The sequence below is a fragment of the Emys orbicularis genome, chromosome 11 (genome assembly GCF_028017835.1).
Source record: "Emys orbicularis isolate rEmyOrb1 chromosome 11, rEmyOrb1.hap1, whole genome shotgun sequence".
NCBI lineage: Eukaryota > Metazoa > Chordata > Testudines > Emydidae > Emys > Emys orbicularis.
The window spans coordinates 78,931,805-79,220,162 of record NC_088693.1 but is presented as its reverse complement, the minus strand read 5'-3'; the positions used below and the strand labels follow the sequence as shown (position 1 = coordinate 79,220,162).

Genomic DNA, 288,358 nt, shown 5'->3' with positions numbered 1-288,358 from the left:
CCTCTGTGGCAAGATAGAGCAATTTTTCTCCATCTTTTTTATGGCAGCCTTTCAAGTATTTGAAGACCATGATCATGTCCCCCCTTAATCTCCTTTTTTCCAAACTAAACATACCCAGTTCCTTCAGCCTTTGCCCAGATGGCTTGCATTTCATACCTTTGATCATCTTTGTCACTCACCTCTGAATTCTTTCCACTTTCTCTACATCCTTACTATATAACCGTGACCAAAATTGGACATACAACTCCAGCTGAGGTCTAACCAGCACCAAGTAGAGTAGTACTATCACCTCCCGTGACTTGCATACTACGCTTCTGTTAATGCAACCTAAAATTGCATTTGCTTTTTTTGTAGCAGCATCCCACTGCTGGCTCATGTGGAGGTTGTGATCCACCACCACTCCCAGATCCTTCTCAGCTGTGCTGCTGCCAAGCCAGTTGTCCCCCATTCTGTATTGGTGCATTTGTTTTTTTCTTTAAACGTAGCACCTTGTCAGTAATAAGCGTCAAGCTTGCCTGTGCAGGAAAGAGAACTTTCTCAGGGGCTGGTCCCACCAAATGGTGAAATGAACTGCCCGCAGGAACCAAGGACCATCACAAAGCTCCCCACCTTCCTCTCCAAGGGCCAGGCAGATTTCCTAGACTTTGCCTTCTCTAACATAAACATAAAGCAACATGTTACAAGATACTCCACTGCACACACTCTTCCCCGATGAGAGAACAAACACGGGACAGATATTATTCACATCATGCTCTGCTGGAAGGTGTTCCAATATTACAGTGATGGTCACAGTGGAAGAACCGATGTAGAACAGAATAGACCAGTATGAACACCAAGAAGCCACCCTCTTTCTCAAATCCCAATTCCAGATTAATAGGTCTCTCTTGCAGGCACTGATCAATTCTCCTAGGTACTTCATTTATAACGGTGCTCAGGGTATATATATACTGTATTGTACTACATTTTATATTACACTTGTATCCACTAGGCCACACAGCAGCATACCAGCAGGCATTGCATTCTCAAAATAATCAGCCATGCTGCAAAACCTCTTTAAGACTCAGAGGTTCTGACTATGAGCAGATAACTTCCCCTTTCCACTCAAGGGCACAAAAAAACAATTCTTGTTAATTTCAAGAGGCAACAGCTAATTGATTTTTGATTTTGCCAGGATGGTGGCTTTATATCTGATTCAAGCTAAATTATATGCTCCACACCATGGCTTTATACAACACAGAAATGACATCGTGCTTAGAAGGACTGCCAGTTTAGATTCAAACAGCTGGTATTTGAACTCTAAATTTTAGCTGCAGTTAAACATCATCTCCATGCCTATTCCCATGCTCTGTGACAGAGGCAGTTCCATGCCCCTAGATAACCAGAAGTGATGGGAAACCTTCCAACAAGTCAGCTAAACATCTGAGAGTTGGCAAATTTACCCAAGCCCTCGGACATGGAAGTACTGCGAGATCTGATTTTCTCAAAGGACTGGAACACTGTGCTGCACATCAGTGGAAAGCCTGGGAGTGCGGGTGTCTGCCACTGGGCTCACCCATGAGTAGGTGCATCTGTGATGGGAAAATTTCAAGAGTTTGGTTCAATCCCAGTAAAAACCCAAACTTCTTATGCTTACCCAAACCTCTTCGGTCACAGGCCCACTGCCTGGCACCTTGTGCAGTCTTCAGTGCATAGTATCAAGTCAGAATAATAGCATCCACTTTGCACTCCTGTAGCACAGGTGTGAATGACTGCACAAGTTGCAGGGCTGCGGAGGAACCCCTTGCACCTACAAAACAGAGCTGGAAATCTCCCAAGAATGGCTGTCTTGTGAGCTTTCTGGCACCTTCATGACCTTCTCCTCGTTGCCTTACATAACCTTTGACTCCTGTGCAAGAGGGGTGTAAAATGCAGCCCCTCTGACTGGGAGGCAGGGGAGAATCGGGCTCTTCCCGACTGGGCTGCAAATGATTGCTCGGCAACCATCACATTCTATCTACAGCTTCAAGAGAGCACAATGTCTTACAATGCAGCCGTGTCCTACTGAAAGCTCTGCAGGGGTTGTGTTCTATTTAGGTGCTCCAAGCTGTCCCTCTCAGCTTTCTGGAGACCACAGCATCCTTAATTGGACACGTCAGCCTCTAATCGGATATTTTGACTTTCCTTTACCTGTCAAGAGCTGACTCCACGTTTGGGGCAAGGATACAATGATCTGTTACCAAATCAAAACCAGGAGAAAAGCTCCAGATGCCCCCATACACAGAGGGCTCTTTCCTTGGGCTCTTCCTCCGTTTTTAAAAACCCATCTTCCTATTCATGTTGACAAGGTCAGGGCAGTGAACCGAGACTCCTGTCATCCAGATTGCTGTCAGCACATCAGACATCTCTTCCAATTACATCCAGGTCAGCATGAAGGAGAAGCGGGGAGATGTGCCTAGCGCTGCTCTGCAGAATGTGCTGTACAAAAGCATTCGTTTCAACTCAGTCAAACATGTGATAGCTTTTGCCACCCGATAACACACAGGACCTGGGGTGAGAGACAGGAATTGGCTGCTGCACTTGAACCAGAGATGGCTCACTAGGCCGTGAGGATCTTCCACTTCTCGGGGCCTGGCTCTCATTCGAGTCTGGGTGTGAACAGAGCCACATGCTGGACAAAGAGTGGGCCTCTTTCGTATGGACTCCCAATGGCACTGAGCTAGGACCACTGCACCAAGAAGACAATAATCTTCCTCCATTTCAGGAGGGGAGGGAAAGAGGAGCTAGTAACAGGGACGTTGAAAGATTTTTCTTTTCCTTTTTTTTTTCATTGGTGTTAAACTCTTACTGGCTCTGGTTAAGCTTTTCAAAAGTGACTGGTGATTGTGGGGCCTTGGTTTTGGGGTTCCCTGCTTGAGACTCCTCAAGGGGGGCTGATTTTCAAAACGTTTTGAGCACCCACCTTCTGAATATCCGGTACCTTTGGTGATTTTGGGTGCCTAACTGCAGAAATCTTAGTCATATTTTAAACTCTTGGCTCTAAACCACAACAGTGACCAGAGTCTCAATGTGAGTTATAGATTCCGACATGTTATGGCCAGAAGGGAACACTATAATCATAGACTGTGTAAGGCCAGAAGGGACCATCATGATCATCTAGTCCTGCTCCTGCACCTTGCAGGCCACAGAACCTCACCCATCCACTCCTGTAATAGACCCTTAACCTCTGGCTGAGTTACTGAAGTCCTCACATCATGGTTTAAAGACTTCAAGTAACAGAGAATCCACCACTTACACTAGTTTAAACCTCCAACTATGGCCATCAGTTAGACCCTGAGCATGTGGGCAAGACCCAGCAGCCAGACACTGGAGAAAGAATTCTCTGTAGTAATTCTCTTGGGGGAGGGATAGCTCAGTGGTTTGAGAATTGGCCTGCTAAACCCAGGGTTATGAGTTCAATCTTTGAGGGGGCTACTTAGGAATTAGGGGCAAAAATCAGTACTTGGTCCTGCTAGTGAAGGCAGGGGGCTGGACTCAATGACCTTTCAAGGTCCCTTCCAGTTCTAGGAGATAGAATATCTCCATAAATTTAACTCAGAGCCCTCCCCATCTAGTGTTTCATCTCTGCCTCTAACAGTCGCTGATGGGCCACATGCCATTGGAGGCCATCTCATCATACCTTCCCCTCCACAAACTTAGACTTGAAGCCAGTTAGTTTTTTAAACCCCAATGCTTTCCTTGGAAGATTTTTCCAGAACTTCACTGTTGTGATTGGTTAGAAACCATCATCTAATTTCAAGGATAATGTTGCTGATGGCCAGTTTATATCCATTTGTTCTTGTGTCCACATTTACACTTAACTTAATTCCTCTCCCGCCCTGGTGTTTATCCCTCTGATGTATTTAAAGAGAGCCAGTCATATCTCCCCTCAGCCCAAGCTAAACAAGCCAAGCTCTTTGAGTCTCCTCTCATAAATTAGTCTCTCCATTCCTCTGATCATCCTAGTAGCCCTTCTCTGCACCTGTTCCAGTTTGAATTCATCGTTCTTAAACATGGGAGACTAGGATTGCACTCGGTATTTAAAATGAGGTCTCACCAGTGCCTTGTATAATGGTAGTAACACTTCTGTCTCTACTGGAAATACCTCGCCTGCTGCATCCTAGGATTGCATTAGCCTTTTTCACAGCCGCATCACATTGTCAGCTCATAGTCATCCTGTGATCAGCCAATACACCCAAGTGTTTCTCCTCCTCTGTCGCTTCCAATTCACATGTCCCCAGCTTCCAGCAAAAATTCTTTCCATTTCCATTTCTTTCCATTTCTATTACTCCAGTTTTCAAGGCCATCCAAATCTTCTTGTATAATATTCTGGTCCTCCTTGGTATTGACAATACCTGCCAAATGTGTCATCTGCAAATTTTATTCCCACACTCCCACTTTTTGTGCCAAGGTCATGAATGAAAATCTTAAATAAGATTGGTCCCAAGATTGATCCCTGAGGAACTCCACTAGTAACCTTAACAGTTGACTTTTCAGTATGACCCGTTGTAGTCTCCCCTTTAACCAATCCCATATCTGCCTTTCAAGTCTCATATTAATCTCCATCTTCTCCAATTTAACTAATAATTTCCCCCGTGGAACTGTATCAAATGTCTTACTGAAATCCAGGTAGATTAGCTCTATTGCATTTCCTTTGTGTAAAAAAATCAGCTATCTTCTCAAAGAAAGAGATCAAGTTGGTCTGGCACAATCTACCTTTTCTAAAACCATGTTATATTTTATCCCAATTGCTGTTTTTCTCTGTCTTTAACTATGTTCTTTCAAAATTTGTTCCAGGACCTTGCATACAGTTGAAGTCAAACTAACGGGCCCTGTAGTTTCCTGGGTCACTTTTTTCCCTTTCTTAAAAATAGCTACTTGTTATGCTGTTTGGAGTGGCTCACAATTGTGAGTTACCTACCTCATGGCAGACTGTCAAAAACAGGGCAGACACCCCAAATGGATGGTATGTTCTATAATTTAATTTCACCAAGCCAGTAACAAATGGGAACTCCCGTTATCACTGTACCAGTCTTACCATGGAACCACACACAGTCCCCTCAGACTCTCCAGTCTATCTTGCCACTCAGGCAAACTGGACTTAGTGATAAATGGTCACTTACACCAAAAATCAAACCATATTCTAGTTGCTTCCAGTCCCAAGAAACCAGTAACTTACCCAGAATCAATTGGTACACTAGATCTTACACCAAAGACAACGGCTGTAGCCAATCCTGTAATAAACTATTTAAAGGTTTATTAACTAGGAAAAAGAAATGAGAGTTATTTACAGGACAAAGCAAGCAAACATATACACACACAAATGAGTTACCATCTAAATCCTAAGAGTGACAAAGTTGTAGAGATCTGTCAATTCAGAGTGTCTTTCAGGGAGAACACAAGAGATAACTCCTGGGGATGTCTGCCTTCAGTCTGGTTTCTCTGGCCCCATGACAGTTCAAACACAAAGAGATGACAAATCTTCATGTCAACTATTTTTATTTCCCTCTTCCAGCATTCAAAGCAATGGGGGGAGGGATAGCTCAGTGGTTTGAGCATTGGCCTGCTAAACCTGGAGTTGTGAGTTCAATCCTGGAGGGGGCCACTTGGGGATCTGGGGCAAAATCAGTACTTGGTCCTGCTAGTGAAGGCAGGGGGCTGGACTTGATGACCTTTCAAGGTCCCTTCCAGTTCTAGGAGATGGGATATCTCCATCAATAATTATTATTATTATTATAATTGCCCACTTAAATTTTGATAGACCTCCTGGGCGGGTGGGTCAAGTTCAGCACAAACATTTTTAAAGTTATAAAGCAAAACGTACGTATTTTCGTATAGCCTGGAATACAGACAATGCACGCAGCCACTTACAAGCATTTCATAGTCTAAACACTAATACATTCCTATAAGACTAATAGTTTTGCTCAGAATAGCTAACATACAGGTGAAGTAGTTTGGTGTCTAGCTATGAGTCTGTCAGTTCTTAGCTAATGCCTGCAGCCTTGGCAAGAGCTGGCACCTGGTCTGCCAGCGTCACAGAACGATATTAGCAACTCTCCAGTCAGCGGGTATGACCTCCGAGTTTACAGATTCATTAAGAATCCTTGCTCTTGGGCTTGCAGTTTCATGTTCCAGTTCCTTTAATATTCTTGGAGGGAGATTATCCGGGGGGCCCTGATTTGGTCCCATGAAGACGCTTGAGTTTGACTTCCACCTCGGGTGTGGTAATTTCTGCTTCCACATCCTCATTTCCAATAGCCACCCTGTCACTGCCCCTAAGCTCCTCATTACCCTTACTAAAAAATGAGGCAAAGTATTCGTTTTGGTGTTGGGCCATGCCTAGTTTGTCTTTAATCTCCACCCCATGCTCAGTGCTTAGGGGTCCCACTTCTTCTATTCTTATTTTCCTTTATTTACTTTTACTATTGGTTTTAATCACCTTTGCAAAGTCCAACTCTGCTTGGTTTTTGGCAGTTCTCACTTTCCCCCTACACTTTCTGACCGCCAAGAGGTAGTTTTCCTCGCTGATCCTTCCCATCTTCCTTCCCTTGTAGGTTTTCTGCTTTCTCTTAATCACCTGTTTTGAGATGCTTGCTCACCAGTTTGGTCTGCAACCCTTCCCTTGCTTGGGATGCAGGCTTCAGATAGCTTCTGCAACTTCGACTTACAGTAATTCCAAGCCTCCTCACCATTCAGATCCTTGTTCTTCGGTCCACTTCCCTGGCGCCTTAAATGTGTTAACGTTTGCCCTTTTGAAATCAGGAATCCTAGTTGCAGACCTATTTTTCTTTCTCCTTCCATTCAATTTAATCGGAATTAGCTCATGATCACTTGAACCAAGGTTGTCCTCTGCAACCAGTTCTTCTATGATGCCCCCCCTGCTTACCAATACTAAATATAAAATGGCATCACCTCTTGTTGGTTTGGTGACTGTTTGCTGAAGAAATCTGTCAGCTAACACATCCAGGGGAATATCTGTGCCCTGCCAGTAATAGTAACACTTGTTCTCCAGTCTATATCTGGGAAATTCAGGTCTCCCAGAATCACACGATTCCCAGTAGCTTTTTATTTAATTAAAAATATTAAAGAGGTCTCTATCCATATCCAAGTCAGATCCTGTAGTAGACTCTAAGCACTATCCCAGTGTGTGATGGGGTGTACTCCACACACTGGCCCTGAGAGAGCTGAATTAGGCCAGGCAGGCCCAATAAGTCCATTAAGAGGCAAACAGGGGAGAAATTTAGGCTACAAGGAGGCTGCTAATTGGAAGCAGGCTCCCCTGTGAGGGAACAGGCGGGGCTTACATAAAGCCAAGAGACTGGCAAGAGAGATTAAGGGCTGCAGGGTGAAGAGTAGCAGTCACTCACTGAGGGAAGGGGGAGAGAAGGAGGGATAGGAGTCCCTGAGACCTAGTAGACCCTAGGGGAGAGGGATCTGACTAGAGGGAGTGGAAGCAGGGTAGGAAGTAGTCCAAGGGTGGAGAGCAGTAAGGTCAGGGAACTGGAAGCTGCAGACCATGACTGCTTGGTAAAGGGACCCAGAGTAGAGGGTGGGCCTGGGTCCCCCTGCCAACCACAGCTGAGTGGTGCTGCTCGGGGCAGTGAACTAGAGGACTGCCTGGGTCACTGCAGGGGTGACAGGGTCAGGGTGGAGGGCATGGGGCCTGCCTGATTTTGCTTGGGCAGAAAGACTTTGAAGGCATGAGATGGGGAGCCTGGGCACCTCCCCTGCGGAGGGGGCTTGCACCGGGTGCAGGACACTGCGGGGTCAGGACTGCACTGCTCAGAGCTAGGCAAGCACAGAAATAATCTGTGCCCGCCCTTTTCCGTAGTGCTGGTCAGTGCTTTGCGAGGCAGAAGGGGAGTCAAGACTCTGCTCACTCCCTGCCCACCTGCATGGGCTGGGGGCTGTGTCCCAGGGACTGCTTGCTACTTGCCCTGCAGTGCAAGTGACAAGTGCAGGGGAGTATGGAGTTGCCTTGCACCCCTGTACTCCCTGTGCAGGTGTCTCAGAGCAACAGGATCCATGCTGCCCCCCCAGACTTCAAACAGTCTCTTGGAGGATCCCTTCAGTGTGCCAGACCCCCCCCCCCCCAGGGCTCCCACTTCTCCTTAAAGGTAGGCCACACAGCTCAGCACCTCTGAACTGAGCCTCAGGGTGCCAGCCCTCCTGCTTCACACCGCGAGCTCTGCCCAGCTGAGACAGATGCCTGGGCTGAGACTTTTACACTCAGCAGGGACCTAGGCACCTCAGCAAGGATTTGCAGTGACCCCCAGCAGCCCTTTCAAAACAGAGCAGGGTTTAGAGTCCCCTGGAGCGCAGCATCGGGAAGTCCTTGGGCTAGCCCAGAAACGCAAAGGTCTGTACTGGCTAAAGCCAGCGCTCCCTTGAGCCATGCTGCTCTAGGAACCATCTTGGTTTCTTCCACTCTCTCTCTCTTTGCCTGTCAGTCCCAGGGGAGCCCTGTGAGCTCAGCTCTTAACCCAGCCACCCCATAGGCGCCAACTCCATGGGTGCTCCAGGGCTGGAGCACCCACAGGAAAAAAACAGTGGGTGCTTGTTGTAGGAGCAGCCGTGATCTGTGTGCTCTCTATAACCTGTAGGTTCAAAAGGTCTGTTACACCTTCCCCCACCCTTTTTGGCTCCTCTCCCTCCTTGAATACCGGTGAAGTGGCTTTCCCCCTCCCTCTCCCTCCTAGAATGCTTGTGGGATAAACAGGCTGCTTGAGCAGCTGGAAGATCAGAAGAGCTCCCAGGTAGACAAGGTGTCTGGCATGCTGATTAGGCAGCGATCACATGCCCAATGCATGGACACTGCCCGAGGTGGAGTGTGACCAACCAGACATGGCCAAGTCATCTCTAGTCGCAGGCCATGAGGAGCAGGTCCTTAAAAGGGGAAGGGGCCATGTGCTCAGGAGTGCACTCACAAGCTTGTACCTCCCGTGAAGGCCCTTCGCCCGGACCGCCTGGCCAGTGTTCGCCGCGTTGCATTCCATCGTGCCTCGGGAAGACTTACCTTCATCGCACCCTCCATCGCTGCGCTGTGGGACACTTACCTTGAAGGATCCTGACATCTCCAGTGCCGTGCCTGGCCTGGGAGCGTGAGTATGCGAGTGTGAGTGTGACACCCTCCCCCCCTTCTTTTGAGCTTAGCTATCAGTATAATAAATGTGTTGCTTTCTGCCAAACTCTGGTGGGTCATTAGTCCTCCCTAAGCTTACTAGCTGGCCCAATTTTGGGTAACAGTGCTCAGCACCCACCAGCAGCCCCGCGGATCAGCACCTCCCCTTCCCCTCCAGGGCCTCCCACCTGCTGGTGATCAGCTGTTCAGCGGTGTGCAGGAGGCACTGGGGGGAGGGGGCAGAGTGGGGGTGGGAAGTGGTGGGGTGGGGGGCAGTGCAGGATGGGAAGAGGCTGGGTGGGATTGGAGCCTTGGGGGAAGGGCTGGAGTGTGGGCAGGGCCTGGGGCAGAGCGGGGATTGAGCACCCCCTGGAAACTGAGGAAGTCGGTACCTCTGCACCTGACACCTTTTTCCATTGTTCTCTGGCTTGGGGCCTTGCTCTGCTTCCCTGGAGAGAGGTGTGTGTGGGGGGGGGGGAATCTCCTTCCTCTTGCCTCTCAGGCGCTAGATATGAATGTCCCGGCCATGTGGGTTTCCATTGTCCATTCCTGATCCTCCATTCACAAGGGAGACTTGATTCAGTTTGCTAATGGCTCTGGTCTCCAGCCAGACTTGCTACGTGAATCCAACACCTCATCCTTTCCCTTTTCACTTCGTGCACAGCGATGAAAAGCGCAGAGGGAAACAGAGGGTGCATAGGAATCATAAAAGTGTTCCCACATTTATCAGAGCCGGCATGAAGCCAGGGTGACAAGATGGCCCCTTGTGTGGCTAGCAAATACTTGTTTGAATGGTAAAGCTCAGCGCCACTGAGTCTGAATACTGAAATGAATAAGAAGTAACCTCTACCCTAGAGTCTGAATACTGAAATGAATAAGAAGTAACCCTTTGCTATGGAAAAACCATTGCCGTTTTTTTGTAACCAGGTTCTGGGCTTAGTCCCTCTCCAAGCAGCCCTACAGCCAGGTGTAGAAGAGAGTCGAAGGCACAGAGCACTTCAGGGTCCTTCAGGAGAAAAGAACTCTGATTTTGAAAAATGTGCCATTAGGCAGCTAACTTGTGTGTGCAATTAATGACATTGTGCAAAGCACCATTTCAATGAATGGCTGCCCATGTATTGGTAAAAAGCAACAGAGAGTCCTGTGGCACCTTTAAGACTAACAGATGTATTGGAGCATAAGCTTCCGTGGGTGAATGCCCACTTCGTCGGATGCATCCGACGAAGTGAGCATTCACCCACGAAAGCTTATGCTTCAATACATCTGTTAGTCTTAAAGGTGCCACAGGACTCTCTGTTGCTTTTTACAGATCCAGACTAACATGGTTACCCCTCTGATACATGTATTGGTAGGCATTAATACACACTTGGCAGGTGGAATTGGCAAGATTATGTATATAAACGAATTTGTGCCTAGAGTTTTGAAAACATTTTTCAGAATAAGCCCTTAGAAATGTACGCTGGTGGTTATTGTAATTGGAGGACAGAAAAACTGGAGGAGAGACAAAGGGTGACAAGAGAGTGTAGGAAAAATCCTGATTGCAGCCAGCTCGGCCAGTGGCGAGTTTGGCCTCGTGTATGACGGTGAAGGAGGACAGGGAGAGAACAAGAAGGAGGATCCTGGAACCAGACAGAGAGAGGAGAAAGTGTGGCATTCTCCCCTCACTTCTCTTCCCTGTGCTCAGGGATTCAAACAGTCAGTACATTCCCATCTTTCTGATTCGTGCTCTCCTTTGGTGGGTACCTGAGCATTTTGACAGGGAAGGTGGGAAAGCAGGACACTCCCAAAGTAATCCCTAGGTCAGCATCCGTATCTGGATTGCTCCACTGCTACCCGCAGAAAGAGCGTGTGTTGTGCTAATAGGCATGTGTTCAGTTGAGGGTCGCTGTTTGTTTTCATTTAAAGAAAAATTTTCCTGTAGAGTTCTGGGGAAGAACCAAACCAAGAGGAGGGCTCTGAACTGGAGCTACAAACATAGGGATGGGAATGGGGTGGATTAAGCAGCTGCAAGCTGCAGCTAGGGTGACCAGATGTCCCGATTTTAGAGGGACAGTCCCGATTTTGGGGTCTTTTTCTTATATAGGCTCCTATTACCCCCCCCCATCCCCGTCCTGATTTTTCACACTTGCTGTCTGGTCACCCTAAGCACTGACATGCCCATAAATAATACTCATTAGCTCCCATGTGGCCACGGTGACCCTGGGAAAGGTCACATTTCCCTGCGTGCCTTACAGACTAGACTGCCAAGGGAGGTAGAAGAGTCTTGCAGATGCATATGTCCAAAGCTGTAAGAACTTCTGTCGAATTCTTAGGCTGTCTGACAACTCTGTCATCTCTGATCTTGCAAGTTAGCAGCGAAGGCTGATTCATGAGTCTGGCTCAGTGATTGTCTCTTTCTAGTTTTGTTCCTCTGGGGTTTTGTTTACTCTGCGCACTTTGTGAATATTTTTTAAGCAATTGCTAAGAAAATAGTACGGTAACCTAGCAATGATGCTGTTGCATTAATCAGAATCGCAGCTTATTTTGCAGTCATCTCTTTGCGGGGTTAGTCTCTGCCATCCAGGCAATCAAAGGCTTTTAAAATATATTTGTTAATCTGACCTTGCAAGGCGCATGGGTTGGGAGCTGGAGCTGGATAGTTGGAGTGCATCCATCAAATATCTTGGGTAATCCATGTTTTTGCCTAAGCCGGTAATAGCTAACGGATTCCTGTTCACTTCAAAGGAAGTCGGATAGGGCCCAGTCTCTGTCCAGTCTCACCATCCTTACAACCTGACTTATTTTCCAGGCCTCTCCCTCTCCTTTTTAGAAGATCCTCTGGTTGTTCTCACCTCCACTGCAACTTCACTTTCTTTCTGTGTAATATCTCCACAGTGTGTCCCTTCCTCTTTTCCATGCCATCCTGATTCTGGCATAGGGTCTGTTCCCACCTCAACTACCTACCTTCCTCCTCTATGGCCTCACCAATACAGATGGTCACAAATTTTCTGTTTAAACTGTTTTTTGACAAAAAAAACAACAACCCTGGGTTTTGGTTAAACACCATTTTTTGTGATGTGTCTGCTTGCTGTGGAAAACTTTGAAATCAAAAACCGAATACCTGAAAACCAAAAACCTTTTAGTTTGCAACTGAAACCCCCAAAATATTGTTCAACACCCCCCAAATTCCATTCAGAAATGCCCCATGGGAGTTGTAGTTTCCCCCATTCTCCTCTATGGGCTGGGTTCCCAAGCAGGACTACATCTCTCATGCGGAATGTGGCCAGAGTCTCCCATGATGCACCACGGAGGCTGAGCAAAGCATCACGAGCATCAGCGTCTCACCCATAGAGGAGAATGGGGACAAGAAACACCGGAGCTATAGCTCCCAGGAGGTGCTGCAGCAGCATCTCTAGATAGAAATATGTTGTCTTCAGAGGAAAGTTTTCAACTTTTGGCCAATTTTTGTCTGCTTTTTTTTTTATTATTTTTCATTGAAAATTCATAAATTGTGGTGAAAATGTCAACAAAGGCAAAAAAATTTAAAATTTTCATTGAAATGTTCTGCACTCCCCAGTCCTCCGCCTGTTAACCCTATCATCTCTCTTATTCCTCTAGCCCGTCTAGGACCATCTTCCCTTCTCAGGGCTCTTACAATGCTGTTCCACTGCCAAAAAACTACAAACCCTCCCCTGCTTATGTCTTTAATGTCTGTAATGATTCTGCCTCCTTTCTGTCTTCTCTATACAGGTCACTGCTTACAAGTGGATTTGTTTCTCACATTTTTTTAATGTTAGGCCAATTTTTCAAGACATTGAAAGTCAGAATCAGACTGGTCTTTACATAAGAAACATCCCACTGTGAAGAATCCTGTTCCTCTCCCACGCAGGCCTTTGAACATCACAGCACTGCCTGGAAATCTGTCTGAAAGCTTGATCTACCAGCTAAAAAGTAGACATGAATATTTTAACGTTGGCACATGTAAGAGCTGCTGCTTGTAATTCACACTCCAGGGATTGGATGGATTTTTACTCCTGGTGGATGTTGTGTTATCTGCCTGGTAGCTACTCTCCTGCTGCTGTTCTGTATGTTTTTGAATTTATAATTTAGTTTGGAACTCTTAATATTATTCAAGAAAAGCCTGTACAAGTTCTGTTGTAAAACCTCTTTAAGACAGAGGAAGTTATGTTAAAAAGGAAAAGGGAAGGGTTAACGCTATTTTTGAAGAAATCACAGGTAATAATCAGCGATCAGAAGGGCATTTTACAGCAGTTTGTGCTAACACTGCTGCCTTTCTGCAGAAGTGATGCCAAAACAAGGATCCCTTGGAAATCCTGTGAGGTAGCTCTACAAATGTAGTTACCTGAGAAACAGCTTGAGAGAATCTGCACTAATAAGAGGGGCACCTGTCCCCCAGAAGAAAACAAAACCATAAATGGTGTGGACATAATTACTCAAACACATGCCTTTGCTTATAAAAATGCTATGGATATGGCAACAATGATCTCTGGAAAATGGCATTAGTAAGAGAAGACAAGCATGAAAACACACGACAAGATGTGGGCCATGTGACTGACTGTAGATATGGTAAAGACAGACTGCTGGTGAGATCTCAGCTGTGATCATGTGCATGTCTGAAATGTGAAGGAGAATGCCAGGCCAGCTCACCTTCTGTAATATGTTTCTTTTTCCTTGACGGGCCTGGGGAAAGTTGCTGATGGTACCGGCTGTGAGGGCTTGGAAGCCTCTCTCTGATTTTGCCTGAAGGACAGAGATTATCCACTTTCTCCCATGTTGCTGCCTGGCACAGACCTGTGGGTCCAGGAACATTACAGCCATGGGTCCCTCCATGTTGGATTGGACATGGGAGACCAACCAGTTCATGGCAGTGGGGTCACAAGTTCCATGGCTGCCTGCTGCCCGAAGCTGAGGGGTCTCCTGGGCTGAATCGCCAGTGTGACTCCCGGTCCAAGGAGGCCAGTACAGCTGCACGTTGGTGTTGATAGTTATTGAGAATGAGGTAAGTGAACAAGATGCTGTAGTGATTCACTATCCCCTGCCTCCCTGCTAGCCCGGTACTTCACCATGGGTGTCACAGGAGCAATAGGCCTTAAGAAAGGGTGTTGGGGCAATGGGTAGGCTGGTGTGCCGACACCCCAGTACCAGACCCTGGATCCCAGCTCAGTAATAGGTTTAGGGGCCAGGCGGTGGGACCTACAGATCCTACTCAGCACACTGTGTAAATGAGTCTATTATGCTTGGAATGTCACTCAGAGAACCACCTAACTAACCTTCTGTTTGCAGTGGTGTGAACATGGAGGCCAGGACCTGGTTACAGGTGTAGAGGGATAAGTGAAAAGGCTTTGCTGACCCAGAAATGCGCCAGCCAGTTCTGGGCACACATGGTGGCTGTGTTTTCGGAGTGCTTATCAAAATACTGTAGCGTTAAGCTGTGTCTTTCCCCAAGACTTGTCCCACTGCTTTCAGGGAGGAGAGCACTCATGCTACCGATCATGAGTCCTAATGCCATGAGGCACACCGTGACCGCCCCCACCGAGTGGAAATAATTGCATTTTCAGTCGGTCTTTCTACTCCAGAAAATCCAAATCTTCATCAAACTCCCTAGCAGATCAAATACGCGCAAAGGGCCTGCAATTCAAACGTAAGGGACTCTCCAGTGAATTACTCCTAAAGGTCTGTTTATCTGGTTGAACTAGCATTGCGCTTGTCTAAAATGCCTGCAGTGTCAAAGGACCCAGTGCATGGACTCTTCCGTGCACATTCACATTATCCACATCTTTATTTTCATTTTTTTTATTCTGTCTATGTGGTCTTCAAACATCACCTTGTTTTACAAAGTAACAATAAATAACTCAATAAACAGCTGCCCTACATTAAAAATCTATTACAAAACTGTGGGAGGATTCAGTGACTTTTCTGAGGTTACGTCTTCACTACCCGCCGTATCGGCGGGTATCAATCGATTTATCCGGGATCGATATATCGCGTCTCGTTAAGACGCGATATATCGATCCCCGAACGCGCTCACCGTCAACTCCGGAACTCCACCAGAGCGAGCGGCGGTAGCGCAGTCGACAGGGAAGCCGCGGCCATCAATCCCGTGCCGTCTGGACCCCAGGTAATTCGATCCAAGATACTTCGACTTCAGCTACGCTATTCGCGTAGCTGAAGTTGCGTATCTTGGATCGATTTCCCCCCCCCCCCCCTCCAGTGTAGACCAGCCCAGAGTTAGGATTTAAAAAGGCCTAGGGGAGCAGAAGTATAAGTCTCCTAGATCGTATGACCCTTTAACAGTGCACTGATGTGGCTTTCTGCATGCGATTTTTATATACACCAGGTTCCGCTAAGAGAGTTAAGGACAGTTCAGTCCTTAGACTCTTGTAATTTTAATGCCGTAAAAATCTGGATGAATCAAGCTATTAGTGACTCTCCTTCCCTTTTGTGGCCATTTATTATTATTATTATTTTATAAAATAATATAAATATAAAAAAATAATAAAAATTAGTGCTGATTGGTTGATTCTCAGAACAAAAAGGCACCAATCCAAAGGGCTGGGCATTACTTAAATAGCGCCTACAGTATCATGCCCTGTCAGTCTCACCCTCCTCAACAATATCCAATAATCAAGTCCTAACCCAAACGCCCCAGTGCTCTGGACTGAATGCATAGCCTTGCTATTTGATAGACCCCTGTTGTGTGGTGGAGCATGTGAATGAGGCAGTGTTGGTGTGATGAGAGAGTACCTACATTAGTGTCATTTCAGGGTATTGCCTTTGTTTTATTTTTCATGAAAGTTCACAGACTTCATTGCATATTAAATATGTTTCCATGCCTGGAAACAAAGATCCAGCCAATGTGTCTATTTAATGGTTGTAGATAAGAGAAGCGGATGACAAATGTTCCCAGTGCACAGACAGTCCATTGGCACAGCCTCAGAAGATTAAAACATGAGTAGCTTTTGGAGGACACCTGCTAAACTGCTCCGCCACGCTCAGAAGGGAGTGCATTAGGAATGTCAACACTCTTCACAGCTTCGCTTACTCCAGCTCCCTTCTGCCACGTTCTCATCAGCGTGTGCTTTCAATGATGATAATTTGATTCCCTTATTGATGGACAGATCCCCCTCCTCCGAAATCAGGCGGCACTCCATACAAACCACTATGTTACTGATGCTAACCGAATACCGTATAGGAGAAACCCGGAAAGCAAAGACGCCTCTAGACTGGGCTTTAAAAGGGCTCTGTTGACTAAACAGTTCAGTTCTTAGCCCACACATGTTAATTGTTCTGCAAGACATCATTCCACCTGTAGCATCTGTCAAGGTTCCTTTCCCACTCTGAACTTTAGAGTACAGATATGGGGACCTGCATGTGAACCCCTAAACTGAATTACCAGCTTGGATCTGGTTCTGCTGCCACCACTCCCAAGTACTAACTCCCTTCCCTGGGTAGCCTTGAGAGACTTCTCCACCAATTTCCTGGTGAACACCGATCCAAACCCTTGGATCTTAAAACAAGGAGAAATTAACCATTCCCCCCCCCTTTTCCCCCCACCAATTCCTGGTGAGTCCAGATCCAACCCCCTTGGATCTTAAAACAAGGAAAAATCAATCAGGTTCTTAAAAAGAAGGCTTTTAATTAAAGAAAGAAAGGTAAAAATCATCTCTGTAAAATCAGGATAGAAAATAACTTTACAGGGTAATCCGATTCAAAGAGCCCAGAGGAACCCCCCAGCCTTAAGTTCAAAGTTACAGCAAACAGAGGTAAACCCTCTAGCAAAAGGAACATTTACAAGTTGAGAAAACAAAGATAAACTAACACGCCTTGCCTGGCTGTACTTACAAGTTTGAAATATGAGAGACTTGTTCAGAAGATTTGGAGAGCCTGGATTGATGTCTGGTCCCTCTTAGTCCCAAGAGTGAACAACCCCCAAAACAAAGAGCACAAACAAAAGCCTTCCCCCCACCAAGATTTGAAAGTATCTTGTCCCCTTATTGGTCCTTTGGGTCAGGTGTCAGCCAGGTTACCCGAGCTTCTTAACCCTTTACAGGTAAAAGGATTTTGGAGTCTCTGGCCAGGAGGGATTTTATAGTATTGTACACAGGAGGGCTGTTACCCTTCCCTTTATAGTTATGACCGCATCAGAGAAGTCTAAAGGTGCTGATACAAATGTTTGGTGTTTCATTCTTTCAGTCCCCTGACTGACTTTGTCCCTTCCTCCTGTGCTAGCACCCAAGTGTCTTCAAACAGTTGGCATTTTTGATGAGAGTTTATTGCAGGGTGGCTGTGAGGCTGGGGAAAGGATGACACTTCCCCTCAAAGGCAGCTGAGAAGGGGGAAGAGCAGATTTCCTTTGGCTGTAGACACACTTCCCCTGGTGCTCCTGCTCCTGGAGTTCCTTGGTTTGAACAGCTGATGAATCTGCTCAGTCAGCGCTCCAGAGCCAGCTCTAGAAGTGAGACAAAGGAACCACTTCTTCAGCTGCTGAACATTGGCTTCAGTGGAACTCCAGTGATTTAAGAATGTAAGAACAGCCAGACCGGGTCAGACCTATGGTCCAATTAGCCCAAGATCCTCTCTTCCGACAATGGCCAGTGCGAGAAGCTTCAGAGGAAACGCAAAGAACAGGGCAATTATCCAGTGAGCCATTCCCTGTGGTCCAGCCCCAGCTTCTGGCTATCAGAAGTTTAGGGAAACCCAGAGCATGGGGTTGCATCCCTGCCCATCTTGTCTAATACCCATTGACAGACCTATCCTCCATCAACTTATCTAGTTCTTTTTTTTAACCCGGTTATACTTCTGGCATTTACAACATCCACTGGCAACAAGTGCCACAGATTGACTGGGCATAGTGTGAAGAAATACTTCCTTAGTTTGCTTTAAACCTTACCTATTAATTTCATTGGTTGATCCCTGGTTTTTGTGTTATGTGAAAGGGTGAATCACATTTCCTTATTCACTGTCTCAACACCATTCATGATTTTTGAGACCTCCATCATAGCCCCCCTTAGTCGTCTCTTTTCTAAACTGAACAGTCCCAATCTTTTTAATCTCTCCCCATATGGAACCTGTGCTATACCCATAATTATTTTTGTTGTTGTCCTCTGTAATTTTTCCAATTTTAATATAGCTTTTTTGAGATGGGGCAACCAGAATTGAATGCAGTATTCAAGGTGTGGGCAGACTATGGATTTAGATAGTAGCACTATGATATTTTCTATCTTATTATTTATCCCTCTCTGAATGGTTCCTACCATTCTGTTCGCATTTTTGACTGCTGCTGCACATTGAGCGGCTGTTATCACAGAACTGTCCACAATGACTCCAAGATCTTTTTTGAGTGGTAACAGCTAATTTAGACCCCATCATTTTATATGTACAGTTGGGATTACGTTTTCCAATGTGCCTTACTTTGCATTTATCAACATTGAATTTCATTGGCCATTTTGTTGCCCAATCATTCAGTTTTGGGAGATCCCTTTGTAACTTTTTGCAGTCAGCTTTGGACTTAACTATCTTGAGCAATTTTCTATCATCTGCAAACTTTGCCACCTCACTGTTTACCCCTTTTTCCAGATCATTTATGGATATGTCGAACAGCACTGGTCCCAGTACAGACCCCTGGGGGGATCGAGCTATTTACCTCTCTCCACTGATAAAACTGATTATTTATTCCTAACTTATGTTTCCTATCTTTTAACCAGTTACTGATCCATGAGAGGACCCTCCCTCTTATCCCATGACAGCTTACTTTGCTAAAGAGCCTTTAGTGATATGTGTCTGATAATTTTGTTCTTTACTATAGCTTCAATCAGTTTGCCTGATAAAGAAGTCAGGCTTACTGGCCTGTATTTGCCAGGATCACCTCTGGAGCCTTTTTAAAAAATCGATAGTACATTTGCTTTCCTCCAGTCATCTTGTATAGAGACTGATTTAAGAGCTAGGTTATGTACCACAGTTATTTCACATTTGGGGACAATTTATACCTTCAAGTCAGCAGCACTGCTATGGGTACCCGCATGGCCCCACAATATGCCAACATTTTTATGGCTGACTTAGAACAACGCTTCCTCAGCTCTCGTCCCCTAACGCCCCTACTCTACTTGCGCTACATTGATGACATCTTCATCATCAGGACCCATGGAAAAGAAGCCCTTGAGGAATTCCACCAGGATTTCAACCATTTCCATCCCACCATCAACCTCAGCCTAGACCAATCCACACAAGAGATCCACAGTGCTAATAAGCGATAGTCACATAAACACCACCCTTTACTGGAAACCTACTGACCGCTATACTTACCTACATGCCTCCAGCTTTCATCCAGACCATATCACACAATCCATTGTCTACAGCCAAGCTCTAAGATACAACCGCATTTGCTCCAATCCCTCAGACAGAGACAAACACCTACAAGATCTCTATCAAGCGTTCTTAAAACTACAATACCCACCTGCTGAAGTGAAGAAACAGATTGACAGAGCCAGAAGAGTACCCAGAAGTCACCTCCTACAAGACAGGCCCAACAAAGAAAGTAACAGAACACCACTAGCTGTCACCTTCAGCTCCCAACTAAAACCTCTCCACCACATCATCAAAGATCTACAACCTATCCTGAAGGACGACCCCTCACTCTCACAGACCTTGGGAGACAGACCAGTCCTCGCTTGCAGACAGCCCACCAACCTGAAGCAAATACTCACCAGCAATCACATACCACACAACAAAAACACTAACCCAGAACCTATCCTTGCAACAAAGCCCATTGCCAACTCTGTCCACGTATCTATTCAAGTGACACCATCATAGGACCTAATCACATCAGCCACACCATCAGGGGCTCGTTCACCTGCACATCTACCAATGTGATATATGCCATCATGTGCCAGCAATGCCCCTCTGCCATGTACATTGGCCAAACCGGACAGTCTCTACGCAAAATAATAAATGGACACAAATCAGACGTCAAGAATTATAACATTCAAAAACCAGTCGGAGAACACTTCAACCTCCCTGGACACTCGATTACAGACCTAAAAGTCACAATTCTTCAACAAAAAAACTTCAAAAACAGACTCCAACGAGAAACTGCAGAACTGGAATTAATTTGCAAACTGGACACCATTAAATTAGGCTTGAATAAAGACTGGGAGTGGATGGGTCATTACACAAACTAAAAACTATTTCCCCATGCTAATTTCTTCCCCCTACTGTTACTCACACCTTCTTGTCAACTGTTTGAAATGGGCCATCCTGATTATCACCACGAAAGTTTTTTTTCTCCTGCTGATAATATCCCACCTTAATTGATTTGTCTCGTTAGAGTTGGTATGGCAACCCCCATCTTTTCATATTTTGTGTGTGTGTGTGTGTGTGTGTGTGTGTGTGTGTGTGTGTGTGTATATATATAATCTCTTCCTACTGTATTTTCCACTCCATGCATCTGATGAAGTGGGTTCTAGCCCACAAAAGCTTATGCCCAAATAAATTTGTTAATCTCTAAGGTACCACAAGTACTCCTTGTTCTTTTTGCTGATACAGACTAACACGGTCACCACTCTGAAACCTGTACCACAGTAAGTAGTTCTGCAATTTCATATTTGAGTTCCTCCAGAGCCCTTGGGTGAATACCATCTGGTCCTAGTGACTTATTGCTGTTTGATTTATCTCTTTGTTCCAAAACCTTCTCTATTAAAACCTCAGTCTGGGACTGGTCCTCAGATTTGTCACCTAAAAACATTGGCTCAGGTGTGGGAATCTCCTTCACATCTCTTCTGTGAAGTCTGATGCAAAGAATTCATTTAACTCTCCACAATGGCCTTGTCTTCCTTGAATGCTCATTTAGCACCTCAGTCATCCAGTGGCCCCACTTATTTCTTTGGCAGGTTTCCTGCTTCTAATGTACTTAACTTTTTTTGCTGTTAGTTTTTGTGTCTTTTGTTAGTTGCTCTTCAAATTCTTTTTTCGCCTGGCTAATTCTACATTTACATTTGGCTTTCCAGAGTTTATGCTTTTTCTACTTTCCTCAATAGGATTTGACTTCCAGTCTTTGAAAGATGTCTCTTTGTTTCAAACTGCTCTGTCTCTGTTTAGTGATGGCGGCATTTTTATTTATTTATTTATTTATTTATTTTGTCCTCTCGCTATTGGTTTTGGTTGGTTGGTTTTTTTGGAGTATACTTTTAGTTTGTGCCTTTATTATGGTATTTTTTTAAAAGTTTCCATGCAGCTTGCAGCCGTTTCTCATTTGTGACTGTTCCTTTTAACGTCCATTTAACGAGCTTCCTCATTTTTGTGAAGTTCCCTTTTCTGAAGTTAAATGTTACTGTGATGGGATTCTTTTGTATTTCCCCTCAACAAGAATGTTAAATTGAAATGTGGTTGCTATTACCAAGTGGTTCAGCTATATTCACCTCTTGGACCAGATCCTGTGCTCCACTTAGGACTAAATCAAGAATTGCCTCTCCCCTTCTGGGTTCCAGGACTAGCAGCTCCAAGAAGCAGTCATTAATGATGTCTAGAAATTTAATCTCTGCTTCCCGTCCTGAGGTGACATGTACCCAGTCAATATGGAGATAGTTGAAATCCCCCATTATTACATAAGAACAGCCATACTGGGTAAGACCAACGGTCCATCTTGCCCAGTATCCTGTCTTCCAACAGTGGCCAATGCCAGGTGCCCCTGAGGGAATGAACAGGGAATCATTAAGTGATCCATTCCCTGTCACTCATTCCCAGCTTCTGGCAAACAGAGGCTAGGGACACCATCCCTGCCCATCCTGGCTAATAGCCATTGATGGACCTGTTCTCCATGGAACCTATCCATGGACCTATCCTCCATTACTGGGTTTTTCTGTTTTTGAAGCCTCTCTAAACTCCTGGAGCATTTCACAATCACCATCCTGGTCAGTGGTCACTAGTATATTCCTGTGGCTATACTCAAGCATGGATTTTTTCCCCGTAGAGATTCTATGGTACAGTTTGGTTCATTTAAGATTGTTATTATATTTGACTATATGCTTTTTCACATACAGTGCCACCCCCACCTGCCTGACCTACTTGGTCATTCCTGTATATTTTGTACCCTCATATTACCATGTCCCATTGATTATCATAGTTCCACCAAGTCTCTGTGATGCCCGTTATATCAATATCTGCATTTATCCGATTTCACCAGGTGGGAATGTGGCCAAGGTGTCCATTTAAAAAGAAATGTTCCCTGTGAGAGAGATGTGAAAAACACAGCTGCGTGATACCAAAATCCACTTGCTTTGCCCACCAAATGTCTGCATGTTTCACCTTTCTCCATATTTCCATTAGAATCAAACCCTTCCCCCTCCCCCAAGGCTCACTGCTCCTCCCACCGTTGTGCAGTGCGCTGCATTAAGTTGAGGTCTCTTGTACTCATCTCTAGGAAGTGAAACAATGACACACACGCCTTGTACCGTGGATTCCACAGTGGCGCCATTCATCTCCTCCCATCTCTGCCTCTTCCCCTGCTGCCTCCTATGCTTGGAGCTCCCTTGCCAATCCCCCACCTTCTCCTTACTCAGTCACTTTTGCCACAGTGAGTGCAAGAAGTCAATGGAAGAAAAGAAAAGTTTAATGTACCCGCCAAACTGCTACCTCCTCTAGGATACCTCCAGTGCAGCCTGTCTTCTTTATCTGTCTTCTGGACTGGGATCATATTGAGCAAGGCCTCTCCACTCTGAGCATACTGCAACACCTGACAATTAATACAAATGAATATCATGTTTGATTAAAACCAGTTAGGGGGGAATGACCTTGGATGCTGAAAATTCAGCTGAGGAAGTGACCACATGGTCAAGCACATGAAGAAAAGGGCTGAAGCGAGTGGGGTGGGGGCAGAGCTCCAGTTTAACAAAAATATCTTTAATCATTGTTGCATCCAAGACTGTAAAAAGAGCTGGATGAAAAACTCACTGGCCCATCAATGTTGATTTTCTATAACTCAGGGACGCACGGGAAGTTCCAGAGGACTGGAAGAAAGCAGCTGATGTGTCAATATTTTGGATATTAATAAAATGGGAAGACCCGGGTAATTATATGCCTGACAGCGTGACATCAGTTCTGCGCAAAACAATGGAGTGACCGATATGGGACTCAGTAAAGAATTACAAGAGAGTAATATAATTAAGGCCAATCAATATGGGTGTATGGAAATTATATCCAAACTAACTTGATATGATTTTTTAAAATTAGATGACAAGTTTGACAAGGGTAACAGTGTTGATGTAATATACTTAGACTCCTGTAAGTGGTTGACTTGACACTAGGTCTGCCTTTACCCTAGTGCGCAGTCCCAGTACAACGAATGCACTGTCATGCCCTTCGTAATAACCTGCCTGTAGCTGGCCATCGGCTTTTCAGTAAGACGGTCTGAGCGGCCATGTTAATAGAGAACGTTACGTCACCTGTGATGCTCTGAATGAGCTGTGGGCGACTCCGTCCAGCTTTTCTGGGAGCTGGGTCACTTCAGGCAGCTAAAGGGGATCTGCCTGGACTGGTCAAAGCAGCAAAACACAGGACACCTTGCTAAATATTTTCATTGCTACAGGTAATGGAGCTGGCCAAGCGTTCACTCAGTTAACAGAATGCTACAGTTTGATGCCTGTTATGTTACATTAGGAACAGTGAGTTTTGGAGAACTGCTGACCCCAGGCATCACAATAATGAGATTTACTTAAAATTCATGAGATTTTAAAAGCTACGTTGTGGATGCTGTTTCTTTGCCTTCTGGTTTGTGAGCCTTGGGGGGTGACATTGTCCAGCTTTGATCCACTTGATCAGAGCTGGACAATGTCACCACCCTTTCAAACACAAAGGCTAGAAACTTTTTTTAAATAAATGAACATTGCAATTCTCACCTAATCACAGGCCTCCAGGAGCTGGGGCTTTAAGTAAAACACCTGCTACTGAGCTTAAACATAGGAAGGAGAAGGAGGGAAGGTATTGCTGGGGGATGAGGGAGGAGAGATTGTGTGTGGCCAGGAGCAGTGTGCTGGTCCCAGTATGGTGTTCGCCACAGCATGTGGTAAGAGGGATAGTCCGACACAGCCATCACCAAAGAATCAGAGCAAGCAGCGGGGCTGCCTTTGGTGGGCTTCTAGCTGCTCTGCTGGAGCGGAACAGGGCATTAGGGAATTCGTCTCTGTTTCACAGCAAAGACCAAGCATGGCCTTCTCCCCACTAATAAGCCTTAGCCAGGGCCTGGAGCAACCACCCTCTAGAGGTGAAAATGTGTAGCCGAATATTGGCCTCTGTGTGCTGAGAGCCAGTCAGGCCCTGCACACCAGGGATGCCTCTGTGATAGGTCTCAAGGAAGCACCAGTGGGAACCACTTGTAGCCATTGCCTAGCCGGATGGGATTTGAACGAGTGACTGGCACTGAACCAGGCTGCTGGGAGGATGGAATTTACATAATGAAGACAGAAAACAAAGCCACTGATAAGGGCTGCCTGCGGCTGAATCTGCTTATTCTGGGCCGACTTCTTTATAAGAAACCAGCTAATCTCTCCTTGTTCATTTCCCATTGTCTCTGCCTGTGCTGGCACATTTAAGCTTCTCCCCCAGCCCTGGCTCAGTGGGAAAGGGCAGCTGCACCAGAGCGGCCAGAGGGTCATGATGCAAATTGGGCCTGTTTCATTTTTTGCCTCATGAATAGAGACAGCAGTTTGATGTTCTAATTCGTCTGTCAACTTCAAAGGCCATTGGCAGGCTTCAGCGGCGGGAACGGCGGCCTGACCTCCAAGATAAAGGTTTCCATTTTTCTACAGCTCCTGCAGAGAAATGTTTTCCTTCCAGCGTGACAGCAATCTAGATAATTAAACTGGGCCATTTGTTCAGGGATAGAACGACACAACCAATTCACTTACAATACACCAGCTTTAAGGGCAATCGTATGAGAATAATGTAGTAGCAGGTGCTTTTTTTTTTTGCAAATGACCAGCAAAGGCGAAGAATTTCATTTTGTGCAACGGAATGTCATGGAGTCTCTCGCACCCCACCCGCCCCGTAACTCTTTTCCATGCCTTCGGGTGCTGAGCAGGAGATTCCTTCCCCCACCAAAGGTATTCTGGGCTCAGTTTGTTTTTAATCTCCTTCCTCTGCAGGGGCCGGGATGGCCACGGATGAAGATGGGACACTGGATGGGGAGGGCCAGGGCTCTGAGGCGGCCCCAAGCTTGCTCTGTCCCAGGTGCTTGGCTGGCTGGTTCTTGCTCCCATGCTCACGGTCTAAGGGATCCCATAAGTGGTGCTGGGAAGGCATTTCCCCCAAACTCAGATTGGCAGGGACCGTGGGGGGGAGGTGCCTTCCTCTGCAGCATGTGGGCACTAGTCACTTACCAGGATGAAGTGGGTGTATCTCAGCTAATCATTTCCCTGCCGTGGCAGGGGCCTCGGGCACTGGTGCAGCTCGGCCTGCGGCTCAGCACAGGCTCGTCACCTGTAATTGACGTCTATTCGAGTTCTTTGAGGGGGTCAATACACATGTGGCCAAGGGGGATCCTGTGGACATCGTGTACTTAGATTTCCAGAAAGCCTTTGACAAGGTCCCTCACCAAAGGCTCTTACGTAAATTAACAGGAGTACTTGTGGCACCTTAGAGACTAACAAATTTATTAGAGCATAAGCTTTCGTGGGCTACAGCCCACTTTGCGGATACAGACTAACACGGCTGCTACTCTGAAACCTTACGTAAATTAAGTTCTCAAGGGATAAAAGGGAAGGTCCTGTCATGGATTGAGAACTGGTTAAAAGACAGGGAACAAAGGGTAGGAATTAATGGTAAATTCTCAGAATGGAGAGGGGTAACTAGTGGTGTTCCCCAAGGGTCAGTCCTCAGACCAATCCTATCCAACTTATTTATAAATGATCTGGAGAAAGGGGTAAACAGTGAGGTGGCAAAGTTTGCAGATGATACTAAACTGCTCAAGGTAGTTAAGACCAAAGCAGACTGTGACGAACTTCAGAAAGATCTCACAAAACTAAGTGATTGGGCAACAAAATGACAAATGAAATTTAATGTGGATAAATGTAAAGTAATGCATATTGGAAAAAATAACCCCAACTATACAAACAATATGATGGGGGCTAATTTAGCTACAACTAATCAGGAAAGAGATCTTGGAGTCATCGTGGATAGTTCTCTGAAGAAAAAAGCAAAAAAAACAAACAGGATGTTAGGAATCATTCAAAAAGGGATAGAGAATAAGATGGAGAATATCTTATTGCCCTTATATAAATCCATGGTACGCCCACATCTTGAATACTGCGTACAGATGTGGTCTCCTCATCTCAAAAAAGATATACTGGCATTAGAAAAGGTTCAGAGAAGGGTGACTAAAATGATTAGAGGTTTGGAACGGGTCCCATATGAGGAGAGATTAAAGAGGCTAAGACTTTTCAGCTTGGAAAAGAGGAGACTAAGGGGGGATATGATAGAGGTCTATAAAATCATGAGTGATGTGGAGAAAGTGAATAAGGAAAAGTTATTTACTTGTTCCCATAATATAAGAACTAGGGGCCACCAAATGAAATTAATGGGCAGCAGGTTTAAAACAAATAAAAGGAAGTTCTTCTTCACACAGCGCACAGTCAACCTGTGGAACTCCTTGCCTGAGGAGGTTGTGAAGGCTAGGACTATAACAGCATTTAAAAGAGAACTGGATAAATTCATGGAGGTTAAGTCTATTAATGGCTATTAGCCAGGATGGGTAAGGAATGGTGTCTCTAACCTCTGTTTGTCAGAGGGTGGAGATGGATGGCAGGAGAGAGATCACTTGATCATTACCTGTTAGGTTCACTCCCTCTGGGGCACCTGGCATTGGCCACTGTCGGCAGACAGGCTACTGGGCTGGCTGGAGCTTTGGTCTGAGCCAGTGTGGCCGTTCTTATGTTGGTGTAGTGTGCAGTGGTGTTGGTGGCCTGTGATATTGTGACGGGGTTCCCAGGGTGCAACCCGGACTGTGGGACCACTGAGCCCTCCAAACCCACTGGGCTGGGTTGTCCCTGTGATGCTCATGTGAAGCTACAAAGCTCTGGCAGGCCCTGCGCTCACACAGCCATCCAGAGGCAGGGACACACCCAGCTGAGTTACAGGAATGATCTCCCAGCCGCTCAGGAACCAACAATAGAGGCTCCAACCAGTTCTCCCCAGCTCCCCAGCCTTGCACCCAGGCATGGCAGAAGCCTGGCCAGTGTAAAGTCATTAGTTTGCCAGAGGAAAGTGGTCAGGCACCTGCCTTTGTAACTTGAGCTGAGCTATCCCAAGCACTTCCACCGAAACACACTGGTGTAGGTAAAATATAAAACAAATGTATTAACTATGGAAATATTGATTGTAAGTGTTTATATGTAGCAGACACAGAGATCAGAGTTGGTTACTTAAGAAATAAAAATCAATTCACAGTCTAAAGTCTACAAACTAAGCAGGAATTGACTCAAGCAGTGTCTCACTGACAGATGGTACACGCAGATTACAATTCCTCAATACACAGACTTGGCCCCCTTCCAGCCTGGGACCACCCTTCCCCAGTTCAGTCTTTTACTTCCAGATGTGCTTCCAGCTGTGGAGATGGGGGTGGCAGGGAGGAGAGAGGCCAATGATGATGTCACGGTCTCTCTTTTTATACCTTCTTTCAGCTGCTAGAAAGCTCCATGCTGTGACATGGGGGAGGGGGGAGTCAGTCCCCATTGGTCAAGCAGTCTCCATTGTGTATGTACCGTCTCTAAGGCGCCTCTGGAGTAGTGGATTGTTTTCTTGATGGGCCATTAATGCTGTCTGGGCTCTCCTTTGTTGCAACTTAAAGGCTGCCTGTGGGCGTTCCCAACCTCACAACATATTTCAGTAACATACACATACATAGGCGCCAACGTCCTTGCTTTCCCCTGGGTGCTCAACGCCCCCCCCACCCCTTCCATGCGGCCCCCCCCACCTCACCCCCCCCATTCCAATCCCTTCCCCAAATCCCTGCCCCAGCCCTGCCTCCTCCCCTGAGCGCGCCATGTTCCCGCTCCCCGCCCCCCCAGCATGCCGCCAAACAGCTGTTTGGTGGCAGCCGGGGGGAAGCGCTGGGAGATAGGTGGAGGAGCGGGGATGCGGTGGAGGTGGGGCAGTGGGGGTGAGGGGAGCTTAGCTGCCAGTGGGTGCAGAGCACCTACTAATTTTTCCCCGTGGGTGCTCCAGCCCCAGAGCACCCACAGAGTCGGCGCCTATGCACACATAGCAAAGCTTTCTAACTCCACCTTCAATGACAGCACATACAATCCAACAGGATATTAATGGTCAACAGATCAAGACTTTTAAAATGATACCTCACAAGATAAAGAACATAGAATGATATCACAGTGGTGAATATAGGGGTTCCAGGCTGCTGGTTTGAGGCAGTGGTTCTCAGCCAGGGAGACGCGTACCCCCAGGGTATACTCAGAGGTCTCGCAGGGGGTACATCAATTCATCGAGATATTTGCCTAGTTTTACAACAAGCTACATAAAAAGCACTAGTGAAGTCAGTGCAAACACAAATTTCATATAATGACTTGTTTATACCGCGCTATATACTATACGCTGAAATGTAAGTACAATATTTATATTCCAAGCCATTTACTCTATACTGATATGGTAACCATGAGCAAGTCAGCCATGTTTCAGTAAGTGTGGCTGTGACAGTTTTATGGTTGATTTTTAAGCAAACAGATTTTAAGTGAGGTGTAACTTGGGGGTACGCAAGACAAATCAGACACCTGAAAGGGGGCCAGGCGTCTGGAAAGGTTGAGAGCCGCTGCTCTGAGGTACAGGGTGTCACAGATATACAGCTGGTCAGACTGGATGACCTGGTGGCGCCTTCTGGCCCTACACTCTCTGATTCTAGAGCACCCCCTGGGGCTGCCCTAATGCATACCGGCCGCAGAGCTGGCCACCCAGTCATCCCACACCTGAGCGGCGAGGAAGCCACCTAGCCCCCCTGTCCAGCTATGCAGTGCTGGCAGACCTGCGGGTCGGGCCCATAGTGTCTCACCCTCGTGCTGCCCTTTGCCATGGTGCAGGGTGGTGGAACGTGCCCCTGAGGGTGTGGCTGGGGAATTCGGATTCATGCTTTATTCTGAACGTGCCCAACTCTGAAGAGCTCACAGGGCAGTGGAAACTCGGGTTCGTGCAGCTCTTTCAGGCAGTGTTGGTTAGCGAGAAAGCTGCTGGTGAGTGTCTCTCCCCCCCAATCGCCCCTAAAGTCAGAGCCTGATCTGATGCAGCCAGCGCGCCGACGCTGCAAAGGGACCTGCACATGCACTCAGCCAGTTCCGTGCCCGGCCCTGCTAGCTGGAGTCTGCCTGCCCAGAGGCAAGTGAGTTCTGCACGGCCCCGCTGGGCACTCCCGCTGCCATATTTCACCCTGCAATGGCTGAGAGATTCGCCTCTTTGCCGTTTTGTGCATGGGAGAGTGGCACTGCGCCAAGCCAAGCAGAGACACCCGTGGCTCCAGAAATGTCCAGATGGGGCTACTTTCAGAAGCTATTATTTTTAAACTATCGTCCTCCCACCCACCCTGAGGCGCCTGTCACCCCCGGTGTCAACATCCCATCTGCTGCCTGTTGGTCTAAAGCTGCCAGGAAGTGACACTGCCTCCATGGCAAAAGCGAATGGGTGAATCCCATCCCCACCGGCAAGACTTCCAGTGATGGCATTAGGGCCAGGATGTCACCCACTACTGCTCAGTCCAATGGGATGTTAAGGCTCAGGGGCAAGCTGGGGAGGGGCTTTGCCTTTGCACCTTTCTCAGGAGACGCTGCCGTACGAGGTCAGCGTTGCCCCTGGATTACCAGCACCCCCTCAGGCTTGTGACCCGATAGTTTATTGCACCCCGATGTTCCCGAAAGCACATTGGCCGGTGTACCTGCAAAGGGCACTGGGCAGACAGCCCCAGCCCCAGGTGCCAATGCTGGTGTCCCTGCCTCTGGATGGCTGTGTAAGTGCAGGGCCTGCCAGAGGTCTGTAGCTTGACACGGCATCACGGTGTGAGGGACAACCCAGGCTGGTGGGTTTGGAGGGCTCAGGTTGCACCCCGGGGACCCCGTCACTGTGCGTGTGCATAATGGGAGCTTCCCCTCTGAGAACAGCTGTTGGCAATTCTCTGAGCCCCTCCTGCGTCCGCCTGGCTGGCTTGGATCAAATTCCCCTCCCTGAGTGACAGCCAGCCAGCCTCTGCTCTCCCCTGCCCCTACCCCACTTTACATCAGGCCCAGAGCAGCAACAGCCTCAGCTCTGCCACAGAACTGTTTGCTGGGGGAGTGCCCATTGGCCCAGCGAGCTTCCCCATGAGTGCTGCAGGGTCCTCCTCCGTCATCCAGCTCTTCACTGGGTATGTCTGTGGGCTTGGGGGTCTGTCCGGGTCTCCACCAGCAGGCTCCACAGCTCGAGTTCATTCCCCAGCCGCAGTGAGGGGTTGGCTAAGAGTGAACTGGCTGAGGCTCAGTGCAGCTAAGATAGAGGCCATGCTGGGGAAAAAGGCCAGTCCACTGGCGAGGGACCCTCGGGATGTATGTAATCCACTGGGGAGGGTGTGCTACAGGGCCCCCTTTGTGCTGAGCCACAAAGAATACGAGTTGCTACTGCCCCCAGTATCACTTCTTAATGCAAGCTCTAGCCGCTCATGCTTTTAGCTGTGGCCATCCCTGGGTCAGCTAAGATGGTGCCCATCACATCTGCATCCCTTTCAGTACGAAGTTTTGCCAGGTAGCACTGCAGTCCTACAGGCACTTCACCTGCGTCTAGAGTTACAGGTCGGAGCAGTAGCCAAGAACGTTGCTTTCACCATCTGCTCTTGACAAGATGTTTGACGTGTCCCTTCCCTAGTGCTGTAGGCATGCGAGGGGGTCTACTCTCCAGAGCCACTGCAAAATCTCAGGCAGTGCAGAATGGAGCTTCTCCTAGGGCGCACATCACACGGGTACCCGAGTAGCACTGGGGCTTGGGTCCTCGAGATCTGAGACCCTGCCCCTCTAAAGTGGAGATCTACTAGGCCTCTCCGACATCCCCTCTGTTTACATACAAGTGGTCTGGTGCGAGGGCATTTTCTGCAGCCCATTCCTCCTTGGCCCAACCCAGCGGGGGGGGGGGGGGGGGGTGTCGCCAATCAGGGCTTTCTGCAAGGTTCTCCTGGTTCCCAGCACCCCTGGGGAGGAGGTGGTTCGCTGCACTGTCTGCTATGGGACTGACTGTCAAAGCTGCATGTGCAACGATGCACGTATGTGTGAACACCCCCCTCCCGCACTTAAACATATGCGCACCCGGATGTATTGCAGCCTGGGTGTGTGTGCACACAGAGGCACGTGTGTGGGCAAGCCCCAGTTACACACGTGGCTTCTGTCAGTCAGGCATGGTCGCACTTGTGAAAATTTGGCACGTTTTAGACCAAGATTTTCAACTCTGGAGCCTGACGCTGAACTCCTAAATCCATATTTAAGCACCCAACTCAGAGGCCTGGTTTTCAGAGGTGGGGAGCACCCACAACTCCCACGCCTCAGGGAGCACCTCACGGGGCAGGAGCTCCCCTGACCACCTGCTGGACCTGGCATCTGGACCCAGCTACCCACCAGCCTTCACCTGCTACTAGCTGCCAGCATCAGTCCTGTAGCTCAAGTGGTAGCATTGTGTACTGCAGTGAAAGCTCAGGGTTCAAACCCAACTGGTAGATGGATGATAATAGAACTTTAGTTTAATTTTTACATATTTCTTTAAAAAAAAATTACACGCACGTTTAAAATGCCGTATGGAGTGGAAATCCATCAACCTCATCAAAAAACTCACACAGATACAGACAGACATCATCTTCCTCTCCAAGTGCAAACAGATGGACATCATACCAAATGGACTGAAGGTAACAAGTCCCTTGCAATCGACATACTACGCTGACTATGGTGAGAGACTGTGCCACACACTCTCAACGAAACTGAGGAACCACCTGATCAGCATCCTGTACAGCAGACAGGAGAAGATCAAGACTGCGCTCTCAAAACTGGAGACTCTCATACAAAACCAACCTTCCTCACAAACTTCCACATGGCTGGACTTTACAAAAATGAGACAAGCCATTTACAATGCACACAAACGTTGAGTCATTGACTATTTCCTGGGGAACTTGCTGGGCGTCTCATGGCCTTAGGTACAGCCAAGGGCCACCTGCTCCTTAGCTGAAGCTGAAGTGCCCTGGGCTGTGGTTGTCACAGCTACATATTCTCCAGGCTTGTAACTCCCGGTGTAGCATTTCTCCATTTTCTTCAGCCCTCTGTGCCAGGCGTTTTTATAGCTGCAGCACCTGGTCCATCAGCCACCACTCAGGGTTTGCTGGTCCTTCCAGAGTATGGCAGGTAGTTGGGCATTAGCTGTAGTCGTAACTTTGGCAAACTTCTGCCTGGAAAGGTGTCAGCTGTTCAGAAAAGCATGAAGTCGGGCCTGGCTGGTCCTGCTGCAGGCAGTTGTGCTGAGCCCGGATTTTAAAAGGGTCCCTGCGGTGCTTTACTCCTTCCTAAGCCTCTTGCTGATTTAGGGGGGCCAGGCAGTGACACAACCCCCAGGCCGAGGCAGCTGAGGATTAACATCAAATCCAGCGTTTTCTGCGAGACAGAACGTAAGTGGTGGGACTGAGTGGACGTATTTGAACGAGAGACGTAGTCCCCCAGCCATGCAGGCTCCCTGTCCTGCCCCCATCCTGTGCACAAACATCCACCTCTTCTCTCCCTGAGTCGAAGGACAAGGACTCCTCATGTCAAAAGTTTGTCATGGGATTTCCCTTCCCTTCTACGTTCTCCCCTTTCCCTCCCCAACCCCCACATGCCTCAGATCAGTTTCTCCTCTGAGCCTGGCTGCTATGTTCTCCACACACAAACCGATCCTCTTGGCCAGTGATTTATTCTAAATTAAGAAAGCAAGAAAGAACAAAAATAATGCCTGCATTAGAAAGCTAATAGTGCATGCATCTCCTCTGCTGCACTGAACTGAATGCAAAATAGCTGCCTGTCTGTGCAACCAGCAGACTCCTAGATCTTTAGAGGTGTGCTGTGTAGAAGATTAACGCCATTACAGTTACATAGCTACATATATTACATGGCTGACCTTGGGGACCATTATTTCTAGCAGCTGGCCTGCACCACGAGATGTGAGTTATCCAACCTAAGGCCCAGTAGCTTCAGTTAGCTGAGCTGTCTGTGGTTAATGTAGCAGACACCTTGTCATGTGTTACAGCATCACCTGTGTACAATAGTTGTGGTTACGGTTTTTGGTAACAGCTGGGTAACAAGTCCTGACAGAGGCTGGTGTGCTGTCAGCTTGCACCGCGAGAGCGCTCCTCAGCCATTGACATTTCTCCTGTCAGAACGTCTGGTCAAATCACAAGGGCATCGATCAGCTGAGCAAGTCCAGCTCCCTGCCGCTTACCATGGTGGTGAACTACGCCACGGACTGTTCTCGCTCAATGGGTTTGGAATCCAATGGAAGTTGTGCCCGTTAAGCCAATGATTTGCCCTGACATAGACATGATCTGTGAGTCTAATGTGTCATTCATAAGCAGTGTGCGACGTAGAGCTGGTCACATGACTTAGGCAAAGATTTTTGGCTCTAGATATGTTTTTTGTAGGTTTGTTCATAATACTTAATTTTTCAGACTAACTGCAGCCTCTGGGTGGTTTAGGGACTGTCACCCCCCGCAGCTCCTGCCCGGCTCGAGGCTGCCCACCCCCGAGCTCCGGGGTCTACTCCCCCCTCTCCCATGGCTCCAACCAGAGCTCGGGGTGCCTGGGCTCAGGGCTGCTGTTCCCGATGGCTCCTGCCTAGGCTCTGGCTTGGGGCATCCCCCACCCCATCCCACAGCTCCTGCCGGGGATTGGAGCATCCATTTTTCAAACTGTCTGGGGCCCTTGGGCACAGGCCCTATGGGCCAACGCATTAATCCACCACTGGCCCTGACTAGCAGCTAGGAGCCCCCAGCTGTGTCGCTCCCAGCAGCGCTGGGGATATCAGACCTATCTTCACCTCTGGGAGTCTCCTCCAGCTGCAGGAAACTCCGCAACTGCTTCCTGGCATGGAGCAGATGCGGTTCTACCTCAGTGCTTGGCTGTAGACGATGGATCGTGTGGTGTGTCCGGGGTGGAAGCTGGAGGCATGAAGGTAGGCATAGCGGTCGGTGGGTTTTCGGTATAGGGTGGTGTTAATGTGGCCATCGCTTATTTGTACGGTGGTGTCTAGGAAGTGGACCTCCCGTGTAGATTGGTCCAGGCTGAGGTTGATGGTGGGGTGGAAGCTGTTGAAATCATGGTGGAATTCTTCCAGGGTCTCCTTCCCATGGGTCCAGATGATGAAGATGTCATCAATGTAGCGTAGGTAGAGAAGGGGCGTGAGTGGACGAGAGCTGAGGAAGCGTTGTTCCAGGTCAGCCATAAAGATGTTGGCATATTGTGGGGCCATGCGGGTGCCCATAGCGGTGCCACTGGTCTGGAGGTATATATTGTCACCAAATTTGAAATAATTGTGCGTGAGGATAAAGTCACAGAGCTCAGCAATAAGTTGTGCTGTGTCATCATCAGGGATACTGTTCCTGACAGCTTGTATTCCATCTGTGTGTGGGATGTTTGTGTAGAGAGCCTCTACATCCATGGTGGCTAGGATGGTGTTTTCTGGGAGGTCACCAATGCATTGTAGTTTTCTCAGGAAATCTGTGGTGTCACGGAGATAGCTGGGAGTGCTGGTGGCGTAGGGTCTGAGTAGGGAGTCCACATATCCAGACAGTCCTTCAGTGAGAGTGCCAATGCCTGAGATGATGGGGCGTCCAGGATTTCCAGGTTTGTGGATCTTGGGTAGTAGATAGAATAACCCCGGTCGGGGCTCTAAGGGTATGTTGATTTGTTCCTCTGTTAGTGTAGGGAGTGTCCTGAGTAGATGGTGCAGTTTCTTAGTGTATTCCTCAGTGGGATCTGAGGAAAGTGGCCTGTAGAATTTGGTATTGGTAACCTTAAGCATATTCTCACCAGCAACCACGCACCGCACCATAACAACTCTAACTCAGGAACCAACCCATGCAACAAACCTCGATGCCAACTCTGCCCACATATCTACACCAGCAACACCATCACAGGACCGAACCAGATCAGCTACAACATCACCGGCTCATTCACCTGCACGTCCACCAATGTTATATATGCTATCATGTGCCAGCAATGCCCCTCTGCTATGTACATTGGCCAAACTGGACAGTCACTACGCAAGAGGATAAATGGACACAAGTCAGATATCAGGAATGGCAATATACAAAAACCTGTAGGAGAACACTTCAACCTCCCTGGACACACAATAGCAGATGTAAAGGTAGCCATCTTACAGCAAAAAAACTTCAGGACCAGACTCCAAAGAGAAACTGCTGAGCTCCAGTTCATTTGCAAATTTGACACCATCAGATCAGGATTAAACAAAGACTGTGAATGGCTATCCAACTACAGGAGCAGTTTCTCCTCCCTTGGTGTTCACACCTCAATTGCTAGCAGAGCACCTCACCCTCCCTGACTGAACTAACCTCGTTATCTCCATACTGATTTATACCTGCCTCTGGAGATTTCCATTACTTGCATCTGAAGAAGTGAGGTTCTGACCCACGAAAGCTTATGCTCCCAATACTTCTGTTAGTCTTAAAGGTGCCACAGGACCCTCTGTTGCTTTTTACAGATTCAGACTAACACGGCTACCCCTCTGATACTTAACACAATAAGGTCTTCCAAGTCTCCCTCTCGGTCACACTGAGCAACAGCTGCCACGGCTGATGGTGCCTGCAGGGCACTGTGGGCTCTAGCCCCTAACTCAGGGTGAATGTGGAGTGAAAGCCACAGGTGGGGTTTCAAAGGGAAAATAGCGCCTAGACTCCCTCGTCTGCAGAGCAGTAAAGTGACTTTCCTAGAAGAGTCTTGAAGAAAAGCTGCTGCTTCTGCACCAGGCCCGATTTCAGCACAGGCTATTTTAGTGCACCCAGTCTAGTAACCGACAAGCTGGCGGGGAACAGAAAACCCGGATTTGAATGGGCTGTATTAATGGGAGACAAGAGAAGAGCAGGAGTGCTGTGTCTGCCCTGTAATTCTACCCCAGGCTATCCTGCTCTGGGGCTCAGGCGCTGCATATTCAGCTAAAACGCAAAGGCTTCTTTCTGCCGCCTCCTGGACGAGAACTGTGCAGTCAGCATGTTTATCGACACAGGACAGACATTAAGACTACAACTCCCACCAAGCGCTGACATTACCACTAGCTTTGGCCAATCTCCCGGCCAAGGTTGGAGTCTGTGGTGGATGGGCTCTGATTTGCTCACTGCTCTTCACAGGAGCCTTGGACAGTCAATACCAACCAACGTCTCCGGGAGAAGTTAGAGACACGGCATTTCGCTATGTTTTGCATCCGATTTGTGCGAACCATTAAGCAGAGGAGCACGAAGGCCGGGAAAAGCAGGGGAAGAGAGCAGAGGGCCCTTATCACAAATAACCTTTTCAATCAAAAAGAACCCAGGAGTAAAAATGCCATTATACATTTTAATTATTGCTGCTGCCCAAACAGAATTGGTAAGGCTCAAAATCCACAGGGGGTGAGAGCCGCAGGAAACTTGCCATTTAACCCATTATCCCTGCAAAGCCACTGCAGGGAGTGGCAGAGAATTACACCCCAGAGCCCACCTCCTGTTGTACTTGTGCTGAGATCGGACTGGAGAGAGACGAGCTGGCTAGTTGCAGGCTGAGTCTAGCACTGCAGAAAGGAATAAAGGAATCGCACCCCCAGGGATGGGTGGGTTGGTCACCTCTGACCTACAGGGCAGGAGATCTTGGATCCTTTCTCACACCCAATACAGTGCAGTGTGAAGGAAGAGCTACCCCCGGGAGAGGGTCACCTGAGTTCCCTGCACCTGTCTCCTGATGACACATACAAGGCCCCACCGCACGTCTTTGAAAATCACCGGGCTCAAACCTATCCAGGCTCCATTCTCTCTTTCCAGGGGACCAGCGTGGCGCTCCTTTAGCCAGCAGAGACACTGGGCTGCCCAGGCTATCCAGAGCAAGCCCCTCCATTGCCGTAGTGTAACTGGGATCCGAATTTGGTTGCCAGTGTTTAAGCTGTGTGGCCTTGCACCAGCTTTATGCTCCTCAGTTTGTCTCCCCCAGCATAAATTAGAGCAGCCTCGGAGCTGCTCTGACTTGCACAGGCTTGTAACAGACGCCTAGAGGTTAACGCCCAGCTCCTACCTCCCACTGAAGTCAGTCACTCACCATTTCCTGTGGGAACGTAACTGAAACTTGGACTCCGATCACTTTCACACGTGCAGCTGAGCAACAGAACTGAGTCTGCCTAAAATAACCCCCCTCCCGCCCACCCCCCCACACGCCCCATTCCCCAGGTACTGTGCCACGGGAGCATGGGAAAGGCCAGAGAGCAGAAAGGAAACACTGAAAACGGTCAGGCTGCAATTGCTAAACCAGTGAAATGAACAAGCTGTGCCCTCTGGCACAGGGCTGCAGCAGCCATTAACGAGGGTCCTACAGAATTTGCACCCAGCCCTAGAGCTGCTGGGAATTCTTGCCCTAATGGCATTGCTGCGTAGTGCCCATTGCAGGCTTCGTAATGCTGATCTTGACCTGGCACTTTGAAGCCTGCCTGGCCACCACAGGTCTTTAGACACTTCCCTTATTGTACCCAGGAGTGAAGGGAAAGGTTTTCAAATGCTGCCCGAGGTAGCATGAAATCAATTTACCTCAGAGGCATTAGATGACAAAACCAGGGCTTTGTATTTGATCCGCTACCATTATTGTAATAAAGCCATTGATCGGAGGCCAGGGCTGAGTGGGAAATTACAAAAGAAGATGCAGTAGGAACAAAACCTCCTTCCTGTGTTCAATATATGGAACAGACGAACAATGAAAGCTTCTCGCTACCACCATCATCATCATTTCAGTTCTCCACAGAGAGGTGAGGAAATGGGCTAATTGATTTGTAAATTCTCTGTGATCTGCATTCTCTACAAGAGCCTGGACGCAACCCCTCTTCAGCCAGCTTTCCCAGAGCCGCACGTAAGCAGCACAAGCGCCCCTATGGACCCACGTAGCCCATCCTGGCGGAGGAAGGTAGATCAGAGCGGCACAAAGCACACGAAGAAGAGATTCCTCTGGTTTTGGACACAGATTCCACTGTTTTGAAAGAGAAGCATGATTGGCTCAGAACCCCACCGGAGCAGGGCTCAGCTCCTCCTTTGGGATGGCGTTCCCGGAGCTGGCAGCTCCCAGTGACCCCGTGGCCAGTTTCCAAGGCCATTCAGCACCCTGCGTGCCCCAGCATGCTGAACAATTCTGGGCTTGAATGTGGGTGCCGAGCCTTGGAAAATCAGGGGCTTAGCAGACAATCAGCCTGACAAAAACCATCCAAGTCACACAAAATGGACCAGCCTAGAGCAAGGGCCCTCTCGTTACACTGGCACCTGTGATGGATCATGCCCGGGGCTTCACATCAATGCATGTGTTTGCTCGTTTAGGTTTGCACACCGCACCTGCCAAAGCCGAGGCCATAGGCCTGCAGTGAATCCAGCAGCACTACCAGCGGCCAGTGATTTCACAATGGCAACAGCTAGGGCTACAGGGCAGGTTCTGACAATGCCACCTCTTGTCTTCAAGTACGTTGCTGGAATATCCATCATGCCAGCCTTGGCCTGTTTGTTCATAGGCACCGAAGCACTCCACATCACATGCCCTTAGCTCTGTCCAACTTCACGTACCAGCCCAGGAGCACCAGCCAGCCAGCTGCACGTTAGCATGATGGCTGTGGAGCCCGAGGGCTTAGCACGCAGCAAGCTGGGGTGTAAATCTACAGCGCACCAGCCTGCCGTGCACTAACTGGCCATGCAGACCCTGCTCCCATGCATTCAACATCCCTAGCATGTTCGACATACCCCGCTTCAAACAGCAGCTCCTCAAGGCACACTGGGAACTTCTAGGCACGAGCACAGCATCCTAACGCACGGTAGAGTCACACCCCAGCTTGGCACGCACTCAGGCACGACAGAGACAAGCCTTTAGAAAACCAAGGCTACCTTAGGCCATGGCTACACTAGTGAACTTACAGCGGCACAGCTGTACTGGTGCAGCCGTGCGAGCGCTGGTGTAGCCGTGTTATGCCGACGGCAAGAGCTCTCCCACGGACATCATAAAACCACCTCAACGAGCGGTGGTAGCTGTGTTGGCAGGACAGCGTGTGTGTTGTACACACGAGGCTTACACTGGCGAAACGTATGTCGCTCAGGGGTGTATTTTCACACTCCTGAGTGATGCAAGTTCTGCTGACATATGTGAGAGTGTAGACACATGGCCATACTTAGCCACCAAAGCCATTGCTCACCTCCACCAGAGAGGCAAGGATGAGTGTGCTAAGATAATCAGGGCCAGTCACTCCCCACCAGAGGGCTCATCCGACAGGGCAAGCATTGCCAGTTACCCCTTGGCAGCTGGTTCTAGTCACGCTGCCTAGAGGGCTTCATGACGGTGAGTGCCAGCCTCAGGGCAGACTGTCAGAAAGCAGGGCAGAGCCCCCACACTAGCGGTGTGGTCTGTAATTACATTTCACCAACTCAGTAACAACTGCAAACTCCCGAAGCACTTCAACAGTTTTACCATGGAGTCACAGACAGTCCCCTTGGGCACTCCAGTCTGTCTTGACTTATTCGGGTTGCTTCCCGTCCCAAGAGACCAGTCATAGAATCATAGAAGATCAGGGTTGGAAGAGAACTTAGGAGGTCATCTAGTCCAACCCCCTGCTCAAAGCAGGACCAACCCCAACTAAATCATCCCAGCCAGGGCTTTGTCAAGCCAGACCTTAAAAACCTCCAAGGAAGGAGATTCCACCACCTCCCTAGGTAACCCATTCTAGTGCTTCACCACCCTCCTAGTGAAATAGTGTTTCCTAATATCCAACCTAGACCTCCCCCACTGCAACTTGAGACCATTGCTCCTTGTTCTGTCCTCTGCCACCACTGAGAACAGCCGAGCTCCATCCTCTTTGGAACCCCCTTTCAGGTAGTTGAAGGCTGCTATCAAATCCCCCCACCCCCCATTCTTCTCTTCTGCAGACTAAATAAGCCCAGTTCCCTCAGCCTCTCCTCGTAAGTCATGTGTAGCCCCTTCACAGTGTGCTGGCTAGCCTGGAAGTAAACTAACTTGTGGAGTTACCCAGGAGAAAGCACATTTGAAATACAGATGCAAAGTCAATATTCATAACTCCAGATACAACAATGATACATGCACACAAACAGGATAATCATATTCAGCAAACCACCACTATTCCATTGCCACCGTACATGCCCTGTTTTGTACCAGATGCATCATAAGCACATCATAGTCACAGCCCTGTGGGGACATGGGATGCAGTGTCATGGTAGGGCACGTGCAGTGTCAGGAGCAAGGCTGTAGTGTGTACACTGGCATAGATCCACCTAACCTGCCTTATGTCTATTTAATTGTGTAGTGTAGACCCAGGCTAGAAGCGCCACTGCAGTGCATCTGGTGGGGAGCTCTGTGCTGACAGGAGAGAGCTCCCATCAGCATAATAACTCCCGCTCCGCGAGTGGCTGCAGCCCCGTTGGCAGGAGCAGCTCTCCTGTGGACATGGCACTGCTCACACCGGCGCAACGTACATGGCTGGGGCGTGACTTATTCACACCCGAGGGACATACATTAAACCGACCTCAGTGGCAGTGAAGGCCTGGCCCCAGTTAGCCAGTCAGTTAACTAATGAGCCAACCACTCAGTGAAGCGTGTCGATTAAAAAACCAGTTACAAGAAAATACAAAACGGAGGCCAGCAAACTATAACTGACTCTTTCCCCATTCTCACATTGAAGAAAAGTCGGTGAATCGCACTGGTTGAGACAATTTAACTAAACCACGTTGGTTAAAATCAAACAGCATTCCGAGTATACAATAAATAAAAGAAATTCGTTTTCCCTCCCAATTTCCCCTTTCTATAATGAACACTGCCAGGGCTTCCCTGTTGGAGGGTTATAACAGTGTCACTAACCTGCTGCAAAATGCTTCGGAGTCAGGGAAAACCACCTGCTCTCTGCTCCTGGGCTCAGCTTCTCCCAGCTCACACAACAGGGCACTTGGCTTTACAAAGCATCTGCCCTGACTCCGTGTGCGCCCCAGCAACAGGGAACAGATTGGAGCAGACCCAAAACTACCACACCCAATTCCAGAAGCTTCTGGATGTGGAGAGCTAATTGGCCATCTGCCTAGCAATAAGGACCCAGACACAACTCACTCCTATCTGCCCCCCCCCAATAAATCTCTTAACGAACTCTCTCCCTATTAGGCGCGTGGATTACACTGGCCCCTGGTCTACCAGTGCCACAGGCGAGACACCGTGTAAACACAAAAATCCTATTATCACATCACTGCTGTCTCTGTAAAGACTTTGGAAAATTCTGTCGCCTGTGCTCATCTGCTCCTCAAGCCATGAAGATTACACAGATACAGCTGTTTGCCCATGTGGTTCTCGTCTGTGTTTCACGTCAGTCTGTTTTAAAATTACTAGCCACAAGTTTCAAAAATAGTCACTGAAAGATAAGGCCCTAAATCCTAAAGTGGCCTGGCCTCCCAGAGCACCAAGCACTCAGCGGCTCCCATCGCCTTTCCCCCCGTCCCACGGGCTTACGCTGTGTGTGGAAGAGGAGTCAAAAGGGGGATGGGGGCGGAGTAGAGAGCAGGGAGCCCCAGGGTTACAGATATCAGGTGATCTACTGACTCAGGCATGTCACCTGCCTGCCTGCCTGACGTGATGGCTCCCACCAGACATTGCTTTTCAGACACTTGAGCGAAATTACCAAAAGCGTTCCCATGTGACACACCTAATAAATATATGGAGATATACCTATCTCCTAGAACTGGAAGGGACCCTGAAAGGTCATAGAGTCTAGTCCAGCCCCCTGCCTCCACTAGCAGTACCAAGTACTAGATTTTGCCCCAGATCCCTAAGTGGCCCCCCTCAAGGATTGAACTCACAACTCTGGGTTTAGCAGGCCAATGCTCAAACCACTGAGCTATCCCTCCACACCACACAGGGTCAGATGTAAACAAGCCTGTGGGCAGAACTGTAAATCACTTGGCCGAGATTCTCAAGCCAATCTAGGGGATTTGGATACAATCACCGTTAATATTAATAGCGAGGGTGGGACTGCACCTTGCTTCCTTCCCAGCTTGTTAACACTTCCACTTGGGAGGCGCAGTCTGAACTAGCCCTGCAAACATCCCCGGAGCTTTGCACCGGCCAGTCAAAGCAAGACCATCAGATACATCACACATTCCAGACACTAATTGAGCTCCATGTAATTATATTCAAGTCGATACACCTGAGTGTCAGTTTTGTGTCTTTGTTCCCTAGAAAGGAGCCTCAGCAGGTGGTTGTGGTGCTGCCAGACTTTCCTGGAAGTGAGCTGTAGTGAAGGGAAACTGGAGCGGGTGACTGTTCCTCACTGCTGCATGTGGCAGGCATAGCCCTGTAACCATGAAGGGACCACAGGCCACTGGGCAGGGGCAGTCAAATTCCTGGAACTGAATCTATCATGGGACTGGACTGGACTGTGCAAAGCTCAGTGGATGTTTGCAGGGCTCGTGCAAACCGTGCTCCCCAAAGGACATGCGGTAAAAGGACAGAGGCTACGTCTACACTTGGAGCGAGGGTGACTTCTCGTGTAGATTTCCTGGGGCTCGCTCTCACTGAGCTAGCAGCTCAAACCAGTAGCGCGGGCAGCAGCGAGCAATGTTACAGGCCAGCCAATTCGAGCGCAGCCCGTCCAGATCCCGCGGGATGGGCAGCCCATGCTGCGGAAGCGACACTAGTTTTAGCTCGTTCTCATTGAGCTCATGTGCAAGAGCCTGTCTGCCCAAGCCGGGAGCCCCAGCCCCAGCTCCAAGTGTGGACGCAGCGTGAGCTGCACCCCTCCCCCCCCTTCAGCACTGGGACCAGGGGCCTGGCACCCGATTAACCCTCTACTAGACAAGACTCTGATCAGCTCCTTGGTGTAATGCTCTGTGTTCGCTCAGCCGAGTCTCTCTGGGATTAGAACATCCCCACTGTTCCCAGTGTGCCTTGCCTCGGGCTCAGAGGGGGCCCCCGTAGGAGCGAGAGGATAATTCATGCTCCACACTCAGTCCTTGTCCTCCCTCTTTGGGCAGCCAAGAGGTGTCAGATTAGTGAGGGGCTGTGTCCTCTGGGAACTGGCTGAGAGCCCCTGGCCAGTCATTTCCCAGGGTCTGAACCTGACGGTGTCTTTTGCTCTGTATCCGACGCTGTCACGTGGCCATTAGTGAGCTAATCCTCCTTCAGGGATTGCTGGTTTCCCCATCCCTTTCCTAAGGCGACCCACCATTACCTATGCACACCCTCCACCCTAGCAACCCAGCCCTGCTCCCGGCCCGGTGCAGAGGGGAGGTGGGTAGGGAGCAAGCTGCCCCACACTCACCCTACAGCAGCAGCTCCCGGGCTGGAGCCAGCTTCCCCCTCCGGAGGTTGCGGCACCACTCACGTTTAGTCCTGAGTGGCACTGCACCCCGGGCACCGGGCACAACACCACTCACTCAGACGTGGCCCAGCTGCCCCTCAGCCAGAGCAGAGAGAGCTGGGAACCAGGCACAGGGGTTCACCGCCCCCAGAGCAGGGAGTGAGGCCCAGGCCCAGGGGACAGGAGCTGCTGCTGTGGGATGCATGCAGGGTGGGCTTGCTCTCCGATGCCTCCCACCCCCCTGGGCTGCCCCTCCACACTGGGCTGGGAGAAGGGTAGGCTTGGCTAGAGCCCTCTGAGGGATTAACCCAGCCCTGGACATGGTGCCCCATCTAGACCCTTCCTGCAACCACCCTTTGGGAAATACCGTCTTAAAGTATGGCGCTCTTTAAATCCACTACAGGCCAAGGGACGTTGCCAGTTCCAGTCCTTGCGGCCAGGCTGAGGTTATCAGCACAAGCCAGGGTGTCTGGAAGACCTTGCACTGCAACGTGAAGAGTCTCTCCGATACTCGGAGGCTTTCTATAATCCTTGCTTAGCTGGAGCACTGCTGTGCGGAGGTATGCGCTGACGCCAGGCACAGAATTTCAGAACCTCGTTAGCGAGGGATTTACTAGAGGGTATTGAGCAGCAGCTCAGCCTTTGTATGCCTCTGTGGAGCCCATTCCCCTCCATCCGCCCAGCTAGAAAGAATTGGCACAATCCATGAGACACCAAGTATACGTGGTTGTTCATCCCGGCCTTTTCATGGTCTGGCTTTGTGCAGCCTCCATCAACAGCAGAGTGATATTGCACAGGAGACAATGCCAGCGCCAGGGCCCTCTCTCATCACCGCTCTCTCTGCATACACATTGAGTGGACAAAACCAACCCGTCTGGGGGGAGAAGAGGAAACAACAAACTTCCATAAGCAAATGCAGGGCAAAGCCTGGTGGGTGGGGCTCTGGGAGGGGAAAGGCCCAACTAGAGCACTACTTCAGAGATGTTCAGGCCAGAAGGGACCATTATGGTCACCTCCTCTAACCTCCTGTGTACTACAGAGCAGAGAGTGGCATCTGGTAATTCTTACAGCAAGCCCCTATCTTGTGGGTGAGCTAGAGAGTATCTTTTTGAAAGGGACACCAATCTTGATTTAAGGACTCCAAGTGCTGGATAACCCATCACAGCTCTAGCTAAATTCTTGCAGTGTTTGATCCCCCAGACCATTAACAATTTTGCCTGGATCTGCATTAGTTCCTGGTAGCCTGGCCCCTGGCAGCTCAAATGCAAGAGATGCCTTCTTTTAAAGACGACGACAAGTACCAAGAACATTAAATGCGTATGGACCCACGCTGTCGGGCTAATGGTGTAAGTCAGCACAGCTGCACCAGGCTGGAGAGGCCAGAGCTTCCCGGGCAGCTCCCTAGCGGTGCTGGTCAAACCAGGAGGCGGCAGCCACAGAGAGAATCCAAAGGGGATACAAGCCAGGCCAGGCCCACCCCTCGTTTATACTTCACGTTCAACCAAAGCAGGATCATTCACTAGAGTCGAGACTCACCACAGGGACAAACTCCAACATTTCCCTCCATGCTGGAGTTCCCCAGGGAGCCGTTATGCAAATGAAGCTATGATGTGAACAAGAAAAGAAGCAAACGAATCTAAGAAAACCGATGCAATTAGAACATGCTGTTCAAACGGGGCCGATCGCAGAGCATGATGGGGATGTGCATGAAAAGTGGGACATCCTGTATGTTCCTAGGAATACACTGACGGACTTCACTGCCTTCTGGATACTGCTCTGAATTGTGCTGCTGAATTACCTAAGAATATGCCTAAAAGAGGGACGTGATCTGAGTGAGTAGCTTGATGGAAGCCTGAGTTTAACACTCTAAAGATCTCTCAACCGGGACATTTCAGCTCTTTCTCCTTTTCCTTCTGCTTCCAGCCCCACCTCTGAGTCAAAACAAGTCATTGCAGTCCCAGGTTCTCCCTCTTGGAATGGGACCCTCCAGGGCACAGCCTGGTCCTCAGGCAAACTTCCATTGACTCCATGTGGGAATAAGTCTACGCTGCAGGATCTCATTGCAAGGCTGGGGTCTTGGAATAGTGCCCTGGTCTCAGTGTTTGTTTTCTCACCATATTGTGCTTGTTAGGGCCTGATCCTAGCCCCCTTACGCACACTGATAGCCTCTGATTACACAAATAGCGCCATTGAAAGGCCACCTCCAGTTCACCCAACTGCAAAATGGGCATCAGATCCATCAGGTTAGGCTGGTCAAAGATGGTTAAATGTGATGCTGACCACATCGCTTCCTTGCGTACCATTGGCTATGACACTGACACGCCTCAGCCACGTCAGCCCAATGAGCCATTGGCTTGGGGACGAGATTGACTTGACATCCATATAGAATCAGGCCAAGTATTATTGAAGTACCAAACATGCAATGAGAGTTTTCAGTTCTCTTTCTAAAGTTCTACAACATTGCACGAGGACTGGCCCTAGCTGAAGATAGCATTAAAAAAGATAAAGATATCATCTCACTCTTTCGTAAACAGCACTGTTAGTGCTAAAAAGCCAAAACCTTGGATATTCAGACATTTGTTGTAGCTTAAGTTAGAGATCCAAAAAGAAAAGTGAAGAGGGTGGCCACGACCAAGGCACACTTTTGTCCAGGCTTTAGTTAAATTCCACACACACACACCCCTCCACCACTGGAAGCAGGAGTGGGGTTTGCTGGTTGCGGTGTAACTCTGGATAGAGCAATAGAGAGGTTTAAAAAACAAACTCCAAAATACAAGTGTTGGAAGGGATATACATCCACATGCTTCAGGGCATAAACCAGCCTCTGATGGGGTCAGGAAGCAACGTCCTCTGTAGGCAGGTTCTCCCATACCCACCTATGAAGCTTCCATGGAAGCACCTGGTATTGGCCACTGTCCGAATTAGGATAATGGACTAGACAGGCTTGGGGCTGACCCCACATGGCCAATCCTATGTTCCTCTCTAGGACTTGTATGGCTACTACCACTACAGTCTCTGACCACCTCATGCACAACTCTGAATTGATCCATGCAGCTGCCACCTCCCCCCAGATTGTGTCTGTGATTCCAGACTCTTCTTCCCCTCCCCCCGACTCACCCCCATGGCTTCAGATGCAAAGATACAAAACACTGTCTTAGAATGTACATGCTCTGGTCTCACATGGCACCTGGAAGAAATCACCTTTCCCTGGCCTCCACAGCCCTCTCTTTCTCCAGCCAGTGTCCCAGGGCTGCCCCTCTTTGAGGTTTCTACTGCCTCCACTTGCCCACCCACCCTGCCCTTCCATGTGCCATCCACTGTGGTGCCCGGGGCTGTGGTCAGTGTTGAGGCCTGCCTTCCCTCTCCCCCGCAAAATGCAGGGAGGAGGTTGAGAGGTCCCTGCTACCCTGATGGAAAAGAGGCTGATACCTGCAATGAGCTTTGCGTCAGCAAATGGGCGAGTGACCCAGTCGCCAAGGTTGTGTGTTGCTGCACGGCTTGCTTGGCAGGGAACGCTTGCCTGGTTGCTAGCAGACGTGATCATCTTCACCAGGCGATGAGGTGGTTTGAGGCCACCCGCTATTACTGGCAATGTCTCCAAGAACCCACGGAGCTGACAGTGTCACACACAGAGTACGGGCAGCTCCTCAGTGCTCCAGAATATCATCACATTTAGGCTTGCAACATTTCCTGTTCAGCCCAAGCCAGACGCCCGTGTTGTGTGCTACTGAGCAGGACTGTCATGAGACCTTCCCCCTGCCAAAAGCCGGCATTCGGAAATGGCCAATGCCCAGGCTGTGCCTTATGCCCATTGCACGCTGAGCTGTGCAGACAATCAGCTCACCCCGTTTCCGGCGTGCTGGGCTCAACACTAAGATGCTCCAGGCGAGGGGTCTGTGCTGTCTGCTGGGGTGTGGTGAAATCGAACTCGCCCCTCAGCTCTGATGAGTGTCAGCTGCGCCGGGACTCCCGGCTGGGTGTAGTGGCACAAACTGCAACTGGCACATTTTCCCACCAGTTTGTGCCACTACACCGGCCGTCCAGACACATCCCCCGGCCCCGGCTGCCCGGCACAGCTGCAGAGATCCAGCCAAGGCCCTGCCAGGCGGCTGGTTCTGGCCTGGTGAGAGCAGGCTCCAGCCACGGGGACAGCCTCTCTCACACCCATTGTGCAGCGAGGGTGAAGTTAGGAAGGGACACAAGGGGACAAGTAGGTTAACCACAATGCTGTGCCTTTCAACGCCAGCCTGGCAAGCGGCCATCCCTTACCCATGCCATTCAGTAGCCATTTCCCCCAACTGCATGGGCTAAGGGCTGTCGTGCCGCCCAGTCCAGCACATCCCCTGGCTGGGGCATGAGCCAAGGCCCCCCCACCGCCTGCATTCCTGCTTCCTGAGTCACACTCCTGCGCCATCAGCAGAACCCGTCTCGCAGCTGGGCTCTGCGCCCCTGCCCCATCTTGGAATCTGGCCCCGTGGACATCCCAGGCCTGCGGTCCTTAGAGGAGGCGGCCGAGGGGAGATCAGCCAGGAGGCTGTGCTTGGGCACCGTCTCTCAGCCCCATTCCAGTTCCGGTGCTCAGGGCATCAGAACAGAGCCCCCCTCCCACCTTTGCCCCGACCCGCCTGCAGGAGACTGTTGGAGACACAGAGGGACACACGACGGAGCCACGCCGGGGGCTCACTCCAAGGAGCCGCGGGGGAGCACAGGCTGGGGAATAGCCAACACCCCCCCCCCCCACACTGCCTGCCTGCCTCACCCACTCCCAAGCATTTCCCAGCCAGTCTTGCTTGTCATCCTGCCCTTATGGTTCCTTATCACTGAGCCTAGTTGTCCTGGGCTGTGTGGGGAGCGCGGCCGAGCACGCTGCATCCAGTTCCCTGTCCCCGAGACGGCCGCGTGGAGCTGCTCGGTAACAGGACGCAGGGGGCCCATGGACCGAGTGGTGCCATGCGTGGCTGGCTTGACTCAGAACCCACCCAGATTCCTGGGCAGCCTGGGACTGGGGATGTTGTTCAGGAATCATAAATACCCGTCAGCCCATTAGGTTTGATTGCTGCCCGTAGGCGAGTTTTAGAGGCCCTGTAACCCTGGTGAACGTGGCAGACTCAGCGCTTTCCTGCCAGATCCCCCAGGGTGTCACACTTACTCCATTTGCTGATGGCTCATTTTTCTCACGTCTCAAGTTGATGGGATTTTTTAGAATGAAGACGACCCTGACTAAAGCAATCTTCTTCCAGCCAAGCCCCGCTGCTCCGGTAACAGCTTCTGACGGCCACCACACCACGCAGCATCAGCGCCTGGCTGCAGGCAACGGCACACACGCGAGCTGCCAAGGGCCAGGGCAGTCCCTGTGCATTTCCGCAGGCTCACAGGAAAGGGTGATCGCATGGGGGCTTGGCCACAGCTCCCGTCCCAGTCTGGGGGCTGGGGGTCTCCTGGGAACGTCGATACAGCGATGGCTCTCACAGACTCCCGAGAGACGCGCTACCGACGTACCCCCCCGCATAGACAGCACGAGGCTGAGAGAAGATTCTCCCATTGCCCTAGCTACCGCCACTCGGGGAGGTGGAGCACCTCCGCCAACGGGAGACGCCTCCTGGTGGCACAGGCAGCGCCTGCACTGAAGTGCGACAGCAGAGCAATGTCGTGGTTTAAATGTAGACACACCCTCAGTCCTACATGTTTAGTGCATTGGCCTTGCCCAGGCCAACATCTCTAGCCTAGTTTTGTGTGTGTGGGTGCAGGTGCGGGCATGTGTGCACGTGCACGGCTTTGAGTTGTCTCAACAACAGAAGAGTTAATTGCTTTAGACTTCCTGGTTCAGCTCCTGCCTCCTCTACGCCATTCTCGGCTCTCCCTGTCGCCAGGCCAGTCCCTATTATCTAACCCAGCACCAGACTCCCACACCAGGGACCAGGCCCACGTAGGAACTGGGCATCGGGATCCTTTCCACTCATTTCCCCCTCCTGCATGAGACCCGCAGCCTCCAGCTCCTGGAACTTGCCCCTCATCTCTTTGCCCGTCCTCCCTCGGCCGTTCCATTTGCGAGAGAAATTACATTTTAATCCTTCCTGACAGCCTGACTGGCAGCTGTCTAGAGCCACTTGTTCCAGAAACGCGCCTGAAATCAGAGAGACACCGAATGAAAATCTTTAGTTATTTGGCCCTGTCCAAAGCCTGAGGAGAAGGTTAACACAGCGACAACGTAGGGACAAACGCCACACACTGGTGTTACTGAGAGCGGTGCCTGGCCCCGTCCAAAGGGGAAACCGAAACCAGGAAACAGCTGGAGTGAATTATCTTGTGTTTATCAACAGCAGGGAATCCCTGTGATTGGGTCATAAAGTAGAAAACAGCTGGCAAGTGGACATGGGCGACGTAGGCAGCCGACGAGGCCTGAGCTCTCATTGAGTGTGCCCTGACGATCGGTGGCGGGGGAACCTTTGCCAGGTCATAGCACGGGCGTATGCACGAGGTGATCCAGTGGGAAAGGCGCTGGTGAAGATTGGTTTCCCCCTCATACGCTCGGCCGATGCAACGAACAGTTGCGAGGATTTCCGGAACGGCTTGGTCCGGTCGAGGTAGAAGGCCAGCGCTCTATGCACGTGTGCAGGCGACGTTCCTCGTTGGAGGAATGGGGCTTAGGGCAGAGCACCTGGGGGAAAATGTCCTGTTCCATATGGAAGGCGGCAACCACCTTCGGAAGGAATGTGGGGTGTGGATGGAGCTGGACCTTATCCTTGTGGAAGACGGTGTATGGGGGTTCTGAGGTCAAGGCCCTGAGCTCCGAGACGCATCGGGCCGATGTGATAGCTACAAGGAATGCTATCTTCCATGACAGGTGAGACCAGGAACACGTGGCCAAGGGTTCAAAAGGAGGTCCCGTGAGACGGGATAACACTAGGTTTAGGTCCGATTGCGGAACGGGGGACCTAGCGTATGGGAATGAGCCATCCAGGCTTCTCAGAAAGCGGGAGGTCATAGTATGAGAAAAAAACGATTGACCTTGCACCGGCGGGTGGAAGAGCTGGTGGGTGACCTCCGAGTGGAGCGACCGACCACTCGTACTGGTGAGAGAAAACCCTGCTGAGGCGATCGGCTCGCACATTGCGGATGCCGAGTAGGTGGAAGGCTCGCAGGGAGATATCGTGGGCTATACAGAACTCCCATAGGCTCAGGGCTTCCAGGCATAGGGCTGAGGAGCAAGTCCCGCCTTGCCTGTTGATGTAGTACATCGCAGCGGTGTTGTCCATGTAACCCTTCTGCCCGTCAGAGTTGGCAGCAACAAGGGCCGGGTTCTGTATCTAGGGGTTCCATTTCAATAACGCAATGCAAAACCGGCTCAAGCCCCCACTCAGTGACCTGGGACAATTACATACCACCCCCCTTGGCGCCTCTAAGAGGCAATACTTCCCCTCTCGCAAGCACGGAGTCTGAGTGTAGCAAAAAATGTTTAATAACATGAGGTAAACGACATCAGCATTAAATTGGAAAAAACACCACAAACAGGATTCATAACACAAACCATGAGTAAAAGACCCACCCCAGCAAATTGGGCTGTGTCCTTTCCCTTTGGTTCTTGAATCCAGCAACCCAAAAATCACCCAGAATCCCCAAAGTCCAACACCCCCAAAGTCTCTTGGGTCCAGCAACCACCCAAAGTCCCAGAAGTCCAACAACCCCCAAAGTCTCTGTCCCTGGTCAGTGCAGCCCCAGAGTAAAAGGGGGGCACGCAGGGTGTTAATGGGCACCTTACGTGATCCAAGGCCGGCCGGCCGTCTGTTTCTCCGTGGGGGTTCCGCCGCAGCCTTCACCACGAGCCAGTCCACTTCCTGCCGTCCCACGAACTGCTCCGCTCTATGAGCTGCTCCGCTCACCGACCTGTGAGCCGCTCCAGCCGTCCCCGCAAACAGCTCCGCTTGCCATTCCTTGGGCCGCTCCAACCATCCCCGCAAGGCTCTGCGCCGCTCCTCCAGCCGTCCCCGCAAACTGCTCCACCAGCCGCTTAGCAATATAGCTTCAGGCTCCCCCACTAGTTAACGCAGCACTCAGTGATCTCAGCTCTTAGTAACTTTAGCTCTTTTGTGATTTCAGCTCGTAGTGGGGGAGCCCCAGTGCTGGTGGACCATGGGCCCAAAGTGAATTCAGCTCAGCAGCCTGTAACTAGACTCCTAATGGAATCAAAGTTAGCTCTGACATTCAACAGTGAAGAGAGGAGATGGTGCAATTGGTGTTTCAGACCCTCAAAAGGCACCCATACCATCAAGTACAAATACCTATCCCCATCCTCTCTCTCAATTCACTGGGTTGTGGAACCCATGTCCCTTGTCTAGCGAGTGCTACTTAGGTGATGGTGAGATCCTCTGTCATAAAACAGTTTCATTGTCCTTGATTCACATAATCAGGGTAACAACACTTTATTCCTCCTGCCCCAATAACAGAGAAACTGGGGATCCCACCCCATCCAAAGTAACCACTATCAGTTGCTGTTGTCTCATGCCAGGCGAGTGGGTGTGCCTATGCAAACAAGATCAGCCCCTGGAGTTCTTTTCCACACTCGCCATAATTCACCACCAGATGTCAGGGTAGAGCTCATCTTGACTCTGCTTACATCCGTAAGGATTCTGACCACCTTCCCCTGAAGGTGCGTGCTGAAGGCTATGCATGCCAACCGTATCACCCTGAGCTCTCTGACATTTATGTGGAGGAACAAGTCCGAGGCCGACCAGCTCCCTTGGGTTTGGACATTCCTATATGAGCTCCCCATCCCAGATCCGAGGCATCTGACACCAGGTCTAATGACGGGGAAGGTTCCCGGAAGGGGACCCCTTGCAGCATGTTGCTTGGGAGGGACCACCATTGTAGGGAGGCAACCACCTGGGGCGGTACCGTGACAACCATGTCCAGCCCGTCTCGTGCCTGGAAGTACTGAGAGGCCAGCCAGAGCTGGAGGGGCCTCATTCTGAGCCTGGCATGGTGGACCATATACGTACATGCCACCATGTGCCCGAGTATCTGAAGGCACGCCCTTGCCGTTGTCACGGGGAAGGCTGTGACCGAGGCGATGAGGTCCTTGAGGGTCTCGAACCTGCCCAGAGGAAGAGAGGCTGTGGCCCTTAAAGAGTCCAGCATTGCCCCTATGAATTCTATGCGCTGAACTGGGACTAACGTAGATTTGTTCTCGTTCACTACTAGGCCAAGATTCATGCATGTGGACAGGAGCAGCTCCACATGGGCCTGCATCTGGGACTGAGAGCTGCCCTTGAGAAGCCAATCGTCCAGGTATGGGAAGAGCTGCACCCCTTTCTGCTGGAGGTAGGCCGCTACCACAGCCATGCACTTGGTGAAAACCCTGGGTGCCATGGATAGACCAAAGGGGAGGACCGTGAACTGGTAGTGATCCCGCCCCACCAGGAACCGGAGGAAGCGCCTGTGCCCTTCGAATATATGGATATGGAAATACGCGTCCTGAAGGTCCAGGGCCTCGTACCAATCTCCCAGGTCCAGGGAGGGAATAATAGAGGTCAGGGACACCATGCAGAATTTGGAGCGGACCATAAACCGGTTGAGATCCCGTAGGTCCAGGATGGGTCTAAGCCCCCCTTTTGCCTTTGGGATCAGGAAGTACCGGGAGTAGAAGCCTCTGCCCTGGAAGTTTACTGGTACTCTTTCCACCGCCCCCAGGTGTCGCAGATGCACCACCTCCTGCTCTAGGAGGCGAGCATGCTCTGGGTCCCCGGGGCAGGTCAGGGACGGGGGGTGGCAAGGTGGGGGTGAGGTGAACTGCAACATGTAGCCCTTGGAAATGGTGTTGAGGACCCATTGGTCCGACGTTATACGGGACCACTCCACTCGGAAGGCAGACAATCGGTTGCAGAACACAAACTTTATTAATCGGGGGGTCTTCTTGGCAACGGGCCTGTGCCCCCCTGCAAATAGTCAAAACCACCTTTTCCCTTGCCTCTTGCCCTTAGAGGGCCCGGGCTGCGGGGCAGAGCGGGACTGGCGTTGGGACCGACGTCTCTGGTCTCTTGGCCTCTTGGGCGGGGGCTCGTATCTGCTCCGTGCCGGTGGAGCCGAAGTTTGTGGCCTGGGCTTGTCCTTAGGCAGCAGGAAGTAGAGGCCCAAGGTTTGCAGGGTGGTGCGGGAATCCTTCATCCCGTGTAGGCGGACATCAGTTTGGTCTGCAAACAGCACTTTCCCATCATAGGGCAGGTCCTGCATGAGGGACTGGGCCTCCGCTGACAGCCCGGATAGGATGAGCCACGAAGCCCTACGCATGGAAATGGTGGAAGCCATCGAGCGGGCTGCCATGTCGGCCGCGTCCGACGCCGCCTGGAGGGTTGCTTTTGCTGCCATCATCCCTTCCTTTACCAGGGCCTTGAAGTCCTTTCTGTCTCGCTCCGGGAGGAGAGGTTCAAACTTAGGTAGGGACCCCCATAGGTTAAAGTCATACCGGCTCAGTAGAGCCTGATGGTTGGCCACCCTGAGCTGGAAGCTTGCTGAAGAATAAACTTTCCTGCCAAAGGTATCCAGTCTCCTGGCATCTTTATCTTTGGGGGTCGGTACGGGCTGGCCGTGTCACTCTCGGTGGTTTACTGATTCCACCACCAGAGAGTTGGGTGCTGGGTGGGAATAAAGGTATTCATGGTCCTTAGCTGGCAGTGCCCGGCACGAAGTACTTCCTCTCCGCCTTCTTGGAAATGGGGGCCAAGGAAGCAGGGGTTTGCCACAAGGTAGTGTAGATGTTGGCTACTCCCTGGTGGACGGGCAGGGCCACACGGCCCGGTGCCGAGGACGACAGTACATTAAAAAGGGGGTCCGATGGGCCCTCCATCTCCTCTGCCTGGAGCTGGAGGCTGGATGCTACCCTCTTAAGGAGGTCCTGGTGTGCCCTGAAGTCCTCCTCTGCTGTAATGGCATCATCCGGTGCCAGAGAGGGGACCGGCGCGGAGCCGAGAATCTCGGGCGGTACCGGGGGGTCAGTTCCCAGGTCGGAGTCCGGGCGTGGGGCCACTGACTCGGGACCTGTTGACTTGTCCCTTTGTCTGGGAGGGGAGGCCAAAGGGGCCTGGGATGCTCCGGCAATCGAGCGGGTTTCCTCCTGAGGGGGCATCTGCGGTGCCCATTGACACCACTGTCCCGGCCATGGTGCCCCTTGCCAGTGACCAATCTGGGGGCCCTGTGGCGCCATCTGCTCCGGCTGGGCCGCACGACTTGGCGATGGGTGGCTAGGTGCCAATGCTGAGGTAACGGTTGAGAGCACGGTCTCATAAGAGCGGCGTGAACGACGGTGCCTACGACGGTGCCTTCCGCGGGACCGGGACCTCGACACCGAGGACTGGTACCCATCCGAAGTGCTGCTCCTGTACTCGCCCCGGGGCCAAGAGCTGCGATGCTCTGTTGCCGGTGAGTTGCGAGAGGAGTCCCGAGTGCGATGCCTGGCAGAGCGGGAACTCGAGCGGGAGCATCGACGACGACCGCGTCGGGACCAGCTTTGGTAGCTGCGATGTGAGGAAGAGCGTCTGCGGCGCCTCTCAGAGTGCCTGTGCCCCTCGCTGTGTGGCGTGGAGGGGCCTGGAGATTCCCGTTTGGGCGGTGAGCCGGTCAACCTGACTGGTGTAGAGGGCTGGTGTGAGCCACGAGAAGACTGTGGCGAACAAGGTAAGGAGCGGTTTTCAGAGTGGGGGCTGCGCCGTGCTGGGGAGGTCTGGTGAGCGCCCAGCGGCGGCTTACGTGCAGCCTCCGGCGTCGACGGCATCCTCACCGTAGGGGAGGCACGCACAGACTGAACCGGGCTGCTCCGCTCAACGTGAGTCGGAGGCCTGGGGCCCAGGGGGGGTCGGGGGCTGCCCGACACAGGACCAGCCTCACCCCTCTCCTTCTCTCGGTGCCGCTGTGCAGAAGTCTTCCCTTGTTTCTTGGAAGGGGAGCGGTGCCGACTGGGGGAGGAGGGGGCTTCGCTACGCACCGAAGACGGGGTAGGGGCCAGCGCCGATTCCATTACGAGAGCGCGAAGCCTGATGTCCTTCTCCTTCTTGGTCCGTGGCTTGAAAGACCTGCAGAACTTGCAGCGGTCACTCACGTGAGTTTTGCCCAAGCAGTGGGGACACTCAGCGTGTGGATCACTTCTGGGCATAGAATGGTGACAGGAGTCGCACGACTTGAAGCCTGGGGTACGGGGCACGCATGCCACCGCTCGGGCACGACCGTTTATTATTCTATTGGCTGGCAGGGGCAGGTAGCTAGTCCGAAGGCCTGGGAAATCCTGTAGCAGGTTCTAATTCTGGTGTTTCCAAACAACAGACCCATGTGTAGCTCTTTGATATTGTAAAATGCTCTTTGAGGCAGACTTTTTGCTGTTTGTCCAGTACCGACCTCAATGAGGTCCTGGTTCCTGACCGGGGCTCCTAGTTCTTTTAGCATTATAATAATATGATTAGAACTATAAATCTAATGGGACACCTCCTCCTCTATTAATGATGATGAGAATGATGGTGCTAGTTTGGACCATCTTTGCACTGGAGTAAACACTGCACAAGGGCAGGACAAGGCTGAACTGGGAACAAAAACATTGGCACAAAAGGTGTCTAAACTTGTTTTTCTCTCTCCTTTTCCCTCTGTCTAACAAGAGTCTGGCTGTGCCAGCCAAGATGCTCCCCCCTCTTCACCCCGCTGTGTTTCACACTGCATAAGCCTGTGACCAGAAAGACAGCTAAAAGCAACGCCCAATGCTGGAAAAAGTACGACCCTGGGCTGGGTCTGTGTTTCCCAGCAGCTAAACTACCATTTCAAATCGACACAGAAAGATGCTGCATTCTTGATCGTTGTTACCCTTTTTCTAACCCTTTGTGTGCGTTTTCTCACAACAGAAATGGGACTGAACTTCACCAGCAGCTCCAGCCCACCTAAAGTCATCTCTTTCCCCGACTACAAGCTCCCCAAAGAGTTTGCAATCTGATCTGAGAACACAAGCAGGGCAGTGCGGGTGGGGGAAGGCGAAGAGAACCAAAGATGTGATCCCATGGTCACATGGTCTGGCCATTGTGCAGCTAGGCATGTACTGATGGTTTCAGAGCCCTAAGTACCGCGAGGGAGCCTGGCCTCACCACTCACTCCCAGCTGGCACTGGCTGGGCAGGTGGCGAGTTGGGACTTTTCTGTTAAACTCTGTTTTGTTGTTACACAGCCTCCAATGCCCCCTACCCTCCATTGGGCTCTTACATCCGCCTGTTGCAACCCGTCTGACATGCAATATTTGAGCTCTCTGGGGCAGGGACTGTCCGTTTTTTGTCTGCACAGCTCCTAGCCCAATGGGTCACTGACTCTTGACTGGGGCTCCACGGTGCTACTGCAATAAAACTAACACCTAATAATAATGGTCCCAGGCCAAAGTAAACCACCTCCCAAAACATCCCAATCCCTCTGAGAAACCCAACCCGAAATGCCCTGTTACAGTGAGTCGTCCTCTCGGGTTGACAGGAGCTGTCACAAGGGAGTGGAAGGAAAATCTGAACAGCCTTTTGCTTTTTCCTTCTGGTTGAAGATTGCTCAGCACTGCACACAGCAGTCCTGCCTTCTCTAGCAGCCTTGCTCCTACCCACTCCTGTAGGTCAAAACAATGTCGTCACTTTTGTCCTTAATCTGCAAAACTATTTCCAGTCTGGATGAAATATAAATAAACTGTCAGTTTAAATGAATTCCAGCAGCAGAGGGGCTTAGTTAAATGATGTGTCTCAGTGAATCCACTTTGCTACACTCCCTGCACAATTCCTGTGACCAATTTCAGGATGTTTGAGTTTTTTGAAGGGGAGGGAAAAGGGAACAGACAGTACAAATATGGAGAAGAAAACTGAGACAAAAAAGAATGTTCTTAATGGGTTTCTTCTCCATAGACTCGTCTACTCACTATTAATCAGCACTATCTTAAATTACCTTCTTTGTCACCAGGAACAAGCGTTTATTCATGACATTTTTTGCTAGTTTCCAGTATACATACAGACAGGTAATCCTGGAGAGATTACTTTCTGTCTCATTTATGTAACACAGGTGCTGGGTGCTGATATGACACAGAATCGTATCCCCCAATTTGCCAAGTGTTGATCGCCATGTGGATGGAGCAGATAAGAATTATTAAGGTGTTGGGGAGCATAATACTTGGCAGGTGACACTATCCAACTTCTAATCAACAGTTCTCCTCAGAAATATTCCAAATACTATAATTTTGATGGTGTTTGCTTTTGCATGGTTTGAAACCTGGCACGTGCCTGGCCTTTGATTTCCCTGTATGAACGCTGGCTGTTTGTGAAGAAGGCTCAGAGTGACAGATAAGTGCCTCTTACAAAAAGCCTATTTCTAAAGGTGCTTTACCAATACAGAGATCTCCTATCTTTCTCCTTCACCCAACCAGGAGCTAAGCTGATTAGCTTCTAGGCAAGAGGAAAAACAAATTGTGGATTGAAGGTCATCCTTCTCCGGCTTTGGTTAAACATGCCTGTCAACTCTCGAAATGCAAGCGTCTCCTTCTGCTTTGAGCTATTCTTCACCTCTCTTATCATCATAATAAAAATATACGGGAGTCTATCAACTTCAGTTAAAATCCTGACCCTTTATGGAACGTGCCCCATTCAGGAGGGTGAAATGCATCTCTGAATTCCTAAAAACCAGCCATGGCAACAGAGCGCACCCTTTTATAGCAAATCTTCTTCACTGAGAAGTACTTCTGCAGACCCTGGCTCTTAGCACTGTGCACCTCAGCCCAGAGAGGCTCAGACCCAGGTAGAAAGCGTGAGCCTCAGGCTGCAGGCACATCCTTTGGTGAAAGTGAACAGCTGGGGCAAGGTGGCATAAAAAAACATAGTAAGAGAACCAAAAAAGTGCCACCATGGCTAAACAACAAAGTAAAAGAAGCAGTGAGAGGCAAAAAGGCATCCTTTAAAAAGAATTTGAAGAACAACTAGCCAAAGACTCAAAAAGTAATAGCAAAAATTTTGTTTAAAGTACATCAGAAGCAGGAAGCCTGCTAAACAACCAGTGGGGCCACTGGATGATGGAGATGCTAAAGGAGCACTCAAGGAAGATAAGGCCATTGCGCAGAAACTAAATGAATTCTTTGCATCGGTCTTCACAGTTGAGGATGTGAGGGAGATTCCCAAACCTGAGCCATTCTTTTTAGGTGACAAATCTGAGGAACTGTCCCAGATTGAGGTGTCATTAGAATAGGTTTTGGAACAAATTGATAAACTAAACAGTAATAAGCCACCAGGACCAGATGGTATTCACCCAAGAGTTCCGAAGGAACTCAAATGTGAAATTGCAGAACTACTAACTGTAGTCTGTAACCTATCATTTAAATCAGCTTCTGTACCAAATGACTGGAGGATAGCTAATGTGATGCAAATTTTTAAAAAGGGCTTCAGAGGTGATCCTGGCAATTACAGGCCGGTAAACCTGACTTCAGTACTGGGCAAAGTGGTTGAAACGATAGTTAAGAACAAAATTGTAAGACACATGGATGAACATAATTTGTTGGGGAACAGTCAACATGTTTTTTATAAAGGGAAATCATGCCTCACCAATCTACTGGAATTCTGTGAGGGGGTCAACAAGCATGTGGACAAGGGGGATCCAGTGGATATAGTGTATTTAGATTTTCAGAAAGCCTTCGACAAGGTCCCTCACAAAAGGCTATTAAGCAAAGTAAGCAGTCATGAGATAAGAGGGAAGGTTCTCTCATGGATTGGTAACTGGTTAAAAGATAGGAAACAAAGGGTAGGAATAAATGATCCGTTTGCATAATGGAGAGAAGTAAATAGTGGTTCCCCCAGAGGTCTGTACTGGGCCCAGTCCTGTTCAACATATGATCTGGATTAAATGAGGATATTGATATAATAGGCATTATCTGGAAAAAGGGGTAAACAATGAGGTGGCAAAATTTCCAGATGATACAAAACTACTCAAGCTAGTTAAGTCCCAGGCAGACTGCGAAGAGCTACAAAAGGATCTCTCAAAACTGGGTGGCTGGCACAGTTGCCAACTTTCACATGGTAAATAAGCACCCCCACCTTCACAATAAACCAAAAATCAAGCCAATCCCATTTCAAAACAAGCCAATCCCTAAGAACTGCAACACTCTATGTGACTAGATCCCCCCGGCGTGCAGCCTGGGACTGTGATGGGTCCACTGTGCACCCCTGACTCACTCCCCCCCCCTTGCCGCTGACCCCTGCTAGTCCCCCCTTGCCGGGAGCCAATCAAAAAAAAAAAAAAAAGAAGAAGAAGCAACAAGCTACAACAAGCTACAAGCCAAACAAGCCACAAGCCAAAAACTAGATCAACAAGCAACTCACAAGCCAATTAAGCCAAAACCAAGCCCAATTTCTGCATTTTTTTCACGGGTTTGGCATGTCTGGTGACTGGGCAACAAAATGGCAGATGAAATTCAATGTTGATAAATGCAAAGTAATGCACACTGGAAAACATAATCCCAACTGTACATATAAAATGATGGGGTCTAAATTTGCTGTTACCACTCAAGAAAGAGATCTTGGAGTCATTGTGGATAGTTCTCTGAAAACATCCACTCAATGTGCAGCGGCAGTCATAAAAGCTAACTGCATGCAGATGTGGTCGCCCCATCTCAAAAAAGATATATTGGAATTGAAAAAGGTTCAGAAAAGGGCAACAAAATTAGGGGTATGGAGCGTCTGCTAGATGAGGAGAGATTAATAAGACTGGGACAATTCAGCTTGGAAAAAAGATGACTAAGGGGGGATATGATAGAAGTCTATAAAATCATGACTGGTGTGGAGAAAGTAAATAAGGAAGTGTTATTTACTCCTTCTCATAACACAAGAACTAGGGGTCACCAAATGAAATTAATAGGCAGCAGGCTTAAAACAAACAGAAGGAAGTATTTTTTCACACAATGCATAGTCAACCTGTGGAACTCCTTGCCAGAGGGTGTTGTGAAGGCCAAGACTATAACAGGGTTCAAAAAAGAACTAGTTAAGTTCCTGGAGGATAGGCCCATCAATGGCTATTAGCCAGGATGGGCAGGAATGGTGTCCCTGGCCTCTGTTTGCCAGAAGCTGGGAATGAGCGACAGGGGATGGATCACTTGATGATTCCCTGTTCTGTTCATTCCCTCTGGGGCACCTGGCACTGGCCACTGTCGGAAGACAGGATACTGGGGTAGATGGACCTTTGGTCTGACCCAGTAGGGCCGTTCTTATGTTCAGTTAAAATAATATAAGCCAACACCTCCAAGATGTGGCTGAGGGAGAGAGTGCAGGAGCCCCAGATGTTTTACACGCCGCTTCATGAAGAGCTGCTCCCGCTATTCTGGGGTGGGAGGGTTCACTGCTAAGGTCTAGGAGGAAGGCAAGTCTAGAGCACTTAAGAGAAAAACTGGAAAGCCTGATAGGGATTGGTCAGTAGCAATGCTATGCCATGCTGTGTGAAGACTTGGCTTCCCACCTCTCCCTCCGCGGGCTGTCAGTGGGGCAGAAGCTGTGAATCCAGCTTCCGGGGGGATGACGGGGTAAACGCCAGGACCGATCCCAAACAGGACTCAAGGGCTGTAAACCCAGCCTTGCCCAGTGCTGAGAAAAGAAAGCCCATTGGGCCCCTCGCAGGGATGTGAAGGCAGGGGCAGAGCGGGGCCTAAGCAAAGCAAGCACATCTCGTACAACCGACAAAATCTGGCTTTTGCTTACAGCATAATGGGAAGAAAATGGAGTTATAAGAGCAATAGCCTGTCTGCTCATGTTTGGGTTTTAAGAATCATAGGAGAAAGCAGACTCCGCTCTAGGCATCTGGTTCAGACACTATCCCGCTCCAAGAGCAAAACAGCAGAGAGGTGGGGCCGTGCGGGGTCTAGGGCTGGGCCAAAGGCGAGGCAGTGAGAGCAGAAAACCCAGGAAATCCCACACTCAAAGGGCAATGCCACAATTGCGTGTTATTTACACCTTGCTTTAAACCCGTCGTGCAGCTCTGAGCAGGGCTCTCGCACAGCTCCAGCAGGACGCCAGTGTGACAGGGAAAGCTCACACGGGCCCTGTGGAGACATAGAAGGCGAGTCGGCACAGGCCGACTAGTGCTGCAGTAGCTGTACCTGCTGGCCAACTGACAAAGCCATAGTCCAAAAGAAGGAAGAAAAACAAGCAGAGAGAAGCCGCTCCCTATAAAAACGACGGTGGGGCTCATGCCCCTGCAGGACCAAGCCCCTGCATGGGGATCGGTTCAATTCTGGTCTCTTGGAGGGTGGCTCTAGTCTGAAATATTCCTGTCATTTATTATTTGCATTGCAGCAGTGCCCCAGCCAGGCACCAGGGCTCCCTGGAGCCAGGTATGGTCCAGTCAAAGCGCAAGGAGGCGGTCACAGCCCTGACTCCCCTTACTATACAAGGAGAGAGAACAGACACGGGGCGCACACAGCTGTCTTATCAGGACTACATGAGGTGTTTGCGCCGGAAGCTGCAGGGCTGTGGATCAGAGCAGTGCGCAGATTAACTATTTAAAATTGATAATAGTGTCTGCTCTGAGATCTACCCATGGTTCCCAGCACTCAGGTCCCTGTACATGCCTCTCTGCTCGGCTTATCCCTGTGGAAACAGCAGGAAGATGGGGGATGGCTTGACAGTGTAGGTGAGGGCTGCAGTGTATATTTTAATAGTCAGTGGTGATGAAGCTTTTCTCTTGGACGAGGGGGTGGCTCTCAGGGCCCTGAGGGCTGGGAGTGGCTGTTTCTGGAGCACCATTGTTCAGGGTGACCCCTAGTCAGACTCCCCGAGACTCACAGTAATGGCTAATATTGTCTGCCCCATCCAGGAAAGAGTAAAGCTGCTCTGGTGCTAGGGGCTGGCCAAGCTCCCTGCCAGCCAGGCTCACTGGTGTGCTTGAAAGACAAAGGAAATTGTGCACAGATGGAATTGAGTTCACTGTTGCTGCACACCAGGGCCTTGTGTTCCCTGTGCACCTCTGGAACACCGGAGCAGCAGGGGTCCTGTGGGTGGGAGCAGCCGCTTGAACTCTGCCCCCTGAACCCTATTCCTGGTGGTGCCAACCTCAACTCCCCATGTAAGTTGACAAAGTAACCGGCAATAAGTCCCCAGGACCAGATGGTATCACCCAAGAGTTCTGGAGGGACTCAAATATGGAATTGTAGAACTTCTGACTTGGTCTGTAATCTATGGCTGAAATCAGCCTCTGGACCAGATGACTGGCAGATAGGTAATAAGACAGTAAATATCATAATGCCATGATACAAATCCATGGTACACCCACAGCATGCAGTTCTGGTGGGGCCATCTCAAAAAAACTGTATTCAAATTGGAAAAATTACAGAGAAGGGCAAGAAAAATGATTAAGGGGATGGAACAGCTTCCATATGAGGCGAGATTAAAAAGACTGGGACTGTTCATTTTAGAAAAGAAACGACTAAGTGGGGACATGATAGAGGTCTCTAAAATCATGACTGGTGTGGAGAAAGTGAATAAGGAAGTGTTATTTACTCCTTCTCATAACACAAGAACCAGGAGTCACCCAATGAGATTAACAGGCAGCAGGTTTAAAACAATCAAAAGGGACTATTTCTTCACACGACGCATAGTCAACCTGTGGAACTTGTTGCCAGAGGATGTTGTGAAGGCCAAAGGTATAACTGGGTTTAAAAAAGAATGAGATAAGTTCATGGAGAATAGGTCCATCAATAGCTCTTATTTAAGATGGTCAGGGATGTGTCTCCATACTCTAGATGTCCCTAAGTCTCTGACTGCCAGATGCTGGGACTGGATGACAGAGGATGGATCACTTGATTATTGCTTTGTTCTGTTCATTCCCTCTGCATCCTCTGGCACTGGCCACTTGTCGGAAGACAGGATACTGGGCTAGATGTGCAGATCTGTGTGTGAGTTTCTCCCCTCCCTTTCTCAGTAATCCTGATACTGAAATTATTGTAATTAGGCATTTGTGTCAGCATGCCATAGGGGCACAGGGGCACTTCTTACAGCTATTGTTTTAGGTTCTCTACAGATTACGGCTGTACACATCAAGGATATTGGTGTGTACTTGGTTCACATTTTCTGGTTTTCCTTGCAATCAGGGTAAGAGACCTAGGGTTTTGTCTACATCTGGAAATTAACCGCAATAGCCCTGTGTGGACACACTTAGGGTATGTCTACACTACGAGAGTAGTTCGATTTTACTTAAATCGAATATGTGGAATCGATATTACAAAGTCGAACATGTGTGTCCACACTAAGGACAGTAATTCGACTTTGTGAGTCCACACTAACGGGGAAAGCGTCGACATTTGAAGCGGTGCACTGTGGGCAGCTATCCCACAGTTCCCGCAGTCCCCGCTGCCCATTGGAATTCTGGGTCGAGCCGCCAATGCCTTCTGGGTAAAAAAATGTGTCGAGGGTGCTTTTGGGTAACTGTCGTCCTCCGACCATCACTCCTGCCCTCCCTCCCAGAAAGCGCTGGCGGGAAATCAGTTCACGCACTTTTCTGGTCAGTGACAGCGCGGACGCCACAGCACTGTGAGCATGGAGCCCGCTGCGACCATCGCTGCAGTTATGGCCGTTGTCAACACCTCGCAGCTTATCATCCACCTTTCCCAGAGGCAGATGCTGAGAAATTGGGCGAGGAGGCTACGGCAGCGCGGTGAAGACCTGAAGTCTGAGAGTGGCACAGACCTGTCACAAAGCACAGGACCCCGCGCCGAGGACATCATGGTGGCAATGGGTCATGTTGATGTTGTGGAACGGCGATTCTGGGCCCGGGAAACAAGCACGGACTGGTGGAACCGCATAGTGCTGCAGGTCTGGGATGAATCACAGTGGCTGCGAAACTTTCGCATGCGGAAGGGGACTTTCCTTGAACTTTGTGAGTTCCTGTCCCCTGCCCTGAAGTGCAAGGACACCCGGATGCGAGCAGCCCTGACTGTCCAGAAGCGAGTAGCCATAGCCCTCTGGAAGCTTGCCAGACAGCTACCGGTCAGTCGCGAACCACTTTGGCGTGGGCAAATCTACCGTGGGGGTTGTTGTCATGCAAGTAGCCAATGCAATCGTTGAGGTACTGCTCTCAAAGTTAGTGACCCTGGGAAATGCGCAGGTCATCATAGATGGCTTCGCCGCGATGGGATTCCCAAACTGCGGTGGGGCTATAGATGGAACTCACATCCCTATCCTGGGACCGGACCACCAGGCCAGCCAGTACATCAACCGAAAGGGCTACTTTTCAATGGTGCTGCAAGCACTGGTGGACCATAGGGGACGTTTTACAAACATCAACATTGGATGGCCGGGCAAGGTTCATGACGCTCGTGTTTTCAGGAACTCAGGTCTGTTTAGACGGCTGCAGGAAGGTATTTACTTCCCGGACCACAAAATAACTCTTGGGGATGTGGAGATGCCTATCGTCATCCTCGGGGACCCAGCCTACCTGCTAATGCCCTGGCTCATGAAGCCCTATACTGGCGCCCTGGACACTGAAAAAGAACTCTTCAACTACCGGCTGAGCAAGTGCAGAATGGTGGTGGAGTGTGCTTTTGGCCGTCTCAAGGGGAGATGGAGAAGCTTACTGACTCGCTGTGATCTCAGCGAAACCAATATCCCCATTGTTATTGCAGCTTGCTGTGTGCTCCACAATCTCTGTGAGAGCAAGGGGGAGACCTTTATGGCGGGGTGGGAGGTTGAGGCAAATAGCCTGGCTGCTGATTACACCCAGCCAGACAGCCGGGCGATTAGAAGAGCCCAGCGGGACGCGCTGTGCATCCGGGAGGCTTTGAAAGCTAGGTTCCAGAATGAGCAGGGTAACCAGTGACTTTTAAGTTTGTTTACAGAGAAGCTGAACCTGCCCCCGTTTCTTTACCCAGTAAATGTTCACTATCCTCTCCAGTTACATACCCTGTTCCCCCCCTTCCAACACACGTTTAAAAATAAAATCACTTGAATTTTGTTAATGAACACCGTTTTCTTTATTACTGTTTTCGCGGGAAAATGTTGAACCTGGGACGCAGACTGTGTTGGGGAGCGGGTGTAGTGTAGTGATGCAAAGGACGCTTCTAAACTCCAGGAATGACAGGCTCCGCAGTGGTGGACTGGTGGTTTCAACGGACCCTGCCCCCCTTCAGACAGACTCTCCTCTAAAAGAACATGATGGAAACAGTAATTAACAGAAACGTATTTTTTATTAGCAACTACACATGAAACTGGGGGGTGAAACTTGGACGGGGGCTTGGGTGAGGCGGGAAGGAAAGGACATCAAATTTTGGGGAATGAGAGCCTTCTGGTACTTGAGCAGTCTGCAGGGGTGGAGTGAGAGTTTTCACGGACTCTGCCGCCCCTCCTTCTTTGGACTTTGGGTGAGGGGGGTATGGGACTTGGTGGCGGGGGAGGGCGGCTACAGATAGACTGCAGCGGGGCTCTGTCCTCCTGCCTCCGGTCCTGCAGAACATCCACAAGGCGCCGGAGCGTGTCCGTTTGCTCCCTCATTAGTCCAAGCAGCGTTTGAGTCGCCTGCTGGTCTTCCTGCCGCCACCTCTCCTCCCGTTCCATGTGTGATCGGTGCATTTGGGACAAGTTCTCCCTCCACTGGGTCTGCTGGGCTGCCTGGGCTCGGGAGCAGCCCATAAGTTCCAAGAACATGTCCTCCCGTGTCCTCTTCTTCCTACGCCTAATCTGCGCTAGCCTCTGGGAGTGTGATGCCAGGCTAGGTCGGGAGACAGTCGCAGCTGTGGGAATGGGAAAAAGGGAGTGAATTCCTCAGAAAGATAAATTTAGTTGTGAACAAAGAACATAGTCTTTCTCTGTGAACAAGACCATGCACAGCACCTATCACATGCGCACTCAGGACAAGGTCAAATTTTCGGCCTTTGCATTCAGTGCCTGGGGTCTTGCAGTGCAGATCAGAGAAGCGGGGCAGGACACCGGAATTTGTGTAGCAGGCCGACATGGTAAGCCGTAGACTTGTGGCTGCTTAAAACTTTAATAATAGCACTGGCCTCCGTTCACGTTGAAAGCAATGCCAGTCCCTGCTGCCAGCAATCCGGCAAGCATGAACTCTGCCCCTCTCCCGCCTCCACCGCGTGGCTGTAAACCGCCGGTTACAGTTCTGTAAAGGAACAGGCAAGCAGTCCCAATACTAACATTCCCCTACCTAATTCAAAGCAGGTCACCATGAGCGACATCACTCTGATGAGGATTTCAGAGACGGAGAAAGAAAGGATGCTTCGGGAAAGCCTGCGAAGACCAGGGCCGTATGCCGCCATGCTCTGCAGGGCAATGATCCCGGAGTACTTGCTTGTCTCCTGGCGTGGAAACGTTTCCTACTACGGAGGACCCAATAAGGCCGCTCTCCCCAGGAACCTGATGCAAAGGCTTTCCAATTACATCCAGGAGAGCTTCGTGGAGATGTCCCTGGAGGATTTCAGCTCTATCCCCGGACATATAGACCGGATTTTACTGTAGCTGCACTGGCAGGGACTAAACGGTAGAGCGGCTTGGGCAGAACAATCATGCTAAACCGGACATTGTTAGATTTTTTTCAGTAGTTGCACTGCCAGGGACTGAAACGTTAAGCGCCTAGGGCAAAGTAATCATGCAAAACCCATTGTTAATATTGTTAATATTCCTGTTCTGTTAAAAATAAATGTTTAGATGTTTAAAACACTTACTGACTGATCCTTCCCCTGATTCTGTGTCCGGGTTAACGCCTGGGGACGGTTGGTAGGGGATCTCTGTAAGGGTGATGAAGAGATCCTGGCTGTTGGGGAAATCAGCGTTGTAAGCGCTGTCGACTGCCTCGTCCTCCTCATCTTCCCCGTCCGCTAACATGTCCGAGGAAGCGGCCGTCGACAATATCCCATCCTCAGAGTCCACGGTCAGTGGTGGGGTAGTGGTGGCGGCCGCACCTAGGATGGAATGCAGTGCCTCGTAGAAACGGGATGTCTGGGGCTGGGATCCGGAGCGTCCGTTTGCCTCTTTGGTCTTCTGGTAGCCTTGTCTCAGCTCCTTGATTTTCACGCAGCACTGCGTTGCATCCTGGCTGTATCCTCTCTCTGCCATGGCTTTAGAGATCTTCTCGTAGATCTTTGCATTCCGTCTTTTCGATCGCAGCTCGGAAAGCACGGACTCATCGCCTCACACAGCGATCAGATCCAAGACTTCCCGATCAGTCCATGCTGGGGCCCTCTTTCTATTGTGAGATTGCATGGCCATCTCTGCTGGAGAGCTCTGCATCGTTGCCAGTGCTGCTGAGCTCGCCACGATGTCCAAACAGGAAATGAGATTCAAACTGCCCAGACAGGAAAAGGAATTCAAATTTTCCCGGGGCTTTTCCTGTGTGGCTGGTCAGAGCATCCGAGCTCGGACTGCTGTCCAGAGCGTCAACAGAGTGGTGCACTGTGGGATAGCTCCCGGAGCTATTACCGTCGATTTCCATCCACACCTAGCCTAATTCGACATGGCCATGTCGAATTTAGCGCTACTCCCCTCTTTGGGGAGGAGTACAGAAGTCGAATTTAAGAGACCTCTATGTCGAACTAAATAGCTTCGTGGTGTGGACGGGTGCAGAGTTAATTCGATGTAACGGCGCTAAATTCGACATAAACTCCTAGTGTAGACCAGGCCTTATTTTGGACTAAGAGTGCTCATTTCTGATGTAGTTTGATCCACTTCCATAGTGGATTTGGATGTGGATTAAGCTAAATCAGAAAAAGGCACTCTTATTCCGGAATCGCGGGGCGCTGCTCTGGTATAGATATTTTTGTAAATTTCCAACTGTAAATAAGCCATTACTATTTGTTTTGAGTTTTTGTTTTAAATGAAAGCTGAGATTACAGAGAACAAGATGGTAGCCTCAAAAAATGTACTGAGACCCAACCCAATTCGCACCCTGAAATTGTTATGGAGTATTCTTCATGATGTAACTAACATGATAACTAGGTGTTGGAAGGACCTACACAATGTTTTGTGCTGGGTGTGTTGTATCTACAGCTTCTGATAAGTGACACAGCTCCATGATCTGGGTACATTTTTCTGACACTGACAATACTGATGTACAAATAATAATTCTTAGTATTTATATAACTATGTATTTTCAAATCACTGTACAAGTATTAATGAATTAAACGAAGCAAGGTAGTATGCAAAGCAGAGTAATTAGTTAGGATAATCAGTGGTGTGTGCTTCAGTAGCAGTACAGGGTGGAGTGGGGAGTGTTTGTGCCCCAAGGAAAATAACATTTCTAGAGACACTGCTAAGGTGAATATTCTAAGGAGGGATTAGGAAGGATGGAGAGGACAACCAAAAATAAACATTGTCATGAAAGTATTTGACAGTGCTCTTTTAATATCCCTTTATCAGTTAGTAAAGGCAGGTGTGTTGTCTTCACCACATCACAAAGTCAGAAATAGGGCAAGAGTAACTTCTTCATGCGAATAATGTAGAGCAGTTTATTTACATTGTATTTTAATCTTCTAACCATGTATCTGCTGACTGCAGCTACACTGGTCTGTGCCTGAGAATATTGAAAACAGTTTAAAAAGCAACGTGATGACATTTTGGGCTTCCTAGACTACAGGCTCTGTCACTCAAAGATAAAAATTCTTTAAAATGTCACAACTGCTGTCTCCAAATGGATTAGATTATTATGTACATAAATTACATCTCTTATATCTGTTTTATAGTTTCACTAAAGAAAACAAAAACAAAGCATGACCCCTCACAAAGGCCTTCTGCTATACTGTTGGCATGATTAGCAGCAAGAGTACAAAATTGTCAGTACAGGGATTTCAAAATCCGTGTTACTTTTGATATTTATTTAAATGATTTTGTTTTGCTTCATTATTAAAGTCAACAATATTTAAATGTATAGGATGAAATCCTGGACTCACTGAACTCAGTGGGAATCCCATGCACTGCTACAGGCTGGGGACCGACTGGCTAAGCGGCAGTTCTGCAGAAAAGGACCTGGGGATTACAGTGGACGGGAAGCTGGATATGAGTCAGCAGTGTGCCCTCGTTGCCAAGAAGGCTAACGGCATATTGGGCTGCATTAGTGTGTGTGTATATATATATATATATAGTTGCCAGCAGATGGAGGGAAGTGATTAATCCCCTCTATTAGGCACTGGTGAGGAGTATTGCGTCCAGTTTCGGGCCCCCCACTACAGAAAGGATGTGGACAAACTGGAGAGAGTCCAGCAGAGGCCAACAAAAATGATTAGGTGGCTGGAGCACATGAGTTATGAGGAGAGGCTGAGGGAACTGGGATTGTTTAGTCTGCAGAAGAGAAGAGTGAGGGGGGATTTGATAGCAGCCTTCAACTACCTGAAGGGGGGTTCCAAAGAAGAGGGAGCTAGGCTGTTCTCAGTGGTGGCAGATGACAGAACAAGGAGCAATGGTCTCAAGATGCAGTGGGGGAGGTCTAGGTTGGATATTAGGAAAAACTATTTCAGTAGGAGGGTGGTGAAGCACTGGAATGGGTTACCTCCATCCTTAGAGGTTTTTAAGGCACGTCTTGACAAAGCCCTGGCTGGGATGATTTAGTTGGGGTTGGTCCTGCTTTAAGCAGGGGGTTGGACTAGATGACCTCCTGAGGTCTCTTCCAATCCTAATCTTCTATGATTCTATGATATTCTTAATATGCATATAAATAAATAAATAAAAACCATACCACACTCTTATGCAGCAGTTTTCATCATGTCCAGTCTATATCTGATTGGGACTGTACCCAAGTATTACCGTAAATTGCACCAAAAAACTTTCAGTTCAGCTGATATGTTATTTTATAAGGCTGCCTGTCTTTAAAAAACCAAAACCAAAAACCACACAGCAATTCGGAGACAGGATAATATATTTTATACATTTTGTATACATTTTATTTCTGTGGGCTCACTTTTATGTTTTAAATAACTTTAAACATTTTGTTTCCCATCACATATCTGAATCACAGCTCACCTTCCCATTCAAAAAACTTCAGGATGATTTTCATAACAGACACTCTATTATGATAAAAATGCAAAGACTTGAAATTGTCCCCTCGGAGTGAAAAAGCTTGCTTTGGCAAAAGGCAAAAAGATAATTTTCAATGTATGGAGAACCTTTAGCGTGTTATTTAAAAGAAAGAAAGTTCCACTTCAGTTATGTGGCAACCTCAACTCAAAATGTCCCAAGACTCAAGTCTTTCTCCCTGTGAAAAATAATTTGTCTTTGGGAGAGATGGGAAAGAAAACAGTTTTCATGATGTCACCTTGACTCTTTCATTACAGACATGCAAATTGAGTGCACAACACTGTGTTAGCTGGGATCAGCAGCCTACAACTAATAATTTTACCCCCTCACCAGCAGAAAGTATTATAATTTGTACATACAAGGTATCCAGTTGAAAGATTGTTTTTATTTTTAGGTGGATGAAATATTTAAAATCAGAGATGCATACTGGTAAAACAAAACACCAGTGATGCAGCTCTGAGGTGCCTGAAATTTCAGTCGTGAGTTGTTTTAGGTTTTAATGATGGCACCATACAAAGATCTGCTGCTACTCTGAGGGTTCCCCCCCATTAATTAGTTTCTACCCTATAATAGTGTGTTTGTACTATCTAGAATGAGGAAGATACTAAAACTGTCACCTGTGCAGGGAGCCCATTGTTGTACATGTCTAAGTTGCACACTATTTAACTATTATAATTTTTATCACTAACTACACTAAAGGGTTGGGAGCTTTGTGGGGGGATGGGAAAGAGCTAGCATATTAATGTGAAGACAGTTTTTAACTTAAAGAACTCTGTATAGTATGATTCATCATCAGCAAGTGACAGGAAATGTTCTATGGGTATTAAATCCTGAGCACGGACATAACCAAATGCTTCAAGTTTCACCTCCAGGTCCAAGTTCCTTTCCACACCCCTACAGAATATATTTTTTTTAAAAATCCCTACATTTACAGTGTTCTATGTTACTAACCTATTATCTTTTACTGTAGCTAGAATGTAATTTGGAAAAACATCTTAAATTATATTTCTTCAAGTATTTATTAACTTTAAAGTTGTTACTCATTTAAATTTTGTGACGAACCTGAGATATACACTTATATCAACTTAAAAAACCCCAAGAATTCCCAGGATAGCATAACAAATCCTTGCTAAGATTAGCCACCACCACCATTACATATTAAATCGCACAATGAAGCTATTCAAAAAGACCATCCAACCTCTCAAAATAAATGCCAAGCTAAATGCTTGATAGAGAAAGGTCAACCCCAAATTTCAACAGCTGTTGGCAGCCATGTTGCCTTTATCCTCTGCAATCATTTAAAATGAAATGCGTAAAAAGCCATCCATGCTTGATGATGGTGATCTGTAAAGAATATAGGAGTATTACAAAGAATACAAAGGCTAAGAATACAAAGGGGCACAGAATGACAAAAAAGGGACATGGCAGAATTTAGCTGAATATAACAATCTCAAATAAATCTTTTACAGGAACACTTTTTTTCCCTACAACTTCTGATTTTCACATATTACTGAACAAAAATGAATAAGCAGGTGTGCGGAAAGCCATTGGCTCCCCGATGACTGATATGGGTTGCACATGATCCTGGAAAACATTTTTGAAAACCCTAGAACTATAATGAATGAGATCTCATCCCTCATATCAATCAAATGCTGCTCTTTTATCAAAAAGAATTCTGCCTGGAACTCTCACTTATAGTTTCCATATATTCATAGTAAATTTGAATGTCTTAAAATTTATGCCTACAATAATACTTAAATATATTACTCACATTCAGGACTTCATCTATAAAAAAATAATCTCATCTAATAACTGCCTGAACTTCAAAATAAAATCTGAAGAGAGCTCAACTTCTGAATGAGAAATTTAAAAAGATTGGTAAAAATAGATTAAGATGGCAAAGTGAAATCATCAGTAGACAGAGTCCCTTAAAAACAGAGATTTCATTTAATAGTAAGACGAATTCCAAGAAAATCCACATGGTGAGACCAGCTAGAAAATTCACAAATTGCTCTAATTTACAGTTCTCCACATTTTGGCTTCAATCCTGCAAATTTATGCACATGTTTAATTTTGAGCACATGAGCAGTTCCGTGGGTCTACTTGTGCTTAACTTTTAGCAATTGCAAAAGTGTTTGCAGGTTGAGGGCCAAAGACATTTGCAAAGACAGATACAATGTAAATCTTGTATTTTGAAAGAGCATGTACATTACTTGCCTTCACACATTCTGAATGTTTTTCCCCTACCAGAGTTTATTTTACACATTCATGTATTGCTACTCAGACTCTAATTAGGAGGTTTAGTACAATATTCAGGCAACTTTTAGTCTTGATAATTTTTTTCACTTTGATTCATAATTGAGCAATAATGATTGCAGGACAGGGCATTTCCAGCGTATTGATTACTGGATGGAAAGAGTTTTTGCATCACTTTCCACAACATCCATGGAGCCACTACTCTCCAGGAAATGCCCGGTGCTGAGGTAGTTACTGCTATTATAAATTAATTTTTTTTAAAAATAGGACTTAAAAATACTTTGAGGTGTTTTTCAGAATTTGTACACGCAATATATTTGATACACACAGGTCACATCATGTACTTAGACATATTGGCTGGAACTAGAGAATTATACCTGCTATGCTGAGAAAAAGTGGATTTCTCCAATCCATCGTCAGACTTTCATTTCGCTTACAAATTGTTCTAAACGTGCTGTCTATGCACCCATTGACTTAACAGACCTGGCAGTATTTTCCCTGCTATTTTTCATTTTTACATCTAGCATATGTGAAAATTTTAACGTAAAAGAGCTTTTATAAATAAAATACCATTCTAAATATATACTAGAGCAAACAAAACTTAGAACTAAGACTTTTATAGATCATCATGTATGTGAAGCTACCGGCAATACAATCTTCAGGGGACACAACAGTCCAGTTGTTAAGTCTTTGAAGACCACAAAAAAGAAGTTTAACAATTCTTTCATCCTTAGTAGGCTTCTCATTTCTTTGAGAAAAACTGTAATTAATATTCTATGAATGGGTATTTTTGGCAAATCAGAATTATTTCCCCAAAATGAACTGTTTTTTTGAAGTTGCCACATTACTGTTAATGTTATGGTGGTGTTTGCATGAGTTCCTGGGATATACAAATTGCCTACTTCTAAACAGGTTTTGTACACTATAGACTAAATTTCTTAACTTACAAATACTTATTTTTTGTTTCCAGTTTCCAGTGGTAAAAAATGATGACTTTACAATGCATGTAAATGGGAGGTAAAGGTATTTTAAAAAACAGAATAAAAAGCTGTATGTTAAAAACCAGGTCACAGGCTAATAAATACGTACATCAAAGACATGAAGTTTTCAGCAGCTGGTTTTAAAGAGCAAGGAAGAAGGGAAAAGCTAGCTGTCCAAAATCCATTCTGGCTTTGTCACCTATATGCTCTGCAATTAAACCTCTGCAATTAAAAAAAACAACAAAAAACACGCTAACAGAAGAGCAGAAATTAACTTTGTAGCTTTTTTTGATTAAATTAAGCTACAGGCTAAAAAAATGCAGTGTAAAACCTAATGCAATCTACATGTTTTCATGCACTTGCTTATATTGCATTAAAAAAGGGAATTATTTCTAACCCAGAAAAATATGAGTCATCTGGTACTGTTAAAGACAGCCTTACTGAATTTTTTTCTACAGTAAAAGGATTTTCTAGAGAAGTAAACCAAAATTATTTTTATAACAAAATATAGAATTATTGTAGCAACTTATCATTGACTTCCAATATTTGAGCAAAACATAACATCGATTTGCTAGTTAGTTTCAAAGTGTCAAAAAGATGCTTTGACAGCTGATGCCAGAAAATGATGCCGGACGCCAGGATTTCCAGAATTGTTCCAAAGTGATGTGCAGTCCATGGATTAGACAGTGAGAGAAAACTGATCCTGCTCGATTGGTTTCTCCACCCAGGCTCCAAGCCCTGCCTTCAGGAACGCTTTCAACAAACACTCTTTGGCAGTTTGATACTTAGTGGCCACCTGCTTAGTGTCATGGTACAGGTTCGGTTTGAGGATCTTTGAGCGCAGGCTAGAGGAAAGCTGCACAAATAGAAAAAGAAAGAAAACAAACTATCACACAAAGCCGTTCCAGGAACCAGAATCAAGGAAAACGAGAGAATGAGTGCAGCAATTTGAAAGAACGACAAACACTGTATTCTACCCTTTTTGGATAGAACATTACTGTTGATTTGTATCCAACTACATATCACTTCACAGCTCATAGCAAAACTATTGGTCCAGTGGGAACCCTGAGGATCTACTCATTTCCATAAGCACCTTGAAGGTCAAATTGAAACCATCATCATATTGCTTGATAGCAACTGGCTGGAATTCTCTTTGAAACTCACCCTTCTACTCTTCATGAGACAGTTCCCACTCACCTTTGTGGTTGCAAAGGCTCCCCTGACAGCAGGGCTGGCGGAGGGAAGCAGGATTCCAGGGAGATACACACCCCCAGTGCCGCATGGGTGGAAGGCCTATGTGTAACCTCCTGTCACCCTCCCTGCCCCATGAAAGGGGGGTGCATTACAGCAGGACCAGCTGAAGTGGCTCTGCAGCTTAACAGGATAGATTAATAAGCGAAATACTGAACAGAAGCTCCCCAAAGCCCGTGGTTCTGCTCCTGCAGAATGTAGAAACTCTGCAGGAGCGGAATTTCCGTTAGCGTCATCTCAGGGAATTTCACCGGTTTTTGGTGAACCTAGATTATTGGTCAACTGTTGCTCAGAAAAATCAAGGCTGTAATAATAACGTTTAGAGTTTTAGGTCAGAAGGGACCATCAGATCATCTAGATCTTACTAATCTGCCAAGCCTGTCTGAAACCTGTCAATTCCCCTTGTACTCTCTGTAGCTCTTTACTGTGTAAAATACACGCTGGCCTTTGACAAAGGCACTTCCTGTGCTCAGTTCAAGCTTTAACCTAGCTGGACACAAATGCAGACTTCCTGAGAATCCGCTCCTGGGGATGCTGGGGCACCAATCCTCCGCCTTCAGACAGATAACTATAAGGCTGATGATGGTTACAGGAGAATTTTCCCTTCCATCCCCCTCTTTGGATTGTTCAAGTCTACTTCTTACTCAAAGAGGTGCAAATGGTGCTTTGAAAACTCGTGCGTCAGATATTGGGGATAACTGGACCCCAGAAAGTCTCTCATCTTTTTCATTTTATTTTTGTTCTGTGAGGCAATGGCAACTCTTTTCTGCGCTACAGGATGATATCTTCAGCAATTTGGACACATCATTCTGCATTTTTCCCTAGATGTAGAATCAATACCATTAAGCATGGATAGGAAAGCATTTTCTCCTGAACTGATGCTTGAAGCTATCAGTTTGTTTCTCATGTTCAGCCAACTATCCCATCTTTCATTAAAGTCAATGTAATTCTTTTTGTTTTCCCTTTAATTTTTCCTGTGTTTTCACTTGCAGCATGCAGAAGTGGATCTGTCTGGAAGAGAACATCCAGGGTGAAGTGCTTTAACCGTTTCTTAAATTGTTCATTTTCTGTTACACTGAAGGTGAAGTTGTTAGCATAAAAGAAGGTTGCAACTTTCTTATAAAGTCCAAATCTGCATTTTTTTTCAGTTGCTGTATAGCATAATCACTGACTGGTCTACTTTGGGATGTCAAAGAAGGACAGAGATTACTGTTGAACAAGGCTTATGTTAAAAAGCTGCTGGAAAGACTGGAACGTAGATTTAAATTATCACTGAGAATATGTTTAGATGGTGATGATAGCATCAAATTTCTCACTTGCACAATCAGTAAACTCATCAATGTTTTGCTTTTCTATTTCAACATAGTTTCCTTCAATGGCACATTTAATCTTGAAGAATCCAGAGAAAAATATTTTTTGCATTCTTTGAGATAAGCACAAATCCTTTCTATCTTGCTATTTTACACATTCGGCAATGGTTACCTTTCACTTTGGAAGAATTATCTGTTTTCGTTACTTTAGTTTATTCAATTGCTTGTTTCCTACCACTTCCCTCAGCATCAGCCAGTTAAATTAATGTACTTATGTCTGCTAATCTCTAAAGACTAATCAGCCCTTTGCAGTATTGACATTTAGAGCTTTCACATTTACTACAGTAGGACTGAGAAACAGCCACCTAGCTAATTCAGCCCCATAAAGACTAACAACTAAGATGAGCTGGCCCAATGCATGTTATTAGGGACGCTGCCTACTCTCCAGAAGTTTCTAGATTCTACTGAACTAGTACCTCATAATGTTTCACAACTCCTCCCAATCCTCTCTCACCAACACCAAGTCATAATGGATTCCACCCACTAGGCAGCACCACTTTGTCAAGCCATCACTTGTGACCCCACCCATTCATATCTGTTCATGAAAATATTTCAGAGTGACACGTTAACAAAGTTGGGGAGGGGAGGAAGAAAAACATTTAAACCTAAGGGGTTATTATTTTTCTGAATAAGGCTTGTTTTTCCCCCACAATCCTGCCTGCTCTACTGCCCTTAAAAAGACAGAAACGTCTTCCTTCCACATATTCTTGTGAGAAGGATCTCTGAACAGTGACAAAGGACTAAGAAAATGGCATGGGGTGAAAGTGAATGACAAGCTTATGCTACAATCTCAGCACCCAGCTGTCTATATTGCAGTATTTCAGTGCCTTGCCACACTACAATAAGAAATGATAGACTCCAAAGGACTGTTGTAGGAATACTGATTCTGCTGAAAAGACTGGCTCAAGGTGCTATTTGCTTCTATCAATACAGATGCTTTGAAGAGAGGACTGGGAGAACCCTAAGGATCATGGTCTACTGCTTGTACCTTTCCATTTTTATAAAGTATCAACTATCATGAGGAAAAGAAATCCAAACTTTCAAAAAGCAATTCTTTGACCTTTACCTGCACCTCCTGGGGAAGACCAGGGGAAAAAAACCTGGCCCCCTTAAGCCACTACCTTTGACTTCAATGGGGCTAGGCTTTTACCCACATGTTCTCAAACAGGAACCTTAGTATTCTGTGTGCTGGGCTCCAGAAGAGCTACTGAAAGAGTCTATCTTGTCCAGTACATTAAAATTATAAGCAAAGCTCGAAGGAGTCAACATTTTTACTTTACTTGTTCTAGAGGCAGGTAATTAGATCTTCACATACATTTACACTAGAAATGATCATAGTAAAGAAAATGTGGAACAAAGACATCTCTCTTCCCCATTTTTACCCAATTACTAACCAGCACATCACAAGCTTTTATTAGAAAGGTGGTTATGAGATTGCGCAAAATTGAAACCCAACAGTAAAAAAATACTCCAATCTTTGGACATATACCTTTGCATGAATACGCATCCAGCGACTGTACAAAGCGTGCTTACAAAGACGAGATGCACGACCCATCTCATCCTTGCCAGTTGTGGCATTAATAACTTCAAGACCAGTGTCTCCTACTGTCCAGTTTACACTGAAATTAGGTGCTTTTCCTGGTTGGCGGGCTTCTGCGTTGCTAATACCTGAAAGGGAAGAGGGACACAATAATGAAAATGTGAAAATTCCTGCTCAGTTGTTTATAGATGAAGGAGTGATTGGATAGTGCTATACAAATCATATTGTTAGGCATTCTTACAGCTGTGGTTCTAAAATACCTCCATGATTTTCAACAGCTACTTCAGGATTTAGCCACGCCCATTCCATTACTATTTATGGGGAATGTGCAGCTAAAATGTCATCTCCTGCTATCACGCTCAGTTGTGCATGTCTGCTTTATCAGAAATCTGAAAATCCATGCATGCTTGTATTGGTGATGGTAGGGAAGGTAAAGAGATTACAGAAAGATCTGTAACAAGATCACATCAAACAGTAATACTGGAGCATCACAGTATGCAATACACCTTGGGTTGATCTTAGTTTAGCTCATAAACTAAGCAGATTTGGGCCTATTCAGTAGCTGAATAGAGGAATGCCCAGGTTCCACAGAGTCTCACTAGTAACCCTGTACTGTACGTGTCTGAATATTATTAAGTAGAATTAATGTCCTTAATCAATTCCCACTCCTGGTGCTAGCAATACAGTGCTGTTGCAGCTATCAGAGATTCATAGATTCCAAGGCCAGAGGAGACCACTATGATCATCTAGTCTGACCTGCTGTATAGCACAGGCCAGATAACTTCCTCACAGTAATTCCTAGAGCAGAGCTCATAATAAAACATCCCGTCTTGATTTAAATATTGTCAGTGATGGAGAATCCACCACAACCCTTGGGAAATTGTTCCAATGGTTAAGTACTCTGTTTAAAATGTACGCCTTATTTCCAGTTTGAATTTGTCTAGCTTTAACTTCCAGCCATTGTATCATGTTAGACCTTTCTCTGCTAGGCCGAAGAGCCCATTATTAAATATTTGTTCCCAATGTAGGTATTTATAGACTGTAATCAAATCACCCCTTAACCTTATCTTTGTTGAGCTAAATACCTTGAGTTCTTTGAGTCTATAAAGAGAGGTTACTCACCTTGTGCAGTAACTGGAGTTATTCAAGATTTGTGTCCCTGTGAGTGCTCCACCTCAGGTGTGCCTGTGCCCTGCGCCTTTGATCACAGCAATGCCTCTTCAGCCCACGCATGCATCCTAGACATCCTTGTGCCCCACACTGAGGTTATATGGGGCTGTGTGGGCGAACTGCCCTCAGTTCCTTCTCCTCTGCAAAGTCCCAAAAGGGAGACACTGAAGCAGCAGAGGAGGAGGGTGGGTAGCAGATCACCCACAGCGGTACACATCTCAGAGCACTCCAGCTACTGCACAAGGTGAGTATCCTCTCCTCCTTCTCTGAGTAGCATCTCTGTGGGTGCTCTGCTTCAGGTGTTTCCTAAGCAGTACCCCGCTAAGGATGCAGGTGGTTCGGAACAGAGTCCAATACAGAGGAGAGAACTGCATTGCTCACAGCAGTGTCATATCTTGCAGCAAGGACCAAGGCATAATGGATAGAAAAAGTATGAACAGAGGACCAAGTTGCCGCTCTCTGGAGGTCTGCAATTGGTACATCTTTAAGTCAGGCTACAGGTGCAGATAGTGCTCTTGTTGAATGTGCAATCACTCTCAAAGGGGTTGAAAATGAGTTCAGTTGTAACAGATCTTGATACATCCAGAGATCTACTTTGATAACCCCTGTTTTGAAATAACAGAATGCTTGTTTCGGTCCACAAAGGATACAAATAGTCTTGGAGATCTTCTATAAGGTTTGGTCCTATCTAAGTAAAAAGCTAATGCCCTCCTGACATCTAGGGTATGGAACATGGCTTCTTGATTAGTCTTGGGGAAAAACAGGAGATGAATGATTAATTCATTCTGAAGACACCCAAGGTAAAAATCTTGGATGGGCCCATAGCAAAATCTTCTCTCTGATGAATACCATAAATGTGTGTGTGGGTGTCTGGCATTAAAGCCCCTAATTCCCCAGCCCTTTGGGCAGAAGTGATTGCCACCAGGAAGGCTGTCCTCACTGAATAAACTAACAAAGAACATGTAGCTAGTGGCTCAAAAGGATGCTTCAACTGGTCTCCACTCTCCATTCTTTTTTGCTTGGAGAATGCACATGGCTGAGAAGTAGCTACAGATGAATGAGGTTTCTTTTTAGAGTATCTTGGCCTGTTGGAAAGGGGCTCAGCTGGTCTATGACAAGTTGAATACGGGGCTGGTGTGCTCTCTGTGCCATCTGAGACCTACTAAATCTCCTCTTATTTACAAGAATACAAATCCCTAAGGATCACAGTGTATCCTTTAAAGTGTGGAGATATGTATCCATTGAGTCTGCACAGAGCTTGCAACCATCAAAAGGGAGGTCTTCAATGGTGCGCTGAACCCCTCTTGGGAAGCCCAAGATCTGCAACCAAGACACTCTTCTTATGACCACTGGAGTGGATACAGATTGTGCTGCAGTATCTGCAGCATCCAAGGAGGCCTGGAGGGATGTCTTTGCCAGGAACTGACCCTGTTGTATAATCACCTTAAATTGGTCACAATGTTCCTCTGGCAGGTGCTCAATAAAATACTATTTTTTTTGTAGTTCAAATAGTCATATTTGGCCATGAGCACCTGATGATTTGCTATTCTGAACTGAAGTGTAGCTGAAGAGTAAGACTCCTGTATATGGGGTGGACTTTGAGCTATGCTGTCTGCCTTGTTCACAAATGGACTCCACTTCCAGGGAATTCGGAGCTGGGTGAAAAAATGGAAACTCTGATTCTCTGGCAGGGACATAATGCTTTTTGCAGGTAGGCAGTGCGGTAGTTGGGGATTGCCAAACAGTTTTAGCAGGCCCCATAAGCGCTTCATGGACCAGAGTGGTAATCTTCATAAATGAAGAGGTCTGTAAAGTATATAGCAGTTTATGGTGGGACTCCTGAACTTGCTCTAGAGGAATTTGTTGAATGTCAGCAATTTGCTTCAGCAGTTCCTGAAACTACTTGAAGTCATCCACCACAGAAGGTGATGGAGGCATCACAGCTTCATCAGGTGAGGAGGAAGAAATACTAGTAAGAAGTGTCACCTCTTTATCCGCTCTTGCTTCTTGCTCCCCAAAGGTCTCCTCCTCTGGCACAGGTGGTGGTAGAGGATGTTGAGGAGAATGGGCCCTTCTCTGCTCCCTCAGGTGGTGTGAAGATTGTCATCAACAATTTGCAACACAGAACATCCAAAGATCCCATCAAGGCCACTCAGGGGGACAAATGACATAGGTGGAGGTAATCACGTTGATGCCATTTGAGGTCTATTCTCATCTAATATGTCAGCTTGGAGGGAGAGAGATGAATCTTAGAATAGACAGGGGATCTCTGAACCAATATGTGAGAGTCTGAGGTGTCTTCTTCCACATACTACAAGGGGGGGAGGCAGATAGCTGTTCCACTTGCAAAGTAGATGAGGGTGAGTATGGTACTCTAGGAGCCAGAGGGGTGAGAGAATCTTGATGCTGATAACCCCCAGCACTTGTTAACAGAGGAGATTCTGGCTCCGATGATACCATCAGGCCTTTAGGGTACCTAAATTCTTGTGGTACTGATGGTATCAAATATTGGGTCGAGTGCGGACCTGTGGAGGATGTCTTCAGTTGTGATGCAGGTGGTTGGCATGGGTGTGAGTCAGCTCCAATTCCATTGGTACCATGGGTAGCCGAGCAGTCTTTGGTACCACTGACTTTCTGGTTATAGATACGGAGTGTTGTTCAGGGATGGACTCAGAACTTTTCTCAACTGTGTCTCTGCCACTTTGGGTATGGATACCCAAGATCGGTACCGAGTGTCTCTAAGATGACTGAGTCCACTTTGCATTTGCAGCGCCAGCATCACTTGGAGCCTGTGTGGAACTCCTCTTGGGATCTGAGGTCTCCATAGTCTGCTTGTGCATCGGTGATTGATATTTTCTTGAAGATTTATTCCTCACCTCCTCTGACAGCCAGATATTGAGACTGAGGTCTGTGGTACTGTAGATGTACTTGGTGGTGCAATACCACCTATATGTCTTGCAGCCTCCAGTGACTGAGATCTTGATGTTGACAGGGCACTAGCGGTACTCGGGGGTCTACATATGTGTGTGTGGGGGGGCCCTTCACCCATGGATCCAAAGCTGATCATAAAGCTTTCTCCATCATGAGGAGTTTAAATTTGCTCTCCCTATTTTTTCTGGCTCTACCCTTGAAGGACATGCAGGTCTTGCACTTACTGGGGATATGAGTATCACCCAAACAGCAGAGTAGGGTGACCAGATGTCCCGATTTTATAGGGACAGCCCCGATTTTGGGGGCTTTTTCTTATATAGGCACCTATTACCCCTCATCCCCTGTCCCGATTTTTTACACTTCCTATCTGGTCACCCTACAGCAGAGACACTAGGAATGGAATAGCCTCATGTCAGGAGAGGCACTTTTTGAATCCCAGGGAGCCCAGCATTCTCGTGTAAATAAACAAAAACTGACCCCTATGAAGGGAAAAATCTTAACCACTATCTAACTATATCTACGAATAATTTTTTTAAGGGAAAGGGGAAAAAAAGGGGGGGGGGTAAACAAATGTTCCTACAACTAAAAACACTAAAAAGGTATCTAATTATATGCTAAGTAACTAATTGCTGAATACTACAGAGAATAGACATAGGTAAACTCTGTCTCAGGCCCAAAGTGTTTAAGAAGGAACAAAGAGTGGTTCACCCACACAATCCCATATAGCCTTGGTGTGGGGCACAAGGATGTGTGGGGCACATGTATGGGCCACATGGGCAATGTTACCCAATCAAAGGCACAGGTGCGCCCACAAGAACACTACTCAAAGAAGACAGCATGTTTTCTAATCCTTTAATCATTCTTGTGGTTCTCCTGTTGATAAATTGGACCCTCTCCAATTTATCAACAACCTTCTTGTATTGTGGACACCAATACTGGAGACAGCATTCCAGCAGCAATTACACGTGTGCCATACAGAGGTGAAATAACATTTCTTCTCCCACTTGAGATCCCCTGTTTATGCATCCAAGTTTTGAATTAGTCCTTTTGGCCACAGCGTTGCACTGGGAGCTCATGATCAGCTGATTATCCACCACAACCCCCCAAATCTTTTTCAGAGTCACTGCTTCATGGGATAGAGTTACCTGTCTTGAAATGAGACATAAAACTGAGATCCAGACCACTCATGGTCATTCATGATTAAGGCTAAGATCTTAGAATCATAGAAGATTAGAGTTGGAAGAGACCTCAGGAAGTCATCTAGTCCAACCCCCTACTCAAAGCAGGACAAACCCCAACTAAATCATCCCAGCCAGGGCTTTGTCAACCTGGGCCTTAAAAACCTCTAAAAATGGAGATTCCACCACCTCCCTAGGTAACCCATTCCAGTGCTTCACCAGCCGCCTAGTGAAATAGTGTTTCCTAATATTAATAATGTAATTCCTCATGATGTAACCTAGACCTCCCTCACTGCAACTTGAGACCATTGCTTCTTGTTCTGTCATCTGGTACCACTGAGAACAGTCCAGCTGAATCCTCTTTGGAACCCCCCTTCAGGTAGTTGAAAGCTGCTATCAAATCCCCCCTCACTCTTCTCTTCTGCAGACTAAATAAGCCCAGTTCCCTCAGCCTCTCCTCAAAAGTCATGTGCCCCAGCCCCCTAATGATTTTTGTTGCCCTCCACTGGACTCTCTCCAATTTGTCCACATCCTTTCTGTAGTGGGGGGCCCGAAACTGGACGTAGCACTTCAGATGTGGCCTCACCAGTGCCGAATAGAGGGGAATAATCACGTCCCTCGATCTGCTGGCAATGTTCCTACTAATGCAGCCCAATATGCCGTTAGCCTTCTTGGCAACAAGTGCACACTGTTGACTCATATCCAGTTTCTTGTCAACTGCAATCCCCAGGTCCTTTTCTGCAGAACTGACGCTTAGCCAGTCGGTCTCCAGCCTGTAGCAGTGCATGGGATTCTTCCATCCTAAGTGCAGGACTCTGCACTTGTCCTTTTTGAACCTCATCAGATTTCTTTTGACTCCAATTTGTCTAGGTCACTTGGACCCTATCCCTACCCTCCAGTATATCTACTTCTCCCCCCAGCTTAGTGTCATCCACGAACTTGCTGAGGGTGCAATCCATCTTATCATCCAGATCATTAATGAAGATGTTGAACAAAACTGGCCCCAGGACCGACCTCTGAGGCACTCCGCTTGATACTGGCTGCCATCTAGACATCGAGCTGTTGATCACTACCCGTTGAGCCCGATGATCTAGCCAGCTTTCTATCCACCTTATAGTCCATTCATCCAATCCATACTTTTTTAAACTTGCTGACAAGAATACCGTGGGAGACTGTATCAAAAGCTTTGCTAAAGTCAAGATATATCACGTCCACCACTTTCCCCATATACACAGAGCCAGTTATCTTATCATAGAAGGCAATCAGGTTGGTGAGGCATGACTTGCCCTTGGTGAATCCATGTTGACTGTTCCTGATTATCATTCTCTCCTCCAAGTGCTTCAAAATGAATTCCTTGAGGACCTGCTGCATGATTTTTCCAGGGACTAAGGTGAGGCTGACTGGTTTGTAGTTCCCCGGATTCTCCTTCTTCCCTTTTTAAAAGATGGACACTATATTTGCCTTTTCCCAATCATCCGGGACCTCCCCCGATCGCGACGAGTTTTCAAAGATAATGGCCAATGGCTCTGCAATCACATCAGCCAACTCCCTCAGCACCCTCAGGTTCATTAGATCCAGCCCCATGGACTTGTGCATCTCCAGTTTTTCTAAATAGTCCTTAACCTGTTCGTTCACCACTGAGGGCTGCTCACCTCCTCTCCATACTGTGCTGCCCAGGGCAGCAATCTGGGAGCTGACCTTGTCTGTGAAGACCGAGGCAAAAAAAAGCATTGAGTACTTCAGCTTTTTCCACATCCTCTGTCACTAGGTTGCCTCCCTCATTCAGAAAGGGTCCCACACTTTCCTTGACCTTCTTCTTGTTGCTAACATACCTGTAGAAACCCTTTTTGTTACCCTTCACATGCCTTGTTAGCTGCAACTCCAATTGTGCTTTGGCCTTCCTGATTATACCCTGATAGGTTTCAGAGTAGCAGCTGTGTTAGTCTGTATCCGCAAAAAGAACAGGAGTACTTGTGGCACTTTAGAGACTAACAAATTTATTAGAGCATAAGCTTTCGTGGGCTACAACCCACTTCTTCGGATTATACCCTGGCATGCTTGAGCAATATTTTTATACTCCTCCCTAGTCATCTGTCCAAGTTTCCACTTCTTGTAAGCTTCCTTTTTGTGTTTAAGCCCACCGAAGATTTCTCTGTTAAGCCAAGTTGGTCGCCTGCCATATTTGCTATTCTTTCTGCACATTTGGATGGTTTGTTTCTGCGCCCTCAATAAGGCTTCTTTAAAATACAGGCAGCTCTCCTGGACTCCTTTCCCCCTCATATTAGCCTCCCAGGAGATCCTGCCCATCAGTTCTCCGAGGGAGTCAAAGTCTGCTTTTCTGAAGTCCAGGGTCCATATTCTGCTGCTCTCCTTTCTTCCTTTTGTCAGGATCCTGAACTCGACCATCTCATGGTCACTGCTGTCCAGGTGCCACCCACTCCTACTTCCCCTGCCAATTCTTCCCTGTTTCTAAGGAGCAGGTCAAGAAGATCTCTGCCCCTAGTTGGTTCCTTCAGCACTTGCACCAGGAAGTTGTCCCCGATAACCTCCAAAAACTTCCTGGATTGTCTGTGTTCTGCTGTATTGCTCTCCCAGCAGATGTCAGCAACTTGTCACAGATATTTTTAGTAAAAGTCACGGACAGGTCACAGGTAATAAAGAAAAATTCATGGAAGCCCGTGACCTGTCCCTGATTTTTACTAAAAGTATCCATGACAAAATGGGGAGCCACTAGGCAGCTGCAGGGGCTGGCTGGGAGCTCGGGGGGCCCCCACCCCCCATGGAGGCTCAGAGCTTCAGGGTCCCCTGCTCTCGGTGGCTCGGAGCTGGCTGACACAGGTGGCAGAACTACTCAGAGCAAAACTTGAGCAAAAATCTGCTCAAACTTCCTGTGGGTAAAGGACTTTTCACTCCCTCCATTTCCCCATGTAAGATTGCAACTTGGGGGCACACACTGAACATGACAACTTCTAAACAGCTACTGTAATATGCTTCAGGAGCATAACAGATACTAGCAGTTATATAACATATCTTCCATATACACATCAACAGAGAAGGCCTACTCTTTCTTATGCTGCAATGAGTGTGTAGACAACCATGCATAAGAACTACTGACTACTGTTAATTTAGCTTGCACACATTATAAAAGGTCCCCCAAACAAGGTCCCTGCTTCCGCTGACTTTGGAGAGACCAGGATTAGGCCCAGCAACTTTTATACAAGTCACAAATTTGATTATAAATTACCTTTCAGATGTATCCATTATCTCCTGTCTCATGTTGGATACAAATCAATGATTCTTTTAAAAAAATATTAAAAATTGGATTTTTATGTAAATAATATTTTTATTTACATTAATGTGCTATTTTAAAGAAAATTAACCTATTTAAAATTAAATTTGAAATTATGACCACCTAAGTTAAGATCTAAACGTATTATAATCTAGTGAAATCATTTATTTTAAGGAAATAAAATACTATTCAAGCCTTACATGTTGCTGCCAAAGTTTTAAAGAAAGTCAAACCACTGAACTGGCGGAAATCTCTAGCTAAGCACCTGAAACCAGAGTTTGTTAAGTGCTAACCCAGCTTTTGACTAGCCTCTTCTGCAGGTACAGAGATAATATTGTCTGCATTTCAGTTTACTCAACCAGTTCAGTTCAATAAAAGACGGTTACTCACCGTTGTAACTGTTGTTCTTCGAGATGTGTTGCTCATATCCATTCCAATTAGGTGTGCGCGCGCCGCGTGCACGATCGTCGGAGAATTTTCTACCCTAGCAACACCCGGTGGGTCGGCTGTGGAGCCCCCTGGAGTGGCGCCTTCATGGCGCTGGATATATACCCCAGCCGACCCAGCACCCCCTCAGTTCCTTCTTGCCGGCTACTCCGACAGTGGGGAAGGGGGGCGGGTTTGGAATGGATATGAGCAACACATCTCGAAGAACAACAGTTACAACGGTGAGTAACCGACTTTTCTTCTTCGAGTGCTTGCTCATATCGATTCCAATTAGGTGACTCCCAAGCCCCACCTAGGTGGCGGGGTCGGAGTGAGACATTGCTGTGTGCAAAACCGCTGACCCGAATGCAGCATCGTCTCTGGATTGTTGCACCAGCGCATAGTGAGCAGCGAATGTGTGGACCGATGACCAAACTGCAGCTCTACAAATGTCCTGGATCGGGACTTGAGCCAGGAAGGCAGTCGAGGAGGCCTGGGCCCTCGTGGAGTGAGCGGTGAGGCGCGGCGTCAGGACACCGGACAGGTCGTAGCAAGCACGAATACAGGACGTGATCCAAGAGGACAGGCACTGTGAGGAGACCGGTGAGCCTTTCATCCGGTCGGCCACTGCAACGAAGAGTTGTGTCGTCTTCCTAAACGGCTTTGTACGGTCAATATAGAAAGCCAGGGCCCTGCGTACGTCCAAAGAATGCAAACGCTGGTCTTGGCGAGTAGCGTGTGGCTTCGGATGGAAGACCGGGAGAAATATATCCTGGTTCACGTGAAAAGATGAGACTACCTTGGGAAGAAAGGCAGGGTGGGGGCGAAGCTGCACCTTGTCCTTATGGAACACAGTGTATGGGGGCTCGGACCTAAGCGCTCTGAGTTCAGAAACGCGCCGTGCTGAGGTGATGGCTACAAGGAAGGCTGTCTTCCAGGATAGGTACAGGAGTGAACAGGTAGCCAGTGGCTCGAACGGAGGCCCTGTGAGCTTGGAAAGAACCAGGTTGAGGTCCCACGTCGGAACGGGCTGGCATTGCTGCGGATACAGTCGGTCTAAGCCCTTGAGGAATCTAACGACCATCGGGTTAGAGAAGACCGAGGAAGCGAGTTCTCCTGGGTGGAACGCCGAAATAGCGGCGAGGTGAACCCTGATTGAAGATATCACCAAGCCCTGTTGTTTTAGGGATAGGAGATATTCAAGTATGAGAGGAATAGGCGCCTGCAAGGGGGACGTAGCTCGTTGCTCGCACCAACAGGAGAACCGTTTCCACTTGGCTAAGTAAGTGGTCCGTGTAGAGGGCTTTCTGCTTCCCAGCAGAATCTGCTGGACGGGCTGCGAGCATTGCCGCTCTGTCCGATTCAGCCATGGAGCATCCAGGCTGTGAGGTGGAGCGATTGCAGGTCGGGGTGACACAGTCGGCCGTGGTCCTGAGAGATGAGATCTGGACACAAGGGAAGCGTGATCGGTGTTTGAACCGATAGCTCTAACAGTGTGGTGTACCAGTGCTGTCTTGGCCAAGCTGGAGCGACTAGAATTACCTGTGCCTGGTCTCTGCGGAGCTTGAGCAGTACCCTGTGGACCAGTGGAAATGGAGGGAAAGCGTAGAACAGGTGGTCTTTCCAGGTTAGAAGGAACGCGTCCGACAGAGAGCCCAGAGCTCGCCCTTGTAGGGAGCAGAATGCATAGCACTTCCTGTTGGCAAACAGGTCGACCTGGGGAAATCCCCACCTCTGGAAGACGGAATAGATGATGTCCGGGCGAATTGACCACTCGTGTGTCTGGAAGGACCTGCTGAGACGGTCCGCTAGCGTATTCTGGACTCCAGGAAGAAACGATGCCGTGAGATGTATCGAGTGGGCGATGCAGAAGTCCCACAGGCGAATGGCCTCTTGGCATAGAAGCGACGAGCGGGCTCCTCCTTGCTTGTTGATGTAAAACATGGCCGTGGTGTTGTCGGTGAGAACTAACACACAATGGCCCTGTAGGAGATTGAGAAATGCCTGGCATGCCAGGCGCACCGTCATCAGCTCTCGAACATTGATGTGCAGGGCTAGTTGGGGTGCGGTCCACAGGCCCTGGGTATGGTGCTCCCCGAGGTGAGCGCCCCATCCTAGAGAAGAAGCGTCTGTGACCAGGTGCAGGGAGGGTTGTGGGGCGTGAAACGGCACTCCTGCGCAAACCGCCTTGCGATCCAACCACCAGGTGAGGGAGGTCAAGACCGAGCTCGGAACCGTGACCACCATGTTTAGGTTGTCCCGATGAGGACGGTACACCGATGATACCCAGGCCTGAAGTGGGTGAAGCCGCAATCTGGCATGCCTGGTTACGTAAGTGCACGAGGCCATGTGACCCAACAGGGCGAGGCACGTCCTTATTGTGGTAACCGGAAAGGCCCTGAGCCCTTGAATGACGCTTGTGACGGTATGAAAGCGATTGTCTGGTAGAATAGCTCGGGCACGTCTGGAGTCTAGGATTGCTCCAATAAATTCTATCCTCTGGGTTGGCTCTAGAGTGGACTTCTCTTTGTTGAGTAGAATGCCCAACTCGTGGAATGTTTGTATTATTATGTGGACGTGAGCTTGAACTTGGTCTCTGGTGCGGCCGCGTACCAGCCAGTCGTCTAAATACGGGAACACCTGTATCCCTTGTCGACGAAGGTATGCTGCGACGACCGCCATACATTTTGTGAACACTCTGGGAGCCGAGGACAAGCCGAAGGGAAGGACTGCAAATTGGTAGTGCACCTTGTTTACCACAAATCGCAGGAAGCGCCTGTGAGGCGGATAGATCGCTATATGAAAATATGCGTCCTTCATGTCGAGGGCGGCGAACCAGTCTCCAGGATCCAGGGAAGGGATAATGGTCCCCAATGATACCATGCGGAACTTCAACTTTACTATGAATTTGTTGAGTCCGCGTAAGTCTAAGATGGGTCGCAGACCCCCTTTTGACTTGGGGATCAGGAAGTAGCGGGAATAAAACCCCCTGCCCCTTAACTCTGGCGGAACCTCCTCTATGGCCCCCATAGAGAGGAGCCCAAAAACCTCCTGTGTAAGGAGATGCTCGTGAGAAGGGTCCCTGAAGAGGGACGGGGAGGGGGAGTGGGAGGGGGGGACGAAGAAAACTGGAGAGCGTATCCCCTCTCCACCGTGCGAAGGACCCAACGGTCCGAGGTTATAAGGGACCAAGCACGGTGGAAACGGGAGAGGCGATCCCGAAAGGAGGGAGCTGGATCCTGGGTAGTGGCTGGGGCGCCGTCCTCGACCGCACCTTCAAAAGTTCTGCCTAGGGCCTGAAGGTGGCCTAGGCGGCCCCTGGTTCTGACCGGGTTGAGGGCCGGTCGACCTTCGCCTACCACCTCGGCCCCGCCTTCTGGCGAAGTCCTGTCTCGGACGAGGCGGGGGAGGGTAGAACCTTTGAGGCTGGGGCCTAAAGGGTCTGCGCTGGGGCCCTGGGACATGCATCCCCAGGGAGCGCATGATCGTTCTCGAGTCCTTGAGGCTCTGCAACCGAGAGTCCATCTTCTCTGAGAACAGCCCGTGGCCCTCAAAGGGTAAATCCTGCAGGGTCTGCTGCAGTTCCGGCGGCAAGCCTGAGACCTGGAGCCAGGAGACTCGCCGCATGGCGATACCTGAGGCCAGCGTCCTTGCGGCCGAGTCCGCTATGTCCAAGGAGGCCTGTAAGGAGGTCCGTGCCACCTTCTTACCCTCCTCCACTAAGGCCCCGAACTCTTCCCTTGAGTCTTGGGGAACTAACTCTTTAAATTTCCCCATAGAGTTCCAGGAATTAAAGTTGTAGCGGCTCAAGAGCGCCTGCTGGTTGGCCGCTCTGAGTTGTAGCCCTCCCGCTGAATACACCTTATGCCCAAACAAATCGAAGCGCTTAGCGTCCTTCGATTTGGGCGCTGCAGCCTGCTGGCCGTGACGCTCCCGTGCGTTCACCGATGACACCACTAGTGAACACGGTTGGGGATGAGTATATAGGTACTCATAGTCCTTGGAAGGGACAAAGTACTTCCTTTCCACCCCTCTGGCTGTGGGTGGAATAGAGGCAGGAGTTTGCCATATTGTAGTGGCATTAGCCTGAATCGTGCGTATCAGAGGTAATGCCACCCTGGATGGGGCATCAGCCGAGAGGATGCTCACCACCGGGTCCTGTACCTCTACTATCTCCTCCGCCTGGAGATCCATATTACGCGCCACCCTACGTAATAGGTCCTGGTGGGCACGAAGATCTATCGGGGGCGGACCTGTGGCGGTTGTGCCCACCACCGCCTCATCTCGGGAAGATGAGGAGGATGCCTCAGGTGGCAAGGGGTCTAATGACGGGTCCTGCTCCAGGGGTCCCTGAAGCGGAGCATCTCCTGCCCCTAGGTCCAGGGCCTCAGGTGGTGTAGGCACGGGAGCCTCCATGCCCCCTGGGGGAGGGCGGGAGATAGTGGCCTCCGGGACCCTCGGCTCAGAACGTGCCGAGCGAGAGGCTGATGGTGGAGCCCCCTGCGCCTGGTGATAGGCCCACGGGGTCCAGAACGACCAGTGCGTAGGTCCCTGTGCAGGGTCCTTGGCCACCTCCTGCCAGTGGCCCAAGTCAGCCGTAGCAGCCTGACCCTGAGGAGGGTATGCCGATCTGGAGGCCCCATCGGAGGAACGAGATGCTGATCTCGAGGGCCAAGGCGGTGCCGAACGCGTCGAAACCGGCTCCGGATGGTACGGTGCCGATCGGTGCCGGTCCTGAGGTGATCGGTCCCTGCGCGGTGCCGGTGAGCGGTACCGGGATCGGGATCGGTGCCGGTGGCCATGCCGGTGCCGAGATCTGGATCTTGACCGAGACGACGACGACCGCGAGTAGACCTGGTACCGGGAGCGGCCCCTCGAACTCGAGCGGCGCTCGTACCGGTGCCGAGAACTACGTCTGGAGTCCGATCGGTACCGATGATCGTGACGGTGCCGAGACGTAGAGCGGTGCCGCGAAGAAGATCTTGGCCGTAAGTACGACCGGTGCCGAGGCGATAGTCGGCGCCGGGACTGCGAGCGGCGTCGGGACCTGCTCCGAGACCTGGAGCGGTGCCGTGAGTCCACGTCCGGAGACGGTGGGCGCACCAGGGCAGGCTTGCCCCTGGATTGTACTGCGCGAGGAGCCGACGGTGCCGGAGGTTGGGGCGGTGCCGGCTCCGTGAGAGCAATAAGGTCTCTCGCCATCGCGAAGGTCTCTGGGGTGGAAGGAAGACAAGGCTCCACCGCCGACCGAGGTGGTGATTCAGTCCGCACCGGACTCAACGGCCGCGGTGCCGGAGTCGACGGTGTAGCAGGCACTTGCTTCTGGCGGTCCAAAGGCGGACGCGGCTCTACCCCCGGCACTGGGGGAGCCGGCGACTTCAGGACAGCAGTCTCCTGCGCCTTACGGGACTTCTTGTGTCCCGGAGACAGGGACCGGCGCCAAGGTCCCTGTGGCGGGCGCGGTGCCGAAGGAGGCCGGTGCCATGAGGGCTTGTCCGATTCTGCCCGCGGTGCAGTACCGGTCGGTGCCGCAGGGGCGCTGCGCACCGAGGCACTCGGTGCCGGGGCTGGGCGCGCCGAGGGAGGATCCGGGCTAAGTGCCGCCTCCATGAGGAGCTGCCTAAGCCTGAAGTCCCGCTCCTTTTTGGTTCTTGGTCTGAAGGCCTTACAGATCTTACACTTATCTGTCTGATGGGACTCTCCGAGACACTTCAGACACGAGTCATGCGGATCACTCGTAGGCATAGGCTTAGCGCAGGACGCGCACGGCTTAAAGCCAGGAGCCTTGGGCATGAGCCCGGCTATGCGCCGGGGGGAAAAGGGGGGAGAACAACCCCCTTAACCCCCGCTAACTATTTACAACTATTAAAAACTAAAAAGAATAACTATCTAACACTATACAACAACTATAACTACAACTATCTTCAATGATAACAGGATAAGCTAGGGAGAGTGGAGAACAGCTATGCCGCGCTCCACAGTTCCAACGACCGTCAGGGGCGGTAAGAAGGAACTGAGGGGGCGCTGGGTCGGCTGGGGTATATATCCAGCGCCATGAAGGCGCCACTCCAGGGGGCTCCACAGCCGACCCACCGGGTGTTGCTAGGGTAGAAAATTCTCCGACGATCGTGCACGCGGCGCGCGCACACCTAATTGGAATCGATATGAGCAAGCACTCGAAGAAGAACTAGTTCATTCAAAGTTGAGAAAACAACTGGGGTTTGAAAAAGCACAAATGTTTTTTCCTCTTCCAAATTATGAACAAAAATGAGGTGTGAGGCCACTATCATGAATAGTTCCATCTTTCTTTTATATAGCTTGGGCCTTTGATGTTCAGATTCTGAGAACAGATAATCAGGAGACAATGGTCCCCTCCCTCAGGGTGTAGCTTCAAAAGCTTCCCACCTCTGCATAACTAGAGGTGGGAAATTTGCATTCATCTCTTAGAGATTTCCCAGGAAATCCACTTCATGCATATTGTCCCAAAAGACCATTCTTGTCTGCCACATTGTTCAGTATAGTCCTCTGATCATTCATGCCCACAATAATACATTAAAATACAATGGTCACCAAAGATACTTAAACTTAATTCTATAAAGTTTTTCAAGGATATTACAGGAAATTGCCATATCTGTCACAGTAATATTGGTAGGGCTCTACCAAATTCACAGTTCATTTTGGTCAATTTCATGGTCATAGGATTTTAAAAATCGTAAATTTCACGACTTCAGCTATTTAAATCTGAATTTTTACGGTGTTGTAATTCTCATAGACTCATAGACTCATAGACTTTAAGGTCAGAAGGGACCAATATGGTCATCTAGTCTGACCTCCCACATGATGCAGGCCACAAAAGCTGACCCACCCACAACAGAATCCTCCAGCCTGCGACCCCTGCCCTATGCTGCGGAGGAAGGCGAAAAACCTCCAGGGCCTCTGCCAATCTACCCTGGAGGAAAATTCCTTCCCGACCCCAAATATGGCGATCAGCAGTACCCCGAGCATACAGGCAAGATTCTACAGCCGGACCCTCATTTTACCCGCGATGGCACGTTAATGCCTAATTGACTAAAATCACGTTATCCCATCAAACCATTCCCTCCATAAACTTATCAAGCCTAATCTTGAAGCCAGAGAGGTCTTTCGCCCCCACCGTTTCCCTCGGAAGGCTGTTCCAAAATTTCACCCCTCTGACGGTTAGAAACCTTCGTCTAATTTCAAGCCTAAACTTCCCCACGGCCAGTTTATATCCATTCGTTCTCGTGTCTACATTACTACTGAGCTGAAATAATTCCTCTCCCTCCTTGGTATTAATCCCTTTGATATATTTAAAGAGAGCAATCATATCCCCCCTCAGCCTTCTCTTGGTTAGGCTAAACAAACCGAGCTCCTCGAGTCTCCTTTCATAGGAAAGGTTTTCCATTCCTCGGATCATCCTAGTGGCCCTTCTCTGTACCCGTTCCAGTTTGAGTTCATCCTTTTTAAACATAGGAGACCAGAACTGCACACAGTACTCCAAATGAGGTCTCACCAGCGCCTTGTATAACGGAAGCAGCACCTCCCTGTCCCTACTAGAAATACCTCGCCTAACGCATCCCAAGATCGCATTAGCTTTTTTCACAGCCACGTCACATTGCCGACTCATAGTCATCCTGCGATCAACCAGGACTCCGAGGTCCTTCTCCTCCTCCGTCACTTCCAACCTATGCGTCCCTAACTTATAACTAAAATTCTTGTTAGTCATCCCTAAATGCATCACCTTACACTTCTCACTATTACATCTCATCCTATTATTGTTACTCCAATTTACAAGGTCATCCAAGTCTCCCTGCAGAATATCCCGATCCTTCTCCGAATTGGCAATACCTCCCAACTTTGTGTCATCTGCAAACTTTATCAGCCCACACCTACATTCGGTTCCGAGGTCAGTAATGAATAGATTAAATAAAATAGGACCCAAAACCGAACCTTGAGGAACCCCACTGGTGACCTCCCTCCAACCCGACAGTTCACCTTTCAGTACTACCCGCTGCAGTCTCCCCTTTAACCAGTTCTTTATCCACCTCTGGATTTTTGTATCGATCCCCATCTTTTCTAATTTAACCAATAATTCCTCATGCGGCACAGTATCAAACGCTTTACTAAAATCGAGGTAAATTAGATCCACCGCATTTCCTTTATCTAGAAGGTCTGTTACTTTCTCAAAGAAGGAGATCAAGTTGGTTTGGCACGATCTGCCTTTCGTAAACCCATGTTGTAATTTGTCCCAATTGCCATTCACCTCAAGGTCCTTAACTACTTTTTCCTTCAAAATTTTTTCCAAGACCTTGCATACTACAGAAGTTAAACTAACAGGCCTGTAGTTACCCGGGTCACTTTTTTTCCCCTTCTTAAAAATAGGAACCACATTAGCTATTTTCCAGTCCAACGGTACCACCCCCGAGTTTACAGATTCATTAAAAATTATCGCTAAGGGGCTTGCAATTTCTCGCGCCAGCTCCTTCAATATTCTAGGATGAAGATCATCCGGCCCGCCCGATTTAGTCCCATTTAGCTGGTCAAGTTTGGCTTCCACCTCTGATACTGTAATGTCAATCGCCCCTCCTTTATTCCCCTCTGTCCTGCTCCCTCTATTCCTAAGCCCTTCATTAGCCTTATTAAAGACCGACGCAAAATATTCATTTAGATATTGTGCCATGCCTAGATTATCCTTAATCTCCACTCCATCTACATGCTTCAGCGGTCCCACTTCCTCTTTCTTTGTTTTCTTCCTATTTATATGGCTATAAAACCTCTTACTATTGGATTTAATTCCCCTCGCGAGGTCCAACTCTACACGGCTTTTGGCCTTTCTCACTGCATCCCTACATGCTCTGACCTCAATAAGGTAGGTTTCCTTGCCGATCTCTCCCCTCTTCCATTCTTTGTACGCTTTCTGTTTTTTCTTAATCGCCCCTTTGAGACGCCCGCTCATCCAGCTAGGTCTAATTCTCCTGCCTACTAACCGTTTCCCCTTTCTCGGGATACAGGCCTCGGACAGCTCGTGCAACTTCAGCTTGAAATAATCCCAGGCCTCATCTACCTTTAGCTCTCTAAGTATGTTAGCCCAATCCACTTCCCTAAGTAGTTGCCTTAATTTATTAAAGTTGGCCTTTTTGAAATCGTAAACCTTAGTCAGAGTTTTATTTGTGTTAATCCTTCCATTTAGTTTAAACCGAATTAGCTCATGGTCACTCGAGCCAAGGTTGTCCCCTACAACCATTTCCTCAACGAGGTCCTCACTACTCGCCAGCACCAAATCTAAAATGGCATCTCCCCTCGTCGGTTCAGCTACTACTTGATGAAGGAATTCATCTGCTAGCACGTCTAGGAACATCTGAGCCCTATTATTGTTACTAGCATTTGTTCCCCAATCTATGTCTGGGAAGTTAAAGTCCCCCATGATTACACAGCTCTTATTAGTTTTTACTTCCTTAAAAACATTAAATAGTTCTCTGTCCGCATCCAGGCTAGATCCCGGCGGTCTATAGCACACCCCAAGGAGTATCTCAGGGGAGGCTCTAGTAGTTCTTTTACGCAGTGTAATTATTGCCCATACAGACTCCGTCTTATCCATTCCATTACTTATTATTTCTTTACATTTTAGCTCATTATTGACATACAATGCCACACCCCCACCTTTACCTTTTTTCCGGTCATTCCTAAACAGCACATACCCTTCCATACCTGTACTCCAGTCATGACTACAGTTCCACCACGTTTCGGTTATTCCTACGATATCAGGTCTCATTTCATGGACCAGGAGCTCCAATTCCTCCATTTTGTTACCTAGGCTTCTCGCATTTGTGTATAAACATCTTACCGTATGCTGTCTATCCTTTCTCCCATTAGTTATGCAATCTGGTACGGACCCCGTACTGTCCATCCGCCCCCTCCTTCTAATGTCCAATTCCCTACCCCTACCTATATCTGTGCTTATCTCTTCGCCCTTTTTTTCAGTGTTGGAATCTGGCGTGGAGATTAACTGGACATCTCCCAACCGTCTCCCCCAAGTTCCTAGTTTAAAGCCCTTTTGATGAGATGAGCCAGCCTCCCTCCCAGAAGTCTATTTCCTTCCCTACTCAGGTGAAGTCCATCCCGTGAGAACAGCTGTCTGTCCCCGAAAGCCTCCCAGTGGCCATACATCCCAAAGCCCTCCTTATAGCACCACTCCCTTAGCCAGCTATTTATCCTCACAATTCTGTCTGCCCTTTGCTGTCCTTCTCTAGGAACAGGCAGAATCCCACTGAAGATAATCTGAGCCTCGACTTCCTTAAGCATCTTCCCCAGTCTGGCATAATCTCCCTTGATTCTCTCTAGCGAGAACCTAGCCGTGTCATTCGTTCCTACGTGAAGGACGATCAAGGGGTTCTTACCTGCTCCTTTTAGGATCCTTTTCAACCGCAGGTCCACATCCCGTATCTTAGCGCCCGGCAGACAGCACACCCTTCTGTTTTCTGGGTCCGCCCTGGTGACAGGCCTGTCTAACCTCCTCAGTAAGGAGTCCCCAATCACATAAACCTGCCTTTGCCTGGGGGCAGCGCAATCTACTAATCTATCCCCTGTTCCCTGCGGCCGTAACTCCTGTCTGTCTCTATTTTCCCTTATAGTCCCCCTATTGCCATCCTGTATCCTCCTGGGGCCGAGTATTGATGCTGTTTCCATCAGGGGTCAGGACCCCTAATTGTAGGGGTCCTGACCCAAAAAGGAGTTGGGGGGGGGTTGCAAGGTTATTGTAGGGGGGGTTTGCAGTACTGCTATCCTTACTTCTGGGCTGCTGGTGGTGGTGGTGCTGTCTTCAGAGCTGGGCAGCTGGAGAGTGGTGGCTGCAGGCAGGGACCCCGGCTCTGAAGGCAGAGCCATTGCCAGCAGCAGCACAGATGTAAGCATGGCATAGTATGGTATTGCCACCTTTACTTCTGTTGCCTGCAGAGCTGGGCCCACAGTCAGCAGCCGCCACTCTCTAGCTGCCCAGTTCTGAAGGCAGCAGCGCAGAAGTAAAGGTGGCATGGTCTGGTATTAGAACTATAGAACGTAAGAATGGCCATACTGGGTCAGACCAAAGGTCCATCTAGCCCAATATCCTGTCTTCCGACAGTGGCCAATGCCAGGTGCTCTAAAGGGAATGAACAGAATAGATAATCATCAAGTGATCCATCCTCTGTCAAGTGATGCCACACTTACTTCTGCGCGGCTGCTAGTGGGGCGCTGCCTTCAGAGCTGGGCATCCGGCCAACAGCCGCCATTCTCCAGCCGCCCTGCTCTGAAGTCAGCGCAGAAGTAAGGGTGGCAATACCACGACCCCCTCAAATAACCTCGTGACCCCTTTTGGGTCAGGACCCCCAATTTGAGAAACGCTGGTCTCCCCCCGTGAAATCTGTACAGTATAAGGTAAAAGCACACAAAAGACCAGATTTCATGAGGGGAGAACAGATTTCACAGTCCGTGATGCGTTTTTCATGGCCGTGAATTTGGTAGGGCCCTAAATACTGGACAGGAGAGCACTGTCCTAAAGGACAGCTGCTAGCGTGACGACTTCCTCCTTGGGGTTGGGACATACAGATCCAAAGAGCACAGAGTCACACGTGAGTCCTTCAAGGAGTGGAGGGTCTCATCCATTCAGTTGTAAAAAAGTTCATTATTCTGAAATGGGAAGTTCTTAATTGTTACTTGGACTTTCCTGGGGATCCCTGAATACTGGAGCCATAACAACCTCCTCATAGCTTTTGTCGTGGCCACAGTGCATGGTGCAATGTCATACATGTCCAGAGTAGCTTATAATGAAGTGCAGACAGTCAGCTGTTTCTCAGCTGTGACAGACTTTATCTCTTCTGGATATTCCTTTCAGAGCTTGTCTATAAACTGAGACAACGTGTCCCAGTTTAAATAGCCATATTTTGAGAGGGGGTATAGTATTAGCCACCCTCATCTGATGAATACACTTTGCAGCCAAACAGGCTGCATTTCTTAGCAGAGACTTGGTACCTTCTGTCAGCAATTTTCAGTAGGGCTGGGATGGATGAAAGTGGATGCCAAATATTTTTGCAGACTCCAGTAGACTTTTGTTAATGGGTATGGCAAGTCTCCCTGGTGTAGAATGTCCAAGTGTTTGTGTTGTTTCTCTTAGACTCCTTTCTGAGGTATATCCAAGGTCTCTGCCATGCACTTCATCATGTCCTGGAATATCTTGAATTCCCATATTGAGTCAGCATGAGTGGATTTACTGCAGGCTTCTGGGAGAAAGGCTGTACACCCCAGGCCAGCCAGTAAGGTCACAGTGGTCACAGATATCAGTATTGTGGTGGAGGGCACATGGGTTGGGTACCAGGAAGATTGATCCTTATGAACTACTACCCTCATGGACTGCTCCCTATTATCCCCGTCTGACTCCCAATGAGCTACCCATGCCATGGGTTAGCATAGGAGAGGTCAGTACCAGGTATACACCTCTTTAACCTGGCATATCATTGACTCCAAAGCTAGTGGTTTGGATACCATCACTCTCCATCTCTCAAGGAGAGGTGACTCTGGTATAGGGCCCACCGACAGTACTCAGCACCACTTATGGTTTCAGGGCTGAGATATCTGGTGTCGCGGTAATAGGCACTGTCACCATGCCTCCATGGGTCACCACTGAGAATACCAAATTCAGGACAAGCTGCTGGGGAAATAATAGCGCAGGCACACCCCAAAACTGCTAGTTATTCTTCCATGAGATGTACCAAACCAGCAACAAAAGTAAACTTCTGTCTCACCACACTGGCTAACAAGTAGTCAGAAATGCAGCCTCCTTAGGTATTCCAGTCCTGGATTCAATACCCAGACACTAGACTTAATGATGTGCGGTTATTTAAAACCAATTTCATCAAAAAAAAAAAAAAAAAGGGGTTCTTCTGATCCCAAAGGACCAACCACATACCCAGGTCAATATATAACTCAGATCTTACCCAATAATCATGCTGTTGCCGATCCTTTAGTATCTAATATCTAAAGGTTTATTTATAAAAACAAAGAAAGGTGAGAGTTAAAATTGGTTAAAGAAATCAAATACATACAACAATTGCAAAGTTCTTGGTTCAGGCTTGTAGCAGTGATGGAATAAACTGCTGTCTTGTTAAATCTCTGGTTGCTTCCAAATCACTGGAAGGTCCTCAGTCCCTTGTTAGAATGTTCCCATTAGTACAATTTCATCATAGTCCAGAGGTTTGAGCAGGAAGGAGGCCAAATGGAGATGTTTCCAGGGCCTTTTATAGCTTCTGCCAAGTGAAGGGAAACCCATTGTTCTAGTTTGTGGAAAATTACAGGTAACCAGATGGAGTTTGGAGCCACATGGGCAAGTCGCGTGTCCATGCATGCTTCACTTAGTCATAGCAGAAGCCATTACCCATACTCTAGTTAGAACGTCCTCAGGAAAGTCCATTAAGTGTAGATAGGCATCTTCCATGGTCCATTGTGAGTTAAGTGTTCTTTGATGGGCCATTCAACTTGACTACTTCCTTCACAATGTGCTGGCTAAATACCTTGTAAGGTAGAAGTGGGCTGTAGCCCACGAAAGCTTATGCTCAAATAAATTCGTTAGTTTCTAAGGTGCCATAAGTACTCCTGTTCTTTTTACCTTGTAAGTGTTACCAGAAGCAAACACATTTGAAATACAGGTAAAGAGCCAATACTCAACTTCAAATACAAAAAATGATACATGCATACATATTCAGCAAATCATAACTTTCCATAGACACCTTATTTGACATACTTTGCATAAGATTTGTTGTGATTATATAACAGTGGCAGCAACAATGATCTACATGCTCATATTTTAATCAGATAATGTCACAGGCACCATAGAACAGTTTGCACTCAGTTGGAAGGAAAGAGGGCTACCATCACAGAGTCACTCATTGCTGGGCTTCTGGGTAACAAAAGGTACTCGGTGTTGGGGTTGAAGGATCAGTACCAGGGTCAGTGCTGTGCAGAGATTTACACAGTACTGTATGTGCTGACTTGGAAATTGGTACTGGGGTACCAGAAGGGGCCTTTTCAGGCTTTGGGCACTTGTCATGTATCTGATGACCCTTTTATCTCAGCTTATCAGATGCCTGGGATGCCTCATCTTCAGAGCAGTGCTTCCTTCTGCCCCTGGAAGATGTCGATGCTGATGTAGTGGCAGATGAACAGGGCTTCTAAGTTGTTGTGGCCTGGTAGCGTGCAATGAAATCACAACTCCCCAGGGCAGTTACAGTGAGAGACTGAACCAATGGCTGAGTCCTGGTTGTAGAACCTCCCATAGATTCCAAGGGTTCTAGTCTGACCTCCTGTATAACACAGGCCATAGGACTTTCTGGAATTAGTTCCTGTTTGAACTAGAGCAGATCTGTTGGGAAAATATCCAATCTTGATTTTAAAATAGCCAGAGATGGAGAATCCTTCACAACTCTCAGTAATTTGTTCCAATGGTAAATTACCTTCACTGCTACAAAATGAGCACAACTTCCAGTCGGAATTTGCCTACCCTCAACTTCCAGCCATTGGATCTTGTTATTCCGTTGTCTGATGAAAAGCCCATTATCAAATTTTTGTTTCCAATGCAGGCATTTATAAATTGTGATCATGTCACCCTTTAAACTTCTGTAATGCAGAAGCGCCCCCTGGCTGAGTGCTTGTGCCCGCACTCTCTCTCTAATTACGGTAGGTCTTCGGCGACTCAGCCTCTGGCTGTGTCACACAGTCTGTGCAAAATACAAATCAAACCCCTTCTGGGGTAAACAGTCCCACAGGGGACTATCTCAGTACCCCTCAGTTGGAATGTCTCTGTAGCCCTCCTTGGCCTTGCCTCACAATCAATCCAATAGTCCCTCGGCCCTGCTATGGAGCCCTGTTCCCAGGGCTTCCTCCCTGGAGACTCTTCGCCTCTCTGGGCTTTTCTGGCCCCAGCTCTCCAGCTGGGCCACTAAACAATTCAGTTCCCCTTTCAGGGTTGTATCACAGTTTTTCTGGGCCACTTCCCCTTCTTCACCCTTACCTTAGGGCTTACAACTACCAAGTCCCAGAGGCTAGCGAGGGGCTCCTTCTTTGCTCCCTATGTCCCTGCCAGCAACTGCTCTATCTGTAGTCCTGTAGCTCCTTCAGCCAGCCACGAACACCATCCATGCTTCTCCAGCTTCAGGCAGCAACTGCCCTCTGTTCTGCACTGCAGCTCCCTTGATATGGGCTTGGTGGTCCCTGATTGGCTGCTCCCTGCAGCCTCTCTGATTGGCTGCTTTTCCAGCAGTCATTCTAGGCGGGCTGGAGGACTTTTCTACTGCTCCTTTCTTAGACGGAGTGTGATAGGATCAAGAGGCCACCAGCAGGGGGCCTCAGGGCCTGGTACAAACCATCGCACCTTCTCTTCGTTAAACTGAACAGATTGAGCTCCTTGAGTATACCACTATAAAACATGTTTTCTAATCCTTTAATCATTCTCATGGCTCTTCTCTGAACACCCTCCAATTTATGAACATCCTTCTTCAACGGTGAACAACAAAACTGGACACGGTATTCCAATAGCCAAATACAGAGGTAAAACGACTTCCTTACCAGTGTTCCCTCTAATTTTTCCCACGCATGTGCGGAATGAATTTTGCTATGTGCACCAATATGGAGGTGATGTGTGACATATCATCTCCATATTGGTGCACATAACAAAATTCATGTGGCGGGGGTGGGACCGAGGGGTTCGGAGTGTGGGAGGTGGCTCAGGGCTGGGGCAGAGGGTTGGAGTGTGGGGGGGTGAGGGCTCCGGCTGCGGGCTCTGGAGTGGGGCTGGGGATGAGGGGTTTGGGGTGCAGGCTTCCCTGGGGCTACGGTGGGGAGAGAGGACTCCCCCCAGCTCGCTCTCCCCGCAGCAGCGCCTGGGCTTGGGGGGAGAGGCGCCTCTCCCCGCTGCAGCAGGTCCAGCCGGGCTGGGTTGGGGCCACAGGATAGGTGCTTCTTCCCCGTCCATGGAAGGTCTGGGCTGGGTTGGGGCTGCAGGATAGGCACCTCTTCCCTGTCCGCAGGTCCAGGCCGGGCTGGGTTTGGGAAGGGGGAGGGGTGCCTCTGCCTTGGCTGCGGCAGGTCCAGGGTTGGGGGAGAAGCATCTCTGCCTGCCGCAGCCCTGAGCACTTGCACGGTGCTTAATAGGATGCTGCACAGGTTCACAGCTTAGAGGGAACTTAGCTCCTTACTCCTACTTGAGATTCCCACTTATACATTCAGGGATTGTATTAGTCCTTTTGGCCACAGCTTCACACTGGGAGCTCATGTTCAGATGATTAGCCATCATGACACCTAAGTCTTTCTCAGACTCATTGCTTCCCAGAATAGAATCCCCATTTTAGTGCCTGAAGAGATTTGCATTCATCTTTTTAGGAGGAACAGCTTCAGGCAGGCTTTCCTTGCTCTCTGAGTGTGGCTGGAGCAACAGACAGCACATTGCTCTGGGATGTGTTCTCACAGACACAGCAGACACCAGGAGTGCCCATCATTAATACTAATTGAAGAATCAAATGAGGGACAGGTCTCAAATGCTGATGATTTGACTTCTGCCATAATGCTAGTACCACTGTGGGGAGTGGGAAGTCCTAGGCCAAAAAACTTATTTACTAAAGAAGTATATAGTTGTATATGTACTATGTAAATATTATATACAAAGCTAAGGAAAAATAACACAATGCTCAGAAAAAGTGAACACTGCAGTATTCGGTCTTGCAGTCATGTGTGGTAAGAAGGAACTGAGGGATGGTTGGGACTACTCCTTCATTTATGATCTCAGTTGGGGGTCGGGGGCCGGTGCGAGGGCACCTAGGTTGCAAGTGTAGCCCCTATGGAGGCTTCTGGCAAAAGACCATGGAGCACATGCACATCAAGAATGGAATCATGTGAACAGTCACTCAAATTTCTATTGCCAGTGGTTGTGCTCCCTAGTGAAGAAGTGCCTGACCTTCACGTTTTGTCTGGATGCAAACAGGTCCACCTGAGGTAGCTGGGTTCAGGGGCCATTCCAATTTGTCTATTTGCTGATAGCTTAGTCAGTCCACTGTCATGCTCAGTGTCTCTTTTATGTTGATTGCCTTCATGGAGGCTAAGCGAGCTTCTGCCCACAAGAGACTCTGCTGATTTACTATTTAGATCTGAGCTTCTTGTGCCTGCTTGTTGATTTATATATACACAATGGTCATGTTGTCTGAACCACAATGTGCTTCTTTCTCCGATGATACTGGAAGACCTGAAGAGCCAACCTGACTGCTCTCTGGTTTTGGATGCTGAGTCTCTGGGATTGCTGTGCTATAGCTCTGCAGGCGTCTCCTCCATCCTGAAAGGCTGGGGTCTGAAGTCAGGATTGTAGGGGTCTTAGTGGTGGACAGAGTAGCCACTGCATGGGCCTCTTGTTCCTACCAACTGAAGGAAAGGCACCCGAGACAGTACATTCAGGTTTAACCTTTCTGCTCACTACATTTTCACAGCAGGTGCCTATGGATAAAGAAAGATCTTTATTTTTGACAACAATGCTGATTTCTAATGGAAGAGCGGACAATGCAACTCAGTTTGATTCCAGTGTTCTCCAGCTATCCCTGCTGGCATTAAGTGAGACTAAATACAAATTGTGTTTACCAGAAAGGCAGGCCAGAGCGTGAGTGAGGAGAGAAAACACTATCACTAAAGAGATCATTTTGCCTCTGAAATAAACCACTATATTCTAGCTATTCAAAATACAACTGAAACCTTCACCCAACTGAGCAGGGGGAGGCAGGATTGGGGGGGCCTAGGTTTGCACAGCCCTATGTGGCTTCATCTGCACCTCCAGAGAGGAGGTTATTAGGAGAGGTGTGGACTGGCCAGTGGATCTGTGACTAAACAGATACACCATCTGAATCCAACTGTGCTGGGCTCTGAACACTACTGCTGCCCCAAACAAAGGAAAATCCATGAATCTATTTAATCTAACTCATTTTCTTTTTGTGGTTTCACATCCAGTCTGAAAGGTATTTCTCTGAAAATGCTGTTCAAACAGCCCAGAAGATTTCAGACTTCTATCTATGAATAATAATGATAAAGTTCTGATAGGAGTCTTAAAACAGATAAAATAGTTCTATGTCAGATACATGAAGATTGCCCTTAAAATCCTTCAGCTGGAATTTACAGAGCTGAAAATGCACTAAGTACTCTACAGAGAATATGACAACAAGCATTCCATCTCAAAGAATTTACAATCTAAATATGGAATCAGAAAAGCATACATGAAATCAGGCAGCAACTATAATTGTCAGTTATTATGGTCAAAACAATTGACTGTGTAGGATTTAGTGTGCTGTAACGACTAGTTATTATTACATACTAATGTTTTTGGCAAGTCCATCATTTCACATTCTACTGCAGAGATGGGCAAACTCCAGCCCGCGGGACCATCCTGCCTGGCTCCCGAGCTCCTGGCCCGGGAGGCTCGCCCCCAGCCCCTCCCCTGCTGTCCCCCCACAGCATCAGCGCCACCGGTGCAATGCTCTGGGTGATGGGGCTGTGAGCTCCTGGGGCAGTGCAGCTGCAGAGCCCGGCCTGACGCGGTGCTCTGTGCTGTGCAGTGGCGGCGGCGTGGCCTGACTCCAGCCGGGCGGCACGGCTGTAGTACCGCCAGCCACCAGTGCTCCAGGCAGCGCGGTAAGGGGGCATGGAGCGGTGGGGGGTGTTGGATAGAGGGCAGGGGAGTTCGGGGTGGTGGTCAGGGAGCAGGGGTGTGGATAGGGGTCGGGGCGGTTGGGGGGAGAACAGGGGGTTGAATGGGGGCAGGGATTCCGGGGGGCAGTCAGGAAGGAGGGGGGGTTGGATGGGGCGGCAGGGGGCAGTCAGGGGACAGGGAGAAAGGGTGGTTGGATGGGGCAGGGGTCCGGGGGGGGGGCCATCAGGAATGAGAGGAGGGGTTGGATGGGGCAGCGGGAGTCCAGGGGTGGTCAGGGGACAGGGAGCAGGGGTGTGTAGATGGGGCAGGAGTCCCTGGGGGGGCAGATAGGAGGTGGGGGCCCGGGCCACGACCCCCTCCCCTAACCGGCCCTCCATGCAATTTATGAAACCTGATGCGGCCCTCAGGCCAAAAAGTTTGCTCGCCCCGTTCTACTGTATCCTAAGCTGTGTGACCCTTATTAACGAACTTTCATTATAGCCAAATGGATAGTGGTTAATTTGATGTACCTGTTCCCATCCCCTATGCCTGTATGCAAAATTCATGTAATTTGTTAAACATGCTTTAAAAATTATGCTTTTTCTGAAAAATAAACAAACACATGCTGGAAACCAAGTGCTATAAAACAAAGCAGTGTGACTAGCACTGGGGAAACACCCATTTTGTGAGGGAAACATTTCACTTTTAAACTTGTCATGGCATTATTGTAACTAATAGAGACCTTAATTTTTAAAAGGGTTAAAAAAATACCTTAACAGTTTCCTTTTAAATAGAGATGAATGTAGAATTCAAATGCTGCCATTCCACTTAATCCTACTTAACAACATTCTAAATAAAAAACAATATTCAAGGGCTTAAACAATATCTGGAACAAACAACTGCAACATTAGCTAATTACGGTAGCTGGAGATTATGAACCAGATCTGCTGAGCAGAAATATGAGAATCTATTTAAAGGTAATCCTAAGGGATGCGCTGTTGGGCTCCAAATGCAGCATCTGTGCACCAAGCTATGAGGTGGAAGTGATATTATTATGGTAGTTGGGCCATGCAGGCAAGTGGAGCGCCATGCTAACTAAAACATATGCTGCATCCAGCAGAGCTTGATGACAGGAAGAAAATGCAACCAATGGCAGCTGGGACGTTTTCTCTGTCCATTTTGAGTTGATTATTGATCTAGGAATTGAGAAACAAATGTTTGTGTATCTTGGCACACTGCTAACATGATGGAGATGGCTCAACAAATAACTCCAATGGCAAGAGCAGTAACACTGAAACCTCACACTATTCTTAGGTGGGAAAGGAAGAGAGATTTCACCAAACCCAGGCTTTCATCTTTTCTAATATATTGGTGGGGCACCTGCATTCTTAAAATAGCAGATAAATACAGCCACATGAAATGGCTCATATAGAAGAGTTCACAGAAACTCCTGTTAGGGTCTTGTAACACACAAAGAGGGTCCTGTAATAGTAAGTCTAGCTGGTTATAGCTTAATTTCAGGTTTGGGTCATAACTTCCTTGCTGTAGTCACAAAACAATTTGCTCACAGTACATAATTTGCAAAGGTTTGAGAATTGCAAAATTATGTTACTGTTGGAACCGATTCAGTTACCGTACAGCCTTCTCCATTAGATACTTGCCACTAAGTAAAGGTCTGTTGAGCGTATACAGAGGTGGTAGATCTTCTATCTCTGCTATCCGCTGGTATACTGCTCTGGATAGATGGTCCCCATGATATAAACTCCCCAAGATGATGCTAGAGAAGTAAATTGGCTCCACAAAGAGGCTAAGTAAGGATCCTTGAATACCCAACACGTTCCACCTAAGGGGAAGGAAAAAAAACACTTTCTTTTTAACGGAACAAGTAACCTCTACTAGAAACAAAAGGAGACAATCTCAGTGGATTAGACTTTCAGTCTCCCGTATTGCCCAGAGCCTGACTTTGTTGTAGCTGTGTACCCAGCCAGAGTTCCATAGCATAGCTTTACATCATATTGGAATCCTGAACATCACCAGGTGCTGCAAATCTGCGATATGGCAGCCAAGGCATTTCATAGGCAGAGTCCATGACTCTGGTTCCCCACTGCCACAGCTAGTGGGGCCTCTCCAAACATCCTAGTGTAGAGAGAGGGATGAGATCTATCCAGCTGAGTGAACGTCAGTCACACAGGACAGGATGAGAGCTCTTTAGCTTGAAGTGAGCACTGATGTCTTCAAAACAGATCCGTCAGTGGGGAAGTCCCCTTTCCCAGGGTCGGCATGCAGGAGAGACAGGACACTTCCCAAAGATTCTCCTCCTCCCCATAAGAGACAATTCTGTCCCCTTCACCCACAAGTCGCCTTTCCCCTATTGCTGCTTTGAACGGATAACTGCAACTCCACAGCTGCGGCAGTGTCTATGGGCTCTGCACAGGGATTCTCTAACCTAGGAGCTCATATGCATACATTATTTGCCCCTTTCAGCAGCTTCACAGATTTTGACTGTGGAAGACTTGACCTGCATTGGTCAGGTTGGTATGGAACCAATATGTGCAGGAGTAAACTACCTTTTACACCCATGTTGAAAAGCATCAGGATTTAGATGACTGCCAAGCATCTAAAAGACTTTAAAAAACCTCAATCCCCATTCTGGGGTATTTGAATCAGTCTCTGTCTTGCAGTTCACCTGCAGAATACTTCTGCAAAATTAATGTATCAAATTTAACCGTAACAGCCTCCGAGTGGATGAAGAAGCAGGGGAGGTTCAATCAGGTTTCCTCTGGTGCCCTTGCAAAGGAACTAGCTACAATTGCAGTTCTTCTGCTCATCTGAGCACAGGGCTTGTGGTGCTAGCCATCCTTAGCAACGGGAACAGTTGGGGCAGCAGAGGGAAGCACACACTTGAAGCACAGTACTTCTGTGAGCTCCTGCTGGGATGGCACAGCTCCACCACATTCTCAGCACAGGCCAGAGATTACAGGACCCAACTGAACACATTGCTAAAAAGCGTCAAAGAAATAATAAACTTATCAGACTGTGTAAGAGCCTTGTAAAATTACTAAAAAAGCTCAAGGCAACAATCTAATTGCATATCCTTACTATAATGAGGATGAAAATGAAAACACCATATACCAGTTTACTCACCTGTCATTAAAAATGTTTGTCCCAGGTTACTGGGAGAGCAAGTAGCATTTTGCAGTAATGCAAAACGTGTAAGGGAAAGATTAAGGCATATTTTATATTATATTGACATTCTATTTGCCAGCAAAATATTGGCAAATAAAAATAAAGGAGTTGTGAGAAAATTATTTCAAATCTATTTCATTAGTTTTAAAGCTAAACAAGGTTTACAACAGAATAACACTTTACATACACATTATATATAAAAGACTACATTAATGATCATCTTTATATGTGAGAAGTCAGTCACAATTTTAGAATTAGACCCACTGAGAACATTTCCAGACTTTACCAGAATTAGAATTTTGCTGGCACAAGCAGATATTTAGTTGACCAAATACCTCATAATGGTTCTCCTTACCAATTTTCCAATTGCCAAGATGTTGCCTCAATATTTGCAGTATTACTTATACCAAGTACAAGGAAGTATATGGACTACTGCAAATACAGATGTAGCACTATTTAATACAAAACTGAAATGAATTCAAGGGCAAACAAACAATGTAAATGTTGGGCTTATAATTGCACCTGTAATCTATGTGCACTCAAATTAAGAACAGTTTCCTCAAGCCCAGCCTATTACATTTAGATTTCAAAACCACCACCAGGAAGACCAGAATGCATAATGTGACCCTAACCAAAACCTTCCCCCTGCCTCCTTTCTCACTGCCTGTGTTAAGTATCTCTAGTTTTTCAACTACACAATTCGGTGACCGTACCCAGTGTAGAAGATGAAAACTAACATCTGTGCTGGTTTAAAAAGTATATTGATTAAAGCAAAACTAAATGTGTTTGCTCCTAGAAAACTAAATTCAAATTTGATTTAGATCACAACTAAAAATGATCATACTAGTCCCATCAGAATCACTTGTGGATATTTTTCAATACTGCAAAATGGTTGAGCAATTTACTATGATTCAGGCATGCCTGGCTATTTGTATGTGAGAAAAACATGGGACTTGAATGGATATACTGTAGGTCATAACAAAGACACAATGGCAGGAAAGTTTTTACAGTTGATTTCCACATTATACTTGCTTTTGAAGTTAATACTCTTTGTTTCCACTCTCATTAACACAAACATGACATCACGTATTAACATTTTCTCATTTTTTAAATATACTGTAGTACTATTTTTTAAAAGGGTCACAAACATCTTCTCCTCATTGCAATGCCATGTGGATTCTCCCTCTGATTTTAAACTCCGTAGCTGTAGGAATGCAGCTGTCACCATGAAACATGTTTCATGGACATATACATTTAGGGCCCAGTAGGTTGTTGTGCAACCTCCACAAATTTTGAAGTTAACAGGCCAAAACTCTCCCCTCATCTACATCCATTCATCTTCACTGCAAACAATGAGGTTACAAAGGTGGGAGAGCAAAATTTAGCCACAGAGAAGTTTAGTAATGTCACAGGATGCATCATGTCCCTGTAGTATTACGGGGTCTATAAAAAGTGCTCTCTTCAAATCAGTGTATAAAATATTGAGAAAGTGGCTGCCTCCAAACCAAATGTATCATAGAATATCAGGGTTGGAAGGGACTTCAGGAGGTCATCTAGTCCAATCCCCTGCTCAAATCAGGATCAATCCGCAACTAAATCATCCCAGCCAGGCTTTGTCAAGCTGGGCCTTAAAAATGTAAGTGGCCTTGCACCTGATTTACAAACCAAACACAAACCTACCCCTCTCCCACGTGGCTTAAGAATAGGTTTATAATAATAGGTTTACAATTATTGATTACCTTTTCAATGTTACACATTGCAGTATGGAAGACACAAGGTCTGGCCCAAGTGCACAGTGCTATATTTAGGGGGACTGGATGGCTCATGAAATTGGTAATGATAAATAAGTATTTCACCACTAGGTCATCAGTTCAAATTCATTTCAGCTTAGTTCTGAGCAAAAGTCCACAAAGCCTATGTGGAATAAATTGGTGATCTTAGTTCAGTTCTTAGTGGCCAGAGAGCCAAGTCAGAAACACATGGCTACCTCTGTCCCTCAATCCTCTCTCACCCTTAACAGAGAGAATAAGGACTGAGGCCCTGGTCTAGGAAAATACTTAAGTGCAAAAAAATTTTTTCTCTTACTTAATTGGCCTCTCAGAGTTGGTAAGACAACTCCCACCTGTTCATGCTCTCTGTATGTGTGTGTATATATATATATCTCCTCAATATATGTTCCATTCTATATGCATCCGAAGAAGTGGGCTGTAGCCCACGAAAGCTTATGCTCTAATGAATTTGTTAGTCTCTAAGGTGCCACAAGTACTCCTGTTCTTTTTACTCTGGTTAAGAGTTTACCATTGTTCTCATTACTATGTTTATTAGCTGCTGCTGCTTCTCTTAGAAAAAATACACATAAGTGATGCCATTTTATTTAGAAATCTGGCTACTGAATAGATCCAACAATTAGGAGTTTGCAAGCACAAGGCAAAGATTAAGGTGATTTGCTTGTATGATTCAAGCTTTAAAGTTAGCTTTTAGAACTACAGAAGGCTGAATCTGCAATTCCTACTCATGCAAGTAGTCCCACTGATTGCAACTGGGCTACTCAACTGAACAAGGAGATGCAAGATTAGATTTTAGACTGAGAGTACAAATTAGTTCTGGTCTGTCATATGACTTACCTCTTTATTATTATCTGATTTAATAAAGTTCCATAATCACTGTTTATTTTATGAAGAAGGAATTGCATAACCTGTAATACAGCTTTTATCTTTGTTATCAGCTTTACTGCCAAGTAGGGCTGGTTGAAAATTTTCCATCCAAATTTTCTCTCACTCTCTCTCCATCTCCCCTTTCTTTTTTTTTTTTTTTACTGATAGAAAATTTGTTTTTTTGGCTCAATGAAATTTTTTTTTAAAAAAAGTCTTCTTGCTATGGAAAATTATGATGTTCCATCAAAAAACCCTCAAACACCTGAAAAATTTCATCTAAAATTGAAATACAGTGATTTAGAAATGCTGCCGCAGAAGCTTATGAGAGTTGTAGTTCAGGTGCCTCATGTCCCCTTCTCCTCTCTGGACTGAGTTTTCCAGCTGGACTAGCGACAGTGTGGCCACAGGGTTCATATTTGTCCTGCTTCTGAGATCCCTCCATACCCTCTGGAAATCAGTCTCATGTTCAGGGTGTGCAAAACAGAGTGCTGGCTCTTTCCTGCTACAGAGTGCCCATCTCACCTCCTTTGAAGAGACCCTTCTATGTGTCAGCCATTTTCTCAGCCCAAAGGACAACAGTTTCCAGTACAAATCTCTATGTCAGTTAATATATAATTAAACTCCTACCAGCTGACTGTTGCTGTCAATGCAGTTGTTTCAAGGATTCGATCAGACAAGCCGTTAATATATATACACAAACATATACAACTGCTGTTGTATCACCAATGTTACAAATTAATTTTTTAAAAACTCTAATATTTACTCACTTTGAAGGATTTTCTCTCTATGGCACATTAGGTGAACTTTGCAGGATTACCATATACATTCCTGTTCCCTTTATTCAGAGTGCACTTTTTATCTGTGCTACTAACACTGCCTCAGCCTTACACACAACGTGTTCTTTTTTGTACTTCTTGATTTTTTCTATTTTCAGTCTTTTCACATTTAATATGAGAGAAGGGAAGCCACAGGTTCACATCAGAATTTTTCAAATGAGGAGAGTCATGGTTTCCCTGCTATGCTGTCAAATTTCCGCCTCAAACTAATATATGTCCATGGCCAAGTGGGCTGCAAGCGCTTGACATTTCTGAATGTATTTATTTAAACCGATTTAATCTCTGAACATGAGAGAGATAAATATATGTCTAATTCTGCATCAATACACTAGCACAGACTCTGCCAGTGTACTTCTTCCTATAATAAGAGGATGGGAATTTATGCTGCAATTTTAAAAAATTGATTATATAGAACACTTGTTATTTTACACTACTCTGGAGCAACAACAGGAATGAAGGTGCATAACTGCAGCAGATGACAAAGTATAATGTTCACAACTGTTATTTGTACAGTAATAGAAGTACACAAGGAACTGCTTTTCACAATTGTATCCTTTAGAATGTGCAGTATCAGAGTTTATTGCAGGCATTCTTTGTTTAATTATTGGAGATATCCTATCTCCTAGAACTGGAAGGGAACTTGAAAGGTCATCAAGTCCAGCCCCCTGCCTTCACTAGCAGGACCAAGTACTGATTTTGCCCCAGATCCCTAAGTGGGCCTCTCAAGGATTGAACTCACAACCCTGGGATTAACAAGCCAATGCTCAAACCACTGAGCTATCCCTCCCCCCAGACTAAGGCCAAAACACTGGTTGAACAATGAAATTATATTTACCATAGAATGAAAAACTTGATAAAAAGTGCTATTTCCAATGCCCAAAGTTATTCTTATTAATATCATTTGTGAGATCAACAAATGTGATAAATCTTTTGAAGCACTTGGAGGAGAGGAAGGTGATCAGGAACAGTCAACATGGATTCACCAAGGGCAAGTCATGCCTGACCAACCCGATTGCCTTCTATGATGAGATAACTGGCTCTGTGGATAATGGGGAAAGCGGTGAACGTGATATACCTTGACTTCAACAAAGCTTTTCATACGGTCTCGCACAGTATTCTTGCCAGCAAGTTAAAGAAGTATGGATTGGATGAATGGACTATAAGGTGGATAGAAAGCTGGCTAGATCGTTGGACTCGACGGGTAGTGATCAATGGCTCAATGTCTATTTGGCAGCCGGTATCAAGTGGAGTGCCCCAAGGGTCGGTCCTGGGGCCGGTTTTGTTCAACATCTTCATTAATGATCTGGATGATGGGATGGATTGCACCCTCAGCAAGTTCGCAGAGGACACTAAGCTGGGGGGAGAGGTAGATACGCTGGAGGGTAGGGATAGGGTCCAGAGTGACTTAGACAAATTGGAGGATTGGGCCAAAAGAAATCTGATGAGGTTGAACAAGGACAAGTGCAGAGTCCTGCACTTAGGACAGAAGAATCCCATGCACTGCTACAGGCTGGGGACCGACTGGCTAAGTGGCAGTTCTGCAGAAAAGGACCTGGGGATTACAGTGGATGAGAAACTGGGGTTGGACTGGATAACCTCCTGAGGTCTCTTCCAACCCTAATCTTCTATGATTCTATGATAAGGGAAAGAGCCTAAAAATTATTTACTAGTAATTCTGTTTGTGATAGACTCCTCTAAGCCTTATAGTGCCACCAACTGGGAAGCAAGGAGATAAAGTGTTGTGAGCCCCCACTCCTGATTATATAGGCCTCAGCCAGTCCCCATCACTCCTGTTAAAGAGACCCGCAGACTAAGAACAGTATGCAAGGTAGTGAGACAAATAATTCACAAACAAGCAATGGCACCAACCTACGACAAACGGAAAGGAGATCACAAACAGAATTAATAGGAAGTAATATCCCCTTGCCATATGTATCTATTTTCTTCTATCCTATGGTAGTGGATTAAAGTCCAGACCGCAGACATTACATGCAGTAACTTCAAAAGGCAGGCATTCCTTACTGTGAGACTACAAGACCCTGTGGCTGCTGGAGGTATACTGAGAGCAGAGAGTATGCAAAGATGTTCTTGCAGCCATCCAGATAGAGGGGAATCAAGGAGAGAAATTCCCAGAAATACAACCTGTGAAAAGAGGGGTACCCTGATAATTACCCTGGCAGGTGACAGAAGTCATCACAGTTAGACTGTCACAGTGGAACAGGATGTAATAATTCAAGTACCAGGGGCTCCGAAGGCAGAAGAGCAAGATGAAAGGTCTAGCTTGAGAAGACTGATATTCAACCTGCATTGCTCCATGGACCAGTGACTCTGGGCTGGTCATCTGTTCACTGCGTCACCCCAGCCCAAGAGTCTCACATTGGTGGGAAATATAGAAGTGAGGGATGAAGAGAAGGCAGAAAGAAAGGGTGGATGGAGAAGCCCACCAGCCCAGAGAGACAAACCGCTAGTGTAAAAACAAGGGTTCCTCCAGGGAAGAGAGGAGGTGTCATATGGGCAACAGGGAAGCTACAAAGGAAATAGGTCCTGAACTTACTCCCCTCTCAGTGCTTAAGCCTCACCATCATCAAAACAGGGACACAAATACTTCCCTGTCTCAGTGAGATCATGAGGCCTGTCTCATTAGTATCCGTAAAGTCCTGTTAGAACCTATAAGCTGATATTTGCAGACCAAAAACCTACATGAATATGCAGTTAAGGTGCAATGTATATATCAGTATTGTAAGTGTAAAAACCATTACCGGAATGTTTTACTTATCCCAAAAGAAGTATCACAAACCCAGGAAATTCAGTGTTAAGGTTACACTTAAAAGAAATCTAAACATGTTACTGTATGGAAATGCACAGCGAAGGCACCCAGGCAACCTGAACACTGCAGTACAGCGCACCATGCAATAATCACATGATTACGATCAATCCATTTCAGTGTCTGTGATCCCAGACTACATTAACCTGATTTTTAAAGACTCCGGTTTTTCATATCTTTTCCTCTCATGGTGTCACTACAGGGTAGCATTAAGGCTGAGTGCCCTGGCTCGGAGCTCTGCTCTTTCCCCCTCTCCTTCCAGTCTGAAGCAGAGCTCTCAAGATTTCTTGCCTCCTTTTCTTCTTCAGTGACTCTGCAACAGGGAAATAGAGTGAAAGAGGCAGTGGGAAGGAAAGAACAGGAGACTCAGGAGAAAAGGCAAACAGCATTGGTAAGAGGATTTTCTGGCTGAGGCTAAGTGATTGGGGCAGGGCTTCACAATTCTTTGCTTCACAGTAGTGGGCATCATCATGCTGTTTGTCTCTTAATCTACAGATGTAGGACGACAGAGGATTGATATAGATCTTGTGAGTAGCATTCAAATACAAAAGAGTCTTTGGATGTTCAGATCCCCTTGGGAGGAGATCCCTTTGGCTGTTCAGATCCTCTTGGGAGGAGATCCCTTTGGCTGTTCAGATCCCCTTGGGAGGAGATCCCTATGGAGCAAAGAGTTATCGAGCTTGGGAATGGAATAACTGCAGCTTGAGAGACTCGGGCAGGTGTCAATGAGGTGAGCTAATGTTGATGAATGGTGGGCCTACCTCCGATGGTCAATGGTCTGCACTGAGTTTGCAGCACTGACCACTCCAGACTTCTTCATTGTGAAGACCGGAGAGAAGACAAGAATGGAGAGGATAAAAGCATGAATGGATAGCGGCACTTCCTAGAGGCCTGCAGCATTCTTAACAGGCTCATAGCTGAACCAGCCCAGTAGCAAGCTGCTACTGAGGGACCAGAGGCAGAGGACAGGGCTGTAACGTTGTAGCTTAGCTTAGAATATACAGAGGGAGCTGTTCAGGAGACAGAAAGTTTAATCAATGAGTTGCCTGTATGACCTTTTATGGGCAGAGTTAACTCCATAGTCTTTGCCAGACTAGAGGATTTACTATGCAAGTAATCTTTATCTTTACCAAAATACATAAAGTTGAACATAATGTAACTTTTGTATCATTACTGGACAGTTTTTATGCATTAAATTATTTCAATAATGCAAATAATGTCATATCTTTTGTTAAATCCCAATGGAAACCCAATGGCATCTGAAATTTGTTAGTAATGGTATGGTACTGAATACTGGAAATTGCATGGTAATGAACCCATTAAAGTGAAATTGGCAGAACATGACTATAAATGTAAACACTGGGCCTCCTTACTCCTCATACAGCATCCCCTCTATGTGTCTCAGGGTCGCATGTGCTTTCTTTAGTGACACACTCAAATTTTTACTCCGGTTACCCCCCTGAATTACAACAACTAGCTATGAGAGAGTGACCTGGATTCTGATTGCGTCACACAGAATCAACAAAATAGTCAAATGAATGAGTAATCTGTTTTTTTTTTTAACTGGTGATGAATACAAACACAGTTTTCATGTCTCAGATGGAGTTTACAGAGTTGGCAGTTAAGTATGTCACCTTGAATTGTAAGCTAGGAAATTTGCTTGGCCAGTCATTGTAAAGAATAAATAAGGAATGCACATGTCATTCTTATGGAATCAATTTTCAGGGTGTAACCATATTTTATTCAGTGGATATTCTGGAACCAGTAAGGAATGAAGGTTTGCAAGTAGTGTAACATTTTAAAAATGGAGATTTTACCCTCTCCCAACAGGTCCTGACTTATTCATAGAAGTTTAACATATAAAATCATTCTTTTCTCACGCGCTATAGGAACCCTGATGGTTCTCCCACAAGGACAGAGAATGGAGAATCAAGCAAGTAGACCTCTCTCTGTGGTTTTAATTCTCATATAGCGCTTACACAGCACAGTGAATATGTTCAACCCACTTTGTATTTTACAAATGTATTTAACAATATTTTAATCAATTAATTCTGGTTTGATAAAATTCATAAACTACTTTTTATTAAAAAAATAAAAGGCTATGAACAATATCCTCAACTAAGAAAGGCTGCCATTTCTTTTGTGTGATTTGTGGGACCCTATGGTGTACTGTGAAAATGAAGCGCTGATTTGAAAAGCCAGCTTGGCATTTTCCTGAAATTTCCCTGAGGTTGCTACACTTTTCAGAGGATACAGCTGTTTAATTTTGGGGGCATGGGTTGGTTGAGCTTGTTTGTTTAAATTTTAACAAAATCTTTAACTAATGAAAGAGCACAACAACTAAAAAAATAAAAATAAATCAGTGTCACATTTTCACAAAGGAAAACACTACTTTTATTAAAAGATTTTCCAGTCATTCAATTTTTTTTAAAAAGGTCACATTTAACTGTATCAACCAAGTAATAGGTTCTTAACTAATGATGTTTTGCCATTTAAAATGATATTGTACATTTACACTTACATATGCAGTATATAGACATTGTGACAAAGTTCCTCCTCTATCTTGGTGGGTCCTGCACTTATTGGTGGATTTTCTTGCCTCAGAGATTCACCATGTGGGTTGGGGAACAGCCCAGAGACCTTCCCCTCTGGAAGAACCCACAGTCCAGGTCAATTGGGAGGTTTGGGGGGAACCCGGGCCTGCCCTCTACTCCGGGTTCCAGCCCAGGGCCCTGTGGACTGCAGCTGTCTCTAGTGCCTCCTGTAACAGCTGCATGACAGCTACAACTCCCTGGGCTACTTCCCCATGGCCTCCTCCAAACACCTTCCTTAGTCTCACCACAGGACCTTCCTCCTGGTGTCTGATAACGCTTGTGCTCCTCAGTCCTCCAGCAGCACACCTTCTCACTCTCAGCTCCTTGCGCCTCTTACTCCCAGCTCCTCACACTCGCACCACAAACTGAAGTGAGCTCCTTTTAAAACCCAGGTGCCCTGATTAGCCTGCCTTAATTGATTCTAGCAGCTTCTTCTTAATTGGCTCCAGGTGTCCTAATTAGACTGCCTGCCTTAACTGGTTCTAGCAGGTTCCTGATTACTCTAGTGCAGCCCCTGCTCTGGTCACTCAGGGAACAGAAAACTACTCATCCAGTGACCAGCATATTTGCCCTCTACCAGACTCCTGTACCCCACTGGTCTGGGTCTGTCACAACATATATCTACAACACATTGGAATATTCTATATTTTGATAAAAGTTGTATAAAAGTATGACTTACACACATACTAATGAATTTTATATTTTGCCAATACCATATTATGTCTGATGAAAACTGCATGTTTTAATAATAATAATAATAATAATAAAGATATTAACAATACAAAATGAGGCAGATATAACAAAGTAGCAAATTTGGTAAATTAGACTATATGGCACTCTACCACCTTGAAGAGAGAAAATATGCTTGTGGGATAAGTTTTGGATGGAATAAATGATTCCTATTCTTCTTGGGCCTGAGCCTCACCACTGAAGCCTATGGGAATTTTGTCACTGACTTCAATGGGAGCAGAATCAGAGCATCTAATCTCATGCTGGGGGGTTAGACAACAAGCTTGATCTACAGCCTCTACTGTCACCTCCCGGGTCAACTAATGAGTGATTCAGACAAGACACTGTCAACATGACATCTGAAAACAATGTAGAATTTCCATCCATCCAGATGTTCAGGCTATGCGGAAAGCAGATATTAAGTACGCCCTCCAGCAAGCTGTAACCAGGGTCCCCATTTTCAGAATAAAACCAGAATAGCAGGGAAGAGTAACCAAACACTTAATATCTTACCTAGCTATCTTGTCACTGCAAGACATAGTAAGCAGTCTCTCTCCCTGTAATACTCCATCCCACGTCTGGATGGTAGTAGTAGATCGGACTGGAATTGTCCCTTCTCCAGATTCTATTTTTGTCCGTAGCTGTCCTCTTGCTTTACGGTTTGGATGTCTGTCTCCCTGATCTAAGTGACAAAAATGGTTTTAAGTCAATTGAGAAACAACTGTGGTTATGAAATGAGAGAAGGCAATGTATTTTATGCTGGTAACCATCTTGGAAAAGGTCACAACATTTGGTAGCAATTTCTATTACTCATTTTAATTTAGCTACAGCATCAGCTATCTTTCTTGTATACAATATTCTCCAAAATACATTTGCTGTTAAACCAGGCTTTTCAGGAAAGAACATCTCAGACATAGTATTTAGTTCTGAAGTTCAGTTCTGTGCATTTCAGTGCTAGGATGAAATTAACAAATCAGTGAAGTTTAGCCACGTTGGCCCCAGGATAGTAGAGAGACAAGGTGGATGAGGTAATATCTCTTATTGGACCAATTCTCTCACTGACAGATGTTGGTCCAATAAAAGATATTACCTCGCTCACTTTGTCTCATTAACAAATCAGGAAATTCAGAGAAGAGCAACAAAAATGATTAAAAGGCAGCAATAATGAGGAAGCCCAATGAGTCCCATAAACACACATAGTGAGTTATTGGCTTATCCTTAACAGAATCCAGGATCTTCCCGGCTCTAGCCTAAATGGCCAGTTTGTCTGTTTATATTTAGTTTAAAGTAAATGGCCCAGATTTCCAAGAAGAGATCTTTCTTCCAAAAAAATAAAAATAAAAATCCACATACAAAAGGCCAGAATTAAAATGACTGCTTATTTCTAACATTGCCATTTGTCTGTAATCAAATAAACTCTAAGCAATTCCTTTATAGCTAGAATCATACCCTCTTGTGCTGCTTCATGTGGTGAGAAAATCCTAGCATCTCCACATGGAGAGGTGCTGATATAGAGATGAAATTGCACATTTTCTTTCAGTTTAAATCCGCCTCGTTCAGACTTGATAAAGATGGATTTTTGTTGATCTTCTTTATTACTGGAATATAAACAAAGAAGAGAACTGTAGTCAAAAACTGAAGAGAAACAAATGCAGGAGATTAAGCCCAGTCTAACTTACTATACATTAAAATTATTAAAGTCTGGCACCAAATGTGGCACCTAAGAGTTATTACAAACCATACAGAAAGAAAAGAAGTTAGAAACAAGAAATAAAGAGTATTTGACATTGCCCAGTGAACTTATAAAGCACCATTAGTAAATGAAACAAAACTATTCATCTGCTAGTCCATTTGATGGCATTTTAATTTTATTTCTACTAATTCAAAGAACAGTTGAATAACTAAAATGTGTTTACACTTTAAAGAACTACATGATTAACTCATAACTCACTATTTCTGAACCATAATACAAATATAAGAGTTCAATATAGTTATAGATATGCCTCCTTAAATGAGTCTTTGTTTATTCAACTCACACTTTATGACAGGGACCAGAGTTTTCAATTTAAAATTTCAGTAACGTCAGCTATTTTATATGATATTTTTTTCAATGGGACTCCTTAGCTTTGTGTTACAATTCAAGTAATCACCAGATAGACACATGATGTTCATAGCACAATCTCAGCCTCCTTAAGCTTACCTTACAAACAGCTCAAGTTGTGTGTAAAGAAATTTAAGCAGGCACCTGCGAGATATAATTTCTGCATGGCAATCGTTTAATGCAAGACCACGGTCACTCATGTATTCTCCATTTATGCATTTTGTCCCTGTGGAAACACTTATAACCTGGGCATCCTTCACATCTGTACCTGGGAAACAAATTTCAGAAAGAAAATGTAATTAAATGCACACAAATTTAATAACTGACTTTCTTAAAAGAACGTATTTGAATTCCAAAAAATAAAGTATTTTTCTTCAAGCATTTTCTTTACAAAAAAAGCTTCAATCTGAAAGCAGAGGTTACTTACTTGGAACTGGAGGTTCTTCGAGATGTGTGGTCCCTATCTGTATTCCACTAAGGGTAAGGTGCATGCGCCATGTGCCCAGAGCCGGAGCTTTTCAAAGTAGTCATGTCCATGGGTCCATGCATGTGCCCTTACATTGCCTCATGGTTTCGACTAAGGTGGTAAAGGGCAGCAGGGCTGGCCTTAGGGGTGTGTGACAGCCCAGGTGCCGTGGTCAGGGGGGCGCGGTGTGCAATGCAGAGGTGTGTGCCGCTGGTGGGAAGGGTAGCACCTGGAACAGTGAGTGACAGCAGGGAGTGCTGGGCATGGGTGGAGTTTCGGGGCATTGCCCTCCCCCCCCAACTCACAGAGGCAGTGCCTGGGGGGTGCCCAGATTTCTTCCTTCTTCCTCCCCATGGAGGAATGTGTTCAGGGGGGTGAGTGGTGACACATGGAGTGCTGGTGTTGCTGCTCCCCCTCCCCCCACGAATGTTCCTCTGGGCTGGGAGGGGCAGGGGATGAGCAGCAATACCAGGCTCTCTGTGCGTCCAGGTCACTTTCCCCACCTGGGCTGTGTAGCATCAGGAGCTGCTCTCCTGCCCTCCCTTATGCAGCCCACGTGGGGGAAATGATCCGGACACAAGGAGCACCTAGCGTTGGAGGGGGTGCAGGACTAGGGGGAAGCGGCACAGGAGGGTTAAGGGAGAAGGGTTTGGGGGAGAAGGGGCACAGGAGGGGAGTGTAGGGGTTAGGAGAGAAGGGAGTGTGGGAGGGGTTAAGAGAGAAGGGGTGCAGAAGGATTTGGGGGAGAAGGGGCACAGGAGGGGAGTGTAGGGGTTAGGAGAGAAGGGGGTGTGGGAGGGGTTAAGAGAGAAGGGGTGCAGAAGGATTTGGGGGAGAAGGGGCACAGGAGGGGAGTGTAGGGGTTAGGAGAGAAGGGGGTGTGGGAGGGGTTAAGAGAGAAGGGGTGCAGAAGGATTTGGGGGAGAAGGGGCACAGGAGGGGAGTGTAGGGGTTAGGAGAGAAGGGGATGTGGGAGGGGTTAAGAGAGAAGGGGTGCAGAAGGATTTGGGGGAGAAGGGGCACAGGAGGGGAGTGTAGGGGTTAGGAGAGAAGGGGATGTGGGAGGGGTTAAGAGAGAAGGGGTGCAGAAGGATTTGGGGGAGAAGGGGCACAGGAGGGGAGTGTAGGGGTTAGGAGAGAAAGGGGTGCGGAAGGGGTTAGGGGAGAAGGGGTTATTTATTATGATAGTTATTACTGTGGATTTTACAAATAATTTCAGACATATGTTTCAGATTAGATGCCTGAAATCACACTCAGTTTTATCAGTGACACCATCTCTCAGCTTCTCTGCACTAGCACAAAATGAGTCCATCTCCCCCTCCGTCTGCCTAGGTTCTCTCCTTCCCTTATTCTCTTCTTGGGAGTATGCAGAAACCTACCAGCAGGAGCCAAAGGTTTGATCCTGAAACCTTGATGCTGTAAGGAGTCCTTATTCATACACTTAATCCCATTTAACCCAGGAAGGTTCCAGGATCTGTCCCCAGCTCCTGCTGCAGCTCAGCAGTTCAGAGTTTTTGAGCAGCACTATATTTGTGTTGGTTTGTCCGCAAATATTTTAATGTTTTGCTGCTGTCATGAGGAATACAGAACGATTCTATGCTCTACCATACAGTCTTTGTATCCCGAAGTAAAATCACATATGGCAAACTCCTGCTAGCTATATGCAGCACATGTTGCGAGAGATAAAGCATATCTTCTTGCCGATTCTGAGACAGACATTGTAGATGTGTAATGCTGTTAAAGTTAGAATCTTAGAATCTGCACAGGATTTACCCTACAAATTAATTCCTAATAAAGATAATTTCTTCAGAATAAGCATTGGAATCATCCTTTGTAATACTAATTAGCCTAATCAAATTATTTTTGTTAAGATTGTTTAATAGCAGACAATATATGTCCAAGTCCAAAATTTATATCCTTTATGCCATTGTTTTTGCATTTGTTTATATATTTTTATTATTGCTTTTTGTTTTTTAGCTAACATAGAAGTTGCTAGGTGGTTGCTATACAATTATAACAAGAGAACCCAGGCGAACCAAGCGCGGTATGTTCTGTATTGTGTTTGACTGATTATTGTGAATATGTTTTTAAGCCTTAATCTCTTGATACTCCAATTCCACAGCTACGGATACTGGAAATTTCTGTAGTAGGTGCTGGAGTGCTCATCCTATTTTATTGGAATTTGTAAAAGAGTGCACTTCTGTTTTAGATTACTTACCTCCCACTTTTTTTAAAATTACAAATACAAACAAAACAGGAAAAATAAGTCTTTACCCTATTTGTTTGTTTTAAAATATTAACTCTGCAATTACAGACCAGCAAAAAGGAAAGCTGATCTATAAATGATCCTTTCTCATGGCATTGTATTAAACCATCTGGACAGAGAAGATATATGAGACAAGCTCTAGGAAGTAACATCTTTTATGATGTACTGAAAGATTTGCTGTTCTGTATAGCGTTTTGAAGTTGAAACGCCCCCTCCCCAAATCACGTGATGTGACAGTGTGACAAATTTCTTGTAACTTAGCAGTTCTCTGGTTTTTTGCCTTCAGAGTTTGGTGGCCAGAGAATGGCGGCTGCTGACCAGGCACCCAACTCTGAAGCCAGCACCGCCACCACTAGCAGCGCAGAAGTAACGGGGCAATACACCATATACCACACTTTGTTCTTTGTAGGTAAAAGGCCAGGGGCCCTACGTACAGCAAAGGAGTGGAGCTGCCGTTCCTCATCTGAGGCGTGTGGTTTGGGAAAGAAAGCAGGCAGGTGTGTGGGTTGGTTGTGGTGGAAGCAGGAAACCACCTTTGGTAGAAATTTAGGATGCAGGTGAATTGAGACCTTGTCCTTATGGAATGTAGTGAAAGAGGGGATTTCCATCATTGCTATCAGTTCACCAGCCCTCCTTGCAGGGGTAATGGTGACCAGAAAGGCTACTTTCATAGAAAGAAGAGAAAGAGGGCAAGAGGCCAAAAGTTCAAAGGGGAGTTCATCCCTCTGGGGCACCTGGCATTGGCCACTGTTGGAAGACAGGATACTGGGCTGGATGGACCTTTGGTTTGACCCAGTGTGGCCATTCTTATGTTCTAATGACGTGAGGACTAAGTTCAGGTTCCATTGAGGAGCGATAGCCTGTATAGGCGGGTATTTGTGTACAAGGCCCTTCCAGAATCTGGTAGTCAAGAGGTGGGTGAAGATGAAGTGCCCCTCCATGGGAGGGTGGAAGGCACTAATGGCCGCTATGTGTACTTTGATGGAGTTGAGAGTGAGCACTAAGGTCTTTAGAGAGAGAAAACAGTCTAATAGCATGGGGATGCCCATGGCGTTGGGGGCAAGACCTCTACGTAGGGCCCAGGTAGTGAAACAGGTCCATTTGGCCTAGTAGGATCACCTTGTGGACTCCTTTCTGCAATTAGAGAGGATGTCTCAGATTGCCTGTGAGCATTTCTGCATTAGCAGAGGCATCCATTCAAATACCACACTGTGAGGTGAAGCGCCCTCGGTGTGCCATTGTGTTGCGTGAGTAGCTGCGGGAATGTTGGGAGCAGGAGTGATGGACGCTTTGACATGTGGAGAAGAAGAGGAAACCAGAACTGGGGAGGCCAATATGCAGTAATTAGGGTGACCATCGCTCTCTCCCGTCTGAGTTTGTGAAGAACGTGTGGTAATAGAGGGCACTATATTAAACCATAGCTGATCTGGCCTGACCAGTTGATGATCAGGGCGTCCCCTTGTGAGTGGACATTGAGTCGTCCCCTCAAACAGTACTGAATGCACTTGGTGTTGGCGAGATGTAAAGAGGTCCCTGATCAGGGTTTCCCAGTGGCTGAAAATGTCCGCAACTACCGCATCATGCAATTCGCATTCGTGGTGAGCTACAAAGTTTCTGATGAGAGCATTGGCAAGTACGTTCAGAGTTCCCAGTAGGCAGGCTGCCGACAGGAGGATATGATGTGAAATGCATTTCCAGAAGTGTACCGCTTCCACACATAGTGCTCAGGACCGTGTGCCCCCTTGCTTGTTTATGTAGTAAACCGTAGTGCTGTTGTCTGACATAATGAGGACATGATGAGACTGGATAGTTGTTAAGAATGTGTGACATGCCTTGAGTACCGCTCGAAGTTCCAGGATGTTGATGTGCATCCTGGCTTCCCGAATGGTCCAAGTGCCTCACATCATGTGGTCTCCCTTGTGGGCACCCCAGCCTTTGAGTGACGTGTCCATTATAATTGTAACACTTGAGGAGCATGGAAGGAAGGGCATACTGGAGCAAATGTGGAGTGGGTTTGTCCACCATTGGAGGGAAGAGAGGACTTCTGGTGGAATGTTGCGAATGGCATCCATGGACTGGTGCACGGGAGAGAAGACTCCCTGCAGCAAGAGCTGGAGATAGAGGAATCTCAGGCAAGCGAAGGGCATGACGTATGTGCATGCTGCCATGTGACCGAGGAGGGAAAGGCAAGTTCTGGCTGATACCAAGGGGCTGGAAGTCACTAAGGCGATCAGGTTCAGTAAGCTTTGGAATCTGTCTTTTGGGAGATAAGAGTGTGTGGAGGCCATGCTGATGCATACTCCTATGAATTCTAGGGATTGTGTAGGGCGTAAAGTTGATTTTTCTGAGTTGATGCTTACTCCTAGGGCGGAGAGGAATAGAAGAAGCTGGGATGCCAATTCTCGAGTCTCTGCTCTGAACCGTGCCACCAGCAGTCAATTATCTAGATAAGGGAAGAGGAAAAACTACTTGTCACCAGAGGTGAGCCACTACAACACAGAAAACTTTTGTGAAATCTCGTGAAGAAGTGGTAAGTCCAAATGGGAGACCCCAGTATTGAAAGTGCCGAGGATCCACCATGAACCTCAGGAATCATCTGTGGGTCACACGTATGTCACTATGGATGTAGGCACCCTGCATATCTAGAGCCATGAACCACATGCCTTTTTCTAGTGAGGGGATGATTGCCACAGGTGTGACCATGCGGAACTTTGGTTTTCGAAAGAATCGGCTGACATGTCAGAGATCCAAGATTGGTCTCCAACCTCCCTTCTTCTTGGGTATGAGGAAGTAGTTGGAGTAGAATCCTGTGCCCTAAAGGTCTGCAGGGACTGGCTCCATTGCTCCTCTTTGCAGGAGGGAGTCACCTCTATGGCAAGAACACTGTTCATAGAATCATAGAAGATTAGGGCTGGAAGAGACCTCAGGAGCAGGACCAACCCCAACTAAAACATCCCAGCCAGGGCTTTGTCAAGCCAGGCCTTAAAAACCTCTAAGGATGGAGATTCCACCATCTCACCAGACAACCCATTCCAGTGCTTCACCACCCTCCTACTGAAATAGTTTTTCCTAATATCCAACCTAGACCTCCCCCACTGCAACTTGCGATCATTGCTCCTTGCTCTGTCATTTGCCACCACTGAGAACAGCCGAGCTCCATCCTCTTTGGAACCCCCCTTCAGTAGTTGAAGGCTGCTATCAAATCCCCCCTCACTCTTCTCTTCTGCAGACTAAACAAGCCCAGTTCCCTCAGCCTCTCCTCGTAAGTCATGTGCCCCAGCTCCCTAATCATTCTTGTTGCTCTCCGCTGGACTCTCTCCAATTTGTCCATATCCTTTCTGTAGTGGGGGCCCAAAACTGGACACAATACTCCAGATGTGGCCTCACCAGTGCCGAATAGAGGGGAATAATCACTTCCCTCAATCTGCTGGCAATGCTCCTACTAATGCAGCCTCATATGCCATTAGCCTTCTTGGCAACAAGGGCAGACTATTGACTCATATCCAGCTTCTCGTCCACTGTAATCCCCAGGTCCTTTTCTGCAGAACTGCTGCTTAGCCAGTCGGTCCCCAGCCTGTAGCAGTGCATGGGATTCTTCTGTCCTAGGTGAAGGACTCTGCACTTGTCCTTATTGAACCTCATCAGATTTCTTTTAGCCCAATCCTCCAATTTGTCTAGGTCACTCTGGACCCTATCCCTACCCTTCAGCATATCTACCTCTCCCCGCAGCTTAGTGTCATCCGCGAACTTGCTGAGGGTGCAATCCATCCCATCATCCAGATCATTAATGAAGATGCTGAACAAAACTGGCCCCAGGACAGACCCCTGGGGCACTCCGCTTGATACCGGCTGCCAAATAGACATTGAGCCATTGATCACTACCCGTCGAGTCCAACGATCTAGACAGCTTTCTATCCACCTTATAGTCCATTCATCCAATCCATACTTCTTTAACTTGCTGGCAAGAATATTGTGGGGTCCATAACAAAAGCTTTGCTGAAGTCAAGATATATCACGTTCACCGCTTTATAACCTATTACACACCTGGTTACAACTTCAGTGTTTCTAGTAATGCTTCAATTGAGTCCCACTCTCATGAAGAATTTTTTGCACTTTGTGTTGAGGGCAGCGGCAACGAGATCCACTTCTGGAAGCCCCACTTGGTTAGAAATATGCTGTTGAGGACTCGTGAGTCCAGGAGAAGTGCCTGCTGAGATTGTTGGCCATGGTGTTCTGTATACCTGGGAGGTAAGAAGCACAAATTCTATAGTTTTATTCCTTTGGCACAAAGCAAGGGAGAGCATGCCTCGCCCTGTTGATCGATGTACAACATGCAGGCCATGTTGTCTGTCGTGACCTTGATAAATTTGACTCTCATCAGTGGAACCATTTCTGACTGTTTTCAATTCTAGAAGGTTGATGTGAAGAAGACGCTCTTGAGAAGACCATTTGCCTTGAATGGTGTGACACCCTAGATATGCTCCCCATCCCAAAAGGGACACATCTAATGTTATAATCATGGTAGTAGGAGGTTGAATGAAAGGGACTCTTGCACAGACTTTAAAGGGGTCCTTCCACCAATTGACTGAGTCCAAAATACAATGGGGAACATTTGTCTTGAGTGCTTGCTCGGCATATAAACTGACTTGAGCCATCCCTGGAAGCACTGAAGATGTATCCAGGCGTGTTGGGTTACGACGGTACCAGCTGCCATATATTCTAATAGCTGGAGACAATTTCTTGCCGGGCTTCAAGGACTTACCTGAACCTTTGAAATTAGATTTTTTTAGGGTTGCGAACCTGCGAGCACATGGTACTGGGAATGACTGTAGTCGATTGTAAAATGAAGAAATCTCTTGTGACATGAAAATACACGTCAAGGGTCACAAACCAATCATTGGAATCTAAAGAAGGAATTATAGCTGCAAGGGTCACCATCCTGAATTTTTGTGGTTTCACTTAATTGTTTAGATGCAGTTTAGAGCTAACATTGGTCTCCGTCCTCCATTCTTTTTGGGACCCAATAAGCACTTGTAATAGAAACCCTTTCTCCTGTCCTGGACTAGAACTGGTTCTGTGGGCCCTAAGCACAGAAGAAAGGCAACTTTCTGTCTCAGCAATTGATCATGAGATTGGTCCCTGAAAAGGGATGGGGAAGGAGAGTAGGAGGGAGGGATGGAGATGAAATGGATGGAATAATCAGGCACTATCATCTCCAAAACCAATTTGTTGGATATTATTCTCTCCCATGTAGGTTGGAAATGGGAAACATGGTATCTAAAAGGGGGGTGGGAAAGAAGGGTGAGACTATAGGCTCCAGTAGAGTAGGTGATTAAGAGTTTTGAGCAAACCTTTCAAAGTGTGAAACTCGTCAGCAGACTCAGAGAATAGCTTGACACCATCAGAAGGAAGGTCCCCAACAGTACTCTGTACTTCCATAGAGAAGTTAGCCAACTGGAGCCATGTCCTTCATCAGCTCCTGAAATTGTCTAAACTCATCTGTAATGGAAGATGGACGCATTACAGCCTCATCTGGCAATGCTGAAGAAATACTTGTGTGAAGTGTTACCTCCTTGTCAGCCCTTGTCTCCTGCTCCTCAAAGTTCTCTAATGGCTCAGGTTGATAAGGTGGTAGCGAAGATGCAGGAGAATGCCTCTGAGAGGGACTTGGGACCTTTAAGAATTGTTGGTGATACAGGGCCCAGAGATACCAATAAGGTCACTGAGAGGGCTCCAGGCATAGGAGAAGGCACCCATCACTGGTCACACCAACTAAATTGGGGTCAAGGTTGCCTGTCCCCAACAGTCTCTAAGTAGCAGAGTAGTGACTTGTAGAGTAAAGAGGAGATCCCTGAATTGAAACCTGAGTCAGAAGAATCATCCTCAACATATTTCAGAGAAGGTAATAACTTTCACCCTAGATGGTTGATGCCGGTGAAGCAGGAGGTCTCGATGAAAAATGTGAAGTCTGTAACACAGAAGATCATGGTACAGATAACTGTTCGGTAATGGAAGCTCCACTAGGTAATGGAGATTCCAACATAAAAAGATCTCTTAACTATCTAACTCCTGCGGTAGTGATGATATGTGAATGGGAGTTGAGAAGGATCCTGTGGAGACTGACATCGGCACCAAGGTAGGGACTTATCTAGAATGCATCGGTGCTGTGGGCACTAAATGCTTCCACTGAGTATGTTCAGACTCAGGCAGTACCAATAGAGCAGTCAGGGACAGTGTATGGATACCAAAGATACAGTAGAGTCTGATGGTGCAGACTTCTTTGAAGTTGAATGTCTACTAGAATGGACATGACCACCCAATGCTGAACAAGTTTTCTGTACCAAATCCAGCTTATTGGTAGAGTGGCTTTTAGAGGAAGCCTTAGATGATTTCACGGTATTGGAACCACTCAAATTCTCAACAGTACAGCTTTTGGGACCTGTGGTCCCCAGAACAGTTTTTTCAGTTGGTGAACGAAACTTCTTAGTAGGAGACCTAACATTCTTGCTCCTCTTGTCAGAACACACAGTCTTACTGCACAAGCCTCTTGATACCACAGATGCAGAAGCAGGTGCTGTATCCATCGAGGGTCTTGGTGACCAGGATCCAGAGGTAGAGGGGCACTAAATGTGCTTGGAGATTGGTGTACAGGGGGATTCTCGGAGCCTGGGTCAGTGGCCAGTCTTGCTTCATCATTAACCATTTAAATTTTATTTCTCTATTTTTAAAAGATCTGCTTTTGAAGGAGAAGCAGATCTTATATTTGGCTTGTATATGGATGTCTCCCAAACAACGGAGGAGCCGAGAGTGTCTGTCACTGACTAGGATAGATTTCTAGCAGGAAAGACAGTGCGCAAAACCTGGGTATCCTGGCATACCCCATATTCCAGAATAACCCCTCAAGTGGAAAAAGAACAAATGGGGAAAAACCAACAACAGACTCTCTGAACTAAATACGACAACTAAACTAAACTAAACTAAGAAACAGAAAAAACTATGTTTAACTAACTACATGTAAGTGAAGCAGGCATGCTTGATGCTCCATCTCAGGCCGAAGGCGATCAAGAAGGAACTGAGGGCAGTTTGCCTGTGCAGCTCTATATATTCTCAGTACAGAGCATGAGGATGTGCATAGAGCAAGTGTGGGCAGAAGGGGCACTGCTACTGAAAATCTCTGATAGAAGGCGACTGGTGGCACATGCGCACCGAAGTGGAGCTCCTACAGGGATATTACTTGAAGAAGAACTTTACTGCAGTGCTTACAATAAATGACCTTGCAAAGGCTTGACTTTAATTATTTTGTTATTCACTCCATCATTATGATTATGCATTAAAAATGTCCCAGAGCAGTTTGAGGAAAGAAAAATTAAGTGTCAAGATAAATGTTTTCTAACTATCAAGGTATTTATATTGTGTCCATCCCCGTGGCATCTGAACACTTAAAAGTAGTACTGATTAGTTTTTTTTACCTGTTGTCATGACAATTCCAGCAAGAACTTTTCTACGTGCATGGGGAGATGTGAAATTATCAGTCAGATCACTGAATTTATCCACAACCAAGCGTGCAACAGCATCAGCTAAAACCTGCAAAATCACAGAAATACATGTTAGAGAGAATCAAACAAGAAACAACTATTAAATGCTGGCATTTAATATGATGGATTAAAAGAAATCATACACACTGTTAATTTTTTATCCTCCACTGATTAGGGCCAAGATTTCCCAGTGTCCACTAACTCTTGGTGCCCTACTTGAGATATCTAGCATCTGATTTTCCAGGATGCTGAGCAGAACACCTCCTAAAGACCTCAACTGTGTCTTGCTGTGCTGGTGACTGGAGCCGCCCCTGACTGGTGAGCATGCTCTCCCAATTGAGAGAACGGATATAACCTCCATAATTTCTCTCATAGTCTTCTCCAGCCTACTACCATCATTACCTTTTCTTATACAGACAGACTGGGCCTTGGCAAGCTACCTCTCATCTAAGCTCCATCTTGGCTAGACATTGGGAAAGCAGATAGACCATACCATCAAGATGTGACAGAATAGAGAGTTGTTTATTATGGGCATATTGAAGACAATGCAGCTCTACTTCCACCCTATCTCACATAATGCTCACATATGGAGGAGATAGTTCTGTGGTTTGAGCATTGGCCTGTTAAACCCAGGGTTGTGAGTTCAATCCTTGAGGGGCCCATTTAGGGATCTGGGGCAAAATCAGTTCTTGGTCCTGCTAGTGAAGGCAGGGGGCTGGACTCGATGACCTTTCAAGGTCCCTTCCAGTTCTAGGAGATAGGATATCTCCACTAATTTAATTTATATACTTAACGCTCAAGGGGAGAGCTGAAGTAATGGAACCCTGAGGTCCCATCCATAAGAGAGCTATTGGGGCTAAGAAGCATTTGTCCACAACTACCCTCTGGGTCCTATCAGGGAAGAGAAAAACCACTCAAGAGCTGTTCTCTCTACCCTAGACAGGGTCACAGGCATTCACGAATACCTTATAGTCAACAATACCAAAAGTTGCTGACAGATCTAAAAGAAAAAACATGGACATGAGAACATAATCAGACCTAACACCAGATTCTCATAGATCAAGGAAACCCAAAGGCTCCAGACATTGTCAGAGTTGATTCACCACAACCTTCTCAACAATCTTCCTTGGAAACTGAGCGATGAGAAATAATGTGACAATTACCAGAATTCTCAATGCCTGTTTCCTTCCTGGCTGACTTTACTGGCCAAGAAGGACATGTGTCCAGCTTGCAGGCCATAACCCTAAGCTCTTTGAATTTTTCCAAAAGCTTGGTGAGTGGCGCTGGCTAAAACTCAGAGAAAACTGCATTTGTTGCTAGCTTTAGTCCTGGTTCTGTCGTTATAGAGACTGACAATAAAGTCTGAAGACCAGTAGTCATATATGCAAAGTAGATGAGAGGGATATATCAAGCAAATTTAAGGCCTACTTGTTATTTGTTCTTTTTGAAAACTACACTTTTTCATGCTTTTCGCTGGCTAATCATTGCACATAAGGATTCAGTTATGAAGAATAATGACAATAGATTAAAACAAGATAGCTAATACAACTATGGCTTCTTTTATGAAGAACAGGATTTGCTATTGAGAAAGCTGGGCACGTGCACAAAGAAACTCGTCTTGGTCAGTGTAGCTGTTTTGTTGCAGATCCTGTAATTTGTAAAACCATTCAGCCAGAAAATTTAAGCTTTACTTGAGGCCCAGCATTGAACCCAGACCAGAGTCCCAGTTCAGTGCTTAACCTCAAGAATACCACCAAGTCAACAAATTGGGTCTCCTAGCTGCAAAGCTGGAGATCTAGTTTTTACCATTACCAGACCTAACCGCCCAACCTGTCCCAAACCACAACGTGATGGATCTTCCAGAAGAACTTGGCTTGCAGCTGGAAACCACCAGCCAAAGGGATGTCATATGTGACAGGGTCAGGCCAAATGGCTACAGGAGAGTGCTGGAAGACAGATATATTAGCCCCAGGATAACCAGGTCCCTTGTGAAAAGGTTCCAGGGCCGGCTCTAGGCTTTTTGCCGCCCCAAGCAAAAATAATTAAATAAATAAATAAAAAATGCTGCCTCTGGAATTGTGCCACTCCAAGCACATGCTTGCTTTGCTGGTGCCTAGAGCCGGTTCTGAAAGGTTCGAGAGGACCCTCAAGGCCATGATAAGTAAAGTGGTAAGTCGGGATGGGAAAGTCTGGGACACACTACTGCCTTACCTCATGTTCGCCATCCAGGAGGTTCCTCAGGCTTCCACTGAGTTTTCCCCTTCGAGCTATTATACAGGCGCCAACTCTGTGGCATATTAGACATAGCCAGGGAAATCTGGGAGGAAGACCCAATGCGGGGAGAAACATAATTGAGCACATGCTACAGATGAGAGACTGGATAGCCTGAGTCACCTTCATCGTACAGGAGCACTTGGAGAAAGTGCAGGAGGCCCAATGAGCCCACTACAACCACCAAGCAAAGAATTGATGGTTCCAACCTGGAGACCGGGCGATGGTATTGGTACCCATGGCAGAGAGTAAGCTCTTGGCCCAGTGGCAAGGGCCCTATGAAGTGTTCGAATCCATGGGAGAGGTGAACTAAAAGGTGCGACAGCCGGAAACAAGAGCAGATTTATCATGTCAACCTCCTGAAGTCTTGGCATGCTCGAGAGGCATGCTTAGTCCCCAAGAAGCCCTGCCCTGGGAAAGGAACCAGACCAAGCAGGTGAGGATATCCCCCGACTTGACTCCTCCGGATCAAAAGACCGAGGCATCCAAGATGGTCAATCAGAACTAGGATGTGTTCTCAACAAGACTGGGCTGGATGACCGAGGGATATCACCACATCCTCACGAACCCTGGGGCCAAGGTGACGATAAGGCCCTAACGGGTCCCAGAAGCCAAAAGGGAGGAAATCAAGGCTGAAGTGAAGAGAATGTTAGATTTAGGGGTCATTGAGGAATCCCACAGCTAGTGGTCCAGCCCAATCGTGTTGGTGCCCAAACCTGACGGCACCACAAGGTTCTGCAACGAATTTTGCCGACTGAACAAAGTGTCCCAGTTTGATGAATAACCTATACCCCGCTTAGATGAGTTAGTTGACCAACTGGGCAACGCCCGGTTCCTGACCACCCTGGATTTGACAAAGGGGTATTGGCAGATCCCACTAGCCAAAGAAGCAAATGAAAAGACTGCTTTCTCCATACCAGAGGAGCTATTTCAGTATACTGTTATCCCCTTCGGGCTGCATGGGGCCCCAGCCACCTTCCAGCGCCTCATGGACAAGCTGTTGCACCCCCATGCCAGTTATGCCGTCGCATACCTGGATGATGTGATTATCCATACCCCAGACTGGGAGACCCACCTAGGAAAGGTGGAAGTGGTGCTGAACATCTTAAGGCGGACCGGCCTCACAGCCAATCCAGCCAAGTACACCATTGGGCTAGCAGAGGCTAAATACCTTGGATACATCGAAGGAAGAGGCATAGTAAAGCCCCAACTAAATAAGCTGGAGGCTATACAAATTTGGCCCTGGCCAAGCCAGAAAAAACAAGTCCAAGTGTTCCTAGGCATAGTGGGGTACTACCGACGATTTATCCCCCATTTCGCCACCAGAGCAAGTCCCCTGATGCACCTGGTAAAAGCCCGGGGCCCTGACATGGTGAGATGGACTGACACAGCAGAGGGGGCATCCACAGACCTGCGGGCAGCCCTCTGTAGTAACCCTGTGCTCATAGCCCCGGACTTGACTAAAGAATTCATTTTACAGATGGATGCATCCGAAGTGGAGTTGGGGGCTGTCTTGTCACAGATGGTCAGAGAGGACGAACATCCAATCCTTTACCTTAGCAGAAAACTCCTTCTGAGGGAACAGAAATATGCAGTAATAGAGAAGGAGTGCCTCGCTGTCAAGTGGGCCATGGAAACTCTACGATATTACCTGCTAGGCCGGCGATTTGTCCTCGTGACTGACCACGCCTCCCTCCAATGGATGCAATGGAACAAAGAGAAGAAAGCAAGGGTGACCAGGTGGTTCTTTCCCCTCCAACTGTTCCACCTCAGCATTCAACACAGGGCTGGAAGCCACCATGGCAATGCGGATGGCCTGTCACGGGTACCCTGTCTGACGACCCAACACCATGGTGTTGAGCAGGAAGGCGGGATATGTGACGGGGTCAGACCGGATGGCTGCAGGAGAATGCTGGAAGGCAGATATATTAGCCCCAGGATACGCAGGTCCCTTTTCCCTTGGTAGCTGAGCAGGGGTTACTCTAGATTAATTAGGACACCTGGGGCCAATTAAGGGCCTGCCAGAACCTGTTAAAAGCCTCCCCTCCTGCCAGATAGGGGTGCGTGATAGGAGCTAAGGGAGGAAGGCGAGCTACTGGAAAGCTGGACAGTGCAGACACTGACAGCATAAGAACATAAGAATGGCCATACTGGGTCAGACCAAAGGTCCATCCAGCCCAGTATCCTGTCTACCGACAGTGGCCAATGCCAGGTGCCCCAGAGGGAGTGAACCTAACAGGTAATGATCAAGTGATCTCTCTCCTGCCATCCATCTCCACCCTCTGACAAACAGAGGCTAGGGACACCATTTCTTACCCATCCTGGCTAACAGCCATTAATAGACTTAACCTCCATGAATTTATCTAGTTCTCTTTTAAACCCTAGCCTTCACAACCTCCTCAGGTAAGGAGTTCCACATTAGCTATCTTCCAGTCATTGGGTACAGAAGCTGATTTAAAGGACAGGCTACAAACCATAGTTGTTAGTTCCGCAATTTCACATTTGAGTTCTTTCAGAACTCTTGGGTGAATGCCATCTGGTCCCGGTGACTTGTTACTGTTAAGTTTATCAATTAATTCCAAAACCTCCTCTCGTGACACTTCAATCTGTGACAATTCCTCAGATTTGTCACCTACAAAGGACGACTCGGGTTTGGGAATCTCCCTAACATCCTCAGCCGTGAAAATTGAAGCAAAGAATTCATTTAGTTTCTCCGCCATGACTTTTTTGTCTTTAAGTGCTCCTTTTGTATCTCGATCATCCAAGGGCCCCACTGGTTGTTTAGCAGGCTTCCTGCTTCTCATGTACTTAAAAACATTTTGTTATTATCTTTTGAGTTTTTGGCTAGCCGTTCTTCAAACTCATTTTTGGCTTTTCTTATTACATTTTTACACTTAATTTGGCAGTGTTTATGCTCCTTTCTATTTACCTCACTAGGATTTGACTTCCACTACTTAAAAGATGCCTTTTTATCTCCCACTGCTTCTTTTACATGGCTGTTAAGCCACGGTGGCTCTTTTTTAGTTCTTTTACTGTGTTTTTTAATTTGGGGTATACATTTAAGTTGGGCCTCTATTATGGTGTCTTTGAAAAGCTTCCATGCAGCTTGCAGAGATTTCACTCTAGTCACTGTACCTCAGGACAAGCATTAAGAGAGAAGCCACACAGGTACAGAGGCAAAGGATGGGAGATCCCTGCCCAACAGGGGGGACGGCCCTTCTGGGCCCCGGAGGTCTGAGGGAAGAGAGCCCTCCAGAGCGGAGATACTGGACCGGGTGTCTGGTCTGTTGCCACCACGCCCCAGAGGGGCTAAAAGAGACTGAGAGGCTCCCTGCGCATCCCCCTGTCAAGGAGGCTGGGAGGAACACTACTCTGGCAGGCTGTGGACAATAAACCCAGGGGCCTGGGGAAAACCCTGAGGGAAAAGAGGAATACCCCAGTCCGCCGCTAAACGGAAGTGCGGGACCCACCGAGGCGGAGAGGAAGCTCTGTCACACATACTGATGTAATGACAGAGCACTATACTGCTGGATGGAATTGTGCAATGGATTCCCCAAATATGGTCATGTCTCAATTCCCACACAAAGAACGTAGGCGTTAGCCTAGCTGGCAGAGCAGTCCCTAATCGCTGTGAAATATCTGCAAATCACAAAGACTTGCCTCTCCCCATATTAACAACCAGACAAGGAAAGACAGCTAAGGCTGATGAAAAAGGGCTGAGTAACACTGCCTGTTCTTCAAGCATATAATCTCTTGTCACATTCTACACTTGAAAAACATAGCCACTGTCACACTCTCTAAAAGTATCACGGCTACCTCATTCCCCACTTTTGGTTGTTGTCTCCTGAAGTACCATTGCACAAATGTGTAAGAACATCCCAAAGGATGCAGCAACACAGTAGCACTGGATAAAAAACCGTAAGTGATGACCCAGATAAGCAGCTACAAAGAGCAGCAAATGGTAAAGTAGGAAAGAAGATCTAATGCAAAAAATGGCATCGAGGGAGAGCAGTGCAGCTGACACTTTAAATGTCTGAATCACACATTGTAATCTTTGTCCCATGTACAGTAACTGCTGGGTACAGATAGAGCAAGGGAGTAATGAATCCTCTGATGAGTTGCACCAGCATTCAGCCTCTATGAGACTGCAAAATGACAGCTAGTCTGTCATTCCATAGATAACCAGATTGAATCACATCAGTTGTCTCAAAACGTGAAAGGGTATTCCTTCCACAAACACACTGGTACTTTGGGGCTCCCTGTTGAGAGCTGTTTACCCAGGAAGCACTTTGTTACACACAATAGTCTCATCATGAGCTTGTTGTGCACTGATGAACACACTGCATGATCGGCACACATGTAGGTGCTCAGGTACAAGTAAGGGCAAACAACGTCCACATCTACTGCTCAGTACCCTCAGCTGCCATACAAAGCTGGGAACCTTTCAATATGTGTGGAAGGGCCATGCCTAGTTGGGAAAAAATGGCTACACCTGAAGACAACAGTTCGAGGGGGGGGGGGGGGGGGAGATCTAACCAGCAGAAAGGAAGAGGAAACAAAACTGAATGGGTTACAACTGGAATGGGCGCTAAAGATCCTGAAGTCCCACTACATCTTTGAGAAGCCATGAACCATCACATGCCACTGGCTGGGTGGAGAGCTGCCAGAGTGGTGTGCCTAAAACCACTGTAGGAAGCGATTTTCCCACTGCCTTCTCCGTTATCTTGTGGTCCTCCATTGTACAATGTCGTGCTGTAGAATTTTTTTATTTGTTCTTGTGTCTTGCAATATGAACTAGTAGTCTGTATTTTTCTAACAGTGTTTCATTCTGTTTTAGAATCTGGAAAGTATATGGAACGTATTTCTGAATGTCACTATTTTTTCCCCACCCAGGTTAAGCCATACAAAAAGTAGTAAATTGAGAAAGTGTAAAAGTTGTCAAGATATTGCAGAGATCATGATGGAAACTGGAGACTGCTGTTGTGCAGACAGTATACTAAACTGTAAATCAATGAATTACCAAATAAATGATTTTGGTGTGGATCCACAGGACCTGAACACATACCTCAATGGAGGGGAATGGTGACAAAAACATGATTTCAAATACACATTGTGGATCACATAAAAAGAAAACAGACAGATGTAAGGTAAAAAGGCCAAAACAAGGAATTTGGAAAAGGGGACTGAGCAAAGAACCCCAGAAAACAGCAGCCATATGCAATCACAGAGTTCACCAAGGCTCATGGATGTGAATAGTTGGCCCTTTGTGAAACATTTTTTTAATTGCAGCATAAGGTGCAGGCACTGATCGCTAGAAAGTAGCTATGTGAGGGGTATGAGCAGCAGCAGCAAAGTGCAAAGATCATACACAATACTTTTAGCTTTCTAGGACTCCCCGATTGAGCACCCCCACTGAGTCACGCAGGCCCTGCTCAGGGTTTGCGCAGCAGGATTTCTAATCATTTAATGACTTTGCTTCAGAGACACAGAGTTCAGGACCCAACTCTGCTAGGCACTGTACAGACTTCAGACAAAGACCTCACAATTCAGTTTACATGTCGCGGAGGATGGAACAGGTAGACAAAAAGACAAATGGAGTGGGGATGAATTGAATGGATGAGATGAATAAAAATGAATATAGTTTATCAGAGAAGCAGAAGTCAAAGGTCACCATTTGCCTGACCAATGCCAGCTGGCAGATTTGTAGTCATCACAACAGAGGTAAGTTTTAAGGAGGTATTTATGAAAGGATAAAGTGGCAACTTTACGAATTTTGACAGAAAGTTTTCCGCACACACATGGAGCTGTATGGGAGAAAGTCTGGAGGTGTTTGAGGGACAAGTGAATAATTAGACAACTGAAGCTGGCATTTTAGCAAAGTGAAGGCTGGGGTCGACAGCTCAATAAACTAGTAGATCAGTAAGACAGAATGGTATCTATGGGTCTTAAAGACAAAACACTTGCATTTTATGTGGTGAAGAGAAGGGGCCAATGGAGAGAAATGAAGAGCCAGTGATGTGGTCAGGGACAAGCCAAAAAAATGAAGAGAAGAAATTCTTTAATTGCCTATGGAACAATGCTAGGAGCCTGGGTAATAAACAAGAAGAATTAGAATTGCTAATTTATGAGCATAAATTTGATGTAGTTGCCATTACTGAAATCTGGTGGGATGATTTGCGTGATTGGAATACTAAAATCAGTGGTTACAACCTGTTTAGGAAGGATCAAGTTGACAAAAGAGGAGGGGAAGTAGCATGCTAGATCAAAAATGGCATTACTTGTTTGTGAGTCACTAATAACTAGCAAGAAAATGCTCTTGAATACTTATGGATAAATATCCTAACAGATAAAGCACAAGATGGGCTATTAGTTGGTATCTGCTACAGACCCCAAACCACACTAGGGAATAGGATGACCAGCTCCTTATGCACCTATCTACAATGTGTAGGAAAAAAAGCTGTGTGATCATGGGGGACTTCAATCTGAGTGACATATGCTGGAGGTCTCATGCTGCCAATGCTAAAACATCCTTAGAGTTTGTAAGTATTATCTATGACAGGGATGGCCAAACTTACTGACCCTCCAAGCCGCATACAACAATCTTCAGACGTTCGAGAGCTGGGGCACACCTGCCGGAGCTCGGGGCTTCAGCCCTGTGGGAGGCGCCCCAGAGGGCTGAAGCCCCGAGACCCCCTTTCCCTCTGGGCAAAACAGGCAATGTGTGGGGCAGGCATGTGGGGTCATGATTTTGGCCAGGGTTTGCTATCCCCGCTCAGTCACAGGGTACCACAGGGCCCCCTTCCCGCACAGCAGCTGCTGGAGCCAGCAAGCTGGGAGCTGTGGCTATGGGGAGAGGCAGCGGCAAACAGCTGGGAGCTGCAGGGACACCTCCCCTCGAAGCCCAGAGGATTCAGAGGTCCCACTTGCCCTCTGGGCGGCCCTGTGCAGCTCCCAGCAGTTGGCTGCTGGCTCTCCATGCAGAGCTAACACCTGGGAGCTGCAGGGAGGGGCCACTGAGGGTAAGAGGGAGGGCATGCCTGGGAGTGCCTGGGAGTGTGTGACTCAAGCTCTTGGGGGGGGGGAGCGAACCTTTAGACCCCCCCCACCCCTCCTCCAGCAGAAGCCCCTAGTTCCACCACCCTGCTGCAGGGCAGAAACCCCGAGCTCCCCCCCACCCAGCAGTCTGGTAGACTAAGAATGGGGGAGCTTGAGGAGCTCCACAAGCCGCATTTTAACAGTAAAAGAGCCATATGCGGCTCACAAGTGGCAGTTTGGCCACCCCGATCTATGACAACTTCCTAACTCAAGAAGTGTTGGAAACAACATGAGGGAATTCTATATTAGATCTCATCTTGACAGACAAAGAGGAACTAAAAATTAATGGTAGCTTAAGTACAGGTGATCATAACTTGATCACATTTATAATGTGCAAACAAAATAAAGTCCAGACCAGAAATATATATATATATATATTTGATGCTTAAAAAGGGCCAATTTCACAAAGCTGAAAACAACTATGAGCCATATCACCTGGGATGAAGACGTGAATGATAATTGGGAATCATTTAAGAACATGTTACTAGATGCCCCAAAAGTCACACTCAAGGAAGAAGGCCATATTGATTAAAAAACCCCACTTGGTTTAGAAGTTAAGGCAGCTATAAAAAATAAAATATAACAAACAGAAGAAAGGCAAAGTAATAGTAATGAATATAAATGAGAAAAAGACGGTTACTTACCTTCTGTAACTGTTGTTCTTCGAGATGTGTTGTTCACGTCCATTCCACATTAGGTGTACGCGCGCCGCGTGCACGAACGTCGGAAACTTTTTCCCTCAGCGGCTCCCGTCGGGCCCGCAGGGTCTCCCTTCCCGCCAGAGCGGCGCCCCGCCCCAGCGTATATATACCCCTGCTGGCCCGACCCTCCCTCAGTTCCTTCTTGCTGGTGACTCCGACAGAGGGGAAGGAGGGTGGGAAGTGGAATGGACGTGAACAACACATCTCGAAGAACAACAGTTACAGAAGGTAAGTAACCATCTTTTCTTCTTCGAGTGCTTGTTCACGTCCATTCCACATTAGGTGACTCACAAGCTTACCATTGGAGGAGGGTAGGAGTCAAGGAATAACTGATTGAAGCACCGCCCTGCCGACCATCGCGTCATCTCTGGTCTGATGGTGGATCGCGTAGTGGGCTGTGAACGTATGCACCGACGACCAGGTGGCTGCCTTGCAGATCTCCTGAAGCGGGACCTGCGCCAAGAAGGCCGTCGAGGACGCTTGGGCCCTAGTAGAGTGAGCCCGGATCGGAGGTGCAGGCACGTTGGCGAGCTCGTAGCACGTGCGTATGCAAAGCACGATCCACGCCGACAGGCGTTGCGTTGAAATAGGCTGGCCCTTCATCCGTTCCGCAATGGCCACGAATAGCTGAGTTGATTTGCGGAAAGGTCTGGTACGGTCCAGATAGAAAGCCAGTGCCCGCCGCACATCGAGGGTATGCAGGCTACGATGGCAAGGGTCCGTATGGGGCTTGGGGAAGAACACCGGCAAACAGATGTCCTGCCCCATGTGAAAACTCGTGACCACCTTAGGGAGGAACTTAGGGTGAGGCCTGAGTTGCACCTTATCCTTATAAAAAACAGTATACGGAGGTTCTGAGGTGAGGGCCCTCAGCTCTGACACCCTCCTAGCCGAGGTGACAGCCACGAGGAACGCGACCTTCCAGGAAAGGTGCATGAGGGAGCAAGAGGCCAGGGGTTCAAAGGGGGGCCCCATGAGTTTAGTGAGGACCAGGTTGAGGTCCCACGGGGGTATAGGTGGGCGAGTGTAGGGGAACATCCTATCCAGCCCCTTGAGGAATCGGACCACCGTAGGGTTGGAGAACACGGACAGCCCCAATTCCCCCGGGTGAAACGCCGATATGGCGGCTAGATGCACCTTAATAGAAGCGGGGGCCAGGCCCTGGCGCCTAAGGCTCAGCACGTAATCCAGGATCATCGGTATCGAGGCCCGCAAGGGCTGGGCGCACTGAGACTCACACCAGAGGGCGAAGCGCTTCCAGTTGGCCAGGTAGGTTGCCCTTGTGGAGGGTTTCCTACTACCCAGGAGGATTTGCTGGACCTCCTGGGAGCATCTGTGCTCCGCCTCATTTAGCCAGAGAGCAGCCATGCCGTCAGATGCAGCGATGGCAGGTTCGGGTGGAGTAGGCGACCTCGATCTTGTGTTATGAGGTCGTGATGGAGGGGGAGGGTTATTGGAGAGGCCACGGACAGCTCTAAGAGAGTTGTGAACCAGTGTTGACGAGGCCTCGCCGGGGCGATGAGAATGACCTTCGCCCTGTCCCTGCGGGTCTTTAGAAGGACCCTGTGGATGAGTGGGAACGGGGGGAAGGCATATCGCAGGCTCCCTCCCCACGGGATTGTAAAGGCGTCCGCCAGAGAACCCGGACTGCGGTTCTGGAAGGAACAAAACTGTGGGCACTGGCTGTTGTCCATGGTGGCAAACAGATCCACCTGGGGAAACCCCCACCTTAGGAAGACTGACCGGAGGATGTCCCGCCTCAGCCTCCACTCGTGCGTGAGATAGGACCGGCTGAGGCGGTCCGCCAATCCGTTCTGGACCCCGGGGAGATATGCAGCCCGGAGGTGTACTGAATGGGCTATACAGAAGTCCCAGAGGAGGAGCGCCTCTCGACAGAGGGGAGAGGACCGGGACTCCCCCTGCTTGTTTATGTAGAACATAGCGGTAGTGTTGTCCGTCAGAACTGACACGCCGTGCCCTCTTATGGTGGCGTGAAAGGTCTGGCAGGCGAGGCGAACCGCCCGCAGCTCCTTCAGGTTGATGTGAAGCGACTGTTCCTCCCTGGACCACAAGCCTTGAGTGCGTAGGTCCCCTAGGTGCGCCCCCCAACCCAGGTCCGACGCGTCTGTCACCAACGTCAGGACTGGTTGTGGGGCGGCGAACGGGACCCCCGCACAGACCTGCTGTTGGTCGAGCCACCAACAGAGGGCGTCCGAGACCCGAGCCGGGATCGTGACAACCATGTCTAATGGGTCGCTGTTGGGGCGATATATCTGGGCCAACCACAGCTGCAGAGGCCGGAGCCGGAGGCGGGCGTGTCCAACCACGTGGGTGCATGCCGCCATGTGCCCCAAGAGCTGTAAGCAACGTCTGGCCGTGGTCGTGGGGAATCTCTGAATGGAGGTCACGGCCTCCTGGATTGCCCGGAAACGAGATACGGGAAGGCTCGCCCTCGCCGCCACCGAATCCAGGACTGCCCCTATGAATTCCAGTCTCTGTGTGGGGACTAGTGAGGACTTGGGCACATTGACCAACAGGCCGAGATCGCGGAACACTTGTAGTGCCAATGTCACGTGGGCGTGAACCTCTGCCTCTGACCGGCCCGCCAAGAGCCAATCGTCTAGGTATGGGTAGACGCGCATCCGTCGTTTTCGAAGGAAGGCCGCCACCACGGACATGCATTTCGTGAAGACACGTGGGGCCGTTGCCAGGCCGAAGGGCAAGACCGCAAACTGAAAATGGCGCTGCTGGATAGTGAAGCGCAGGAACCGCCGGTGGGCCGGGCGGATAGCGATGTGAAAGTACGCGTCTTTCATATCGAGGGCAGCGTACCAATCCCCCGGATCCAGGGAAGGAATGATGGTACCGAGGGAGACCATATGGAAACGTGGTTTTTGCAAGTACTTGTTCAGCTTGCGAAGGTCCAGGATAGGACGGAGGCCCCCGTTTGCCTTGGGAATGAGGAAGTATCTGGAATAGAACCCTTTTCCTCTGAGGTCTGGAGGAACCTCTTCCACCGCCCCTACAGCGAGGAGGGTCCGTACCTCCTGCATAAGGAGTTGCTCGTGAGAGGGGTCCCTGAAGAGGGACGGGGGGGTGGGTGGGAGGGGGGGGGCGAGGAAAACTGGAGGGCATATCCTGACTCTACCGTGCGGCGCACCCAATGATCTGATGTTATATGGGACCAGGCACGGAAAAAACGGGATAGGCGGTCCCTGAAACACAGGGGAGGATCCGGGGAAGAGATCGGTACGCTGTCCTCGATCGCGTCTTCAAAATCCTTGTTTATTGCCCGGCTGCGGCTTGCTGTTGTTATTGCCCTGGCCTTGACCCTGGTTAGGCGTATTGTTGCGCCTACGCCTATTGTCTCTGCCCCGCCTACGGTAAGGCTCGTGCCGAGGGCGAGGCTGGTAATGCCTCTGTGGAGGCTGTGGCCTAAAGGGTTTCCTCTGCATCACGGGGGTATGCATCCCCAAGGACTTGAGGGTAGCCCGCGAATCTTTGAGGCCATGGAGCCTGGCATCAGTCTGCTCCGAAAACAACCCCGTCCCTTCAAACGGAAGGTCCTGGAGGGTGTTTTGCACCTCTGGAGGAAGACCAGACGCTTGCAACCACGCTGAACGTCTCATCACCACTCCGGACGCGATAGTCCTGGCGGCCACATCGGCCGAGTCGAGCGAGGCCTGTAATGAAGTCTTGGCCACCGCCTTTCCCTCGTCCACAATGGCCGCAAACTCGGGCTGGGACCCCTGAGGCAGGGCCTCCTTGAACTTGGACACCGACGCCCAGGAGTTAAAGTTATGTCTGTTGAGGATCGCCTGCTGGTTCGCGATCCGCAACTGGAGGCCTCCCGACGAGTAGACCTTCCTGCCGAAGAGGTCTAATCGTTTCGCCTCCTTGGCCTTGGGGGCCGGGGCCTGCTGGCCATGCCGCTCCTTTTCGTTGACCGCCGAAACTACCAGCGAACATGGGGCCGGATGGGAGAAGAGGAAGTCAAACCCCCTGGATGGGGCAAAGTACTTCCTCTCGACGCCCCGTGCGGTCGGCGCAGAGGAGGCTGGCGTCTGCCACACAGTCTTATAGTTTGACTGTACGGTCTTTATCAATGGAAGAGCAATCCTGGAGGGACCCTCCGGGCTGAGAATGTCTACCATGGGGTCCTCCTGCTCGACCGTCTCCTCCGCCTGCAACCCCAAGTTGAGGGCCACCCGGCGGAGCAGGTCCTGGTGTGCCCGGTGGTCAATTGGGGGAGGGCCGGACACTGTTGTGCCCGCCACGGCTTCATCTGGTGAGGAGGAGGAGGTCATGGCTTTTTGAGCGTCTTCATCCTCCTGTAAGTCCTCCTCAGCGGGCTGACCCTCCGGGGTGCGTCCCCTGCCCTGGGCCACGGACGGTGCCTGGCTCGGTGCCGAGTCCGCCCTCTCGGCCTCAGGCGGTCTGGAGACCGTAGCCTCCGCACGGGAGGTGGGACGGTACCGTGGGGAGCGGGACCGGTCCCCCGAAGGGCCCGACCTCGAAGTTCTGGATGGCGGGCCTTGCTGGTGATAGGCCCACGGGGTCCAGAACGGCCACTGTCCCGGATGGCTCCAGTGCGGTTGCCAAGAGGTCTCGTGCCGTGTAGCGGAATGCCCTCTGCGATCGTACCTCGACCGCCCCGAGCTCACTTCCGACGCCAGCGACGGCGACCTGGAGGGCCACGGCGGTGCCGTGGAGCGGTGCCGATCCGGTGTCGGGGAGCGGTGCCGTCGGGACCGGGACCGTGAGTAGCGCCGTACCGATCTGGATCTGGAACGGTACCGTTGACCGCGGGACCGGGAACGGCTGCGGGAGGACGGTCTTGGGGTCCTCGCCGTCGAAGCGCCCCGGTGCCTGCTCGGGCCGGGTTGCTGGGACGGTGCCTCGCTCGCGCCGGGGCCCTTCTGCGTGGAGGCCCGTTGCGCGGCGGGAAGCCGGGAGTCCACCGAGGCGGAGCTCGACCGGGACCGGCGCCGGGAGCGGTGCCGAGATGGCGACCGCGACGGGCGCATCATCGCCGGCTTGCCCTTGGAAGGCAGTCTCGGCGGAATGTCTTTGGCGCGGAGTGTGCTGACGGAGGACAATTCAATGAGGTCCTTCGCCGCCTCAAATGTGTCCGGGGTGGAGGGCTGTTCCAACAGTTCCTCCAGCCCCTCCTCCTCACTCGACGCGCTTGTCCCGGGGCTCGACGGGCCTTTCGGCGCCGGAGCCACTGGTACCGGGACCTGTGCCGGGGCCGGCACGGCCTTGGGCGCGCTAGCGGTCTTCGTAGGTGCCGCCTTCTTGTGCGGGGAGCGACCCCGGGCCTTGGGCTGGCTCTTGGGCTTGGCCGGCGAAGCAGACTGGTGCCGGGCGTGATCGCGCCGAGGCGGCACCGCAGGTTTAGTCTGCACCGCTTGCGTTGGGTCGCGGACCGATGCCGGGGCACTTCGCACCGACGCCGACGCTGCCGTGGGAGCGGAGGGCTGTAACGCCATCTCCATGAGGAGCTGTTTCAGGCGAAAGTCTCTCTCTTTTTGAGTCCTGGGCTTGAAAGCCTTACAAATCTTACAGCGCTCCTTCTGGTGAGCTTCCCCCAGGCAACGGAGACACGACTCGTGCGGGTCGCTCACTGGCATGGGCCTGCGGCACGTGGCACAAGCCTTGAAGCCTTGGGCGTGCGGCATGCCCCGCCGCCCAGGGCCGGTGCCGGGGTTGACCAAACCCCTATCACCAAGAGTTTGGTTGGTCTTTGTAACAACTAAAAAACTACTTAACTCTAACACTTACTATAACAAAGAACTGATAACTACTGCTAATGACTATGCTAAGGGACACTCTCGAGTTGAGAGAAGAGCTGTTCCAACGTCGCCACGGGCGGTAAGAAGGAACTGAGGGAGGGTCGGGCCAGCAGGGGTATATATACGCTGGGGCGGGGCGCCGCTCTGGCGGGAAGGGAGACCCTGCGGGCCCGACGGGAGCCGCTGAGGGGAAAAGTTTCCGACGTTCGTGCACGCGGCGCGCGTACACCTAATGTGGAATGGACGTGAACAAGCACTCGAAGAAGAACTAGGAATTGTAGAAGATTGATAAGGAAAGCAAAGGAACACAAGCAGAAATTTATGGCCAGCAGCATTAAGAACAATAAGAAGGAATTTTAAAAGTATATTAGAAGCAAAAAGAATCCTAGCAATGGTACTGGTCTATTACTAGACATAAATAATTCAGACAAGACAGAAGTGTTCAATAAATATTTCTGATCTGTATTTGAGAAAAAACAGATGACGTAGTCATATCATATGATGATTCTATTCCACTAGTATCTCAGGAGGATGTTAATCAGAAGCTACTAAAGTTTTAAGTTAGACATTTTTAAATCAACAGGTGAGGATAACTTGCACCCAAGAGTTTTAAAAGAGCTGGTTGATGAGCTAACTGAACTATTTATGTTAATTTTCAATAAATCTTGCAACACTGGGGAAGTTCCAGAAGAAAGCTAATGTTGTGCCAATTTTTAAAAAGGGTAAATGGAATGACCCAGGAAGCTATAGCCCTGTCAGTCTGACATCAATCTTGGTCAAGGTAATGGAGCAGCTGTTATAGGACTTGAGTAGTAATGAATTAAAGAAGGGTAATGTAATTAATGCAAATCAACTAACTCCATATCCTTTTTTTATGAGATTACAAGTTTGGTTGATAAAGGTAATAGTGTTGATGTAATATACTTAGACTTCTGTAAGGTCTTTGACTTCGTACCATACAACCAGAACAATATAAAATTAACATGGAACACATTACATGGATTAAAAACTGGCTAACTAACGGGTCTCAAAATGTAATTGTAAACAGGGAATTATCACTGCGCAGGTCTGTTTCTAATGGAATCCTGAAGGGTTAGATTCTTGGCCCTATGCTATTTAATGCTTTTCTCAATGACCTGGAAGAAAACATAAAATCATCACTGATAAAGTTTTCAGAGGACAGAAAAATTGGGGGAATGGTAAATAATGAAGAGGACAGGTCACTAATACACAGTGATCAGGATCGGTTGGTAAGCTGGGTCAAGCAAACAATATGCATTTTAATAGGCTAAATGGAAATGTACAAATCTACAAACAAGGAATGTAGGCCATATTTACAGGATGGAGGATTCTACCCTGGAAACCCGTGACTCTGAAAAAGATTTGGGGTTTGTGATGGATAATCAGCTAAGCATGAGCTCCCAGGGCTAATGAGATCCTTGGATGCATAAACAGGGGAATTTTAAGTAAGGAGGAGGAGAGAGATTATTTTACCTCTGTATTTGGCACTAGAGAAATTGCTGCTGGAACACAATGTCCACAATTCAAGAAGGATGTTGATAAATTGGAGAGGGTTCAGAGAAGAGCCACAAGAATGATTAAAGGGTTAGAAAACATTCCTTATAGTGATCAACTCAAGAGCTCAAATCAGTTTAGCTTATAATAATAATAATTAATGGAGATATCCCATCTCCTAGAACTGGAAGGGACCTTGAAAGGTCATCGAGTCCAGCCCCCTGCCTTCACTAGCAGGACCAAGTACTGATTTTTGCCCCAGATCCCTAAGTGGCCCCCTCAAGGATTGAACTCACAACCCTGGGTTTAGCAGGCCAATGCTCAAACCACTGAGCTATCCCTCCCCCCGTGTAGGTATATATAGACTGGAATCAAGCCACTCCTTACCCTTCTCTGTGTTCTCTTAACACAGAGAAGGGTAAGGAGTGGCTTGATTCCAGTCTATATATACCTACACGGGGAACAAATATTTTATAATGGGTTCTTTAGTCTAGCACGGGAAGGTATAACACAACTTAACGGCTGGAAATTGAGGCTGGACAAATTCAAATGGAAATGCATACATTTTTAACAGTGAGGGTAATTAACCACTGGAACAATTTACCAAGGGTCATGGTGGATTCTCTATCACTGGCAATTTTTAAATCAAAATAGGATTTTTTCTAAAAGATCTGCTCTAGGAATTGTTTTGGGGACATTCTATGGCCTGGGTTACACAACAGGTCAGACTAGATGATCACAGCGGTCCCTTCTGGCCATAGGATCCTTGAAGCAGCATTCTGTAACTGACTTGGTGGCTGATGTCAAGGTCAGAAGGCCGGAGAGATTACAATAGTTTGAGGCCTTGTCTACACGCACAAGTTGCATTAAAGTTGTATGTTGTATTAAAGGTATGATGTTAAACTGATTCAATGAAGCTGGTGCAAATCTGTGTGTGGACACTCTTACATCAGTTTAAATCTGACTTATGTAAGTTTAGCTTGTACCTGTAAATTACATGAGTGATTTGATATACCTGTAATTAATTTGCATCAAATTACTGATATAAAATAAATGGACATAAATCTGATCTTAAGTGATGTGTGTCCACTTACAAAACTGAACTGGTTTAATATCACAATTTAGTTAAACTGGGGTAATTTTATGTCTAGATCAGGCTTAGGTAAGAGATGATGAGGGCATGCATGAAAAAGAGTCTAGGAAATTTGGACAGGCAGAAAATTTTAGAAATATTATGTAGATACAAAAGGCAAGACTTGGAAATGGCCTGGATGTGTGGGTGAAAAAAGAGGGCTGAGTTAAAAGTGATGCCCAGATTAAAAATCTGAATAGCTGGGAAAAGGGTGGTGTTATCCGTGTCAATGGAGAGAATAGGAAACGAGGAAGACTTGAGGTGTGAGGATCAAAAGCTCAGTTTTGGCCATTTAGAGTTTAATATAATGGCTGGTCATCTATGAAGAGAAGTCAGAGAGAGGCCCAGATTCATGACTGGATGGACTAAGAGTGATAGGAAGGAAGGTGAGAAGGAAGGTGGAGAGAGGAGATGAGGAGTCATGTAGGAGTTTATCAATTTTCTCTTTGGGTGGAGATGTACAGTTGCTTGGCCAGGAAAATGTCACAACTGGAAGTGAGAACAAATTTGCAGGGGTGGAAGTCAGCATAGTCATGGGACTTCTGCCAGAGACAGTCAGCTTCCAAGGGCAGGAGCTGAGGGAGAGGACGTAGGGAACAAGCCACGGTATATTTTGCAGTGGGAGAGAAGTGTAAAGACACTGAGGGTAAAGGATTTGCCAAGTGCTCGTAACTCCATCCAGTTTATACTCTTCCTGCCTTCCACTTGGCAAGTGGGGATCTCCTGTGTGCACCTAGTCAGTCAGTTACATGTCTATGGTGATCCAGACTATTAGAATTCTCATCAATTGCTTCCCTCTGGAAAGATTTCTGGATTTGGTCCACAATACCAAGGACTGAAGGACTGCAGCTGGCATAATGATTTGCCTGTGATATCTCTAGTCAACAATTCCCCGCTGAGGGAAGAAATACCTGCAGAAATACCTGGGAGATAATCCACTGAACTACACCTGAACAATAAGCCATCTGACTGACCTAGAAGCTTGAAGAGCCTGCCAGAATATTGTAGTAGAGGGAGCCAATCTGGATTTGATCCAGATCCCTGATTTGGGGAAGGGCTGAACCAAAAACTAACATTGTGACACTCAATCTTCAGAAAGGCAGAGGTTTAAAAATGAGGAAGCTACCTAGAAATATACCAAAGACAGAATATAAACTATTAACATCTTTATAATAAGCATGGAAGTTATTTAATCACAGCTAGAAACAAAACAGAAAAAGGAAGGCAAGGAGAAAAAAGTATGGTTAAATGGCAAAGAGCTAGGTTCAAGAAATTCCAAACAAGTGACGAGAGCAGTGAGGAACATAAATAGGGCCCCTTCCAAATTCACACCCATGAAAAATGGGTCATGGACCGTGAAATCTGTTTTTTTGTGTGCTTTTACCCTGTACTATACAGATTTCACAGGAGAGACCAGCGTTTCTCAAATTGGGGGTTCTGTCCCAAAAGGGAGTTGCGGGGTGTGTGTGTGACAAAGTTATAAAGTATGGGGGTCGCAGTACTGCCACCCTTACTTCTCTGCTGCCTTCAGAGCTGGGCAGCTGGAGAGCGTCTGCTGTTAGCCGGATGCCCAGCTCTGAAGGCAGAGTCCGCCAGTAGCAGCACAGAAGGGTGGCAATACCATACCACGCCACCCTTACTTCTGCACTGCTGCTGGTGGAAGCTTTGCCTTCAGAACTGGGCTCCCGGCTAGCAGGTGCTACTACCAGGCTTTGGGACGATTCCCCTGATTCCCCAGAATCAGACCCAGTGGGTAAGAGGGCCCCGCGCCCGCGCCTAAGAGGGCCCCGCGCCTTAGGCTCACCCAGCGGCGGTCCGCTCCGGTGGCATTTTGGCGGCGGGGGGTCCTTCAGTGCCGCGGAAGACGCAGAGCGGACCCGCCGCCGCCGAAGTGCCACCGAAGACCCGGACCACGGAATCGGGCTCCACAGGTCCTAAAGCCGGCCCTGAGTACTGCAACCCCCCACAATAACCTTGCGACCCCCTCACCCAACTACTTTTTGGGTCAGGACCCCTACAATTACAACACTGAAATTTCAGATTTAAATAGCTCAAATAATGAAATTTACCATTTTAAAAATCCTAAGACTGTGAAATTGACCAAAATGGACCATGACTTTGGTAGGGCCCTAAACATAAACTATGGCAAATAAAATCTAAACAGGAATTTAGAAGATAAAAGAGGGAATTTAGAGCATAAAGAGACATGCAGAGAAAAACAAACAAGAAATTCCATTTCCTCGGCTCTTGCTTTCATGAAGTAGGTCTTCTGTGATGGCAGTCATAAGAACATAAGAACATAAGAAAGGCCGTACTGGGTCAGACCAAAGGTCCATCTAGCCCAGTATCTGTCTACCGACAGTGGCCAATGCCAGGTGCCCCAGAGGGAGTGAACCTAACAGGCAATGATCAAGTGATCTCTCTCCTGCCATCCATCTCCATCCTCTGACGAACAGAGGCTAGGGACACCATTCTTACCCATCCTGGCTAATAGCCATTTATGGACTTAGCCACCATGAATTTATCCAGTCCCCTTTTAAACATTGTTATAGTCCTAGCCTTCACAACCTCCTCAGGTAAGGAGTTCCACAAGTTGACTGTGCGCTGCGTGAAGAAGAACTTCCTTTTATTTGTTTTAAACCTGCTGCCTATTAATTTCATTTGGTGACCCCTAGTTCTTGTATTATGGGAATAAGTAAATAACTTTTCCTTATCCACTTTCTCAACATCACTTATGATTTTATATACCTCTATCATGTCCCCCCTTAGTCTTCTCTTTTCCAAACTGAAGAGTCCTAGCCTCTTTAATCTTTCCTCATATGGGACCCTCTCTAAACCCTTAATCATTTTAGTTGCTCTTTTCTGAACTTTTTCTAGTGCTAGAATATCTTTTTTGAGGTGAGGAGACCACATCTGTACACAGTATTCGAGATGTGGGCGTACCATGGATTTATATAAGGGCAATAATATATTCTCAGTCTTATTCTCTATCCCCTTTTTAATGATTCCTAACATCCTGTTTGCTTTTTTGACCGCCTCTGCACACTGCGTGGACATCTTTAGAGAACTATCCTGGACCTGGCTGACTTCCACTGCTACGAACTTGTTCTCTCATCCTTCAGTTTTGCCATCTTCTTAGCCAAGTATGCTTCTCCACGCTAACTGACTTCCCACCTGAAACCTCAGCTATGTATTCACCACTTCTAATTCTCTCCTTAAGCCCTTCTCCCTTAACTTCCCAAGATCATACTGATTTTCTCAAAGATGTATTGAGAAGGTGTGATGTTATCTGATTAAAATATGACCATGTAGATCAGGGATTGGCAACCTTTGGCCCGCGGCCCGCCAGAGTAAGCCCCCTGGCGGGCTGGGCCGGTTTGTTTACCTGCCGCATCTGCAGGTTCGTCCAATCGCGGCTCCCACTGGCCGCGGTTTGCCGCTCCAGGCCAATGGGGGCGGTGGGAAGCGGCGGCCAGCACATCTCTCGGCCCGCGCCGCTTCCCGTAGCCCCCATTGGCCTGGGATGGCGAACCGCGGCCAGTGGGAGCCGCGATCAGACAAACCTGTGGACGCGGCAGGTAAACAAACCGGCCCGGCCCGCCAGGGGGCTTACCCTGGCGGGCCGCGGGCCAAAGGTTGCCAATCCCCAATGTAGATCATTGTTGCTACCACTGTTACATAATTGCAACAAATCTTATACAAGTAAGGTATCAACAGAAAGGTTATGATTTGCTGAATATGATTATGCTATTTGTATACATGTATCATTTTTGTACCTGAAGTTATGAATACTATGTAACTCTATTTCAGTGCTTCAGTCTTCACGGCTGAGGATGTTAGGGAGATTCCCAAACCTGAGCTGGCTTTTGTAGGTGACAAATCTGAGGAACTGTCACAGATTGAAGTATCACTAGAGGAGGTTTTGGAATTAATTGATAAACTCAACATTAACAAGTCACCGGGACCAGATGGCATTCACCCAAGAGTTCTGAAAGAACTCAAATGTGAAGTTGCGGAACTATTAACTAAGGTTTGTAACCTGTCCTTTAAATCGGCTTCGGTACCCAATGACTGGAAGTTAGCTAATGTAACGCCAATATTTAAAAAGGGCTCTAGGGGTGATCCCGGCAATTACAGACCGGTAAGTCTAACGTCGGTACCGGGCAAATTAGTTGAAACAATAGTAAAGAACAAAATTGTCAGACACATAGAAAAACATAAACTCTTGAAAAAATAACAGGAGTACTTGTGGCACCTTAGAGACTAACAAATTTATTAGAGCATAAGCTTTCGTGGGCTACAACCCACTTCTTCGGATGCATATAGAGTGAACCATATATTGAGGAGATATATATACACACACATACAGAGAGCATGAACAGGTGGGAGTTGTCTTACCAACTCTGAGAGGCCAATTAAGTAAGAGAAAAAAAAAAAAAACACTTTTGAAGTGATAATCAAGATGGCTCAATACAGACAGTTTGATAAGAAGCAAGTGTGAAAATACTTACAAGGGGAGATAGATTCAATGTTTGTAATGGCTCAGCCATTCCCAATCCCTATTTAGCTCTGAGTTGATTGTGTCTAGTTTGCATATCAATTCCAGCTCAGCAGTCTCTCGTTGGAGTCTGTTTTTGAAGTTTTTCTGTTTTAAGATAGCCACCCGCAGGTCTGTCAAAGAATGGCCAGACAGGTTAAAGTGTTCTCCCACTGGTTTTTGAGTATTATGATTCCTGATGTCAGATTTGTGTCCATTAATTCTTTTGCGTAGAGACTGTCCGGTTTGGCCAATGTACATGGCAGAGGGGCATTGCTGGCACATGATGGCATATATCACATTGGTAGATGTGCAGGTGAACGAGCCACTGATGGTATGGCTGATGTGATTAGGCCCTATGATGGTGTCACTTGAATAGATATGTGGACAGAGTTGGCATCGGGCTTTGTTACAAGGATAGGTTCCTGGGTCAGTGTTTTTGTTCAGTGATGTGTGGTTGCTGGTGAGTATTTGCTTTAGGTTGGGGGGTTGTCTGTAAGCGAGGACAGGTCTGTCTCCCAAGATCTGTGAGAGTAAAGGATCATCTTTCAGGATAGGTTGTAGATCTCTGATGATGCGCTGGAGAGGTTTTAGTTGGGGGCTGAAGGTGACAGCTAGTGGTGTTCTGTTATTTTCTTTGTTGGCCCTGTCTTGTAGGAGGTGACTTCTGGGTACTCGTCTGGCTCTGTCAATCTGTTTTTTCACTTCAGCAGGTGGGTATTGTAGTTTTAAGAATGCTTGATAGAGATCTTGTAGGTGCTTGTCTCTATCTGAGGGATTGGAGCAAATGCGGTTATATCTTAGAGCTTGGCTGTAGACAATGGATCGTGTGGTGTGTCCTGGATGGAAGCTGGAGGCATGTAGGTAAGTGTAGCGGTCAGTAGGTTTCCGGTACAGGGTGGTATTTATGTGACCATCGCTTATTAGCACAGTAGTGTCCAGGAAATGGACCGCTTGTGTGGATTGATCTAGGCTGATCTAACCTCAAGCACCTACAAGATCTCTATCAAGCATTCTTAAAACTACAATACCCACCTGCTGAAGTGAAAAAACAGATTGACAGAGCCAGACGAGTACCCAGAAGTCACCTCCTACAAGACAGGGCCAACAAAGAAAATAACAGAACACCACTAGCTGTCACCTTCAGCCCCCAACTAAAACCTCTCCAGCGCATCATCAGAGATCTACAACCTATCCTGAAAGATGATCCTTTACTCTCACAGATCTTGGGAGACAGACCTGTCCTCGCTTACAGACAACCCCCCAACCTAAAGCAAATACTCACCAGCAACCACACATCACTGAACAAAAACACTGACCCAGGAACCTATCCTTGTAACAAAGCCCGATGCCAACTCTGTCCACATATCTATTCAAGTGACACCATCATAGGGCCTAATCACATCAGCCATACCATCAGTGGCTCGTTCACCTGCACATCTACCAATGTGATATATGCCATCATGTGCCAGCAATGCCCCTCTGCCATGTACATTGGCCAAACCGGACAGTCTCTACGCAAAAGAATTAATGGACACAAATCTGACATCAGGAATCATAATACTCAAAAACCAGTGGGAGAACACTTTAACCTGTCTGGCCATTCTTTGACAGACCTGCGGGTGGCTATCTTAAAACAGAAAAACTTCAAAAACAGACTCCAACGAGAGACTGCTGAGCTGGAATTGATATGCAAACTAGACACAATCAACTCAGGGCTAAATAGGGATTGGGAATGGCTGAGCCATTACAAACATTGAATCTATCTCCCCTTGTAAGTATTTTCACACTTGCTTCTTATCAAACTGTCTGTATTGAGCCATCTTGATTATCACTTCAAAAGTTTTTTTTTTTTTTTTTTCTCTTACTTAATTGGCCTCTCAGAGTTGGTAAGACAACTCCCACCTGTTCATGCTCTCTGTATGTGTGTGTATATATATCTCCTCAATATATGGTTCACTCTATATGCATCCGAAGAAGTGGGTTGTAGCCCACGAAAGCTTATGCTCTAATAAATTTGTTAGTCTCTAAGGTGCCACAAGTACTCCTGTTATTTTTGCGGATACAGACTAACACGGCTGCTACTCTGAAACCTGTCATAAACTCTTGAGCAATAGTCAACATGGTTTCTGTAAAGGGAAATCGTGTCTTACTAATCTATTAGAGTTCTTTGAAGGGGTCAACAAACATGTGGACAAGGGGGATCCGGTGGACATAGTGTACTTAGATTTCCAGAAAGCCTTTGACAAGGTCCCTCACCAAAGGCTCTTACGTAAATTAAGCTGTCATGGGATAAAAGGGAAGGTCCTTTCATGGATTGAGAACTGGTTAAAGGACAGGGAACAAAGGGTAGGAATTAATGGTAAATTCTCAGAATGGAGAGGGGTAACTAGTGGTGTTCCCCAAGGGTCAGTCCTAGGACCAATCCTATTCAATTTATTCATAAATGATCTGGAGAAAGGGGTAAACAGTGAGGTGGCAAAGTTTGCAGATGATACTAAACTACTCAAGATAGTTAAGACTAAAGCAGATTGTGAAGAACTTCAAAAAGATCTCACAAAACTAAGTGATTGGGCAGCAAAATGGCAAATGAAATTTAATGTGGATAAATGTAAAGTAATGCACATTGGAAAAAATAACCCCAACTATACATACAACATGATGGGGGCTAATTTAGCTACAACGAGTCAGGAAAAAGATCTTGGCGTCATCGTGGATAGTTCTCTAAAGATGTCCACGCAGTGTGCAGAGGCGGTCAAAAAAGCAAACAGGATGTTAGGAATCATTAAAAAGGGGATAGAGAATAAGACTGAGAATATATTATTGCCCTTATATAAATCCATGGTACGCCCACATCTCGAATACTGTGTACAGATGTGGTCTCCTCACCTCAAAAAAGATATTCTAGCACTAGAAAAGGTTCAGAAAAGAGCAACTAAAATGATTAAGGGTTTAGAGAGGGTCCCGTATGAGGAAAGATTAAAGAGGCTAGGACTCTTCAGTCTGGAAAAGAGAAGACTAAGGGGGGACATGATAGAGGTATATAAAATCATGAGTGATGTTGAGAAAGTGGATAAGGAAAAGTTATTTACTTATTCCCATAATACAAGAACTAGGGGTGAAATTAATAGGCAGCAGGTTTAAAACAAATAAAAGGAAGTTCTTCTTCACGCAGCGCACAGTCAACTTGTGGAACTCCTTACCTGAGGAGGTTGTGAAGGCTAGGACTATAACAATGTTTAAAAGGGGACTGGATAAATTCATGGTGGCTAAGTCCATAAATGGCTATTAGCCAGGATGGGTAAGAATGGTGTCCCCAGCCTCTGTTCGTCAGAGGATGGAGATGGATGGCAGGAGAGAGATCATTTGATCATTGCCTGTTAGGTTCACTCCCTCTGGGGCACCTGGCATTGGCCACTGTCGGTAGACAGATACTGGGCTAGATGGACCTTTGGTCTGACCCAGTACGGCCTTTCTTATGTTCTTATTATTTCAAATGTTTGCTCATGTATTTAGCCTGCACACCTTGAAGGAACTATTCAAGTTGAATGGCCCATCAAAGAACACTTAACTCACAATGGAAGATGCCTATCTACACTTAATGGACTTTCCTGTGAACATTCTAACTGGAGTATGGGTGATGGCCTCTGATATGACTAAGTGAAGCATGCATGGAGATGTGACTTGCCCATGTGACTCCAAACACCATCTTATTACCTGTAATTTTCCACAGTGAGAACAATGGGTTTCCCTTCAATTGGGAGAAGCTATAAAAGGCCCTGGAAACATCTCCATTTTGTCTCTTTCCTGCTCAAACCTCTGGACTATGATGAACTTGTACTAATGGGAGCATTCTAACCAAGGGACTGAGGACCTTCCAATGATTTGGAAGCAACCAGAGACTTAACAAGCCAGCAGTTTATTCCATCACTGCTACAAGCCTGATCGAAGAACTTTGCAATTATTGTATGTATTTTAACACTCATCTTTCTTTCTTTCTTTTTCTTTCTTTCTTTCTATAAATAAACCTTTAGATATTAAAGGATTGGCAACAGTGTGATTATTGGGTAAAATCTGAGTTATATATTGACCAGGGTATGTGGTTGGTATTCTCAGTCATGACCCACGGATGCACAGTGACAGAAGGTTTGAAATGGCTACCAGCTTCCCTCTTCCATCATTCTCTCCTACTTCTCCTGTGTCACAGAAACCAAGGTTTGTCATCTACTCTCCTCCTCTTGCCCTACCTGCTTCAGTGACCCTATCCCACCCCATCTCCTGGCTTGACACCAGTTCTCATTTCCTCCCTCAGCATTCTCCACTTCTCCCTCTTTTCAGGGTGATTCCCCTCTCAATACAAGCATTCTTCATTCCTCCTCACCTTAAAAACCACTCACCCATGACACTGTTTCTCTCTCCAATTACCATTCTGTCTCCCTTCTTCTCTTTATCTCTAAGCTCATTGAAAGTGTTATCTATAACTACTATCTGGAATTTCTTTGCTCCAATTCCATCCTAGATTCTTTCCAATTTGGCCTCCACTTTCTGTGCTTCACTGAAACTGCTGTCACCAAAGTCTATAATGCCCTTTTCATGGCCATATTTCAGAACTAGTATTTCACTCTCATCCTACTTGACTGTCAGATGCCTTTGACAGAGCTGTGCTCATCTGCAGAGCTTGTTCTACTTCAACTTTGGTGATTCAGTCTTCTCCTCATTTTCCTCTTACCTCTCTAATCACTCCTTCACTGTTCGATCTGGAAGATCCTCGATATTCCCCCCTCCAACCTTTAGTGGGGATCCTTCCTCTTCCCCCGCTACATCTTACATGCATGTGATTTCATTTAAAAAAGAACACTTCAGCTATCATCTTTATGTTGATGAATCACAAATCTACCTGTTTACTCTGGACCTCTCTCCTTTCATTCAAAGTAAAATCTCTGCCTGTTTTTCTCTATGGATCTTCAGCTGTCAGCATAAGGTCAACATGTTCCAAACTGAGCTTGTGATTATTTTCCTGCCAAGCCCTCCCCTTCATCTCTTCCTCAGTTACTGTGGAGAAAACCACCATCCTAACATCACCATGCTACCTGTCACTCAGACCCATAGCCTGGGCTTCAGCTTTGACTTAGTCACCTCTCTAAGTTTACAAATCCAGGCTGTTTCTAAATCATGTTGCTTCTTAAGACATAACTTCTCTAAGATGTGGGCTTTCCTCTCCATCCACACAAAAATAAACCTGTATTTAAATAAAAAGCCTGATTTAAATAAATATTATTTATAAAAACTACAAAAATCTGATCAATTTTTATCCACCCTGCTCGTTGCCCAACGTTAAGATTCACTGCCTGAGGATTAGAAACTTCCCCAATAGGCATGTTATTTTACAGTGGTCCATTATGGGATTTTACACCTTCTGAAGCTTCTAGTATTGACCACTGGTAAGAGTTAAGATACTAAATTAGATGGATCGCTGATCTGATCAGGTATGGCGATTCCTATGTTCCTAATCAGGAAAAAGAACAGGAGTACTTGTGGCACCTTAGAGACTAACAAATTTATTAGAGCATAAGCTTTCGTGGGCTACAACCCACTTCTTCGGATGCATATATGTTAGTCTCTAAGGTGCCACAAGTATTCCTGTTCTTTTTGCGGATACAGACTAACACGGCTGCTACTCTGAAAACTAATCAGGAAACAGTTTTATGCTACAGGTACATTCCCAGAAACAAGATCTTCATTACAAGCAGGTCTTTTGGGGCACTACCTGCCCATCCAAAGCTTTGAAATATGGAAATACCAAGCAGAGAGGGATAATCCACACATCTTGCTACCCAGACATCATTTTATCTGCTGCCAATATAAAACACTCAGACCACAGCAGAAAAGTGACTTGTATTTCCACCAGGTGGAGAGACACACTACACTGGCCATATTTACCTGACTTGCAGATTAACGTTAATGGAACAGTACACAAGCCTAGCATCTGCTCTGGAGAAATGTTTGCTGGAAAAGGCTCTTAGATACATCAGGCTGCTCACAAATTTTCCATTTCTCTCCTTTGGTCTTCATAATTAGTTATCTAGAAAGCTCAGCTGAGAGACTTGATGAAAGGTGCGGCTGAGTTATGTCTAACATACTGAAAACCATAGGTCAGATTCTCAGCTAGTGTGAACGGGCACAGCTCCACTGAAGCTTCATAGTTTAACAGTATATGGAAAAATTAATTTCCCATTTACACCCATTGACATCAAGGAGACTTAAGCATATGGTTAAATGTAAGCATGTGCTGGAGAGCTTTGCTGAATAAAGGCCATAGGCAGGGTATGCTCTTTTAGATTGAGATTTCTGTGATTTCTTTAGTGACTCTAGGCAGAGAAAATTGACCACCACTCTTTTGGTTGATTACTAAAAGCAGATTTCCAATAATAAATAATAAATCAGAGCTAAAATGAGAGAGAGAGAGACTATTCTAATTGCACTGAAAGATCAACAGCATAGTTCTTGCAACACAAACAGAAACATTGTCAGTTCCCTCAGGCCTGCTCTCCACACTATTTCTGACCAAACATGATATACTTTTACCAGCAAATTGAATAAATATCTTGACAACACCAAAGAAATTAGGTAATTAGGTAGCTGTTCTGTCCGTCAAAATTTTTTAACAATAAATTAGAAAAGCCTAAATAATTTCAAGAAACAAATAAGAGGACACAAATTATAGAAGTGTTCAGCATGATGTCAACATCCACACTGCTCTCAATGTAAGAATATCTGAAGTGCACCTCTACCCCGATATAACGCGACCCGATATAACACGAATTCGGATATAACGCGGTAAAGCAGCGCTCCAGGGGGGCGGGGCTGCGCACTCCGGCGGATCAAAGCAAGTTCGATATAACGCGGTTTCACCTATAACGCGGTAAGATTTTTTGGCTCCCGAGGACAGCGTTATATCGGGGTAGAGGTGTAATTATGTTTTTTATTTCTGTGTACTGCAGAATAATAATGCATAAAAGACAAAAACATTACGAAAACTCTTATGGCTAGCTATTTATTAACTGAGGACATTTGGGAGGTTCAGATTTTTTTGCAACAGCAAAGTATTACACTACAATTGTAGGCCGTTTGTGTGCTGAAATGTAACACTAGTCAGACGAACAAGACTTGTTTCCTCCTATCTTGTCAACCCTCTGAAATGCTGACAATTACAAACACAAAACTTTTCATTTCACTGCTTCATGAAATGTTCAATTCCTATAAGCCTAGGTCTTGGTGCTACATGGAAATTAAGGTAATTTGAACTGCAAAAGATCTAAAGTTCTGAATATTTTATACAGTTTGGCCTATTGCTAATATGGGTGGTAATCTTAAAAAAACTGATTTTTTTTTTAATTTGCAGAATGTAGATCTTACCTATAAAAGTGTTCACTGATTAGGCTGACTTGACCTATTCTCTGATAACATTGCCAGACTGCCATGGGAGAAACGCAAAAGGCCTGATTTTCAAAGCTGGCCTCTTTTTTGTTTCAGAGGCAATTTTACACCTGCAAATTGCCAACATATTTGTACCTGCAATGAACTGTAGGTGCAAACATTAGTATTTAGATTTCTAATTACAGAGGTAATATTCCTAGGTTCACTGCAGCTGCAAGAATGTCGGTATCATTACTTGTGGGTATAAAACTGTGCCCAGAAAAATGGAGACTGGGATGAAGATAGTTAAAAATAGTTGATTTTCACCCATGTTTACTCAGTGAAATGTAGTGTGTTCTGAGGGCTCTGGGCTGGGTGTGCAGGCTCTGGGGTGGGTCCGGGGATAAAGGGTTGGGGGGGGCTCAGGGGCTGGGGCAGGGGATTGGGGCATGAGGTTGGGGTGCAGCCGGGGTGCAGAGGCAGGCTTCCCGCCTGTCGTGGCACCGGGGACCGTACTGCGCCCCGGAAGGGGCACCATGTGGCTCTCGCCCGCAAGCACCCCCCCTCCAATGGGAGTGCGGAGCCGGTGCTCGGGCAGCACGCGGAGTCCCATGGCCCCCCTGCCTAGGAGTCAGACCTGCTGCTGGCCGCTTCCGGGGCGCAGCGCGGTGTCAGAGTAGGTAGGGACTACTAGTTTTTACTAGTAGGTAGGGACTACTAGTTTTACCGGCCGCCAGGGTCCCTGGGTGCTGAGCAAGGTGACCCAGTGCCTTGCACTCCACGACCCAGTACTGGGTCGCGACCTGAAGTTTGAAAATCACTGTTCTAGACTATAAGTGAAAAAGTTAAATAAAGCATGACCTAACACCAACACCTTAAATATTGACATGCTAACAAGCTACAACTGCACTATGAAAGTACAGAAAATAATGGACTGAGAGGGGAGATAATTAAGTATGATTATTTTCTCCATTTAACTTCATTAAACCATTCTAGTTCCTCTTGAACTTGGAAACAGAAACTGCTTATTTCAGAAAAAGGATGGGATTCAAATGCCTTTCAGAATTTGTTAGAAGGAATCACCTGAAGGACAAATATTAACCTCTTTGTGATATTATTTAAGTATCGATAACTATTATGTAATTAACTTTTCACAACAATGAAAACACTGGAAATTCTAATTTCTGACACACATAATTTAAAGTTCAATGTTAAGCGAATTGCTGTGATGAACAGTGTAAAGATTTTCAAGACCAGTATACATTTCTAAATCCTGGTCAAGGAGATTACAATTCCGGAGTCCCAGCAAACTACTGGCCACTCGCACCCAGCCCCCAGCAAAACCCTTTCAGTATGATACACCTTTATCCAGCAGCCACAATCATCAGCATTATGAGGGGAAGAGAGATCCTGTGCTTGTAGCATACCAACCTGGTCTCTGACTCAGCCAAGACTGCTCTTGGAGAGCACTTAGAGAGACAAGGTGGGTGAGGTAATATCTTTTATTGGACCAACTTCTGTTGGTGAGAGAGACAAGCTTACACAGAGATCTTTGGGAAGAAGCTTGCCTCTCTCACCAACAGAAGTTGGTCCAATAAAAGATATTACCTCACCCACCTTGCCTCATTAAGATTCTGGGACCAACACAGCTACAACAATATTGCACATAACAAGAGGCAGACCATTCAAGCTTCTTCCTTACACAATAAGCAACACTAAAAATGAAAGCCAAAATGTGTTCATAAAACCTGTCCTTTGGAACTGTTGGTATCTATCATTATATAGTTTTTAAAGACTTAATTTCATCTGTCCTGAAGGAAGGAGCTTATTATTTTCAAAACCTCAATATTGTTCAATGAATTCACCCTGCTGGACCCAGAGGAAATAAGTGTAATTTTTAGTCTCCGGGACTGTAGACTCTCTTTTAGCTTTCTCAATGATAGCTCAATAAAGTTACCTTTGCAGTTACCAAATGTTACTGTACTACTTTTGGTATGCTCAATACTTAGGATATCCTATTAGTTATTTCGTTAAAAATATTTACTTTACACATATTTTCGAAGGCAATTGTAAACTTCATTGTAGCAACTGCTACAGTAGATGATTGCACAGTCCATTTATACCATAAATATTTCAAGATTTCTTTGGCCTTGTGTGTTGAAATTGGTCTTTTAGTCAAATAGTCAAACTAAGGAACTCCTGTATTAACCTTATTTTCCCTCGTATTTTAACCTCTCCTTGACAACCACTATTCAACACCTTTCACTCTGAGCATTTGTTGCAGCTGAAAGTGATTTTCTTCTTTGGTGAAAGTTGTTCTCAGGTAGTCAAACAATCTGGAGCAATAAATCCTCACTTGAACTCACAGTCCAGGCTTTGCAGCAGAACAAGAGACAAAACAATTGTTCCAAGATTCCCTTAACACCAACCACCACTAAACTAGCATTTGAATTGTATTACACAGCATGCAATTAAGATCAACAAAATCAACAATGTGGTATTTTTTCTTTCTAATTGAATAAAATGATTCCACACTGGTAGATCATTAGTGGAGAAATCACATAACGAAACAAAGAGCATTAATGCCAGAAATATCCTTTGAAATGTTTCAAAAATGAGCAGCTGATATATTCCTAGAAACTGTCTAAACATATTAAAGAAAAATGCATAGATTTCTCACCTGTGGTAAATGTAATTGCAGACCCTCACTGGGAATGGGCTGGCGAGATGGTGTCTGATCCAGCTGCATGTTAAATAAGGATGCAAGAGCTGACTGAGCAGCCCGAGCCTTTGCAAGCTTTTTGTTCCTTCCTGATCCTTCAAAAGTTTGACCATCCACTGCCACTGACATCACAAAGTTCTTAGCATGGCTTTCTCCACTTTCTGAGAGAAACTCATACTTCAACCCTGGCCGCAGCTCATTCAGAATCATCACAGGGTTCTTTCCACTGGTGGATGGATATGGTGATGGTGTGGGAAGAGGGGACTGGATAAGACTACCAGCCACAGTGGATGAGGACAGACTGTAGTCTATACTGGAGCTATAGGATCCATCTCCATTGGACCCCAAATAAAAGGAATTGTCAGTCTGAACTGGTGTTTCAAATCCATTGAAAAGTGTGTCTGGGAAGTCTGCTTGGTCAGATGTAAAGTCTGTGTTTACAGAGAGTGTTCTCCCCATTGCTAGATGTGCTTCAGATGCATTTGGAAACTGAACAAAAGATCTCAAAGCCTTTTCAGCAGCATGAAGCTTTGCCTTCTTTTTTGTAGGGCCAGATCCCTCAAACACCTGTCCATTAACTTCAACTGCCATCACAAAAATAGGGGCATGAACTGGTCCTGTTTGGGATAGAAGCTTGTACTGTAAACCAGGCTTAATTTCATTCAGTTGCATCAGAGCATTCTTCGGCAAAACAGGCCCTGGTGTTTTCTTCCTCTTCTTAGGGCGGAACTTGGAGTGTCCATTGCTGCCCTCCTCCAATGGGCGTTTTCTGCTGCTGCTACCACCACCATTGGAGAGTTGAGACCCCTCCCCGGTATTTTGCACACTGCCATCCTTAGGTGGAACGTTGTCCATGTTGCGGTTTTCTTTAACATCAGTGCTGCTTGAACCTGTGGTGCCCAGAAAGAGTAACTTACAATGCCTTCGTTGCAGGATCTTGTAAATGCAAAATTTATAGATTCCTTTATCTATCTTTGTAACTGGAAGTGATGTGTGCTTACAGGTTTATGTCTTTGCAGGACAAACAGAAAACCATAATTTTAATAACCCAAGAAATATCAGGTGCAGGTCTGAGTTACAAATTATGCATTTGACATTTTTATTAATACTGGGATTAAAAGTTTGCACCATTTTTATTTTGCACTCAAATTATTTTGAGACAAAAGATCTATTTTTAAATTACTTTTGTTCTGAAAAATGTTCAAACCCAGAAAGATTATAATTTTAATCAACATTTTTGATACTTATATTTCAAAATCCTTCAATTAATAACTAATAAAATGAACATTTAAGAATAGTACAAGTGAGATATTTGTTTTCATATTAATTCAAACCACTTCACTTTTATTTAAGCTCATGTTGTGGCTCAAGTAAGGCATCTTACATGATTTTTATTTATTTTAAAAAGAGAAGTTATATAAAATCTGAGTAATTTAATTAATTTAATAAAAATAACAAGCTCCATTTGTAGGTTCACTGGTTTAAGAGTGCATAAATATTGTATACACCTACATCTTTTCATTTGCTTGAAACAACCCTACTTATATATCACCTATATAGATGTTCAACTGTGTCCATTTTAACAATATTGCTCATTTAAATTACTAACTTCTGGTAACTGGGCACTTATCTAGAACCATTTACATTTTTATCCAAGAAGACTCCAACAAGAAACTAGAGCTTTTCACCCAACCATGCTGACTTGTTAACAGCCTGAACCCACTCCCACTGAAGCCAGTCAGACTCTTTCTTTCTATTGACTTCAAAGGTAGTTAGATTAGACTGTAAACATGCACTGCAGAGTGGAATGAGCCAAACTCAGTGGCCATATTTATTCTTTTGATATCAATCCTCAAAACTTGGAAGTAAAGTCTGTAATAGACATACTTCATCTCTCCTCAGAATTCTGTTAAAAAAAAATCATGCTTAAATTATGTTGTTCCAGAAGAATAATATATATGGTTTCTGTACTATCATCTAGCAAGAAATTTTATATTTCTGATAGTCATTTACACACAACTTTATAATTCTTTGCAAAGGAAAAGCAATTGCTATTATTTTAGACAGAGTTCCAATTCCAAGCATCCCCATTAAGACACAGCAATCCTTTATTAAGATAGTATTAGAAAGCAAGAAGATTTGTAATAAATGTTCAGGTTAAACCTGACAAATTAATCATGTTGTACACTGATAATTATTCATGGAACTGATTAGTTTATATAAAAACAAATTAAATTACGTTAACAAAATATTTCTGAAAGTAGGAACTTGGGTGGTGATATCGTACTATGAGTTAGTTCTAAGAATTGTTCCTGCTACAGCTTTTAAATCCTAATTTTTATTATGAGAAGAAACCGCTACAAATAAAGAGTTTAAATTTATACTAGTCTATGTAAACTAATATGCAATTTTAGTAGTTTAAGAGTTTCCAGCCTTTCCGTTTTAAAGATTTCAAATATCTAGCAATATAATACACCCACAATGATAACAGATTATACAAATTAATCCAGAATTTAAACAAAACAAAGTGGAAATTTTCTTGCACTTTGATGGATTTCAAACTTTTGTTTAATTTCCCCAAATACTGGTGGACACACACCACTTCACCCAGTTTACAAAGCTGATGGAATGGTTACTAAATTTTCATTTATAACATCCTCCAGCAAAAGCTCGATAGGTTACTCCTTTCGGTGCTCGAAAAGAATAAAAGATCAAAAGAAAGAGCCAAAGTAGAAACATACATGTTGTTAACAAACAGGTATTGGACAATAAAGATTGGTACAATATTGGCAAATAGAAGTAAAATAAATATTGTTGGGGAACACTCATACTCCCAAATGACTAATAGTTTCATCATTAGAAACATGTTCTGGCAATTCATTTTATCAGAAAAGGATTTCTGAAGCTGAACCTCAAATGGTATTGTATACAGTATATATACTAGTGGATTATAATAGTCAACACAACATGTTAATTCATGAAGTTTTGTTTCTTTTATAATACTGTAGTACTGCTTTGAGGGAATTTAAGTAAAAAAATTTAATAAAACTACTAAATGAACAGTGGATTTTTTAGCTGGAGCTGTGATCCTTTGAAAATTGTAACTTCTCTAGAACCATATTTTTGGATCACTTGGTCTGTATCGTGGCATCAGGAGTTTGCTATCAAATGGTATAATTTGTAAACTAAAGGGAAATGATTAGCTATATAATACCATATCATGGCCTCCATCTATAAATTTCTTTTCATTAAGGGTTCTAAAACAGTAGCCTACAGTAGCAATAAAAAAAGACCAACTCCTGCAGGAAGTTGTGAAGGAGCATGTGGATCTAATCATCTTTAATATTACAGTAGAACCTTGGAGTTACAGACACCTGGGGCTCCAGGGAGGGGGCTCTGGGCTTCTACCCTGAGGGAGCACCAGAGCTCAGGGCCTTAAACTTGGGGGTAGCACTGGGGCTTCAGCCCTGCGGCTCTGCTCCCAGCTTCTGCCCTGCGGGGGTCGCCAGGGCTTTGGGCTCCCCAAGGCTCTGCTCCTGGTTTCAGCTGGAGTGTGTGTGTGCCAGGGCTCGGGCTTTTAGCTACGGGGGAAATGCTGGGGCTGAAACCGGCACTCCCCTTGTAGCTAACGCCCTGAGCCCCAACACCCCCCGCGGGGCTGAAGCTGGGAACGGAGCCGGAGGGCTGAAACCCTGAGCCTTGGCGCCCCCTGCTGGGATGAAGCCCTGAGCCCCAGTAACCCCCGCGGGTCAGAAGCCCTGAGCCCCAGTGCTCCCGAGGGTCAGAAGCCCTGAGGCTCCCCCCACCTGGAGCCTCGACCCCCACCCCAACCCTGCGGCTGCAGACCCAACCCCCCGCATGGCTGAAGCCCTGCATCCCAGGGCTAAAGCCCTGAAGCAGTACAGTACTTGCTGGTTTTAATTTGTCTCCCCTGCTGCCTGACAGGGTGTCCGGCTGACCGGTAAGTCTGTAACTCTGGTGTTCGTATCTTTGAGGTTCTACTGTAATTTAATCTGGAAACAAAACCTTTTATATTTAAGTATTAATGTTTATTTAAAGATTATGGATCAGATTTTGAAAAGAGCTCAGACCCCTATATGAAGTGGTAAGCATTTCAAAAGTGCTCAAAAGTGCTCAGCCTACAGCTGCTCCTATTGTCCTAAACGGGAGCCTTTGAACAGCTGGTCACTTCATAAACGTGCCTAAATGGCACCTGAGATCCTCTGAACATCCAGCTATAAATTCTCATTTGAATGTGAAACGAATACTAAAACATGATGAAAAGAAATCGGTTTATAACCTGACATTAGATCTTGTGCTGCTGGTGTCACAGTTTTCAACAAAATATCATTAGAACCAGCAGCATGCTCAGAAATATCAATACCAACAACTGTATTGGCAAGTACAATTCTTAGCTGATAGACTGAAAGAAAGGCTTCACTATCTGAACTGTTAAAACACTGCACTGAGCAAAATGGATACAATTTCTTTAAAATCAGCTTTTGTGTTGAACAGGTGAAGAGATGTCTACTTGAACCTCTCCTTGGTGAGGATACACACTCTTCCAGTGGTCACTTAACCACTCAGGTTAAGATTTTCAAAAAGTTAGACTCTAAACATGTATTTAAGCATCTACCTGATTTTCAAAAGTGCTGCACACCTCACAGCTCCCATTATGGTCAATGAGAGCTGTTTTGTGCTCAGCACTTCTGCAAACTAGTCTAAATATGGATTTAGATGTCTGACTGCAGGATACAACTTTTGAAAATCTTGGCCCCAGATAACTTGAGAGTGAGCCATTTCTCAGACAAGCTAATTTGTTTTATGTACACTAAAAAATATTCCAGGGTGGACAGAAGATTTCAGGCATTTTTGTAGTATCTGAGTTGGCAAAAAAGGATCAGCCATTGACATTTTCAGCAGAAGAAGAAACAAGTTTTGCCACTGAAACTTTCTTTCCCCGGAGCTTTACTAAGTATAAGGCACCAGAGCAAGGAAGGAAGGCGTGCTACAAAGAAAACATTTACCTCTTTGAAGAGAGGAGGCATCTGTTACAAGTGTGCTTGTTTATTTTTGAGAGTTTCCTGGTCAAAGACCTAGTTAACAAATGCAGGAAGGTAAGGTGGTCCACGGGGGCAGTCCCCTCATCTGATGAAAAATAATATTCTCTGTGTTCTGCCTCCCTTGCCTAAATTTCACCCTCTTGGTTAAGGCAGAGCTAGCAAAAATGTTGTCATCCTCTTTACTGCTGTTCTCATTAACTTTCTTGGGGAACTCTTAGCAAGGGCAACTTCCCTTGCAGCAGGCGTGTGGAGCAGTGACGAGACCAACTACACATGTGTGAGCACTCTCTGGATGAGTTTTGTGGGAAGAAACTTGGAAAAATAGAAAGAGATCAGTACAGCAGTAAGGGGATCCATCAAACTGAATCGGTTCGAATTCAGGGTGTGCTGCAAGGCCCGTCTCTTCTCCCTCAGACACAAACTGATGGGTAGATCTGGGCAATGGGATGGATTTTGTGGGGAGAAGGGATTTTGAGGGGAGGTCAAATAATTTTTGGTATTTTGATTCTGTTGCAGGGTTATCTGGTTTTATACTGAGGTAATTGATGGGTCTTTTTATTATTATGAACATTTTTAAAAGATTGCCAAGGACACTCAGAGCACTGGATGTGCTTAATGTGGAGCAGTAAAAAAATTCAAATCAATAAATTATAACTGTTTCCTCTGTTTCTGTTGTTATACCACCTTCTCCACACCTTCAATGCATAAAAGAAAAAAAGGCACTATACCCACTTTCACCTGAAATCCCAACAAATGTTTTTTCAATTTTTTCCGTATTTTAGAAAAAATATATAACCATTGCGTTAAAATTTTGCACAACCAATTTGATTTGAGTTTTAGTCTCTGCAGGTAAAATAGAGATTATAATTGGAGGCTATGATATTGCATATGCAGCAAACACAGGCTAACCCAAGCTAGTATTTTAATTAAAGAAACACAGCCCAGAAGAATGAATTTTAATAAAATGAAGTCATTTTACAGGAGCCCAGCTTCTTGATTTCCCAATAAAAATGCACTGTAACTTCCCGTGTAAAACTGTATCTTTCCCATACAAGGCCTTGCTGTACTGTTAGGATGTCAGTACCTTTGTCAAAGAAAGCGTATGATATATGTTAGCTTTACAATTCAGGGACAGAATAAACAAATGCTTGTGTTTAAACAGCACTGAACAATTTACAGTAAAGCATAAGAGATTTTCATGCACAGTACTTCAAGAACAACACATATACACTACTTCATTATCATTCACAAAAAATAAGGATGGTTAAAAGACCAAATACCTTTAAAATGAGATAACTGCATAATGATGTGGTTGCAGTATTTCTTTCTGTAAGTAATTAGGGCTCAACCCTGACGAGGCTGAGTACTTTCACACCAATCCAACAATGCATTTAGACGTGCTTAACTTTAAGCCCTTGCGGAGTTCCACTGAAGCCAAGGGGCTACTCATATTTAAAGCTACACACTTGCTTAAATGCTTTGCTGGATCTGTGCCAGAGCAAGACTGAACCTTTAATGAGAACAATCTATTACTCTAAATAGCTGGGGACCAGAGCACTGTACAATTTTCTTCCTTTTCTTTCCTCCATTACTTGATTTCTCTCCTTATATGTTCCCTCTTTTTTGTTTCACAAACCCTTATATTTGATCTCCTTTATCCTCCCTCCCTCCATTCTCCTCTACCCCATGTCCTCACAATTCCTGTCCCTTTCCCAGGTTTCCCAAACTCTCTTTCTTGCCCCATTTACCTAGTTTCCTCTCCCCCAGGTACACCCCAAAAGTAATAAGGATCTCTGTTCCCTTCAAATCTCATTCCATCTATTACCTATTGATTGACTGGCCAGCTACAGGCACGCTCCTGGTGCACAAAGGCTCTGATCTTTAGGGCAGATAATATCTCTGTTCAGCCTGTAATCTAGCTGGAAGATTGTAAGAGGCAGGAGTTCCTCTCTTACACTAACCCAGACCTCATATGAGTTTAGGATAGTCCTGTAATCTCTACTTCCAATTCTTCTGCGGGGTGGCATTTGGAGATATTAGGTAGAAAGTACATAGAGCTAGGGGTGTTGGGACATCTAGAAATGTTTTTTGTAGGTGACAGTATGCTACACAGGATACATGCGTGCATGTTGTAGCAATACACTATACCACCCCATATTCCTTCAATGCAAGCCCTAGATGTATGAATTAATCATCATTACTTCACTGCAGGTTCAAAGTAGGAGAAAACAGGCTAAGAGGGAACATGCTGTTTTGAAATACAAATATCTTTGATGATTAGTGATCATGGTATGAAGATATAAATCACGTAAAGGGTAACTGGATTATGTGTTAATCAGATGTATTTGAAAGCTTTCCCAGTACGGAAATTCTTCTTTAATGAACACACATATAAAGTGAACTCTACACACACAGAAATTTCCTCTCACTGTATTCACATCATTTCTGTATGCCACCCAGCAGCAAGGAAAATGGCTCTTGCAGAAAGGATTATATTGTTTATGATGTAAATATACACATCTTACTCATATTTTCTTCATCATCTATATCCATTGTGAAATACTTTTGCTGGTTTCTTGACTGGCGTAGACGGCTTCTATCTGAAAGATAGAGAGTGGGTGTTTTAAGCTTATATCACGTAAAACGCAAGAGCCCACATGATGAAGGCATGGGAGTCAGGAGAAGGGGGTTGTTTCCATGGTTCTCTCACATATGTTCATGTGCAATCATAGATAACTCTTTCTCCCTGTATGTCTTTCCCCCACAGAAGAGTAATGCTATTTCTCAAGCGCAAAGGTATAGAGATTCTAAGAACCCATTAATGTTTACAAGCATTTTTACATTTTCAGATGGCAGACTGTCTAGAAGTGCATACTGTTTTTAATCTGTTGTACTTTCCCTGTTCATGTACTTACAAGATATAAACTATGCACTCTCACTGGAAAATGTGGTCATTTCCTTGTCTACTGCACTGACTATTTTAAACAATGTGACGAGTTAAAAGGTCACATGTGACAGCACCTCGGGAACTGGTTCAGTGGAGAGATGCTCCCCTTCCAGCAAGCCAGAGGAAAAAGGACAAAGTCAAAATACTGGCAACTTGATGTTGCAGGTAACATCAAGAAAATCCAGGCAATTCATGTGCAGGATAGAGAAGGTACTACTACTTAAACGGACAGTTCCTGGAAAGAGGGGGTTTGTGGTAAAGACTGGGTTTGGTTAGACATTTGTATAGATAAAGCCAGTGTCATAAATATAAAGGGAAGAGTAACAACCTTTATGTATGCAGTAACATAAAATCTTTCCTGGCCAGAGGTACAGACAGAGGTACAGAATCATTTTACCTGTAAGGTGTTAAGAAGCTCAAATCACCTGGTTGGCACCTGACCAAAAGGACCAATAAGAAAAGAAGATATTTTCAAATCGGGGGGAGGGGGAGTTTTGTTTGTGCTCCCTTTGATTGTTCTCGCTCTGGACGAGAGAGGGAGCAGGCAGGAAAAAACATCTCCTAAAAACCTACCTGAAATGAGCATCTAAGATTACAAAAAATGTAAGTAAAAGCAAGGAAATGCGTTAGATTATCTTTTGTTTTAGCTTGTGAATTTTCACTATGCTAAGAGGGAGTTTTATTCCTGTTTTTTGTAACTTTGAAGTTAAGCCTAGAGGGGAATCCTCTGTATTTTAAATCTTTTTATTTACCCTGTAAAGTTACCTTCCATCCTGATTTTGCAGGTGTGATTCTTTTACTTTTTTTTTTTAAATAAAATTCTTCTTTTAAGAACCTGATTGATTTTAGTGTTCTAAAGATAAAGGGTCTGGTCTGTACTTTTATTAAAGGCAATTGGATGGTATATTATTCTCAAGTCTCCCCAGGAAAGGGGGTGAAGGAGCTTGGGGGGATATTTTGGGGAAATAGGAACTCCAAGTGGTCCTTTTCCTGAATCTTTGTCTAACTCACTTGGTGGTGGCAGCAATACTGTCCAAGGACAAGGAAAGGATTTTTGCCTTGGGGAAGTTTTTAACCTAAGCTGGTAGAAATAAGCTTAGGGGGTCTTTCATGCGGATCCCCACATCTGTACCCCAGAGTTCAGAGTGGGGAGGGAACCCTGACAGCCAGCCTTTGCTCTGACATCCTTCTAGAAACTGTGCTGCTGAATAGCGATGGTGAAGACCATATCTGTAGGAGAGAGAAACAGATGCTGCTGTCTCTTCCCTACATGTGGACTGCCTGAATATCTTAGTGTTACTTGCAATACCTGAGGTTATGTTATAAGAATAATGGTCTGGATTTTCAGAAGTGCTGAGCACACCCATTCACTTTAATGGGAGCAATGGATGCTCAGTGTCTTTGAAAATCAGGCCAGGCCAGGGAAGTCTATAGACATCACATTACAACAAGAGACAAGACCATTATAATACTACTACTTTGCACCTTTACAACACGTGGTATCTTCTCTATGCTTTCCAGACATTTAATTATGCTAAAAAATCAGCATAAGACTCCCCTCCTCAGCACATTTCCCACTTACTCAGCCCCTGTCCCTGAGAGCTGGGCCCGGGTGGGGAACGGAGGGGATGGGCTGCCGCCACCTCCCCAGCCGGGCTCTCTCACAGAGACCCTGAGAGGAATCAGCCGGCGTGAGAAGCGTCTCCGTACCACTCCCTAAGTTTCCTGCCCAGGCCTGGCTGCTGGGGGGAGGGGCTGAGCGAGCTGGAAGTGCCGGCAGCAGGGGGAGGCGCAGCAGCAGCAGGACAGAGCACCCATCCCCTGCCAGCAGGCCGAGCATGTGGCCCATCTGCGACTGCTAGTAGCAAATATCTCAAATGGCTGAAGATCGGACACTAGATGGGAAGGGGTCTCAGTTACTACAGTGAATTCTTTCCCTGGTGACTAGCTCAGGGTCCAACTGATCACCATATTTGGGGTCGGGAAGGAATTTTCCCCCAGGTCAGACTGGCAGAGACCCTGTTTTTTGTTTTGCCTTCCTCTGCAGCTTGGGCACGGGTCACTTGCTGGTCTGAAATGGAGTAAATGGTGAATTCTCTGGAACTTGAAGTCTTTAAATCATGATCTGAGTGCTTCAGTAACTCAGCCAGAGGTTATGGGTCTATTACAGGAGTGGGTAGCCGAAGTTCTACAGTCTATGATGGGCAGGAGGTCAGAATAGATTATCACGACGGTGCCTTGTGATCTTAAAGTCTATGAGCAGGTTTACACTACCGCTTAAGTCATTGTAACTTATGTCACTCCGGGGTGTTAAAAGCACCCTACCCCCGGAGTGACACAAGTTTTGCGCTGTCCACCACACTGGTGCTATGTCGGCTGGAGATGCTCTCCCCCCAACATAGCTTCCAGTTCTCGCAGAGGTAGAGTAATTATGCCAGCGCGTCTAATGCTACATCGGTGCAGTTATGCTGATGTAGCGCTGTAGTGTAGACTTGTCCTATGAGTCTATAAGTAACCATAATTAAACAAAAAATTAGATAAAAATAGATTTCCATTTGGAATTCATATTTTGTGTTTATAGTTTCAGCATACATTTGGATTGCATATGATGACTGTAAAGAACCCCAAATAAAACCCCTACTTCTGTTAAAGACCATAACTAGCCTTGTCAGTGAATTTTTGTTTTAGGTGTACAACACATTTCTTGCAAACATTGATACAGGAACCTACCAAATGCATGTATTGATCAAATCGAAGAGTACACACATTTTCTTATAAAGGCAGGAAATGGAAATGCATGAATAATAAATATGGTTCCTTGTAGTTCATCTTGAAAAAAATTGTGTGAAGCTCTCCATACAATGTTCACAGCATTAAAATAAAAACAGTACATGCCATTAGGGAGAGGGAGAGGAGAAAGAGGGGGTTGGGGAAGAGAAGAAAGTGAGCTGGATTTGTGAAAGGGAGAAGAGACTGAGGAAGTTAGTCTTGGATAGAGAGGAGACACTAGGCATAGTGAGGAGAATGAGGTGGTTTGGAAGGAGAGGGATGAGAGACTGGAGGATTTGGGGGAGAAGGAGGAATATCACATTGATTAGTGCAGTATAACAACAAACAGAATAAAATAGCAGAAAAATCAAAATGAAGAGTAAGGTGGTTTGGGATAAGAGAGAGGAAAGACTGGTGAATGTGGGGAAAGAGAAGATAAAGGGAGTATGGGGCAGAAAAAGAGGTTGGGAGGTGAGGCATTTTGAAAGGAGAGATTGGCAGATTTGCAGAGAACAGGACAGTATGAGGGGTTTGGTGGGAAAAGGAGAGAATGAGGTAAGTATGAGGAAAAGGAGAAGAGACTAGGGGAGTTTTAGGTGTTCCAGGAGACTGGGATGTGGAAGGAAGGAAGAAAAGTTTAGAGAGAGGTGGTGTTGGAGAGAGGAGGAGTCATTAGAGGAGTTAGGGGTAAATAAAGAAAATTGGGGGGGGGGGAGAATTTCACATAGAGCAAAGGCTGGAGGGGAAAGATAAGAGACTGCAGCATTTAGAGGGACAGTGGAAACTTGGCATGCTTTCTAAAGATTGCTGCAGCGGAGGAAAGGAGCCAGACCACAATGACACATAGGAAGAGAAATGAGAGGAGGCCACAGTAAGTGCTGAACGTCTTTTTTATTTTTAAAATGGAAATGAGGACAAAGTAACTTGCAGTATTGGAATCTTTTACAGGTGGCAGGAAAGGGGGGGCAGTGGTTTCACAGGGCCATGTCCTTTCCTCTCAGCATTTGGGGCAAAATTCCTCTTCTGCGTGTGTATGTGATAGTGTCATCCTCCCTTACATGAAGGATGCCTTCTCCCTCACCCCAAAACTGCCATTACATGCCATAGTTGCTAAACAGAGAAGGGTGTATTTATATTAGATGCAGTATTACCACCGTGTGTGTCAGGCAGCCCCAAAGCAGGTCTATTAAACATGGGAACAAACAGTGCTAACCCTTAAGCACCATCCAGCCATCTTTAAATGCCATCTTTAGTTAGATCCATTAAGTCAATTTAGGCCTACACCCTGGGTTGAAGTCTTAAGTGGAAAAAAAGTAACCAAAGGCCATCTTATCCTATCGGCATGTTGAGCTAGATTCAAAGGTAGGTAGGTATTCCAATGCTGAGCACGGAAACACCCAGCCCCAGGAACCCTGCTGCCTATTGCAACTCTCTGCCCTACGTTGAGAGCTCAGGCTCCCTATGCATTATATGGGGAAAGTTCGGCACCTAAGAAAGGGATTCTCAGAAGCCAGCAACTGAGCAGCTAGCCACCTAACAAATCAGGTGTGAAATGCAGAGAAAAGGGCTGGGGCTTAGACTCAGATCCTCAGAGATATTTTGGTGCCTACTGATCTAGGCCTTTATGCACCTGACTTATGGGCTTACAGGAAGTGCCTAACTCTGCTCAGGATTCTCCGCCGTGAATCCTCTCCTGGAGTTAGGCACCTAAGTCAGGTCAGTCCTTTCTCACAAAACCAAAAAAACCCACCACACACCCCAAAGAAAGGGGGAGAGAGAGACAGTAAAACCCGTTTGTATTGTAGCCAACAGCTCAGTAGTTAGGGCACTCCTGTGGGATGTGGGAGACCTAGGTTTGAATCCCCATTCTGCCTGGGTTAGAGCACGGACTTGAAGCCAGGTGTCCCAAGTGTCTGCCCTGATGCTTGGGTATTTGGGGATGGGGCTCTCTCCTCTAGCCTGTTGAAGCTGTTCCACTTTGTATAAATAACTAAATATTCATTGAGCCAGAGGGAGACTCTGTAGCACAGTAGCTAGGGCATTTACCTGGGATGTAAGAGAGTCAGAGTCAAGTCCCTGCTCCAGTTAAAAAGTGATTACTAACCTGTTTTATCACAGTTGCCCTTTGAGATGTGCTGCACATGTCCATTCCACTTTAGAAGTCAGTGTGCCCAGTGAACCAGTCAGATTTTTCCCTTAGCAAAACCTGTCAGGGCAGCGTATGCTGCTGCATGATGGTATAAAGGGTGGAATTGCCCCCAGCCTCCCTCAGTACCAGAATGACTCCGATATAGAGAGGAAGGAGGGTTGGTCATGAAGTGGACATTTGCAACACATCTCAAAGCACAGATTTTTTTTTTCTTCAAGTGATTGCACATGCCCATTCCACTTTAGGTGACTCACAGGCACTTCATACGGAGGTGAGTTTCGAAGTCTACCTGAACAAGGACTGAAGAACTACTTGTCCAAACTTGGCAACATCTCTGGAATGTGGAGATATAGTGTAATGAGTAGTAAAAGTGTGCACTGTTACCAAGTTGCAGCTCTACAAACGTCTGCTATAAGTACTTGAGCCAAAAACGCTGTAGAAATTGCAGATCTGGTAGAATGAGTTACCGTGGTGTGACAAAGAGAGAATCTTCTGTAATATTTTCATGAATGACAATGACTTACTTGACTAAGAATTGCTACCCAGTGGACATAATAGGGTTAATGACATGATATGTTGGATCACCTGACTGTCTGGGCTGGAATGAATGGGTCCTTAAAGGACTGACTGAAACCAACCATATCAGTGGAGTATCTGGAAAGACAATGGGAGCCCCAAGGGCTGATCAAATAAATCCAGCAGTGGGAAACCTGTCCTTTCATCCTGTCCACACCGGAGACAAAGAGCTGGGATGACCACCTAAAAGATCTAGTCCTGTCCAAGTAAAAAGCCAACACCTTTCTAACATCCAAAGTATGGAGCCTCTCCTTGTCCTTATGAGAATGGGGCTTAGGAAAGAATGTCAGTAAGTACATGTCTTGACTGAGGTGGAATTCCAAAACTACTTTAGCCAGGAATTTTGGATGCAGACATAAAAATACCTTGACCTGGAAAAAAAAAACTGTGTCAGGAGGGTCAATCATCGACACTCAGAACTCCGCCACCCTTCTCATGGAGGTAAGAGCTAACAAAAAAATGATACTTTCATAGAGAGATGCAGCAAAGATTAGGTACCCACTGGTTCAAAGGGCAGACTATCATCTTGTTAGCAACAGATTTAAGTCCCAGGCAAGAATGGGATCCATGACATGGGGGTATAACCTGTCCAGATCTTTTCAGAGTCTGACATTGGATTGGAAAATATTGAGTGACCTGTGATAGGAGGGTGGAAAGCTGGAGACAGCAATGAGGTGAACCCTGATGGAACTAATTATAAGCTTCGTTGTTCCAGGTGGAACAAGTGGTCCAAAGCTTGTTGGACAGGGGTCAGGACTGGCAAAACTCCATTCTGTGATCACACTCGTGATCTCTGCTGAACTATCTGCACAGGTGAACCACCAAGCTGTTCTGAAAACCAGGAAGATGAGAAACTGAGATGTATTGCACTGGTGATACAAAACTCCCAAAGATGTGTCACCTCTTGACAGAGACCATCTGATTTGGTCCCTCCTGGTCTATTTGTAGTGTGTCCATGAGGACTTGCAGAGCCTATCCCTTAATGTGAGGGAGAAAAGCATGACAGGATAGATGAATATCTCACAACTCCCGCATGTTTATGTGGAGAGCCAAATCTTCATGAGACCACAGACCCAGAGTTTGTAGGTTTCCGAAATGAGCTCCCCAACCTACAGAAGAAGCGCCTGTAACCAGAGCCAATGTGGGCAAAGGAGGGGTGAAGGGACCTCCCATACACAAGCTGGCTGGATCCACCAGTCCAAGGAGACTAGGAATCCTGTAGATACCTGAATCAGTGTGTCCAAGAAGTGATGAGCCAGGGAGCACACTGACTTTAACCAGCTATCAACCTTCTAAGAAGTCTGGCATGCCAAACCACATATGTACAGGAAACCATGTGCCCCAGTAGTCTGAGGCAGTTTCTTACTGTTGTGATTGGATAGGTTTTGAAATGTATGGAAATGTTTAACATTGTCTGGAATCTGGCTTGAGGTAGGAGCGTCCTGGCTACTGTAGAATCCAGGGGTGCCCCTATAAATTCTATTCTCTGACTCGGTAGAAGACTTGTCCTTGTTGACCAGCAGACCCAGAACGCTGAAGACGGATCAGATCCTGCCTAGACTGAGTTCTATTTGGAACCTGGATTGTCCTCATACCAGCCAGTCATCCAGGTAAGCAAATACACCTCTACCCCGATATAACGCGACCCGATATAACACGAATTCAGATATAACACGGTAAAACAGCGCTCCGGGGGGGCGGGGCTGCGCGCTCCGGTGGATCAAAGCAAGTTCAATATAATGCAGTTTCACCTATAACGCGGTAAGATTTTTTGGCTCCCGAGGACAGCATTATATCGGGGTAGAGGTGTATTTGCATCCCTGCTTTCCTTAAGAATGCAGCCACTACTGCCATGAATTTTGTAAATATTTGTGGGGCAGCGGACAGGCCAAAGAGCAGGACTGTAAACTGATAATGGGTGTTGTTAACTAGAAAACTTAGGAATCTCCCATGGCTTTGATGGATCACCACATGGAAATACAAGGCAACATACAAGGCACTGGGATCCAGAGAGGGGATAATGGAGGCTAGGATGATCATGTGAAGCCTTATTTCAGTGGCTCTCCACCTTTCCAGACTACTGTATCTCTTTCAGGAGTCTGATTTGTCTTGCATACCCCGAAGTTTCACCTCACTAAAAAACTACTTGCTTACAAAATCAGACATAAAAACACAGAAGTGTCACAGCATACTATTAATGAAAAATTGCGGACTTTCTCATTTTTACCATATAATTACAAAATAAATCAATTGGAATATAAATATTGTTCTCACATTTCAGGTATAGTATATAAAACAGTATAAACAAGTCATTGTCTGTATGAAATTGTATTTTCTCCTGACTTCGCTAGTGCTTTTTATGTAGCCTATTGTAAAACTAGTCAAATATCTAGATAAGTTGATGTACCCCCTGAAAGACCTCTGCGTACCCCCAAGGGTACACATACTCCTGGTTGAGAACCACTGCCTTATTTTCTTTATATATTCGTTCAAATTCCGCAGGTCTAGGATGTGTCTGAATCCTTCTTTTGCCTTTGGGATCAGGATGTAACGTGAATAGAAAACCTTTCGCATGGTGGAGAGGGGGAACCTTACAGCTTTCCAATGGAGGAGAGACTAGGCCTCCTGGAGGAGGACAGCCTTGTGAGAGTTGTCGCTGAAGAGGGACAGGGGGAAATAAACTGCAGGGTGTATCCCTGTTCCACAGTGCAGAGAACTCATTGAGCTGTGGTAATATTGGATCAATCACAGAGGAAGTTGGACAACCTGCTTATAAAAACAGGGTAGGAGAAGCTAGTATGTAACAATCTGATACTCTGTCCTCGACAAGGCAGTCAAGCAGACTGCTTGGGATTTCCAGGCTGTCTTGAATTACCCAGTGTAGAAGAAAACTGAGGAGGTTGAGGTCTTCACCTGTGGTTCGGTCCCCCTCCCCCCCCCCTCCCCATTTTCTGGGCGGTCAGGCTACACAGGTGGGAAAAGTGGGTATCTTTGGCAACACTGAGGAAATAATTGTTTTATTTTAGGGAAAGGACTGTAAATTCCCAGTGATTTCAGCATGGCCTATGAATCCTTGCCACTACAGTGCATCCATCTTCTGCAATAAGAATGTAGGACCTTCAAAGGGAAGATCTTGACCAGGAGGCCCTACAACTAAAGCCACACACATCTCTGCATAGTTATTGAAGATGCCATGGTTCTGGCTGTGAATATGATCCTAGCCACCAGTTTGCTCTCTTCTAAGAAGGCCTCAAACTCCTGCCTGGCATCCTCTGGCAACCTGTATGCCAACTTCAGTACATTGTACCAGAGGAGAAGTCATATCTGGCCAGCAAGGCTTGATGGTTAGAGATGTATAACATTGTGGGCCAGCTGTGGAATAAATCTTTCTACCAAAAAGTCTAGTCTCTTTGAGATAGAAAGACATCCATGATGTGCACTTTCATTCACTGCCAAGACAACTAAAGAATCTGGCAAAGGGTGTGTAAAAAAATGTTCATAGACCTGGAAAGGGACAACGTACCCTCTTTCGGGCTTCTTAGCTGTCGGTGGCAGAGATGATTGAGTTTGCCACAAAAATTTTGTGGGTTCTAGAATGGCTTCATTTATAGATAGAGCCTCTCAATAAGGTCCTGCTGAACCCAGTATATCCACCAGCCTATGGGAACTCTCCAGACCCACCTCAACCTGAATAGCAAGAGAGGTAGCTATTCCCTTCAGTAACTCCTGGTAGTCGTCCTGAGCAGGTGAAAAGTCCCCAGACACCACAGCCTCAACAGGTGATGAGGAGGAGGAGTTAAAGGAGGTTGAGACTCAGCCTCTTGTACTGAGTTGGATCAAGGGTCTGATCTCTGATCTCTTGAGGTTCCTGCTCAGTACCTGGGCTAAGGTCATGAGCCTCCTCATCTGGCATCTGCTTGGGAATCTAAATGAAAGCAGAACTGTAGAGGACTGTGGTGGTTGGGATGGAAGCCCCATTGGTTCCCAGAAAGGCCACTGGTAGAATATAGGACCCCAACTGCTCCAAGGAGCAGTCTCTGGAACATCTCAGGACATCCAATGAGTACCAGAAGCACAGTTCTTGTGACGAAGGTGTCACCTTCTATCCTGGAAGCGAGGGGCATGGGACCCAAGCTCAGACTCTGAGGAGGACCCTGAGTCGCCTGACCACGGAGGTGCTGTACGAGGCAGTGCTGAAATCTCGTGGTATCCCTCTGGAAATGTCAGTACTGGGGATAGCATGTTGGGTTTACCCTTTGATTGTACTGTGCGCCAAAGTGCTGGGCACTCTAAAGTAGTCGCCCACAGCACCAAGGGCTGAAACTTTCTTGGAGGTAAGTCGGTAGATGAAGTCTGAGGATCAAGCAGTACCAGCTCGTTTGTCTCCTGCACTACTGGAGAATCCATCACCAACAGACAGAGCAGGTCCAATGCTGCTGCATAGACTCCAGGGTCATCAGTACTGAGAAACTTCCCTGATGCAGCTGTTGTTGCGTCGAAGGAATTGGTACCACAGTGGGGGTTGGTCTCGATAGCCTGGGCACCAGTGCCGATGACACTTGATGAGATGAAAAGGTTGGTAACAAGGAGCATTTCTTCCCAGTGGATGCTCTACCTTGTCCTCTTGCTTGTTTACTGGTGGACAGTAGTGGGGGCCTCAACCTTGTAGAGGAGCTTGGCTTCTTCCTCGGTACTGGAAAATGGGATCAGTGCCGACTCTCCACAAAGTTCAACCAAGGTAGAAGTACTTGGTTGCGTGCTGTGACTGGGAAGGTTCAGAAGAGGATGCAGGATGGCCTCCATAAGAAAGTGATACAGTCTGAACCTCTGTCTTTTTTTGGCCAGGGTTTGAAGTCGCTGAAGATCTGGCAATGGTCTCAGATGTGACCCTCACCAAGGCACTTTAAGCACCTGGAATGAGGCTCACTCACCCATACTGATTTTTTGCAGCTGCCACAAGGCTTAAAGCCACGAGGCATACCCTGATGACAGTCAATGGCACACTTCGTATAGAAAAGATCCAATGCCCAAAAGTTGAGAAATAACAAAGAAATAACAAAGAATACCAACACTAACTTACATTAAGGTATAGTGCTAACAATTTACAGAACTATCACTAGAGTAAGAAAAATCACAGCAGCAAGCTGACAGGCTCTGACTATCAATTATGGGTGGTCAGAAGGAACTGTGGGAGGTCTGGGGCAGCTCCACTCTTTATATCATCATGCAGCAACACAAGTCAGGAGAGGGCACTTGCACTGTCCTGATGGGTACCACTAAGGGAAAACATGTGCAATCTCTCAAAAAAGAATATTTATTTACAGGGGATCCCCTGTATAGGTTGGGGTTGCGTTCTTGAAAAGGGCAATGGATACCGAAACGACGTATACTGGGGAATTTTTCCCCATAAGAAATAATGGCATAAGGGGGGGATGTGTTCACAACTTCACCACACTTGCCTATGATAATGCTCGTTTCGCCTAAACAGTCTACCTTTTTACAATGACAGGTTACACAGTACACATTTTACACATAAAACATTGAATAAAATAATGTAGAATCCTACTAACACCATTCAAACACATAGAACATTTTAATACAGTAAATGCAATACAATATAAAACAGTGTCAATTATGCTAAACTTAGGTAGGGGTGGCAGCTGGGTTTTCTTGGGCTGGCTTTTCCGTGGCTGGTTCTTTGGTTGCAGAAGTCTTAAAAAAGGATTTTATCGAAGTCTGCTCTCCTCCACACATTGAGTTTGAGAATCTCGCCAGGATTCTGGACAGAATGAGGGTTCTGAGCAGGCCATTAGCTGTGGATGTCAGCAAGATTTAGGCAGCTTTGTGCATATCCACCAGCAGAAACTTAGATGCCTATAGGAATGTAGGCACCTACAGGTTTAGGCAGCAGCTGAGTGGTGGTTTTGAGAACATCATTTGCACCTAAATATTCGATTTAGGTGCCTAAAGAGGCAGTTAGACACCTAATGGGCTTGATTCACAAATGGACTGATTTGTTATTAGAAGGAAGTATGGACTTAACAAAAACAGATGTCACAAACTGATTACATTTCAAATTTGAAAAATGGGACTTAGGAATCTAATTCACGTATGTACTTTTGAAGATTTCGCCTTGGATATCTTTCTAATCTAGTTCAACCACAAGTTATTGGGCTTGATGCAGGAATTATGGGGGAAAATTCTATGGTCTTTCTTATGCAGGAAGTCAGACAAGATGAGCATAATGGTCCCCTCTCTTTGGCCTTATCTGCTTCAGAGAATTTTCCATTTGCAGGGATACTAATAGCATTTTGCCCTATTTCTGGTTATTTTACATATGGGTTATCCAGCATGGATACAAAATACACTTCAGAAAGATTCCTTCAGATTGTCTCTCCCTGAGATTGCACTCAAGGACAGCAACTTCAGGGAGAAACAGCAAGAAACCCAGTTCTTCCTGGCAAATAATATCTCTGAGCAAAATAGAAAAAGGGGTATTATTGAAGGAATTTCTTAATAAATCAAGAAGGCTCTAAGCCCATCCTAGACCTCAGAGACCTTAATTCTGAAGGGGAAGATCACTGGTTTTGTAAACTGGATCTTGCAGCCATCCAATCTTGATTTAAACCTGTGGAATTATTTGCCAGAGGATGTTGTGAAGGCCAAAACTATAACAGGGTTCAAAAAAGAACTAGATAAGTTCATGGAGGATAGGTCTATCAATGGTTATTAGCCAGGATAGGCAGGGATGCAAAACCATGCTCTGAAGTGTCACTAGCCTCTGTTTGCCAGAAGCTGGGAATGGGTGACGGGGGATGGATCACTTGATGATTACCTGCTCTGTTCATTCCCTCTGGGGCATCTGGCATTGGTCACTGTCAGAAGACAGGCTACTGGGCTGGATGGATCATTGGTCTCACCCAATATGGCCGTTCTTATGTTCTAAAGGCTTCAAGTAATAAAGAATCCACCCATCCCTAGGTAATTCACTCTGGAACATTTCAAATATCCAGATGATTCTTATGCTTGTGAACAGGCTACTTGGAATATTTCAGCTCCCTTCAGAAGGCAGCCTAGTTACTCTGGAGTTTGGCCATATTGAGCCACAATGAACACTCCCCTTTCACCAAAGAGGTTGCTCCATCACATAGTAGGTCCACCATGTACTTTCAGGCCCACTGAACACAAGTATAATGATACCATTGTCAGCTACTCTTACAAGTATCAAATGACACCCACACAACAGGCCTGCTCCAGTGCACATCCTCACAGGTCACAGTGGTAAGACATCTTCATGTTTCTTCTGGAAAACGAATCCATAAAGACACACTCTTTTTCCAAAGCTCAAACTGAGACAGAAGGGGCATGTTCCACGCACCAAACAAACATCCCACAACACTTATACATGACATCTGACAGACCAGAGGGCTCAAGCCAGTGCCCTTGCTCTAGTTGTACAGAATGGACAGCAGCTACCATTCACTGTTAACATCCATACTCTTACAGTGCTATTGAATCTATGTCAGCACTATTCAATCATCCTCTGAGAAATGACCAGTTAATCCCTTCCATCTCTCTTTTTCACTTCTTCTCTGGGGTACTACTCTTTAGAGAAACAATCCAGTATCTACCTGGGCCAGCATACTGTTAACCAATGGTAGCCATTTTGGATCCAATCACTACTGGAAATACTGTACCAAGTAACCCAAAGAATGGCTTAGAAAATGTCGCCCACAGAATGCTGACTGAGCTTTTTTTCTCTCCACTCTGAACCGTAGGGAGACAAAATGGGGAAAACTTTCACTTTCAAGAAAAATGAAAGCTTCCGAAAGTGATTTTATTCCAGTGCTGACATCTAACAACAGAATGTTTGAGTGTGACTATGAGTACTACAGTGTGGTGTTTGTATTCAAAGCCACACAATGAGTTTTCTAAATGGTAAATGGTAAAATAATAAGACTTAAGTGTTATTATGAAGTCTGATGTGTATTTTGGGGGGTCATTTATCATATTCTACCTTTACCTACTAATCTAAATGTCCAAATTTATCTGAGCTATTGGAGGATGACAGCAAATATGTAGTAGCAATTATTAGTGTATTAAAGTTTAATTGGTAGGTATCTTAAAAAATGAAGAAAAAAATACAGTGTCCGCTTCATTTATATCAATGAACAACTGTTCCAAAACTGCATGTAGTGATGAATGATCATAATTTCATTTTGTAGCTCGTGTGCTTGTTAGAGTAGGTCTAAAACCAGTCCTTTTAATAAAAAAAAGCAAAAATGCTCAAATATCGAGATACAGTGATTGGTACTTTTCATTTACATTCTGCAACAAAGAGGATTGTTTACATTGCTTACTTTGGCTTTCTGAAAGCTTTTGCACATTCCTCATCCCTGACATGCTGGGCCAGGGCCATGTACACAAACATGATGAGAACAGAGTCTAGAAGCTGAAATATAATATTTTCAATTTAAAAAGTGATAAACAGAATATGAAAGAGAACTAACTTTGAAAATCCTTGTTTCACCTTCCCACCCTTCCCTCCCCAATCTCCTGCAGTTGCAAAATTTTTACAGGTCAAGGTAGATCAGCAAAATAAAACTATTGTATCAATACCATATGTACACGGATATATGTGAGTGAAAAATGCCTCAAGTTAGAGACTGATCTTATTCATACTGAGAAACCTTGGAGTAGAAGGGTGTAGAATTCACTGAGGCACATCAGACCTATACAGGGGAGGATAAATTCCTATGAGTATCTCTAATTTTTAGGAAAAATTAACATATATCTGGTAAATAAGGGCCCTGAGATTTATTTTAAAAATAGTTTTTATAAAAATAACATAACTGGACTCTGCATCCAATTGCCTACAGTATCATGTTGACTAATATGCTGGGTAGCGTATACATATATATCATATTAATAATATGTGTTATCAGCACCATACATATATTAGTATGCATTAAGCACCAATAACAAGCACAAATACTGAAACAGTGATATAGGCTAAAGTGGCCTATACCATAAACCTGTTCATTTATGCTAAGTATCCCATAACACCTTGCATTTGTTGAAGCAATCATTTGGCACAAGCAGATAGGAAACCTGTCAAAATCAAGATGCATTTGTTCTATGTCATAGTACCTTCACTGGCCAGTACATGGAATGCTAGTACCCCAAAAAAGATAAGTAAGGAACAAAACAGTAAGTGAGAGAACTGGACAAACCGATGAGTTGGATTTCAGTGACACGTAGAGGTATAACTTGTAAAAATCATCATATAACTAACACCAGCTGAAATGTGTAACTTGGGGAGCACACGTTCTGCATAAGAGAAATGTAACATCGCTGCATGGGACTGCTCTTTGAAGACTGGCATTGTATAAAATTGTTTTCCTGTACCATATTAATAAACCTGATTGACATTGGTTATTCGTTCTCCAGTATATTTCAAAACAAATCGAAGTGTGGTCCATCAATTGACTATACAATATCTCAACAATTAGTACATGAAAAGCAGCAGTCCAGTTACTCAGAGTAGCCTGCCTAGCAACGTAGCACTTCTAACATGGCCAAAGTTAAAGAGAGTGATTTAGACTCAAAACTTTAAAAAGTTACATCAGGGCTCTAAAAATTTACCCCCAAAACTAAGTACATTAGCTAGGGGAACTGTCTCCAGAGCACAGGATGGATTCCGATAGCTTTGTAAATTTAAATAAACTTCTATATGACACTCCCAGATGAGTGCCCTAACCACTGGGCTAGAGAATGGCTGGGGGTGGCTATCTCTCATTCTCTCCTGTTGAAGCTGTTCCACTTTGTATTAAAATAACTGAGTAGTCACTGGGCCAGAAAACACATGACAATGCTTCTCTCTAGTCCAGCAGTTACAGCACTCACCTAGCAGCTAGGAAACCCAAGTTCAAATCCCCAGTTCACATCAAGCAGAGAGGGGGAACTGAACCCATGCTTCTCACACCCAGTTGAGTGCTCTAGCTACTGTGCAAAAGGTGATAAAGGAGGCAGTTCCTCCTCCAGCTCTATTTGGTGAATTCACATCAACATTGCAAATAGTTTTGGATTTATGGGTTTGCATTCTTTGGTAAATTAAATATTAGTCTGAAAAATTTCATCCAACCTTAGTCCCAGTAACTTTAAGATGATTGACTTGGTGTAGATGCAGAGACTGTGTGGGTTGGATAATGCAGAGAATATCCTGGAATCTGCCAGAGGTAGGTAGACTTTTGTTGTCATGGCATCTATGACTGCCCTGGTGAATGCAATCAGTTGAGTTGATATAAACTGTGACTGTTCCAGATTTATCCTCAAATGTAGGGGTTGAAAAAGAGAGCATGTCTTTTGTAGAGTGTCTACATTTATGAGCCAGCTATTGAGATGTGGGACACATGAATGTGTTATCACTGTGAGGGTACGTCTACACTTACCGGAGGGTCCGGCGGCAGGCAATCGATGTTCTGGGATCGATTTATCGCGTCTGGTTTAGACGCGATAAATCGATCCCAGATCGATCCCGGAAGTGCTCGCCGTCGACGCCGGTACTCCAGCTCGGCGAGAGGAGTACGCGGCATTGACGGGGGAGCCTGCCTGCCGCGTCTGGACCCGCGGTAAGTTCGGACTAAGGTACTTCGAATTCAGCTACGTTATTAACATAGCTGAATTTGCGTACCTTAGTCCGAAGTGGGGGCTTAGTGGGGACCAGGCCTGAGACACTTGGTAAGTACTTGTGCTATAGCAGACAGGCAACCTGTAGGATTCTGTACTGACAATGCACCTTGACAATGTAGAAATGGAGGCTTTGGGAAGGTCTAATGAATATATTGGAGATAAACATCTCTGAGCCTGAGGGTTGCAAACCAGTCTTGCAGATTTTCAGAACAAAAAATGGAGACCAGGGTCACCATGCAGTGTCTGCACCTGTACATTCTGAGTACTCTTAGGCCTGGTCCCCACTAAGCCCCCACTTCGGACTAAGGTACGCAAATTCAGCTACGTTAATAACGTAGCTGAATTCGAAGTACCTTAGTCCGAACTTACCGCGGGTCCAGACGCGGCAGGCAGGCTCCCCCGTCGATGCCGCGTACTCCTCTCGCCGAGCTGGAGTACCGGCGTCGACGGCGAGCACTTCCGGGATCGATCCGGGATCGATTTATCGCGTCTAAACCAGACGCGATAAATCGATCCCAGAACATCGATTGCCTGCCGCTGGACCCTCCGGTAAGTGTAGACGTACCCACAGATACAAAATGGCAGAAAATTTTCCTGATTTATTTGGGATAAACAAGTAGCAGGAATAGAAACCTTTTGCTCGCTAAGCCTGAACAGGAGTTGATCTTATGTCTGAGTAGAATCTCGTAAGAAGAATCTCTGAACAGGGAAGGGGAAAGAGGATGATTCGGAACCAAGGAACAGAATTCAATGGTTTATCCATTTTTTACATCTAGCACCCAATTTTCAGTGGTAACTCCACTCCATAATTCCAAAAGGAAAGAAAGGCATTCCCCAAAAGAAGTAGTAGTATGTTCAATGAGATTTAAATTCACATGAACTGATCTGGGGCTCTCAAATGTATCAGCAAACCATTTGCTTAGAGGTCACCAAAGGAGCTGAAGTAAAGAGGAAGGATAATACATCTTTCTGGCAATGTGGTTTAGTTTTTCTTCTGCCAGAATAACAGGAAGATCTTGAGAGGAAGCTGAATGAGGTATGTGGTACCTGAAAAGCATCTTTATTTTTTTTTTTAAAGGTTGATAAGTACTAGAGATTTCTTTTCCAGGGTCTCATGTGTGAGAGTACTAAGGATTCAGAGATTCATAGGGATCATTATGATCCTCTAGTCTGACCTAAATTATCTACTCTCACCTCATGCCTGTAAAACACATGACAGAACTCCCCCAAAGTAATTCCTTTTGAACTATAGTGTATCTTTTAATAAAACATTCAATCTTCATTTAAAAATTCCCACTGACGGAGAATCCACCATGACCCTTGGTAAACTGTTCCAATGGTTAATTAGCCTCACTGTTAACAATTAACACCTTATTTCCAGTCTGAATTTGTCTAGCTTCCAGCCATTGGATCTTGTTATACCTTTGTCTGCTAGACTGAAGATCCCATTATCAAATATTTGTTCCCCATAATGGTCCTCATGGACTGTGATCAAGTCCTTCAAAAGGGAGGCCTTCTAATCTGACTTGCACATCCACAGGCAGGCTTAACCACGTCTGCCATGCAGCCCTTCTCACTGTTACGGCTGCCATGGCAGAGTGACAAGCCATACCCCAAGTGTCTCCTATGACCCATCATCACTGTAAACTAAATTAGGTAGGATGAAGAACAAATAACTCAGTGGTATTAAGGGTATTAATCCTATGGAACTATAAGTGCCTAAAATCCCCAAAATGCACCATTAAAAGGAAAGTTCTAACTTCTGTATTAAATATGTCTAAACATAACTTTTATAGTGGAAAATTCTCGCAAAGCTTGGAGGAAAAGGGACAATGAAGTCAGTCAAAGACAAATAGAACTGGGACCCATATTAACAGCATGGTGTCACATTTTCTTTTCTTCACATACTCGTTTAGCCTGTGTGATATTAATTATGTTTAAGTTATATAATTATTTCATCAAATAAACTCGTACAAATGTACAAACACAAATGCCTTTTACTGTAAAGAAAATGTTATTCTTTTGGGCTCTGGCTCTGTCTTTAAATAGAGCCAGACTAGGCTAAAGAGAGGAGAGACAGATTATGTCACCTCCCTTGGATTTTGCTAAATCCTGAAAATGTGAACCCGAGGGATTTCCTCCATAGTATGTCATTTTCTTTCCCTACTTTACTTCTCCTCTTTCCTATCTTTCTCTCTTTTTGTCGCACATGAGTCTATCTTAGTCGGGTAAGACAACTCCATCTTTAGCAACAGTGCTGTAAAAAGCCCAATATATACAGCCCAATGCTTGTAACAGTTTTCTAGGTATCAGAGTTGAGACCAAGCGTCCTGCCTGTAATTTCCCAACAGCAAGGCTGCAAGGAAAAGTAAGCAAAGACAGATGCTGCATTCTCTATCTTTTGCTATCCTTTTTTCTCCTATTTAATGTGTTTGCCTTGTTTCTTCTTAAAGGAAGCACGATTGGATTACAGCAATAACAGCAGTTCAAGACCATCTAAACTATTTTTTTCCTTCCAAAAAGGACTGCGAATGCCATCTTTAATGCCATCAAAAGAAAGACGAGCAGGGGTTTTCTCCTATAAATCACCATACAACTAAAAAGAAAGAGAATAGGGAAAATTGTTAATAGGAAAGCCTATTATTTTCAAATAATTTAACTCTCTTCCTTTCTCTTTCACTTCCCAAAAGCTAAACTAGATAAGGTATTCTCAGCTTAGTTACAAAGAAAAGGAACACTAAGAACATAAGAATAGCCTTACTGGGTCAGACCAAAGGTCCATCCAGCCCAGTAGCCTGTCTACCAACAGTGGCCAATGCCAGGTGCCCCAGAGGGAGTGAACCTAACAGGCAATGATCAAGTGATCTCTCTCCTGCCATCCATCTCCACCCTCTGACAAACAGAGGCTAGGGACACCATTCCTTACCCATCCTGGCTAATAGCCATTAATGGACTTAACCTCCATGAATTTATCCAGTTCTCTATTAAATGCTGTTATAATCCTAGCCTTCACAACCTCCTCAGGCAAGGAGTTCCACAGGTTGACTGTGCGCTGTGTGAAGAACTTCCTTTTATTTGTTTTAAACCTGCTGCCCATTAATTTCATTTGGTGGCCCCTAGTTCTTATATTATGGGAACAAGTAAATAACTTTTCCTTATTCACTTTCTCCACACCACTCATGATTTTATATACCTCTATCATATCCCCCCTTAGTCTCCTCTTTTCCAAGCTGAAAAGTCCTAGCCTCTTTAATCTCTCCTCATAAGGGACCCATTCCAAACCCCTAATCATTTTAGTTGCCCTTCTCTGAACCTTTTCTAATGCCAGTATATCTTTTTTGAGATGAGGAGACCACATCTGTACGTAGTATTCAAGATGTGGGCGTACCATCAATTTATATAAGGGCAATAAGATATTCTCCGTCTTATTCTCTATCCCTTTTTTAATGATTCCTAACATCCTGTTTGCTTTTTTGACGGCCACTGCACACTGTGTGGATGTCTTCAGAGAACTACTTTGGTCCACACATCAGACGTACACTTCCATCTAGAGAAACATGTCTCCTCCCCTCACTCAACTGCCTTGTAAGCCCTTGGTCCCCTCCATGTAGGGCTGATCGCGCCCCCAATTTCCAGACCAGTTTTCTAGTTACATTTCACAGACCATCTTCACCAGTCATATTTAGTTTTGGTCTTTCCTTTTGTTCAGGTCAGATTATAAAGTGATCCATGTGGGGCAGCTGTTGCCAAACCGTTTTTACGGTTGAACTAAGCTCTTCTGTTAAGAACCAATGTTTCAAAGTATTCTAAAATAACCACACATACAGTAACTCCTCACTCAATGTTGTAGTTATGTTCCTGAAAAATGCAACTTTAAGTGAAATGATGTTAAAGTAATCCAATTTTCCCATAAGATTTAATGTAAATGCAAGGGGTTAGGTTCCAAGGAAATTTTTTTGGGGCAGACAAAAGGCATTATATACTGTACAGTACTGTACTGTGGTTGGGAAGTGCCCCTGGCTTACCCCACACAGGCACAGCCCGCTGCAGGCAAGGATGCTAGGAAGCACCTTTGAAGCAGCAGCTTCCCTGGAGAAGAACAGGCGCCGACTTTGCCCGGGCCTGCCTCTTCCCATCCCCGCTCCACTCCAGGCCCCCCTCTTCCCACCCCTACTCCACCTTCTCTCCGGAGCATGCTGCATCCCAGCTGTTTGGCGGCGCTTAGGACTTTCTGGGAGGGAGGCGCGGCACTTCCCCGCTCTTCCCCCTCCCTCCCAGCACTTCCCTGCTGCCAAACAGCTGTTTGACGACACTTAGGACTTTCTGGGAGGGAGGGGAGAAGTGGAGATGCAGCACTTCCCCGCTCCTCCCCCTCCCTCCCAGAAAGTCCTAAGCGCTGCCAAACAGCTGTTTAGCGGTGGGGAAAGCGCTGGGAGGGAGAGGGAAGAGGCGGAGAAGAGGAACTTGTGCAATGCTCCCTTGTAAAGTTGCTGCTCTTCCACAGAATCTTTTCCAATAGTGGACAGAGCAGGCAGCCAAACGACATTATAAGGGAGCATTGCACAACTTTAAACGAGCATGTTCCCTAATTGAGCAGTGACGTAACTTTGAAACAATGTTAAGCGGGAGGACGTTAAGTGAGGAATTACTGTACTGAGATAGTCTTGAAAATTGGTGTGCCCCATCAGGAACCATGGAAGGGTTAATGCTATAACTTTGGGGACATTTGTTCAAGGGATTCCAGAGATACAATGCCTGGGAGAAAAGAAGGGTCAACAGGTTTTGTCCATCTTATCACTTTTTGTGCACACCCGAGACTTAATAAGTGGCACTCATCTGCACCAAAATGAGTTTATCTGATCAGATTTTAGTTCAGCTAGAGTTCGGCACCCACTTCCACGTCAGGGAAGCAATATGTTAAAAGTTATTAGAGGGTCCATCTGGTTCAATATTTTCTCCATAAAAAGAGGAAAATGATTTGTGCATGTGCCATGGGGATTGTGCACCTCAAGCCTGGGACACTGTACTGAGGTGACCAGTTGTGTGAAGGAGCTTCCCTCATGTCAGAATCACTTGGTGGCCAAGATGGATAAAGAGGAAAGATCAGCCCTTGGAGATGTTATGCAGAAAGAAGTGCCAAGATTTAGACACAAACAACATGCAAGACCTGAAGGAGAGGGCCAACACAACCTTACCACTACCCTGTACTAACACAATAAGAGGAAAAAATATAGAGAGCAACAACCAAATGTATTTTTAAATATCAGTTTCATCTAATCTGTGCCCACCAATACTAAAATGCATGAATCACAGTTGCATAGTTACTACATGCTGTTCCTACAGGACAGTGTTATCGCTGATATGGTGCCTTAACTGTGCATTGCCTCTCCTTAACATGTTTCCATTTCTCTTAAGTTTAACCTTAAGTGTGATTTTCTTAGATTTGTAATGATATCTAATTATCCCCAAAATACATGCCTGTAACATTTATATCATTAAGTTACTGATATGTACTCATAACCATAACTCTTTCAGTTTTTGTTTGGGAATAAGAGTGACTAAATATATTTTTAAAGAGTTTTGGAAAGGATAGAAACTCTCATGCTTCAGCAATTGCTGTACTGGGTCAGAACAGTTTTCCATCTAGAACAGTATTCTGTCTCCAGCTGTGGCCAGTACCGAATGCTTGAGAGGACTGTTGGTACAGAGGCCTAAAGCCCAAGAATTCCCCAAGGCTATGCTAAAAGAATTGTCACGCAAGACTCCCATAAAGTTTGGCAAGTAACGCTAAAACAAAGACAATGGATATTTACCAGTTAAGACTCTTTATAGAGTAAAAAAACAGTATGATATACTTGAATGACGTATTGTAAATTGTTTTCTGCTACGCTAAGGGCTGGTCTAGACTGGGGAGGGGGAGGGGGATCGATCTAAGATACTCAACTTCAGCTACGAGAATAGCATAGCTGAAGTCGACGTATCTTAGATCGACTTACCTCCCGTCCTCACGGCGCGGGATCGACGGCCGCGGCTCCCCCGTCGACTCCGCTTCCGCCTCTCGCTCTGGTGGAGTTCCGGAGTCGACGGGGAGCGCATTCGGGGATCAATTTATCACGTCTAGACGAGACGCGATAAATCGATCCCCAATAGATCGATTGCTACCCGCCAATCTGGCGGGTAGTGTGGACATACCCTAAGTTGTAATTGAAATCACATGAAAGGGTACAAGAAAATGGAAATGGTTGAGGGGAATATTACTCACAGCACAGGTATATGAAAGATTTGTTTTTCACTATCTAAGCTCTATTGTAAGTCGGTTAAAGTTGTTATGGTGGAAATTTGGAACATATAAGCGTATAAGATATAAGCTGTACTGTCAACAAGTTGACATATGTCAATGACTGGATGGTACCAGTCATGCAGCTATACCACAAATTGTAATACAAGGTAAACAAGTTACACATAAAGATTTGTGAAATCGTGACCAAACTTGGGTTGAGTTTGCAGACTGACGTCGAGATTGGTGTGGTAAACATCACCCCTTTCTGTAAGGGGCTGTTATAGTCTTTAGTTAGAATTATCTAGTTTAATAAATTCAGTTGATCTTACTATCCAATGTCTTACTAATCAATACTTTAATAGAACTCATTTTTTACAAGGTGTAAGAACTATTGCAATATTCCCCAATGGCAGGAGTCTGGCAATTCCTATGTTCCGAATAAAATATAACTAAATAAAATACAACCAATTAACAAATGCAAATATCTAGAAATGTAGGAAAGCTTCTGTGGATAAATAAAAGACTTGTTTCTCAGGCTGTCATTTTGGCACCTTCTACAAGCATGAAAATCATTTTAAAATATAAAAAGAAAATATCTAATGACCTTTGCATTCTTCTAGAATATACACAGTGATTTTACTGTAGTTGTAAGCTAGGTGCTCCTAAAGTATATGTTAGTACCAGAATGCTCTTGAATTGCTCTTTACAAAATGCTGAAAAGACAAAACTGTTTTTATTAAGGAAAATTAGACCAGTGATATGCTAATATTGTCAACAATATTTCAATATTTCAAAGGAAAACTGCAAATGTTAAAATTCCATTTTCTTGAGCAATATATTGTGAATTATCCCCAAAACAGGCAAAGTAAGAGGGAGTGGGTACTTAGTACACCTGCTAAGAACTAAGCTATCACACAAAGTTGTATTGGCCATTTCTGCTACTGAAATCATTCTGTGATGACAACTACCAGGGCAGTTGTGTTGGAGTCAACCCATATTGGGATGGAGGGAAGACTGATGTATAACTGTTTTCTTGTACATAATGTTTTTTTATTTTTCATTATCACACTTACCAAATATTTTCATGAATGGAAGACTACAGAATGGAAATGATTCTCTGTACAAAACTTTGTAGTATATTTCAAACATTATCATGGTAAAGTTGCATGTGTGCATGCATATGCATGACTTCATATGTTCTCATAATTTAAGTCCTTTCAAAAAGTTAAGACCTCAAAAAAGTATTGACTATAGCAACGTTGGCTGGCAGTAATCAACTGCAGACTGATTAATTCAGCTAAGTTATTTACAGAGTAAGTCAAAAAGACACTGTGTAATGTTGCAAAATTAGGACCACAGAGAATTACCTATGTACAATAAGGCTTTTGTCCAGTCTACAATATCAGTTAACCTTCCAGATGCACATCTGCTGCAGTTAATAAAAACCTGAACACCACAGAAAATGGGATAATAAATCACATACACAGTTCTATTTGTGGAAAGTAACCATATAAATAGAAAAGGGGAATGGAGACCAATTCAGCATTTTCTTTCTAGGCAGAACACGAACTGTAACCAACCGACTAAGAAGAGAATGCAATTCCATCTTCTGTAAAAGCCCAGCATGCTAGTGACCTATTTATAGACTCTCTTATGTATAATGAGAACCCTGAAAAATGACTGGAAGAAATCCAGGCAATGATGCTTTTTATTTCTAGAACAAGGTGATGGAGAACTCATCTATCTGCAAAGAGCATATGTGAAATATATCTTATAGTGGCAACTTATTTTTAGGGGGAGCTCAGATATCATGATAATAAACTCTCACCCATGCCCTCATCACCTTGCATGTTGACCACTGCAAAGTTCTCCTCTCTGGCCTTGAAAAATCCCATATTGCCCCATTTACATCTATTCATAATGCTGCTGTAAAGACTTTATCCTGGCTGATCACCTCAACCTTGTCTCTCACACATCCCTTTTGCATCCCTGCACTGGTTCCCCGCACTCCAATGAATCAAACACAAAGCTACTTGTATTTGCTCTCAAAGGTTTTTTAAGGCCTAGCCACACACTTCTATCATCTGATATGTAGAGAGACACTGACATGTGCCCCCTTTGCACCCCAAATGGTGCCAGTCTTCATTGCTCATTTGTAAAATTTTTCAACACTTTCACATTCTCTCCTATGTTGCTACTTCTGCAAAGCAATCACTTTGCCCTTCTTCAAATCCTGCCATAAAATTCTCCTCTGGCATGATGCCACATTCATCTTCAATAGCAGCCTAGATATCCTTGGGAGTGGATAAGCTGGAGAATTAGAGGCCTCCTACTGCTGTGTATCGAGGGGTCAGGATGTGTCCCTTAGTACAGACCTTTTAACTATCATGTTCAAAATATCAATTTAATGTGTGTGCAGTGTATGAAGATTGCATAAGTAAAAGTCTGGAAGAAGTACTAACCGCACAGTCTCTGTTGGCAAAAAAAAAAAAATTAAGGGAAGTGTATCTAATGGTTAAGCATGGGATTTATGAGATGTTCTAGGCTGTATCCCTGGCTGCCTCTACCAGTCATTGCTGTGTGAATGTAGGCAAATCATTTAAATTCTACCTGCATCAGTTTTTCCAAATGTAAAATGAGGTAATACTACCTAATTAGTTCACAGGGTGTTGTGGCACTTAATATTTGTAAATCCTTCTTTACATAACACCTTATATCTTCTTAGCTCAAAGTATTAATATTACTTCCTACAATAAATATGTACTGGTATTTTTCAGGTTTACTTTTTAAAATAAACTGAATGGGCAAATAGCAGTGAATTCAGAAAATATTCCAAGTGGACCAAGATAGTCTTTTGCTAGTGCAGAGATCATTACATGTCTAATTAAAATTTCAATACAACACACTTAGTACCAAAAAATGGTGTGGAACATACTTAGCTCTACAGTGTGCACAAGTGTCAGACCAACAGAGGTTTAAAACTGTATATTAAAAAGCCAATAGTGACATGGTATTAACATATTCACAGAAAAATACTAAAAGCATCATGCTCGCATTGCTTCCATGCAATTTCAAGAATATATAAATATAGTAAACATATCAAATGCACAACACAAATGTACTCATTATGTGTGATCCATAAAGGGTCAAATGTTTGGAGCTCTACATCAGGATTACTGCACAGCAGCTCCGCTGAGTATGGCATCCAGCTTCCTACAGAAGCGGCAGGTCTTCGGCGCAGCACCAGAGTGATGATAGGACTCCCTAATCTTCTGCTATGCCTGCCTCAGCTCCTTTTATCTTCGCACGGTACTGAAGCGTGTCCCATCCATAACCCTTATGTAACATGCCAGGAGAAATCAGATTGTAGGTATAGAAGCTCCTACAGCTGCAGCGGAGCTGGGACTGCACAGCCTCCTCTCCCCACAGTGCCAGCAGATCCACCAACTCAGGTGTGCTCCGAGCAGGAGAGCGTTTGCTGCGTGGACTCGCCATAGTCAGCTGGGAAGATGTGATGGGAGCGTTCCACACCGAGCAAACAGGAAGTGGAATGTCAACAATTCCCAGGCCTTTAAAGGGGGAGGGGCAGATGCCTGTGTACCTGGCTGCAGGGCAGCAGAGTTCAAACTGCTGACCAGAATGGTCAGGATGGGCATTGTGGGACGCCTCCTGGAGGCTATTTACATCAACATAACCAAGCGCAGTGTCTATACTGACAATCTGTCAATAGAACTTTGCCACAAAAAGCTCTACGCCTCTCGTTGAGGTGGTTTTATTTTGGTCGGCAAAGCAGGAGAGTTTTGTCGGTGGAAGGAGCACTGTAGTGTGTACACCTACATTATTTTGTTGACGAAAGATTACTTTTGTTGACAAAACTCTGTAGTGTATACAAGGTCTTAAAGGGAGTTTTCCACAGTGTGGAGAGGTGTTCTGCACAAAAATGAATGCAGTCTCAGGTTTCAACAACATTTTAGATATTTATCATTGGCAGCTGGGGATGGGGAGACACACCACAATGATAGTCACAGTCTAAAAACCTGAACATAAAAGATACATGTCAATCGCAGCCCCACCTTTGGTCCTTTCCCCAATTCTCAGGCACAAATCTCTGGGCAGAACAATAGGACGGGTGGGAGAGAGGGAGGCGCATTCACCACCAGAGAAACCATCAATAGAGGGGAGTGTTTTGACCCAGAAAACTGCATTGCTGTCAATGAAGTTACTATGCATTTATGTCAGTGTTGCTGAGAGCAGAATTTGGCCCAGAAAATGTATAATGTTCATTAGTAGAAGTAAGATCTACAGAATATAGTAACAGTTTGTAACAATATAGTGTTACAATAGTACAATTTAAAATTATTATAAAGATAGTAATATAAATCATCATCATACCAAAATGTAACAGCCTTTATAGCATTATAAAAAGATAAACCAGCAAAGAGTTGCTAGCTTTATATCAATAGCATGTGTCTGCACCTTTGAAATTAGAGGTTATAATTTGGACGGAAGATGAAATAGCCTGAGAGAAGTGAAGCATCCCAATCTGTGAGTTTGCTTGCTGTCATTACCACTCATAATTCAGTCTGTGTCAGCACTTGATAACATGGTTTTATTATCTAAATTATCTGCACAAATGTGTGATGCTAGTAGACCTTCAGAAGATGTGAATTTTCAAATTAGTTTGTCCACAGGCACCTCTGATTACTCCCATATCTAAATCAACGTTTACTCAGATCCCATTAACTCCAAATTTATCTGTACACATTTTTTTTAAATGTAAAAAGCCAACAGGAAGCAAAATGCAAGCACCTAGCAATGCTTTCCCTTTCAAATAACTGTTTAAAATACCTTTCTGGAGCTAGCCTAATGACTTAGTGGGCAGCCATGCTGGATCCGAGGCAGCCAGTCTCAGAACACCTACTCATTTGCCCAGTAGCACTGATATAACTGAAGAAACCATGGTCAGTCTCCGAGGAGAGGTTTCAACATGCTTCATACTTTCGCAGTGAATCCTTGATAGTAGGGTACCAAGGTCCATATTATTCCCGCAAGATCCAGGCACATAACTCCTTTCTTGGGGCCTTGCAAAGACTCTCTTTGGGGTCAGGATTTGTGTGGTGCAGGGATTAGGAACTAGAAAGCTGAGATGAGACAAGGGGAGGGGATGTACATTGCCCTTGTTTCCCCCCTCCAGCCCCACTAATTGTAAAAGGTAATACAGCCTGTTGTGTGGCTATATTGGAACCAAGAAGGTAGAGATAGGCAGGAGCCACAGGGGGACTCCAGGCCAGCACAAAAATATAATGTCTCCATGTTGATAGACTTTACCTTCGGTAGATCCCCACAGAGCTGCAGGGTTTAGGGGAGGAATCCATTCCGTTGGGGAGCAAGAGACCCAATCAGCTAAAAATGGGTTAAAGGAAATGTTGCAAGGAGACACTCAGTTTCCGCCCATCCTTAATCCCCCTACCAGTGTTTTTTCTAGAGGAGGCGGCAATCCTGGGGGAAAAGCTGCAGTCTGCATGTGTCCCTCCCTATGCACATAGGGATTGCAGTGTTTGTATAAGATTATTATGATGGAGGTAGGTGTGTGAAATAAGTAGGAAAATTCTTAACTTACCTAAAAAGTTTTCTTTCTTCTAGAAGGAACGTCTTTGGATCCCTTACAATGAGTCTTACCTCTGTTTGCAGCTCTGTGGAGACAGAACTGGTCCTGTCAATCAAGACAGGCTAGGAGTGACACCACTCCCAGAGAACAAGGCAGTCTGAGATACTTCCAAAGTTGCTCCATGGAACTAGTTCATTTAAGCATTAACAGGTTATCAGACATAAAAAGAAATGATCACACACTTTTCCTACTGCAGAACTTCAAATTTCACCGCAACTACTAGCAGAAAGACAAATTGTGCACCAAATAGAAAGCAAAGGAGGATGTGAGAATTCAAGCCTTCCCTTAGAACTATTATCCTTGTGCTGGGTCAGAGGGATCTGCCGATTTTCTCGTTAGAAGAAATTAGGGTGTCCAGGTGTCCAGTTTGCAACCAGAAAGTCCTGTTGAAAGGCGACCTGACAGTGTCCGGTCAGATCTATTTACTGGACACCCAAAGTTTGGTTACTGCAGGCAGGGGAGGTGCTGGGTCATCACCTGCACCAGCCTCTACTTAGCTGAGGCTGCCTCCTGCCTGTGTTTGGCGACTGCAGCTCCCAGCCCCAGCCCCACAGATGAGTCCCTCCCGACCTGGGCGGGGGTAGGAGGGGAAAACCAGCAAGCAATGGGGGAGAGGGGAAGAGGAGCGAATAGGGGTAAGGCCCCAGGGGAAGGGATGGGGCCTCAGGGGGAAGAGGCGGGGCAGGGGAGGTTCCGGCACTCCTGCTGGAGCATCCAGTTTTTAAATAGTACAAAGTTGGCAACCCTAGGGTAAATTAACACATTTTTTTCTATTCTTCAACGGGAAAGTCTGCAGTTCCATTACAATGGGATGTCTAATCAGTGTGTGTCAAGGGAGGAAAACAAAGGATGACTGAGTAGATGTTTGTATTGTTGTGTATTGTTTGAAGTGTTACTGGACGAGCATAGGATGCACAGCTCTCCCTCCAGTGACAGGGACTGATAAGGCATGCATGGTTCATTTATAAAACGTAGTGAAGGTGCCAAAAAATGCCCAGGTAGCCACCCTACATCTCTTTATATGTTGCATATTATCCTTCAGGTTTCCATAGACCTGGATGAATGAGCACAGATTTTTTTTGTGGGGGAAAGTGGCCTTTTCCCTCTGAAAGCTTCTGAAATGCACCAACTTTATGATCTAAAAACAGAAGCCTTGGCAGCTTTTTTATTTTATGAGTGGTGTAGAACAACAGAGAACGTCCAATGTGGATTTTTACAGGTCTCCTGATATGCAGAGTAGGCCAGAAGGGTGATTTATGTGTGTGTGTGTGTGTGGTGGTGGTGGTGGGGGGGGGGAATTGTATGTGGCAAAAGATGGAGGAAAAGACAGTTTCTTGTGACCCGTGGAACAGAGTTTAGTTAGGTATTAAGGATTCTACTCACTCGAAGCACAACTTTGCAGTCATGAGAGGACAGGACTCCAAAATGATCCTTGAAAAGTGACTGCAACCAGGATGACAACTTTAAAGATAGCAGGGGGTTGGGAGGGAGGCATATCAGACAAGGGATTACAGAGATGCTTGGTCAGGGCACTTAATGCAAAATTTAGATCCCAAGAAGGACCTCTTGGCACAGGGCTGAGAAATGAGGCAACAAATCTTCCTACATCCAGGTGAAACAAAATCCTCCACCCACTTGCTCTCTAGTGCATTAGAAATGGCCATCACTTGGTTTATTACATTGTGAAGATTCAGGCCCACATGAAAACCTTACTCTACATACTCCAAAAATACATTTAACTCAGGACGTGACTGGATCCATGCTAATGATTTTGCACCATGCTTTACAGATAGAACAAGCCCCTGAAAATGCCCTTTTTGTGGAATACATTCTCAGGATTAAATGGGTGTTTATGAACACGCCCAAATAACCTATTTTAATTGGCATCTCTTAGTTACCATGTAGCTAGATCCAATTTCTCTGGCTTTGGTGCCAAAATGATCCTTCTGAGAGATGATCCTTCCTGCAGAGGAGGAGTAATGGAGTGGTGGGGGCCACCTGAATTAGATCTGAGGGCCAGCAACAACATGGGGCCACTTCTGCTTTCTCTCTCTGTCTCTCTTTTTTAAAGTTTCCCTATGGAACTCTATATAGCAGCAGCAACAACTGAAGACATACAAGCAATGTTTTGGGCCATTGATGAAAGTGCATGATCCTGGCTATAGCCTGTTACTCTCATCACCTGAAATAAAACTTTCGTACCTTTGCTGGCACAAAGACAACTACGCTTGATACAAGATAAATGGTGGGAGAAGGTAGCAGAAGACACTCAGATGTGTGCAGAAACAAATGAAACAAAGAAGTTCTTTGATTCCTTGAAGCTAGTCTATGGACTTTCAAAGGTGAGCACAGGTTTGCTTACGATGGCTGATGGCAGGACAGTCATCAAAGACAAACATGGCACGGAACAGAGATGGGTTGAACATTTTAGCCAACTACTGAACAGACCACTCTCAACTGCAACCAGTACTATTAATCAGATATCTCAAAAGCCTATTCAGCACCACCTTGACTCACCACCCTCACTTGAAGAAATAGAAAAGGCAATCAGTTTGATGAGCTCAGTAAAGTCCTCGGGCACAGGTAGAATACTGGCAGAAATATATAAATCTGCGGCTCCAAAGGTTGTAACAACACTCCAGCAGATCCTTACTGACATCTGGGACAACGAAGAAATGCCACAAGACTTCAAGGATGCTACAATTATTCCTTTATTTAAAAATAAAGGCAGCAAAATGATCTGTCATAACTACCGTGGGATATCTCTCCTATCTGTTGCTGGAAAAATCTTTGCTTGTGTCCTCCTGAACCGACTGATTTCATCTGTCTCAGAAGCCAATCTACCTGAGACTCAGTGCCGATTCTGACCTGGCCGTAGCACCATAGACATGATTTTCAGTATCAGGCAAATACAAGAAAAATGTATCGAACAAAATGTGAATCTGTTCAGTGTTTCTATTGATCTGACAAAAGCATTTGATACAGTCAATACAGAAGGATTATGGATGATCCTCAGCAAACTTGGTTGCCCACCAAAACTGGTAAAGACCATTCGTTTATTTCATGAGGGGATGCAAGGTCAGGTACTTTTTAATGGAGATCTCACTGACTGCTTTCCCATTTCAAATGGAGTCAAACAAGGCTGTGTCCTTGCCCCTGTATTGTTCAACCTCTTCTTCACCCAAGTTCTCAACCATGCTTCAAATGGGCTCAACAGAGACATATACATCAGATACAGACATGACAGCTCAGTCTTCAATCTTACAAGGCTTAAAGCAAAAACAAAAGTAATAAAACTACGAAGAGAAGCACTCTTTGCGGATGATTGTGCCCTTCTAGCACAAACAGAGGAAGATCTCCAGTGCATCATAGATCACCTCCCTATAGCATCACAATTGTTTGGCCTCACAATCAGCCTGGAAAAAACCTGTGGTGTTGCACCAATCATCTTCACCGCTCTGTACCATATCCCCTAGCATATCCATTAGTGGAATCCAACTAAAGTAAGTTGACAGTTTTACCTATCTCGGCAGCAACATCTCCAATGATGGATCTCTTGACAAAGAGCTCATGAACAGGATACAGAAAGCTTCTCAGTCATTAGGAAAGCTACATAACCAGGTCCTGAAATCCCACAATATAACCCTCTCAACAAAAATAAAACTTTATAATGCTTTTGCGCTCACATCTCTCCTCTATGGCTGTGAGACCTGGACATTATTCAAATGGCATCTCAAACAGCTAGAGGCCTTCCATATGCGGTTTCTGCACACCATTATGGGGATCCACTGGCAGAACAAAATTACCAATCTGGAGGTTCTCCAAAAGTCAAATGCCATAAGCATCGAGGCGATGCTGATAAAAGCCCAACTACGCTGGGTTGGACACATCATTAGGATGCCTGAATATCGACTTCCCAGATAAATATTCTATGGAGATTAGAATTGGCACAAGAACATCGGAATCAAGGCCGCCCCAGAAAGCGCTACAAGGACAGCATCAAGAACAGCATACACTTTGATGCAATAAAACCAGATGATCTTTAGAAGGCTGTGTTAAATAGAACAGCAGGGCAACACACAACACTGAGAGCTTTTCAAGCATTTGAAGAGGACAGAAATAATCGACTGTTAGCTGCAAGGGGAAAGCGTCATACTACTGCTATAGCTACCAAGAGGCTCATCAATGATATTGTCTGCCTGATCTGCTCATGCTTTGGACTTCAGAGTCACTCCAGAATCCACAAAAAGAGATAGCATGAAAATGTCATTGTTGAACCGACAGACTACACACACACACACACACACACACACACACACACACACACACACACACACACACACACACACACACACACACCCCTTTGCTGGATGATGCAAGTAAGTCAACTGATGGCCAGACATCCCAGGGTCTGACTCTCCACTCTCCTGGATCTAACCTTTGCTTGCTTAATGAGCTGCTATGATATTTATTTCTTTATCTTAATTTTTGAAAGACAGCCGATTGTTATTTTGTTTAATTTTATTTATTTTCTTTCTTCACCTAGGAACAAAGCAAATTAGAGGCTCATAGCAGGTCTGAGGACCTGAAACTTGTTTCCTTGTTGATACAAGCCACTGTCAGTGTTGTAGAACATCACCAGTATATCTTGGCTGAGCAGGACTGGTGTTACAGCTCTTAGAGCACATGACTGCCCTGTGCTTGAGCCAACTGATACACTGTTGGAGCTCCGTTTTGCCATTATCCTCAGATGAAACTGTTTCCTTATCTCTCTGTCTTGGCAGGTGTGTATTGTGCAGTGCATGTCTCACAATGAAAGTCTATTTGCATCTCGAGCCACCAACTAGTCAAGACTGCAAAATCAACCAGAGATCACAAAATCTACCGAAAGGAACAAACAGCAGGAAGGGGCCTGATTTATGAATAAAAATCAAAGGACTGTTCTGATATATCTGGGATGGCAAGAAGACATTATCCTTCACCCAGGAGACAAACTGCCAGCATGTTCTGTCTTATGAAAGGAGGGTCATAGCCAACCTGGCTGGAAAATGCTGCAAGAACTTTGGGTGAACTGAACTTCATTAGACAAGACAGTATCTTGTTAATTAAATCTAGGCTGTAAAAGGTGTTATGGCTTTATTTTACATGTAATAATTTATTTCTAATAATTTCACTTGGTACTTAAGAACCTCTATACTATGTTAAACAAACTGTTACTTGTTTTCACTATAAACATATCTAAATGCTGTGTGTTAAGCAGTGCAGTGATCCTGAGGTGTAACTGGTAAAATGGGGTGTACTGTTCCTTTGGGAGCAGCAGATCTGTGAATTCTGTGAATGCTCAGTGCCCAGAGGCTGGACACCCCAGGGAGACACTTGGAGGGCTTGGGGTTGGAGTGTGTGCCTATTGCTAACCTGCAGAGGGACAGTGGAGCTGCCGTAGGCCAAGAGGAGTGTACTTGTGTTCATGCCCAGGGGAGACAGGGAGGTGACCCACAGCAGGCACGGACAAGGCTTCCTCACACTACGGGCAGGCAATAGCAAGGTGGCTCACAACCCTGGGTACTCCCGGGAAGTGTCACAAACACCCACTAAACACCAACATACTACTTTTTGACAAATTAACAGCAAGTAATGTTACTAGTATGAGAAAAGGCCTATATAATTTAAAAGTAACATGACAAATATATTATCCCTTCTCTGTCCTATGTATGGATCTTTGTGAATTAGGGTCCTAACTACAAATTTCATATGAACAGGAAAAGAACACAAATTTAGAATGCTGGGGCCTGTGTAGCTGATTTGTATATATTTAGAAGTAACTTCTGATTTGCTCAGAGTAAGAGGAGAAGGAAAGGAGAGAGAAGGCAGTAACAATGAAATATTTGATAGTCCAGCTATTGCTAGAGAGATTGTTAAACACTATCTTCCAGAGTTAAACATTTTAAAAGATGCAGAACTGGAAGACTTACATGCAATGCTTTTAAAGGAATTGTCTAAGGAATTGTCTGAACCACTGATGTTGATTATCAATATATCTTGGAATACTGGTGAATTTCCAGGACAAAGGAAAATATTTTAAAAAGTTTTATGGGATAACTCAGGTAACCATAGGCCAGTTAGCCTGATATAAACCTGCGCAAAATCATGGAATGGCTGCTACAGGATTAAGTTAGTAAATAATTAAAGGATGATTGCATAAAGAATACCAATCATTATCGTTTTCAGGAAAAACGGAATAGTAAATAAGGACAAGTCAATTGTATTCTGATCTGGATTGCTTTGTAAATTGGGCACAAACAACAAGATCCCTTTTAATCCAGCCAAATGCAAGGTCATATCTGGGAACAAAGAATGTAGGTCACCTAGACAGGAGGAAAGAGTTCCCTGTGGGACGCGCTGACTCTAAAAGGACTGGGGATCATGGTGGATAATCTACTGAATAGGAGCTCCCAGTGCAATGCTGTGACTCAATGGGCTAGTGTCATCCTCAGCTATATGAGCAGGGGACGATCCAGTAGGAGTAGGAAGGTGGTACTACGTCTGTAAACAGCTTTGATAAAATCATGACTGGAATAATGTGTCCAGTTCTGATGTCCACTCTTTAAAAAGGATATTGAAAAATTTGGAAAGAGTTCAGAAAAAAAGTCACAAAAATTATCTGAGTTCTGGGAAATCTACTTTACAATGAGACTTAAACAGCTCAATCTATTTAGTTTATCAAAGAGAAAGTTGAGATGACTTGGTCACAGTCTACAAATACCTACACAGGAAGAAGATTTCTGCTATTAGTTTATTTTACATAGCATGTAAAGATGTCCTTCTAAAAGATTCTATAACTAGATGTACTCGGTAAACCACAACACGTGGGCTTTATCCAGGAATTGCAGGCTGAAATTCTATGGCCAGTGTTAGAATCATAGAAGATCAGGGTTGGAAGAGACCTCAGGAGGTCATCTAGTCCAACCCCCTGCTCAAAGCAGGACCAACACCAACTAACTCATCCCAGCCAGGGCTTTGTCAACCGGGGCCTTAAAAACCTCTAAGGATGGAGATTCGACCACTTCCCTAGGTAACCCATTCCAGTGCTTCACCACCCTCCTAATGAAATAGTTTTTCCTAATATCCAACCTAGACCTCCCCCACTGCAACTTGAGACCATTGCTCCTTGTTCTGTCATCTGCCACCACTGAGAACAGCCTAGCTCCATCCTCTTTGGAACCCCTCTTCAGATAGTTGAAGGCTGCTATCAAATCCCCCCTCACTCTTCTCTTCTGCAGACTAAATAAGCCCAGTTCCCTCAGCCTCGCCTCATACATCAGGTGCACCAGCCCGCTAATCATTTTCGTTGCTCTCCGCTGGGCTCTCTCCAATTTGTCCACATCCTTTCTGTAGTGGGGGGCCCAAAACTGGACGCAATACTCCAGACGTGGCCTCACAAGTGCCGAATAGAGGGGAATAATGCATTAGCCTTCTTGGCAACAAGGGCACACTGTTGACTCAAATCCAGCTTCTCGTCCACTGTAATCCTCAGGTCCTTTTCTGCAGAACTGCCGCTTAGCCAGTTAGGCAGAAGGTCAGACTGGATCATTGTAATACCCCTTCTGGTCTTAAAATTGGTTATCCTATATCAGACAACAAAGACTGCCCACAGGATGAGTCTCCAGAATGCTGCATCAGTAGCAGGAACAAGGGAAGGCTATTTCCTGATTTAAGTGACAGAAACAAATGAATTGAGGATGGATGGCACAAAAGGACCGACCTAATTGTTCAAATAATAAAAAATCCAAATAAACGGAATTAATGTTCTAATCAGATCCCCACCACGGTGTGAAACCCTAACGGAAGTGATTCTCACTATGGACAAGTACGTTGTTCCAGTAGAGAAGTTTTCTATTCTGTAACGAGATATTTTGAACATCCAAGGATGTTTTGGGCGTCCTATCCATTGATGTCATCCATGGTGTCAGGTGGAGGGATACTGGCTGTGGGTGGAAAATTAGACCTTGATTCTGAGAAATTATGTCTTTGTATGTTGTCAATGTTATAAAGGAGAGATTTGACATCTATACCAGGTAAGAGAACCTAAACTGGTAATGCTACACTGAAGCTATGAGTGTAACCAGGACCCTGTCCTGTCTGACCTTCCTCAGCACTCTGTGAATTAATAGAAACAGTGGGAAGATTTACATCAGGTATGTTGACCATGGCATCAGAAAAGTATTTTCTATTGATGCAGACTCCCCCCCTCCCCCTCCCCTTGAGAACAGAACAGAGAACATTTCCTATTTTCCTTGGATACAAACAGGTCCACCTGTAGATTTCCCCAATCTTGAAAAATATTGTTCAGTATTGAGTCCTTCAAGGACCACACATAAGAAGATGTCAGTCGCCTGCTTAGGTGATCTGCTAATTGATTTCTCCTGGTAGATGCAGTGTTAACCTGGCTCACAAAGCACCAAGTCCACAGCATAATGGCTTCTTGACACAGAGGGCTCGATCTTGCAACCCCTCTGCCTATTTAAAACATTTCCCTGGAGTTATCTGTCAGCACCTATGTCATGGTACCCTTGAGACAAGGCAGAAAAGATTTGCAAGTTTTCATAGATTCATAGTTGGTCTAATGGCCCTGAGTTCTAAGACATGTATGTGATTCTTGGTATGCAAGAAATACCATAGGCTGAGAGTCCAAAACTTATGTAAGTGAGCTCCCCAACCCTTTGTTGAAACATCCATAACCAAAGTTTTGGTGGGAATTGGGATGGCAAAAGGAATCCCTTGACACATTCTGTGGGTCTGTCCACCAAATAAGGGACAAGATGTGCCTTGGAACTCTTACCCTCATGGACATGTTGTGTCTGGTTGAGTGAGACAGCGACTTCAACCAGGCTTGAAATGACCTTAATCAAAGTCCGGCAAACAGGGTTCCAAAACTGCATGATGACACGTACCCCAGTAACCTGAGGCACACTGTTGCTGACATCCATGGACAAACTTGCAACCCCCAGATTAGCTGTACGATGCTCTGAAATCTCTCTTGTGGCAGGAAGGCCCTTGCTGCTGTGGAGTCTATAACCATTCCAATGAATTCGCTTGACTGAGATGGAATAAGGTTTGATTTGTTCAGGTTTTATTTCAGACCCAGCAACAAAAACAGCTGAAGAGCTACTTGAACTGCATTAGTTACTTGAAGAGCTGATCTCCCTCAAATTAACCAATCACCTACGTAAGAAGAAACATGTAGATGTTACCTTCAAAGATAAGGCACGCTGACTGAAGACATTTTGTGAACACCTGTGGGGCTGTTGACAGTCGGAAGGGAAACACATAGAACTGAAAATGGTTCCCTAACAACACAAAGCAAAGAAAATTCCTTTGTGCTGGATATATGACTACATGGAAGTATACATCCTGTAAGCTGAGGGTGATGAACCAAACATGTGACAGCAGCGAGAGTCACCATGAAAAATCTTTTGCAACATATGAACACATTTAGCTACCTGAGATCTAGTATAGGTTGCCAACCCTCTTTCTTTTTTGGGATAAGGAAATAGGAAATTCTAGAGGTACTGGTTCTATTGCACTGAATTGTAACAGTCTCACAAGACACACAAGAGAATGGTCCCTGAAGAGGGTCTGGGTAGGGGAATGAGGTATTGGTATGGACTGGAATTGAATGATGTAACCTTTTTGGATGATCTGAAGGATCATCTTTAAGACCAGATTTTTATCCACCCTGATGCTGTGTACCATTTTAGCACATTACTGGTAAACTATCATATTAAATTTCCTTCCAGCTTGACAAGAAATAAAATCCTCTACAACCATATACTTATAAAGATAATGCTCTCCACTGTGAACAGACTCCCTTAGGCTAATTATCATAATAAGAGTACTCAAACTACATGTCTTTCAGGTATGATTTAGGGTCTGATCAAAGCCCACTGAAGTCAAAGGGAGTCTTTACATTGACTTCAATGGTCTTTGGATCAGGCCCATCATGAGAAAAGAATATGTTGTGGGCAGGGGGGTTCCCATTGCCTTCGTTGCTTAATGCTACTCAATACGGAACAAAAAATGCTGTCATCTCATTCAAGCTAAACATTCATTTTGCTTTTGTCACCAGCTATAGTTCTTCTTGCTATAACAGTGATATATTCAACCAATTTTTTTTTTGACAGCATTATATAGCCTTGTTAACTGAAGCTATCAGTCCAATTGTGGCAGAACTCCAAGATATAGAGGTATTTTCATTTTTATACCTGTCATTTTTTAAAATAAATTTAAAAAACTGTTGGCAAAGCTACAGTAAACAAAAAACAAATTTGCTCTTAGTTATAAAGTTCAGTTCTGATTGTTTACCTATTATATGAGACTTCTATCTAGGTTGACAAGAAATAAAATCCTCCTATGCCAGAAAAAAGGGAAAATAAACAGAGCAAGTCAATCTCTGTTTTAATTATAAGCAATCTTCTTATTTGCAATGTCACTTACTCCTAAAATTATTTCCAAGCATTCTCACACAGGAGATTTCAAATTATTACAGCTATCTGAAAGAAACACTCCTCACTGAGAAATTTTGGATTAGCATATTGGGAGTCCTTATAAATTCCATGAAGATTGACATAAGCTATAATATTTAATTTAAAGCAAAACAATTACAAAACTCATTATGCCGAGAAGCATTTTTGTAATCCTCGTTTAAATTTTTGCTATTAGCACGAATGCACACTTTGCAATGTAAAGCAGAGTTTCTATTGCTATTGTCAGAAATTCTTTTGTGAGACTGGGGAGGGGAGAACATAAACCAAGAATACAGATTTGGAACAAAACAAATGAAGTTTTTCAAATCATAGGATTTCAAGCCAAGTCTGAACACTGTGGGCTTGATTTTAGCACCTAATCACAGCTCTAATGTTTATTTATTGGTGCTACTCAAGAGGCTGCAGTGCCAAGGGCCAAAGTAAGGCATATGCATGATAGGACTGCGCTGAGGGCCCCAGGTCCTGGAAATGTGTTTTCAGAACCTCAGCTTTCATTGCAAAAAGGTATATTTCTTGGCCCCCTGATTGTGAAGAAAAGCTTTACAGTGAAACCAGTGCAGTGAGGACTGCCTGAGTCTGCAGGCAACGTGACACAATAGCTCTGAGAAAGCGAGGGAACATCTCTATTCATCTCTGTGGGATGTAAACGTCAAAACCTTCTTTTCTGAGGCATACAGAAGACTGTAAATGTGGCAGGAACTGAAAAGTATACCAGGCTTGGCTTATCTATCCACCCACCAAATACATTCTGGTCTGCAGGAGTAAGTACTAGGGGTCCCCCTACTGTAGTCCAGATGTTCCTGTGGGTAGGGGAGCTGTTGTCACTCCTATAAAGAAGGAGGCCCCATTCTATTGCCTCTGCTTCTCTGGAAAAGGATGGATGTCATTACCACTTCAAATGTGGTAGAGACAGGGTTATGACACAGGGCTACAGTGCAGAGAGGTGTCCATTTGGTGGTGTGCCTAGTGCTTCAGAGCCTTCTTAGTACTTTTTTCTGCATCGACACCTTTTTTTCTCCTGCTTTAAAGCTGCACCGAGGTTACTGCAGGCCTTCATGCCGGTTCCTCAGTGCTTCAAGGCATCCGTGTGAGGGTCTTATACCCGGTACTTTGATATTATGTGAGTGTAGCAAGGCACAGTCTGTTCCTGCCTTCTTGCATCACATAAAACCAGCGCAGACTCCATTGGTTGGATATCCACACTATCCTGTTTATTTAGGCTCCCTTCACCTACACACCTTTGCAGTTTTGCGCTGTAGTATCATTTACAAATGCTCCTTGTATCCTCAGCCCTTTCCCCAAGGCCAAAGAGGAGATATGTCTCCCTTCATTGTGATTTCCCTGACGCTCAGCTAGACTGCTCCTCCAGCCCACACTTCCTTCATATTCCCTTTTTTAAAATCAGTCCTCAGTTGATGGGCTAAGTAACCCTTTATCTCAGTCAGCCCGCTATCCTGATTAGCTAGATTTCATTCCCCAATCAGGCTTCTCTGGCGGAGCCAATTAGTGCCACATTGATCAGAGTGCAGGCTCTGTCACAGTAAGTATAGCAAGACAAGGTGGGTGAGGCAATATCTTTTATTGGACCATCTAGATATTATTTCACCCACAGTGTCTCTCTAAAATCCTGGAATCGACACAGCTACAACAAAACTCCATACAGTAAGTTTAGAACCAGACTACATGCAAGCTCTTTGGGACAAGCACTGTCTTTTTGTACAATGCCTAGCACAGCAGGGACTTGGTCCACGACTGGGCCTGCTGGCATTACCGCAATACAAATAATAATTTAAAAAGCACTAAGCTTTCAAACATGGAGGCAGAGAATGGAATGCCCTGAAGCAATTAGAACCAAATTTTCAAAGCTATTAAGGAGCCTAAAACTGGAGATAGGCACTTCTAAAACATCACTTTAGGTGCCTGTCTGCATCTTTAGTCCCCACTCAGATACTTTAATGCACTGAGGCATCCAGGCACCAGCTCCAGTGACTTGAGAAAAAACGGTTACTTACCTTTCGTAACTGTTGTTCTTCGAGATGTGTTACTCATGTCTATTTCATTCTAGGTGTGTGTGCATCCATGTGTGCGGCTGTCGGAGATTTTTGCCTTAGTGGTATCCGTATGGTCCGCTGTGGCGCCCTCTTGAGTGCCGCGCTCATGCGTCGGTAAAGTAGGCACCACAGGCCCTACGCCAGGGGTCTCAAACTCAGATGACCCCGAGGGCTGCATGAGGACTAGTGCATTGGTCCGAGGGCCGCATCACTGAACCCCCGCCCCGATGCCTCTGGCCCCGCCCCCACTCCCCCCTTCCAATTAGGCCCCGTCCCTGCACCACCTCTTCGCACCCCTTCCCTGCCCCATTCCAATCCCTTCCCTGAAGTCCCCACCCCAACGCTGCCCCCAGGGGGTGCAGAAAGGGTGCAGGCTGCAACGGGGGCTGAGGGCAGGGAGTTGAGGTGCAGGAGGTGTGCAGGGTGCTCAGGGCAGGGAGTTGGTGTGTGGGGTACAAGAGGGGTGCGGCAGGGGGTCGGGGTGCAGGGTGCAGCAGGTGGCTCAGGGCAGGGAGTGCAGGAGGGGTGCGGGATGCGGCAGGGGGCTCAGGGCAGGGAGTTGGGGTGCGGGATGCGGCAGGGGGCTCAGGGCAGGGAGTTGGGGGTGCAGGAGGGGTGCAGGATGTGGCAGGGGGTTCAGGGCAGGGAGTTGGGGTGTGGGATGTGGCAGGGGGCTCAGGGCAGGGTGTTGGGGGTGTAGGAGGGGTGTGGGATGCGGCAGGGGGCTCAGGGCAGGGAGTTGGGGGTGCAGGAGGGTTGTGGGATGTGGCAGGGGGCTCAGGGCAGGGAGTTGGGGTGTGGGATGTGGCAGGGGGTTCAGGGCAGGGAGTTGAGGTGTGGGATGTGGCGGGGGCTCAGGGCAGGGAGTTGGGGGTGCAGGAGGGGTGTAGGATGTGGCAGGGGCTCAGGGCAGGGAGTTGGGGTGTGGGATGTGGCGGGGGGCTCAGGGCAGGGAGTTGGGGGTGCAGGAGGGGTGTGGGATGTTGCAGGGGGCTCAGGGCAGGGAGCTGGGGTGTGGGATGTGGCGGGGGCTCAGGGCAGGGAGTTGGGGGTGCAGGAGGGGTGCAGGATGTGGCAGGTGGCTCAGGGCAGGGAGTTGGGGGTGCAGGATGTGGCAGGGGGCTCAGGGCAGGGAGTTGGGGTGTGGGATGTGGCAGGGGGCTCAGGGCAGGGAGTTGGGGGTGCGGGATGTGGCAGGGGGCTCAGGGCAGGGAGTTGGGGTGTGGGATGTGGCAGGGGATTCAGGGCAGGGAGTTGGGGGTGCAGGAGGGGTGCGGGATGTGGTGGGGGCTCAGGGCAGGGAGTTGGGGTGTGGGATGTGGCAGGGGGCTCAGGGCAGGGAGTTGGGGGTGCGGGATGTGGCAGGGGGCTCAGGGCAGGGAGTTGGGGTGTGGGATGTGGCAGGGGGTTCAGGGCAGGGAGTTGGGGGTGCAGGAGGGGTGCGGGATGTGGCGGGGGCTCAGGGCAGGGAGTTGGGGGTGCGGGATGTGGCAGGGGGCTCAGGGCAGGGAGTTGGGGTGTGGGATGTGGCAGGGGACTCAGGGCAGGGAGTTGGGGGTGCAGGATGTGGCAGGGGGCTCAGGGCAGGGAGTTGGGTGTGTGGGATGTGGCAGGGGGCTCAGGGCAGGGAGTTGGGGGTGCGGGATGTGGCAGGGGGCTCAGGGCAGGTAGTTGGGGTGTGGGATGTGGCAGGGGGTTCAGGGCAGGGAGTTGGGGGTGCAGGAGGGATGCGGGATCTGGCGGGGGCTCAGGGCAGGGAGTTGGGGGTCCGGGATGTGGCAGGGGGCTCAGGGCAGGGAGTTGGGGTGCGGGATGTGGCAGGGGGCTCAGGGCAGGGAGTTGGGGTGTGGGATGTGGCAGGGGGCTCAGGGCAGGGAGTTGGGGTGTGGGATGTGGCAGGGGGCTCAGGGCAGGGAGTTGGGGGTGCAGGATGTGGCAGGGGGCTCAGGGCAGGGAGTTGGGGGTGCAGGATGTGGCAGGGGGCTCAGGGCAGGGAGTTGGGGGTGCAGGAGGGGTGCGGGATGTGGCAGGGGCTCAGGGCAGGGAGTTGGGGTGTGGGATGTGGAAGGGGGCTCAGGGCAGGGAATTGGGGGTGCAGGATGTGGCAGGGGGCTCAGGGCAGGGAGTTGGGGTGCGGGATGTGGCAGAGGTTCAGGGCAGGGAGTTGGGGGTGCAGGAGGGGTGCGGCATGTGGCGGGGGCTCAGGGCAGGGAGTTGGGGGTCCGGGATGTGGCAGGGGGCTCAGGGCAGGGAGTTGGGATGTGGCAGGGGGCTCAGGGCAGGGAGTTGGGGTGCAGGATGTGGCAGGGGGCTCAGGGCAGGGAGTTGGGGTGTGGGGTGTGGCAGGGGGCTCAGGGAAGGGAGTTGGGGGTGCAGGAGGGGTGCGGGATGTGGCGGGGGCTCAGGGCAGGGAGTTGGGGTGTGGGATGTGGAAGGGGGCTCAGGGCAGAGAGTTGGGGGTGCAGGATGTGGCAGGGGGCTCAGGGCAGGGAGTTGGGATGTGGGATGTGGCAGGGGGCTCAGGGCAGGGAGTTGGGGGTGCAGGATGTGGCAGCGGGCTCAGGGCAGGGAGTTGGGAGTGCAGGAGGGGTGCGGGATGTGGCGGGGGCTCAGGGCAGGGAGTTGGGGTGTGGGATGTGGCAGGGGCTCAGGGCAGGGAGTTGGGGGTGCAGGAGGGGTGCGGGATGTGGCGGGGGCTCAGGGCAGGGAGTTGGGGTGCAGGTGGGGTGTGGGATGTGGCGGGGGGCTCAGGGCAGGGAGTTGGGGGTGCAGGAGGGGTGCAGGATGTGGCAGGGGGCTCAGGGCAGGGAGTTGGGCTGCGGGATGCAGCAGGGGCTCAGGGCAGGGAGTTGGGGGTGCAGGAGGGGTGCGGGATGTGGCAGGGGCTCAGGGCAGGGAGTTGGGGTGTGGGATGTGGAAGGGGGCTCAGGGCAGGGAATTGGGGGTGCAGGATGTGGCAGGGGGCTCAGGGCAGGGAGTTGGGGTGCGGGATGTGGCAGAGGTTCAGGGCAGGGAGTTGGGGGTGCAGGAGGGGTGCGGCATGTGGCGGGGGCTCAGGGCAGGGAGTTGGGGGTCCGGGATGTGGCAGGGGGCTCAGGGCAGGGAGTTGGGATGTGGCAGGGGGCTCAGGGCAGGGAGTTGGGGTGCAGGATGTGGCAGGGGGCTCAGGGCAGGGAGTTGGGGTGTGGGATGTGGAAGGGGGCTCAGGGCAGGGAGTTGGGGGTGCAGGATGTGGCAGGGGGCTCAGGGCAGGGAGTTGGGGGTGCAGGAGGGGTGCGGGATGTGGCGGGGGCTCAGGGCAGGGAGTTGGGGTGTGGGATGTGGAAGGGTCTCAGGGCAGAGAGTTGGGGGTGCAGGATGTGGCAGGGGGCTCAGGGCAGGGAGTTGGGATGTGGGATGTGGCAGGGGGCTCAGGGCAGGGAGTTGGGGGTGCAGGATGTGGCAGGGGGCTCAGGGCAGGGAGTTGGGAGTGCAGGAGGGGTGCGGGATGTGGCGGGGGCTCAGGGCAGGGAGTTGGGGTGTGGGATGTGGCAGGGGCTCAGGGCAGGGAGTTGGGGGTGCAGGAGGGGTGCGGGATGTGGCGGGGGCTCAGGGCAGGGAGTTGGGGTGCAGGTGGGGTGTGGGATGTGGCGGGGGGCTCAGGGCAGGGAGTTGGGGGTGCAGGAGGGGTGCAGGATGTGGCAGGGGGCTCAGGGCAGGGAGCTGGGGTGCGGGATGCAGCAGGGGCTCAGGGCAGGGAGTTGGGGGTGCAGGAGGGGTGCGGGATGTGGCCGGGGCTCATGGCAGGGAATTGGGGTGTGGGATGTGGCAGGGGGCTCAGGGCAGGGAGTTGGGGGTGCAGGATGTGGCAGGGGGTTCAGGGCAGGGAGTTGGGGTGTGGGATGTGGCAGGGAGCTCAGGGCAGGAAGTTGGGGTGCAGGAGGGGTGCAGGATGTGGCGGGGGGCTCAGGGCAGGGAGTTGGGGGTGCAGGAGGGGTGCAGGATGTGGCAGGGGGCTCAGGGCAGGGAGTTGGGGTGCGGGATGCGGCAGGGGGCTCAGGGCAGGGAGTTGGGGTGCAGGCGGGGTGTGGGATGTGGCAGGGGGTTCAGGGCAGGGAGTTGGGGGTGTGGGATTGGCAGGGGGCTCAGGGCAGGGAGTTGGGAGTGCAGGATGTGGCAGGGGGTTCAGGGCAGGGAGTTGGGGTGTGGGATGTGGCAGGGAGCTCAGGGCAGGGAGTTGGGGTGCGGGAGGGGTGCAGGATGTGGCGGGGGCTCAGGGCAGGGAATTGGGGTGCAGGAGGAGTTCAGGGTGTGAGCTCCAGCCTGGTGCCGCTTACCTAGAGCGGCTCCAGGGTGGCAGCGGCGCTCACTGGGGCCAGGGCAGGCTCCCTGCCTGCCTTGGCCCCGGCTCCGTGCTGCTCCATTCCAGGAAGCAGCTGGAACCGTGTCCCTGCAGCCCCTGAGGAGGGGAAGGGGCTCAGGCTTCCCTGCTTGTGCGGCTTTTGCCGCTCTTCTAGGTACCTCCTACGAAGCTCCCATTGGCCGCGGTTCCCTGTTTCCGGCCAATGGGAGCTGTGGGGGGCGGTGCCTGGAAGGAAGCAGTGCCGGAGCCCTCTGCCTCCTTCCCCCTCCCCCCGGCCCGAAGGGGCGTGCTGCCGGCTGATTAAGAGAGCAGCGCGGCACTTGCAGCATCAGGAGGCAATCCCACAGGTAGGCAGAGGGGCGGGGGGGGGGGCGGGGAGCAGCGGGGGGGGCGCGGGGAGCTTGGCAGGCCACACGCAAGAGCCCCGCGGGCCACGTGTTTGAGACCCCTGCCCTACGCCCTCTCAGTTCCTTCTTGCTGGCAACTCTGACAGAGGGACAGGAGGGCAGGTAATGGAATAGACATGAGCAACACATCTCGAAGAACAACAATTATGAAAGTTAGGTAACCGTTCTTCTTCTTCGAGTGCTTGCTCATGTCGATTCCATTCTAGGTGACTCAAAAGGAGAAACCATAGAGGCGGGCTCTAATACTCGGTTTCGGAAAGAAGTCAGATAAGTATATGCCCTGGCCGGTATGAAACTGTGAAATGGATGCAGCTGGATCTTGTCCTTGTAGAACACCCTATAGGGCAGCTCCGAAGTAAGCGCCCTAATCTCAGAGACCCTGCAGGCAGACATGATTGCAACCAGGAATGAAACCTTCCAGGAGAGAAGAAGGCACCAGGAAGCCAGAGGCTCAAAGGGGCAACCCATGAGCCACAACAGCATGAGATCCACGTCCCAGGGAGGGACGGGATCACGGACATGTGGGTAGAGATGCTCCAGACCCTTCAAAATCCAAACCATCATGTCGTGAGCGAAGACCGACCTGCCCTGGAGCAGAGGGTGGAAGACCGAAATAGCAGCCAAGTGGACTTTGATTGAAGACAGGAACAAACCCTGCAGCTTGAGGTGCAGAAGGTAGTCCAGGATCACCTGCACCGAGTCCTGCTCAGCCCGGATAACCCAGTCCAAGGTCCAGCATGTGAACCTTTTCCACTTGACCAGGTAGGTCGCTCTGGTGGAGGGAGAATTGCAGGGTATAGCTCCAAGATACACTCTCTAGCACCCAATGGTCCGAGGTGACCTGCAAACAGGCTGAACGGTAGGGACAAAGACGACTGAGGAAAGAACGAGGCAGATCCAGGGAGCTGACTGGGTCATCGCTCTTGAGTGCACCCTTAAAATGAGTGTTTCTGGCCCCCATGATGCTTTGCCAGGCTGGGTTGCGCAGCTGAGAGGGAGAAAGAAGGGTGGCGATGACTAAAACTCATGTCTCTCCCTTCTCCTTGTAGGCCCTTGTCGAGGCTGCCAAGCCTTGGCAGCGGGAGCGGCCGGAACTGCTTCCTTGCTGACTGCAGCGAGTGAAGGGTGGCCCAGGTGTCCTTCAGACCTTCACATGTGATTCTCCCAAGTACTTGAGGCAGCTGCTATGGGGGTCACTAACAGGCATAGGCCTGTTACAGTCAGTACTGGGCTTAAAACCCAGAGACCGGGAAATGCCCCGCCTAGGGCAAAGTCTCCACTGGGACTCTATCTCTAACTACACTACTTAACAACTAACTATTGTAAACAAACTATTTACAAGGTCCTAAGGCTCAAAGACCAAAGAAGAAGAACCGTTAACCCTTGCTAGGCAAGGGAAAGGCGCTCCGACTAACCACGGTGACGGGGCGAGTGCCCCACCCCCATGTGAGAAGGGGCTAGAGTAGGCCAGAGAGGCTGTGCAGGCCGGCAGCCAATCAGGAAAGGGCTTACTGAGGGCCAATCAGGGCCGAGATTGGAGACAGCCAATCAGAGCTCAGCTTGGCCCTATATAAAGGCTGCCCAGAAGAGCAGCAGGCAGTCTGTCCCAGACCTTTGACAGGGGAAGGTCTGTCTCCAGAGGTGGGAGACTAGCACCTGAGACAGCGCAGTGCTGGGCAGGCCCGGGGGAGCAGAAAGGAACTCCAGCCCGGTGTCTGCCAGGCTGCAGGCCCTGAGGGGAAGGGCCTAGCCGGTGTGAGGGGCCGAAGGGGAAACAGCCCAGGGACGTGGACAGACGGAGAGAGAGAAGGAGGGCAGGACGGCTGCCACTAGAGGGTCCCTGGGTAGGGACCCAGAGTAGTGGGCGGGCCTGGGTCCCCCCCTTTCCCCTGGCCTTACACCCGGCCGACGGGAGTGGCCGTCTTGGGCTGCACCAACCCCCTGCCAAGAGGGGTGTGACTTTGGAGGTGCAGTTGCCCACATTGGCTGGGGCACAGAGAGACGGCTAATTGACCCCCCCGGAAGGGGGCAAGGATGGACTAAGGGCACTGCTGGAGGGCAGTGGCTCGAAAAGGACGCCGCGAGCTGGTGAGCGACGCGGGCTCAGACGCCAACCGAGGGCGAGATGACGGACGGGACACCACCAGGAGGGGGTGCTCCACTGGACAGAGCTAATTCCTGGAGACAACCAGCAGGAGGCGCCAGTGGTGAGTCCCAACCTTGTCACACCACCATGGGCGGTAAGAAGGAATTGAGAGGGCGTAGGGCTGGTGGTGCCTAATATACCGATGCATGAGCATGGCACTCAAGCGGGTGCCACAGCTGACCCTACGGATACCGTTAAGGCAAAAATCTCTAATGGCTGCGCACACCCAGAATGGAATCGACATGAGCAAGCACTCAAAGAAGAAAGAGGAACTACAAGGTGCAGAAAAAAAGGAGCCAAAGCACCACGGTAAAACATATGCCACTAAAGCCTAGGTACTGGCTTGAGGAATAAGTAATAACATGATGGATTCAATATAACCCACAGAAATCAGACGTAGGAAAATATCAAACTCCTGAGGTTGGTTGTTAGTTTTTTCTCAGGCCTCACACAAATGAACTCCCACTGAAGTCAATGAGTGTGTGCCAGAGTAAGGAATGAGTGTAACCTAAATAAACACTAAACAAAAAGCTCAAGCTTTGGACTTATGATCATATGTAAATATAAAAACACTTCTATCAAAGAGGAAGATCTCAGCAGTGCAATCCTAAGTTGTACATATATCTCTTTATCTATATTAAGGTGACATAAGTTTCAGGTCACAGGCAGTGTCTGAATATTTAAAACTAAATTAGCCAAGGAAAGATACACCACATTGACAACCACTATATGGAAAACATTTCCCCAAATCACGTTTTCTCCACTTGAGCTTCTCCTGTATTCAGTCAATAGACATGAAAAAAAATAATAAACATTTTGGAAAACAAGCTAAAGCTTTTGTTTGACCTACACAGCTTCCTAAATTTGCTTTGGAACACCACTGAGAAGTTTTTCTATCTGCCTTGGGTAATTACACTTGACTGTATAAATTTTAATGTGACTACAATAATACTCTTAATATACTAATGCCATGACCAACCAGATTACCTGTTATCACATTGTGTAATGTAATTGTCTTCACAGTTAAGTAAATAGAAAATTAATTTCTCTAGACTGACAACAGGGCAACACTTTGATTTTGTGTAATTAGAAGCAGAGATACCATATTCAAAGTATATTTAAAATTCAGCTACCTGCGCGAATGGAAATGGATAAACTACAAACAACTGTCAGATGCTCATAAAAGGGTGATAGATTATAATGGTAGCAATCTGAGTTTTGAAGCTGAGTTTTGGAATTCGATTCCAATCCTAACTTCCCAAAGTTGACAGGTGTTTGGTGTTCAGTGTTCCAGTTCAGGTCCCCCTTTCACACACAAAGCATTTAACAAATCATTGGCAGGGGGTTCGACTAGTTGGCCTTTGCAGTCCCTTCTAACCCTATGGTTCTAGGATTCCAAATGTGTTGTAGCCTTGATCAGCCCAATCCAAACTTTGTCACGTGAGTTCAGAAAAATTCTCCAAACATCTTTGAGGTTGATGGCTTCCTTAGTTACATTACATTAGATTCCTTTATCTGATAAGTTCACAAGCCTAGAGAAAGGGGATTAACAACCACAGTGCATCACAGGGTCTCCCTTTGTCACTAAAACATGCTGTAAATTGGGGAATCAGCCAGATATTAGCTCCCCAGAGACAACAGCAAGGAAAGTAACCAAAGCCCAGGCAGGGTGTCAAACAATCCATCAACAGCCATTGTCCAGCAAGGGAGCTACAATTCAATGACTCACCTGCATGAGGCCACACCAGGGGGATTGCTCAGCCTTGCCTGGGGACTCAGCAATGCCCAACAGACATGCCTTGACTTGTGCTCTCCAAGGACATGTGGCTGAGGTTATAAAACAGAACACGGGGCCCCATGCTTGGCCTTTCTCCTACCCCTACCTATGCTGCAAGCAACAAAGACACTCCGAAGAAGACTGAAGATTCCAACAGAGGAGACTGGCCCAGGTTTAAGGGACAAACCTGTATATTAAGGACTGCAATATCCAGTGAGGTGAGAAAAACTGCTTAATTTAGATGTTGCCCAGTCTAATAGGGTTGAGAGTTTAGAAAGCATGTTTATATTTTATTTTGGTAACTACTCTGACTTTTTGCCTATCACTTATAATCACTTAAAATCTTCTTTTGTAGTCAATAAATTTGTTTAACTGTTTATCTTTACCAGTGAGTTTGCCTGAAGTGTGTGGAAAATCTGCTCCGGTTTGCAAAAGCTAGTGTATATCCACTTTCCATTGATGAAATGGTGAACCAATTAATAAATTTGCACTGCTCGTCTTGAGCAGTGCAAGACGATATATTCCTGAGCTATAGTGCTGGAAGTTCGGGGGATTTGGCTGGTGCCTTTCTCTGTGTGATTCATGAGTGGCTCTGATCTAGCTGGGTGTGTGTGGCTCCACGTGCTGTTGTGCTGAGTGATAACAGGGCCTGGAGGGGTCTGTTGCTTTGTGGGGGTTAGCAAAGCATTGTGATAGTGAGCCCTGGCTGGAGGGTTAAGGGGGCACAGAGGTCCCACAGGCCCAGGTTGCGCCCCGGGGATCCCATCTCTCATCCCATGCTTTCCAAACTTTTAATTCCCAATGTTGGTTATCCCTCCATACCTACTTAACTTTCTTGGTTTGTCTGCTCTCTCAGATATGGTTGATCACTTTCCCATTGCAACTTCTCTTCTGTTTCCACAGCTATATTCTTCTGATTCTTTATCTTCCTGATCGTTCCTCCATCATCTCCTTTAATAGTTATTTATCTTCTCTTCATGTGTTGTTATCCTCCAAGGTTTAGTTCGTAGTTCTTTCATTTTCTTTCTCTCCTGTCTCTATTGGTGTACACAGCCTCTTCCATTATTTCAACCACTAACTCTACGCTGATGGTTGTCAAATCTACCTCTCTATCTGACCTTTCTCCCTCTTGTTCAGTTTCACATTTCAAGCTGCTGCTCTGTCATCTCTACTTCGAACTCCAGATAATCTCAAACTGTATCTTTTCGTATATGAACTGCTCCTCTTTTCCTCATAATACCTCTCCTCCCCCTCTTTTCTCTATTTCCACTCTCAATTTTACTATAGTTCCTCCCTCCCTCCCCACTCTGAACTCTGGGGTACAGATGTGGGGACCCGCATGAAAGACCCCCTAAGTTTATATTCCACCAGCTTGGGTTAAAAACTTCCCCAAGGCACAAATTCCTTGCCCTGGAATGGTATCACTGCCACCACCAAGTGAGTTAGACAAAGATTCAGGAAAAGGACCACTTGGAGTTCCTGTTTCCCCAAAATATCCCCCCAAGCCCATTCACCCCCTTTCCCGGGGAGGCTTGAGAATAATATACCAGCCAAATAGGTAACAAAACGGTGAGCACAGACCAGACGCAGATTCTTAAAAACAGAACTTTATTATAAAGAAAAAAGTAAAAGAAGCACCTCTGTAAAATCAGGATGGAATGTAATTTTACAGGGTAATAAGATTTAAAACACAGAGGATTCCCCTCTAGGCAAAACTTTAAAGTTACAAAAAAACAGGAACAAACCTCCCTCTTAGCATAGGGAAAATTCACAAGCTAAAACAAAAGATAATCTAACGCATTTCCTTGCTATTACTTACTATTTCTGTAATATTAGATGTATCATTTCAGTAGGAGCTGGATTGCTTGCTTGGTCTCTCTTTGTCTCAGCAAGAACAACACACACAGCACAAAGCAAAAACCTTCCCCCACAGATTTGAAAGTATCTTCTCCCCTTATTGGTCCTTTTGGTCAAGTGCCAGCCAGGTTATTTGAGCTTCTTAACCCTTTATAGGTAAAGGAGGGATTTTATGCTACCCTTAGCTGTATGTTCATGACACTTCCCATCCCAGGTTCAAAGTCTTAATCACTGCATCTTCTCTTTCCCCCTCCTTACTATATCCATTCCAGGGACAGACTTAAAGATAAGGAACCAATAAGCAAGTGAACCAGGAGATACCAATGATACAGCACAGATGTAAGGTCTGGGGGGCTGGATTCGCAGGCAGGCGTAGGGGATGAGTGTGTGGTGAGCTGTGCTGCAGCAGAATCATAGATTCCAAGGTCAGAAGGGACCACTGTGATCATCTAGAATGCTCCCCTGCCTAACAGAGGCCATAGGACTTCCCTGAATTAATGCCTGTTTGAAGTAGCGCAGATCTTTTACAAAAATACCCACTCTTTATTTAAAAGCTGCCACTGATGGTGAATCCACCACAACTCTTGGTAAGTTATTGCAATGGTTAATTACTCTCATGCAAAAATTTGCAACTTCTTTAATTTTTGAATTTGTCTAGCTTCAACTTTCAGCCTTCGGATTACATTATACCTTTCTCTGATAGACTGAAGAGGCCATTATCAAGTATTTTGTTCCCAATGTAGGTACTTATAATCTGATCAAGTCAGCCCTTAACTTTCCCTTTGTTAAACTGAATTGATTAAGCTCCTTAGGTCTATCACTAAAAGGCATGTTTTCCAATCCTTTAATCATTTATGGTTCTTCTCTGAACCTTCTCCAATCTATCAACATAAAATACCAATTTATCAGCACAGTGATGCCTGTACTTAATGTGGTCCAGCACTTAATAATAATAATAAAAAAATAATAATAATATATGGAGATATACCTATCTCAGAGAACTGGAAGGGACCTTAAAAAGGTCATCAAGTCCAGCCCCCTGCCTTCACTAGCAGGACCAAGTACTGATTTTTGCCCCAGACCCCTAAGTGGCCCCCTCAAGGATTGAACTCATAACCCTGGGTTTAGCAGGCCAATGCTCAAACCCCTGAGCTATCCCTCCCACTTCCTATTATGACACCTATTTTTGATTACTTATAACTTTGCCAAACTTTAACCGTTCAGGTTTTTTTCATACTGAGTATCTGCTTTCTTTTCTAAAGTTTCAGCTAAAACAGCTGAAGTACAGTTTCCGAGTAGAAGGTTAGAGAAAAATCTCAGTTCACACATGTTCAGTAGAAACTTGTAAGCAGAAGATTCCATCTGCACTCAGCGTGCTCCTTTCCCTCACAGCTCCTATGTGGCAACTAGAAAGCATATGCATCATCCACACAGAAAGACGCAGCATGTTCTATCCCAGGGCTGTAAAAACTGACAAGGGCTTTCTGAGCAACTGCTCCTCCTGACTGCTTTGGGACCAGATACGGAAATACTCAATTATGCTTTTCTGGAATACAAGCAGCAAGAAGGAAGCATCTTAACTCAAATGCTGAGAGTCAAGAATAGTAGGAAGCAGGGCCATGTGCAGAAATTTTATTTTGACCCCCCACATTTTGTGCCCACCAGCTCCGGCAGGAGCTTGCTCTTCCCTGCCTCCATTCCCCTGCCCCGGCAGGAGCTTGCTCTTCCTTCCTTCCCTCCCTCCCCCCATCCTGGCTCCAGTAGGAGCTCGCTCTCCCTGCCAGGGCCGGCTCTAGGCACCAGCAAACCAAGCACGTGCTTGGGGCGGCACATTTTCAGGGGCGGTATTCTGGACTTTTTTTTTTTTTCCTTTGGGCGGCAAAAGCCTAGAGCCGGCCCTGGCAGCAGCAGCGCGTCATGCGCGGGGGGCGCCCTGGGGCCACTGCGGTTCGCGCCGCGGGAGCAGCGCCTGCACCTTGTGGCTGGACCAGGCAGGCTCCGAGCGGGGGACACTCGGGCTGGGGGCTGTCCCACGGGGCACACGGAACCGCCTGCAGGTGCCGCAAGTGCCGCAGGGCGACTGCCCCCCAGCGCCGCAGCCGGGGCTCGACAAAGTGGCCCAAGCCGCCCAGAGACTGCGGCAGGGCGGCCAGAAGCAGCAGCGGGGCCATAGAGGGCGGGGTGCTGCCATGCGAGGCCCGCGTCCCGCTCTCCGGGGCTCCGCTCCCTCTGGGGCTACCCTGCCCCGGCTCCTCATCCCCCTGCCGGGGTGGTCCCCCGGCTCTGCCCTCCAGGGTCCCGGCCGGTCCTGGAGGCGGGAGCCCTGGCTGGAGGGACCCTGGGCTGAGGCGCGGCCCGGGAGCCTCGCTGCTTACCCCGACCCTGTCAGCACCGGACTGGCTGGAGGCGAGGGGGGAATGGGCAAAGTCAGCACTGGTGGGGGGGAGCCTAGGGCTGGGGCAGCAGGGGGTGCGGGTGGGTTGGGGTGGGGGGGGAGATCCCAGCGCTGGGGCAGCAGGGGGTGCGGGTGGGGGGGGGAAAAGAGAGAGCCCAGGGCTGGGGCGGCAGGGGGTGTGGGTGGGGGAGGGCGAGAGCCCAGGACTGGGGTGGGGGGGGGCAGCCAAAATTTTTTTTGCTTGGGGCGGCAAAAAACCTAGAGCCGGTCCTGCTCCCTGCCATCGTGGCCCCAGGGCTCAAAGAGTTCTGTGCCCCCAATGATTATTGGGGGCCCATGCCCCTGCTTGCCCCCCTTGTGACGCCCCTGGTAGGAAGGGAGTGGGAAGAGAAAAACGGGCAGAAAGAGGAAGGTGAGAGAGGGGCATTTGGAGTGGGGGGGAACAACAGGGGGCAATAATCAGGTGGAACAGGAGGAGCAACAGCAGATGGGGAGTGAGGAGGTAGGAGTATAAAGGGACAGGGAGAGGCTAGGCAGGGACAGAAAAGTTTATAACTACTAGACAATTCCTTACAGAGCCTGGAATTGAACCCAGGCATCTCAAATTTCAAAATTCATCTGGTGTCTAGGAAAGAGTGTGATGAAACCCATGGGCAAAGTGCACGTCTCCATCCCCCTCTCGTAAGGTGCTTCACGTAGAAGATAGTAGTAGAAGGCTGTTATCAGTTACTCCATTAGCTCAAGTGGCAGAGGACTGTGTTGTGAATCTAAAGCTTCCAGCACTGCTGTTGACCCATTTGGGGAGATCAATATGGATCCATATTTTGTTTTTTCCTTATTAAGTTTTTTAAAAGCTTAGAAAATTACATAAAAATACACTAGAAGAAATAGAAAAATAATTATGGAAAAATATGTAATGAAAGATTGTATCACAATGCATATCTACGAGAGGGCTGAATCAAGGATGTACAGGAACCCTTAATTTTGGCATTGCCTATGTTTTGATTGCTTCATTTTGCAATCAATATTCTTTCACATAATTTTTTTGGATACAGTTTATATATATGGTGATGAGTCATCAGCATAGGGAACACCACTCTTGTATTGTCTGTATTACAATTACACACGTATTTGAGACCCCAGTCACGACACTGTTTCGTCCTAAACATGTCAGAACACATTTTTGTTGTATCTGTATGGACCAGACAAAATCATGTTACAACTATGTTAAGGGAAATAAACCTTAATGATTCCATTAACATGGTAATAACATAATTTGGTCTGATCTACATAGGCACAACCAAACTGTGTAGTAATAAGGTTATGACACAATCATGTAACAGTAGCATAGACCAGTCTTTCCCAACCAGTGTGCCATCCGGCCCGAACAGGTATTGCTTAGAATTTTTTGAAAAACTACAAAAAAGACTTTCCTTGTATTTGAATTACTGTTAGAGCTGGATTACATTCTGTACTTTTGCTCTCCAGGATGAGGGCCCTTTCAAATACTATGTATGTGTCACATTCCATTCCACAGGATGGGGGAAGGGGAAGGGTGAAGCCATCTTCTGATTGGCTGTCTGCCTCACTGCCCCACCTCCTCCAGGGACAGAGCAACCAATCAGAGCTCAATCTCCCTCTTCTCCCACCTGTGAGCAACCGGTCAGCTCCTCTGCCCCTCCCCCCTGCAGCCACTGGCGGGGCAGAGGGAAGAGCCCCTGGAGCCGCTCTCCCCAGACTGTAAGGGGAGCAGGGACCCCACTGCAGCCCCCAGGCTTGGGAGGCGGGAAGAACCCCAGGAGAAGCAGAGGTGAGGCAAAGGGGGGTGGGGGCTGGGGGTGAGTTGGGGGAGCTAAGAGGGACAGAACTGGTGAGAGAACTAGGGGGGCAAAACTGGGTGGGGGCTGAGGACAGAACTGGTGTGAGGTTAGACTATAATATTGTTAACTGTATTGTACAGACTGTGAATGGCAAAAGTAGTAAACAGCTTAAATCGAGGCAGTAAGAGGGCGAGTTCATTTGGAGACAATATGGTGGTGTACCTCAAAATAAATAAAGGTATCAAGGTGTGCCGTGGCAAAGAAAAGGTTGGGAACTACTGGCGTAGACAAGGGCTGTTCAGGGAAAGCATGAAACTATATATGCACCTTATGATGTCAGTAAATAATTGTTAATCAGGCCTATGTGTCTCTAAAGCAAAATACATTCAGATTCTTAGAAAATTATGTCTGTAGAGGAGTTTGCTTTCATTCAATACGGAATATAATAGTACGATGTGTTGAACGGAAAAGAGGGATAAACTCAAAGATACTGAAACTGAGGGTATTATATATTCTGGTTACTACTGCAGATAACTTCATGGCTAAAATGGTAATGGAGAGGTAACATAAAAACATAAGAACAGCCATATTGGGTCAGAACAAAGGTCCATCTAGCCCAGTATCCTGTCTTCTGACAGTGGCCAATGGCAGGGGTCCCACAGGGAATGAACAGAACAGGTAATCATCAAGTGATCCATTCCCTGTCGCTCATTCCCAGCTTTTGGCAAACAGAGGCTAGGGACACCATCCCTGCCAATCCTAGCTAATAGCCATAGAGCGACCTATCCTCCATGAACTTATCTAGTTCTTTTTTTAACCCTGTTATAGCCTTGGCCTTCACAACATCCTCTGGCAAAGAGTTCCACAGGTTGACTGTGCGTTGTGTGAAAAAATACTTCCTTTTGTTTGTTTTAAACCTGCTGCCTATTAATTTCATTTGGTGATCCCTAGCTCTTGTGTTATGAGGAGGAGTAAATAACATTTCCTTGTTTACTTTCTCCACACCTGTCATGATTTTATAGACCTCTATCATCTCCCCCCTTAGTCTTCTCTTTTCCAAGCTGAAAAGTCCCAGTTTTATTAATCTCTCCTCATACGGAAGCAGTTCCATACCCCTAATCATTGTTGTTGCCCTTTTCTAAACCTTTTCCAATTCCAATATATCTTTTCTGAGATGGAGTGACCACATATGCACGCAGTATTCAAGATGTGGGCGTACCATGGATTTATATAGACGCAATATGATATTTTCTGTCCTATTATCTATCCCTTTCTTAACGATTCCAAACATCCTGTTCACTTTTTTGACTGCCGCTGCACAGTGGGCGGATGTTTTCAGAGAACTATCCAAAATGACTCCAAGATCTTTTTCTTGAGTGATGATAGCTAATTTAGACCCCATCATTTTATATGTATAGTTGGGATTATGTTTTCCAAAGTGCATTAATTTCCATTTATCAACATTGAATTTCATCTGCCGTTTTGTTTCCCAGTCTTCTGAGATCCTTTTGTAGCTCTTCGCAGTCTGCCTGGGACAAATTTTGCCACCTCAACGTGCACCCCCTTTTTCCAGATCATTTATGAATATGTTGAACAGGACTGGGCCCAGTTCAGACCCCTGGGGGACACCACTATTTACCTCTCTCCATTCTGAAAACTGACCATTTATTCCTACACTTTGTTTCCTATCTTTTAACCAGTTACCAATCCACGAGAGGACCGTCCCTCTTATCCCATGACAGCTTACTTTGCTTAAGAGCCTTTGGTGAGGGTCCTTGTCAAAGGCTTTCTGAAAATCTAAATATGCTATATCCACTGGATCCCCCTTGTCCATATGCTTGTTGACGCCCTCAAAGAATTCTAGTAGATTGGTGAGGCATGATTGCCCTTTACAAAAACCATGTTGACTCTTCCCCAACAAATTATGTACATCTATGTGTCCGACAATTTTGTTCTTTAATATAGTTTCAACCAGTTTGACCAGTACTGAAGTCAGTACTTGTTCTCTTTACCAGCTGTGGATGAAGACTGCCTTTTTGGTGGCCATGATATCAGTTAGGATAGGAGAGACTCAGGGCCTTATGGCAGGCCCCCCATGTAGGGTCTTACACACAGTTGCTCTCAGGGCTCACCTGACGTTTCTGGATGGTTGGGGTTAGAATGTGTGATGTTGCACCCCATAATGCTTTATATAAATATGCTTATGAGTGTAAATATGAAATAACTGGAATATGTTTTATGCTAGATATGCCATGTAACATATCTTTGCAAAGGTTATGTTCTTCTGCATGTATTCATCCTATTCATATGCATGTATCATTTTTATAGCTAAAGTTATGAGTGTTGGCTCTATGCTTGTATTTAAAGTGTTTGCTGTAGAAAGCACCTAAGGCAGATTTGGTCAACATAGTGTGAAGGGGTTATTCAAGTAATTGGGAGTACTTGGTTAACAATAGACCTTGATAGACGCCAATCCACATCTGAGCTTTCCTGGGAATGTCCTGTAGAAAACTGAGTCATGCATGGACATGTGACTTGCCCATGTGACTCCAAAACTCCATTTTGTAGCTGGATTCTACACAGGGGGAGAGAGGGGCTTCCATCTACAAGAGAGAGACTATATATGCCCCTGGGAAAACCCCTCCATTTGGTCTTCAGCTGGTACAAAAGATAGCCTCTCCACCCCAAGGAGATGCCTGAAAGAAACTGGAACAAAGGACAGTAACTACAGGTGTGAGGGTGATTGCTGGATCCAGACTAGGAGGAAGTCGTGTCTGTAAAAGAGGCCTACTGAAACATCTCTGAGGGTGAGATTTACCTGCATTTAGTTTTTACTGCATAGGCTTAGACTTGCGTGGTTTTGTTTTATTTTGCTTGGTAATTAACTTTGTTCCGTCTGTTATTACTTGGAACCACTTAAATCCTATTTTTTGTATTTAATAAAATCACTTTTTACTTATTAATTAACCCAGAGTATGTATTAATACCTGGGGGGCAAATAGCTGTGTATATCTCTCTATCAGGGTTATAGAGGGTGAACAATTATGAGTTTAACCTGTATAAGCTTTATACAGGGTAAAATGGATTTATTTGGGGTTTGGACCCCAGTGGTAGCTGGGTATCTGAGTGCTGGAGACAGGAGCACTTCTTAAGCAGTTTTCAGTTAAGCCTGCAGCTTTTGGAGGACGTGGTTCAGACCTGGGTCTGTAGCAGGCTAGCATGTCTGGCACAACCAGGCAAGGTACTGGAATCCCAAGCTGGCAGGGAAAATGGGCTTAGAGGTAGTCTCAGCACATTCAGATGGCAGTCCCAAGGGGGTTTCTGTGATTCAACCCATCACAGGATGGTTTTGGACTCCCACATCAGTCTATTCCCCCCCACTTTTCTTCCCTAACCCACATTCATTTTGCTTGGGGGGTGGGGAGGAGACTTCAAGCATTGGACGTTGTGAGAGCTTCATTTGGACAGGACCAAGTCATTCATGTGTACACTTAGACTCTTCATGGCATTTGCTGAAAGGGTAAAGGGACAGCCAGAGTCATTGGGTCTCACACTGTGTCAGAACTTTCCAGGTTTTGCTAAAATACCCACCTGGACAATTGAACTCATTCCACTAGGGGTCAGGCAGCCCCTGTGGCCTGCTTGGGTAACATTCAGTATCAGAAATATGTAAACCAGCAGCGAGGTGTTTGATCTACATTATTACCATTTGTTATTCCTTGATGCAAGCTGCCAGGTCAAATGTTTATTTTGAGAGGGTAGTCCTATACTCATTCTACAAGAAGGCCTCTGCTCACCCACCTCCTGGCACTAAGGTAACTGCTTGTTAGTCACCCAGAGTGGAATATGCATGAACAATCATTTGAAGAAAGAACAGTTATTGTAAGTAACTGGTTCTTTGAGATGTGTTGTATGCATGAACTCCAGAGCTTGCCCTCCATCCCTGCTGATCAAAGTCCTACCCCTGGAGGATTCTTAGTGAAGGAACTGACTGCAGGTTGTGCCTGCCCTGCCTTTATGCCCTCAGCTGTCAGGACTGAGTGGGCACTTGGAGCACAGGTGCAGCCCCACAACTATTCAAAAGAATCTGATTTCATACACATAATGGCTTCCAGTTATTAGGAAGAGACAGGTAATAGTTATGGGCAATTCGATCATTAGAAACATAGATAGCCGGGAGAACCGCATGGTGTCTTGCCTGCCTCGTACAAAGGTTGCGGATCTCTCGAGACATCTACATAGACCAGGGGTCAGCAACCTTTCAGAAGACTGGGAGTGATTGGGTCATTACAAAACCTAAACCTAATTTCCCCAATACTAATTTCCCCCTACTGTTACTCACACCTTCTTGTCAACTGTCTGAAATGGGCCACTCTCATTACCACATCAAAAGTTATTTTTCCTCCCTTGGTATCCTGCTGTCAATTGAATTGCCTCGTTAGACTGACCTCACACTTGGTAAGGCTAATCACATCTTTTCATGTATTTTATACCTGCTCCTGTATTTTCCACTCCATGCATCTGATGAAGTGGGTTCTAGCCCATGAAAGCTTATGCCCAAATAAATTGGTTAGAAATTAAAAGGTCCAGTGCCAAAAGTGAAATCCCTGCAAGCTGTACGGAAACTTTTTAAAGACTCCATAATAAAGACTCAACTTAAGTGATCGGTAGACAAAATAATCAGAGGATGAGCTATTCCACCCATCACCCCTTTTTGGGGTCCTTAAAAAGGGAATTTGAAGGCTAGAGTGGAAGGATTTTCATCATAATACACAGTCCTTGACCCATCACTTGGGACACCTAAGCATCACCGCTGCACCAGTGAGGACCCCAGCATGGTAAAAGTGCTGTCTTCCCCTCCCTCATGTGTCCATTTCTGTCCTCCACTATCTTCCTCTTGTCCTGTCCCAACTTTTTACCTGAAACTGAAATCAACTGCACCAACACAGTGAGAGGAGACAGCCAATTCAACTCTGCTCGCGCTACGGCTGACTGAACTGCCAGCCCAAAATCTGTCCATGACAGACTAGCTACCTTGTATCCTGAGAACAACAACAAAAGCTGTATTGCCTCTAGCTTTACTATCCTATCTCTTCTCTCCCTTGTGTCTGTCTGTTTTGTTAAAAGCAGAAAAGTGACTAGCATTCCTGACTCAAAGATTGAACAGAACCAACCCCTTTCTTCCCCTTGGGGAAGAACTTCTTAACAGAATAACAGATTAATCAATGTTCCTTCTCTCTGAAGAGACTTTGATAGGTTTTGGTTAATTTTGTAATCAAAATTACACAATTAGACCAATATGGCCAAGATTAGTATGGGTAGTTAGGAGGGCACATAGGTGAATATCAGGTGGGTGATCTCGATGAGTTCCCAGTTACCTTCCTGTTCCTCTCAGAGTCCACCCTGGACTCTCTGGCAGACCTTCGTTGTGCCACCCATGGTCTGGAAGTGACACGCTCCAGGAAGGACAAAGACTAAGCCTCCTCAAAAGGAGACGCAGATCTTTCCAGCGTACTCTGTCTCAGTGTCTGGTACCAATCTGATAGAGGTGTCTCAGCGCTATGTATGGTAGCAATGCCAGCACAGAGTGTTCGTGTACTGCTGGAACAGAAGACTAACAGTGCCAAGGAGGTGATCAGTGCAGGATCTTTGTGTGGGTGCACCATGACTCAGTGTTAGCAGAGCTGGTGTAGAGGTGCTTGGCATCAACTTGCTCAGTGCCAAGGACAAAGACTTCTTCTTTGGACCAGAAGCAGCACTGTTTTTGAACCAGGCCGAGATTTCTGATCTTGGTATGGAACTCTACCTTAAGATCTCAGCAGCCATGAGTCTGAGGTTTTCTATCCTGAGGAGGGGGATCGGTGCCTGCTCTCATCCTCCCTAGTGATGCTGCTTGCAACCTCTGTCTGAGTGTGTCATTGTTTCAGCTGATAAGTAGGGCTTATGCAAGGCAGCCCAGGAGCCTGAAGAGGCATCTCAGCTAACTAAGGTGCTGTCCACATGAGAATGACCTGAAGTTTCTCTGATAGTCTTCCCACATCTGATAAGGCTTGCCTGGATCTTTCACTGAAGAAGAGATTCAGCGTCACCTTCCTGGTCTTACAGATCAAGCAGTGCGCCAGGGCATGGCCCTCACGAAGCCACAGCAGGCATTGGGAATGCCCACTATTGATGGGCATAGCAGCATCACAAGACGGGCAGATCTTCAAGCCCAATGACTTAGGCTTGGTCTACACGAGAGCTTACTTCGGTATAACTTATTCGCACCCCTGAATGATGTAATTCACGTAAATTACTCCAAGCTAAGCACCAGTGAGGACAGCACTATGTCAGCGGGAGAGCTTCTCCCGCCACCATAGCTACCGCCTTTCGTGGAGGTGGAGTTATTATAATCATGGGAGAGCCCTCTCCCATTGGCACAGAGTGTATTTACTAGATGCGCTACAGCAGCGCAGCTGCATCCCTGTAGTGCTTCTACTGTGGACTAGTCCTTAGGATCAGCCACTTTGGGCTTCTGTTCAGGAGGAGAAGGGGGCAGACCCTTGTGCAGTGTGTTCTATACCAGGGAAACAGCCGCACACAGCAGGAAATCCTATCACCATGCTGTTCTAAAAGTTAAGCAACTAAGTTCACTGGCAAATAAAAAAAACTTATCAGTACTGAGTTAAAACTAATAAGAACATAAGAAAGGCCGTACTGGGTCAGACCAAAGGTCCATCTAGCCCAGTATCCTGTCTACCGACAGTGGCCAATGCCAGGTGCCCCAGAGGGAGTGAACCTAACAGGCAATGATCAAGTGATCTCTCTCCTGCCATCCATCTCCATCCTCTGACGAACAGAGGCTAGGGACACCATTCTTACCCATCCTGGCTAATAGCCATTTATGGACTTAGCCACCATGAATTTATCCAGTCCCCTTTTAAACATTGTTATAGTCCTAGCCTTCACAACCTCCTCAGGTAAGGAGTTCCACAAGTTGACTGTGCGCTGCGTGAAGAAGAACTTCCTTTTATTTGTTTTAAACCTGCTGCCCATTAATTTCATTTGGTGACCCCTAGTTCTTGTATTATGGGAATAAGTAAATAACTTTTCCTTATCCACTTTCTCAACATCACTCATGATTTTATATACCTCTATCATGTCCCCCCTTAGTCTTCTCTTTTCCAAACTGAAGAGTCCTAGCCTCTTTAATCTTTCCTCATATGGGACCCTCTCTAAACCCTTAATCATTTTAGTTGCTCTTTTCTGAACCTTTTCTAGTGCTAGAATATCTTTTTTGAGGTGAGGAGACCACATCTGTACACAGTATTCGAGATGTGGGCGAACCATGGATTTATATAAGGGCAATAATATATTCTCAGTCTTATTCTCTATCCCCTTTTTAATGATTCCTAACATCCTGTTTGCTTTTTTGACCGCCTCTGCACACTGCGTGGACATCTTTAGAGAACTATCCACGATGACGCCAAGATCTTTTTCCTGACTCGTTGTAGCTAAATTAGCCCCCATCATGTTGTATGTGTAGTTGGGGTTATTTTTTCCAATGTGCATTACTTTACATTTATCCACATTAAATTTCATTTGCCATTTTGTTGCCCAATCACTTAGTTTTGTGAGATCTTTTTGAAGTTCTTCACAATCTGCTTTGGTCTTAACTATCTTGAGTAGTTTAGTATCATCTGCAAACTTTGCCACCTCACTGTTTACCCCTTTCTCCAGATCATTTATGAATAAATTGAATAGGATAGGTCCTAGGACTGACCCTTGGGGAACACCACTAGTTACCCCTCTCCATTCTGAGAATTTACCATTAATTCCTACCCTTTGTTCCCTGTCCTTTAACCAGTTCTCAATCCATGAAAGGACCTTCCCTTTTATCCCATGACAGCTTAATTTACGTAAGAGCCTTTGGTGAGGGACCTTGTCAAAGGCTTTCTGGAAATCTAAGTACACTATGTCCACCGGATCCCCCTTGTCCACATGTTTGTTGACCCCTTCAAAGAACTCTAATAGATTAGTAAGACACGATTTCCCTTTACAGAAACCATGTTGACTATTGCTCAAGAGTTTATGTTTTTCTATGTGTCTGACAATTTTGTTCTTTACTATTGTTTCAACTAATTTGCCCGGTACCGACGTTAGACTTACCGGTCTGTAATTGCCGGGATCACCCCTAGAGCCCTTTTTAAATATTGGCGTTACATTAGCTAACTTCCAGTCATTGGGTACCGAAGCCGATTTAAAGGACAGGTTACAAACCTTAGTTAATAGTTCCGCAACTTCACATTTGAGTTCTTTCAGAACTCTTGGGTGAATGCCATCTGGTCCCGGTGACTTGTTAATGTTGAGTTTATCAATTAATTCCAAAACCTCCTCTAGTGATACTTCAATCTGTGACAGTTCCTCAGATTTGTCACCTACAAAAGCCAGCTCAGGTTTGGGAATCTCCCTAACATCCTCAGCCGTGAAGACTGAAGCAAAGAATCCATTTAGTTTCTCCGCAATGACTTTATCACCTTTAAGCGCTCCTTTTGTATTTTCATCGTCAAGGGGCCCCACTGGTTGTTTAGCAGGCTTCCTGCTTCTGATGTACTTAAAAAACATTTTGTTATTACCTTTGGAGTTTTTGGCTAGCCGTTCTTCAAACTCCTCTTTGGCTTTTCTTATTACACTCTTGCACTTAAGTTGGCAGTGTTTGTGCTCCTTTCTATTTGCCTCACTAGGATTTGACTTCCACTTTTTAAAGGAAGTCTTTTTATCTCTCACTGCTTCTTTTGCATGGTTGTTAAGCCACGGTGGCTCTTTTTTAGTTCTTTTACTGTTTTTCTTAATTTGGGGTATACATTGAAGTTGAGCCTCTATTATGGTGTCTTTAAAAAGGGCCCACGCAACTTGCAGGGATTTCACTTTAGTCACTGTACCTTTTAACTTTTGTCTAACTAACCCCCTCATTTTTGTATAGATCCCCCTTTTGAAATTAAAGGCCACAGTGTTGGGCAGTTGAGGTGTTCTTCCCACCACAGGGATGTTGAATGCTATTGTATTATGGTCACTATTTCCAAGCGGTCCCGCTATAGTTACCTCTTGGACCAGCTCCTGCGCTCCACTCAGGATTAAATCTAGAGTCGCCTCTCCCCTTGTGGGTTCCCGTACCAGCTGCTCCATGAAGCAGTCATTTAAAGTATCGAGAAATTTTATCTCTGCATTTCGTCCTGAAGTGAAATGTTCCCAGTCAATATGGGGATAATTGAAATCCCCCACTATTATTGGGTTCTTAATTTTGATAGCCTCTCTAATTTCCCTTAGCATTTCATCATCACTATTACTGTCCTGGTCAGGTGGTCGATAATAGATCCCTAATGTTATATTTTTACTAGAGCATGAAATTTCTATCCATAGAGACTCTATGGAACCTGTGGATTCGCTTAAGATTTTTACTTCATTTGAATCTACACTTTCTTTAACATATAGTGCCACTCCTCCCCCTGCACGGCCTGTTCTGTCCTTCCGATATATTTTGTACCCCGGAATGATTGTGTCCCATTGATTGCTCTCAGTCCACCAGGTTTCTGTGATGCCTATTATATCTATATCCTCCTTTATCACAAGGCACTCTAGTTCACCCATCTTATTATTTAGACTTCTGGCATTTGTGTACAAGCACTTTAAAAACTTGTCCCTGTTTATTAGCCTGCCTTTTTCTGATGTGCCAGATTCTTTTTTATGTGGCTGTTTATCATCTGATCCGGCCCTTACATTATACTTTTCAGTCCTCTGCTCGTGACTATAACCTGGAGATTCTCTATCATCAGACTCTCCCCTAAGAGAAGTCTGTGTCCGATCCACACGCTCCTCTGCAGCAGTCGGCTTTCCCCCATCTCCTAGTTTAAAAACTGCTCTACAACCTTTTTAATGTTTAGTGCCAGCAGTCTGGTTCCACTTTGGTTTAGGTGGAGCCCATCTCTCCTGTATAGGCTCCTCCCATCCCAGAAGTTTCCCCAGTTCCTAATGAACGTGAACCCCTCCTCTCTACACCATCGTCTCATCCACGCATTGAGACTCTGAAGCTCTGCCTGCCTACCTGGCCCTGCGCGTGGAACTGGGAGCATTTCTGAAAATGCCACCATAGAGGTCCTGGATTTCAGTCTCTTCCCTAGCAGCCTAAATTTGGCTTCCAGGACATCTCTCCTACCCTTCCCTATGTCATTGGTACCTACATGTACCACGACCACCGGCTCCTCCCCAGCACTACACATAAGTCTATCTAGATGCCTCGAGAGATCCGCAACCTTCGCACCAGGCAGGCAAGTCACCATACGGTTCTCCCGGTCATCACAGACCCAGCTATCTACATTTCTAATAATCGAATCTCCCATTACTAACACCTGCCTTTTCCTAGAAACTGGAGTTCCCTCCCCCGGAGAGGCAACCTCAGTGCGAGAGGCAACCCCAGAACCATCTGGAAGGAGGGTCCCAACTACGGGAAAGTTTCCCTCTGCTCCCATTGACTGCTCTACTTCCCTGGGCCCTTCTTCCTCCTTAACAGCACAGGTGCTGTCTAAGCGGAGGTGGGACAATTCTACAGTGTCCCGGAAAGCCTCATCAACATACCTCTCTGCCTCTCTCAGCTCCTCCAGTTCCGCCACCCTGGCCTCCAAAGTCCGTACATGGTCTCTGAGGGCCAGGAGCTCCTTGCACCGACTGCACATATACGCCACCCGCCCACAGGGCAGGTAATCATACATGCAACAGTCGGTGCAATAAACTGGATAGCCCCCACTCTGCTGCTGGGCTTCTGCCTGCATTGTATCCTAGTTAGTGAAAGGGTGGTTTACAGAAGGGAGTTTTGGAATGTGGTTTGGTTTATAGGTTTTAGGGGGGGGCCATGGGGATGGGGTTACGGCTGGCGAGGGACTCCCACTCCCTTCCCACTCCCCTTCTAAACTCCCTTGCGAAACTCCCTGTTAGCAGCCCCTGTTCGCAAAGCTCCCTGGTCGCTTGTGCGCGGCTTTATAAAGCCCTGGCCTGGTTCTTCTAAACTGAAGAACAACTAAACTACTTACTCAGAGCAAAACTACAGGGTTCAGTCTTGAAGACAAGAGTGGTAAGAAGAAACTGAGTGTTGGTTGCAGTGACACCACCCTTTATGCCCTCTGCTATAGGGAGTGAGACAGCACTCAGGATACAAGTGCATGCCCCACGCACACTGCTATTCAAAATAATCTGATCTCATGTGCATGGAAGTATGCAGACCAGTGGAATCTGTGTGGACAGTCACTCGAAGAATAAAATTTCAGCATGCACTCAAAAGTTCACTGCTCCTGAGGATTTAAGTCAGACTCTTTAGAAAACTTAGTTTCCTCTTTATTATATTTTAATAAAAGGAAAACATGCTTCAAACTGTGAAATAATTACTATCTCAATTACATAACCGTACATTTTGAAATGTTTTAATGATTGAGTGAAGATACAACCAATTATATATAGATAGATATCTGATCTTTTTAAAATGTAGATTACTTGTCCATATTTTAATATTTTGAAGCCTGTCATTTATCATAAAATGTAGTTAAACAATGGAATTATCTGAGTAACACTTTCATACCACAAAGAAACCTCAAAATATTCTAGTTCTAATTGTGCTCAGCAACATTACAACATTTAATATGACAACATATTCATTAGAACAAGGAGTTTATAAATTACAGTAGAACCTCATTAATTCACCCTAACCACTAGCAGACCTATTGGGAATTCATGAATTTTGTGAAGTAACAGCTGAACAAAACAAAAAGAATAATGCACACAAAACGTATTTTGCTTCATTTAGTTTGCTAACTGACTATTAGTTTTAATTTCCTGTAATACTTCTCAGCATGCCAATAAAAAAAGTTAGGCAAGTGGCAAGATCTGACTTCGACTTTTTATAATAACTTGTTTTATTGTTACCTCATCCCTCTCCCATCCACATTTGTCTATTTTGTCCACCTGTTGTCTCCTGTTTAACATCTGATTTATAAGCTCTCTGGGACGACGACTGTCTTATTTAGTTATATAGTACCAGGCACAACGGGACGCTGATCTCTTTGAAACACCAATAGTAAGTGCAGTGCTGTATACTTTATTAAAATAATGAAAATCTTTAGGAGACTTTACTACAGCTCGCCGCTATTAAAGCTTTTAGAGAAAGATGAGAAACCAGAAACATTTTGTGTGGACTGTTGTGATTACTGGGCCTAAAAATTCACCCCAATTGTAAACTCAAAAATTCACCCCAATTGTAACCCCAATTATAAGCTCAAAGCTGGGAGGGGATGCAAGTGCTTTGGAGGATAGGATTATAATTCAAAATGATCTGGACAAACTGGAGAAATGGTCTGAAATAAATAGGATGAAATTCAATAAGAAAAAATGCAAAGTACTCCACTTCGGAAGGAACAATCAGTTGGACACATGCAAAATGAGGAATGACTGTCTAGGAAGGAGTACTCTGGAAAGGGATCTGGGGGTCATAGTGGACCACAAGCTAAATATGAGTCAGCAGTGTAACACTGTTGCAAAAAGAGCAAACATCATTCTGGGATGTATTAGCAAGAGTGTTGTAAGCAAGACACGAGAAGTTATTCTTCCACTCTACTCCATGCTGACTAGGCCTCAACTGGAGTATTGTGTCCAGTTCTGGGCACCACATTTCAGGAAAGATGTGGACAAATTGGAGAAAGTCCAGAGAATAGCAACAAAAATGATTAAAGGTCTAGAAAGCATGGCCTATGAGGGACGATAGAAAAAATTGGGTTTGTTTAGTCTGGAAAAGAGAAGACTGAGAGGGGACCTGATAACAGTTTTCAAGTACATAAAAGGTTGTTACAAGGAGGAGGGAGAAAAAATGTTCTTCTTAACCACTGAGGATAGGACAAGAAGCAAGGGGCTTAAATTGCAGCAAGGGCGGTTTAAGTTAGACATTAGGAAAAACTTCCTAACTGTCAGGGTGGTTAAGCACTGGAATAAATTGCCTAGGGAGGTTGTAGAATCTCCATCATTGGAGATTTTTAAGCGCAGGTTAGACAAACACCTATCAGGGATGGTCTAAATAATAGTTAGTCCTGCCATGAGCACAGGGGACTGGACTAGATGACCTCTCACGGTCCCTTCCAGTCCTGTGATTCTATAAGTCAGTGAAAATTCATAAAATGACACAATATATAACTTTTTGTCTGTCTGAAAATTAACTATGGAAAAACAGGTCAAGTTGTTTTCAATTATGAATGTTATGAACAAGTATAAGAAAACTAGACAGAGAAAGTGGATTAGTTCAAACAAGAAGGAGCTACTGATATGATTCAAGGACTGTTTAAATCATACTTGGTAAAAACAGAAGATGTGGAACTGGAAATAAATCAATCAAAATGGGTGTGGTGGATATTAAGCCTAATTGGTGGACAAAATAATAAGGGGGATGAACTATGCCGCCCACTTTTCCCCATTTTGGGATTCTTAAAAAGAGACTGAAAAAACCCACTATCATCTCTTATCCCACCTTGTATACTAGATTGTCTTGTCTCATACTACCTGGCCCCAGGACAGAATAAGCAGACCAGTCAAAGATTTTCTTCCTGAGAGGAAGGCCATTAGGCCTTGTTCTTGTTCAAAGAACTTTGTTCACTGGTAAGTTCTGAAAATCACTACATCATCATGAGATAGAAGGTGGGTGAGGTAATATATTTTATTGGACCAACATCTGTTGGCAAAAGAGACAAGCTTTCAAGCTAAACAGAGCTCCTTCTTTTACCCAATAAAAAGATGTTACCTCATCCACCTTGTCTCTCTAATATCCTGGGACCAACACAGCTACAACACTGCAAATATCATAACATTATGACATCCAGTTCTCAGCCCATCAATGGGGATACCTAATTACTAGTACCACAAAGACATATAAGCGCCTGTTCTGTTACCTTCCTTTTATGTTTGTCCCTCCACCCCCACCCCTTCACTCTTCCTCCCAGCCTATCTTTCTCTCTAGGCTTTCCATCAAATCCTGAAATCAATTGCATTACCTCAGCACAGCGCGATGAGATGACCACAGCCCAGCACTATCTAAGAAGAAAAGATGAAACCAGATGACGTCCCTGACTGGAATGGGAACCAGGGTCCCAGCAACAGGTGCTGTAGTTGACCTGCCAGCCAAAGCATCCATTTGTGACTGACCAGCCACTGTTCCAAAAACATCAACAAAAGCTATATTTCCCCCATCTTTTCGATCCTCTCTCCTCCACCATGTGTCTGTGTTTGTTAGAAACAGGAGAAGTGAATGCACTTTACACATCAGGACTAAAAGTAGAATTAATCCTTTCCTTTTCATCAGAGACAGATTGTTCTGAAAATGACACACTGATATTTTGCCTCCAAAAAGGAGAGAGATTGTAAAGGTTACGATCGTTTGTTTTCCATAATCACTCAATTTCCCTGTTTCAATATACATGCTTGTTTTAATTGCTTATTCTTTCTTGTGTTTGAACAATAAAATTTAAACGTTAGAATTAATGCTTTTGGGTGTTTACCAAGGAACCAAGTGAAACAAAGGTCTACGTAGAAAAAAAAAATTCCAAACCTCTGTAACACTGTTTCATGTTGGACCATGACAGATTTTACAACACCGTTTAACTCTTGATCTCTAAAATTAATACAACAGGACTGTAAAGAACATGGTTTAGGAAAGTATGTACGACTATAGGTCTAATTTTGCTTTCCGGTTCCCAACAAAGTCAATGGGAGTTTTTCTACTGGCCTCAGTCGAAACAGGATTGGGCCATAAGGGCTAGATTTTCATGACGGCTCAGCATTCAACAGATCCCACTGAGAACAGTAGCTGGTGGGTGCTACAGACATTGGGAAATCTGGATTACAGGTTTCAGAAACAGAAGCCTAAAATAAAGCCATCCACCATCCCAAATCATCTGCCCTTTTGAACAAACCCAGACTTGATCAATTTTCAAACCACTAGCAAATTTGATTCAGATTACATTCTGAAGAACAACGTTTTAATTTATCATGTCTTCTAATCAATCACATTACTTAAAATAATTAACTATTTTGTAACAATCTCCTAAAATATAAAAATGTTTTGGTAGATTAATTTGGCATTTAAAAGACTGAGGAATCTAAATTACTGTTTATTAATTATATAAGAACAAATCGTCCACCTTGTGAAATTCACATTGCTTAGCAGGGATTTGCAGTAAGGTAAAGGTACCATAAGATATAGCCAACATGCCGGCTCTTGGTATACTCAACTTTGTTAGTGATTTGGGTTGAGTTACTCAGTTTTTATACAAATTCATTACCACTTATGGAATCTAAATGATGAAAAACCTAATTCCAGTTTGCAAAGCCATTATTTTTCCCTAGAGATATTGCTTCAGTTAGTAAAGTCTTCTGCTATATTTTTCAGATATAATATGATCACTTGATTAGAGTTGCTTGATATATTTAATCACAAACACAAAATAGATATGGTAAGTAAATACAGTTACTGTAGTTAATGTCATCTGTATAAGGCTGGATCTACTGTCATATTCTAAAATACAAATAGCAGCATTTGACAAGAATACTTGTAATTCTAAATACATTACATGCCAGCCATATCGATCAACCAGATACAAAAATGACATCCAGAAGAGTTACAGATATTCACAGATACAAATGGAATCAGAAAAATAACATTTACAGCAGCAGAATTACACCTTTCTATAAGGTTTATATATTTTTATGAAGTGCCATATATGAAATGTTCTGTTTTTCAAGATATCTCATTATTCTCCAGAGACAATTCAGTATTTTCCAATTATACAAAGATACAAACAGTACAAAATACTTCAAGAAATTATAACGAGCCTATACCAGGGTTCTCAATAATGCACTTTGTTTTAAAGAGATATGTAACTAGTTGGCAGATTTTAAGGAATAAAAGAATTCCTTCTTTACCTAATCTAAACGTGTTAAACAGCAAAGGTGTAGCTAGATGAATAGCAATGCAATCTAAATGAGATTTTAATAGTTTGGATACTTTACAGATTTCTTACAAATTTAGCTAAAAGATAAAGGAGACTTTTAGTAGCTCTTGATTTATACTTGCTGTTCAAGACAGGCTAATTTTAAAGACAGAAAAAGCTCATTTTATGAACTGATTAAGGAATATCCGGTGACAAGACAGTCAGCTTACTGTCTGACACATGAAACAATTCATGGGGGATAAAACAAGCAGTAAAATACAAAAAGCTGTGCAACTTTAAGACTTCCACATGTTTGTCTAAAAATAAATATTTTGAATTTTGAAAGCCTGGAAGCAAAGTGAAATATATTGGAAAATTGATTTCCATTTGAAGCTTATTGCTTTTCGTGTTCAATACTCAAACATAATTTAAAAAGTGATACAGAATTTATTTATTTAAAGATATGTATGAAAAAATTTTGTATTTTGTATTTACATTTCAGTGTAATCTGAAAACATTTCTACAATGCATTTTTCTATTTATAAAAGCTCACCACTATTCTGTTTTGACAGTACAAAAATTAATATACCACTACCTTTCCTCTCAGAACGTTTCTTACGCCTCCTTTTATAGCGACGCCTCACAATGCTGAAGAAGGTCCCCATGTTCAAAGTCCCAGTTAGCAGAGATGCCATGCAGGCTAAGTGCTACAATCCACAGTCAGCTCAGGTTGCCAGAGTGCTAAATCTCGCTCTGTCTCAATAACTCACTGTATTAATACAGTGATTTATCTCAGTAAGTCATAGAAGCAATGACAACAGTTAACTCTATGTTAACATGTCAGGACTACAAACTCTCCTTGTCTATTCAAGGTCCATTCATCAAACTGCAGGATTAACTGCACAGTACACTAAACACTGCAGTTCATTCCTACTATCCGCAAGAGGCACATGTGACAATTAACCCTTACATATTGTTTTGAAAATGAGAGAGCAAGGAGGGACAAGTTTATGAAACTGAACATGTATTTCCAGAGATGAGGACACCAACAACACACCAACTAGTTACAGTCTGTCTTTTCCTTTCACCATTATAAAATGGAAATAACCTGTATCGCCGTTACAGTAAAATTAAGCAAGAAAACCCACAAGATAAGGTTCCAACAGCAAGGTTAACTCAGACTGTACCCCTTCCTTTATATTTTATAGCAATTATCTGAACAATATATTAAAGGTATAATGTGGCAAGAAAAACAAAAACACTACACAATAGGCATAAGTAACATATTAAAGTTCATGCATGAATCTTCATTTTGACTTCTGTTGACTCATTTTAACTGTTCCAACTTAATGCAGCACTAGTGTAGTTTTAGCTTTCAACTTTATATACCGCACACAGATATGTATATGCTTATATTTTACACAAATAAATATGCATATATTATGTGTATATATGGATAGCTGTAAAAAAAATCCCGGTTACATACCTTTCGTAACTGTTGTTCTTCGAGATGTGTTGCTCATGTCCATTCCAAGTAGGTATCTGTGCACCGCGTGCACAGTCACCAGAAGGTGTTTCCATAGCGGTACCCGTCGGGTGGCTGTGGAGCCCCCTGGAGTCGAACCTTCATGGCGGTCTGTATAGAACTCTTTGCTTAGGGGTCGGCCCCAGCTGTCCCTGTCTTTCTTTGTGGTTGGCCCCCTCCACCACCAGAGTACCCAGATGAGGATGGCTAAACAAGTACTCATGCTCCTCGGAGGGCGCAAAATATTTCTTCTCTACCCCTTTCGCCGTGGAGGGAAGAGAGGCAGGTGTTTGTCACAACACCTTAGTGGTGTTATGGATAGTCTAAATGAGGGGCAAAGCCACCCCTGAAGGACCTTCAGGGACAGAATATCCACCATAGGGTCAGTCTCCTCTGAGACCTCCTCCACGTGCATGCTCAAGTTTTGAGCCACCCTCCTGAGCAACTCTTGGTGTGCCCTGGTGTCCATGGCAGGCAGTGTGGTGGTGCCCGCCACCGCTTCATCTGGGAAGCACGAGGAAGATGCCCGCGGGGGCACTGAGTCTTCCTGCCCCTCTGGTTTGTGGGGATCCCCTTGCATTGAAACTCCCTGTGTGGTGCAGGGGGTGGCGCTGGTTCCCGGGCCTGCACCCGTCTCGGTACCGGCCCCAGTGCCAGGTCCCGCAGCGGTCTCAGTGTCGACCTGCATGCCCATCTCCTGCCCTTGTGGAGGTTCCCAGGCTACTGAAGTCGATGATGGAGGGACCCATGCCTCCGAAGGCACCGACAAGGATCTGGACCCTGGCCCTTGGACGTGGTGGTAGGCCCATGGGGTCCAGAAGGGCCATTGAGCCAGCGCCTGCCACTGTGGAGGCCAGGACATCATGGGTAGCAGCTGCCCTTCCTCTTGCCTCGAGCGATACCAGGAACAGTGCCGGCTTCACCTAGAGGCGACTACACCTCCAAGTCCGATGAGGACTCCAACCAAGGTGGTGCAGAATGAGACAGTGCCAGGGAGAGGTGCCAAGGTGAGGATGAGTGGTGCCTTATCATCATCAGCTTGAGCCTAGAGGGCACGGTGCCTCTTTGCGGCGCCGGTGCCAGTGACTGCACCTTCCTTGCAATGAGGTCCTTAGCTGCTTCAAAAGTGTCCGGTGTAAAAGGAAGGTCTATATCCTCCTCCCGACTCTCCCGCACCGGAGAGTCCACTAGCATCGGACACAACAGACCTCCCCCTGAGGCTGGAGTCAACTGTGCCAGCTGAGTCGGAGCTGGAGCAGGGTGTCCCAGCACAGGACACACCCTGCTGGTGCCTCCTCGCTCCACTACTTTAATGGGAGAGCGACCTCTCTCCATTTTCTTCTTCTTGTGTGGCACCGGTGAAGGGAACAGTGCCGGGCACTCGCACTGGAGGAGGTCTTTGGCGCTGGGGAATGGCGGTGCTGAGAGTCCCTGGAGCCAGAGTCCTTTCTTGGCACCGTGGTTTCTCTTACCAAGGCCGGCACGCTCCGCACCAAAGTACTGGGCTTGGTGTCGGATGCCACCTAGGGATGAAACTAACTAGACTATTTGAACTAACTAACTCTAAGATTTTAACTATTTACAGATAACAATGAGAAAAAAGTCCACTAGGGGATCGCTTGCTGTTAGCAAGAGAGGAGCTACTCCAACGACCATCACTGGCAGTAAGAAAGAACTGAAGAGGCGGTGGGTCGGCAGGGACCTACATACACCTCCATGAAGACGCAACTTCATGGGGCTCCACAGCCAAGGTACCATTAGGGGAAAAACCTTCCGGCGACTGTGCACGCGGCGCGCACACACCTACTTGGAATCGACATGAGCAATCACTCGAAGAACATAATATAAACATGAGTATGTATACAGACACTTTGTTTTACATAGATGGATTAACACTACACACAGATTCTAACTTTTGAGTGTTGGACATTGCAACATTAACATTGTTTATAAAAAGGCTAGAAAATTACATACACTGAAGAAAACAGGGTTTATAGCATGTGAAACTATACTGAACCCCCACGCCTGGTAATTCAACAATGTTTGACATCAGGCCCTATATCCACATCAGACTAAAGGAATAACTAATAGCAATTGTAAACTGTTATCCTCTACATAGACCAAACACTACAGGGGAAGATAACATATGCTATCAGAGGGATTACGTAGGACCCCATGTAGTCTACCACACAGTGAGACTAAATTCTGCAGCGGCTGCCCTACATTTTCCTACCTCATTATTCTGTCACTATGAAATACGTGTCATTCCCATCCTTCTCCCCAACACACACACACACACACCTACAGATCAGAGTTTTGTGATTAGGTAAGCTTTGGCCAACTGGTAGCCAACATGTTACCAAAAATGAGCACAAAAATGAACAGATGACTTAAGTAATTGAAAAACTGTATTTTGATAGCATGTATTTTGATAGGCATGCACTTTCAAATGATGTTTTCTTTATACTGTGCATTCTCACACTGGCATCTTCAAATTTTCCTAAAACTCTGATAAAAATTATTCGGGCTCAAGTTGAGTAGGTCAACAATCAAGCAATTTTCCCCTCTAAGGTTGCAATCTTGTTCTCCAGAATCTCAGATTTATTATTATTATTTTTAATCATAAAGGCTCTAACCCTTATGGTTCAGAAGGAAACTTTCAAACTAAATGAATGTAACTAACATAGTGAAGTCTACCTGGGTCTGCAGAAAGCCGAAAACCAGTACTAAGAGAAGTGTGAACTTTCCCATTTCTCTCAATGGAGCATTAACTTGCATGCCCAGTGATGACTATTTACATATGAGCACTTCACTATTTCACTGCTGATCAAAGACTGTAAGAAATGAGAGGAACAATCTATTGTAAGAGTTCTCATTTTGGTGCAACACACGGATGATGCATGGGAGGGAACCACCACACTTCCCCACCACCACTCCCAGCTGAATCCTAGAACCAAAAGGCCAGAGGAGCCCAGAAGTGCATCTGAGTCCCATCAAGGAGAAGTCAACATCACAAACCCAGAAAGACATCCAAGACACCCTCCTAAACTGACCACATCCATTCTGGTAGAAAGTCAGTAGTCTGAGTAGTTATCAATGGTTTGCTGTCAAACTGCAAGAGTGCAGCTACTGTCGTCCTGCAGAGGTCAGTCCTGGGTCCAGTACTAGTCAATATTTTCATTAATGACTTGGATAATGGAGCAGAGAGTATGCTTATAAAATGTGCAGATGACACCAAGCTGGGAGGGGATGCAAGCATTTGGAGGACAAGATTAGAATTCAAAATGACCTTGACAAATAGAGAATTAGTCTCAAATCAACACGATAAAATTCAATAGCAATAAGTCCAACGTACTACACTAAGAAAGGAAAAAGTCAAATGCACAGCTACAAAATGGGGACTAACTGCTAGGTGCTGCTGAAAAGGATCTGAGGGTTATAGTGCATCACAAATTGAATATGAGCCAACAATGTGCTGCAGTTGTGAAAAGGCTAATATTCTGAGGTGTATTAACAGGACTGTTGTATGTAAGACACGGGAGGTCCTGTTCTACTTGGCAATGGTGAGGCCTCAGCTGGAGTACTGTGTCCAATTCTGGATGCCACACTTTAGGAAACATGAGGACAAGCTGAAGAGAGTCCAGAGGAGAGCAACAAAATGATAAGAGATTTAGAAAACCTGACTTATGAGAAAAGGTTTAAAAAAAATTGAGCATATTAAGTCTTGAGAAAAGAAGACAGAGGAGGGACTTGATAAGTCTTCGGCTATGTTGAAAACCATTATAAAAAGGATGGTGATCAACTGTTCTCCATGTCTATTAAAGATAGACAAGAAGTAATATGCTTAATCAGCAGCAAGATTTGGGTTAGATATTAGGCAAAAGCTTCCCAACTATAAGGGTAGTTAAGCACAGGAATAGGTTTCCAAGGGAGGTTGTGGAATTCCCATCATTGGAGGCTTTTAAGAACAGGTTAGACAAACACCTGTCAGGGATGGTCTAAGTTTACTAGGTCCTGACTCAGTGCAGGGGGCTGGACTTGATGACTTCTTGAGGTCCCTCCCAGCCGTACATTTCTATGATTGTAGAGCAGCAGAGGCCTGGTCTTCTCTGGTGGTAAGAGTTGGGACAGGTAGTTTTCTTTCTGACTGCAGGGGCTGCTGCTCCCCCCTCTGCTAAATGCTGTGTGCAGGCTCAGGCAGACATCATGCATTGCTTACATTCAGTTTACATTCTCAAGTTTTTTCCTTCACAATCATGAGGACTAGAAACACTCCCATGTCCCTTATTTAAAAAAGAAAAAGCTCAGATTCTGCCATCACACGACTGCCAACTGAGGTTCTAGTCATGTGTCTTTTGTGTTTATTATTTAATCCAGCTCTGCTCATGGGTGAACCAGACTGAAGCAGTCTACATGACCACATTTTCAACCTCTGTAGAGTCCACCATACATTGTGTTTTGAGAGAATGGAGTCTGGTTTCCTGCCAGAGCTTAGGACTACCAATATACTTTCCCACCTTCCCCACCCAAATAAAGCCCTGAACTTAAGGCACTACTTTTTATTGGTAAATTATTTCAGGCTAAATTTGAATGATCAGAGTTCACAATAAGTGACACATGGTGGGAGGGGAGAAGAAAGTAGGGAGATGTATTACTCAGAATAGGAAAAATATTTTTACCTTCTTATAACTCAAAAGGGTTAACTTAATTTTCTCATACAATGAACAGCAACAATCAATTTAAAAGTATGTCAGTAGTCGCTTACCTGGAGAGCAAGGAAGATAGCTAATTTCTGCAAGGCCCTGAGGAGGATTAAACCATTTAGAAATGTGGAAGAGGAAAAACTATTTGTGAGAATGGGAATTCCCACTTCAATTCACAGAAGATGGATACTATTTGTTAACAGTGGTTGGGAGACCCTCTTCTAAATTGATCACAGCAGTGGGAATCTGGAAAAGAAAAGAAGAAGTTACTCACCTTGTGCAATAACAATGGTTCTTCGAGATGTGTGTCCACTGTAGGTGTATCTGCGCCCCTGCTCCTCTAATCAGATATTTTAGGTAGCAGTGTCTGTTCGGCCCACGCATGTGCCCTTGTGGTTTCCCTCAAGGCGATCTAGCGCTGCGTGGGTGAACTTCAGTTCCTTCTCTACCACAGAGACCCTTATCGAGAACTCCGAAGTAGAGGGGAGGAGGGAGGGTTGTGGAGAACCCATAGGGACACATCTCGTAGAACAACTGTTACTGCATAAGTGAGTAACTTCTTCTTCAAGTAGTGTTTCTATGGTTGCTTCACTGTAGGTGACTTCACAGCAGCATCCCCTATGGAGGACCGTGGCTTCAGAGTGGGGTCTATTATTGAAGACAGTACTATGGAGCCGAAGATGGCGTCTGAGGCTGAGTCTCCAGTGATCGCATGGGCAGAGGCCCAGGTCGCTGCTCTGCAAATTTCCGAGATGAGAACATTTCTAAGGTAGAAACTGATCTCGTGGAGTGCGTGCAGGCTCCCAACAGGAGCAGCAGGTTGCGCGCCTGGTAACAGTGATTAATGCAACCCATTTGGAGAGTCTTTGAGCTAATATTGCAGAACCTTCGTATCTTTCCGCGAATGAAAGGAAGAGTTTAGGAGACTTCCTAAAGTTCTTAGTCTTGTCCAAATAAAATGGTAGGGCTCTTCTTACATATGGCATATATAGAATTGCCTCCCTGTTGTTACGATGATATTTTTGGAAAAAATGGGAAGATAGATTAGTTGATTGATATGAAAGGTGGGGAGGCTACTTTACGGAGAAACTTGGGATGCGGCCTCCATGTGACTTTGTCTTTAAAAAAGACCATGAAGGGTAGGTATGCCATCAGGGACACTATTTCTCCTATCCTTCAACCTCAGGTAATGGCAACTAGAAATGCTTTACTGGGCTCTGAGCTTGCAAGCTTGTCCCCTTCCCAGCCAGGGGGGGAGGGAGAGGGGAAAACAGTGTTCACCACCTCCTTCCTGTAAGTGGCTGTCCTGCGCCGTGGGGAGTAGGGGGTGAAGGTGGGGACAGGCAGCCCAGATGTGCCTACCTTTAAGGTACAATACAGGCACAGTACAGTATTTGCTGGTTTGTTTTGTTGGTGGTGGGTTTTTTTGTCTCCGCTGCTGCCTGATAGCTTACTTCCAGTTCCCCATGGTGTCCGGTTGACCAGTAATAGAATCATAGAATATTAGGGTTGGAAGAGACCTCAGGAGGTCATCTAGTCCAACCCCCTGCTCAAAGCAGGACCAACACCAACTAAATCATCCCAGCCAGGGCTTTGTCAAGCTAGGCCTTAAAAACCTCTAAGGATGGAGATTCCACCACCTCCCTAGGTAACCCATTCACCACCCTCCTAGTGAAATAGTTTTTCCTAATATCCAACCTAGACCTGCCCCACTGCAACTTGAGACCATTGCTCCTTGTTCTGTCATCTGCCACCACTGAGAACAGCCTAGCTCCATCCTCTTTGGAACCCCCCCCCCCCTTCAGGTAGTTGAAGGCTGCTATCAAATCCCCCCTCACACTTCTCTTCTGCAGACTAAATAAGCCCAATTCCCTCAGCCTCTCCTCGTAAGTCATGTGCCCCACCCCCTTAATCATTTTTGTTGCCCTCCGCTGGACTCTCTCCAATTTGTCCACATCCTTTCATTAGTGGGGGGACCAAAACTGGATGCAATACGCCAGATGTGGCTTCACAAGTGCCGAACAGAGGGGAATAATCACTTCCTTCGATCTGCTGGCAACGCTCCTACTAATGCAGCCCAATATGCCATTAGCCTTCTTGGCAACAAGGGCATACTGCTGACTCATATCCAGCTTCTCATCCACTGTAATCCCCAGGTCCTTTTCTGCATAACTGCTGCTTAGCCATTCGGTCCCTAGTCTGTAGCAGTGCATGGGATTCTTCCGTCCTAAGTGCAGGACTCTGCACTTGTCCTTGTTGAACCTCATCAGATTTCTTTACGGTCAGTCCGTAACTCTGGTGTTTGTATCTTTGAGGTTCTACTGCATAAGTATTCTTATGACACAGAAAAAGGAAGAGAACTACCTACTCCATTCAAGGCCAAAGGCAGTCGAGAAGGAACTGAGGGCAATTCACCTGCACAGCACTAGATAGCCTCGAGGCAAACCATGAGGGAGGTGGCATGCGCGGGCCAAACGGACGCTGCTACCTAAAATCTCCAATTAGAGGAGCAGGGGCACAGATGCACCTACAGTGGAGCACCCATACGGACACTACATGAAGAACAAGAACTTAGCAGAAAGAGGACCCAGCCCTACTGTCCACATGAGAAACCAGTACCATTTTATTTGGGAGAGATGAGTGCCCCCTTTCTTCTCAGCTCCTGCATTTTCTTTTCCCTTCTCCACTCTGCTCTCAGCGATATGAACTGCAGACTAAGTCTCTGAGAGCTCAAGAGCAGGTCAAGCGGGCTCCATCCCAGCCTCAGACCTCCCTCCCTCCTGAAGGCTCAGCCCTACCTTGGAGAGACAACTAAGTCCCATCCACAGCTTTCAGGCTGGTCTCTGCACATATGACAGTGAAACACCAGCAGAAAGTTTGAATTTCTCTGAAATGGTGATTTTACAGTTCTACATAGAAAAAGGGCAGCTTCACATGAAAGATGAGAGGCCCATAAAAATAATATAGCCTTATACATCGCCACTAATAATAGACACTCTGGAAATGGAACTTAAATTTGACAAATCTGTTGTTTCATGAACCAAAATATAATCTTACTCCCCCACAACTGTATTCACTCTGCAACACTAAACGGAATAAACAGCCATGATTTATTTTAGTCAGTAAATATTACACTGATTATTTTATTTGTAGTTGCAGTCACACGCAGAGGCCCCATTGTGTAAAAACTGTAAAAACACAGAGTAATAGGCAGTTGTGAACATAAGAACGGCCGTACCGGGTCAGACCAAAGGTCCATCTAGCCCAGTATCCTGTCTACCGACAGTGGCCAATGCCAGGTGCCCCAGAGGGAGTGAACCTAACAGGCAATGATCAAGTGATCTCTCTCCTGCCATCCATCTCCACCCTCTGACAGACAGAGGCTAGGGACACCATTCCTTACCCGTCCTGGCTAATAGCCATTAATGGACTTAACCACCATGAATTTATCCAGTTCTCTTTTAAACTCTGTTATAGTCCTAGCCTTCACAACCTCCTCAGGTAAGGAGTTCCACAAGTTGACTGTGCGCTGTGTGAAGAAGAACTTCCTTTTATTTGTTTTAAACCTGCTGCCCATTAATTTCATTTGATGACCCCTAGTTCTTGTATTATGGGAATAAGTAAATAACTTTTCCTTATCCACTTTCTCCACATCACTCATGATTTTACATACCTCTATCATATCCCCCCTTAGTCTCCTCTTTTCCAAGCTGAAGTGTCCTAGCCTCTTTAATCTCTCCTCATATGGGACCCGTTCTAAACCCTTAATCATTTTAGTTGCCCTTTTCTGAACCTTTTCTAGTGCCAGTATATCTTTTTGGAGATGAGGAGAAACCTCAGAGGAGACCACATCTGTACGCAGTATTCGAGATGAGGGCGTACCATCGATTTATATAAGGGCAATAATATCAAATAATAATTGAAATCCCCCACTATTATTGAGTTCTTAATTTTGATAGCCTCTCTAATTTCCCTTAGCATTTCATCATCACTATCACCGTCCTGGTCAGGTGGTCGATAATAGATCCCTAATGTTATATTCTTATTAGAGCATGACATTTCTATCCATAGAGATTCTATGGAACATGCGGATTTGCTTAAGATTTTTACTTCATTTGATTGTACATTTTCTTTCACATATAGTGCCACTCCCCCCCCCCGCACGACCTGTTCTGTCCTTCCGATATATTTTGTACCCTGGAATGATTGTGTCCCATTGATTGCTCTCAGTCCACCAGGTTTCTGTGATGCCTATTATATCAATATCCTCCTTTATCACAAGGCACTCTAGTTCACCCATCTTATTATTTAGACTTCTAGCCCTAAACATCTTCTCAGGCAGTTTGAGTCAAACCCACAGAGGACTTCAAATATCACAACAGAGATACTAAATATTACTGTATTCAATGAGGAGCTAGTGCAAAGAGGGAGATACATTGCAATGGTCTGCTGCATTCTGTCCCAGCTGGCAAGTTTTCAGGGCTGTTGGCTTCATTTTTAGTAGGAGTTACAAAACCATAATCTTTAGTAACATTTACCAGATTGGGTATCTTATTAACCTTTCCTTTGGTTAGTAAATACGCATATTGTACAGTCTTGAAAGAACTACTGTAAGTTTGCATATTTATTGTTTGACTTGCCCCTAAGTTCACAGAGTTAGATTACACAATGCTCCAACCAAGATCAGACCAGAACAAGGCAAATCTATAGTGCTCAATTTGAATGCACCTTGCAAACAGTAAAGCCTCTAGCACATCTCTCTGCTTCTCAGCTACAGACTTGAAGCCCACACAATCGGAGCATTCAGCTAGGAAATTGGAGTATGCCCTTACTCCACACCATGGCAGCAAGGGTGGAGTTCTGTTACACAACATTCACAACCCTCCCACCTTGTAAGCATTAGCCATGGCAAATCATTAGAAAAAGGCCAAACAGCTAAGGCAGTCACACCCCAGGATTAAAGTTTTGATCTGCTAAGGAACCATAATAGTTCAGATAATAAACACAAACCAATTAACCCTTACTCAATCAGAAAAAGAGTAAGATACCTAACTAGGGAAAAACCAAACTGATTAAGAAACAGGCAATAAAACTGTCAAGACACACAGTTAACAGCCCTCTGCCGCTTCTTGCTGTGCTTCTCAGAAAAGGGTCTCCCATCTCTTGGGGACCTTCCCATGGACCCTAATAATGCCACCACTGATTTTTGTTGCTTACTTTCTTCCTTGTGTAGCCAATTCAGAGCCCTTAGACAAACTGCCACCAGACAGCGGCCTCCTTCTCTATTCTGTAGAAATGTGGCCTTGAACCCTCAACTTCCTGGTGCAAGAGGTGGTTTCTTGAATTCTCAATAGTGTTTCTCCTGGGTTCTCATCCCTTAAGTTTCCATCCCACCCTTTAGCCCAGTGATCCCAATAAGCCCTCTGCCCTCCAGATCAGACATCTTGGTGCTTCTCAAATCAACCTGCCTATTCCTTCTCAAAAATGGGACTAGGTGTTTTCCTCATGGTATGTCCACATCCAAAACTGGACAGGTGAGTTATATCCTGTCCTATACCTGCACTGCCCAGCCAAGTTGATCCTAAGGAAGAAATTCTGTATCGAAACTTCCAGATCCATCTTCCAGTACTTTCAGCAGGACATCTTTCCTGAAGAATGCTTATCCTTATCGCAATACTTGCATTTTACACTGGGAGGTTCTCATTTTCATTTTGACACACACACCCCATCCCACCACTTGACCTGTCTTCAGCCCCTCAAACTTTTACCTGAAATTGGGAGCCAAAATTGGGTTACTGTTCCCCAGCCATCCTCTTCTGAATCTGGTTCTTGGACATCACAGAACTAGCAAAATATAAAACCTTGATTTCTGCCAAGATCCCTACCTCTTTCTCCCAGGATCCAGGGCCAAATACCCACACAAATCTGCTCAACCTAACAGGCTGGAAATTGAGTCAAGTTGCTTCATAGAAGAAAATCTTCTCCTATGAGGTTGAATGTTTCCTGTTTAAGCACTATCTCAGTTAGCAGAGAATGGCAGACAAATAGAGTTTGCTCTCATTTGCTTTATAGTAGCACCAATCTAGCTGCTTTGCACAAGGCACTGAAAGACACATGGTAAGAGACAGTCCCTACTCCGATGAGTTCACAGTCTAACACACAAAACACAGGAAGTAATATCCCCATATTATAGATGGAAACTGAGAGACACAGTAAACGACTTGCCCAAGGTCACACAGAGAGTCTAAACACAGATTCAGAAATTTAGTCCAAGTCTTGTAGGTCCCATTCCAATGCCTTAACCTTATACTTAGTGAGGCCAGTTTTTCTCCCCCTCAATAGAAGATTTCATTAGACAGGGGTAGTGACCATAAAGGAACTGATACAGGAAAATATTTTGTAAATCACCCTTTGCCCAAAATTGAATGATTTATATTTAATAGCTGCTCTCTTCTAGAGATCTCTTCTAGCACAAGAATAATTTTTTTCACTCAAGTTGTCAATTACTCAATTTCAACATTATACTTCTCTCACTCATATCACTTACAAGACAGTCTTACATCCAGATCAGTAGCTACTACTGAGGGCATGTACTGTATTAGTAAAAAGAAAACTTTGAATATGTTACTATTGTTACCCATTGTTGAAAAAAGTTCATATATATATATATAAAGATTCTTCTACCCTGTGTCTTCAGGTGCAACTGCAATTGTTCTCCTCAGTAACAGATTGTTTGTAAAACTTGTACTGCTTGAATAAAAAAATAAAACTGAAAACTACACTAAAAATCCTCTTTATGAAAAGCAGTAATAAGTTTAGAAAAAAGGAATACTGTATCTATATTTAATACTAATCTTATGGTAAAGTACTAGAATACTCACTTTTGCCATCTGTAAAATAGGGATAATATTACTGACCTCTTTGTAAAGCACTTTGAGATCTATGAAAGAAAAGCAAAAAAGAAAAGGAGGTGTTATTCAAGCAAGAACACAGCGAGGCATGGATCAGCATCTCCGCATCAGTACCCAGCCTGTGCCGGGAAAGCTAATGATCCGACCAGCGGACCAAATTCGGTGATGAATCCTGATCATGTGCACCTGAGGCATGTTGCACATATGCTAAGAAGCAGCAGCAAGGACATATATTACAATCCTTGGTTCTAAATTGGTTTTCATTTTACTGTCAGTATCAAGATGTATTGGGTTAGATTCTTACATCATTTGCAGTAACACTGAAGTTAGTCTGGATTTACACGAGTGTAACTAAGATCAGAATATGGCTCACTGTATTTTCTTCCCTAACCCATAAATGTATATGTTGGGCCGGAGTCTCAATAGGTGTAAATGGACATCACTCCATTGGCTTCCCCAACTGACAACCTGGTCCTTTATTGACCTGCATTATTTGAGGAGGAAGAACACACAGTAAATCTTCCCAACATAAATGCCATATTTTTTTCCTTTATTGAAAGTCTGAGTAATTTAAAAATCTATCAGCATGGCAAAGCAAACAATACCCTAATTATGTTAAATTTTTGTGTGCCATGAACTGCAGATTACATCTAATGGTTCATCAGCTCTCTTGTTGTGTGTTAATTTATTTCAGATCCATTTCTCAAAAGAGTTCCCATAATTTAGGTTATTTCCTAAATGTGTATCTTTACTACCACCTGTCTCCGGGGTACATTTACATTGCCTCATTTTGGCTTAGGAGAAGGTGAGGGGAAAAAACACTCACCTTCTCGTAACTGTTGTTCTTCGAGATGTGTTGCCTATGTCCATTCCAATTAGGTGTGTGCACACCGCATGCACAGTCATCGAAAGGTTTTTCCCCTAGCAGCACCCGTCGGGTTGGCTGTGGAGCCCCTTGGAGTGCTGCCCTCATGGCAGCGAATATAGGACCCTGCCAACCTGCCACCTCTTCAGTTCCTTCTTGCTGGCTACTCCAACAGAGGGGAAGGTGGGTGGACCTTGGAATGGACATGAGCAACACATCTTGAGGAACAACAGTTACGAGAAGGTGAGTAACCATTTTTTCTTCTTCAAGTGCTTGCTCATGTCAATTCCAATTAGGTGATTCCCAAGCCCTAACTAGGAGGTGGGGTCGAATTACAGATTGGAGCACCACTCTGCTGAATACCGCATCATCCCTGGCAGGCTGGGTAATAGCATAGTGAGAGGTGAAAGAGTGTACTGAGGACCATGTCACAGCCCTGCAGATCTTCTGAATCAGTACCTGGACCAGGAACGCTGCCAAGGAGGCCTGCGCTCTTGTGGAATATGCTGTTAGTGCAGAGGCCGGTACTTTTGCCAGATCGTAGCATGCTTGGATACATGACGTGATCCACAATGAAATTCTCTGTGATGACACCAGGAGACCTTTCATTCTATCTGCAACCGCCACAAACAACTGGTTCAACTTACAGAACGTCTTCGTGCATTCAATGTAAAAGACCAGTGGTCATCAAACGTCCAAGGAGTGTAGTCTTTGTTCCCAACTATCCATGTGAGGCTTATGGTAAAAGACCGGTAGAAAAATGTGCATGGAATTGAAGACAGCCTTTGGAAGGAAGGCTGAATGAGGCCTAATTTGCACCTCGTCCTTATAAAAAACGGTATAAGGAGGGTTGGGGGTTAGGGCCCTAAGCTCAAACACTCTCCTGGCTGCTGTTATGGCGACCAGGAATGCCACCTGCCATGATAGGTGGAGCAATGAAGAAGTCACTAGGGGCTTGGGGGGGTGGGGGGAGGGGAGGCATTAGTCTGGACAGGAACAGATTACAGTCCCAAATCGGGATCGGTTGTCTAACCTGCAGGTATAGTCTGACAAGACCCTTCAGAAAACGACTGACCATCAGGTTGGTGAAGACTGAACGGCCGGCCGCTCCCGGATGGAATGCCAAAATGACTGCCAGATGGACCTTGAGAGATGATACCAAGAGGCCCTTCTATTTCAAATTTAGTAGGTAATCTAAGATGAAAGGTATAGGTGCCTGCATCAGGAGTGTGTGAACCTGAGAACACCATGTTGAAAAACAATCTTTTCCACTTGGCTAGGTAGGTGGCCCTGGTGGAAGGTTTCCTACTGCCAAGTACGACCTCCCTAACGGCCTCAGAGCACATTAGCTCCGTCGGTATTAACCATGAAACTTGCAAGCGGTGAGGTGAAGAGAGTCGAGGCTGGGATGATGGAGGCGGCCGTGCTCTTGGGTGATCAGGTATGGAAGCAGGGGCAATGAGATTGGGGTGTTCACCAATAGCTCCAAAAGCATGGCATACCAGTGCTGGCGGGGCCAGGCTGGTGCTATCAGAACGACCTCAGCCCTTTCCCTGCAGACCTTGAGCAGAACCTTGTGGATGAATGGAAATGGCGGGAAGGGAGGAGGAACGCGTCCACAAGGGAGCCCAGACTATGATTCTGGAAGGAACAGAACTGGAGGTATTTTCTGTTGCTCTTTGTGGCGAATAAGTCGATTTGGGGAACTCCCCAACTTTGGAAAATGTTGTTCACCACATCCAGGCGATTGTGAAAGGATCTACTGAGATAGTCCAACAACTCGTTCTGAGAACCTGGGAGGTAGGATGCTTCCAGGTGAATTGAATGGACTATGCAGAAGTCCCACAGCTTGAGGGCTTCCTGACATAGGGGACAGGAACAAGGTCTACCCTGCTTGTTTATATAAAACATCACAGTTGTGTTGTCTGTCATCACCTCTGCACATTTCCCTTGCAAGTGGGCCTGGAAGGTCTGGAATACCAGGCGGACTGCTCTCAGCTCCTTGACATTGATGTGGAGTGAGAGCTTGTCTTGTGACCAGAAACCTTGGGTCTGAAGGTCTCCCAGGTGAGCACCCCACCCCAATGCTGACGCATCTGTCACCAGGGACAGGGTGGGCTGGGCCTTGGCAAAGGGGACTCCCACACATACCTTCTGTGGGTTGAGCCACCAGTGGAAAGATTCAAGAACTGACACTGGGATGGTGACCACCTTGTCCAAACTGTTGCACCCTGGCCGACAGGCTGATGCCAGCCAGGTCTGAAGAGGTCTGAGCCTCAACCTCACGCGCTGTACCACATACATACGCGCTGCCATGTGACCAAGGAGCTTCAAGCAATTCCTCGCTGTGGTGGTGGGGTACTGCTTGAAGCTTTGTATGTCTGTCTGTCATTTTGACCCAGGTCTAGCACTGCTCCAATAAACTCTATCCTCTGCGCAGGGGATAGAGTTGACTTGTACTCGTTGAGAAGAAGACCCAGCCTGTCAAAGGTAGATCTTACCATGTTGACATGGAGCTCCACTTGCTTCCTTGATCGGCCGCAGAGCAGCCAGTCGCTGAGATACGGAAATACCTGCACCTGCGATGCATTTGCTAAACACTTGAGGGGCCGCTGACAGACCAAAAGAGAGGACCGTAAATTGGTAATGGTTGTGGTTGACCACAAACCTGAGAAAACATCTGTGGGCTGGAATTAGAGAGATGTGGAAGTACGCGTTCTTGAGGTCGAGGGCAGGGATCAGTCCCCCAGATCCAGAGGCAGAATGATTGCATTTAGAGAGACCATGCGGAACCTCAATTTCTTTATGAATCTGTTGAGACCTCGCAGATAGAGGATGAGTCTGAGACGCCCTTTGGCTTTGGGGATTAGTGGAGGGGAAATGAGAGGAAAGAGGTGGGCGGGGGTGATGGGGGGACAGGAAGAGGTGGGGTGGGGCCTTGGGGGAAGGGGTGGAGTGGGGGCAGAGCCCGTGGCAGAGCCAGGGGTTTAAACACCCCCTGGCACTTTGGAAAGTCGGCGCCTGTGCTTGATGCGCTCTACTATCGATCGGGGGTAGCCCGGAGGATGAAGACCCCGCTACTGCTTCGTCCAATGAGGACAACAACGAAGCTAGAGGCAGTACCAGGCCCTCTTGGCCCTCCGCTCCCTGGACTCATCCTGCTTGGTGCTGTGCTTCTTGGTGCTGACCGTGGCCTCGGTGCCGGTCGTGGACCCAGGACCTGGACATGGCTCCATGCCATTCACCAAAGCAGTTCCAGAGCCCCGAGGGGTGGGATGGTTCCTGGCTGGCAGGGGCACATGTCCTTCCGATACCTCAAACTGGGAAACCCTGGAGTGCGTGCCCTGGGCCTGATGGTAGGCTCATGGGGATCCAGAATAGCCATTGCACGGGCCCCTGCCACTGCGCCTGCCACGGCACCTCCTCGCATCCTGCCTGTGTCTGCGCCGGTCTGATCAGTGCTGGCTGCGCTGCAAATAGTAGGACTCCATCTCTGAGTCCGATGACTGGGACATAGAGCATGAAGACCACAGTGGTGCCGAGCGAGACAGTGCTGGAGAACACTGCCACGGGGAAAGGTGCCGCTAGGGCGGTGTCGGGGAACGATGCCGCAGGGATGGCGAGCGGCATCTCATAACTGCAGGCTTTCCTCTGGAGGGTGCTGCGCATTGCAGCGCCAGAGGTTTATCCCTGCTGCCGGGACTGTGGAGCCATCATGGCAATCAAGTCCCTGGCCACTTCAAACGTATCCGGGGTGGAAGGCAGTTCCAGCGTCTTCACCTGGCACTCTCTAGCAGGGGAGTCCAATGGCACTGGACTCGACAGACCCCCTTGTGGGTCCAAAGTCGATGGAGCCGATTCCTACAAGACCGGCGCCGTGTGCCCACACATGGGCCGCACCCCTGCCGCTCTAGATGTGGGAAAAACACCCTCTGTCCGCCTTCTTGTGCCACTTATGCAGCGGCAGATAATGCGAGCAATGCCATGCTGTCTACGCATGCTTCAGCACTGGGGAGTGTCGGTGCTGAGGATCTCTATGGCCAGAGTCCTTCCTCAGCCCTGTTTCTCGAACGGAGGCCGAAGCGCTCTGCACAGAGGTGCTCAGTGCCAGCTCCTGCCAGCCCGGAGCCATCTGGGGACGGAGGGCTGCTTCCATCAGGATCTGCTTCAGCCTGAAGTCCCATTTTTTTTGGTCTGTGGGTGGAACCCTTTACAGATCTTGCACCGATCTGTTTGATGCACCTCCCCCAGACACTTGAGGCAAGAGTCGTGGGGATCACCCATTAGCATGGGCTTGTGGCAGGTTCCGCAGGCTTTAAACCCTTGGAATCAAGGCATGCTCCAAACCCCATGAGGGGAGACAAATTGGGGTGGAGGAAGACCCCCCACTCCTAGCTAACTAACTAAGTAACTTACACTAACTAAACTATTTACAGAAAGCTCAATTACAATCACTAGGGGAAGCACTTGCTAAGGCAAGCGACCAGAGTTCCAATGACCGTCACTGGCGGTGAGAAGGAACTGAAGAGGCGGTGGGTTGGCAGGGCCCTATATTCACCGCCATGAAAGCGTCACTCTAGGGGGCTCCACAGCCGACCTGACGAGGGCGCTAGGGGTAAAACCTTCCAATGACTGTGCACACAGTGCGCACACACCAAATTGGAATCGACATGAGCAAGCACTCGAAGAAGAAGAAGAACAGGCCCTATGTACAGTTCACAAGATCAAGAGATTTGTAATAAGATACGTAAGATTTACTGCTTCAGATGTCACTTTATACTAAGATTAACTTAACTTCAGTTTAAACATTAAGTACATAACATAAATTAAACTCTATTTGTTTTGCTTAACAGTATACATCAAGTTTCTAAATTCCAATGAAAGTACTTGTACAACATTTTCTTATCTCCAGTTTCCAGTTAGACAAAAGTTTTATTTTTGCTTATGCAATAACATAAGGTAAATTAAGTTTTTATCTCAGTTACCATTATAAGCCTCTTTGTTCACACTTTCTCAAATATTCAAATAAATTCTTTTGGGGCTGAAATTTGGTAGGGTGCCTCTGGGGCCAAAGCAGAATGTGTAAAACTTCCGTGATATCAAATAGAATAGGAGGGACTGACTTGGGTCCCTTGACAATTGACTGTTCTATGTGCATTCTGGCAGTTTCTGAATTACTTTCTTCTTAGGTGAGAAAAACAACCCAGAACTCACCTTGCTGACTATTGTTTTTCAGGTAGAGTTTAGGTCCTCTTACTTATAAAACCCTAAATGGCTTGGAATCTGCCTAACACAGACTGCCTCTCTCCGCTGCTGCAACACTGTGGCAGTTAGCTTTAGTAGAGGTGTTCAATCTCCTACAGTTTAGGAGAGGTGTGCTGGCAGGCCATTCTCTTTGGGACCTGAACACTGAAATTCATTCCACATTCTCCTTTGTCCAAAACAGTCCAAATCCACTGACCTCGGGGAAACAGCCTGTGACAGATTGTGGGTTATGTCTGTCACAAACTGTTTGGTGAATGCCATTTTCAATTATACCCTTCACCTTGCACTGTAACCTCCATCTTAGGTTAAGACATCCAGGTGGTGTTGAAAGCCAGTCAAATCTTGACAGGGTCTATTCTGGATGTTGTGTGCTCAGGGTAGGGGATGGGACACCTTGAAGAGTACAACAATGACATAGCTATCAAGGACCATAAACAATGAATGACTCTTTTCTACTGGAACACTCAGTGTTCTCCTAGCAGTGCCATTGCCTTTGAACGGCTCAACGACCATTGCAATTCCTTGGGACAATGGACTCTACACAGAAGCTGATGGAGGCGCACATGGAGCTGGAGCACACCTCAACCCTAGCCGAAGCGCATAAACAGAAATTAGACAGGCTATTTTGAAAGGAAGGTGCCATTTCATCAGCATGTGGAAGCAGACCAGGCTGGAGAGAAGAGAAGCCAGGAGTGACTCTGCCTTGCCTAAAGACATTGACCAGAACCAGGATTCTCAGACAAGGTGAGATCAGACTGTCAGGACTTTTCCATAGATCTGTAACTCTCTTGTGCTTTAAGAGTAAAGTGTTTGTGGTTAAGAAATTCCTTTGCTAAGCCTTTGTTCCTTGCTTTACTGCCATCTTGTCCCTGAAGGGTGTAACTAGGATATCAGATGGACTTTGGGGGTGAACAAGCAACTGGGGGCTCAGGAGGACTGTGACACTGGTTCCAAGGTCTAGGTGTCTGGACTCTGGAGTCCCACTGTCCAAGAAACCGGGACTGTACCAGAGAGCCCCAGAATGAGGATCAGTGATTAATCACTACCAAGACCCAGGGGGCTTAAAAGCACATGGGATTCAGGCATTGGATCCAATCACAACAGAGTGGTGTCCATCCAGAAGGTGGTACTGGGCCAGACTGTAACTTATTTGATGGCAGTGTTGTGAAATAAGTGTGATGATGGGTAAAGCTTTTTAAAAGGAGGCTTTTGCAAGGCAGTAAAACCACTGCTCTTAAACTGAAAACAGAAAGTGGATCTTTTAGTCTGTTCATAAGACAGAGATAGCAATATGAATTACAAGGTCCCTAAAAAGATTAGCTTGTGCTTGTAGAAGAATCTGCCAACAGCTGATCATGAAAAGACAGAAAGGGTGTGTTTGCTGCGTGTAGATGACCAGAGGCAGAATGGGGTACAAGCCCCAGACCAGGACCTAGATGAGATTTCCAGTTTTCTTGCAGGCCATGCAGGTGTCCAAGGAGATAGAGGACACAATGACAGGAAGGCTGAGAAGACGATGAGTTCCCAGAGGGAGGCAGGAAGGATGATAAGAGTGTAAACTGCAACCAGAGGAAAGACTGACCTCCACATCCAGGCCTGGTTCCCCAAAATTAGCAAACTCTGTAGTGGCAGAAGCCGAAGCTGGAGCAGAAAAAGCTGCAGTTTGAGAAAGAAAAGTTGCACCTGAGAAACAGGTTAGCAGGAGCAGGAGAGAGAGTGGAGCAGGAGAAGCAATGAAAGCATGAGGAGTGCCAGCATGAACTGAACTTGGAGCCACAGAAGCCAGAGATTGGGTGGCCCAATAACTGGGGATGGAACACAGAATGCCAACTCCACAGGGAGCACAGGTGCTAAATTGATGTCCCAATTTAAGGAAGGAGGGTATTAAAGCCCATCACATCACCTTTGATAAGAGGCTTGAGAAGGCTTTTCATTTGAATCAGATTTTCTTTGCAGATTGGCTCCCTCTTCTAATCCCATTACTGGTAGGAAAAACCACAGGGGCCTATAACCAAATGGAAGGTACAGACTGGGAATTATGAGCAATATGCTGTTCTCAGTGGTGGCAGATGACAGAACAAGAAGCAATGGTTTCAAGTTGCAGTGGGGGAGGTCTAGGTTGAATATTAGGAAACACTATTTCACTAGGAGGGTGGTGAAGCACTAGAATGGGTTACCTAGGGAGGTGGTAGAATCTCCATCCTTAGAGGTTTTTAAGGCCTGGCTTGACAAAGCCCTGGCTGGGATGATTTAGTTGGTGTTGATCCTGCTTTGAGCAAGGGACTGGACTAGATGACCTCCTGAGGTTTCTTTCAACCCTAATATTCTATGATTCTAATATAGATTTTATTCATAGATTTTAAGGCCAAAATGGGCCACTGCAGTCATCTAGTCTAACTTCCTGCATAACATAGGCTGTAAGACATCCCTGAATTAATTCCTGTTTGAACTAGAGAATATCTTTTAGGAAAAAAATCCAATATTGATTTTGAAACTGCAAGTGATGGAGATTCCACCACAACCCTTGGTAATTCATTCCAGTGGTTAATTCCCCTCACTGTTAAAAATTTGCACGTTATTTCCAGTCTGAATTTGCCCTGTTTCTACTTCCCACCATTGGATCTTGTTATACCTTTGTCCACTAGACCAGTGACTTTCAACCTGTGGTCCACGGACCCTTGAGGGCCTGCAGACTATGTGTCAGGGGCCCGCGGAAGGTTGTTACCACCATAGAACAGTGGTTTTCAACCTGTGGGCCGTGGAACCCTGGGATCCGCAGACAATGCGTAAGATTTTCAAAGGGGTTCGCACCTTCATTCAAAATGTTTTAGGGGTCCACAAATGAAGAAAAGTTGAAAACCACTGTGCTAGACTGAAGACAGTCATCACATTTCTGGCACTCACGTAGATACATCTAGACTATGATCAAGTCACACCTTAATCTTCTCTTTGACAAGATAAGTAAATCGAGCTCCTGGAATCTCTCACTATAGGATATTTTTTTCTTTCCTTTGATCTTTCTTGTGGCTATTCTCTGGACCTTTGCCAATATTTGAACATCCTTTTTGAATTGAGAACACCAGAACTGAACATAGTATTCCAGTAGTGGTCAGACCAGTACAAAACAGAGATAATAAATCCTCCTTACTCCTACTCAATATTCCTTGAAAATGGAGCTGATCTGCAGAGAAAACCTGATTCAAGTCACAAGCCTTCTCAAATGCAGTGAGAGATCAAAGTCTGTCTCCCCCTCCACCCCACATATACAACCAAAGGGCAGGTCTACACTTACTTCCTGGTCCGGCCGTAAGCAATCGATCTTCTGGGATCGATTTATCGCATCTTGTCTAGACACGATAAATCGATCCCGGAAGTGCTCGCCGTCGACGCCGGTACTCCAGCTCGGCAAGAGGAGTACACGGCATCGACGGGGGAGCCTGCCTGCTGCGTCTGGACCCGCGGTAAGTTCGAACTAAGGTACTTCAACTTCAGCTACGTTATTAACGTAGCTGAATTTGCGTACCTTAGTTCGAAGTGGGGGGTTAGTGTGGACCAGGCCATAGTGACTGCACCGCACCTTAAGCGGACATGCCCTTGTCTGGCTTGCTAGGGGAAGGGATATACTGCTTTAGGGTGGGGAGTGGAATAGAGAGGCATGGACACTGCTGCAGAAGCAGAGAGGATCAGCATGGTGATGCTGTCTCATCCCCCACGGACTAGAAGGGAAGGGAGCTGATAAAGGACAAGGCCGTTAGGAGAAGCCCCCTTTTCCCCAAACCAAGCAGAGCAGCACCCACCCTCCCACCCTTGGAAATGGCAAAATACCAGATTTGGTCAGGCCCCACTGTGGGCATTCTACAAGCTGCTCCTTTCTCACGGAGGCTGGGAAGGAATTTTTCCCTCACCACCAGATTGGCCAAGGGGGACTTGGGGTGGTTTTCACGTTCCCCGCAGCGGGTTGAAGGGTGGGGGCTTTGTTAGGGTGAGTAGGGAACAGGAGTTAGGCTATGATATCACAACTCATTGTGTAAATGTGGGGTGGATGTCCTGTGAGGTACTCCATAAGGAGGGGATACAGTGATCAGACAAATGGTTTGGTAAAGGATTTAAATGAGGTATTTGTTAAAGGAGCAGAACACGGGGGGTTTAGGGTGCCTATGACTGGCACCTTTATACGCGACCTCAACTCTCATTCAAGGGAGTGGGGAGATGGCAAGGTCCTAGCAGCAGGTTGGCTGAGGGCAGGGGAGCTGATGGAATCCTCTAGGTCGATTTTGAAATGATGGAGTTACCTGTCCTGTACACTTTTATCTGCCGAGTAGTCCCAGACATCTAATAATAAAGGTGGAGCCTAATTAAACCATATCTAGCCTGTCCTTCTTCCGGTATAGCCAGACAAATCCCACAAGCCCTTTTAGCCACATCATCATTCTGTGAGCTCATGTTCAGCTGATTATCCACTATGACTCCATGCTTTTTCATAGTCACTGCTTTCCAGGATATAATCTCCCATGCTGTAAGTATGGTCTACATTTTGTTTTGTGATAGATTATCTTACATTTGGCCAAACTGAAATGCATATTGCACCCACTCTATAGGTGACTTGTTCTCTTCATTGCTGACCACTCCCCAATCTGTGTCATCTGCAAACTATCAAAAACAATTTCATGTTTTCCTCCATATATTGACAAAAATATTGAATGGCGTAGGGCCAAGAACCAGTCCCTGGAGGACCTCATTACAAACATTCCGCTCAGTGATGTTTCCCCATTTACAATTACACTAGCAGACTTATCAGTTAACCAGTTTTCAATCAATTTAATATGTGCCAATATAAAATGGCCTTGTTTCTTAAATGTTAACTGACTCAAGAGGCTTAAAAAAAGGGGGGCTTTTTGAGGGGGGAGAGGTTCAGAAGAATAAGAGGATGATTTATATCTAGATTTGATTTTGAAAAATAGGGAAGAACTGGTTGAGAAATTGAAAGTGGAAGGCAGCTTGGGTGAAAGTGATCATGAAATGGTAAAGTTCATGATTCTAAGGAATGGTAGGAGGGAAAACAACACAATAAAGGTAACAACAACAAGGAGTCTGGTGGCACCTTAAAGACTAACAGATGGTTAGTCTTTAAGGTGCCACCAGACTCCTTGTTGTTTTTGTAGATACAGACTAACACGGCTACCCCCTGTTACTTAATAAAGATAATGGATTTCAAAAAGACAAACTTTAGCAAACTCAGGGAGTTGGTAGGTAAGATCCCATGGGAAGCAAGTCTAAGGGGGGAAACAGTTCAAGAGAGTGGGCAGTTTTTCAAAGAGACATTATTAAGAGCACAAGAGCAAACTATCCCAATGTGTAGGAAAGTTATATGGCAAGAGACCCCACCCTGGCTTAAACAGGAAATCTTCAATGATCTGAAACGCAAAAGAGAGTCCTATAGAAAGTGGAAAGCAGGTCAAATTACAAAGGATGAATATAAACAAATAACACAAATATGTAGGGGCAAAATTAGAAAGGCCGAGGCACAAAACAATATTAAACTAGCTAGAGACATAAAAAGTAACAAGAAAACATTCTACAAAAACATTAGAAGCAAGAGGAAGACCAATGACGGGGTAGGCCCATTACTCAATGGGGGAGAGGGGAAGAGAAATAACAACAGAAAATGTGAAAATGGCAGAAGTGCTCAATGACTTTTTTGTTTCAGTTTTCACCAAAAAGGTTAGTAACGATTGGACGTCTAACATAGTGAATGCCAGAGAAAATGAGGTAGGATCAGAGGCTAAAATAGGGAAAGAACAGGTTAAAAATTACTTAGAAAAGTTAGATGTTTTCAAGTCACCAGGGCCTGATGAAATACATCCTAGAATACTCAAGGAGCTGACTGAGGAGATATCTGAGCCATTAGTGATAATCTTTGAAAAGTCATGGAAGACAGGAGAGATTCCAGAGGACTGAAAAAGGGGAAATATAGTGCCCATCTATAAAAAGGGAAATAAGGACAACCTGGGGAATTACAGACCAGTCAGCTTAATTTCAATACCTTCCAACCCTGATATTCTATGATTCTAAGACACGAGAAGTAGTTCTTCCACTCGACTCTGTGCTAATTGGGTCCAGTTCTGGGCACCACATTTCAGGAAAAATGTGGACAAACTGGAGAAAGTCCAGAGAAGAGCAACAAAAATGATGAAAGGTCTAAGAAAACATGACCTATGAGAGAAGACTGAAAAAATTGGGTTTGTTTAGTCTGGAGAAGAGAAGACTGAGAGGGGACATGATAACAGTTTTCAAGTACATAAAAGGCTGTTAAAAGGAGGATGGAGATAAATTGTTTTTGTTAACCTCTGACAATAGGACAAGAAGCAATGGGCTTACATTGCAGCAAGGGCAGTTTAGGTTGGACATTAGGAAAAACTTCCTGTCAGGATGGATAAGCCCTGGAATAAATTGCCCAGGGAGGTTGTGGAATCTCCATCATTGGAGGTTTTAAGAACAGATTAGACAAACACCTGTCAGGGATGGTCTAGATAATACTTAGTCCTGCCATGAGTGCAGGGGACTGGACTAGATGACCTCTTGAGACCCCTTCCAGTTCTACGATTCTATGATTCTATATGGACTTGGGGACTACCTCCACAAATGGGGCAAAAGTAGCGAGTCACTACTTTAGATGGGTTCTATGAAATGGTTGTGTTGTGAGAGTTTTATGGTCTGTGTTTCCATGACTTTAAAATGTGGGCAGTGGATAAGAAGCCAAAAGGCCACTGGGCCACAAGCTGCCTGGCAGAGCAGTATGGGGACAGTAGGTCTGGTTCTGGGAGGAAGCCCAATAGAAAAGTGCTCAAGTATGGGACCCAGGAGGGGGACATGCAGGTGCATCCCAGCAATGGAAAGTGGTTAATCCCAAAATGGAAGCAGCTACTTCTCCAAGCTAACCCCCTCAGAGAAATCCCAGAGATCTGAGGCGTTTTAACCATCAAGGAACAAAGAACAAGTGAGCTAACTGCTCAGGAACCACATATTAAGTGGCTGACAGTGCACCACAATGGACTAACATATCAGCAATCCAGGCTACACCTCAAATTTATGGAGTTAACTGTGTGACTTAGTCAGCTCATCCGGGGCATAAAACATACATGGGGCTGAGTTCACTCCTCAGACACTCTAATGGGAACAGAAAACACCAGATCCCCAATGGGGACAACATGTGAAAGTTAATGGGGAGACATTCTAGGAATGGAGACACACAGGCACTTCTCAGACCCTAGTCAAGCCCCATGTGGTGAAATCAAATCAGGTTCTGGAAGGCAGCCAGATATAGATAAAAGTTCCAAGGGTAAAGCTATTTGTCTTGCCTTTCGCCCTGATCTCTGTAAAGACCCAGGAAGCCTTGAGAATGATGGTGGGGGAAACATTAGAGGATATTCCATTTAATATTTTATTGGGGAATGATGTTGTAAGTCTGAGCCAGGGTCCAGTCCTGCTACTGGAGCAATCGCAGGCAATTCTGTTCACTCAGAGCAGCTGAAAGGTGTAAGAATACAAATGAATTAGCTGGGAAAGTAGGTGGGAGATGTCTTCCCTCTTCCAATGACAAGGAGGTGACCATAGAACACCGCCCAGGTGTGTGTGAGAATACAAATGGACCCATGTTGGGAGGGGAAGCAGGGAGAAAATCTGCCCACTCCCCTACAGGTTGAGTGTGCCAAACTGGTTTAAGTGCAAACACACAGAGGCGAGAGTCAGTGGCTATGGAGGCAAATCCACTGCCTCCCCCTACTGTGGAAACTGGAGTATTGCCACAGGGGACCCTGACTCTCGATCCTTGCAGAGGTGGGACAGAAAGAGAAAACAATCCTTGGGTAGGGAACAACAGATTGTTCCTGGGGAGGAAAATGGCTGTGATACACTGCAAAACCCATCTCTTTTCTCAGTGTTCTTGCAAAGGAAGGGTGTGTTGAAGGCTGGTATTTGCTCACAGAGAGGGTCCCCTCTTTTCTTTCTTGTTCTGAGCAGGTTGTTGAATTGATTCTTTTTTGTATTAAATCTAATTATATGGTAAAGGCAGCCAGAGCCCTTAAGAGGTACTTGTTTATTTTTTACATAAGTTTAAATAAAATAAATGAAAAGCTGATTTTAAAAAGTTACCCCTTTAATATTGCTCCCCTTTCTGATGTTCTAACTTCCCATTAGACCTCTGTTGTCCATGGTGATGAATGTGCAGTGGAAGCACTAGGTAACAGAAGAGAAGATGATGAGTAGGACAAGGAATTGAAGAAAAATGAAATGGAAAGGGAACCCCCTTCAGTGGTGAGTGGGCGGTTAAAGAAGATTTGATGGTCATAAAGAGGGTATTTGATTATGAAAAGATCAGAGAGGGTTCAGTGTTCACTGAGTGGGAAAACAGATCTAGGGCTGAAGATCAAACAAGAAAATGAATGCAGGAAGCTAGAATACTAGATAGAACGCAATCCTTAATAACTTCTATTTTCACAATGAAGGTGAGAGTAGATAGAATGATGGAAAGATAAATATTGAAATCAGTGGGAAGATTAGAGGTATGAAATTACTGGATGCTTCCTACAGTCACCTGGAAAGATTTAATTCTGAGGCAGATTGGGTTCAAATTTTATATCCTGATAATTCTCAAGACTCATAAACACTTATTTTCTCAACTAAGGTATGGAACCACTAAATCAGAAAAGAGAATTAGATGCAATATCAAGATAGAATTGGAAATTTATGTAGCAAAAGGATATCACTTCCCGTTTGATTGAGCACATATGTAATATATCTCCACAAATCAGTAAAATTGATAGTTTCACTCTCACTTGCATGTTCAGCCACTACTATCTTGCTTCTACTCATTCCCACCAAAGTTAAACCAACTACGATAATGAGATAAATACGATAATAACCACTGTCAAAGGGACCATTTTTTTCCAAGACTGAGTGATTTAACCAAGTGTTCCATCCCTTTTGCACAACAGAATAAAGGAAAATGGTTTCATATGTTTCATTACACTACACCAGCACCAACCTTCCAGCTATTCTAGTCAGCCAGCTCACTTGACTCCAGATTTATGCAGTCTTACTACAGTAAGTTAGTACAATTGCTAAACATTGTAATAGGCCAAATAAGATTTGCACTGTAAAACAAATTCTCATGTCACTAATCTAGAATACCTGAACTGTACAGTAAAACCACTAATTTAGTACTGTAAATGATAGACTACAGAGCATGTTTTGTTAAAATCCTGAAATAGAGAAGTGCAATCCAACAGCACCCTCTAATGTTACAGACTACGTACACAACTGTATTTCAGTTGTAATGCTCCAATGAGTGAAAAAAGCTCTAAAATTGTATTTTTCCCCCAAAATGTCTTAAACTTATTTCTATAGTAATATGTTCAACAAAACCTTAATCTGAAAAGAGTGCTTCTAGCTAAATTGGCTCTTAAAGGGAAGGTAATATATATATATATAATTAAAAAGGACAATTAACACAATCACATTGCATATAATTAACACCACTGACAGGATTCTATTTTAAAAATTATGTTAAAGCATTAAAATTACAAAATTAAGCACACAGAAGTCAGGAAAGCTAAAGTTAAGGTTGCATACAAGTCTTTGCATATTACAACACAGCCTTTAATTACATAATAACATAATATTTCTGGAAGACCTCTGCCAAATTCTTGACCCCCAATATACTGCCAGATGGAAAAAATAGAGATGTAGGGCTTGGTACCAAGAAAACAACATTTTGAAAGTGTGGTGCTGTAGCCAAGGATGACATACCATTTCAGTCAGAAAACCAGAATATTCTGGATCTTTGGGTGAGTATTGTTGGCATTTTATTGTATTACTTTGGGGAAAAAATATAAACTAGCTACAACCAAGTATTGCTGTGTAAATAAGGGTAGTTTATGTATTTCAGTTGAATTAATATCTAAGGCCCTACTTGAATCGCAGGACGATTGTCAAATAATTGCAGCTGAGTTGCGGGCAAGACATGGAAAATTGCGGAAAAATAATAATGACCCTTATTATTTGCAGTAATTTGGAAAAGCTGACAGTGGGGACTCCTGCTGTTAGCTGCCCAGAGCTGATAGCCACGACTCCTGCTGTCAAAATTGCAGTCGAAGCCTAATATTGCGAGATTCGCAATTTCCACAATATCGTAAATTGAGTAGGACCTTATTAATATCTATTTAAGTGGTTTTGAAGTTTAGAGGCTTACTATTAAAAGAACAGCAAAAAGGACAGATTGGGGTGGAGGATAATTGAAAGAGTATTTTGTCTATTTTCCCGTACCAGAAGAACTGCTAATGGGATTTTTCTCAAACACTAATAAAAATATTCACCTTCAGCCACAGACCTTGCTTAGAAAATTTCAGCCTGAAAGGTGAATGTTTTTTAAACAAAAAAATATTCAAACAAGTCACTAGAATGCAAACTGGCTTAAAATATTACTACGGTGGGTACAATTTATACCCACTATAGTAGGCTAACAGGTCTTATTTCTATGATGAAAAGGTTGCAGGATGGGGCCTCTAGTTCATAAACAAAACCAAAACCATTTATTATGTCACAAGTTTACCACTAAATCTTCCAAAATACTTTGCACTGACCGTACTGATGCTAATTGCTGCAATATACTGTACCAAAGTAGGGCCCAAAACTTTCAAACCTCTCTTACACAAGAAGTCCTTGCTCTCACAAGTAATTTCATTATTGTCAGTGTGTGAATAAGAGTTATTTATGAGATAAATACTGATCTGCAGGATCAGGACTAAGTGAACTAGTACATTTTTAAAATGCAGTTTCACTTGATAGAGATATCAGGTATTTCAGGCTCACGTTTCTTATTTTCAGTCCTGATTCAGGATTTTATTGTACTGAAACATTTGTTTTGGGTTTTATAAATTAAAAAGTTGTACCTTTTAAATCTTCAATGAATTTATAAACAAGTGTTTTAAATGTTTGATTTTTTTAATACTTTTTTTAAAACCGAAGAATTCATTCTGTGTACACACAAATTTTCTTCCATAAAAAACTTGAATGTATATCAATTAGAAACCACACAACCTCTCAGTAATAATTTTGGCTCATTGACTGCTTACCTCTTCAACTCTTAGAAGCACATGCTGGTCCCTGCAACCTACAAAACAAAAAACAACCACAGTTAGATTCTTCCAAGAAAAAACACATTCCATTTAGTAAATGGCAACTTTTTGTCCATAAAGGGACAAAGCTGCTTTGGTGGTGATTTGGCCCATAATCACTAATTACAGTCTGATGTGGCAACATACAATTATTGGCAGGAGATTATCTTCCCTGTTTGCTCTATTCAGGCTGCACAAAGGGAGGGAGACTGGCCACAAGCTGCCAGCTAAGGAGTCTGCACAGCAGACACCGCTACCAGAGCCAACTACTACACAGCCCTCAGGCACAGGGAGGGGACTAGGAACAGCACCAGTAGGGGCACAATTCGCTCTGGAAATCCCCAGCTGGTGGAGAACCTCTTGGGAACTCCTATCAGCAGGCACAGTTTAGAGCAGCCCCTGAGGTTACTGTAACCTGCAGCCAGGGCTGGGCAGAGAAGGAGGGAGCTATAACTGACTATCTAACAGATCCACTCATGCTCTCCTGCATCTAACATAAGGGTGCAGAAGAGAATCTGGCCCACCATGGCACACAACTGCATGCTATATTTAACTTTAACCACCAAAATAACCTAGAAAAATGAAGCCCGCAGGACTGTCATCTATACAGAATAAAAATCTAGTTGGAGCTTAATACTTGCATCTGTGCCTAAAAATATTTTTTCTGTTTATATTGACAAATTCCAAAATTGCTGTGGGGATTGCCAAGCTGGAGTTGGTCCTGCTTTGAGCAGGTCTCTTCCAACTCTAATCTTCTATGATTCTATAAGCCATAGAAACTATTTCCACAGTAATGTTTGTGGTTAAACAGCTGTGCAATCAAGAATTCAGAAATTCTGTATTGCTCCAGAAGTACAATTTGAACATTTGAACATCACCTCTACAGTATTTGGATAAATGTTTTTCTACTAAGCAAGTTTAATTTCTTTTCTTATTCATAAACTAGAATAATATTTCTAATGTTAGTTTTGTCCATAAGAGGGAGATGCTGCACTACATAAGATCACTTAAAATAAGTTAAAGTCAAGAGCCATTTTTTAAAATATTGCATTAACTCAGGGCTTGTCTATATGAGAACACTCAGGAAAATTAATCTGAATTAATGAAAGGTGTGAATTTAAAATGGATTAGTTAAACCACATAAAAATCCTGTGTGGATACTCTTATTCAGAATTCAAGTGGCCTTAATTTGGTTTAGCTTTAATTCAGTCAATTAAACTAAACCAAATTAAGGGCATTTAAATTCCAAATAAGAGCACCCACACTGGGGTTTAATGTGGTTTAACTAATCCACTTTAAAAGTTAATCTGGGTTAATTTTCCTGAGTGTCCCCAGGTAGACAAACCCACAGTCTGGTTAATTCACATCAGATTTTTTTTAAAACACTTCACGATGTTCAGAATCACTAGAAGATACAAGCACAGTTGAAGTGACAAAATATCTTAAGGATATTGCCCAGATGATGATGCAAGGAAGGAAGTGACATGGAGACCAGGCCAAGTCTAACGTTCACTGAAGTCAGTGAGAAGATTTCCATTTACTTCACTGGACGCTGGATTAGATTTATCAGCATGCTGTAAGCACCATATCCTGTGCCCCTTCATCAACCCCCTCCCCCCACTCCAAAATAGTCCCATAGACATGAAGCTCAGTTGATTTTGCACACATATATTTGATTCTTTTGTCTTTAGTTCACAGAAAATATTTTATCTTGAATTCAAACATCTCAATGGAACCCTGCTTTTAAACAAACATTTTTTCTTCTGACAGTTCCGATTGTTATATAAAATTATAGTTTCCAATACTGGGTTGCCACATATTTCTGGTGTCCTTTCTTAAGAAAATGTTACTTTTTTAATATTTATAAACTTATTCCATATTTTCAGCTGTTGTAATTTAATGTAGCTTCCCTTGATTTCAGTGGAGCTAACCTGATATACAGTTGCTAAGAATCTGGTCTAAATTTAAAACAATTTGACATTTATAAAATATAGAAGTTACTTCCCGCCATATATACTTACATAAATATATAGGACCAGAATCAGGCAATAGGGATTTCATGCCTGGAACTGTTTCATAATATCCTTTATGTTTTTAATTTTATATACATTTTAAACTTTAAAAAATATTAAAAGTATTTAATTCAAACTTTTCAAAAAAAATCATGCCACACTCTGGCAACTCAATCCCTTGCCAAAAAAGGCAGAGTGGGACAGGAAGCTTGATCAGCAAAAAATTATCTGTTGTCCCACAAAAAAGTTGGTCAGCTACTCCCAAATACAAACACGGATGCTCTGTTTTTGCCTCACAATCATTCAAAGGACATAAAAGGTATTAAGAAGAGGGTCTTTAAATACATTACAAGCAAGAGAAAGATGAATGAACGTATAGATCCTCTACTTAGCAGGGAAGGAGAGCTAATAACTGATGACGTTAAGAAAGCTGAGGTGTTTAATACCTATTTTGCTTCAGTCTTCACTGAAAATGTTAATGGTGACCAGATACTTAAAACAATTAATATTAACAAGGAAAGGAACACAAGCCAAAAGAGGGAAAGAACAGATTAAAGAATATTAGATAAGTGAGATGTATTCAAGTCTGAAGCAATCTCAGAACCATTAGTAATTATCTTTATCCCGGAGGTCCTAGAACACTAGAGAAGGGCTAACACAGTACTTATCTTTAAAAGGGGGAACAAAGAGAACCCAGGGAATAATAGACCAGTGTTACATTATCTGTCACAACCCTGGGTTTAGCAGGCCAATGCTCAAACCACTGAGCTATCCCTCCCCCCGATACTCAAAGAGCAGTTATCAATGGTTCACTGTCAAACTGAGAGGATGCATCTAGTGAGTTAACTATGTGCTACACAGAGAAGTTAATAAAGTATAGAAGGTTTACATCTCAAATGGTTATGATAGATAGCTTAAAATATAGCTTGGCCTGGAAGGTTTAGATTTTTATCCATAGATGTTTACTAGCATTTATTTCCCCATATATACACACAAATCCATGAAAAAATATTTCCATCAATTATAACTGAAATTTACACATAAGCAAGATAAGAAAAATGATGTTTGCTAATTTGGAGTTTGATTAAAGGATATTTACCTTGTATAGTCTGACATCTGATGTTGATAATTTGTGTTTTGACAGTTATAAAACTTTAACTTTTTGAATGTGAACATCTACTACCATTAAATTTCTCACAACTGTATACGTTATGATAAAAATAGAATACTTAAAAATAAACATCAATATTATAAAAATTGAATTCTGCCAAACCTAAATATAGCACTAGCCGTGGAGTGCAAAGTAAGAAAAATTAATCCTACAACCATGACAGGGTTCAGGTTAGTCATATAAAGACTGACCATATTACTCAACACTGCAGACTTTAGGGTATGCCTACATGGTGAAATTTAAAGGCATAACTATACTCATATAATTATACGCTACAGTTATACCAGCATAACAACCCATGTGAACACACTTCTTACGGAGTAAGAGTACCTTTTTTCCAGATTAATTTATAGTGCTTTTAAAGTGACAAATGAAATGAGAAAAAGGCACTCCACTCTGGAATAAGAGTGTCCACACAGGTAGTTACAGAAGCATAATTATATCAGACAAGTTTACTGCCGTAAACAAAGAATGGGGCTCCATTGTATTTGGTACATACAAAGGGACAGACAGCACCTGCCCCAAATAGCTTACAGTCTAAATAAACATGACAAATAGATTCATAGATTCTAGGACTGGAAGGGACCTCGAGAGGTCATCGAGTCCAGTCCCCTGCCCGCATGGCAGGACCAAATACTGTCTAGACCATCCCTGATAGACATTTATCTAACCTACTCTTAAATATCTCCAGAGATGGAGATTCCACAACCTCCCTAGGCAATCTATTCCAGTGTTTAACCACCCTGACAGTTAGGAACTTTTTCCTAATGTCCAACCTAGACCTCCCTTGCTGCAGTTTAAGCCCATTGCTTCTTGTTCTATCCTTAGAGGCTAAGGTGAACAAGTTTTCTCCCTCCTCCTTATGACACCCTTTTAGATACCTGAAAACTTCTATCATGTCCCCTCTCAGTCTTCTCTTTTCCAAACTAAACAAACCCAATTCTTTCAGCCTTCCTTCATAGGTCATGTTCTCAAGACCTTTAATCATTCTTGTTGCTCTTCTCTGGACCCTTTCCAATTTCTCCACATCTTTCTTGAAATGTGGTGCCCAGAACTGGACACAATACTCCAGCTGAGGCCTAACCAGAGCAGAGTAGAGCGGAAGAATGACTTCTCGTGTCTTGCTCACAACACACCTGTTAATACATCCCAGAATCATGTTTGCTTTTTTTACAACAGCATCACACTGTTGACTCATATTTAGCTTGTGGTCCACTATAACCCCTAGATCCCTTTCTGCCGTACTCCTTCCTAGACAGTCTCTTCCCATTCTGTATGTGTGAAACTGATTTTTTCTTCCTAAGTGGAGCACTTTGCATTTGTCTTTGTTAAACTTCATCCTGTTTAACTCAGACCATTTCTCCAATTTGTCGAGATCATTTTGAATTATGACCCTGTCCTCCAAAGCAGTTGCAATCCCTCCCAGTTTGGTATCATCCGCAAACTTAATAAGCGTACTTTCTATGCCCTAAATAGAGGGTGGGCAAAGGGGTAAAACATAGGCAGAGTAAATAATATGATGGCTAATGTCATGTTAGTTCCACAATTTATTTTTGGAGGTGAGGGGGTTAGTTAGGAAGGGATATATTAAATGGAAAGAAAGGGAAGAGACAGTAGAGCCCTGCACAACCTTACCTGAATCCAATGGGACCCAATTACAAGTGCTGGATTCAGGACAGGTCAGAAAACAACCTTTCCCTCCTGGGTTCAGGCCAGATCTGCTTTCCTCCTCCTGCCTATGGGGTCAGTGCGACAGCAGTTGTGTGCTCCACTTCTGCTGGCCACTGCCACCTCACTGTGCTGTGGAGTGAGTATGCTGAGGAGCACACACAGCACAGCAGGGGGTGGCAGCTGGCAGGGGCAGGACATGACAGACACCAGCCTGCCAACCCCACGGGCAAAAGGGGGTGGTGGGACCATGACTGGCTAGCCCAGCTGTAGGACTCCTCCTCCTGCTGTGTGTGCTGATGCTGGAGCAATTCAGCTAAGGGGCGCTGGAACGGGGGGGGGGCCAGGTGGCCATGGCCCCATCACTTTTAAAAGTGGGAGGGCATAGCCCTCCCAATTTTTTCCTGCCTTAAGGTGAGCAATGGAGAAGGCACAGAGGAGCAAGCAGTGGGTGGGGCCTCAGGGGGAAGAAGCCAAGTGGGGGCAGGGCCTTGGAGCAGAGCTACGGTCTGGGTGACAGTGGCCCCCTTGTGACACTGCACTCCATCTTCATCTTAGTGGTGTGATTATGATATGGTTAAGACATAATTATGATACATTTTGTACAAGATGTTTTGTCAGGTGTCTATGGAAAAGTTATGATTTGCTGAAATGCATGGTTGTTTTTTTTAAATCTGAAGTTACTAAGTATTTCAAATGTAGTTACGCCTGGGTGACACCCACTAGGCAAGACACTTCCAGTCTAGGCAGTTGGTTGTGAAGGGCCTATTCAGGCTAATGGGCCATTAGGGGAAACAATAGGCCTTAGAAGAAGCTTCCAGGGAATGCTCCAGACAGCCTATGGATAATGGCTGCTATGACTCAGCAAGGCATGCAAGGGCACGTGACCAGACCACATGACACCGAACTCCATTTTGGTACCTGTATTTTTCCACAAACTGTACTGGGAACTGAATTTGGAACAAAGAGTTCCTGTGAAATGGAAAAGCTATATAAAGCGGGGAGTGACATCATCTTTTGGCCTCACTCCCCACACAAAAACTCCTGGAAACACCTGAAGAACAAAGACTGAACTGGGGGAAGTCCTGGTCCCAGGCTAAAGGGATTTCTGTGTATGGAAACTTGGTGGACTGCTTGTATCATCAGTCAGGGTGAGAGATTATGGATTCAAATCCTATCTGGCATTTTAGGCTTAGCTTGTGGTTTTGTTTACTTACTAGGTAATCTGCTTTGATCTGTTTGCTATCACTTATAATCACTTAAAATAAATCTTTCTGTAGTTAATAAGCTTGTTTTATTTTTTATCTTTACCAGCATGCTTTGAGTGAAGTGTCTGGGGAAAAATCTCAGCTTGGTTAACACAAACTTTTGCATATCTTTCCCACACCAAGGGGAGAGAGAACTATATTAATGAGCTTACTTTGTATAGATCCCTGTGCAGTGTAAGACGGTATAGTTCTGGGTTTATACTCCAGCAGGGGTGCAAGGTGGGATAGCTGGAAAATTCGCTGTATGTCTTTGAGTGGCTTAGGTAAAGCACTCAGGTAACTCAGTTGGGTGTGTGGTGCCACCTGATGTCATGTTGGGTGATAATAGGGCCTGGTGAGGCTGGCTGAATCTCCAGCAAAGCAGTGTGAGAGAAGCCTGCCCATCTGGGGGGGTTAGAGGGTACAGCGATTCCCAGGGTTCCCAGACTGAACCCTGGGGGTGACAACCCATCACCCCCCCCCACTTCAAGGGAGCTTCCGGTGCTCGCATAAGCCTCCCCAAACAAAAGAGTCAGGGTACCATCTATGATTAAAGTACCAATCATAGAAGTGTGGGACTGGAAGGTCTTCTAGTTCAGTCCCCTGCATTCATGGCAGGATTATGTATTATTTAGACCATCCCTGACAGGTGTTTAGCTAACCTGCTCTTCAAATCCTGGAATGATGAAGGTTCCACAAGTTCCCTGGTAAATTTATTCCAGTGCTTAACCACCCTGACAGTTAGGAAGTTTTTCCTAATGTCCAACCTAAACCTCCCTTGCTGCAATTTAAGCCCATTGCTTCTTGTCCTATCCTCAGAGATTAACAAGAACAATTTATCTCCATCCTTCTTTTAACAGCCTTTTATGTACTTGAAAACTGTTATCATGTCCCCCTCTCAGTCTTCTCTATTCCAGACTAAACAAACCCAATTTTTTCAATCTTCTCTCCTAGGTCATGTTTTCTTGGACCTTTCATCATTTTTGTTGCTCTTCTCTGGACTTTCTCCAATTTGTCCACATCATTCCTGAAATGTGGCACCCAGAGTTGGACACAATACTCCAGTTCAGGCCTCATCAGCACAGAGTAGAGCAGAAGAATTATTTCTTGTGTCTTGCTTACAACACTCCTCCTAATGCATCCCACTATGACGTTTCCTTATTTTTTACAACAGTGTTATACTGCTGACGCATATTTAGCTTGTGATCCACTATAACCCTCAGATCCATTTCCGCAGTACTCCTTCCTAGGCAGTCATTTCCCATTTTGTATGTGTGCGATTGTTGCTTTCTAAGTGGAGTACTTTGCATGTCCTTATTGAATTTCATCCTATTTATGTCATACCATTTCTCCAGTTTGTCCAGATCATTTTGAATTTTAATCCGATCCTCCAAAGCACTTGCAACCCCTCCCAGCTTAGTATTGTCTGAAAACTTTGTAAGTTTACTCTCTAAATCATTGATGAAGATATTGAAGAGAACCAGACCCAGGATCGATCCCTGCAGGACCCTGCTCGATATACCCTTCCAGCTTGACTGTGAACCACTGATGATTACTCTCTGGGAACAGTTTTCCAACCAGTTATGCACTCACCTTATAGTAGCTCGATCTAGGTCAGAGGTCCCCAAAGTGTTGGGTGTGCCCCCCTAGGGAGATGTGGAGGAACGTTCAGAGGAGTGCAGCAGGCCCAGGCCATCCCCCACAGGGGGCAGGGAGGGTGCGCCATGCAGCTCTGCCCTGCCCCCAGCTCTGCTCCAGCCCCGTCCCCCAGCCTCGGTGCAACTCCGCATCTGGCCAGGGGTCCGGCTGCCAGTCCCTACCATGGCCTGACTGTGGCTCCGGTCCCACCCCCAGCCTCAGCCCCTGGCCACGGCTCCATCCATGGCCCCACTCCCAGCCTCAGCTCCCTTATCCCTGTCTGCATCCCCCCCCCCCCCAGCCGCAGCCCCGCTCCCGGCTCCAGGAGGGGTAAGGGGGAGGCGCAACCCTCAAAATTTTGGGGACCACTGATCTCGGTTATATTTCCCTACTTTGTTTATGAGAAGGTCATGCAAGACAGTATCAAAAAAGTCTTACTAAATTCAAGATATACCACTTCCACTGCTTCCCCGCATCCACTAGGCTTGTTAGCCTGTCAAAGAAAGCTATTTGGTTGGTTTGACATGATTTGTTCTTGACAAATTCATGCTGACTGTTAACTCATTACCTTATCTTCTAGGTGTTTGCAAACTGATTGCTTAATTATTTGTTCCATTATCTTTCCCGGTACTGAAGTTAAGCTGACTGGTCTGTAATTCCCCAGGTTGTCCTCATTCCCCTTTTTATAGATTGGCATTATATTAACCCTCTTCCAGTCCTCTGGAATTTCTCCCAACTTCCATGAGTTTTCAAACTAGGGTGACCAGATAGCAAGTGTGAAAAATCGGGACGGGGTGGGGGGTAATAGGCGCCTATATAAGACAAAGCCATGAATATAGGGACTGTCCCTATAAAAACAGGACATCTGGTCACCCTATTTCAAACATAATTGCTAATGGCTCAGATATCTCCTCAGTCAGCTGTCCAATATCTGTACACTTCATTTTGCAAGAAACATTTAAGTAAAAAATAATATGAAATGCTGTGGTGCATATTATAACCCCATATACAAGCATGCTCTAAAAACAGACTACCGAACTTTACACACACTTCAACAGGTGCTAAATGAAAGGTAACCACTTGAGGGCACTGAAGACTAAGCAGAATGTCTACTAGCTTCATAAATAATTGCAATATAAAGGTAATATGGTTTACAGTTTGAATTAAAAATAAAAACATGTAATTTTGAACTAAAATTGTATCCACCATGTATGGATATTTTAGTTTAGTGTGGAATCAAGTTTGAAATGCACATAATTTCTAAGTTTTTAATTGCTCAAATATTAACTTACAACAATCTCAAATCACTACTTCTCAAAAGGTTTGAGACTTAAGTTAAAGTTGCCAACTTTTTTTCAAATGGTATACCATACACTATTTCAAATCAAATTAGTCTTTCTGCTTCATTAACTTTAAAACACACACTTATATACGCCTTTCATTCAGAATAAAAATACTGCACAAACACATACGCACACACATACAGGGGATCACTTCACCTCAAATTACAGCCAACTGATGTCAAATTCTGTAAATGTGTGGTCCCTATCTGGATTCCAAACGTGGGTACACATGCGTGCGATGCACCAGAGCCGGAACTGTTCATAGTAGTGTCTACTGACCCGCACGTGTGTCGACTGCGTCCAAGGCTTTAAGAGGCTGTGTGCGTCGATAATGCTCTAGTTCCCTCATATCAGGAAGCAGAGGAGCCTAAAGCAAAGGGGATGGAGGAAGGGATTAGAATCCAGACAGGGATCACACATCTCGAAGAACCTCCAGTTACAGTCAGTAACCTTCTCTTCTTCTTTGAATGATAGTCCCTATGTGGACTCCAAAAGTGGGAGAGTAGCGAGCAGTGCTCAGCGTGGAGGCAGGCGCAAGGGCTCACTAGAAGACAGTCTGAAGGACCGACAGCAGCATTCGATGCCAAGACAGGGCTATGGCATAATGGGTGGAAAAGGTGTGAGGTGGCCGCCCTACAAATGTAATTCCAGGGAACATCCACAAGGAAGTTGATATCACAGCATATGCCCGGGTAGAGCGTGCTGTGACTTCAGGGGAGGGGAGGGGAAGAAGGAAGATATGGGAGAGCGTATAGCAGTCTGCGATGCAGCAAGAGATCCACTTGGAGAGTCACTGTGAAGAGAGAATGCGACTCCGGCAGCACTCTGCAATGGTGAAGAAGAGTCGAGGAGACACTTGGAAGGCGCGGGTGTGTTGGAGATAAAAGGCCAACGCCAATGCCCGGTGAAAATCTAAAGTGTGGAACGCACACTCACAGGGGGCGGCATTCGGTTTAGAGTAAAAGATTGAGAGATGCACGCACTGGTTGAGGTGAAATGGGGGGGCCACCTTGGGAAGGAACGTGGGATGGAGATGGAGGAAGACGGTGAATGGCGGGTCCGCAGTTTGTTAACTTACCTCACGGATGTGATGGCCATCAAGAAGATCACTTTCATGGAAAAGTGGGCAAGGGAGCAGATTGTGAGTGGTTCAAAGGGTGAGTTAAGGTTAAGGCGGAGAGAATGAGATTAGGGTCCCAAGAGGGGATAGCTTTATACACGGTGAGGAAAGCATTGAGAAGGCCATGAAGGAAGCAGCAGGTGGTCGGGTGAGTGAAAACAGAGAACCCATCCACAGGGGGGAAGAAAGGCACTAAGCGCTGCCAGGTGGACGCAGATGGAGGAGTTGGCGAGGCTCGACTGGCGTAGGTGAAGGAGGTAGTCAACGAGAATAGGAATAGAGGCAGAGTCGATGGGGTGATGGTGACTGCACACCCATGCAATAAAACGACACCACTTGACCTGGTAGCAGGCCTGAGTGGATGGGCGTGGGCTATGCGTAAGGATGTCACAGAGGGGGCAGAGAAGAACTTGTCGACACACGAACTCCATCCAAATACCAGACTGTGAGATGGAGAGGGCCTGGGTTGGGGTGACCCAGGCGACCATGAGCTTGTGTGAGGAGATCCAAGAGGACTGAAAGATGGATCAAAGGGCGAGTGGAAAGGTGAAGGAGATCCAAGTACCAATACTGGTGAGGCGTTGTCATGGCGTACCTAGAGCAGGACTTGGGGAAGCAAGGCGATGGGGGGAAAGGCACAGTGGAGGTCAGTAATCCACGGGATCAGAAGGGTGTTGCCCCGGGAACCCAGTCCGAGGGTGTCCTTAGAGCAAAAGTGGGGAAGCTTGTGGCTCTCCGGTGTTGGAAGAGGTCCCAGCACAGCATGAGCCAGAGATGAAATAAGGAGTGGAGAGTGGGGTCATGGAGGTGTCAAGGAGGATGCGTAGGGTCCAGATAATGGTGAAGAGGTGGGCCCAGGATGGTGCCACAAGAAGCCAATCGTCCAGGTAGGGAAATACAGAGTGACCCAGGAGATGCGTGTGGGCTGCCATGATGGCAAAAACCTTTGTAAATATGCAGGGGGCGGTAGCAATCCCAAAGGGAAGGACCTGGAATTGGTAGTAGGAATGCCCCACCATGAAGCGGAAGAATTTGCAATGAGTGGGGTGGATGTCTATATGGAAATATGCATCCTTCATATTGAGAGCCATGAACCAGGCTCAAGGGTGAAGAGAAGGTGAGGGGGGAGCGTGACCATCCGAAAACGGAATCTGTGGATAAATGTATTGAACAACCAGAGGTCCAAAATGGGACGGAGACCACCTCCCTTCTTCAGTACGAGAGGAGCAGAACCATGGCTGTGGTAGTGCTGCGGAACAGGTTCTATGGCACCATTCTGGAGGAGGGCACCCACTTCCTCTTGGAGAAGATGGTATTGGGAGGTATCTCCGGGAGGTCTCCAGGGTGGGTGACAGGGCGGAAAGGAGAGGAATTCTGAGGTACCCCAATAAACAATGTCCAGCAGCCAGAGATCGGTGGTAATCACACCCCAGTTGTAACCAAAGAGGGCTAAACGACCCCCGAAAACAACCTGGGGGGTGACTGGAAGTTCACACTTCTCGGGGAAGGAGTCAAAAGGACTGCTTGGAGGAACGTTACAGGAAGGCAGAAGTGGCAGGAGCAGCGGGAGCGGAATAGCGGGGTCACTGTGAGCACAGGCGATGCTGAGACAGTTCCAATGGACATTGAGGATAGGGCTGGTAAGTGGCACACGGGTAGGGTCTGAAGGTCAACCTCTGTTGCCTGTGGGTTGGGGTTGGAGTTGGAGTATGTATACCCAATGACCGGAGGGTGGCACAAGTCCTTAAGGGAGTGCAGGGATTCATCGGTTTTGTCACTAAATAGTTTGTTGTCAAAGGGGAAGTCCTCAAGTGTAGTCTGGACCTCCTTTAGAAACCTGCTACATTGCAGCCAAGAATCACGGCAGAGGACAAACCCCAAGCCAGAGAGAGGGATGCAGTATCAGCAGCATCAACCACTGCCTGGAGAGCCACCTTGGTGACCAACTTGCTTTCGTCCAGAAAGTGTTGGAAGTCCTGCTGCTTCTCTGGAAGGAGGAAGACTTGGAATTCTGCAAGCTTCAAGTATGAGAGGAAGTCATACTTGGCCAGGATGGCCTGGTAGCTGGCAATGCAGAATTGGAGACCCACAGAAAAGCAGACCTTGCAGCCCAGCAGGTCCAGCATTTTGGCGGCATGATCGGGGTGAGGGTGATAGATTAAAAATGCTGTTGCGGGATGCACTCAGTCACCGTGTGGACTACAAGAGAGTTCAGTGGGGGATGAGTAAACAGAAAGCCTGTCCCTTTGGAGAGCATGAAATAACGATGCTCTACCCCCTTGCGAATAGGGGCACAAGAGGCCTGGGTGTGCCAGACCATCTAGGCCAGTTGTAAAATGGCCTCGTGAATAGGCAGGGAGGTAAGGAAAGGCCCAGGGGGTTGCAATATGCCCAGAAACTGGCTCTGGGGGTCCTGTATGTCTTCTTTGGGCAGGTTGAGGGCCGTAGCCATCCGTCAAAGCAGATCCTGGTATTTCAGGTGGCTATCGGGGGGGGAGGGGGAGAGAGAGAGAGAGAGAAAGGATGGAATAAGTGCATTGTCCAGGGAGGAAGAGGCGCAAGTAGGGACTGGTGGGTCTGATGGTACCACCGGTACCGTAGGTGCCAGCAGTGCCAGCACGGCCAGAACATCCTGGGGCTCCTCGTAGACAGAGGAAGGGACTGTGTGCATCGGGGACGGCGATGATGAGGGCATGGTTGTCACCCATGGTCACGGTAGGGGTCCCAAGTGGCCCAGTATGGCCAGGCATAGGGGTCGCCAAGCGTCGGCAATGCCTGCAGATAGTGGAAGCACGGGTCAACCAGCGGAGCATACATCGGTTGGTATGGGTGGCGCTGTGGGTCCAGGCTATACGACCAAGCGGGCAAAAAAGCGGAGTCTGGCTTGGAGGACCACTCGGAGGCTGAAGACAGGTCCGGTAGGGGCAGAGCCGTCGGGACCGCCAGAACCATCAGTCTCGGACGAGACAAAGCTGGACAGTCCAAGAGCAAAAGGTTCGTCTGTGGAAAGGCCCGGCAGAGAGAGAGAGAGGGGGCGCAGGATGCTGGAGAAGAAGCGGCTGATCTGCGGGACACAGCAATCTGGAAGTGACAAGTCCCAGAACATGGAGAAGAGCCGGCATATGGCAACATCAGTTCAACCACTGACATGAGAGGGGACAAGTGCCCCAATATACGCGGGGACCAGGCGCACAAGTCCAGATGATCCCTGTGGAGTGGATGGGACCAGAGGTGATGGCGGCAGGGCCAATGGAGCACAGTGCTTTGACTTATGCTCTGATCGGGACTTCTTCGGTGCTGGAGCATCCAGGTTAACGCACAACTTCTCACCCAACCTAGTACAGCTTGGGGAGGCAATGCTGCGTTTAGAGGCAGTCCCCATCGGGGAGCCACCTTTTTGCCCATGGCTGTGCTTCCTGTGAGCACGGCGGGTCTTGGAAAGTTGCGGTCGTGCCACTGGTGCTGGCTGGGAAGGGCCCAAAGCAGTGCTCACCACTGGTACAAGTGGCACTCCGCCAGATCCATCGGTGCCGGATCCGGTTGCGCGTGTGGGCACATTGCCTCCTCCGTAAGGAACTTGCGGAGGTGAAGATCCCTAGCGTCTCAAGTCCAAGCCGGGAAAGAGCGGCAGATGGAGCAGTGGGTAGCAATACAGGCTTCGCACAAACAGTAGAGGCAACGTTGGTGCTCAACACTCCTATACAAGTGCTGCAGTGCAATTTCTTTATCTTGAACTTACAAATGCAGAATTATGTACAAAAAATAACTGCACTCAAAAATAAAACAATGTAAAACTTTAGAGCCTACAAGTCCACTCAGTCCTATTTCTTGTTCAGTCAATCACTCAGACAAACAAGTTTGTTTACATTTGCAGGAGATAATGCTGCCCACTTCTCGTTTACAATGTCACCTGAAAGTGAAAACAGGCATTCACATGGCACTGTTGCAGCCGGCATCGCAAGATATTTACATTCCAGATGCACTCAAGATTCATATGACCCTTCAAGCTTCAACCACCACTCGAGTGGACATGCAG

General features: G+C 46.1%; 1 protein-coding gene across 1 annotated transcript; it reads right to left on the bottom strand.

Moving 5' to 3' along the window:
- Nucleotides 1-74,651: 74,651 nt before the first annotated feature.
- Nucleotides 74,652-244,375, bottom strand: ADARB1 (adenosine deaminase RNA specific B1). Its single transcript, XM_065413578.1, has 10 exons — nt 244,276-244,375; nt 171,794-171,868; nt 164,164-165,095; nt 130,956-131,070; nt 120,854-121,022; nt 120,103-120,251; nt 119,167-119,335; nt 107,492-107,673; nt 78,083-78,261; nt 74,652-74,828 (listed from the first exon to the last, which is right to left on the bottom strand). The coding sequence occupies exons 1-10, from the start codon at nt 244,373-244,375 to the stop codon at nt 74,652-74,654; spliced, it is 2,247 nt and encodes a 748-aa protein (XP_065269650.1).
- Nucleotides 244,376-288,358: the final 43,983 nt, after the last annotated feature.

Excerpts from the sequence above, each read along its gene's own strand:
- ADARB1 (XM_065413578.1), bottom strand. The coding sequence starts at position 244,375 with ATGGCATCTCTGCTAACTGGGACTTTGAACATGGGGACCTTCTTCAGC. Across the intron at positions 119,336-120,102 it reads ACATGAAGCAGCACAAGAGG|ATCAGGGAGACAGACATCCA; the intron begins GTATGATTCTAG and ends TTTGTCACTTAG. Across the intron at positions 107,674-119,166 it reads TGCAGTGACAAGATAGCTAG|GTGGAACGTGTTGGGTATTC; the intron begins GTAAGATATTAA and ends CCTTCCCCTTAG.